General features: G+C 40.3%; 7 protein-coding genes and 1 long non-coding RNA gene across 21 annotated transcripts; 5 read left to right on the plus strand and 3 right to left on the minus strand.

Moving 5' to 3' along the window:
• Positions 1-15,953: 15,953 nt before the first annotated feature.
• On the plus strand, positions 15,954-77,195 carry rxfp2a (relaxin family peptide receptor 2a). Its single transcript, XM_038709358.1, has 20 exons — positions 15,954-16,362; positions 25,318-25,461; positions 27,272-27,355; positions 34,593-34,698; positions 47,523-47,594; positions 51,470-51,541; positions 52,391-52,462; positions 55,642-55,710; positions 56,232-56,306; positions 56,821-56,892; positions 59,413-59,484; positions 60,841-60,915; positions 65,251-65,322; positions 65,395-65,466; positions 65,651-65,880; positions 68,470-68,615; positions 70,933-71,028; positions 72,277-72,445; positions 74,230-74,448; positions 74,872-77,195. Exons 1-20 carry the CDS (start codon positions 16,278-16,280, stop codon positions 75,135-75,137), a joined length of 2,268 nt encoding a protein of 755 aa, XP_038565286.1. The 5' UTR covers positions 15,954-16,277; the 3' UTR covers positions 75,138-77,195.
• On the minus strand, positions 62,879-66,470 carry LOC119895938. Its single transcript, XR_005443133.1, has 2 exons — positions 66,383-66,470; positions 62,879-63,010 (listed from the first exon to the last, which is right to left on the minus strand). It is a non-coding gene; the product is annotated as an uncharacterized LOC119895938 (long non-coding RNA).
• A 2,555-nt stretch (positions 77,196-79,750) lies between the features above and the next one.
• On the plus strand, positions 79,751-144,444 carry fryb (furry homolog b (Drosophila)). 9 transcript variants are annotated; one of them, XM_038708154.1, is made up of 66 exons: positions 79,751-79,892; positions 102,392-102,585; positions 106,561-106,614; positions 106,763-106,902; positions 107,566-107,656; positions 107,834-107,913; positions 108,157-108,237; positions 109,496-109,664; positions 110,045-110,137; positions 110,431-110,529; positions 112,714-112,815; positions 113,321-113,424; positions 113,640-113,748; positions 114,415-114,501; positions 117,974-118,145; positions 118,231-118,363; positions 118,672-118,779; positions 119,012-119,138; positions 119,927-120,040; positions 120,218-120,382; positions 120,717-120,803; positions 120,904-121,163; positions 121,280-121,469; positions 122,439-122,563; positions 123,278-123,335; positions 123,690-123,781; positions 123,989-124,161; positions 124,360-124,520; positions 124,614-124,724; positions 124,822-124,976; positions 125,425-125,524; positions 125,683-125,854; positions 126,361-126,617; positions 126,718-126,864; positions 127,115-127,283; positions 127,427-127,517; positions 127,755-127,828; positions 129,229-129,379; positions 130,082-130,185; positions 131,100-131,191; positions 131,363-131,456; positions 131,663-131,882; positions 132,055-132,206; positions 132,486-132,673; positions 132,812-132,906; positions 133,058-133,256; positions 133,356-133,577; positions 133,901-134,099; positions 134,217-134,314; positions 134,512-134,682; positions 135,022-135,162; positions 135,258-135,443; positions 135,551-135,715; positions 135,817-135,891; positions 136,017-136,187; positions 136,413-136,421; positions 136,804-136,998; positions 137,139-137,279; positions 137,370-137,584; positions 138,405-138,609; positions 138,775-138,924; positions 139,021-139,119; positions 139,229-139,312; positions 139,895-140,005; positions 141,130-141,365; positions 141,630-144,444. In XM_038708154.1, exons 2-66 carry the CDS (start codon positions 102,466-102,468, stop codon positions 141,886-141,888), a joined length of 8,997 nt encoding a protein of 2,998 aa, XP_038564082.1. In that variant the 5' UTR covers positions 79,751-79,892; positions 102,392-102,465; the 3' UTR covers positions 141,889-144,444. The 9 variants fall into 9 exon arrangements, with proteins under 9 accessions (XP_038564082.1, XP_038564075.1, XP_038564078.1 ...); XM_038708147.1 differs by lacking the exon at positions 79,751-79,892 and adding an exon at positions 87,079-88,068; XM_038708150.1 differs by lacking the exon at positions 79,751-79,892 and adding an exon at positions 87,079-88,068 and having other exon boundaries at positions 132,085-132,206.
• Positions 144,445-144,752: 308 nt separating this feature from the next.
• Positions 144,753-146,933, minus strand: zar1l (zygote arrest 1-like). The gene is made up of 4 exons (XM_038708156.1): positions 146,367-146,933; positions 145,614-145,706; positions 145,429-145,503; positions 144,753-145,204 (listed from the first exon to the last, which is right to left on the minus strand). The coding sequence occupies exons 1-4, from the start codon at positions 146,931-146,933 to the stop codon at positions 145,061-145,063; spliced, it is 879 nt and encodes a 292-aa protein (XP_038564084.1). The 3' UTR covers positions 144,753-145,060.
• A 1,569-nt stretch (positions 146,934-148,502) lies between these two features.
• pds5b (PDS5 cohesin associated factor B) lies at positions 148,503-178,244 on the plus strand. Its single transcript, XM_038708991.1, has 35 exons — positions 148,503-148,609; positions 153,851-153,978; positions 154,376-154,579; positions 155,017-155,103; positions 159,827-159,924; positions 160,828-160,954; positions 161,344-161,424; positions 161,926-162,066; positions 162,897-163,012; positions 163,527-163,621; positions 163,924-164,069; positions 164,166-164,317; positions 165,864-165,977; positions 166,226-166,307; positions 167,797-167,845; positions 168,026-168,165; positions 168,912-169,027; positions 169,198-169,303; positions 169,752-169,912; positions 170,093-170,216; positions 170,643-170,801; positions 170,990-171,058; positions 171,158-171,294; positions 171,466-171,589; positions 171,827-172,031; positions 172,296-172,410; positions 172,633-172,765; positions 172,869-172,988; positions 173,492-173,554; positions 173,662-173,807; positions 174,104-174,176; positions 175,736-176,148; positions 176,275-176,355; positions 177,207-177,303; positions 177,439-178,244. The coding sequence occupies exons 2-35, from the start codon at positions 153,871-153,873 to the stop codon at positions 177,469-177,471; spliced, it is 4,215 nt and encodes a 1,404-aa protein (XP_038564919.1). The 5' UTR covers positions 148,503-148,609; positions 153,851-153,870; the 3' UTR covers positions 177,472-178,244.
• A 7,288-nt stretch (positions 178,245-185,532) lies between these two features.
• On the plus strand, positions 185,533-198,344 carry kl (klotho). Its single transcript, XM_038708999.1, has 13 exons — positions 185,533-186,393; positions 186,865-187,295; positions 187,393-187,472; positions 187,665-187,827; positions 188,486-188,591; positions 189,322-189,471; positions 190,083-190,318; positions 191,062-191,257; positions 192,006-192,184; positions 192,429-192,536; positions 192,810-192,915; positions 193,776-193,902; positions 197,864-198,344. The coding sequence occupies exons 1-13, from the start codon at positions 185,677-185,679 to the stop codon at positions 198,196-198,198; spliced, it is 2,934 nt and encodes a 977-aa protein (XP_038564927.1). The 5' UTR covers positions 185,533-185,676; the 3' UTR covers positions 198,199-198,344.
• Positions 198,345-198,509: 165 nt separating this feature from the next.
• rfc3 (replication factor C (activator 1) 3) lies at positions 198,510-201,518 on the minus strand. The gene is made up of 9 exons (XM_038709000.1): positions 201,324-201,518; positions 200,710-200,847; positions 200,474-200,541; positions 200,120-200,217; positions 199,814-199,995; positions 199,551-199,687; positions 199,347-199,445; positions 199,187-199,256; positions 198,510-199,102 (listed from the first exon to the last, which is right to left on the minus strand). Exons 1-9 carry the CDS (start codon positions 201,408-201,410, stop codon positions 198,911-198,913), a joined length of 1,071 nt encoding a protein of 356 aa, XP_038564928.1. The 5' UTR covers positions 201,411-201,518; the 3' UTR covers positions 198,510-198,910.
• A 2,836-nt stretch (positions 201,519-204,354) lies between these two features.
• LOC119895716 (stAR-related lipid transfer protein 13-like) lies at positions 204,355-260,152 on the plus strand. Of its 6 annotated transcripts, XM_038708992.1 has the most exons (18): positions 204,355-204,484; positions 205,369-206,345; positions 209,992-210,123; positions 214,566-214,745; positions 218,357-218,387; positions 246,880-246,951; positions 248,047-248,128; positions 249,747-249,810; positions 250,903-252,221; positions 252,659-252,829; positions 253,482-253,641; positions 253,827-254,025; positions 254,462-254,675; positions 255,627-255,741; positions 256,518-256,769; positions 257,023-257,240; positions 257,822-257,998; positions 258,087-260,152. In XM_038708992.1, exons 2-18 carry the CDS (start codon positions 205,482-205,484, stop codon positions 258,202-258,204), a joined length of 4,368 nt encoding a protein of 1,455 aa, XP_038564920.1. In that variant the 5' UTR covers positions 204,355-204,484; positions 205,369-205,481; the 3' UTR covers positions 258,205-260,152. The 6 variants fall into 6 exon arrangements, with proteins under 6 accessions (XP_038564920.1, XP_038564922.1, XP_038564925.1 ...); XM_038708994.1 differs by lacking the exons at positions 204,355-204,484; positions 205,369-206,345; positions 209,992-210,123 and adding an exon at positions 213,843-213,858; XM_038708997.1 differs by lacking the exons at positions 204,355-204,484; positions 205,369-206,345; positions 209,992-210,123; positions 214,566-214,745; positions 218,357-218,387 and adding an exon at positions 231,803-232,187.
• The last annotated feature ends 10,070 nt before the right edge of the window (positions 260,153-270,222 follow it).

The following is a 270,222-nucleotide window of genomic DNA, read 5'->3' on the forward strand; positions in this document are numbered from 1 at the left end:
CCCGAGCATCAGTGATATCGGTGAGGTGAGGTGCCTACGCAGAGCCCAAAGGATAATAAAGGACAGTACCAACCCCAGCCACAGCCTGTCACAGCTGCCTTCTGGGAAGAGATGTAGAAGTTTCTGCTGCCACACCACCAGACTGCAGAGCAGCTTTTTCCTCCAAGCTCTAATTCTAATTCATCCTCAGCACCGCTCCACTGATTATGGTTTATTTCTGTTTACCATTTTTTGCAATTGCTTTTATTTGTATATTGTCTGCTACATAGCAAAATGGAGTTACAACTCATTTTCACTCTACATGTTGTATCGTGACAAATACATCTACCTTGTACCTTGTACCGGCATGCCCGCTGTGGGTTTCACACAGGCATCATTCCGGCTCTGTAACTACATACAGAGGCGGATCAAATCTGACCTCTCTCCTAGCAAGTCGGCATATTGGTGCAATACTTCCAAAAAATTAAGGCAGTATGAAAGCGTCTTGACTTAAGAGAGAGGTGAGGATAACTAGAGACACAGGTGGAACACATTAGGGCAGCGCACACGATCACACAAGGGCAAAAACCAGAGAGGACACAAGAGGAAGGTTTTATCAAAATAAAACAGGAAATAACACCCAAAACTTTCTGAAATGTTTAATATTTGTGAAGGGACTTGTTGAACAAGGGGGAAAAACACTGTAGGGTATACAGTAAGCTTTTTACATGCCAACACCCATCTAGAAGAACTAAGCTTTGAGTCTGTTTCCATAAATGAAAAAAATATTCAAAATAGCTGCAGTATCACTATAGTCAATATTTCTTTTCAATTCAATTCAAATTACATTTAAACTCAGAAAAACATGTTATCATAAAGAGATTTACTATCCAGTTAAGGGTAAATATCAAAATGACAACACATTTTAAGATAAAAAGGTGTATGTGTGAGGAGGAGTTGAAGGTAGAGTGCTCAGGCTTTACCTCCTCTCTTTTAGCTTATATAGTACCTACTGTTCTTAAGGGTAGTGCTGCACCATGTGCCACAGTGAGGCTGTATGTAATCTTCAAATTCTGTGAGATCAGATTGGTTATCTTTATCAAAAACCTGGCTCTGCTCTCATGTAGCCTACAGTGGGGGCTCATTATCACAGCATCGGTGCAGTATGTCCCCTGTCTCTTATTCGTGATCTTCCCCCTCCCACTCTTCCTCTTGTTGTTTGTTACTGCTCCTGCACTACAGACAGAATACTTTTGAGTTGATGATTAACAAAAGCTATTATCATGTTCCTGGATCACAGAGAAATAGATCTGATAAAAGCTCACACGGGATGCACAATCGGACAGAGAGAGACAGTTTGCTGAAACTAGACGCAATCCATGCAATGATTTAGCACAAAAGTATCATGTAGACTTGTAATATCTTCTTATTCTCTAATAACTTTTAATACACTGGGATTATACACACTATGTGGCACCATCTTGCAGTAAAAACTTCACAGACATGATGCAGTATTATGAGATCTCTCTGGTCAAACTAATCTAATCATGTTTGTGCTCCAGCTGACTCGAATAAAAGTACAGCCAATGCTGTTTTTGTAAAAACTTGTGTCTGAAAACATTATTCATGCCCCCCCTAATTGTATGAGCACCCACATCTCCGTGCAGCTTCTGTTGTTGTCAGTATTCACTATTTCATTTGTTGATGATTCATAGAAGAGAACCCATGTACTGTAATTCACTACAACCATTAGAAATCCCATGCAGGCTCAATATTCATCGCAACTCGGCAGTGGAAATGCACTGGAGTGAATACCAATCAGCACATCTCAAAGCCTCTTTGAAGTTAAGTGTTTGGTTGCTGAAAAATAAAACATCTCAGTGAAAACTGGTACAGCCTACGTTGCTTTAAACCTATGTATGTGGTGTCAGGAGGTCGAGTATGAAGTTGGTGCCGTGCTTTGTTCTCTTCCACAGTGTCTTTTCTTTCTTTTCTCTAGATACTGTACTACCCATGGTGAGGACCAAAGCTGGACATTTTCAATTCATACACATAGTGACAAGCATATTATTTTGTGCCAAACTATACTTTGTAATTTGTAATTATCAAACTATACTTTGTAATTTGTCATTTAAAAAAAGTCTATTTAAAAAACACCCTTAAACTGTTAAATATCCAGTGGTGACATATTTTACATTTCTGTTTTGTAGTTTGGTGGAATATGTTTTTCCTATTTCTTTATTAATACATAACCAAACCACGCAGTGTGACCACAGGGAAATATTTGCAGCTACAAAACCGTTTGGAAGCTAAAATTGTCAACAACAATAAGGACTGAATAAGGAAAGATTTTAAAGTGACTCTTTGCTCTCTGCTGGAAACAACAATGAGAGTGAACCAAAACAGTATGTTGCAGCTGAAAAACCAAAACAGTGAGCTGGAAGATGCAGAAGTGAGTTTCCTCTGTAGGTTGGCAGGGCTCACCTTCAGCGACAGGGTAAGGAGCTCAGCCATCCAGAGGGAGCTTGTAGTACATCCGCTGATCCTTCACATCGATCGGAGCTAGTTGATATAGTTAGGACATTTGATCATGATACCTGTTTTTCAGGCATGTCCAACTTGTAGAAGACCCAGGGGACCGAGGACACGCTGGATAGATTTTGTATCTCATCTGGCTTGGTAATGCTTCGGGGTCCTCCAAGAGGAGCTGGAAAACATTTCTGGGCAGAAGGATATCTGCACTGCCTTGCTTTGCCTGCTATCACTGCCACCACCCCGGATAGGTGCCAGAAAAGGGATGGATAGACATACCTAAATAGCTCCTTTGCACTCAGATGAAGACAGATGACGCTGTTGTCCCTTTGTGTGGTGCAGTTATCTAATTGTAACTTTTGAAGTTTGAAAAAGTGGATCAAGATTTCTAGGGTTGTTGAACAAGAGTAGACTGCAAATGCGTGGCTGTGTATCCAGTCAATGACAACACTATGAAAGTGTGCCATTTAATTACTAATGCTGTTTTGTTGCACATCTGGTGAGGATTAAATAAAGGCTGTGAAACAGTAGCAAATGTGTTTCTTTATTGGGTAAGAAATGAAAACACATCTTTAATAAGAAGAATAGATCAACAGACTAAATTACTGCATAATCTAATCTGTAGCACTATATTAACTTTCTTGTTTTCTGTCACCCTCACTTCCACAAACATTTCCCCTTCTGCTTACAAAACTCACCCTCTCTACTCCTAAAAGCTATTCACTTTGTAGGCTAAGATGCTTTGTGAGTAATATCATAATTAAACATAAATTTGACTGGTAAATAATTTTAGAAAAAAATTATTTTAGAAAAGATTGTTTGTCTAAAAATTCATTCAAAAGTCATTTAATCTGTCTTTTAATTTGACCACCAAGGACTAACTCTCAGCTTTTAGAATATATTCCACATTTTGGGGTCAGTCCATCAGGATTAAAGATCACAGACCTCATCTAGACTCCATAATAATACAGAGAGATCAGTTGCCACACAAGACTAGATTACAGTATAGTTACATTCACACCTGGGCCTGCATTTATCTTATCCCAAAGTGATGCTTGGTGATACGTTTGGTCTAAGTAGGAGTGAAGCAGTTAATCAGCTTTCTCAGCCTTGGAAAGTAATTCTATTTCCACCAGGATTGCTCCAGGGCTGTTCGTCTCTGGAGGGACTGTCACGGCACAGGTAGTACCTTCTGGTAAAATGTTTTGTTGTTTGGTCTATTTAATTACCACTAAGCCTTTTGGCTGTACAGTACCAGCTACAAACAGGTCACAACACACGTGAATGCCTTGGTTGCCACTAAAAACAAGAAAAGGATTCAGGCGTTAGAACTGTTGTGCTCAGCTATCTTGTCGGTGTCACTCCACTCAACAGCCGGAGGGAAGTATATACATTTGTATGACTCTCAAGAAAGTTAATAAAAAATATTTTTTTAAACATATTTTACTTCCTCATCAAAACCTGCTGCCCATATTACCTACAATACAGCTGACCACTGACAGTTTGGCCAGAGATTTGGATTTTTTTGGTATTAGCGGTTAAAGCCTAGTTCACACTTCACAATTTTTGCCCAATTTGCCGCTCGGCGAGGTCGGTGACCGTCAGGCTGTGATCAGTGGTCGATCGGCGGTTGCCAGTCGTTATGTGTAAGCTACGCAACGACGCATCAAAACAGCTCCCCGACATATTTCTGACACATCACCGACGTCTGCCAGGCGTTTAGCGCGCCAGCTGTGGCTCAGGGGGTAGGGCAGGTTGCCCTTAATTGGAAGGTTGGTGGTTCAATCCCTGGCTCCTCAAGCTGCATGTCCAAGTGTCCCTGAATGTGATGTAATGTAAAAGCGCTTTGAGAGCCTAGAAAGGAGCATTAAAAAATATATCTGGAAGAGTTGGCTGACTTGATATCCAGCCAATGACAGCAGGCAGCTACTTTTCACAGCAAAACACTTTTTACTCACCTCCTGCTCTCTCTAGCTCAGATAATCCCTGCTACCTGCTTGTACTAATCCATTCCTTTACACATTTTTTTTGTCTTTACAATTATAACAACAAACAACAGCTGTTTAATGTGTAGGTTCGCGTCATTTCCCGTTTTACATTTCACATGTGTTTTCTTGACAAAGGAGACCAGCGTCGGGTGACAGAGTCATTGTCAGCTCCTGTAGTGTGTGACGCCCTGTAACTGATAAGTCACGTAGTGTGTACGCCACAGCGACTTCAAGACTCCCATCGCATTATTTAGCCTCGGGCTACTACTGCAGAGTTTAGGAGCATGCTACAGAGGTCCTACAGCTCCATGTGGTTACTAAGCTGTGAATGAACAAATGTGACGTTTGAGAGTGAAATGTCAGATTCTTCGGAGCTCTGTGCCAGACCTGCTTGTGACGTTATAGGGCCTTAAGCTTTTAGCCCCTTTGTAATAAGAATGAATGACAGATGAACGGAGTTCCTGATAAAATGCCAGTTGGCTACACAGATGTAAAACTGTCTAAAGTATCTCTCTCTCTCCAACCTCTGTCTTTCTCTTGCTCACCTCTATTCTCCAAGTTTGGTCTTATAATGCATCCAACCCCACAAGCCTGCAAAAATGTAGTGGGAGTTATGGATGTTAGGTGGCATTTATGAACCACGATCATTGTGGTTTAACCCAATGGTTTACACATATATGGCAGTAAGTGTAGGTGGTGCACTTGGCAGAGGTCATTTGTTTATTGTACTGCTTTGTTCTGTGTGTTCTCTTGATCGCATCAGATGATACTGAATTATTTTATTGTGAGTACTGAGCCAAAATGTATCCCACACTATAAATCCCTCTGAGAAAGAGGAACAGCTGGTGTTTGTGCTTCATAGGGTCAGCCAAGTAGTTGAAAAATCCTAGTATAGCTTTTTTGTTTTTTTCAGGATACGATGACTGTCTAAATACAGCTGAGCAATATCTTATTTTATACACCATTGCATTATAGCACCATCAGTATACTTTCAAAATACTCCACAGCCACTCTAACAACTCTGTGAGTGCTTTGAGCTAATGCTAACATGCTCACAATGACAGTGCCATGACATGTGAATGTTTGGTGTGTTAGCATGCTAACATTTACTAATTATCACTGAACACAAATTACAGCTGAGGCTGATGGGAATGTTATTAGTTTTGCAGGTATTTGCCAATAAACAAAAAGTATTGGATAAACTGTCGCTAAATTAAGGGCGCATGAATGTCTGCACAAAATTTCATGACAATCCTAGTTGTTGAGACATTTGACTGAAAACCCAAAATGTCAATTTGCTGGTGGTGCTAGAGGAAATAAAAGTCATCATTTGGGGATCATTACTTTATGTACAAAAGTTTACAGCAATCTCTTAATAGTTGCTGAGATATTTCAGTCTGGACCAAAGTGGTGGACCTACCAACAAACCGACATTGCCATCCATAGAGCCACACTGCTACTGTGGCTAAAATAGTGCCACTGCCATCATATTCAGGAGTTATGCAGAGTCCTGTTCTACCAGTACGTGTTTTTGTGTGACTGGAGATCTTTGCTACAGAGCTACAGTGATGTCTGCTTGTTCTTGGCCTATTCTTCTGCTGATTCTTTTTCCTTAGTGCTAGTTAAAGCTTGGTTTGTCAGTGTGATGAGGGTGGATCACTTTCAATTGAGGTACTTCTGATAATAATCACAGTTCACCAAATGGGTCAGTACTCACTGGTACACAGTACTGGCACACCTACATTTTACTCGTTGGTGTACCGTGACTTTTTCTTACTTCTCACAAACTGTTGGTACTCTTTTCTGCCCTCTCCATATCAGGTATCTGTGCGATTCATAACCCAGAGGGCATTATGTTATGCCTACCTGTTCCCATTCTGTCTGCATTTCTTTGTCGGCAGCTAGTCGACATTAGCTAACATTATATAAAACTTATAAAGCCTGGCTTCAAAAGGGCACAAAAAGAACATTAACAGAGTCAGAAATGATGACACAACTTTCTAATATAAAATGTTTCCTTACCAAGTGCTGATCAATTGTGTGACACACTAAAGTAGAAATGAGAGAAAGTTTCCTGGGATTTCACATTGTAATAGTAGGAAGTAAGGGCAACCTTATCGGGTGCCTTTTTATAAAGCCGAGCCGGGGTGAGTCAGGGGTGAGCCGAAGGTGATACACATGCCAAAATGTGAATAAGGGCAGTCATGGCATTTATTTTCTCCACTTTAAGTGGATTTTATCCACAAAAATGCTCTGGAGCAGATAAAATCATAATGTGTGAAGAGCATGCCCTGCGCTGGATAAAACAGAGTCATCATTTCCGCAGAATGTTGCTATGGTACAATAAGTTAACGGGTTGTAAGACGCCTGTTTTCAGGTAGATGTGTTAACAGACCATTTTATTCTCTCTATGGGGATTTGTTTTATCAAGTGTGCTGTGTGTGTGATACACTCATCTCTGTGGGCACTGAAGTCTTCTCCTTCCTGGTGGTCCAGTCACTCTGTGACTGAGACAGAGAAGCTTCGTTGGCAGCTGAAGCGGTAAGACAGACAAAAATAGGGAAAAGATAACAAGATAAAGAAGGTTTGGGTTTACCTAGCTGGCCATTTAACGTTAGCCTTTTGTTGTTCATGATGTTAAACTTTTCAAAAAGCAGTCAATGTTACTTTTTGTCAACTGACCAATCACAACCTGAATGGGGCCAGACATTCAAAAAAGTTTGACGTAGGCTACTACAGCAGGGACGCCTTGTCATTGTGTGTGCTGCAGCTCAGTGTGTTTCTCCACCGCTGTTTTTGAGGGTGTGCCACACTAGCCGCTAGGTGAGCATCATGACTCGTGTTACGAAATGATGCAGATAATCTACGGAAGTAAAAGCTGTTTTCAGGCAGTTCAGAGCAGTGTTTTCTGTGGGAGATGAGCAGAACGGGGTTAGAAAAGCTATTTTTGTGTAAGGTCTATAATATGAGAAAGCCATAGAAAAGGACTGTGATGCTCATGTATCCTGACTTATGGGCCACAGAGCACAGGATTCAACCATGTTAAAATGAGTGGGTGGAATGTTGCACATAGCCTTCATGCAGGGTTCCAGCTCAAAACAAAGCGAACATTTTTTTAAACCAAAACAATGGGAAGACACAAGGGGATACAGGTTGGTATAAGGCTGCATTTAGACATTATTAGACATTAGCACTGTGTGAAAAACACAGTCTCCCAACTAATGCCACAAAGTAATGTGATGTCTCCAGTAACAACCTGTGGTGACTACACATTGGAAAAGCCACACTTGTAGACAGACAGAGACAACTAAAATCTTAAAATCAGTTTATTCTCCTTTTAGCAGCCACATCAGTCAAAAAAAATAAACTATTAAGGACAGAATGTAATCTAGAATCAGAGAAGGCTTTTCTTGTTCTAATTTGTTTTTAGGTTGGTATAAAATTGTAAATATGTGTGCATTAATACATTATGCTGAGAAGCAGTTTGTGTTTTTTATACACAATCACAATAAAATGAAAGAAATAACTTTTTCTTAAATAAAATTCAACTAAGCCAATCTTGCAAAGGTACCAAAGCCCTCTTAATGTTATAAACAAAAAACTAAACACAAAGAGAAAAGAAAGTAAACAAAGAAGTGAGAGTCCAAGCCTTCATGATTCTCAGCCTGTAATCTCTTGTTACTGTGCTGTGGGTAAAAAGCCCTCCATCTATTAGCTCTGTTAACAAGGGGATCTCGGGTAAAGTGGTAGGACATTTCGGTTTTACAAAACACAACAAAACAAAACTCAAAACACACATTTTAAATGTATTAATTGCTACAATGTAATTTATTATATTATGATAATATTCTTAATGCTTGGAGCCCTTAAACTGACAGAATGCACCACAGAATATAATTGAATAAATCAATTAATAATATTTTTGCACTTGTACTTTAACCACAATCAGATAATAACATAGATGATTCTTTTTAATGTTTATTAAGTTTAGTTTTCATAGTTCTAGGTATTACATTTAATCATTTATCTATTTCCTATTTTACCCAAGCAAAAATTTCAGCTGCATCACTTATTCTAGTCACCGCATTTCCAGTTTTCCAAATGCTTATATGATAATGAGATGGCTGAAGGGCAGCAATTAGTACATAAAATTAATTTTATCTGTCTGGTGGTAAAGGCACAAAATAAAAAGCCTTTTCACTTTTTTATCTACCGACTGGCAGTTAGATTTATATTTACATTTTACACTTATAGTATTATTTATTTATGTGTTCAGTTATATTTTTGACTCTGTCCGACACAAACATGGTGAACAAAAAACATAATAAATAAGCATATTGTAAATTATTTATGTATTTTTCTTTCAAGTATTAATTAATTAATTAATATTTATTCAGAGTTATTCAGATTTGAAGACTATCGTTTTTCTCACAATAACAATTAAACACTCAAAGGAGAAAAATATTTTCAATTGTGTTAATGAGTAATAAGAATCATTTTTGTTTTCAGCTCCCTGAAGTTTAGAAATGTTGATTAAGGCAACTGTGTCTTGAAATGGAAAGCCAAATGGTTTCCCCTTCCAGCTGCGCACAAACTCCTCATGAATAAACATTAGCTTACATATGGTCATGTTTTTATCTTTAACCATGAGATTATACACTTGTTATATTACTATTATGCTTTGAGTGAACCTCTTTAGTCTGTGTGTGTGTGTGTGTGTGTGTGTGTGTGTGTGTGTGTGTGTGTGTGTGTGTGTGTGTGTGTGTGCACATTTGTCCTTCCAAATGTAATCCATTGCAGATGGTGAGGGTTGTTTGCTGTTAAAAGTTAATTTGGCAGTTTTTCTACTCTCTATGTTAATTCTGAGCGGATAGTGAGCATTTTATGTTGTTTCTCGGGTTTCTTTTACTAGTACTTTTGAGCCACCTGATGCTTTCACTGATACTGCTCCAATGCAATGGGTTTTCTAATGCGGGAATATCACCAACTGTTGCTGCTACAGAGAGGTTTTTCTCCAGCTAAGGCCACAAGGACACCACATATTTCAAACTGAATTTAATGAAACGTGTGACATATACTGAGGTATGGGGAAAACTAAAGCTAAATTTGGATGGCTAGAAGGCTGAAGTAATCCAAAAGATGTATTACTCAGAACTTTACGTGAGTAGATTTCTGTATTCTGCAGAAGTGACAGGACACACTAAAGCAGATATCTCTATTTTGTACTTTTTTTTGACATATTCAGACTCAAATTATTGTTCTTCAATTGACAAAGTAAATGATAATATAAAAAATTCAACAGTCTGAATATTTCAAAATAAGTTCATTTAAGAATTAAATAAGTTCCAGTAACTACTTTAAGTTTTTATCAGTTAAAAATATTTCAAACATATTTCAAACTGAATGTAATGAAATGTGTGACATATACTGAGGTATGAGGAAAACTAAAGCTAAATTTGGATTTAGGCCTTGTCTTGCCAAAAGTCTGAAGTAATACAAAGTATTTATAACTATAAGTGAATAGATTTTTCCTTGTTTGAAAGTATTATTAACAGTGTTACGTTGCATTTGCTTTAAATTTCATGTCATGTTTAGCTTCAACTCACCCAATGCCCAGCTTTGGTAATTGAGGTGGAATAAGTATTAAAATGTTTTACTTAAATAAAAGTAGAAATATCACAATATAGAAATACTCAGTTACTAGTAAAAGTTCAAAATGCATTCAAAATGTTCCTTTTTTTGTAAAAGTACAGTAGTTAAGTATTAGCATAGCAAGTAAAACTGTCTTGTCATACATTTTATTTATAGGGGCCTTTCTGAACACTCAAGGTCACCTCACAAAACATAATAAAAACAGTAACAATAAATCGATAAAATTAACTATTACTATAATTACAGTGCATAAAATCAGGGTACATAACAATTGGAAACAAAGATTGACGTGACCTGATTTATTTTATTTTATTTTTGATTATATTTTGTATTAATAATTTTTTGTTTATTGAAATTGTTTTGATCCTGTTGTACTTCTGTCTGTTTTTCTCAGTTTTTTAAAAATGAAAATAAGAAGGTCTTAAAAAATCGATTTAAATAAAAAAGAAATCCTGGAGGATATACTGAATGTATTTTTTCAAGCAATAAGCGCTAGCCAATTCATAAGTGATGACTCAGCAATGCAGGGATTTCTGGCACCACCTAAAGCTGTAATTTATAACCATGCTAGCCTAGCCACATATTTGATGTCAAAGGTCATGACTCATTAGGTTGCAGAATAACAAACACACAGACAAATATGAGCCAACTTCTCAGGCCTTTATAGCTTGTTTTGGCTCCTTTTTGTGGTTTTACAAACTAAAATTTTACTATTTTGGTTAACTGTCAAGCTCTTAACAACTCCATCTTCAGTTGCAGCAGTCAGCTGTTTTTGGCACGAAAAAAAACTCTTATAAAGTCACTGCCCGGCTTGACGCAAAGATGGACAAAGTTAGCAACTGGCTGGTGAATATAGTGGAGCCTTTAACTGGCCAGATATTTCCCTCTGGAGTTGGTAGATACCAAAAACAAAGCCAGAAGGAGAGTCCACGAATCCATCTGCTCTGTGTCTGTAGGATATGTAAATGTATAAATAAGATTATATATCCATGTTGTCGCTAAAAAAACATATCATGCTAGTTTAACTCTTAGTTAAGCAAGTGTCTTTTGAATGTTATGATCAATTGACATGCATTCTTTTGAACTGTGGCAAAATGGGTTTTGACTTTAGTGGGAAAACACATATGTCATGGGGTACGTTTCCATCTCCAGGCCTCTTGGTCAGACTGAAAAACAAAGAACAAGAACAACTGTTGTTCCACAGTGTCATCTCAAAAGGGACATGCAGGGAAATACTGCACAATGCCAACTAATTTCTTCAGTATTGGGTAATACTGCAACATAGTCCTGCCTCCCAACATCATACAGGGATCATAGGAAGATTATATATGCCAAAACATTACTTCAAGGCTTTCTTTCAGGGAGGGAGTCTTTCATTTTCTTCCTCTGCTTTCTTCATTTCTTACTTTGCTTAGCAGCGTGCATCAAAGCAAAAGCTTTGATTTAGATAACTTAATGATAATAACAATCGTCGTCGTGTTAACTGATGAAACTACATAATGTATTCTGGAAAATCAAAGCCTCATCGGTTGATCTTGTTTCTGATTAAATTCCCTTTGTGCAACAGGACATTGACATTGTTTGCCCATCATCCAATAACAGTTTTTTCGAAGTGTCATTGTGAAGTTTGTGAGTTACTTTTGGCCTACATGTTCTTTGAATCTGACACTTAGAAAAGAAATCTCCTGTTTTCACAGCTGTTGGTTCAAAAGGGTCGGAAGTTGTCAGTTAATTTTATAGTCAGGGCTGATTCTGAGTCTTAGCACAGTAGTGTGAAGCTTTCAAAAGAGAGAGAGAGAAGAATTGGTTTGCAACATTAGGTCAAACACAGCAACATAAAGCAGATCTTCATTTAAAATGATTAGACAAAAATAAAGAGGCAGCAGATCTTGTATGGAGAATATGTATAGAACAAAAGGACAAGGCCAATTAGGCTTCATGGCTAAACACTGCTCACATATTAAACTAGTTACACAATGCTGGGATGCTTACAGTCGCAGGAAAAGTATGTGAACCCTTTGGAATTACCTGGATTTCTGCATAAATTGGTCTTAAAATGTGATCTGATTTTCACAACAATAGACAAACATAGTCTGCTTTAACTAAATCCACACAAACAATTATATATTTTCATGTTTTATTGAACACACTGAGTAAAAGTCACAGCCACGGTGGGAAAAGTATGTGAACCCCTAGGCTAATGACTTCTCCAAAAGCTGACTGGAGTCAGGAGTCAGCCAACCTGAAGTCCAATCAATGAGACGAGATTGAAGGTGTTAGTTATTTAAAAAACACATAAATTTTGCTTTTGCTATTCCCATGAAGAATTGCCTGATGTGAACCCTGCCTTGACCAAAAGAGCTCTCAGAAGACCTAAGATTAAGAATTATTGACTTGCTTGAAGCTGGAAAGGGTTACAGAAGTATCTGTAAAAGTATGATGTACATCAGTCCACAGTAAGATAAACTGTCTATAAATGGAAAGATTTCAGCACTGTTGCTACTCTCCATAGGAGAGGCCGTCCTGCAAAGATGACTGCACGAGCACAGAGCAGAATGCTCAAAGAAGTTAAGAAGGATCCTAGAGTGTCAGCTGAAGACTCACAGAAATCTCTGGAACATGCCAACATTTCTGTTGTTGACGACTGCACGATACATAAAACACTAAACAAGAATGGAGTTCATGTGAGGACACCACAGAGGAAGCCACTGCTGTTCAAAAAAACACAGCTGCATGTCTGAAGTTTGCAAAAGGGTGCCTGGATGTTCCACAGCACTACTAGCAAAATATTCTGTGGATAGATAGACCAAAGTTGAGTTGTTTGGAAGGAACACACAACCCTATGTGTGGAGGAAAAAAGACACAGCACACCTACACCAAAACCTCATCCCAACTGTGAGGTATGGTGGAGGGGGCATCATGATTTGGGGCCTTTGCTGCCTCAGGGCCTGGAGGGGGTTGCTATCATCGACGGAAAAATTTATTCCAAAGTTTAGCAAGACATTTTGCAGGAGAATGTAAGGCCATCTGTCTGCCAGTTGAAGCTCAACGGGAGATGGGTGATGCAACAACAACAAAGCCCAGAAGTAAATCAACAACAGAATGGCTTCAGCAGGAGAAAATACACCTTCTGGACTGGTTGATTTAGATGCTGTGGCACAACCTCAAAAGAGTGATTCACACCAGACATCCAAAGAAAATTGCTGAACTGAAACAGATTTCTAAAGAGGTGGTCCAAAATTCCTCCTGACCATTGTTCAGGTCTGATCTGCAACTACAGGAAACGTTTGGTTGAGGCTATTGCTGCCAAAGAGTATCAACCTGTTATTAAATCCAAGGGTTCAAATACTTTTCCCACCCTGCACTGTGAATGTTTACACGGTGTTCAATAAAAACATGAAAAGATATAAGTTTGTGTGGAGTTAGTTTAAGTAGACTGTGTTTGTCTATTGTTCTGACTTAGATGGAGACCAGATCACATCAAATCCAGGTAATTAAAAATAAGTGTTCATATACTTTTTCCTACAACTGTGTTTGGTTGTGGCCAGATATTTAGCCTTTACACAAATAATGACTGGCAGGCGTATTCATGAGAGGTCATTTTTTATTTGCAGCTTACTTTTGAAAGCAGTCCATCAGCAGGTAGAAACATAAATATATATAAATATAAAAATATTAAGGATCTGTAAAATCTAATCTAAAGAGGAATATTAAAGTAATAAAGAAGACAGGATCCCTTTGTACTTGTTTGTCAGTTATTTATAATTCTTATGTATGTGAAGCTTTTAATGTTGATGTATTGTAAGTTTTTGTATTGCATGTTTCATTTACCGCCTGAGTGTGTCACTGTGTTTAGCACACATTTCTATTTACATTAATATTCTGCACTTTATTTCTTTTTGTGCTGTGTACTGTATCCTTCGGCGTTGCATGTTTTATGTATGTAATGTAGTATAATAATGTCCTTGATGATATCATCATATCATCACATAAATTTTTTTTTTATTAATGTGCACCATCAGTGTTAAATAAATCAATAAAAAAAGAAAGAGACTTGTGAACCATTCCTAGATGAGGCTACCTAACCAGACGTAGAGGGGATTTAAAGGTACATTGCTAAAACATTCCTTCATATACAATATTAAAGCGTAATAGATTGGACATGAAAAAGTATAACTTATTGGCTCAGATCTGACTCAGATTTTGATTGGGTCCCCTGACAACCAGCAACCACTCTGGGCCCTCCAAGCAAAGAAATGAGCATACCTGAAACACATGTTCAGTGTTTATACTGACTACAATGCTGCTTCTGAAAGACAAACTGCATCAGGTCTTACTTTGTCAGAGAGTTCAAGAAAACTTGGCACCAGAACTCCCTCCCGGCTCTCCTTCCTTCTGCTTCTTTGGATGGCCCCATGCTCACACATCAATAAATCATTTTTCTCTCTCTCTTATGGCCTTGTGAATAATTCAAAACCTTCTACTGTGGGACGGGAAAAATGCACATCATGCCATCCAATAGAGAAATGACAGTTAAACTGATTCAAATACAGTGGTGAAACTTTCTTTAACATTGGAATTAAAATCACTGATATAAATGGTACAAGGGCAAATGTTTCCAATTATAAAGCTCAACTCTGGCAGATTTTTCCAAAGTTTACAGAGTTTATGTGATTTCTTGGCCAGATGCAATGACTTCTTCGACTCTCAACTGGTTGCCCGGCAACTTCATGGTGACAAAAAGACTTCAGCACATAACAAGCTAACCCCCATAAAGGTACAAGGTACAAGGTATTTTAATTGTTCAATTACAACACGGTTGTTTGTAGTTCCCTTCTGCCACAAAGCAGACAATGTATACAACAATTATATCATTATCTTCTGAGCGTGCTCTGAAGATCAATGAGCAGTTTTATTCACCCTCTGCAGAGTCCTCCTGTCCTGGGCCGTGCACATCCCATTCAAGTTGGTGATGTTTCCAGTCAGGACACTTTCTATTGCTCCTCTGTAAAAGTTGACAAGAACTTGGTACAGGATATTAGCCTTCTTAAGTTTCCTAAAGAAATACAGACGTTTCTGGGCTTTCTTCACCATCGTGGAGATGTGAGATGACTGTGTCATATTCTCTGTGATGTTGATTCCCAGGAACCTAAAACTGTTCACCTGCTCCAACTCAGCTCCAGGAGTTTTTCTTCTTTTTTTTTAAATCAACATCAGCTCCTTGGTTTTGCTGACCTTGAAAAAGCTTCAGTAAGTCATTTTTCCACTTCAGTGTAGGGGTGATGGTAGGTGCAATCTCTGGAGAAATCCAGTCTAGCTGTTTCCCTGTGTTTCTAGTCTTTTAATTTAAGCTGTTAAAATAGCTGTTTACTCCTGCTTCCTGTCTTTAAGCTAAGCTGGGCTACCATCAGCTGCCTGCAGGCTAATAACACAACAATAAACTCATAGGCCTAGAGGAATAACGCCATGCTATTTCTGCTTTATCAGCTGTCCTCCTTTTATTTGAAACAAAAACGTACTTATACTGTGGAGGAAAAACAAGTAGCTGTGAAATTTAAAAACATTGTGAAATGCAACCGATATAAATCCTAGTGACTGTCTTCCCCTCTGCTGCTGTCATCTCCACTAAACTCAGCTTTAGGCTTCCCCAGGCAAGACGAGGAACTTCTGTAGGCTAGACAGGTGAGTGGGTGACTGAGCCTTTGTAGGTGTGCGGCACACAGGTCTACTCAATGCGCGCAAACTAAAGTAGAATGCTCCAAGAATGAATTTATGAAAAGGGGCCGGGCAAGTTTTCGTGCATGGAGACAGTGCGTGTGGTTGCGTGTGTGCGCGGGCGCTGGGGTGGGGGTACACGGTGTCTTTCAGCACAGTCTTCAGAGAGCTCCGGAGAGGACAGTGTGGAGAGGATGTGGTTGTTTTTGCGCACCAGCTCAGGTTTACCTTTCCACGTTGCTACTTCAGCTGATTCTCCCGATCCCTTGGTTCGCCTTTTCACTCAGTTTTAAGCGCCGGGCATACTCTATATTGGACTGACTGGGACTTCTGCTGTATTTTTTTGTGGACTGGCAGGTTTTCGCGGGTGAAACCGTAAATTTGTTCCCGAGGCATTACAGCCGAAGCGACATGAGCGCAGGAAAACGTCCGAGCCTCAGGATGGACGTACCTGTTATCGTTTTGCTGATCCACTTGACTCATACTGAGATAAGAGGTAAAAAACTAAGGAGAGGAAAGGATTTGATGAGAAGCCTAATTGATTTTTTTTTTTTTTGTGTTTTGTGTGTGCTGCCTTTCTTTGTCTGTCTCCTGTTTTATGAATAGTATTATTACAGGCTGTAGCCTACCTAAATGTTAAAGGTAGTTTCCCCTATTTTTCATTACTAAATTGTTTTTAATCACAATTGTTCAGGTTGGTTTTGCATAAGAACATTGTCATCCACAGTAGAAGAGACAGTTCTGCAGAACATTAGTTACACTCTAAACTGTGTTAATGAATCTGTATTAACTCCACAGTGAGCTCAGGGCTCTTCAGGTTTTAAAAACCTCAACTGGGACAGGAAAACTATTTTGTAACCAGTAAGGCTTGTAACTATTTTGGACATAAATACATTTTCCTTGGATAATTGCCTGCTCTTCTGCTCAGATGGAGATGGGAAAGCATGACATTGTTAAATTCTGTATGAACAATATACAATCATTTAGAATATGTTTTAAGGAGCTAATTACATATTGGCTTAAGTTTAAATTAAGTAGGCCTATTAAAAATATGTGTAATAAGTAAGCTTATCTATGAGATTCAGGGAATTGTACAAGTCAATAGTCCATTAGTAAATATAAAGTACAAATGAATAAATAGCCTAATAAATGTGACATTAGAGGGTGACATAAAAGTGATTTTTCACTCCTGTCGCGTTCCAATCCCTGAAGAATGACTCCCGTCCCATCCCAATAAAAAATATCAGAAAATATTGTTTATTCATAATTGAAATGCATATTTATAATTAAAAACCAAACCTATAATTCCCCTCCCGACCGCTCTGTTTACTTGTTTTCCTGTCCCCTGAAAATGAAACCAATGCTGAAGTGTGTGATTTTTTTCCTAATGGCCAGCAGGAGCAGCTCTACTAGTTGCAAAAAGAAGTCAGATTGTATAGAAGTCTATGAGAAAATGACCCTACTTCTCATTTGATTTATGACCTTAAGAAACACTTTCCTAATGAATTTGTGGTCTCTATCACTATTTTTTAAATCTTTTTCGTTACTGCATGATGGCAATTTTGTAAATTATGATCCTTTTTAGAGTAAATACACAATAAAGCAGGGTATACTTTAGGACTTGGCTACCTTGTGATTGACAAGTTGCCACCATGGTGACCAGTCAATCAGAACAGAGGCGAGCCAAATCCACTGTGTTAATTTAACTAGCTGTGAACTTGTTTTTGGGTGTGGTCACTGTTTTTATCTAAGAACTTTGACCCAATGTGTTTTCAGTTAATGAAAGTAAATTTTAACATTTTGGTTGCCTACAAATTTCTCGTTCAGAGGTCGGTTGTACTAAAAGATGCTCTAAGGACTGGCTGTTAAGTTCTTTCCATTAGCCTAAGTTAACATCACATTTTGTTTTGGATCATGTTCTTAAATCATTCATGGCCACTTACACTTCCTCCACCTCCCAGTTTGTGACTCAGATCCCCTCTCAGTTGTGTCAAATTGTGTGGATGTTACACAAAAACAGCACATATGTGTTGCTATTTTGTTCCCAACTGCTGTACGATTATAGTTGTTTTTCAATGTGATGCTAGTTGAATTAACTCTGTTAACAAAAAAAACAAAGCACGGGTCTTTTATTTGGTTCTGTTTGATATTTTGTTTATTGCTTTTCAATTCAATCATCATTCATATTTGATGAGACTAAAAATGTAAAATTATAATTTAAAAAGTGAAACTGCAAACAAATCACAAAAAGACAAAAATATAAATGAGATAAAAACAAAAAGTGACAAAACTTAATAATGAACAAAAAGCAACACGACGTGTATCAATTCATTCTATTTAATGTCCTCAGTCAGGGACGCTTTTTCAACTTGTTTAAAGAAAGGACTCCATCTGACGAGCTATTCACAATGAGTCAAATCTTCCATCAGGGTGACTGGGGACATTTTTAAGCGTCAGAGATGTTGTGGAATTTATGCAATTAACATGAATCAGTCACAGAGCGATCAGAGTCACAGAGGCTATGACATTTTCTGGGACTTGGGTAGGAATGGCAATAAGGAAGCGTCCCACAGATATCCAGCTTAATCATTTCAACGAACATTTGAGATAATGCATTCAGACTGTGTAATCCATGTCATATATCAACAGATACCACAAGACAATTGCCGACATTTGTCAGAATAAGTCTTTTCCGTCATTAGAGAGACAGGGCACTTGGCTCACCTGCAGGAAATTTCTAGTGTCGAGACAGCAGAGATTCCAGTGCAGCAGGGATCGTGGAGCAAGCATCAGAAATTCAGTCAACCATCAAGAAATTGATTGAAATTTATTGTTATACTGGAGACGGATAGTCTCCAACGTGATTCAGTATATTGGGCTGTATATTATAGTGCAGTGACAAATGGGTTTTGATGTGATTGCTGTCATCTTTACAGCGTAATAGCAAAGGAAATTATTTAATTAAGTTAATACTTGACTTGCAATTTCATTTTTCAACAAACAGTTTAAAGCGGCAGTGTATTATGGGGACTATAGTGTTACAGAGTCCATAGAGACAAACAGCAAAATTTATAAACAAAACCAGTTTTCAAGATTTTGATTTTGGTATATTATCAGCTGATATGTGGGCCATTGGTAACTGAATAGATACAGTTGTTAATGAAGCCGCAACCTCTGGGAATTAAAATTCTCAACTGTATAGCAGAAATAAACATGTTTACAGCCTGGTACAAAAATGGTTTTGGTCTTTATAGCTAATTTTCCTGAAGACAACTGTAGGAGGGGTGAATTTTTATATATCTCCCCTATTTAAATTATATTAAGGTCTAAAGATATGCATGAATGAGGGTGGAATGCTTTGAGTCGCAGGTGGGTGCCCTCTCAGGTGGCTCGCTGCTAGATGATTCAGCAATCAGGCCAGCCAGTCAGGCACTGGTAACATATTGATGGCTGGAGCACACTGAGCTTCACAACGGCTCTTCAGAAACCTATCGGTGACATCCATGTTTTATACAGTCTTATGGTTGTGATGAGCACCCAAACGCAACCCATATTTCAATGAGACTGTGTTGGCAGAGGTCTCATATGATGCTTTGGCCACTGTGAGACCAGTTAATGAAAGCACTTGCCCAACACAACGCATTGGTGCTTCTTGCCGACACCTCTCACAATCACTAACAAATGCTCCAACATTTTCTGTTGTTCTGGTTCTGTTCTCCAGCATAGAAAATAAAACATTGACTATAGGGGGTAAAGTGCTGATTCTCAGTTTTTAGAAATTTCAGCCCTGTTGTTCAAACTAAATGTCAACACTTGAACTTCGCAGTCGGTGTTTAAACAGAGCCAAAAGAAAGAAAGTTTTTCTTCACAGATCACATTGTACTTTCAAAAACAGTTACAAAGTATGGCGACAGAGAGAAGCAAATGCACAGAGTCAAATTAAGTTGTAAAGTCATATTTTCTGATACAGCATGGCTTCAATTATTTAGTGTCCGAAGTTTCATAAAAGATTTAATGGAATTTAACCTGAACAGAACTTTGAAGCTATTTGGTTTTGGAGACCAGGAGTCAAATGATGCAGCTGGCGTTAGATGCAACCTGAATGTTGACAAACAGCAAAATGTGTTCATTTAATTCGAAAAGTATGTGTGTAGGTGTGCACACTGATCAGTTCACTTAAGACTTGTTTCATTTTGAGGGGTCACACCAGCATGAATGGAATAAATCGGTATTTAAAAAATTAATGAATAATTAGCTCATAAACATAGCTCATAAAAAAATCTATTACTTCAACTAAAAATGTGACTCTTGGTTTCTCTATACCATTGGAATGTTTTAAAACCGGTGTATCTTTTGTTGGTTTCAGATTTCAGGGAAACATTTCAGACTGACCAAACACCACGCTGTTTCTTTGTTCTACAGTGCCTCAGTGCCCAGTGAAGTTTCCCTATCTTTCTGTTTTCATACATACGACTCTTTTTACAGCTGATGTCCTGCAGCCACATCTCAGGTCAAACTCTCAACACATCTATATGCCCATAGGTTATACTGTGGATGCCATATGACTGTGCTCGCTATGCCATGACAGTGTAGACAGTTATCTGGTACTCCAGCTGTGTTATTCTAATATACGTTAGAATGTGGAAAGTATGAAACAAAAGTGTACAAGAATGACAGGGAGTCGCTGAGGAAGGAGGTTGATTAAAATACACAAGTCCCAAGTGTTTGAATTACATATACAGGGTATGTTGCAACTTCAGAGGCTTGCTTTGGCTAACTAACAGTAGCCTTTTGAAATGTCATGAGGACTTTGTGTTCAGGATATAGTTTTCTTTACTGAATGTCCAAAACACCTTTTTCCAGCTCCAGTTTTCACATTGGTCTTCCATCAGATTTAATCTTAAATTGCTGCTGTAGTAGTAGTTTAGTAAAACTGTTTATAACTAAAAACTTCAAATATCTACCCTCCGTAACTGCACCAGCTAAAGTAGCTAACAGCGCCCCTTATTTCATCTGAATGACGTTGATAGCAAGCTGTGATTTGATTGGCGTGAAGCCAGACAGCGGCTGGCTTCCCTTGCCATCATCCTGACTTATCACAGTTAGGCAGTTGCGTGACAGTGGCCTCATCTGACTGGTTAATCATTTAATTTTTTTTCAGGAAGGGATGCCAACTCTGCCTGGCCTCCCCGCATATTCAGACTGCAGGCCAGTCTATGGTGGTGCAATATAGTGTTTCACCACACATCCAACGCATCGCATTTAGAGGGGCGCTGTTTCACTTATTGTAGAAGAGAGAAATGGGGAAGAGATGACAGCAACAAGCTCATAAGATTTATCGAAACTATAAACATTGTAAACATAACAAAAACAAAAAGAGTAATTTTTACCTCACAGACTCCTCACATGATGGTGAGTTTGAAAATTACTTGAAGGAACAAGAGCGCTCTTAGTCCTGTTATGTGCTGTCTCAGTGAATTTAAAAATGTATTTTGAAGTTGAACAACTTGTTTATCTACGCAGCCTGATCCGTTACCCCCTGCTGTATTTGGGGGAGGCAAAGCCCACCTTTTTCCCCGTGCGCCTGAAGGGGGGGAAAGTTACTCAAAGAAACACAATATTTAACCAAACTTGACACGTGAAAAACATTCCTCACTCATTAAACTATTTGAAAAAGTATATAGTTTTTAAAAAGTAACAAGTTTTGTATTATTACATATATGCCATGAGTATTTTGTACAATTACAATATGCAAAACTGGGATCAAAGCTGAGTTTAATACATAAATTTGGATTTCATGAAAAGCTTCAAAGTGATTGCCTGCTGAGGCCACCAAACTCAGTTCTGTATTGGGTAGCAAGTTTCCTTCCCAACATCTGTATTGGGTAGCAAGTTTCCTTCCCAACCTCAAGGTTGCTGAAACACTTAAAAAAATCTTTTAATGCAGCTGTAACTTTGTGGCTGGTTCTTATACATTGTACTCGTCATGGCTGTAGCTTTTCCATCCTTTGCCTCTTCCTCTGCTCTCAGTTCTTCTTTTCCCATAATGTTTCTGTATTTTCTGGCAGTTGTTTTTTCTGCCTTAGCTACAGACCCTTTCACAGCAGACAAATGACTTGTCAAAGCACGACAAGCACAGGAGTAAATAATAACCTTGCCAATGGCCAAAGGAATACAGCTGTCATTAATCTTATTCATTTGCTTTTTCAGCTTTCGTAAGCCAAAATGTCCGCTGTGAAAAGGGTCTATTCCACAAGCATAGCCCTGTGACTTATCACTTAATCAGCAGTGATCCTCTGCATGCCTTTCCAGCTGCTCCTCATGACCAATTAGTGTCTGACTATATAAAGAGGGGACACATTCCTGTTGATGTGTTTGATTTCATATTCTTGTAAATAAGATTAAATAAAATCACATGCTCTGAATTACAATCTAAATCAGCTATTTTTTCTTAAAGTCACAATAATCATATCCCAGAGAAACATCCAGGTCATACTATACAAACAAATTCCTAATTATGAACAATATCAACCAACTGGATCCAACACCCTTTAAAAATGGCATGCCTGTTCCTCTTCAATTTCTGCAACTAAAATTTTCCGGAAAATTTATGGTGACATTATTTGAAAATATACAGCCCAGTCATTTTTATGTTGTTATGCTGTTTATTTTTGACAGAGACAGCGCACAATTAAAATAATTGCACCAGAGTTAGCTAGCAGCTAATTTGCATCTGCTGTCTCTGGGTGGGTAGACAAAACAAAAGAAAGGACACAAAACAACCACTAAACAACAAATACACTACATACAATAACAAAATACATTATATCCATCAATGTGATGGATGGATGTTGATAAAAACTGATACATAAAATAAATGCAAAATACAAAAAATTCAAATGCAGTCATTAGTGGTGACACACTTGTGTTGATTGCAGCCAAACTTTGGATAAATTGATGAGACACTATTGTGTATTGTGCTGTTTACGTTTACGTGTCATTAGGAAGGGAGTAATGTTGCATGTGTCCCTTGCAGATGTGAGTAGGGCCTTTGTGTTAGCTGGCAAGCAATAATGAGAGAATTGTTTCTGGCTTGTTTTTCAGGCCAGAAACACAACATGTGCAGAAAATCAACAGCCAAAATAAGTCTTTACAGCTAAAGAGTCTGACTCATGTATTAGACATAAATCATTAAGCAGTAATAAGTGTTTAATTTCAAAGGTCTAGTGAAAACGTTATTTAAACTAATGACTGAGCTAAATGAATTCCCTGTTATGTCACACTAGTCAACATGTTTTGTGTGCATCAAAATATGGCATACAGGCTAAATGGTGGCACAAAGGTTAAAGCAGCAGTGGGGTAAAAGTGAAGAGTAAAAGTAAAGTCTTTTCATTTAAGTTTGTTAGATATATCTTAAAGACAAGCTTAATGAATTAAACCACTTGTTTTTTCATCTGGTTGGGAGATACAGGCTGCGGGACTCAAGTAGATGAAGTTTTTAATTTTTTAATTAATTTGTAGCAGATGAAATATGTTTATATACATGTGCATGTAAAATAAGCATTATGTTGTTTCATGTTACCGACTCACAGATAATAAATGTTTTTGAATCTGCTGTATTTTCCAATACAAATCCTAATCAATATTCATTTATAGCAGTGGTGGAAAGTATACCTAATTGTACTACTTACTATTTAGTCAGAGGTAGCCAGCCACGAGCAGCTGCTGTCAGACTCTCTATGTCCGCACTGGAAACACAGAATCCGCTGGAGTTTTGACAGTCGCCAGAAGCACATTCATCATGGTCCTTTTTAAAAGTTTCTGTGTGGTGCCTGTGTGAGGCGAGGCTCTCTGCTGTGTGGGGGGAGTACCACTGACTCCTAATCTCTAGATCTGCTTGAAAGCTGCAGTCCAGAGCTGCAGCTGACCCATTCTGGCCCATTCTAACCCATTTGCAATTAGCCCCACCTTGGCCAGCTTCAGCATTAAAGCAATGCTTACACATAATCCAAAGTGAGTTGTGACATAAGAAGCTGGTGGGTTTGGCTGACTGGAGAGTGTGGCTCATGTTTTGAAGTGAGATTCAGAGGAAATTGTGGCTGAGTGAGCTGGCTGGCAGAGGTGGAAATCTGGTTGCTGGTGAGTCTGAAGACGAAGAATCACAGTTAGTGAGGCTGGCAAAGGAGAGCCTGAGGTTACCACGCACATCCACTGTTTGAGAGGGAAAGAGTGGGAGAGGACACTGGCAGACAGACAAAACCAGAACACACCAAGCATCACAGCATTTTTATGATGTAAACAATATTTAGATGTAAACAGTATTTCTGCATTGTGGCACTCCTAGTTTACTTTAAATATCTGAGTACCACCACTGTTGGCTAGTGAAATTATTCTTGAGTTGCAGCGCTAATGCTCTTTTTGATCACCTAGAGAATCTTTGTAAACTGAAATCAGCGGCACAGCTCTTTTTTTGTTTCATGCCTATCACAGATCTCACTTTGTTTTCATAAGTGTATGTTAGATGATATGTGTCACAGAGATCCATGCTAGGCCCATTCTTATGTTACCTTTTCACAGGCAGATATGTTGACTTCTGTAGTAGGAAAAGCACAGTTGTTATTACTTATATTAACAATGGCTCTGGTCCATTCAGGTTTCCCAGTAAAAGCCGTTATATGACAGTGAACCAGTGAGCCAGAACCATAGGTGTCATTTACACTGGGGACGCTGGGGACATGTCCCCACCACATTTTGAAATGGCTGATTTTGTCCCCATCACTTTTTGTAAGCATTTGTTAAAAGTGTTCTGAAAATTAGCTTGCACCAAGAAATCTTAACTAACAAATGAAATTGCTATAAAAATATGGTTTCCCTTCATATAAAAAAACACATTTCCACCACATATTTTGGCAGAAAATGCAGGAAATGACGAGTGTAATGCTCAAAATCTTGAGGATCCCCAGAAATTATATACAGATGCTCATATTTCAGCATCAAATATTTCTTCAAAATATTCTTGTCTTGTTCCTGTGCATCGTCACGTCTTGTGACCCAAGTGTATCATCACACCCCTAATCTGAGCCCTTATGTCCCCACCACTTTTCAATTTACCAATTTACAATTTTCATGGCAAAATTTTTTTACAGAGGAAACAGAGATTCCGAGATTTCAAATCTCTCATGACTTCATGCTATTCATTTTATACATATATACATATATATGAATTTATTTAATCCTGGTTTAAGTATCCATTCATTTGAAAATATTATTCACATTAAAGCTGCCTGGTTTCACTTACAAAATATCACACTTGTCCTTAAATGTGACAGGCTTGTTGCCGGGTCACACTTTCATCTATATTGTGTATAACATTTCTAACAAGAAAAAACTGACTACTGAAATTTGGTGCTGAATTTAAGAATGGTCTCTTGTTCCTGTGTCTCTCCCTCAGCGCTGCTGGCCAGCCGAGCGGGGGTCGAGTCTGGATGCCCCCTCGGCCAGTTTCCATGTGGGAACATGAGTGAGTGCCTCCCACAGGCTTTGCAGTGTAATGGACACAAAGACTGTCCCAATGGAGCAGATGAGCGGCGCTGTGGTAAGTGCATGTGTGTAGAAACAAGAACTGTGGTGCTATATAAACAAGGAGGCCTCAGAAAACATTTAGGGTTACCGAGAAATACTGACAGCAAAAATAATTACACTACCTAAAAATTTCACACGATGAGTGTAGATCATTTTTCCCCTAAAAAACTCAATACATAGCTTCCCTCTGGTACACAATTAATTTTGTGCCAATTGTCAGTGGTTACACAGATCAGATTTGCAATCACAGTAAAATAGACAAACTTTGATCATACAAGTGATCTAGCAAATCTTTCAAACAGCATTTCACCAAAATTACAAATGTTCTACATCTCTAAGATCATTATGGCAATGGCAGCATATGTAAAAATCCTCATTAAACACTGCCAGGCAAAGGGTGATAGTTAAAAATAAAATTGTTGCCTAAAATATGGTCTCAAGTTGTTCCTGCAAGCAGAGTCTCAGCTCAACGACATGTGGCCTCCGTGTTTCCCAGCAAATGTATGAGACTCTCCCAGGTGATCAACCGGAAGAGAAGCTATGCACTATTGGTAAAGAGTGGTCCTCTACAAGCTGCTGAGAGGAAATCATGTAGTTATTGGAAGTTCAGAATCAGTAGGCAAGGAGCTTGAGAGTGCACGTGAACATCACAGCCTAAGTAAGCCAATGGATTTCTTGAAAAGTCAGACCTGATTTCTTCACATAGGAAGCAGCATACATGCTGTCATAGGAAACCGGCAAAAGGTTAATTTTTATGTGAAGTTACAACACCTTCACATATAGGCAATAAAAGATTGTGATACATTTCATTGAAAAACTACGCCCATTAAAGAAATACAAATTAATCTCAGTCTGGCTAGTGGTGCTTTCCTGCCAATAACAAGAAATCCATTCTCTGCTGTATTACTTTTCCTCATTCTCATGCCCCTTATCAGGCACCCTGCCCTCAGTGCCATGTTGTTCAACATTACTGTAATAACAGGAATTTGGGGAAAGCAAGCTTGCCTGACAAGGGCAGGCTCTTCCAAAGTATGCAGGACAATATCTTCACAGTTATCCTGTTAAGGTAAATGTTGAACATGAATGTTCAATGAATGTCAAATTGAATGGTACTGACTGTAATCAGTAGACTGTAATCAGTGGTTGAAGAATTTACTCGCTTCCTCTCAGAGAAAAAATATCTGACATATGCAAGTGGCTCTGCTTTGTGCTGCTGATGCAAAATCTGTCTGACATTAAGCAACGGCTACAGCATTCACAATGCAAGGTGTTGCCTAACTGTCGTAAAATATTTGCTTTGAGACATTTTTATAAGTTTAAAATATTTGTGTTGCTAATGTTATGCAGTAGACATACCAATAGCCTGGAGCCAACTTGTGTTTTCATAGAAATGATCTACGTAAAATGACGATTAGATTCTTACATTCAACAAATATTTATATTTGAACCAACCATGTTGTAGCCTGTCAAATCTCTTCAAGAGTAGCTGAACTGACATCTTTTTTCAAAATAGCTGTATGAAACTCTTAGCAAGGCTTCCAGGACAACAGTGTTTTCAGTTTCAATTCTGCAGTCTCATGTAAAGCACATCTGACTCTTAATTTAAAGTTGTCCCTGTCCAAACTCTTGAGAAGGTCATCGACATTGCAAAGACACAGCCCCCAACACTGTAGTTATTTAACAAAAGAGAATAAATGAAGATAATTTATCAAGATAACATAGCCAATTGCTTTTTCCAATGAAACGAACACCATCCAGCTGACTGTTGTTTTCTCTGTCTGCACAGATAAAAATAACGATTGTTCCTTTGTTTGGGCTTGCAGGGGACAACATCGGATGGGCGGACTTATTCGGTCAGACACTACAGAATGCCAATCCTTTGGACCAGTACCTCCTGAATGAGTGCTGTAAGTATGTGTGTATACAGTAGTTGTGTCTATATGCTTGAATGTGTGTACCGTAAGTATTTAGAGGGGTGGTGATGGCGCATAGATAAGATGCTTAGCTTTGGTGTGGGAGACCTGGGTTCGATTCTCTCTGTGAGACATCCACCATGTGTCCCTGAGCAAGACACTTAACCCCTAGTTGCTCCCGAGGCGTGCAACCTCTGACATGTATAGCAATTGTAAGTTGGTTTGGATAAAAGCGTCAGGTAAATGTATTTACTTTTAGCCTGTGTCTGCAGATTAGACATTTATTTGATGAGGACTGTTACCTAATGTTTTTGTAAGTGTTTAGCAATGTGTATGTACACACCAACTTGTTGTGACAAGAGATAAAATTCGAACGTTATTCGGTCTCCTTCCCAGTCTTTTTACACCTGTTGCAGGATAAGTTACAATACATTAATAACAAGCCGCTGCCAGAGCTCAGAGATGACTGACTAAACAATTATAAACACCAATTTTAGTAAGGATGCACCACTACTATGTTTTCTCACCCAATATAGAGTCTGATACCTCAACACAGGGTCTTTGCCTTTACTAATACCATTATACCAGTGCTCTCTTTGTCCCGAATGAAAAAACAGTGCACATAACTCATTGGAATTAATTTTATTTAAGGTGACGTGGCACAAAAAATTGCAATGAGTCGGTAGGCTGCCATGGCTTAATTAAAATAACTGATAGCAGAAACACTGAATTATATAAAGATACTGATACAGTTTTTTTCAATTGCTAAGATGCAATGGTCACAACTGAAGCGGCTTTTTCAAAACTCTTCACACAGTCTGCATTACCAACATGCATCTTAGCCAAACAGTTAATCTGACTTCCAAAAGTCACTCAAACCACCAAAACTTCGTACAAGTCTCAAAATAATCTCGTTCAACCAAAACACTGGCAACAATTCTCATTTAGAAAGCATACAGTCTCACTCATAACACACTGACCTACAAAACACTAAAAACAGGGAGCATTACATAAATGAAGAACTATCTTCTCTTATCTTTGGAGCGTGAGCAAATAAATTAGGTTTTCATTATACAACAACAATAACATATTTTCACTTTGACGGTACTAAAGTATTTGTAACAAGAATGCATCAGAAATGAGGCAATTTGTTTCAATATCCTTTATTTGTTCTATGTCTATGGATAGTATTGTAAACAATTTTACTGTAAATTGAAACAACCCCCCCCCATCTGAAATAACAGCTCTTTGTCTCCCTCCACGAACCTGTCTTCCTTGTTCCATTTCCAAAATTAGTCTCTCTCTCTCATATATACATGTATATATATATATGTATATATATGTGTGTGTGTGTGTGTGTGTGTGTGTGTGTGTGTGTTCACTAACAAGTCCAAAACAAAACACCTGCTTAGCCTTTCAGCTGAAATTGCAATTAGCAGTGTTTGAAAGGCACAAGGCTGAAATCGATTATGTTTTGAATGTGTGGTTCACAGTTTTGACAGCAGTGTGTTAGCATTTGAACAAAGTGCTTTAAATCCACAGTGTTGTGCAGGTTGTGGTTAAGGTCATGGGATAAGTGTGTAGAGTTTTGAAAATTGTGTTCAAGCAATGAAAAACGAACTAGAGTTTGGTCCACATGAACTGCTGCTGGGCAGACTGTAGTTAGAGTTTTGCACATGTACAGTAGCTCCAGTTGTTCTCACTGTCATTTAGCAATCGAAAAAAACTGTAATCTTACCTCCTAAAGTCACTCAAACCACCAAAACACTTCATATAAGCCTCAAAATAAACTCGTTCAGCCAAAACACTGGCAACAATACCCACTCAGAAAGCATACATTGTCACTCATAACACACTGATCTACAAAACACTAACAACAGGAATCATTACTTACATTTGTAGATCTTTTATCCTTGAAATGTGACTGATATTTTCATATAAATCAGTATTTCATTATAGAATACAGTTGTTTTCAGTCACTGATATACATTTCTCAGATCAGAATTGAAATTCTACTTGTTCAACCTCCACATCATGTAATCGCTTGTGCACATCATATGCAAAAGCAATTTCTCAGTCTTTTGAGAAATTTGACACATTTATGCAAATTATTATGTGTTTCTCTGTTGTTTCCTACAGTATCAATTGCTTACTGTATGTCATGTTGATCACAATGTGTTAAATTATACTGGTTCTTTGTTGAGAAGTCTTACCCCCCCAAAACATATAGACATAAGTTCATTGCGTAAGTCACTACATGGTTGAAAAGGTCATAATCTGCATTTTCCTACATATGTCTATTAGACTTGTTTTGTAAATGTGTCCTACAGTAAACTGATGAAGTTCTGATCTGTTGTGCTGTGAATAAGAATCTGTGGCCCAATAGACAGAAACATCAACCTGAGGGGGTGTTTTTATGTTTCCATTTCTTATTTTGTAATTGTTTCTGTTGTGCTATGCAGTGCTGTAAAATAGTCTTGTTTTTTTATTTTCTGCATCACAATGACATGACAAATTACGGTGCATACAGTAAAAGTGTAACTGTGAATCCTGTCCAATCTCTTGCAATGTTTACTGTAACTCTGTACTGTTGAAATTGATCTATGCCATACAAAAAAAAGTACAGCCTTGTGCATTTTCAATCATTGTCATCAAAAGTTTAGCCATAGTTTACCAATACAAATAGTTTTGTACCAAAGCGAAAAAATGGAAGAAACCTGTAACATATGTCACTTTATTGACTGTACTATAGTATATGTTACAAGAATGAATCAGAAATGCATTCAGTAATTTACTTGTGAAAAAAAAGAAGTTCCTGACATTTCAGTGCTGCAATACACTTTTTTCCAGTTGTTTACATAGTTAACACTGGTACCTGCGACCCAATGACCACAGTCTGTAATTGATGTACCATCCCCTTGAACCAATTCTGCTAAAATATAAGCACATTTCCTGCTTTATATTCAGCTTGCAGTTTTACAGTAAAACCACATTCAAAACATTACACATATTTCTCTAAAACATGAAATGGATGTAAATGTTCTGCAAAGATTTTCCACATATATCAAAATATGCAGGAAATTTGCAAACAGTTTTGGACACAGTGTGTTAGTATTTGAAAAATGTGCTGCAGATATACAGTGTTTTGCAGGTGGTGAAGTAGTAATGGAAAAAGAGTTCATGGATTTTGGAGAAAGTGGTCATTGAATGCATTTTGTGTGAAAGCAATGAAAAATGATTCACAGTTTGGTCCACGTACACTTCTGTTTCGCTGACTGTGTGAAGAGTTTTGACAATGTCACTTCAGTTTTGACCAGTACAGGTTAGCAATTGAAAAAAACTGTATCCCACACAACAACAAAGATAGGGGAGTTTCTTGCTCCTCTCTCCTCCACTGGCACAAGGCGATTATGCAGGTCATCCAGGAAAGACATGAGCCTCTCCGTGTTGTAGGGGCCAATGAGTGGTTTGTGTAACAGCAAACCATCATTGGACAGTGCTGCACACATTGTGATGTTAGCTCCTCTCTGCCCTGGGACATCCCTGGTTTCTCTCTGTCCAATCACATTTCTTCCCCTGCGACGTGTTTTTGCCAGATTGAATCCAGCTTCATCCACAAATATGAATGTATGTGCAGTTCCCCTTCGAGGGATCTCAAACTGCATCGGTGACGACACTATGGGAACGCCTCTGGGCGTGGCAGGGCTGAATCATGAATGAAACTACTCCAGTCCTATTGGTGTTGCTAGAACGGTAGCGTGTGGCCGCGTAACTGGAGGCGTATATAAGCACGCAGGCACACAGGACAGCTTTTTTCTATTCAGCAGGCACTCTGAGTATGTTTGAAAGCTCCACTACCAAGAAAATTGTTGTCTTACCTGGAAGTCATTACGAAGCAGAAGAGACCATGTCTGGTAATCATTTCCGACAATGTGTTTTTTCCATGCCCCGCTACATCACGGCTGGGGATACTGATGAGATGTGTGTTTCCTGTCTGGGGATGTCGCACGCCCAGACAGACCTCGAGGGGGCTGCCTGCGGCCATTGCAAGGCCCTGTCCCTGAGGGTGCTGAGGTCTCGTGCAGCTCTCTTTTCGGAAGACGGTCGGATGCGGTTTCCCCGTGGCTCAGGCCCCGCGGTCGCTGAGGCGTCGCGGTGGCTGCGGTCATGGGGAAAGCGCGATATCTCCGAGGGCGTCAGGACGGCTGAGGCCTTTTCCCCGTCCTCGTCTGCTGACTCCGCCTCCCCTCTTCCCCGTTCGGGAGCCCGTTTCTCAGCTTCTCCCGCCCGAGGTATGAGTCTGGAGAGGCTCGCACAGTCTGATTCTGAGGAGTTAGACTCCATGATGCTAAGCATTCCAGGAGCCGGGCCGACGTCATCAGTCTGCGCCCAGCTATGATGAACTATTGGAGGTGGTGACAAGTTGAATATTGATTGGCCACAGGCGGTGAATTCTTTCCTGATTTGCACAATGAGTTGTGTAAATCATGGAATAAACCCTTCTCTGCACGGCTGACTACTTCCCCTCTGCTGGATTACAATGTGACAGAGATTAAGCATTGCGGCTACGGAGCGATGCCTCGGGTTGAGGAGGCATTAGCGAGCTACCTTTCTCCTGAGGGGCTGGTTCCCTTGGCGGATTTCGCAGAAGCGTGGCGGAGCCTTGCGAACATTTCCCCGTGGGTCCTGCGTGGATGGCTACAGGCTACAGTTCTGGGTCCGCCCCCCCAGATTCAACGGGGTGGTCTGGACTGCAGTGCACTCGGAGCAGAGCCAGGTGTTGGGACAAGAAGTTCGCTCTCTGCTGGAAAAGGGGGCCATAGAACTTATTTCCCCGCCAGTCAGGGTGTCCAGGTACTATAGCCGGGACTTCATTGTTCCCAAAAAGGACGGAGGGTTGCATCCGATTTTAGATCTGCGGTCCCTGAACCAATCTCTGAGGAGATTCAGGTTCAATATGCTCGCCACCCCCGCCATCGTCAGTCACATCCAATCCAAGGATTGGTTTGTCACAAAAGACCTGCGAGACGCATATTTCCACATCTCCATCCGTCCCTCTCACAGGAAGTTCCTGAGGTTCGCCTTCGGGGGTGCGGCGTACCAGTATCGGGTTCTTCCGTTTGGCCTAGCACTCTCCCCTCGCACGTTCACCAAATGCATGGATGCAGCTCTTGCCCCAATGAGGCTCCAGGGCATCCGCATACTGAACTACATCGACGACTGGCTCATTCTGGCTCAGTCTCGAGAGTTAGCGGTTCAGCATCGAGATGTCGTCCTTGCCCACCTTCAGCATTTGGGGCTACGGCTCAACGCGAAGAAGAGCGTGTTGACGCCCGCCCAACGGACTACGTTCCTAGGGGTGGTGTGGGACTCAACGACGATGCGGGCCCGCCTGTCTCCTGCACGCGTCGAGTCCATTTTGACCACAGTGACCAGAGTGAAGCTAGGCCGCACCATCACAGTGAAACACTTTCAGAGGGTGTTGGGTCTCATGGCAGCAGAATCCAGCATAATACCTTCTGGCCTGCTGCACATGAGAGCCCTGCAGTGGTGGTTAAAATCCAAGGGATTCTCCCGGAGGGGAAATCCGTTCCGTCTGATACGGGTTACGAGCAGGTGCCTTCGTTCCCTGTCAGTATGGAGGAAACCTTGGTTCCTGTCCCAGGGTCCCGTGTTGGGAGCGTCATGTCGCCAGACAATTGTTTTGACGCCTCACTCACGGGGTGGGGCGCGGTCATGGACGGCCGCTTTGCAAGAGGCTCCTGGCAGGAGCATCATTTCTCTTGGCACATAAATTGCCTGGAAATGTTGGCAGTATTCAGAGCTCTGAGGAGTTTTCTGCCCGCTCTCCGCGGTCGCCACTTCCTTGTCAGAACCGACAATACGGCAGTGGTGGCCTATTTGAATTACCAGGGGGGTCTGCGCTCGCGCCTGTTATGCAAACTGCCGCATCAGATCCTCCTGTGGTCCCAGCAGAGACTGCTGTCTCTCAGAAAGATGTATATCCCTGGGACCCAGAATCAGGGAGCAGACCTGCTGTCGAGACAGGGGCTGAGGCCCGGGGAATGGAAACTCCACCCCGAGGTGGTGGAGTTATTGTGCGAAAGGTACGGCCCTATAGACGTGGACTTGTTTGCGTCTCAAGAGACTATGCACTGTCCACTGTGGTTCTCCCTCTCGCCCCCAGCCCCGCTAGGGCTGGATGCCATAGTGCAGACGTGGCCGAGGCAGCGTCTGTATGCTTTCCCCCCAGTTACTCTGCTCCCAGGGGTTCTGGAGCGGGTCCATCAGGACGGTGTCAGCTCCATTACTCTCTAAAATACAGTAAATACACAGTTTTACAGGACTTCACATTATGCATCACTGTGTATGTTCCCTGACTGATTATTGAACAGACATCTTACCTGGACTTATTGATAACTGAGTTCTTTCACACGTTCACAGTTTCTCTCAAATGGTACAGTGTACAACTGCTTCGTCCTTATTTTATGTTTCTCCAGAACTCTGGCAATTGTCGTTGCACTGACCAAATTCACATTTCCAAAAGTGAAATTGCCTGCCTTCTAAGATTTTCTACTTATTTCAATCTGGTCACTGCAGAAATGCAGTACATTTACCATCAATCTGTTTTGAATGTGTTTTTAACAGTTTTGGACACAGTGTGTTAGCATTTGAAAAATGTGCTGCAGATATAGTGTTTTGCAGGTGGTGAAGTAGTAATGAGAAAAGAGTTCATGAATTTTGAAGAAAGGGGTCATTGCATTTTGTGTGAAAGCAATGAAAAATTATTCACAGTTTGGTCCGCAATTATTCACAGTTTGGTCCACATACACTTCTGTTGCGCTGACTGTGTGAAGAGTTTTGACAATGTGACGTGTATGGTTTTGACCAACGCAGGTTAGCAATTGAAAAAAAAACTATAAATAACCTTTATGTAATGTGGATCGCTTACGATGCCCAATGCACTTATGTAACATGGTCAGTACCAGTCCCAAAACGGATTTGGCTTACTAAATGTTTGGTATTCACAAACATTCGCTGGCTTCAGCTTCTCAGATGTGAGGCTTATCGTAAGTGGAATCACTTTGGGCTTTAGTAAATTGTGATAGGCATTTTTTAAATGAAAGTTATCTTGTTGTGTCCCACAGGGCCACTCCTGTTAATTTTTTAAGCATAAGCCTCTATAATTCAAATTTGTGAATGCTATTTTATAGTGTTTGTGTGTGTGCAGCTTTGCAGGAGTATCCAGAGAGTTGTGACTGCATACAGACAGACGTCGAGTGTGTGGAGGTCAACCTGCTGGATGTTCCTCTGCTCTCTCCAAATGTTACCTGGCTGTAAGTGTCCTCTGACTCTGACTCTCTCTCTCTCTCTCTCTCTCTCTCTCTCTCTCTCTCTCTGTGTGTCTCTGTGTGTGTGTGTGTGTGTGTGTGTGTGTGTGTGTTTTTCAGGTTGTTGTTTCTATTCTGGAAGACGTAGTTAGCAGCAGAGGAATTGATCATCAAAACATTTAATCCTGCCTAATAAAGGATTTTAACACGATGAATTAATGTTTTTTACTCACAAGATTTCTGATAAATGGGTTTCTCACTGAACAGAGAAATTACCTGAATAAAGCACCAAAATCCATTTATTGTGGTTTCATTTGACTGTTCTGAAATTATTAGAAATCACTGAAATGTTTGAATTGTTTTTCTTTGTCCTTTGTTGGATTTTGCTCTCAACTATTTTTGCTTGCTAGCCCATCATAGCACTTTCTACTGTCCTGCTGCTTTTTGACCTTTCTTTGGTATATTATTTGTGTGGGTTCCTTTGGTTAGGAAAGAACGTCAGAGACTGTGCTATTGTTTGTCAGTGCTGCTCAGTGTCTCGGCAGCTATGTGGGTTGGGGCCTCATCAGGGTTAACAAGACTCCAGGAAGTCTCTACACCCAGAGAGAAATACCAGCATGTTAACTCATTTGTGCTCACCTGTGCTTTTCCTGCCATGACAACACAAAATGTCTGCTTTTCCCCCTGCGTCCAGTCGTTATGCTATGCTAAGCTAATCAACACCTGAAAGTGACAATTCCTTTAAACTTTCAAATGCTCATTATCCTGATTTGGATCATAATTAACATAATAACCATAATTTTAGAACTAGTCACAATTTGGTTTCATTATTGGGCAGCAGTTTCTGGTGTTTCTCTTTTCTTCTGGGTTGAACCATTGATTGAAAACAGATTAGAATAGTGAATAAAAATATCACATTTCCACTTTATCTGTACCCACCTGTAGAGTCATGGCGATGTATGGATGAATCATTTTACTTCTGTTTATGACAATGCCATACACTGAAGTCTCCCTACATGCATTCCGTCTCAGCTTCTCTGCATATAATAACCCATTCTTGTCAGGAACGCTGGGTGCGCAGAGCAGGTGAGAACCCAAATGCATGACACAGACAGCAGAGGTCTAGTTCCAGAGTATTTAATCCAGAGGTAGACAGAAAGGCAGGAATAAAAACTCACGGGTACAGGGAACTGGTACATCCAAAAACAGAATGTGTAATGTAGCAACTTGCAGAACTTGGACTGAGCAGACATGCGACAGGGAGTTAACAGAAACACCAAACATTTATACACAGGGGCTAATGAGGTGACAGGTATCAGGGTTAACGAGGCAGAGAGACAGAATGGGAAAACAGAGAGACTGGCTGACAGGCAGATTACTGGAGGTGAACAGACATAACACAAGTACTGAACACCAAACATGTCAAAGTAAGTAGTAACAGATCAGAATAATGAAAATAACAAACTAATCCAGATCACAACTAAACTAACATCAACAAGGAACACAGACTGAAGCTAAGACTTGAAAAGAACTCAGAGCAGTGCCCATGTGCAAAACACAGAAGTACACAGACCAGGAGTAAACACTTAAGACATGAACTAAGCCACAGGACTAAGAACTAAAGACACAAACTAGGAACTAAGATACGAGACAAGACAGATATGAAGTAACTTACAGATGTGGGTGAATGCAATAATAAAGGCTACACAGAGACAGACAAAGAGAACCCAAGCATGATGGTAGAGAACAAGACATGAAGGACAGGATAGAACTAAACACTTTGGTTAGCTAGCTCACAACGATGTTTATTGGTTTAATGCTCTGACTTAAGGAGGCGTGACGGCGTGACAGTTTTTTAAGGAAGGATGACAGTGCGCCTGCGCAAGCTTGGAGAATGACGTATGACTTATGGAATTACTATAGTCATACGTCACAACCCCGTTTTAACAACTAAGCAATTTTTGCAACTTTGAGCACAAAATTAAGCTATTTGGCAAAAAATATTTGGCAAACTATGTGGGTAATCAACACTGTAAGGAAAATATGAAATATCATAGAAATGTCAAAATACACTGGAGGGGGGCTTTAAGGCCTGATTGCTTAATTGAATCTACTCCTTTTCAATTTGGTCTCTCAGTAAGAAGCCTCACACTATTGACTGCTCTGTTGCCTGAGAACCAGTAAAGATTCTGAATGTCAGCTCTCTCAAACAAGCTGTTTATTTTCAACAATTTGTTAATTGTGGGTTCATTAATTTCCTCAAGTTGGCTGAAACCCATTTATAAAGGGCAAGAGCACAAAGAAATTTAGGAGCATAGTGAAAAATGTAAAGTAACAGAGATTATTAAACAAATTATTACATACATATTTATACTGTGTGTGTGTGTGTGTGTCAAGTGGAAGACCCTAGTATCTGGACACTCAGAATGGCCCTTAAAATATTGTCAAGACCTTTTAAAACATGGACACAGCTTTTTTAAAAACTCATCACCGAGATGAGTGATGAGGACAGATACAGGATACACCAGTAGCACCCACACAACCCACACCCACACTAAATGTAAACAAGACTACTGAAGAGGGAAAGATTATGGTAGCTTGTAGTCTTCACTAGCACACTGTGCTCGTAAAAAAAATTTCCGGTTCACACGTATCTATTTTTAGGGACATAAGCAAGGGAAAGACTTACACTGAAGAGCCATGTTCATTATGCCTCATTTAAAGAAGCCGCCCTGTTTGTCCTGAATGACTATAGACTGGTGCGGTGGAGTGTTCATCCATAAAATGACCTGTAGCCTGTTCTTTCCTGTCCTCTGAATCTTTAATCTTCACCTTCAGTTAACGGCCGCCTGTTCTCTCTGTGCTGATGTATAACCCTGTACTCCCAGAACTCACTAACAAACTCCTAACACTTTGTTTGGTCATCTAGAGACGATAACAGCAAATTTGTAACTGATAGTGACTAAGATTATCAGGAGCCAGGATGTTTGACTTCACGGAGGCCTTTAGTTTTACACTTTTTGCCAGATGTTATGGATAAAATTCTCATCACAATCTTAACCTTTGTAAGATATTTTAGTTTTTTGGCATTGAGATTTCGGCATACTTTCCATTTACATATTCTCATTAAAATGCCAGTTTCCTCATTTTCTAAGTTGTTAGGGAATAGTTTTCAGTTCTCAGTCAATGTGAAGTACTTTCTAAAGTCAGTCAATCATTTTTTTAAATCTCAGATCTATCCAAAGTTTTTCCAAATCATGTTTGCTTTTGTCTGTGTCACAGGCATTGATGTTACATCCCTTAAGCTTCCTAAATAAAACCTAAGTAATCTGAGTAAGTAATCTTAATGTCCGATTTTAACAAAATGGAAAACAGAGAAAATTGATTGGCCTCTAAACAGTTCCTCTTTTTTATATATCCTTTAATGGCTGTGAATAATGGCTATTGCATCATTTGCCTGAACTCAGTCTGACCTTCAGCAACACAGTCCGTTTGAAGATCCTACTTTGTGGAAACACATCACAAGCACGTACCTCTCCTGCCTGTTACTTTATGGTTCCTCATTACAGTTTTTTACAATTGCTAAAACACTAAACCCCATTCTCTGAACCAAATGCTCAATGGCCTAAATCCATGTATCGAATCGATCACTCTTTTTGCAAATCTCATCCACTCTTTTTGCAAAACGCTAAATACATTCTCACTAACTAAAACACATTTTGCACTGTGATGCATGTTTTGCAAAATGTTAAATACAGGTGCTGGTCATATAATTAGAATATCATCAAAAAGTTGATTTATTTCAGTAAAAGTGAAACTTGTATAATGTATACATTCATTCCACACTGACTGATATATTTCAAGTGTTCATTCCTTTTGTTTTTGATGATTATAACTGACAACTAATGAAAACCCCAAATTCAGTATCTCAGAAAATTAGAATATTACTTAAGACCAATACAAAAAAAGGATTTTTAGAAATGTTGGCCAACTGAAAAGTATGAACATGATAAGTATTAGCAGGTACAGCACTCAATACTTAGTTGGGGCTCCTTTTGCCTGAATTACTGCAGCAATGCGGTGTGGCATGGAGTCGATCAGTCTGTGGCACTGCTCAGGTGTTATGAGTGATATCATTATGATGATAGTGGCCTTCAGCTCTTCTGCATTGGGTCTGGCATATCGCATCTTCCTCTTCACAATACCCCATAGATTTTCTGTAGGGTTAAGGTCAGGCGAGTTTGCTGGCCAATTAAGAACCGGGATACCATGGTCCTTAAACCAGGTACTGGTAGCTTTGGCACTGTGTGCAGGTGCCAAGTCCTGTTGGAAAATGAAATCTGCATCTCCATAAAGTTGGTCAGCAGCAGGAAGCATGAACTGCTCTAAAACTTCCTGGTAGATGGCTGCATTGACCTTGGACTTCAGAAAACACAGTGGACCAACACCAGCAGATGACATGGCACCCCAAACCATCACTGACTGTGGAAACTTTACACTGGACTCTGGGACCTTGATTTCCAAAGGAAATGCAAAATTTACTTTCATCAGAGAACATAACTTTGGACCACTCAGCAGCAGTCCAGTCCTTTTTGTCTTTAGTCCAGGCGAGACACTTCTGACACTGTGTCTTGTTCAAGAGTGGCTTGACACAAGGAATGCGACAGCTGAAACCCATGTCTTGCATATGTCTGTGCGTGGTGGTTCTTGAAGCACTGACTCCAGCTGCAGTCCACTCTGTGAATCTCCCCCACATTTTTGAATGGGTTTTGTTTCACAATCCTCTCCAGGGTGCAGTTATCCCTATTGCTTGTACACTTTTTTCTACCACATCTTTTCCTTCCCTTCGCCTCTCTATTAATGTGCTTGGACACAGAGCTCTGTGAACAGCCAGCCTCTTTAGCAATGACCTTTTGTGTCTTGCCCTCCTTGTGCAAGGTGTCAATGGTCGTCTTTTGGACAGCTGTCAAGTCAGCAGTCTTCCCCATGATTGTGTAGCCTACAGAACTACACTGAGAGACCATTTAAAAGCCTTTGCAGGTGTTTTGAGTTAATTAGCTGATTAGAGTGTGGCACCAGGTGTTCAATATTGAACCTTTTCACAATATTCTAATTTTCTGAGATACTGATTTTGGGGTTTTCATTAGTTGTCAGTTATAATCATCAAAATTAAAAGGAATGAACACTTGAAATATATCAGTCTGTGTGGAATGAATCTATACATTATACAAGTTTCACTTGAATGGAATCACTGAAATAAATCAACTTTTTGATGATATTCTAATTATATGACCATGCAACACAGCTGTCATCTTTTACACACAACAACTCATAATTTTGCACTCTTTCTTGTTTCTAATGATGTGATCAAACCGACATGTGGTCAAGTCCCTGGCCAACGTAGTGGCATCCATTGACCATGCTATAAGTAAGGGACAGGTTGTCTACCGTCATTCAACCTTGGGGCCATATAACACTGAACATTGTCTTATTTTTCTGGGTGGTCTTTGGGATTATGTGTTTGAGTGTGAGCAACAGGATCATGAGCCAGCAGTGCATCCTGTCTATGGGACAATGTCAGTTTTCACTGTGGTGTCCCGCTTAGCAAGTGGATCAACATCAACCAGCAACCAGTGATTCATAAATGTTCTATATCTTCAACCACACAGCCCTTACTTCAATCCAACAGAAGAATTTTTCTCTGCCTGATGATGGAAGGTCTATGACCGAAACACATTTACTACGGAAAATCTCTTACAGGCAATGGAATTCCCTGCAATGGAATTGCCTGTAAGAGATTGGTGAACAATTCCTGCTGTGCTAATTAATGTGTTTTACAAACTGTCAGATGTCTGAACTGCACACACTTGAAAAAATTAACAAAATAAAATAACAGGACTTGGACCTAGATATGGAGATAAAAAGAAGAACTGAGGAAATTGGAAATCCAGCAACAACAAAGAGAGGTGATCATTGCAAAGCACACTGTAGCATGACTGTAGCACGATGTATTAATCATTGTTTTCTCTCTCCGAAGCTCACAGCAGACGAGTGATCCCAGGGAGAAAAAAAAGGTCAAAAAACATTGTGGTGTCCCCTCCCTGTTGTTTCATGAATAAACAGTGCACAATATAGTCTCCTTACTGAAGTGGGACTGTAATTTGGGAGTTTTATTCAATCATGAAACCTAATCAAAATTATTTAGGCCTATATATATATCTTAGATATATCTCCTATATAGTGTGTGTGCCATAAATTTCTTGAGTGACATATAACGTCCGGTGCTCATTTTTAAGGCACGATATGACATTATAATTATGACTATGAGTTTCAGTTAAGAGCAGAGATATTTTTAGCTTCTCACACATTCAGTCGGTCCACTATTGGCTGCCACACTTTCTTATTACTGTGCCTGAGTTACCTTTTATTTTATTTATCATTTTTCTTTGCATGTGTTTTCATTCCACGTAAACCTACTCGCTGATGCTCGTTGTGTGCAAAGTATGGAGCAGGCTAGCTGCACAGAATAAATTGCCATGTTGGAAAATCCCGGCTTAATCCGCTATCTTGGTTTTGTGAAACAGCCCTCTGATCTGTTCCATGTTTAGTGCTGTCCTGTTTCCTGGTTGGTGCCGTCTCTGTTCCCTGCCCTGTTCTGTTTAGCAGTTGGTACATGTTTTCTTGTTTTGTGGTTGTGTTCCTTGTCTTGTGTTTCCTCTGTTTAGCCTTGTTTATTCCATTGTTCATTTGCATGTTCTGTTTAGCTCACTTAGTACCTGTTCTGTCTTGTATCTTAGGTTTAGCCCTGCATTTTAGTTCTGTGTCTTAGTTAATAACTTTGTATTTACTTCAGGTTCTTTGTTTGCATTATTTTGGCTTTGTCTGCTCTGTGGTCTGTTTAATCCTAGTTTCAGTCTGTTTTACCTGTTGGTTGTAGTTAATTTGTATTATTTGTGTTCGGTCTGCTTGTGTCTGGATTAATTTGTCATTTTATAGTATTTTGATCTGTTCCGTCTTATTTTGATATGGTCTGTGTTTAGTAACCTGTGTTCTGTCTGTTACTCCAGTAATCCCTCTGCCTGCTTGTGTGTCTGTGTGCTTGATTGTCTGATCTGTCACCTGTGTTGCTCCCGCCCTGCTCGTTAGTCCCTGTATATATGTTTACCAGTTTCTTTAGTTTGTGTCCAGTCATTGTTGTGAGATGTGTGTTCTGCCTGCTTTAGAGTTATCTGTCGTTTTTGGATTTTGCCAGTCTCCACTAACTGTAAGCTTTGTTCTTTTTTGTTGGATTAAATTCCCTTAAGTGTACCTTTGCTCTCCAGTGTCTTGCATTTGGGCTCTCTTGCTTTTGCACGCAACCTAATTCCTGACAGTAACAGACAAAAGAATATACAGATCAGTAAATATGGTATGTGTCTGAAGGACTGGAAGTAGTGTTACATACCAACATCCGCAAAGTCACGCCGCAGATTCTTGACTCTATCAGAGTTTCTCTCAAATGGCACCTTGTACAGTTGTTTCACTGTCACTTGATGCCTTTGGAGGATGCGTTGTATGGTTGAGAGGCCTACAGCATTGATGTTGTTAATATGGTTTCATTATTCAAGATATTATCTCTTATTTCTCACATCCTACTTGCATTGTTGGCCAATACCAAATTTCTAGTTGCTGTTTCTTGTACATCTGTAAACATGCATCCTCGTCCTCCATGATTTCTTTGCCTTTTCACTCTGTAGACAATTCAAAAACAGTGTGTGTGCAGTATACGTACTGTAAAACATGTAAAAAATGTTGTAGTACAGCAACCTCAATTATGCAATGCAGTGCACAAATGGATGGCTCAGACCTACAAATGTTTTGCAATACTATGCAGTAATACATATTTTATAGTACAATGTTGATGTAATGCTGAAATAGTGATTAGATTGTAGCATACCTGTTCTCATTTCTGAAGGTTCGAATTATGGACGCCACTGTAAAGCGACTCAAGTTGGGCTGGACTCAGTCCAGCTTCTCTCATGGTCAACCCGTGGTTGATCACATGATCAATTAGTGTGTCCCTGATCTCATCAGAGACTGCTCTCCTTCCTTCTCTTCTTTGGTCTCGTCCTGTTCCAACTCATCTTCTTCCTCTTCCTCTAATTCTTCCTCCTTCAACTTATCCACTGCCTCTCCCTCATACTCCCGTTGCTCTCTATCTAATGTTGGCATAGTAGAGTTAAAACTGAGATTTTGTGTGTAAGTAAGGGGCCGGCGACGCGAAGGAATTCGCGTGAGTTGAATATTTTCAACTCAAGCGAAGAAGTCGCATGACGCTGAGTCGCGATAGCCTATCAGTGTTGAGATTGTCCGAACGTCACCGAGGCTTCAGACTGTTGTGTGGAGAGGGCCAGGCAGAGCGGGGGATTGAAAATCCGCAGACCGGCTGAAAGCTACTAAACTTGGGGGAGAGGAGCAGGGAGCAGCGCTGCAACCATTGGACAAATAAACAATCGTAGTCGGTCGGATTCTGCTCTGACAACTACGCTGTTTACTCGCGGGAGGAGCTCGGAGTTAATTGCTTTTATTAAATTAGCTTTTTACTTTAGTTTTTGGGATATTAATGTTGATTTATCTTCACTGGAGCTTCTCAGCATCTAGCTTCCGTGCACATCCGGTTCCAGTGTTGTTGTTAGCGTCGTTAGCTCTGTCTGACTACGACTTCATATTTATATAAAAACCAGACAAAACTGGACATTACTTGGAGAAAAGAAAGCAAGGAGGTTGAACTACCTGGTGAGTTAGGAAAACATGTGTCTGTAACTTTATTCCAGCTATCATTGTACTTTACTGTGACCAAGTTACCATAGCATAGCCCTGATCGATCCAAACACCATTCAGAAAACAAACATTTTAGAAGATGTTGTCCTGCTGTCTTGCTGGCAGACCTGACAAAGCATGAATTCATATGTTTAACAAATCTGCATCATGTTGTAGTTATTTCGGCATCAGTTTATCCGTTTATTGCTATTTAATCACAGCAAAATGTTTACTTTGGGTTCATACAGTTGTAGTAATGGCAAGTTGTGTTTATTCACCTTATCGCGTTAAAATCGCCTTCTCGCGTTGTGTGTAAACACTTGCAGCGAATGTACTCACGTGAGGAAAGCGTTGCGAGGCGAAAATTCGCGCTTGGTCTGAATGCGGCATAAGGCTGCATCCAGCACACCAGAGCCTTTTCCTCCTTTGCTTGGTAAGGGACAAGGTTGCATGTGATGTGGACCAAGTCCTCTGGCCGAACCCAGCACACAGACATTATGCTGAGGCAGAATGAATCTCGCATTCAGTTTGATTCTGCGGCTGCACAACATTTTGAGTGTAATGTGCTTTTCATTTAGAGTTTTTTGTTCTTTGGGCTTACTGTATTTTTATGCAAATGCTGAAAATAGAGATATTCAATACTGTATTACTTGCAGTACTTACAGTATACTATATATTTACTGTACTAAGTTGTAATTACTATACTTTTTTAAATTGGAAAATATGTTTCCTTTTATGGAAAAAAAAATTCTAACTACATGCCCTGGACTCTGTGTTCTCAATTTTTTGATGTAGTGTCTAAAGAATGCTCTGTAGCGTTTTACATATTGACTGGCTGTGTTTATGTTTTGAAAGCATTGTTTGATTTTGAGCACAGATTACATGGTTTTGAGGCTTTGATTGTTTGATTTTGCCAGAAGAGTCAGGGGTTTTGTGAATATAGTTTAAAGATTGGCTTTTGTGTTTAAAGTTTCAACAAAATGCATGAAGGTTTCAAGAAATGTGTCTTAACAATTGTGAAAAACTGTAACTCCTCTTTGAAACCTGATGTTCAGCAGGGCTCCCTTTTCAGTCTGTTAGTGAAGGTGATTGTGTTGAATGTTAACAGTTTAGCAAATGATTAGCACTTTGCCTTTTACACAACAGCAGCTACTGCTATCTTAGTTTTCTTCAAAAGAAAACAATTGACAGTGACATTTATATAATTCGCCAATCTGATTTGTAAAAACTGTATATTTATCCAACTTACAGCCGCAAATGTCAAAATAATAGACATAAGGGCAGTTGAAATATGATGTCCCCACCTGAGAAGACATGGTGAAGATGGTGAGATGATGATAATGATGTTGAAAGATTGTAAATCACTTAAACTATCTGTATTTCTTTCCCATTCAAAATGTTGTTTCTGTGAAGCAGGAGATCTCTCCGTCTTTATATTACATTCTCTGCTTCCAGTATCATTACAGTTTTGTCTGAAAATTTTAATTTGTTTAAAACAAAATTTTGATTTAGTTTCTGCTAGTTGTTTTTTCCCAGGTTTGTTTTAATACCGTTTTTTAGAACCACTAACATCATTTTGTCTAATCTAAACAAAATCAGCCCAACAACTGCCTGTTCATTTCATACCATTAACACAATTCATATTGTTTCCACAGAATATGCAGTCAATTAACCCAGTTTAAGTACAAGCTTACCCAATACCAAAACTATGGATCTTTTTTGGGTTATTTACAAATGTCAGAAATGAAGACATAATTTTCAAAACCTTAAATTATGCATAAAGTCTCTACTTTTGCTACAATAGCAGCTCAATATCTATACTGAAACAGCTGATGAGGAATTCTGAATGAACTAATCATTGAAACATTGAGAAATAGCTCATTTATTTGAATGTGGGTAAAACAGATCAGACACAGCTAGTTCCGGTCTCAACCAGAGACATAAACAGGTGTGGAAGTTCTTTCAATTACATACACAATGCAGCAAAAAGGGGACTTTCTGGAGTTGAGTTTATCCAGTGTGGATATCGAACAACACAGAAGAGGAGGGAAAGAAAGAATAATGTCTGAACAAGGGAGAAGAATAGTTGGGCCAGGGAGAGGAAGAGGGCCAGGGAGCGGTAGCTGAATCAGTAAGTGTTTCTATCCAGGTGCATATCGAGAGACGACATTAGATGTTATGTGGATGAGAACATGTGGCCAAAGGCTGAAGATAATATGAATTAGAACAGGACAAGACTTTTTGTTTTTTTTCTCTTCTGCGCATTTTTTGTTTCAGTGTAATTGTGTATTTACATTTACTCATTTGGCGGCCACGTTTATCCAAGGTGACTTACATTTGAGTGCAATCAATATAAGATAATAAGGAGGAGAGCACAGCAAGTGCAGAGGTTAGGGGTTAGTGATGTTATAAAAGATGTTCTCGGAAGGGATGAGTTTTCATGAGCTTCTTGAGGTTAGAGTGGAGCACCCCTGTTCTGATGGCATGTGGTAGTTTGTTTTTCCATTATGTTACATAATGGACTGAGATTGCTTTGTTTGCAGGGATGGCAAAGTCAAAAGGAATGTAACCGTATTTGACAGTATTTTTATACATGTTGATCCCTGGCTGCAATTTCATGTTGCTAATAAAGCTTTTACTTCTGTAATTCTGTCACCTACATTTTTTTCCCTATACTTCATTTTATAAAGTAAAGATGACTCATTCAGTTCCACATAGTTTGTTGCCAAAAATGCACACGTTCAACCCCTCAAACCAAAAATGTAGGGTGGTTTACAGAAAAAAGAAACTGAATTACAAAAAACAATGGATTTCACACCGTCTACTGTATGCAGGTAGAGCTGAAACATGAAAATTAATGCAGTCTTTGTAATGACATCAAATGTTTGTATTTACAAAGTCGTTATGCTATGATTGGTTGAGCCTTGGTTGGTCCTCTTGGAAAGAAAACGTGCTGGTGTGTAGACAGAATGATTTGATTTGAGTCAGGTTTGTTGTGTTTTGATAGAGTTTGTGAATATAGTATAGACAATGTTATTTTACATTTTGAAATGTAGAGTTGATGTTTAAAGAACAAAATGTGGTTTAGAGCAGAAAATGTACTATTTGGCTAATTTCTGTGAGGTACATGTGTTGCTGTGTTGAGAGTTTCGACAAAGTATCTTAAGTTTAGGTAAATGCTTGTTAGCAATTGAAAAAACCTGTTATCTACTCATCTCCTTTTTCTCTTCAGTTTTATCTTTTATCACGCCCTTTGTAGTATTTAATTTGAGGAATTATTGTCTGTTAAAGTCTGTCTGAGTCTGTTAAAGAACAGGAGTTGATGTTTTTGCACTTATAGGTGTCTGAATATAAAAGCCCATTGTTAGATATGAAGGATATTGCTGATGTATTTGGTGCCCTCTTTATCTGCGTTGTGCATCATGAAAGATGCTTTAGATTTTATTACTAGTGTGTTTTATTGTTCATCATATCCATTATGCTGTTTGTGGGTGAGTGTGTAAAATGCATTATAGAGCTCATCTTTTTGATTTGTGCTGCTAATGGTGTGACCTGCTGTGGTGTAACAGACAAATAAATCCAGTCATATTAGATATTCAAACAAAGATGGTTTACTTAAACTGTAACTGTACTTTTTTTTTTGCTAAGACCTTCTGAAATGTCTAATTCCAGCCTTGTGTGTGCGAGGATGGTTGGGGTGTAATTAAGTTTATGCCAGGCCAATTTTTCTGTTCCTGTCCTGGTAACCTTTTCAGATAATAAGACATTGGACCTTTTCAAGTTTTCAAGTCTTTACTATGCCCACTCTGACAGATGGTGGTTCTATCTTTATTGAAATCTGACTCCGGGAACTCTTTAAAAGCCCTTTCTCAAAAAATAGCAGTAGTTAAGCTTTTTTATCACTGTTCAGTGTACATAATGCTTCAGACCTTTTGTCCTTTCTCCTTCTCTTTGTCTTTATCTAAGTGTATCTGCACTCTGTTAATGTGAAATGTTTTTCTAACTGTGGCATTTTATGGGTTCTGTTGTAGGTCGCTGAGGAGCAATCAGATCCGAGTGTTGTCTGATTTTGTTTTCTCAGAATACTCTTCCCTAGAGAGACTGTGAGTATTTTTATGCTGCTTCCCAAATTCTCACAGTATACACTTTTTGGTTGGTTTAGTCATCATTCAAATGTTTCTACACTCAGTGTGTATATCTATGGCTAGTTCTCCAGATATTTTATGGATGATGACTTACAGTTTTTTCTGATTGCTCAGGGTCAGTTGTTTGAAACTATAGGCTATTTTTGCAAAACTCTACACACTAATTACAAAACCTTACGCCAAAAAAGCAAAACATTACACATCTCTTGCAAAAGCAAACACTTCTTACAAAACTCTTTAAAGTATTTTAAAAATTGTGTTTTCGCATCAGTACAGCACACACAAAACATCTTTGAGCAAGCACACGAAGCAGCAACTACATACTGATAGTAAAAATGAAAAACACTTGTGGTTTTTGCATTTTCTGTGTGTATAGCAGTTTGCAATAACCTTTTGTCATGCATGTAGTACAGTAAAACTCCCATACACACAGGTGCCCAAATGTGTAAAGTATGGATGTGTGTTCCTCACCTGTTTTACATGAATTGAGTTTATTTTTAAAGGGACTCAGCGGCTTCATCTGATGCAGGGAGACTCACTCTGTTGATGTTTTGGAACATGTGTGTTATCTGCCAATATGTGGTAGAGTAGTTTTCGGAGTGTGATGCAGTTATTTGCAAATACGATATTTACACTGTGGATCTCCAACTCTGGGGTGAACAGGCGACCTGTTCCACCAGATACCAGGTTTTACAGTGGTGACAGATCCTTGTCATTACAGTACATATTACTGAACCAGAACCAGTGCTGTACAGCAAAAAGTTGCTCACCAGTTCTCATTTCAAAATAACCAGATGATACCTGCAACAGAGGCTCAGACTGGGTTGAATCCGTTGCCCAGCCTCCCTCAAACTCATCCCATGGTTGACAATTTATTTATTACGTTCCTGACTCTCCTTCCTCTTCTTTGTACTCTCCGTCTCCCCCATCCTACTTCACCTCGGCTTCCTCCTCCTTTTACTTCTTCAAATCCTCATTCTCCTCTTCTTTCTTCACCTCCTCTTCCTACTCTTCCTCCTCTTATTCTCACCCCTCTTACTCTCTGTCCAAATATAAAATGCCTCCACTGTTAACCTGCAGCCTAAGTGCTTAAGCTCTGATTGGTGTGTTAACTAAAAGCCAAAAGTGTTTTCACATGTGTCAATGTGAAATGCCAATTGTCAAAATAGTCTAGCAAAATATAGTAATGTTTACAGTTTTGATAGAAGTGTGTTATTGAATTGTAAACTGAGTGTAAAGCAGTGAGTTGTGTTTGAAGTTTTGCAAAAAGAGTGTGATAAAATTACAAACTGTTAAGTATTAAGCAGAGAACCTGCATTCAGTTTGGCACACCTGGTAAATGATTTGTTAATGGTTTCAGACATAGTGCTTCAAGAATGACTGTTAATGTTCAAGAATTCAGAAAAACTGTGACCTGTGGTCTATTTATGTATAGTGCTTAAGCTATGATTGATATCAGAGTGAACTAAAAATCAAATAAGTGTTTTCACATGTGTCAATGTGGAATGCCACTTGCCAAAATATAGTAGTGTTTACAGATTTGATAGAAGTGTGTAACTGAACTATAAACTGAGGGTGAAGCAGAGAACCTTACGTTCCGTTTGGCACACTTAAATGATATAAATGATTTGGCTGAAAGTGTTAATGGTTTCAGAAGTAGTGCTTCAAGAATGACTGTTAGATTTTAAGCATTCAGAAGAAAACTAAGAAAACAACAGTAAAGAAAATTAATGTTTGAACAAGAAGCAGAACTATTTAGCAAATACTGAAACAGAAGGACAGGCTAATACAGTATATAGATAAAATGACAAATAGAAATTAAGCACTTTAAATTCACATTCATGTTAATACGCCAGAAAAACAAAATGAATGTGGTGGTTTTATTAAGTACTTTTTTTCAAGTCTTTCAAGGTTTTCGGTATATTGCTCCAACTTCAGTCTTTAAGGTGAATAAAAGTGAAAAACAAGGTGTTTACAGCCTTCATCCTTGCTCTTTCTCTCTCTCTCTCTCTCTCTCTCTCTCTCTCTCTATCTATCTCTGTATATATATATATATAAGAAGTGCCAATAATCATCAAAATTAATATTATTCAAGGAAACATAAATTAATACTGTACGGCAGGTTAGAACACATACTAATACTTCACCTTTTTGGGTGAATTAATTTGGTATTTAGTTATTTCAAGACATTTTCTTCATCGATCCAAACCCAGTGGACACAGTGTATTGCCATTAAACTATGCTTTTCTTGCTCGTCCAGGTAGACAAATGGATCACTGAGATCAAAATGAGCCCACACAAGAAAATGTATATTGTGCTGCCACATCAATATAATCTAGCTTTATAGTTGTTTTTAAAATATGATAATTGCAGAACTGACGTGTTGATGGGATTGATTCTTCGTGCGAGACATGTGATGCAGTAAATCTCTGCCGGTCAGACATTTATGTCTTTTGAAAAATAGATTTGTTTGTTTGTGTGTTCTTCTTGTATACATCACTGCATTTCTCAAGTTATGCTATTTTGCATTGCTTATGTGAGACAGATTTGACAGCAGTCTAAGCAAATATAAAAGGCTCATTCAAACATTGCTCATAAGTCTTATTGATAATGTCATGCTGTTAACCGATAATAAGGGAGATGTAGTGACAAGTTACTAGTCTTTCTGGTGTACGTGCAATGCTAAAATAATCATTTAAAGACTACATCCCATAAATGTACATGTGTTGTGACGACAACTATATAAAAGCCACAGAAGCTCTGTGCTAATGCAGATTTTATCTTGTTATTATTACCTCTTAATTATCTCTGGTGCATTTTTACCTCTGTAAGTTGCATCATGTTGCCTTTCAAAACACCCAGTGAAAAGCCCATAAATCATCATGACAACTCTGACAAACTAAAACGGAACTGTATTGCAAAAGTCTGTTATATTGTTCACCTTGCTGTGCAATCATTCTTTCATATCTGACATTATTCTGTATGGATTCAGATGACAAAATACAATATTTTGTTCATGCTTAGTTTAAACTGTAAAATTATCCACACAGTATGTTAAATTGTCTGTCGTCATCCGTACATACTGTACCATGCGTACAGGGTCACGTGGGGCTGGAGCCAATCCCAGCTGACATCAGGCAAAAGGCGGGGTACACCCTGGACAGGTCGCCAGTCCATCGCAGGGCCTGTACCATGTCAACCGTACTTAAGTGTGACTCATGTAATATCTCTTTGTTTAGTAATGTTCAAATGGTAAACTATAAATTGATCAAACAATTAAAGCTCTAGTCCAGCACTTCTATTTTTGCTAGGTTTTGTCCATGGGCTCTTGGGCTGCATGTGTGTGTTGTTTAGTAGCAAAGTGTGCAATGAAGTAGAAAATGATCATTTTCATCAAATCTGTGTGTCATTAAGTCTGTCTGCAGAATCCAGAATAACAACAGCAAGGCAAACATTTTCACTTAAAAGTCGGAAAAGTTCATGGAATGTTACTAAAATTGTCTAAACTTTAATCACGGATCTAAGGTCACTAATTGTTGGCGTGTTATTCTTGTGTTTCAAAAATGTCAAAATTTGCATCTGAGCAAAGGATTGTCCTCTGCGTGTTGACTGTTCTCTGTGTGTTCATGTGGTGCATATGCGAATGACTGTATTATCCTGTCAATCTTAGTGTGAAAAGGGAAAGAAATGATTGTCTAGCGGATAATGATGATATTAGTCTAACAACAGGGTATTAATCACTTTTATGTGTGTGTATGTGTGAAATATGTTTATATGCATGAGAAAGGGAGTTAACCTACACAACTCACATTAATTATTTTTTCTATTCCCAGGTTTCTGCAAAACAACAGCCTCCAGTTCATATCTAAACATGCCTTCAGCGGCCTTCACAACTTAAAGAGGTTGTAAGTACCCCTCTCGCTCCATTTATGTTGTTTATGTCTCCTGAAATAACTATGTGGATTTTTTTTCCATCAGTCCACTTTTTTTCTTCTCATATCTCTGATGAGCCTACTTGTCACATGTCAAATGAAGAATGGGCAGGAAGCAATCAATTGCTGGGTTGTGTTTGTTGTATTTATCAACTCATGCTCAATAGAAGAGACGGAATTCAAGGAGCTTCACAGAGTGATTTAAAAGTAAAAAGTATATAAAACCTGGCCGGAATAGATATTGATAATGTTAAATATTATGTTAAATAGTAGGTCTTGGTTATTTGGATACAACCTACAGAAATTGTGATCTGTATTCCAAAAAGTTTTTTACTGTATGTTTTGACTCCAAACTGTCCCTGTGACAGTGGGCAAATGCGAGATGCCATGCAAAGATAACTAAAATCTACGTGTGATGTCTACAAATGCCAGTGCAATACCAGGTTGTTTGAGTAAGTATGTAAAGATTTGAAAGCATAGCTGTTGAGGAAGTTTTACTGATGAAATACTAGATGTAGCAACAAAGATGATCAGTTTACTCTGAGGTATGACAAAGTAGCAAATCTTCACATTTGAGAAATGAGAATGTTTAGCATTTTGTTCACTACTATTGCTTGAATTCTGACTGAAAAGATTAGTTGATTTATGAAAAAAGCCGTTTAAGCTCTATTGTGTTTAGTATATAACTTTAAAACATTAGAACTATAGGTTTGTTTTTGTGCACTGTATGGATCTTTGGTAGTCAGAAATTACATTAGATGTAGATGTATAGATATATTTTCATCTATCCCCTCTTTCTTTCTTTCTTTCTCTCTCTCCCAGGTTTCTCAGTGAGAACTTGATATCCTCCCTGAGTCCTGGTGTGTTCAGGGATCTCCATCAGTTAGAGTGGCTGTGAGTTACACACACACGCAGCACCTACACATGCATGCATGTATGTATGTTTGTCTGTGTGTGTGTGTGTGTGTGTGTTTGTGTGTGTGTGTCTGTGTGTCAGGAAGTTATTGTCTTGTGCACTCTCCTGAGGTTATACATGAATGTAGATGGAAGGACACTGTGTGACTGTGGAAAAATAATAGAGCACATTCAAAGACACACATGGTAGTTCTGACAGTGATTATTTGTCTTTATGGGGTTGCCAGACTCTTTTTCGCCTGGTTATATAGTCTGATACACAAATGTCTGTTTTATCCATACATGGGAGTCCTTGTAAGCATCTGGACATTGTTTTTAGGTTTTAATTTGTGGTTTTGGAGTCCCTCCTGATAGCAATTTCCCTTTATCAGGGTTAGCAGTATGGTGGAGAGTTGGGAAAGAGAGCTATTTGAACCCATAACGAGTCAGAAATTATGTACAGCTGTAAGGAGTCAGTGAGGCTTATTTTCCCCTTGAATTAATTAATTAGTATTCATCTCATTGGGTCAAGAGCTATGAGAAGTGGATTAGAGTTTTAAACTCCCTTTGCTTTAGGCCTGTTGCTTTAGGCCTGTATCAGGCTATAGCTCTTCTGCATTTAGCTCATCAGCTTTTTCTACCAATGTGAAGGAACCCATCCAACAACAATGACACTTTGATGCTACATTGATGCCTCAATGAAACCCCAAACATGTCAACCAGAGTAGAGCTACTATTACAGTATAGCTGAGAAATATCTGAAGTCAGCTCTGTATGATTATTGTAAGGTCCATCTAGTGACATTAAGCACCCTGCCAGAGAAGAAGTAATCACCAAAAAACAAAGCGTTAAAAACAGAAACGACTTTGCATATCTAAATCCTTTCTGTTGGCGGTGGATAACAGATTATGAGATACGACAGAATCTTAAAAGGACCCGTTTAACTCTAGACCTGATAAGAAACAGGAGTAAATGGCATCAGTGTTTATTTATGGGACAGTAGGCCTCCAGTGAGAATATTGTGGTAAGATATGTGCGTCACAATGAGCCAAGCACAGACACAGAGAAACTAGGATTTTGGACCCAAACACAGATTACAAGGCAGAGAAGGTTCATTTTTAGTGTGTTTATTAATAATTAAAACATTGAACAAGCTTACTGAGGGTGGAGGGAGCCAACGGTCAAAAACAGGTGAGCAGTCCAACACAAGGCAAGCAATTCCAAAAAGGGGAGCAGGCAATAATCAGATAATCAGATAATTTAGATAATCCAAAAGGAAGTCATAGGTAGATTTTGAACTATACTATTTTTGAACTGGGAAAAAGGCTGAGACGTTTGACGCTAAACAATAGGAAGACACAGAATTAAATACACAAGAGAGAGGTGATTTAACAAGGTACAGATGGAAACTAAAAACGAGAGCAGAGGTAAGTAACAAAGTAAAACAGGAAACACAGGAGAACAAGTAACCACTGTGGTGGGAAAAAGCGTGTTTAAATAAACAGCTCAAGCAAACACTTGTCTTTCTGTGAATTTTATTCAAGTCTTCTGCAGAAGGAACTCACGGGGACACATACACATCAGAGAGTATCATCCGAGTGAGCTGCAGTGTAACAGCTCATGCAGCTTTTATCTTAGTCTCAGGGTCGGAGTATTATCTCATCAAAGGAACATGGTGTCTTTCAGTGTTCCCTAGGGGACACTCAATCTGGATCTATAGAAAGACACCCATGTCCAAGGTACATGTGATGAACCACTTAAAGTCATGGACATATGTTAAAGCATCACACACATTTACCTTCCATTGACCCCATACCCAAGAGGCTGGAGGCCCCTAGTGAGATTAGTTACATGGCAGTGTTTTAAAGATGTTCTCATGAAATTCCCATTACACCACAAAAAAGTTAAAATACACCAAATGTAAATGCTCCGTATTTGTATAGCGCCTTTCTAGTCTTTTCAACCACTCAAAGCGCTTTTACACTACATCGCATTCACCATCCACACACTGAGCCTAAGTGTTCAAACAGAAACTCTAACATTCACACACATTCATACACTGGTGGAACAGCCACCAGGGGCAATTTAGGGTTCAGAATCTCCCAAGGACACTTCGACTGACCTTCCGATTAACGGGCAACCCGCTCTACAGCCACAGCCACCCTGTTTTAGGGGAATTAATTAATAAATGACACAAGGAAAAACATAATACAAACAATAGGAAAAACACAGACAGGAAGCAAAGTGAACATAGCTGGAGCTGGACTCTCTGTCAGTAGTGTCAGAGAGGAGAATGCTGTCCAAACTACATGTCATCTTGAACAATGTCTCACACCCACTCCATGATGTGTTGCTCAAACACAGGAGCACTTTCAGTGCAAGACTCATTCCCCCAAAATGCACCACTGAGCGCCACAGGAAGTCATTCCTGCCTGTGGCCATCAAACTTTATAACTCCTCCCTCTAAGTGTCTGACACACAGATACTTAGTTAGTTTTTAAACTGGACCGTATTATCTATTTTTTTTTTTTTGCAATATTATCTGTTTAATAATTAATGAGCAATTTTCTCTGCTGCTATTTATTCACCAGTCCTTTTTGGATCACCATAATAACTCTTAATAATGTAAATATTGTACATACCCACAATCCTTTATATTTGTCTTTATATTTTATATTTATACTCTTATATTTATATACTCTTTATCCATATACCTTTGACAAGTGTGCAATTGTGACAAAAGAATTTCCCCTCGGGGATCAATAAAGTATTTCTGATTCTGATACACAGTAGGTAGGATTTACCAAAATAAAACCAGAACTAACCCAAAACCATATGTGTGCATGGTGTTATTGTCATAAAATGCTTCACTTTTCTTTAATCTTCTCTGATTTCATCCTCTCTGATTTCTTCCATTAGACATATCAGCTGTACTGCTTTAAAGGAATAGCTTAACATTTTGGGAAATAGGTCCATAAGGGAATCGCTAAGCTAAGCTAAGCTAATCACCTGCTGGCTGTAGCTTCAAATTTAACGTACAGACATGAGTGGTATTGATCTTCTCATGTAATTCTTGGTAAAAATGCAAACAAGCATATTCCCTAAAATGCTGATCTATTCTTTTCATAAGTTCGGTCATATGATTGCATCATTTAAGAGGTTTTTTATTTTTGTGCTAGGATGTTGGATCATAACCCGCTAACCTTGTCCCAGGATACCTTCCTTGGGCTCCAGTCTCTCATGTACCTGTGAGTTGCATTGTTTTTCTTAAAAATCTTCTGTTTTATGCTGACTGAAATCAAATCTCAAATTCCCAAATGTCCGAGTTCTCTGAAATGAGAAATGTATGATATTTCATAAACTATATCAATAGATATAGTCTAAAGAAAACATATTCCTACTCTTTGAGAATAATTGCTAACCTGAATCAGGATAGGAAAATAAACGTTATAGTCAGACCACAAAGATGGATGGATGTTCATTAGTTTTCAAATGTCATTCTGTGCATCTATCTTTCTATTGATATTTATTTACTTCAGTGCAAGAGAGGTCTTTTATACACGACTGAAAATTTAATTCCCTGTTTTTCAACACATTAATCACTTTTGCAGTATCTTTTTTATCTCGGTCATTTATCATTGTCAGTTGTTTCTCTCTTTTTCAAACAAGTCACAGAGCTTTTGTTTCCAGGTACACAAGCTGGTGGGAAATCCTGCTGTGTGGCGCTTAACCTCTGTTTTGTTTTAACATGTTTTCCTTCTCTTGTCAGATCTATGGTGGACACCGCGCTGCAGCATCTTCCTCACCCGAGCTTCTGTCAACATATGCCTTCCTTGGACTGGCTGTGAGTCTGCTCTGACAGTGTACTTGTGTGTGTGCAGGTGTGTAGTGCATGTGTGTAATTCAGTAGATGTCTGTACTCCAAATAATTTACCACAGACGTGTGTTTGTGTGTGCGTGTTTGTGCTTGTGTGCGTACATAAAAACAAATTAAGCTGGTAGATAGAGGTAACAGGGGTTGCATAGCTGACAGTGGAAGGATCAGGTGAGGGGTGCACTTGACTGCATGAGAGGTGAAGTGTCCTGATCTGATGTCACCGTGGTCGGTCAGCTTGACCAACTATATTTGGTCACCAAGTGCACTCCTGCCTGAGTCTAATAACAAACTTGTGTTATTTGTAGCTTCGGTCTGTTAGCAGTATTTCCCATTACTGCTAACAGAGCTAACAATTCCAGAGCAAACAATGCCTGTCACTATGTTTTTCTTACTAGCCTATCTCAAGTTCAACTTGAATGAACAATGAAAATGAAATGGACTACATATTTACATTAACGCCACATATTTCTGCTTCTGTCAGGGATCTTGAGGGTAACCAGATTCAAACTCTCAACCACTCCATCTTGAACACCTGCAGCAAGCTTGAAGTTCTGTGAGTGTTTAAAATCTTTAAAAATGCCAAATGCTTGAAACATTTATAATTTTTATCATAGTCATAAGCCTTGTTTCCATTTCATTGAGAGAGTTTTTGACGTTTCCTAAAAGATAAACTTTAAATTAAGTGCGATGAAGGACGATGGCAAATGTAGCCACATCATTCATTTATTCAGTAACTGTGCTTCTGCCATAAATGATGCCATGTTGTCTTTACGAACAAAACATGTTCTTCCTTAAAGGGGCTATATGCAGTTTTTCATACAAGCACACGCCTGATCTTAAAACTGCACCGCTGGTGGCTGCTGAAAACAACATAATGCCCCTTTAATTCATTCATTCATTCATTTTTCCTCAAAGAAACTTGCAACCCTTTTACCATTGCATCTTTAGGACCATGAGCCACACTAACTCCGATAATAAATTCTAAGTCATAATAAACAAATTTTGATTAACCAAATCTTAAACTGGCCGTTCATGTAGGGCTTCATTTCAGCCTCTGTCTGAAACAAGCTGTAGATGCTCCTGTCTCTTGTAAAATTGCTGAAATAGTTTGACGACTTCGCCTCAAAATAAGGTTTAAAAAGCATGTTTCCAGACCTGAGTTATACTTCTACTGTGCATGCGTGCTGGTAGTGACTCATGCGCAGTAGACCCCTTACATCAGTGGAACCACACGACTGACTGAAATATGTTTGCAGCTTCAGCAATTAAAAGAAGACGATTGGCTTTCTAGCGGGAGGGGCGGGACAACCGCCATCTTTCTCATTATGGGCTTTCCCTATAAAGTTGTATTGAGGATTCTTAAAGTGGCGTGTCTCCTCTATATATTATAATATTATAATATTTTACATATCTCATAATAACATTTCAGACCTCTAACGTTGTGTTTTGTGGGCACTTCTACGTGCTGCTGTAAGCTCGCACGCTCACACACTTTGGCATCCGACTTGAGACAACCACTTTTCTTTTGTGGTAACTATGGTAACGTAGTCGTAACGGTCTGTTTCTGTCACTCGTTTGTGAGAAGCCAATTAAGCTAGCCGCGCCTAAATTGTTACAGTTTGAGAGTCCTACCTGAAGAGAGGCTGTGAAGTCTTCTGTTGCGCGATACGAGAACCACACACAACATAATTTATCAAATTGGGTCGGACTTGATCAATTTAGTGCGAGGATACACTTGTGACAAAGCCTGGTTTTCAGAATAAGGTGTCTAAAAGTTATATGAGTATGAAAATAAGATTAATTGGATTACATTCACAGAAAGTATAAAACATATTACATGTGTCCATTAAAAGTAAAAAAAAAAAACAACAACAATAAAATGTTAGGGAAGTTACTTATTCTATTTTGCTTTTCTTTGTTTTAGGGTTTCTGGAAAAACATCAAATAAATCTGTTGACTTTTGTTGCTGTTTCATCAACATTTATGGCTATACAATGGGTTTAAGATCAAATAGTTTACTATAGCTCAACATTGTTTGCAAAGTTCTTCATAGATAGCCTCTTAATTATGCACCAAATTAATGCATTTAACTTTAAAATGTACAAAATATGCTTTCGAGGGGGCATAGCCCCAGACCCCCCAAGAGGGTCCAAGGTCCACACACCATAGTCTCTTCAAATCCTGTGGGAAACACTGCTCTCTTATGTCATTCAACTGATAACATGCAAATGTAACCGGCTGCCCCCGAGAACTGACTTAAACCGGCGACCTCAGGTACGGGAGGCAGACACGCTGATGAGGAGGCTAAAACTGGGCACTAGCGTCTGTTGCCAGTGTGTCTCTTAAGGTGTCGGGAGTGAGGTTTACTCACTGCACAGCCTCGCTGGCTTCCGTCACACAAAGACACATATACTGCCAAACATGAATATAAGCTATCAGCTTTGATATCCAAGCTTCTTTTCATTGCCATCTTAAGTCACAGTAGTATTACTCACTAGGGTGAGTTAGTCAGACAGTCTTAAGGGCATGTTCTTTAATTATGTATTCTGTTCACCACTCTGTTGGATCAGAGAACAAGGAGTTATGCACTGTTCTTCTCTGTTTATGTCTCTTATCTGTTTTTAATTAAAAAACAAAACAAATGGCGTGTGTCTCTTTATTGGAGACATTTCCGATCATGATACAGTAGACAGAAAGTCAGATGAAAACCGACCACTCTCTGTCTGTAAAATGTGTTCAGTTGTCATGTTGGATCAGTCATCACTTATGACAAGAAGGTCAGAAAGAGCCACACTTATTTGTCCACATTGACACAGTTAAGATGTCCCTGAGAAAGACATTTATCTGCTGTCTTCTCCCGTGTTGCTCTGTAGTTTTTGGCTGCATCTATTAATTAGTGTTAATGTGTAAATTGGCAAGAGAATTTATAGAACACAGAAACTCCAGTTTGAATCAGCACTATGTCACTGATAACGGAAGGGGCAGTGTGGGAATCGTTAGCGAATATATTCTAGATACTGCAACAAGGTAAGAAATTTCACAAGGTTTCTGACAGCACCTCTGTTCTGTTCAGATTACTGATGGACAACAGAATCAGAAGCCTTCCTGAAAATACCTTCCAGTCTCTGGGGAAACTGGCTGAACTGTGAGTAACAGCCAATTTGCTCGTGTCTTTATCATTTTGTTGTCATAATCAATTCACTTTATATCGGTTAACATTAAATAATAATACGAGGTGGTTAGTGTAACTAATCACTGGGTTTCAGTGGAGACTGAAATGTCTTTTTAAGAATATGTAAATGCTCCGGTGGTGATGGATTTTTCGCAGCCTGATTAAAATTTAATTATTTTCTAACCGACTGAAAGATCATTGTTAACTCTAACCATTTCTTTAAAAAGAAATGAACACATGACTTTTAAAGACTGATCAAACTAAGAGTACTGCCATTTATTGTCAATCAGTGGTTGGTTAGAATGAAACAATTCCCCAAAATCTTGTAATTAGAACACTCAGTGCAATATACTATTGTTGAGGATATTTCTTGAGGGGCTTTGTTGATGTAACAAGGAAAGGTAAGACAGGTCTAGCAGAAACATAAAAGGGACCAAAAAATGTTTGGTGTTGGCATTCCTTGTGTTCACACTTTGGACGCTGACACTGTTTCTCCTTGGCCAAGTCTCATTAAACTTGCTGTGTAAAACTTCATCAGTCTCCAAAAACCTTCTTCCTCGCACCTGACAGCTGGCTCACAATATTTCTTCAATAACTATTACAATATGACCACATTATGTTTGGATTGGCAGATTAGGTAAGTTTCAGCCTGGAGCTGATGGTTGATTATGTCGATCCTTTGATGGATCTTCTAATGTTTACTTATCTGTGTTCAATTAAAAAAGTTTGTTTAACGAACAACAAATTTAGTATAATGTTCTGAGACCATAAGTGATTTACAGAACAACTATTAGGATGAATAAACTCCCAGCTGTGAGCTACACAATAAATGGTTATGATTGAAATGACACAATAAACAAATTTGAAATGAATATAAAATGTATTCACATAAAAGTCTAATAAAGTGTCTTAAAGTGAAGGTAATGGATAGAGATTCAGTGGAAACAGTATTAGAAAACATAGTTTTGTTCTGCTGAGATTTATTTAGTTAATCTTTGATGTTCTGATAAATCCTTGCAAAGAAAATCAACAGTTTTTGACAGTATTTATTAATTTGATGTTCTGCTAGTTATTTATTATTATTATTATTATTATTTATTAAGAAAATAATGTAGATGATGACATTTTTGTAAATTTTGTCTAAACATGAAATATCTGTGCTTTGGGTTAAGGAGTATGTTCTGGATGCTTTCCACTATCCGTTTTTGGTAGTAAAGGAGTACATAATGAATGTAAGTGAATCTGCATGTTTCTCGTTTTTCTTTTGTCCATTGAATAGCTTGTACTTTCTTTTTTCCTTCTCCTTTTTATCTCTTTCGGCGTGTTTAGGAATCTGTCCAGCAACAGGATAAGGGAGCTGCCGAAAAACACCTTTAAGAGCCTCTCCAAGTCCCTTCTTAAACTGTGAGTGACTGATAGTCTGGCTGCGAGGACAGGTGTGCTTCATTACGTTACGATTATGGGAGGGGATTAGGCTGAAATAAGTATTTAAAATATGAAAAAAAACTAACACATTAATTTATCTTACTATTAATGCCTCCCACAGGCCCTGCTGTCAGATATGTTGTAGTGCAAAAAGATGGTCCGCCAAGCAACATTTGAAAAAACTGAGAAATGGCCCTCAGTGTCATTTCACACTGGGATGAAATAATGAGCACAAGTATCATATTTGTTCCATAGTTCCATAAATGTTGTACTGATACAAATTTAGCATGTGAAATGCATAGTCATAGTCTGACACTTACATATTTGAGGTACTTTATTTCCATTTTATTCTACTTCTACAGCATTAAAAAAAACAGATGCTTCTACTCCACTATGTTTTACAGGGAAATATTTTTACTCCATTACATTTATCTGACAGTTATAATCACTAAATAAGATTTTACATTCAAAACATGCGATCATCTTATAAAATTTGATGCATTGTTATAGATTAAACTCACCAACAGTATGTAAAGTAGTAACAATGAGCTCCACTTTGACCTACTATTCCTGCTACTAATAGAAATGCTGGCGGCACATTATTGCATCAGTAATAAAAAGTACTGCATAGAGAGAAGTTTTACTTTGATAAATCTTTCTAATGTTATTGACGTACACACGCTTAAGGAACATTTTCCATTCAAGACTTTCACTTGTAACGGAATATTTTTACAGTGAGGCAATGCAGCTTAAGTAAAGGATCTGAATACTTCTTCAATCACTGGTTACATGAAAACTGTGCTGTAATTCTTTGCATTTTGTAGTTCAAAACAATATAATGGACAACATAGTGGATAAAGGATCCCTATGATGGAAATTTCAATCTCCTATAAATGTTTTGGACACTTTGACAAGAAATGTCTTTTTATAATCAAGACAACTCACAACAGCTGCTGTTGTCTCTTTTGTTAGTTTGCTTGTCTGGAAAAACATCACAAAGGTTTGAATTTCAATAAATGCTTTTCGCCTCAGACATTTTGACTTGAAAAAACTTAAGTGTAACTAATAACATAATTCTGTTTTTTTTGCACTAGTTTCCTGTTGGCCTCACCAGTGAGCCAGGAAATAGAAAACATGAGAGGCAGCCACTGATAATGTTATTACATACCCAGCAACTGTCCAGGCCCAGGCTGTGCAGCAAATTTGGCAAAGTTGCCACAGTCAAAATTGCAGGTTGCAGATTTCAGTCACACAAATTATTATTTTCTGTTATCATATGACAAATTACTCTATGGGCCCTATATAAACACATGATCACAATGGCTTTGCTATTCAAAGGGCAGATAATTGGCACGTTATAAAAGTAAAATCTAAATAAAGGGTTATTCCGATTAACTCGCAGGGGGAGAGAGAGAGAACATAGACAGAAGTGTTGTGATATAAAACTTTCTTTGATCATGAAGCCTATGTTACTCTAGTGAAGTGTGTAAACTAACCTGCTGACTGCAGTCGCTGTTAACAGTGACAGACAGACAGATCCACATTATATAGACTAGTCTCCTTAATATGTCTGTTTCAAAATGACTTGTTTGCGCCTGTGGGTCATAGTCTATTGGTGGATTGTTTCGCATTTGTTTTCAGGATTCTGACGCTACTGTTTTGCTGTTTTACAAATTACAGTTTCATAACAACAAAAACAAACAGTCTGTATTTTCAAACTATTGTTCTAAGACAAATTCTGTTTGTTGATCACAGTGTATTTTTGGATCCCTTCACATTTTTCTGCAAATCATTTTGACACTGTTTTACCACAGAAGAGTGTGAATACGATCCACAATCACTATTTGTGGATCATGAAGTTTGCTTGTGGATTTCAAATTTATTTGTAGATCATATTTTGTTATGAGCAGCTTAGAGGATCCAAAAGCGGACACAATGCGGGTTATTCCATACAAGGACAGTTTATTGACAGGTTGAGAATGTGCAAAGGTGGGTGCGGGCAGGCTGAGGGAAACCAAGCTCCAAGAACACAGAGCGGGGCAGGCAAGCTGTGTCTTTACGAACAGAGCGAGATCTGAGAGGAAAAGGAAAAACACAGGCAGTCAGCGAGGTCACAGACTTGATCAACAAACTCTTTCTAACAAGACGCTAGAGTTGGGCCTTAGCGCTAGTTACCACTGTTGGTAAACGGACGATCTGGTGCTAACTTGAACACACACACACACATACACAAACTAGACAAAGACTGACAGGAACGATAAGGGAAGGGACGGAGGAAAACATGAGGGCAGAAGAGGTGGCACAGCCAGGTCATGACATATTTTGTGTTTACAAATTGTAATCCATATTTGTGACTCATAGTCTGTCCATTTTCACCCATAAAACAGTCTCTTTCATTAGTGTCTAGAACATTTGAAAAACAAATTACTTTCAGTTAATTAAATGTCAGAGTTGTTTTATAGAGTAGTTACAGTAGCTTGTCAAACGTAGTCAAACTCTCCCGCTTTAAATCAACTTAAAAATCAGTTTCACAGAAAGTTTGAACTATCTTGACAGAAAGCTTTTAATGTAGTTTGTATGTGTTTATGTGTGGTCTGTTCAGCTGTTACATGGGGTTAAAGAGTAATTGGTGGATTGGATGTGTGGTTTCAGATTGGACAGCGCCCAGAGTTAACAACTGTGCTGCTGTCTGTTTCAGCTTACTCTAAAATTTGACAGGGATAAAGTATGATATCAATCTGCCGAGCTCATTAAAGTGAATATTTATTTTACCATGCCTTTAATTTGAATACATACTTCAACATTTCTTAGAAAGACTTTTGTTCAAAACAAAATGTGGAGTAGGATCTCCACAATACATACATATATATTACTTTAACGTTTCATCTCAGGCAGCTCACATTGCTTGATACAAAATTTCCAACAGGTTAGTGCATCAACATTATATTCATCAATGTTTTGTCTCTCTCTCTCTTTCCTGTCCTGAGTTAAGAATCTTTGTCAAAGCTTTTCAACCACTTAAAATTTTACATGATGGTGATAAAATACCCACACAGAGAAAACAGCCAGTAAAATTCACACACATATGATACACATGCACACAACACAAGTAAAGACACATGCAGAAAGAAAGAAATAGAAAGAGACAAGGTTGTTGCCAGTTTCTTAATTGATCTATGAAACCACTGACATTTTGCTCAGGACAGGAGCCAACCCACTCTTGCTTTGAGATTCTTTTGGAGCAATATTTTCCATATCCCAACCTGACCTGGACAAATGGTAAGACTATTATCAAGGACATCCTGCACCTCCATTTTTATTAAATGTGTGGGATGCCAAAATTTGATGTGATCTTAGCGTTTGCTTGGTTGTAGGTAACCATTAGTGAATAGCTAGAATAACGAGTCTAGAGACTGATATATTGGAGGCACACACTTTTGTTTCACGTTGAACATCTGTTTGATCTGCAGGACTGATGTTTGTGCCAGCAGCACTGGCGGTTTGTGATTTAAATGTCCCTGAAGTCACATTCAAAGCAACAATAGCTTAGTCATATTGCCTTGTAAAGGGACTGTTGTTACTCAAGCCTTATTTGTAAAAAGAAGGTTGTGTCCGTCCGTGTCTTTCAACATTGGCCAAACTGCCAAACAAACTTTAGTTTAAAGCCACAATATGGGCAAACCAATACTGCTAAGCTAAACGTGAACTACATAATAATGAAGTACAGACAAATGGTATCACTTCAGAAATAGTCAGATGGGAATTCATTTTGAGAACATGAGGAAGAAACATAAAATCTAAAATCAGAGTAGGATTTGAATTGCACAGAGATAGATGCCTTGTTGCAAACAAACAACAAAAAATATAACAGAAAGTACGTTATACTTTAAGTACGAAAAGGTATTAGTACAGAAGTACTTTTGATGGATGAGTGGGGCTAGAGTGGCTCATCAGGGTGGAAACTCAAAGCTCAAAATAATGTTTTAACCAACATTTTATCAACTTTATTAGACATACTTTTTGTTTAGTACTCTTTGTTGTAGCAACTTTGACATTTTCATTCTATTTCGTTAATATGCAGTGTACTACAGCACTGCATTAATGTCGGGTATAGCAGGTAAATGGGTAAAAGAAATAAAATGAATCCAAAACTTACAACAATGCCATCCAAAAAAATCTGGATACTATATTTATTACTGATTAATGTTATACAGGTCGCCATTTAATGGGATTTTACAGTAATTTAGCCATGCATTACAACATTTCACCCAGGCGGGCTTTATTAAGTCTATCATCATCTGTTTTGCGTTGCAGAAATATTTCCTTCAATCCCCTTCTCAACATTCACCCCAGCCACTTCAACCACCTGATACATCTTCAGTCTCTGTGAGTACACACACTCAAAGAAACTGCTTGCTGCAGCCCGTGCGGTGGTGAAGAATGCTTTGTTTTCTGTAGGGCGCTGGAGGGGATGGAGATCCCAGATATTCAGGCGAATATGTTCCTGCCTATGAAGAACCTTTCCCATATGTACGTATTGTACTACACAAGTATGACAATCATCACACTAATAACACACCACTGAATAACCAAACATGATGTGTCTTCATCTGTTTATCTCAACAGTATGTGTCATTGTTTGTCTAACGCTGTCTTTCTCCCTTGTTTCATCTGCTACCACCTTCTATTTTTATTTCCTCCTTTTCTCTACCAGCTACTTTAAGACGTTCCAGTACTGCTCCTATGCACCTCATGTCCGGTCCTGTAAACCCAACACAGATGGTATCTCTTCCTTTGAAGACCTGCTGGCTAACATGGTGCTGCGGGTGTCTGTCTGGGTCATGGCTTTCATCACCTGCTTTGGTAACCTTTTAGTGATCGGCATGAGATCACTGATAAGAGCAGAGAACAACCTGCATGCTGCCTGCATCAAAGTCCTCTGTTGTGAGTAACCACACACTGTACTCTCACAAAACTATGGTGTATTATGCACAAATACAGAAATACAAGAATAAAATGTAGCATTCCACTCTGCATGTAAGGGTAGAAGTAAACCAAACCCTAACAAAAATGTTATATATCTTTTTTGTGCATGTAATAGGTTTGCAAAGTGATAAAGCCCAAAGTCCACCCCAAAGGGAATTCCCACCTCCCACAGAAAACACTGCTCCTGAACTGCCTGAAAACAGCTCGATTGTAGTCCAGCCTTTACTTCCGCAACCTATCTGCTTCACTTTGTAACATGCTTCATAATGCTTCATACTAGCGGCTTGTCAGGCATGCATTCAAAAACACTGAGCTGCAGCACACAAAGTGACAAGGCATCTGCCCCACCCTCCCTACGAAACGTTACATACCCTCCAGCTGTTGTTTCTGTGATGTAGAGACAGTGCACAGTTAAAGCATTACATATAAAAGATACATTTGTTACAAATTAATAACTTACCACTCTCAAACTGTCATTCCAGTCTACATTGCAAAGCTGATCGTGAACACGTACAGCTGAATCAAAGCTGAACCAGGTTACGGCTTTTCAGGACCCGCCCTACTCTGCTTCTGATTGGCTAGTAGTCCTTAACTAGGTACTGCGCATATGCAACTCCCAACAAAGATCAAATAGAAGTGAGATGCTTCACTCCATTGCTAAAATGTGTGTTCAACACACGGTGAAAAGAGGAGCTGCAGCAATGGATGTTTTTGAAAAATGAACAGATGTAAACCTGTTCTGGTACAACCCCAAAATAAAACTATGATACTGAAAATGAGCATAATGTTACCTCTTTAAAAATAATTTCAATGAAAATTAGATGTGGTATTGAAAAAATCACAGAAATTAAACAAAAGAAAAATCAGATCTATAGATGTGACTCTTGTGTGATGGAGTCAAGTGGCCTGGGTCCAGACCTTTGGATCGCTGCTCTCTTTTAATTTTCAGGAGATGATGAAGTGAACACATAATGGCACAGGTCAACTAGCCTTCAGAAGCTAACATAGTAGAGGGGGAACTAATGGATTTGTAATTAATACAATCTTTTGTCACAGTAAATCCAATTATTGCATCCTCTTATTATTCTAAATTGCAGTGAGGAAGAGATTAGTGCTTCGGGGAACTGTAGAGTTTAGTGGCTCATATAATTTCCACTGCTCTCTTTGGCTTAAGTGCCCAAAGATAGTGTAGTGTTCTAGTGAACTTGTTATTCTTACAATTATTGTTGCCATTACATGTTTAATTGAGTCACTGCATGTCAAAATGACTGTACTCATTGTTGTCAGCTGTTTAATATATATTTGAGTCAAGAGCAACACACCTTATGATAAAGACTGAGGGAGTGTTAACATCAAACGAAACACTCAAATGATCTTAAAGTAAATGCAAATATCTTCAGGTTTGCTTGTTTTTATGCCTTGTATGAAAGTCCACCACAAGGTCACTAAGGGAGCTACATCTCTATGTCATTTTTCATATATTGGGTAAGATCAAACGTTAAAAAAAAACCCTTCAGCTTTAAAAAGGATTATAGGTGTTATCAAGATTCTTTTCAAAATAACCAGCCATGAGAAGTCGCATTTCAACAATTACAAAGGCAAGCAAAAGACTGAACATTTTTAACGGGTATGGAAGTGGGTTTTTCCAAAATAAATCCTTCTATCTACTGCCTAACTGATATTTGATTTCTCTCATTCATTGTGCACCATTTGTTTCTTCTCTGCTTTCTCATTTTTGTGTTCTCAGTCAATTCTCTTTTTTTGAACTCTTGTGTAAGCTTTACTTATATAACACCGTCACTCTCTGACTCTTGTTCTGTCATTTGCTCCTCTTCTCCCCTTTTGCATTTTGTTCCACCTCCAGGCTTCACTCACTTTGCTATGCTATCTCACCTTTATTCAGAACTTATCATTTCAAACTATACTGTAGCATGAACACCCTCTATTTTCCTTTTTTTTAAATCCAAAATGGGTAGTCTGTCAGCAGGAAAGCTAAAAATAGGCTTAAAAAATTAGTCATGTTGGCTTACTTGTGTCCTTAAATCAGCCATCAAATGGGCAGTGGGGGCCCAAAGGTTAGAGAAGTGAGCTTGTGACCGGGAAATCGCCGGTTCAGTCCCCGGACTGGCAGGATAAAATCTGTGTGTGGAAAGTAAACCAAGTAGTGCTTGCCCTCCCTCAATACCTTGAGCAAGGCCCATAACCCCAACTGCTCCAGTGCTGCTTAGTGGCCAGTGTAGTTGTACTGAATGTGTAACAGTGTGAATGTGATCAGAGGCTTTCTCTCAGTGAAGCTCCCCTGAATAAATAAAGGTAAAAAAACAATGACTGACATATTTTCTCTCTCTTTCACCCATGCAACTGATTACTCTTGTCTTCTCTGGAGGGTAGAAATAAAGTACTGTGGTGTGTATTTTAATGAGAAATTTGGAGTCTAGCTGCAGGAAGTGCCAGCAGGATGTACCAGATGGACTCATTCAGCAAACACACCCAGAGCACATTTCTCTGTAAGTGGGCTCATGTATGTCACTTTCTCTTATCATTCAGGTGCAGACTGTCTCATGGGTGTGTACCTGTTTTTTGTTGGAGTGTTCGATGTAAAATTTCGTGGGCAGTACAATCGTAACGCCCTGCTCTGGATGGATAGTGTGGAGTGTCGGACCATTGGATTCCTGGCCATGCTCTCCTCAGAGGTAACTTAGGGTAATATCAATAAACATTCCACTCACAGCCACACATACATAAATATGCAAACTATATGCAGTCGGTCAGTCAGTCCGCACACTCATATGATGTGTGGGTCCTTGTTTTGTTTGTATTGTGCACAGGGCGGCACGATATACACTGCTGCTGTCAGTTTCACAGTATTTAGCTACAGTTCGTAGCAGTAATGTGCCAGCAAAGGCAGTGAAGAAGAAGACTGCTAGCAAGCAAACATGGATGTAGATATACATTTTAGATAGATTCAAATATTTAAAAAAATGGGTCATTGTAATGGGACTGATGGCCAGTCAGCTGGATCCACTGGAGGAGTAGTAACTGGAGAGGCAGGTGTGGCAGTAAGCACGATGGTACTGCCCTCCACTTCAGTAGGCACAGGTAGACCTATGAGGAAGATTAACACAGAAAATAAGTAATTTTAGTAAGTTGACATGTTCATACACTGGGTGTTCCTAGAGGTGAATAATTGTTTAGTTATTGCTGATGTAGGCCTAAACTTACCAGCACTGTCAGCTTCTTGGATGACACCAATGATGGAGGTAGAGGTGGAGGCTGATGGACCTGCTATGAAATAATAAAAATAAATAAATAAATTGACTGAACTGAAATGACTTGTGTTCTTAGCATTAGATCTGGAGGATCTTATAATGCAGGACAATCTGCAAGAGTTTGATGCTGTCTGCTTTTAAAAAGTGACTTTAGATAAGATGTCCTTTAAACACTGGCAGCTTTGGAGGAGCTCCATGATGTTGCTCAATAATCAGTCCTTTAAAACAGCTACTACACACTCACATGACAGATTGGATTTATAATCGAAGGACAGGGCATCTCTATAGGTTGAACTCCAACACATAACTTAACAGCAGCGTTAGCTTCTTGGGTGACATGACCGTGTTCAAACCTGGCCTATTTGGTTTTGTTCTGTTAAATGCTTTATAATACCAGATTTGAAAAGCTCAGCTCCAAAGATAATGTTAGATAGACTGTATATGTGTTAGATCAGCAATTCCCACAGTGTGCTGCATGCACCCCTGGGGGTACATGAGCTGCCTCTAGGGGGTGCACGACAGGAAAAATGTAATGGTGGTGTAATAGTGTAATAACTACAACAATTATTTTTTGTGGAATTTATTATGAAATAGAAACCTGAATTGAAAATTAAAAACATTATTATTAGTAGATGGTTCACAGGAAATGGCTACTCACACACCTCTTTTCCTCTCCCTCTGTCTGTCAGCCTGATCCGTATGCGCTTTACTTACAAATCCTCATATGGATCCTCTTTTTGTCCAGGAGGCCATAGCAGAGTGCGATTTGTGAGAAAACATGTTGTATTTGGTCATGAAAATACCCCCCCAACCTCCCTCCGCACGGTTCAGCCTCTGGTGTGAGAGTGTGGGTTCAATTCCCCACTGTGACCCATCTACCAATGTGTCCCTGAACAAGACACTTAACCCCTAGTTGCTCCAGAGGCGTGCGACCTCTGACATGTATAGCAATTGTAAGTCCCTTTGGATAAAAGCGTCAGCTAAATGGATAAATGTAGATGGATAAAAGATTGAAAAAGATCTATGTCCTAATAACAATATTAACTTAATCAATTTTAATAATAAGATTTAATCCTATACTATAGTATAATACTACTACTATACCAATTTTATGTAGTTTGTAAAAGTTGTGATGCTAATCGCGGTTAGCATGTTAGCAAGTATAGCGTTAGCACTGTTAATAATACCAGCATGACTGATGTAAGACCTTAAATTCAGATTATCTAAAAATACAGGCATAAGAAAACGGAGCCTGTGGGCTTACTTACCTTTATCTTTTTGACTCCTCTCTTCTTCGAGGCTCTTCTGTTGTCTTTTTACATGTCCAGACAAATATGATCTTCTCTTGTCGCACATCAAGCCTGACTGACCCAGCATAACGAGTGACGTCACAGGGTCAGCCGGCTCTGGTGTGTCAGGAGTCACAAGGAGGTCCGAGCAAGCTGATTTTCCATAGTATACAACTAAAGTGAATAACCACTATGCTTATAATGGTGCATAATATAGAGAGCTGTCTTCAGTGGTCTCGCTGTCTGTTTTCAGTGATTTCTTTTCCACCACTAGCAAGCAGTCACTGTAGAGGTCCTTCTGCTGGCCATGGGGCCCTATGCCACTGCAAAGGTCGCTTAGTGGCTCAGCCGGCTCTGGGTATGCTTTGGGAAATTGTTGGCAGTAGTGGTACTGTAAGAAGTTAGAGTAAAAATATGTTCCTTTAAGATTTTTAGTGAGTTTTTTCCTTCAGGTGTCTGTCCTCCTCCTGACCTACCTGACTCTGGAGAAGTTCTTGGTCATTGTCTTCCCCTTCAGCAATCTGCGCCCAGGCAAACTTCAGACTGGGGTGAGCTTTAGTACTAGTACAGGAATTTGTCTGCTGGATGTCTTAGCATTTTCAGATTAATTTAATTGGATCCTCTTGTTGTTTGTGCTGTTTTATATAGGATATCTCCAAAGAAGCAACACCAGAATTTACTGCTCACTTCCGTTGTTTGCTGTGTAAAGTAATCCTACAACTTTATGGTGTAAAAATATTTGATTTGCTATGCTGTAGTAGTTTTTCAGTAAAAGGAAATGTGAAAAGTGTTCTGCTGAGCGCTCAGCCAGTGCACTCAGTATGAAACACTCTATGGCCTTTGCCAAAAATAGACACATTATGTTGCTGAGCAGATCCTAATTGAGGTAGAGCTAGAAAACCTGTTTCATGCAAAAGCATTTCAGCGTTGCCACCTTTATGTTAACATAATTACAATAATTTTACATTACAACTAAGTCATTTAAAGGGGTTCTTTGTTAGGATTGAGATTAAAAGATTAATGAAGATACTCATTAAAACTGCTGTTTATGTTTGACACTTTCAACCCTTCAGGAAGGAATCAAAAATTCATCTGAGTACCTCTTAGTCACTTTTTTGTAGCTCTTCAAATGCTTAATGTGACATAAAGTGATATAAATGATCAAGCAAATAATGAAGAGAACAGAGTAGTGATACATGTATAAAGCATAGTGTTAGTTCAAGCAGAACAGCTGTTTCATGTATGCTTTATAATCACTGCCACATTCACAGCTGACTAGACGGGTACAATTATATTCCAGGTGAACCTGACACTTCTCACTATTACTCAGCTGATGTCAAATCATTTTGCTTCCACAGCTTTCTCCGCTGCCCCATCCTCCTCATTATGTCCCATATTTTTGTTATTGTTTAATTTAGATCAAATGTTCACGTTTGTTATGGCGGAATAGTTCTCCAGCATAGTCCTTATTGCTGCTTGGATTCTTTGAGAGCTCCCTCAAAGAGCAGAGCATTTTCAGCCAAATCCAACTAAATCTAAATGCTTCTGTATCCTTGATGTCTGACTGAGAGAGGGTCTCTTTGCTCTGTGAGAAAGCTCTGCCACCTACTGTTTTCTTTCTCTAGAGAGTGTAGATGGGGAGGCCTCCATCTACACTGAAGTAAATGTTTGGAGTAATCATTAGGTAATGAAAGTGTGGACATCCAATGAGTCATCAATTAGCTTAAATAATTTTTCACTGTGGACTTTGAAGAGCAACAGAAATCCTAACAGCATATTTGTCATCCCGCTGCTAGGTGATCCTGGCTTCTATCTGGCTACTGGGGTTCATTATCGCTGCCGTGCCCCTAATGAATGAGGACGTGTTTGGAAACTACTATGGACGTAATGGAGTCTGTTTTCCCCTGCACTCTGACAGGCAAGAAAAACCTACCGCCAAAGGATATTCCACAGGGATTTTTCTGGGTAAATTGAAAAAAAAACAGCAACAAATTTTACAGTGAATACTCATACATAGCAATGTTCTAAAAACCTCCTAAACCTCCTAAAATCAGTAGTCTAAATTTAAGTGTAGGCTAGTGTATGCCTGACAATATAATATACTGTATATTCACAGTACACAGTATAGATTACATACATATAATACACATCTTTGAGAAGTGGTGAAATCCTCTTAATCCAATCAGTGAAAGGTTAAAAAGAACACTGAGTGATCAGATGCACTAACCACTGCGATTAAATACCTAGCTTTAAATACAATAAGACATGCTGTTGTTTATCATGGAGACATATTACACTGAATTACGTTTTTTATTAATTTTGCATTATTTGTATGTAAGGATGTGCAGATGAAATTTGATGCAGCTTTATTTTTTTGATCTTTAAAGTTGTAAGAGTGATCTGATCACATTTTGAGCAGCATTATTACACAACCAACTAACAGAACAGAGAAGGGCATTGCACCTTGGATCAGGCCATTAAATTGCAAACACCATGGCTCCATCAACAGTAAATGATTAGTCTGTGTTCTTATTACTCAATGTTCTCACTGAGCACTGGCAACAGGGATTTATAAATTCTGGGCATATTCTGTCTGAAGGCTGGGGCAGCATTTACATCACTTGGCTGTTAAAATAAGAATATTGTGAATTAATTCATGAGGTGCCACATGTTTGTTATTCATCACCAGCTTTTCTTTCAGAGTGCATGCTCTGATGCCCTGTGTGTCGGCGTGGCCAGTGTCTATCTCTTTCAGGTGAAGCGCTGAGACTGATTGCAGAAACTCTGGGCACTTGGGCTTATTGCCCTGTAGAGTATTTGTAACGCCTTATTCTCATTTTTAGGGATGATGCTGCTGAGCTGAGGACACAGATCTCCCTGCTAACTTACTCCTTTCTGTTTTCTTCCACAGGTTCCACCTTAGCCTTTGTTTCTGGACATGCTGTTTTAGTTGTTTCTTGCACGTTACAACACCCTTACACACATTTTCCATGCATCCATCATCCTACCCTGACATGACTGAAAACACTGATGCTCATGACCCATACTTTATCACCTTTACTTTGGCACCAGCCTTAATTTGGTTGATTTTGGTTTAAATAAATATATTTTGTTAAACATTTACCATGGTGTGTCTCCCTCTTGTTGTGGAAAATCTGTGTGTAGGCGCATGCATATAAAAGTGTAAGCTTATAAAAATACAATGCATTGTTAAAGATTAAATCAGTGGTCTCGATCGATTTTGGCTTGTGACCCCTTACAAAAAAAATGTGTCTAGATGGGACTGTTTTTCTATATTTATTCAAGAGGATGGTCTTTAAATTTGAGCTCATGACTTATTGATCTCATATTCAGATTTTGTTTTGCTTTCCCTCAAAACCACGCCCTCGCACTCAAATAAGATTTAGATTTGTATTTATGTCCCTAAATAAAACAAGTTTAGAAAAGTCCAAAAAAAGAACTTTGTTTTTTTCCTTGTTCCTCTCCCAGTAATCATCTTACGACCTCTCAGATTTATCTTGTGACCCTTTGCAAGTGACTCGACCGCTAGGTTGGGATCCACTGGACTAAACTATTGAACTCCATATGAAGACGCAAAACGAGAACATATACTTTTGACACTTTAAGTATGTTTTGTTGATGGTACTATTATACTTTTACTTAAGTGTTTTTACATTTTTAAGTAAAGGAAGTGAATACTTCTCCCACCACTGCATTTATGTGTGTGAATAGCATGTGCATTTCTTTAGGTCTAAACCTGGTGGCATTCCTGGTGATCGTCTTCTCCTACTCCAGCATGTTCTATTCCATCTATAAAACTGGCATCAACGCCACAGACGTGAGGAGCAGACTGCACAGAGATGTGGCTGTGGCCAACAGGTTTTTCTTCATAGTGTTCTCTGATGCCCTCTGCTGGATTCCCATATTTTTGGTGAAAGTCCTCTCACTAATGGAGGTGGAGATACCTGGTAAGAATGAAATGGTACTTTGTGTTTAAGGTTATATTGGTTGCACTGTATTCGGATAGTCCGCCTACAGATACTTCATTGAGAATTTGTGACATTTCAGCTTGTTACAATCTATTTTAAGACTTGTTCATAAATTCTCACACATGATCTGATAATCTGTTAATTGATAATCTAATAAACATCTACAGACAAAGCAAAACACTTTAAATGTTACAAATTCTCTATAAAATATCTGTAGACGGACTATCCACGTAAAGTGTAGCAGTTATATTTGCTTTATTTAAACATGTCATAAATCACTAGGTCACCCTTACACAGTGTTCTACTATTTGAATCTTTGACTATGGAATAACGGAAGAAAAAGCATCCAAAGGCACGCACTGCTTTAACATGTGGATATATTTGCTCCTCTTCTGGTTTTAGGCACTATCTCCAGCTGGGTAGTCATCTTCATCCTCCCCATCAACAGTGCCTTGAACCCCATCCTTTACACCTTGACCACCAGCTTCTTCAGAGAGCAGGTGGAACTCTTACTCTGTCGCTGGCAGAGACGACATGTCTTGAAAAAAGACCGCAAAAGCCTCACCTCCACCACAATGTACATGGAGGCGCAAAGGTCTCATTGCTACCAGACCCCAGCCTACCTCCAGCGGGTGTCACTGACCGCCGCAGATCCCCGCTACGCCTGAGGGAGGCCCGGAGCTCTCCTGGCCGCTTTGTAAACTACGGGTCGAGGGCCTATTGCTGATTACTTCTTTAGGCTCCTACATGTAGCACTAGCATGTTTTGCCAAGACTGACCTCCTGGTGGACCAAGATTAACAATCAACCTCATCATGCTCTGACACGTGTAAAAATGACCATAATTAGATGCTTTTGTGCCAAGTAGTTTACGCTTCTCGCACCCCCCCCCCATGCATCCACACAGGAAGCACTTTCGGGTTCCAGTGCTCTAAGTCACTACGACATGTAGGCATGAGGAGCCAAGGATCCAACCACCAACCGCACGATTAGCGGATACTACTGTACTTCTAGAGCTACAGTCACTCCGATGCTTGCATGCTTATGTGGCTATACATTTGATATTGTTCCATGAGAGGATATATAATTGGACTAACAAAGAAGAGGAGATAAATGAAAGAATAAATACCAGCATAATTATACTGTACATCTCAATGCCACCCTGAGGACGATCACAATGGACTTTCAATGTCTTAAGCAAGAAAAGTATCTCACATATGTCACTTTTTACTTAAATGACCCTTTCGTCAGATGATTGAGCTCGAGCAGGAGAGGACGCTGGGAGACATGCAGCCAAATATCTCCCTTATCTCACAGACACTGTTTTTCTATGGAGTGACTTGAGGGCGAAGCTCACAGATGTAATGCTCATCAGACGCTGAGCTGGGAAGTGGGTTCAAGGATTAATGTTTTCACTCAAAAAACAAGGAATGACTCTTGGAGTGCACAAAGTGTAGCACAAACATGGTTTATGGAATCATAATGCAGTTGTATTCATTTTCATTTAATGTGCACAAAAAGGAACACAGATTTCAGATTTCATCTACCACTTAAACTGCAGTGCAAAGTCAATTTTACATGTCATTTTGATATATTCTATGACACAATTTAGAAGAAAATTAATAACACAATTCAAGGTGTTCATTTGTTAAGCTCTCTGCTTAAAGCCTCTGTATTTCTGCTCTCTGCTCCCTGTTTTTGCTTTTGTTCTCTTTCTGGTAATTTGTCTTGATCAGTTGTTGATTGGCTTTCCTGATTAGTGAAATGTGATTTCCTTCTGTAATACCCCTTTCCTAGAACCTCCTCTTCACAGAAAGGTAGAAATGAAGGAGTGAATATGGATTTTAGCATATTGTACAAAATATTAAAAAAATGTCACAAATGTTATTTATTTTATGCAACAAATCTAAAAAATAAAACGTTTAATAGCACATTAAATATTGCTAACCAGTCAATGGGAGAAAAACACAAGAAAGAGACTCAACCGTCGACAATCACTGAATGTTTTGCATCAGTTGTGTAGCAGCGGCTAACTTCCTGCTCTTCACTGACCGTAATCTGACGCCCATTTTTGCCATATTTTCTATGTTGTTTTGGTATAATAGGTGTCATATGATTTTTTCCCCCTTGTTGGTTACATGCCATTTTGTATTGTGTACTCTATCGGCATGGACAGTATGTGCTCTCACTAATTATGAATCTGAACCAAAATAATCTTGATACCCTAACCCCCTTAATATGTGACTGACCTGGACTGGATTAAAACATTTGGTTGTCACATTGCATTTAATACATCCAGTCCTCATCCAATACATGAGACATTTGTTTAATTCAGTTTTGTTTTCAGTGTGCTTGTCAGACGTCACCTGAACTATTTTGAACTTTGGATCATGTTTCTATTTATACTTTTTTATACTGATATATAACATGCCTATGTTTTTGCTCTCTTTAAACAGTTGCTTAAATTCAATGACAGCTATCAACATCCAGATAGTGGAAAAAGACGATTGTACATACAAGTTTCTGCAAAACATACAAAGCAGTGGAACCTCCTCTGATGAAATAAGGATTATCATTTCCTATTGTTACTGTCCTGTTGTACCGTCTTCTCTGTGTAAGTTCTGTATATCATTGTGTTTTTTGGAGTCTGGTTGGTGAATTTTGTGTTTATTGGTTTCCCCTTGGAAATGGCTCTTTGACAGAAATAATAAAAAGACAACAACAATACAACAAATATTTTGCCCTTTTTTGTGAGCCATATGCTCATATAACCTCATCAGATCTGTTAGTTGTTATACAGTCCCCACCAAAAGTATTGTAACAGTAAGGCAAATTCCTTTGTTTTTGTTGTTCACTGAAGACATTTGGGTTTAAGATCAAAAGATTAGTATAAGACAAGAGTTCAGAATTTCAGCTCTCATTTCTTTGTATTCACATCTAGATGTGTTAAACAACTCAGGACATACCACCCTTTGTTTGAACCCACCCATTTTTCAAGTGAGCAAAACTATTGGAAGATGTGACTGACAGATGTTGTTGCCCAGGTGTTGCCTTTTAGGTTGATTGTCCAAACATTAAATTGCTCTGCATGATTAGTGGAAGTTTTCATCCTTGGTTCAAACCTATAAAGACTGCATTTCCTGTTAAAGAGGATAAACCAACATGAAGACCAGAGAGCTGTCTATGGGAGAAAAGCAAGCAAACATTGGGCATAGCAAGCACAACAATTTGGAAAGTCCTGAAAAAGAAAGAAACTACTGGTGTACTGAGCAACAGACATCAAACAGGTCGGTCAAAGGAAAACAACAGTAATTGATGACAGAAATATCGTGAGAGCTGTGAAGAAAACCCCCAAAACATCAGTAAGTGACATCACCAACGACCTCCACAGTGCAGGGGTGAAGGTATCACAATCCACTGTTGGAAGAAGACTCAGAGAGCAGAAATATAGAGGCCACACCACAAGATGCAAACCACTCATCAGCAGGAAGAAGGCCAGACTGAAGTGTACAGAAACATTTTGTCTGCCAATTTACGGAGAAATGCATTGAAACTAATCGGGAGGAAGTTGATCATGCAGCAGGACAATGACCCAAAGCACAATGCCAGCAAAACAAAGGACTTCATCAGGGGAAAAAGTGGAAGACTGGCCAAGTCAATCACCTGACCTTAACCCAATAGAGCATGCATTTCACCTCCTTAAGAGGAGACTGAAGGGAGAAACAAGAACTGAAAGAAGCTGCGGTAAAAGCCTGGAATAGTATCACAAATGAAGAATGCAACAGTTTGGTGATACCGATGGGCCGACAGGCTTAAGGCAGTTATTGCAAGCAAGGGTTATGCCACCAAATATTAAATGTTATTTTCTTTAAGATTATTTGTTCCTTTACTTTTGCTCACCTAAGAATGCTGTGGTCTAATACAAACGGTGATATGTCCTAAGTTGTTTAACACATCTAGATGTGAATACCAGGAAATAAAAGCTGAAATTCTGAACTCTTGTCTCATTTTGGAGACAATCCCAGCTGACATTGGGTGAAAGGTACACCCTGGACAGGTTGCCAGTCCATTACAGGGCACACAAACAACCACTCACACTCACATCCACTCCTAAGGGCAATTTAGAGTCCCCAACTAACCTAGCCTGCCTGTCTTTGGACTGGAACATGTGATTACATGTTAAACATTAACACAAGTTGTACTAGGTGGGTTGATACATTTAAATAATAAAAAAGATACAGGCTAAATAAGTGATAGAAGTTACATAAAAACACTCATAGTGTATGCCTGAAAGAGATTTTCAGAATCAGAGATTTATTGCTAAGTAATATTTTACATGTATAAGGAATTTGCTAGGGTGATAAGGTGCTACAAGTAGACAGACATAAATAATAAAATATAAGTAAGTCATAAAAGAATAATTGAACTATGTGTAGAGAAAAACAATGTAGCAGATATTTACATGTAGATTACTCCGGGTTTGTGCAGACATATTACAGAGTAGGAGAGTATCTGTATTTATGTAAATATAAATACAATATAGACAAATATAATAAATATAATATAGACAAAATATAAAAGAATAATAATGACTTTGTGCAATATGGCAATTTGTGCAGAGATATGCAAAATATTAACATTAGATTTCAAAGACATTTACGGTATGTATTGTAGGGGGCCCAGCTGTGGTTGGAAAGAAGCTGTTCTTGTGGCGAGAGGTTTTGGTACTGTTAACCGCAGCCTCCTGCCGGGGAGTGTCTGAAACAGTTTGTGACCGGGATGGGAGGGGTCAGCTAAAATCTTTCCTGCACACCTCAAAGTCCTGTCTTGAAGGGTCCTTAAAGTATGAATATTAACAATATGTGGATTGGAAAATGCTAACCTTATTTCATTAAAGTGCAGATTTGGTGTGCATAGCAAGCCCATTAAGTGGCCGAGGCTATTTAATGATATTTAAAAAACACAACACAAATGCAAGCTCAAGAGAAGCTGGCTATTTGATGTAGTCGTTTGTTTGTGCAGCTGCCTGTGGTAAACGCCTCCATTGTGAAGCTAACAACATGTCTTTTCAATCTTAGTGTGTGGCTCTTTCATCACTTGATTTTACCGCACCTGCGGCGTTCAGCATCCTTTAGTAGCAGGTGTCCTGCCCTTGGACCAAGGTGCGCCCCTTGCGACACGATGATGGACACAGCCGCCAACCAATAGGGAACGAGCTTTGCCTCAGTTTCCAGAACCTCGGCTTCAGATTGGTTGCTAAGGGCGGAGCGCTGTCATCCTGAGCAGTAGCGCTGTCAGCCGGGGCGGTACGACTCCTGGAGGAGAGAGACGAGACGGATTGATGAAAACAAGCCATTTAATCACATAAACAAAGAACCCGTGCCAGGAAATGATCCTGTAGTCGCCAGGGTCGACACAGAAAAGGTACTGTTCGTTTATGTCGCATTAGTGCTGTGTCGGTTGGTGTTTAATTGGTCCTGTGTGTGACCACAAAGCAACCGAGCGATGTCTTGATATAACATCGATATAACTACCACAGGGGCTTCTACTAGCTCCTTGGCTACCCGGTTAGCTACAGGCAGAGCTGGTTATAGTGGTGATATAAAAGAAAATGTGAACACGCTTCCGCGTTTCTTTAAAGCACTCGTACAAAGAACAATGCCGCGCTGATTTGCGAGGCAGATAAGCTAAGCGACAGTCTTTAGGTTAACAGCGACCGTTGATTGTAAATTCACACTTCGTGATGGCGGTGAAAGAGAATATGCTACAATGCATGTTAGCTAACAGCTAGGTAGCTTACATTAATGACCAGCCAAGTCACCATTGCTGGCTGCTGACAAATTCAGTTTGGGGGCATAAATAAAATATCTCGCAGAGTTAACACAACGCATGAATGTCTGGCAGTATGGTTCCCTGTCTGATAACATGTCTGAGCCTTTGGACCATTCTCTAGTTATATGGTTATGGGTTGTGGATTAGAACACAGCCTTCAAATTGTGAAACTTAAACTGATTTTGGTCCAGTGGCGGGCATTATCACTTTATTATTCTACAGCAGAGATGCTCAGGAGTCAGCTTGCACATTTAGTGAGAGAAAGCCAGTGTTGCAGCATGTAATATTTACAGGCACTCGCACAGTATACAGCCAGATACCAGGCAGCACCACTACTGTGGACTCATTTTCTGTCATCTGGCAAAATGGAATCATACATATTGATTTCCATGTATGCTATTTTTGGACTGTTTTAAGATGAATAGCCACATACTTTATTGAGTTTGTTGTGAAGTTAATGAGTAGCTATCAGGGTAATACCTCTCCCCTTTGCCTACTCCCCCCCCCCCCCGCAACCTGGTCTGTTCATACTACTATTTCAAGCCCATTCCTCACCCTCCCTCCTTACCTTCCTCATGACTCAATCATGCTCCCTCTCCATCTCTCCAGCTGTTTGGCACAGCCAGTCTGCGAAGGCGACCCAGTTAACTCCTTTGTTCTGTGTCTGGACTTACGCTACAAGTAACACACACAGACAACATGTCATGTGTGTCACATCACTGAGTATTATCATAACATTGTCACTGGTTAATTTTAGTGGATCCATGTAATGCTAAAGCATTTTAAAGAATGTGAGGAATTAGGCTTGTTTTAACTTATTTAGATGTGGTAATCTTTTCTAATGACATGTATGTTGTATGCATGTGGAGATGTATTATAATAATACACCAGCTGGGACACTAGTAGCTTGTACAATGTGTGTACCACACCACTAGCAGGTTGATTTATTGTTTTTCAGGAGATAATCATCAGATAAGAAACACATTTTGCAGGTTGTTGCTGTGTCTAAACCCTTTAAAATATCAACTTTTAAGGAACAACAAACACCAGCCTTGATATTATATCAACCACCATGCATGCTATAGTTTATCCAGTGAGTGTTTTTAAGGATCAGTAAGTTAACTTAAACAAAATAGTAATTTAAGTGAAAACATTTAAAATGACTTGGGACCAACCATTAACAGTTGTTCAGTTTTACAGAAAGAGGCTTCTTAATGTCTGTGTCTACGTGGCGATGGTTGAGCTTCCGCAAGTTGTACCATTGCATTGACATCAGAATAGATTCCATCTAGATGAATAGTGAAATGTCTCCAGTTGTACAATTGTCTGTCCAGTGGGTTGTTTATTAAGACCTGGGTGACAGAGATTAAACTACACAGATGTATTGCCCCCCATGGATTCCTGATTATAATGGTGTTTAAAACATTTTATTTTGATATGGTATACTAAAATTGTGTAATTAATATACATTCTACACCTTATTTTGGAAGTTAAATTATGTTGGTACAGTGTGGTTGCAGTAGTGTCAGTCTATTCTCTATGGCAAGTCCTTTGTCCCAATGTGTGATGAAAACACTACTTCTACTTCAGACGTTGTGCAAGAAACAAAACCGTCCAACCATCTAATGACGTGACCATAATTCCTACTACAGCATATTTATATTTGTGGCATTTTGTCTCTAGTAGTTAGCTGACAGTAGAGAGTGACCAGAAACAGGGGGAGCAGGGGGAGGCAGCATGACATGGAGACAAACACCTTTAGCTCAAAGCATGGACGTTACATGGTTTCATATGTGTTGTTGTATGTGTGTCACGGTTCACAGTCTCTTGTATTAAGGGTACATTACGTACGTTTGGAGGCCACTGGTTACTTACCCGCTGTAAAGATGTTATTTGGATTTATCCGCATGTGGGAAAGGAGCAGAAACCGTGTGTTTGACCTCCCTCAGTCCGCTGGTGAACTATCCATCTTTCCCCACTGTTATCATTTCCATATATACCACCCGGCACCTCACTCCCACTGGATTACATAACCTTGTTTTTCTGCCAGGCACACTAAAATCCCCACATATACAGAGAATCACACTCACATTCCTTACTATCACAATCCCTATCTGACTTTGCCTCAGGTGCTGTTGCTTATTTTATGGGTAAGATCTTCTGCTGAATATTGCTTAGAGAGTTGCAGAATACTCTTTTACTTTAAATGATATAAGCCTGTTTGAGCTTTGTGTTGATATAATTATATGGAGTTTATGTAGATAATTATTCAATTGACTTGTGTGTTTGATTTAGGACTTAAGATAGGGAATGCTGTTTTACTGCTGTTAGATTTGATGGAGCTCTGAGGCTGTTTGCTGATGCATTAGTCTGCACATTAGAGACCCCAGAGCAAGTGTTGCATAACACAACTCTATATGTGTATTTAAAGGCATACTGTAGTGTGTGCACATCCATGGCTAATAGCATAAATTAATGAATGCGGTAGCACATATTGCCCCTCCTTTCTCACAGAATTCAGTCATTTACATGTTTCTTTGTCTCTTTGAGTTTTACGTATATTGTATTTTATCTCTTCTTATTTTCTCAGAGCTGCCTTTACAGGTTCCGGTGAACTTAATGCATTGCAGTTAGGAAAGAATGTAAGCAGTCTTTGCTAAGGGATGGCCAAACAAAAATAATTTTCTTCCTAAAGGAATAGTAGAGCCAACAAACAAAAACATAATGTTTGAAAGTGTCTTCAAAACTAACCTTCTCAATCAGATATGTGACTGCTGTATAAGCAGAATTATAATGTCTGTAATGCACTCAAGGGGGCACCATTGTAGAGCCAGTGTGTCGGCCTGATGATGACAGGAGATAGAACAAAGGTCAAGGACATCTGACTTATCTGTTATTATTGTTACTACTAATATTATCAGTTGTATCAGCAGTGGCAGTAATCATAGTTGTACTATGGCCACAAGTTTTGGTAGTATTTGTGTTGTAAATATTTAAACTTCATACATTTCTTATAAGATGCTGCATATGAAAGACCTGTTTCAATTAGTTTCCGTGTAGATTATGATTTCATATGACTTGATACTGCTGTCCTAGCCTCAGAGAGAGCGTCAGAGAATTAGTAAAAGTAAAAAATCAGTCTGATGATAAGGCTACAGCTGCCCTGGTACCTGCTAATGATCACACAGCTTTGGATGGCCTCTGAAGGCTCCAAACCATGTTAAGATTCCTCTTGACCTATGCTCTTGACACTGCAGACAAGTAAAAAAAAAATCACTGCAAAGAGATGTGAAAGAAAAGTAAAAGTTTTACTTTCACTCTGAGAAAGGCATGTGCTCGTCACACTGACTGCACTAGTCAGTTAGTCAGTCAGTCATGCCAGTACAAACATGCAGTAAACATACAGTTCCTGTGGCTGTTTTAGGAGTGCACCAATGCATGTATAACCAAAAACCAATGCTAGGTCAATCATTTATGATACATAAAAATATCTTAAGCATCAATGATTATTTATCTTTACAGGATGTTAAACAAAAGGCTGCTCGAGCACTTTAACCAACAAAGCCACTAACATGTCCCACTACAAAGTGAATCTGCTGATGTAGTTAGTACTCAAAATATGAACTTGACCATATGTACTGGGAACAAAAAGATTGTTTGTTACAAAGAGATGGATTCTTGCGGTGAGGCACTCCCATCATTAATTTTACCCTTCATCCCAGTGAACCCCTGAACTATATAGTCCTGCTGAAGTACATAAGCCAAAAGTAAACTTGTGTATGCCCTCAGTTCTCCTGTTAGACCGGGTTGCTGAACATCTGCTGCAATCTGAGCAACTGTTAAGATGACAACATATTTGAGTGACAGGTCCCAGAAAGCGCAATTGAAGTGGAAGGACGATAATCAGAGAAGAAGTGGTACATGGGGGGAAGTTTTTTCTGAGTCATTTTTTATCGTAGAAAAAAGAACAAGACACAAAGCCCCAAAAAAAGGCGTGTGGGATCTGCTGACAGCATGTTGTGTAAACCATCAGGTAGCTCCATAACACATATTTAAAGCGTAGAGTTGGTAACTACTGTCTCTTAAATTAATTTGCAGGTCTTTAATGCTAGATAATTAAGTCAATCAGTGATGAAGTAGAAAAATTCAGACGGGGAAGTTGAGAAGCAAAGGAGATTGTTAATGCTAATAATAAACACCAAAAAGTGATTGTGGCACATTCCTTGTGGCTTCCTTTTGACGTAGATGATGAGGTGTGGGAGAGGAAATAGTTGATTCTTTTGCACCACTTTGAAAAGCCAATAACTAGAAGACCATCAGTCATGGTAGAGTAATGACTGATGTGATGAGAGGAAATGTTGGGGTTTGGACAAAGACCTGAATAAAATCGTATGGACAAAGAAAGCCGTGCATGACTGAAGGGGGGCGCTGAGGCAGTGGGGAAATCATAGTTGTTAAGATGTTTACCCAGCTTTTCAGGCTAAAAACAGGCCCGATCCTGCGGTTTATGTGTCTGTTTGGGTGTGTTTGTTTGTGCCCGTCAACCAAAGCATGTCTGTACAGTGGCTGAAAGGTGATGCTTAGCTCATAATTTATATTTAGGCTGATTTATGTGCGACATCTGCTGGTTACTAACCCAAGAAAAAGTTAAGATAATAAAAAAGGAATAATCATGTCAGTGATGTATGTGGCATGAGAATTAACCTCCAAGGATGTTTTTGTGTGTGTGTGTGTGTGTGTGTGTCTGTGTCTGTGTGTTCGAAAAATAAAATGCATTTTATTAGAGGGGCTTTTATTCGTCTTCCTGTCCTATCTTGCCAGCATTGCACCTACTACATCTCACACCAGTGTCATTGACTGTCTTCTCAAGACAGCGCAAAGGGAAGGATAGATGGGAGTGTCCTGGCTGTATGAAGAGTGAGATTGACAGCTTTTAACACAACGGGCTAATCAGGTCAAGCAAACAAGAGAGCGACAAACCTGAGTAGCTTGTCAGAGAATCCCAGCAGACACCATCATCGTCCATCAACCAGTGTACAACCAGAGCCAGACAAGTCACCACAAATGTAATGTTGTCCATCAGCAGGTTGTAGATTAGCCTGCACAGTAGAAATCTAAAGTAATCTAAAAAAAAAAAAAAACATGTGGTTGAATGTATCTGTATATTTTCTCATTGTCAGTGTGTCGTGTCCCACCCACCATCATCACCCCAGCACCCGACTTTTTCATTGTCAACACATTCCTTGAGATGATTGGTTAACCTGTTTGTTTTTCTTTGGTTGGCTGTTAATTAAAGTACAAAAACAATCACCTGTTTGCGTGGGTTTGTGTGTGTGAGTGTGTGTGTGTCTGAGTCTGTCTTAATACTTGGATGTTGCACTCCCCCCTAGGGGATGGCACGCCTCTCTAACTGACTTTGGCACCGTGCCTCCCTGTGCTTGTTTGCCACCCCCCTTAACTATTTCCTTGACAGATGGTTGAACCGTGGCAAACTGTTAGAAATGTCAGTTTAAACATCTTACTTAAAAACATGTTTCATGTTCCTCACGTATTATTTCTTTCAAGCCAGTGAAAGTGTTTTAGAAGAAAGTGAAAATGCTTAATCCTCTTACCAGATTTTCCCACTTGTTTAAGAAAAATACAGATTAGAATTTTAAGACTGATCAGAAATTTGCATTCACATGTTTTTCTGCCTCGTACAACGTAGACACATTGTCATGCTAGTCATTGTATTTGCCTGAACTTTTGTGGCTTGTCTTTTAAAAGAGCATATGAAAGTTGTGTTGTTTTCACACCTACACACGAGAGCTGCTCTCGGGTGAAGCGCTTAATGGAGGTGATGTCATGACAATAGTTGCATAAACAGCAGGAAGTCACCTGAGGGTATGCCTCTCCTAAGAGGTTCTACCTACTCTACCTGCAGAGAAAGAGAGAGTAAAACTTGGGATGAGCTTAAGTTTGAGAGACCAGAGTGAGAAAAGGCAGTTGTGTAAGAATATGAACCTTGAAGGAGTTATTCTGCTTTAGTGTCCGTCCTGTGTGTGAACTGGGTTCTATTTATATTTGAGAAAAAATGTTAGATGTTACCACAGACTTTTTGTAACATTTCTGTCAAGCTAAGTTTTCTGTTTGAAAGTTTTGAGGGAGTGGGCACATGTCTTGTTTTAGCATTGATTTTGCCAGCATTGCAGCGCCACATGTAATTAGCTCTAGACAAAACAGTACACCCTACTTCCTGTAAGATCTGGTTTTTGTAGATAAGGGGCAGGGAGGTAATTTGGGTTAATTCCTGGTCACTTTTCAGGATTGGACGTTTGCCATCAAGAATGACTGTTATTTGGCTATTTACCTCCTTACATGGCCAGCTTTTCTGTACATGCAGTTGTTGCTGTTTTTTTTAAAACCAGCTCCTCAGTAAAACAGATGAGTATTTAAATGTATATTTGTCCAACTGTGGGGGCAGATTTCAAACTGCTTGACAATGCTACCTCAAATTTATCTTTGAGATACATGTGCAAAGCAAGATTAACAGCCAGCTTTCACAACAACACTTTATGTCTGTCTCTGTGTTCAGAATTCTTCCTGTTTGTGTTTGGCTTTGTTTCCCCCTTCTGTAGAGGTGTGTCAGTAACCCTACACCATCAACGCATTGAGGTTACTGTAACTGGCTAAACAGCCTCGACCAGTGAGCACAGGGACTCTTAACTCTTAAGTCACACCCACCTGCCATGTGTGAAAAGAGCTGTACTATGTGAGACAGAAAGGATAACACAAGAAGAAGGAAACAGGTGTGAGAGAGAGCACACAAGAAATAAAAATAATTTTCTCATTGCCAAACAGTCTGTAGTGTCAGGAGGGGGGTAGTTGGGAAACCCCCCTAGAGAGAGCAAAAAAAAGAGAAAAAAAAGACAGTGAGAGGGAGAGAGGATAAGAGAACCACCCAAACTTCCCAAACCACCCAATCAAGCTGCGTTCTAGGAATTGGATCCCTCCCTTGTTCACCACCTGAGAGCGGAGAAACAGAACTGTACCTCAGAGACTCGGAGAGGAGTGAGAAAGGCAGAGAGAACAAGAAACAAAGGACAGGTGAGAGCAAAAATGTAAGGAGAAGACAGCTGAACTTAAAATAAAATTGCCTCTCAAGCAAAAGAAGACAGAGATTTTTTTTGTTGTTCTTAAGCAAGAGTGTGAGCAAAGGGACCTCTTGAAAGGAGATCCTGAACTCTCAGGAGTGCTGTAACAACAAAGCAATGAGCTCACTGTCTCTGGAATGAATGAACTCAAAGACAAGAAACCCTCGTCAGAAGAAATTGGATACCAAAATGTGGACAAAAATATGATGAAAATGAAAACAGGGATTTGAGGACTGCCTGAACAGTGTGTTCACATATTTTTTTTCTTTATTGCTTTTCTGGAACAAGGTTTTTTTGTTGTTGAACCATTATGTAGTAGCTCTGAGGAGGGGCAGGTTTTGACATTAGACCAACAGGAGTGGGGTGAGCTACTGCTGCTGGTGGAGACATGTCTCTAGAAGATGTAGGAAGCACTACCAGCCTTGGGGCTGAAAGCAATACTTCAGACCCCTGTGATAGCCACTCTCTGAGCCAAAGCCAGGACAAGGACCTGGAGAACCAGAGCCAAGGCCAGGATGGGGTCGTTTTGGATCGTATTGCCTCTCTGTCGATGGACATGTTTGACCCCAGTGATTTCACTGGGAGGTTTACTAAGATCCAGTCTAGGTCCAGAAAGAGGACAAGGATCATCAGAGGTAGGTGCAAACAAGCTTGGAGATCTTGTTATTTTTAAGAGGCAATATTAGAGTGAACACGACAAGAGCAGACAAGGAGAGAACAATTATCCTACGAGTCAGTGAGACAATTTGGTTTTGTAATAATTTGGATGTGAATCCTAATTTGTCATGATCTGAGCGTTTTCTCAGGCTGGAAATGGCAGAAAGGTTGGTTGAACAACCTGCTGAAGTAATGACCCTTAATTCCCCAAATGGAAAATGAACTGGGGTAAAAAAAAAAAGAATAATTTTGAGATGTCTTACTACCTGTTTAGAACCTCGCCGTCTCTCAGTGTATGCCATAACAAAGTTCTTTGCTGTGAAAAGTGTCTTTTTTGTGGCTCTGTAGAACTAATCCTTATTCTACAGAATGGGGAAAAGATATGACTGTGTGGTTCTGGCATAAGATGTGAGCGCAGTACTATTTTTTTTTTTTTACCCCAAACCACACTTTTTCTCTGCTTACCGTAACTTCTAGGAATCTCATGTCCAAACACTTCCAACTGTGGGGAAACGCCAAGACCTTAAGTTGTCAGTCAGAGGATGATAGAACTGGGTGTATGCTTAAATCCAGTGGTGATATTACTGATTTTACATTAAAATACCTTGTGTTTTAAAGTGTTTAGAGACAGTATTACTACAGTTTTATTTTGTATTTCATCCCCTACTTAAGCTTGCAAACTTTAGACTCCTGACACACTTTGACACCCAGTTGAAAGTTAAGGCTTACAGTATGTGTGCCTGAACTTGTAACATTTTAGTTTCATGATGATCTGTTTATCTGTGAGGCTTACCCTCTGTCCTTGTCTAGTCTGTTAAAAATTACAATAGTATCAGTTGATCTCTCAGCGGTCAAAACAGGTCCAGTGTTTCTGTCTACTCCTGGAAAGCCATCGCCAGGTCAAAATTAAAAGGAGGCCTTACACTTTAAATACATTCAGTACAAGTCCCAATGTTACAGTTATGACAGAATGATACTGTATTCCTAGGTTACCAACATTAAAACCAATAATAGTAGGGAAGGAGTAACAAGGAAAGACTAAAGAGTTCAAGGCTAAGAGTGTCTTTAAAATAAATCTGCGACACTGAAAGGATCATGTTGGAGAGACGTGCAAAGGAGAGAATTGACATTCACGATAATAGCGTATTAAGGTGAATAGAGCGCAAAGGTTTTGGGAGTCATTTGGTATCTGAGTATGCATTTTTCAGTGGAATTTGGCTGAACTTCAAAAGAAGAGGGAAAGGTGGGCGTACTGTGAAAGGGGAAATCTGGAGTGAGGCAGTGCCTGTGTAACCGAGTAGCACCTGCACAAACATGTCTTTCAGGAAAAATGAACAGTGACTCCTCAATAAGCGAGGATGTGGATCACGAAGGTGAAAATGTCAACACGAGAAATGCTACTAAATTGAATATTATGTGACTTCTATGCTGTGATAATGCACATGAATGAGGCTTTAATGTGGGGTAGACAGGTATGCATGCCATGGAAACTACTGACAAACACACATTCTTTACAAGGGCTATCTATTTGATCAACTCAGCTGTGTCCAGGCGGCACCTCTGCGTGAACTGTGAACGTCAAACACTCCCTCAGTGTTTGTGTGTGGCAAGTTTGTGTCTGCGTACTCATCTGCTGTGTTATGATGGACCAGTTAACACCCACAACCACATGTTAGATGAATATGTGAGAAAGACAGATGTGTTGCACAAATGCTGTCTTCTTTAACAGACATACTGTGTAGGTAGAGTCACTGTGAACTAGAGCTGAAACAATTACTTAATACATCAATTGTTGGATTGACAGAAATTTAATCGCTAACTATTTTTATAATGAATTTACTGTGCAAAAGTCATTTTTAAGCAAAATCACTAAACATTCCTTAGTTCCAGCTCCTCCCAATGTGAGGATCTGCTGCTTTTCTTTAACAATAGCTCTCTGGGTCAGCTAGTCAGTTGATTGGCATCCCATTCGTTATCACAAAATTGCGATGAGCATCATTTTCACGCTGACATTTCATAGACCAAATGATTAATTGAGTAATTAAGAAAAGAACCTGAAGCTTAATCAATGAAATTAAATGTAGCCCTAATATGAATAAAGTGCTTCATGTTAACACCTCGATATGCATAAACTGGCCCATTCTGAATCAAAGACATGCTTCAATACTATTTAAGATCCATTTGAAGGATGGAAACATGTCTCTAATTCAAATATCTCCTGGGAAGATGCCCTCTTGTACTGTCTCTCTCATTTTTATGCCTGCATCTTTATAGAGAGCCCAAGCCCTCGCTATATGTACGATAGTCAACGTCGAGAGACAATTTATTTTTTGATCCTGTTTGAACTGTGCCCTGAATTACACATATAATCTTTATTGGGCTGTCGTGATGAAGTAATTTCCCCCGCGGTAATATGTTGGGGCTTTTTTATCTCATTTTTCATCAATGAAGTAATTTGGTGCCATATGGCATAGTCTCTGTGGATCTCACCTCATTGCACAGTGAGCCACTAACAGCAGCTTTATGGTAGGTGCAAGCTAACTGCTGGGTGCTAGTCAACAACATTGCCAAGCAAACTCATTTTTGTAGTATAACCGTGTCTTTAGTTACCTTCAGGGCATTTCTATCAAGTCAATTTATTTCCCGCAGCAATGCACACACACACCAATACACACAGTGATCAGAATGGGCTGTTCACAACTAACAACTGCGCTGTAGTAACGTTATAACAGCAAAAAACACACACTACGCTCGTTAGAGCTTCAAATGAGGTTTACCGTTCACAGTTTCTCTCTACTGTCCCTCTGGATTACAACGTTTGTACATCATCGCCGACCCTGCTTGCCACATTAGCTGCGCAATATGCTAACGCCACGTTAGCTAACCTTAAATGAATAGCTTGAATAGCATGGTATTTCAATTTTGCAGTTATCACGACAGCCCTAGATGTTTGTCAATTTATAAGATTATTTTGTCTGTCAAGAAATTTGGTCGTAAATCAGTAAAGTTACATTTAGTTTTGTGTGAAAATCATTCACATCTCTCGTCTCGCACAATACACGTCACCAACATGTTAACGCGGTAATGCTAGCTAACGTTCATTGCTTGGTTGCTACTAGCTAGGTAACTTAGCTATGTTCCACGCAGAAATGTATCTCACCTTATGTGTTTAATCCAACGACTCTCTGTCCTTTTAGCACATCATCCTCTCATTTAAGTTCTTTGACGTTAACTTCAAAAAGTTACGATGTCACATATGCGACTTTTGGGTTTGTGGTCTTTGTAATTAACCCTCGCTAAACCACGCCCCGAATACACAACTGACCAATCACAGCGCAGTATAGGACTCGCTCTAACTGAAGTCCGACACTTCCATGGATGTGCTCCATTGACTCCAATGTAAAAAGAGTAATTTTCTAGCTTTTTTTGGCTGTATTTTTCTAAGATATGGTCAAACGCTGTTCCTGGGGCACTTATTACAGTTGCTACCCAGAGAGGTTGATAGGAGAAGTACGATTTATTCTCATTCCTGTACATCTTCTGAAACACATCACTGTCGGCAGGTTGTATCAGTTGTCACTAATTAACTTTAATTCCCTGAGTAACTGAGGCCAGTATAAAACTTGGCTGTTGGTGTGTGTGTGTGTGTGTGTGTGTGTGTGTGTGTGTGTGTGTGTGCTCACTGCAAGCCAGTGTTTGTACTCTGCAGACCATCTGATAACAGCCGGTGTTCAGTGCACATCCAGAAAGGCCAGATATGATTTCTCGCCCTCAATGTGTGTGTGTGTGTGTGTGTGTGTGTGTTGGTCAGTCCATTTTTACCTATGCAACTGCTTAAAATTCCTTCAAAAGAAAGATTAAACACGTCTTTAATTTGAGGTTAAAGGGAATGCATTGCAATGTATATATTATTTTATTTATGTCAGTGTGTGCATGTGTGTGTGTGTGTGTGTGTGTGGAGGAGTCAAAACAGCTGGCATGCCCAGGCCTCTGCACAGAATGTGAGGAATCCTATGAGCTGCATGAGGGTGTGTGTGTGTGTGTGTGTGTGTGTGTGTGTGTGTGTGTGTGTGTGTGTGTGTGTGCGTGATTTTTATTTGTAAGCTGAATAAATGTGTGTCACTCTGTGGCACGTGTGTCCCCGTTCTCATTGTAGGTCATGAATTTGAATAGAATTTGAATATCTTGGCCATGAATTGCACTCCAGTTGCATGTTCCTTTATCCAACCGAGCAGCTGCTCCCTCTTCACAGAAAGAAGATCTCATTTAACATTTAGAGAAGTTTAAGATCATTTCCCAAAGAAACAAAGCGCAACTTTATTTGGAAATGTGTATTTCTCTTGACATTGCTATTTAATCGACCAAGAAATGTTAATCTCACTGTTACCTCTCGCACAAAATCGACATGTGTCATGTTTAGTTTGCCCATACATAACATCTTAAACCTCCCATCGTTCCACAGCCGGCACTCATAACATTTTAACCTAATGAGAAATGGGAAAATATAGGGAGAACAAACAGTAATCCTTGACATGTTTGTGCTTTCTCTTGAGTTGAACAGAGATTAGGTCGCAGTGGGGTCGAAGTAACAACAAACAGAGCTCGGTTAGATATTATTTAGTAATAATGTTTGAGTTCAGCTGCTTGTTCCAGCAAGTGGAGCTTATGCACAGAAAACATTTGTCATATTTGGTATATTCATCTGTGATTGTCAACTAGGCATGATTGGCTTAACTGTCTTGGTTCAGTAAGCAGGTTAACACAAAGGCATATATTGTTATTTGCTAATACTATTTGGCCCAGTACTGTAATGGAGTAAGCAGAAGTTGCAGACAGGAATAGGCCTGCAGTGGTTCTCTGCTATATTTCTTCTCCTTTGAGATTAGACTGTAATTGTCTGTTAATGTGAACCAGGCCATCCTGTGCTTGGTAGCTCTCCTGTGAGCTCCAGCCTTGCATGATACCGTATTTTATGCACTTTCTTCTCCTCCCCTCATTCTCATTTTCTCTCCCCCCGCCTCTGTTCTCCCTTCCTCACCCGTTCACATGTCCTATGGCACTTCCGCAGTTCATTCAGGGAATTACATGATGACCCTAATTATCCACTTGTACTTCCACTTCAACTCAACCAGCCATAGCATTAGTGAAACGATGGCATCATACCTTCCTACTTAGACAGACAATTGTGAGGACAGCCAACATCATGTGTGACTGTTAAGATGTGGGAAAAGACTTTTTATTTTCTCTCACTACCAGCTAATTGTCAGAAACTCTTAAGCTCTTAAATGATCTGTCAAGAATTTAACAATGACAGTACGGTGGAAGGGTAATATCAGCCGCAAGCAGAGTGCTGGTAAAAGTTGGTGTTTGCATTTATTAGTACTTGAAGGGTAACTGGACCTTATTTTCCCATGTTTTTGTGTCTACATGACTAATTGACATTTTTTGAAACTGGTCCAGTATTGAGCCAGCGTGCTGCAACCGGCAGCAGGAAAACAGTGCTACAACATAATCCTTGCAATTGCCCCCCGGTCAAAATAAACCTGTTAAAGTGCTTGTTTTGACCAATGACAGGCTCAGATTGTTATTGCAAGTGTCTGACAATATTATGGAAAGGATCCATACAGAGACATACCTTCTTTTTAAAGAGTAAGATCCTTTTAGTTTAACCAGAAACAGTCAATATATTGCTCTTGTCAATACCCCTAGACCTTATTGATTAAAAACAATAATTTTACCTTGCAGAACACGGGAGTTGCTGTTCTACCGCTGTCTCGGTCAGTTAGTTTGTTTGTGTAATTGTGTGACTTCACCAAAGTCACACAACAATACAAACTAACAGATTCAGGCAGACCAGAGAGTTCAAATTAATATTTTTGTCAAGGGAGTCTGGTGGCTTTGACGAAAGTGATATCGCGATAAAAAGGATCTTACTCATTAATAAAAGGTCTGTCTCTATAGGGATCCTTTCCATAATGTTTGAATACTTTCAAAATACACTATTGAATATCTCACTTGGCACTTGTCAAACAGTATTTTGATGTAGTCTCAAATACTGGATGTTTTGTGTTAGAACTCTGTGTATTGGGTCATGTAAAAACAGTCTCTTATTGGTTTTTAGACTTTAATTCAGTGAGTTGTTCAGATGTACCTGAATGAACGTATTATAAATATTCACACACACTGGTTGCAGACAAACCAATGGACTTCCTTAGGAAATTCACTACTGTCTGACTTACCGAGGTCATGTATTATTGCAGTGTAATCTTTCGACCAGCAGGGGAAAATGGAAAGTAGTATATAGATGTGTCTCAGTTCCACAATATATAGTAATACTATAAAGTATACATATGTACTAATATTACTGTGTCCAAAATCACTCTCTCATTCATTTATTTACTGCTCCCCATATAATAAAAGCTTAAAAGTTCAGTGTGTAATATTTCTGAGGATCTGTCAACAAAAATGCAATATAATATCCATCACTATGTTTTCAGTGGTGTATAAAGACCATACATAATAAACCATGAATGTTTTTATTACCTTAGAATAAGCCATTTATATCTACATAAGGTCCCCCATTCCATGCACATTGCGTCTTCATGTTTCTACAGTAGCTGAAAATGGACAAACAGCGCTACAGAGCTCGTTTCTTCACTACGTTCTTCTTGTTCTACTTCTGGTATAATTCAGGCAGTGCAGACACTCATCACTACCCTGAATACATACGTTCAAAGAAGAAGAAGTAGTAATAATATACAGCAGAGATTCGGCAAATAAGTTTTACATCAGAGCAATATTTTCAACCATTAGATGGTGGATGACAATATAAAACATAATTAGGGCTGACCCCGAATAGTCAAAGATTCGATGCTTTGATGGGCGGAGCCTGATCATCATTCAATAAATGTTTTAAAGTGCATAAATAAATCCAAAATTGTAACCCTAACCCTGGGTCGTCAGTGCGCATGTGTAGGAGTAGGGTGTATGTGTGTTGTGGCAGAAGAGGAACACTTGTTGAAGATCGGAACCCCAGCTTCACCAGTGTTGTGACGAGTTGCCTGCACCTCGCAGGTCTTTTGGATAATTTATCAACGTTGATGAACCGCACAAAGAATATTTTATCGTTTTTAAATAGCTACTTAAAATGAACCCACGAGGAATTGCGACGTGCGTGAAGTTGTCTGACTGCTCCTTTAGAGGTGTGTCAAGCAGGCTACAGACTCTTTTAATGTTGTTCAGAATTTTTCAAAATAAAAGCTCAGTTCATCTCTAAATGGATTACAGTAAACAAGCTTCTTACGCTTTTATTTTGTAGACAAAACCACTAAAGAGGAAGTGATTATGTGAGTAACTGTTACTGCCATGACTGAGATCTATTTCAGAACCACTATCAAAGTATTTATTTATTTATCAAAGCACCATAATCTGACTAGATATTATTGCTGGTGGGTGGTTTTGGCGAGGGTCCAGAATGTGTTTCCCTTGTCAAAGTTTGTATAAACTTTATTTAATATGTGGTTTATAATGGACTGTGGTGAAGAAACAGTGACAATGTTTCACACTCTTGGCTTACATTTTCCATGTGTCAGTGGCCAAGTCACAATAACATATTGTTTTACTGAACAATTAAGCAAATGTAATTTCTTAATAAATATACCTGAAGAAACCTAATTTCTTGACTGGCCACTCTCTGCTGGTCAGAAGAGGCACGTTTTATGCTGTTGTCAGCCACAGTAGCTTTCCTACACTCTTTGAAAGGGTAGGGGCTAGTGGTAGACTGAACAGTTGGTTACAACCCTCACCACTAGATGCCACTAAATCTTATACACTGAACCTTTAATAGTGTACTCAATGATTTTGAGACACTTGTGAATCATTGTCATTTTGCATCATCATCATGGTGTGGATTTACACAATGGTTATTTTTGCATCTACAAAATGTGTCACATTGTATTGTGAGATTGTTAGCAGAAATTATTTTGTTCCATTGTTAAATTTTTCATAGCACTATAGTCAAGGGCTTAGATTTGGTTTTATTAAAACAGTTTGATAAATATACAAACGACAATTTCCATTGTCAACATTAATCCGTTAAACTCAGTAGATCATGGTTTATTTGTCTTTACTTCAAAGAGCACTGTCTTTTACTGCATTATCTTTGATTGATGATCAGTTTCAGTGCATTTTTAGGAGTATTAACTATAAATAAAAAACAGCTAAATTATTTTTTACCAGAAAATAATTGTGGAACTCTCTATAGGCCCTGAGTAGTGTATGCAGGTCTTCCTCGCCAGCTGAAAACAGCCTCGACAATATTCATGAAGCTGAATTCTCCTTGTACTGTATGTTGCCTGAGAGGCAAAATCCAGGTGGGGGAAGGTATGAAAATCACTCACTACTGCTTGCAGTACGTTATTAACTGAAAGCAACTCAGTTGAGCATATTAACATGTTCATCAACTTAGAGTTTCTCCTAGCCGGATTTTGGTGGCCGGTCAGGAAGAGGACACTGTTTAGTGGTCTTTTAGTGAATTAATCAAACTGAAACTGAGACAGTGGGAGCGTCCCCTCCATCCTTAGTGGAAATTCTCTTGACTTTAGAGCATACATTTCACACTTTAAACACTTATTATTGTGCAGTATAGACTCAGACACGTGTAAGGCAGTGATGCCATTGACCAATTAGTTTTCATGGCTATTCGTTGGTGCTGACTGCTTGTCAATGCTTCTGTTGGCTCTCATTGGCTGAAGCGGGCTTGCAGCATGCTCACTCAGCACTTATTGCGAGACAGACGACCCCCACACCCCACCCCCCTTGTCGTTCCTCTAAGAGGATTGGCTGCTTGCGTAGACCAACATCTGTGTATCACTGTCCTGAGAGAGCAAAACAGAGAGGGGATGGGGGGTGTTAGCCAGCAAGATAGCAACACAGAGCACAGGCAAGGCTGAGTGCCGCTCTCTTGTTCTTTCTCTTTGACACACACACACTCTCTTGTGCACGCACACACTCTTTCTTGTGCATGCACACACACACACACACACACACACTCAGCAGCAGACAGCCGCAACATCCACATCACTGGCTTCCCAGCTGCATCTTTCGCTCCTTCTCCCCCAGTCGCTCTCTCTCGGAGCACACTCTTCTTTCTCTCACTTGCTCTGTCCGCAACGCCTCATCCTGCCGTCTTGTCCCCCCTCCGCTGTCTGTCACCGTGGCGACATAGCCTCTGCAGCCATGGCGACCAGCCAGCTGGACTCAGGCTTTTTTGACATCAGCATCAAGTCTCTGCTCAAGTCCTTAGGAGGGAGTGAGTACACATCACAGTTGTTGTTGCTGGTATGCCAAACAAACGCGTGATACGTAGCACAGGGACTTGTCATCAGTTGATCCTGCAGTGTCCAGACTATGCTTGTTTTGTTTGTGTGCATGTGTTTGTGTGCTGTGTGAGACTGAAAAACAAGCAGCATACAGGCATGATCCACAGTGTCAATATTTGGTAATGTTACGTAATGGGATTATGGAGGGCAAGGGGTTGAGAGAGAGAGCAGACCTGCTCCAGGGGTTAGTTGAGGGTAAATCTGGCTCCTCTGCTGTTTACTATATGAATTATACAGCGCATTACTCAGCAAAAGAAGAAGTCGGTCTTTGACTTTTTATAGTCTTTGTGCGCAGCCTTTAAATATAAAACAGTAGATCCATTTGTATTTATATGTTTACATGTGTTATCATATCAACCCTACTTCATGCGCTGGTTATACTCAATTCTTGGGTCAGTGAGTCAGGGTTTTACCAAACAGAACTTAAAGCTACTGTATATCACTCACAGGGAGTCTGGGATGAATGCCCAGCAGCATCAACTCCGGCTGACTCCAACTGGACATACTGTACTTTCCCCCACTTTCAGCAGTGGGCTCATGAACCTGAGACCTTACAGTAAACAGAAAGCACTGCTATCTTATTTCATCACCGGGACTCTAATATAGTAATCACCATGCAGCCGGTTTACCTTTACTGTAACATCAGTGTTTTTCTTGATGAGGTTGTTGGTTCTGCCAGTAGTTTAAGCCTCATATGGAAGCGTGATCTGTTGCTGAATGGTCTTCGTGTCGCGTGTATCCCCCTTCATTTGTTGTTGTGGTGTGTGTGTGTGTGTGTGTGTGTGTGTGTGTGTGTGTGTGTGTGTGTGTGTGTGTGTGTGTGTGTGTGTGTGTGTGTGTTTGGGTGTGTGTGTGTGTGTGTGCGTGTGGTTAACAGGACAGCTGTGTGGAGCTTATATATTAGATGTGTGCTGAAGGTTACTGTCAGCAGGTGTTGTGATTGTGTAAGGGTCATAGAGGAATTGCAGGGGGTGTTTTGATGGTTCCTCCCTCTGCCATATATGATGAAGTAAAGAACAGCCACTATAATGAGATGTATGTGTTTCCTCATTGAAGCATCTTCTGGCTATAACCATATTCAGTCGTGGAGGTTTGTCAGCTCCAAGGTCATGATAATAATGGTATCGGAAGGCCAAAAACCCAAGAAAGAACACTGCAAAGTCCTAGTTAGCCTTGTGTTTCAAGCACACTTCTCTTATCAAGTGAAATCAGTAGATAAACAGCTGACCTCATCAAGTTGAACTTGTTCCATCTCATGCCAGCCTGACTGAAATAATCATGTGTAGACTTAGATAGGAATAGATGATCTGCTATAGCGAGCCCATGGGAAACACCTGAAAGAATAATAAGAATACTTATATTATTTTTCAGCTACATGTCAAACTCAATTGTATATGTGAATATACCTGTGATTCAAGCATACATGTTTTGCTTTGTTGCTCTCTCATAACTAACTAAGTAAGGGTCCGTCAGTTAAAATGCAGCTGGCAGTGACACAATGAAAATGCCAGACTATCTTAATCACACGCAATGAGAGTTTGTCATCTGCCTCCTCTGACAACGTACAGGTTTGGTTCTGCTAGGTCTTGTCCAGGGCAGTTGATGTGCGTTTGTGGTAATTGTCTGTGCTTTTAAAAGTAACTCATCCCAGTCCACTTTGCTTAGACACTGCCAGCAGAATTTACAAGCAGTAGAGGATTGATTTATCTTTTTTACAAGCCAAGAAAACATCTTGGCCTTAAGCTCAACCTCTATATGACAGCTAATGTTGTATAGCATGTGTTCCTAATGCCTCAGCACCGTACATGTGTGTCATGTTGGTATGATGTAATGGAGGTAAACCTGAATCTAGATATAAGTCGTCTCTTTATTAGCCCTGCAACGACTTTGTCTGTTATTATTGTTTAACATGCCGACTCTTTTTTCAGTCAATTAATGTTGTCTGTAAAATGTCAGAAAATAGTGAAAAAGGCTGGTTACAATTTCCCCACAGTCCAAATTGATGTTTTAAACTGTCTTATTTTGTCCAACCAGCGATCCAAACTCCAAAGATATTCTGTTTACTCTCATAAATGACAAAGAAAAGCATCAAATCCTCACATTTGAGAAGCTGGAATCAGTGAATGTGTGCCATTTTGTTAAAAAAATCTCTAAAACAGTTCTTATCAAAGTAGTTGCTGATTGATTTTTGCTTAATCGACTAATCATTGCAGCTCTGCTCTCTATACAGCCTCTCCATCTCTTCTGTCTTACTCTGCTTCTTTCTCTTTCTCTGTCTCCTTGGCATCTCACTCTGTTTTTCTTTACCGTTTCCTCACACAATATGTTTAATAAATCTTTTAGTACATAAAATGTGGACTTGTATTGACTAGACATAGCAGGTTTCTGCTGATTCACCTTTTAAAATGCTGAGTTATGCAAATATCTATGAAGGTCCCAGGAAGTGCTCTGGTTATATTGTCAGCTCTATCGGACACCTTTACGTCTTCCTGCTCTCTTCTTGTTTCCCCACGCATGAGACCCAACACACACACGCACACACACACACACACACTCATGTACCCATTCTGACACACACACACACACACACACAAACAAACACACCTTCAGCTCATGTCACTGAGGAGCTTTGGCGTCAATCATGTATTCACTAAATTAGATCAGTGCCATTTGCTTTGTCGTTTAATCACATTACTTACTTCTCCTGATTTGTCACTGTCTGCCCCAGAAAATTGCTGCGTACATGTGTGTCTTTCTGTATGCGTGTTTGTGTATCTGTGAGCATGCCTGTGTGCATTTATGAGTAGGGGTCAGTGGGAGTGGTGGGTATGTAAGAGAGTGACCTCCAGTGGTCTATATATAGCGCCTCCCTCCTCCCCTCGCCGCTCTCTCGGGGCAGTGTTGAAATTCCAACCCAACTCATCTGGTCAGATCTCCACAAGGAGCAGACTTTACTTAACTGCTACTGACAACTAAAGGACAGCCACAAAACCACTCTGAAAGAAGCACTTTGTTTCAACACAACTTTTCCCATGCAAGGATTCCAAGGTCACAGGAGCTGTCGTACAGAGAATTGATGGCAGGCCGGAGGTGGAGCAGAAGCTAAAGTAGAAACTGATAGTTGGTCTGTTGGCTCATATAGCTCTCAAGCATGGGGCCCTACGCAGCGTCTGATCTAACCAGGACTCTGCTGGAGCAGTACAGTAGAAATACCTCTAGACCAGTCTTCGTAGAATTCACTCAAGACGGAATAAGTTGGTTGTCTCTTCTGTTTTGAGAAGACGCGCTTACACCATCGCTTCCTCTGTGATTGCAACATCTCCTGAGGCGTCTTCACTTGGGCAGTTTTACTCTCGCTATGGCTCTTCCGGTCTGTGGATACAGCAAATATTTCTGTATCATTTGGATTGAATGTCGGATACAACTGTCATGAGATTTCCCTTTCTCACCTCAGACACACGTCTTTTCAATTTACCTGCGTCATTTTCTGAAGGATGGGGCTTCACACTTTTAGCTTTGGTTAAACCTGCCCAGTGCCTAAGCCAGACATTACTCTCATGTCTGTAGTTACTGTCATGGTGGAATAGTTGGATTATAAAACCTTCTGTGCTCTAAATCTCCTGCAAGGAATTACATTTTTCAATCATGGGAGCTGTATTTTACATCTTTTAAACTACTCAGCTAACTCATACCCTCTCCCAGTGTCCCATTCCTCCTCCATTCAACTGTTTCTGCCTATTTGACCCACCTCTACCCATCCTTTTCTTTCTGTGTGGCTGTCTGCACCATGGAAGTGCCAACTAAATGGAGCAGGCATAGTGTCATCAGCTTCATCAAGGGCCTTGGTAAGCGTGTAGGGGTGTGTGTGTGTGTGTGTGTGTGTGTGTTAATGTGCACATATGTTTGCACCATTGGAGTGATCGGGTTTCACACAAACAGGTTGCTGTCTATGAGGCCTGGGGGGCCTGTCCTGCCCGGGAATTAGTATTTACATCTCACCTCTCCAGTGAGGTCAGGTCACGTGGTCATGAAAGGTCAGTTAGACCTGACAGAGTTGTTAACTCACACACACACTAGCCACTTCTGGGACCTGATCTGGTGAATTGTTGCTTTGTTTCGCCTTGTAGGAAAGAGTATATTATGCACTTTGTGCTTCTCGGCATGTTCAGGGAGTCAAACCTGCAAATTAGCTCCAATCACACAAGCCTCCTTTGTTGGTTGCTGTTGCTGCCGCTAATACTCTACTTTAAGTGTGTGCTTGGGTTTTTTTATTAACTGGTTGACCTATGAACAGTCCATGATGCAACATGCATGTTTTCTACAAAGTCTTGCTTTATATCGTATAGTGCACAGTCACTGACGCCGCGTTTCTTGAGTAATGAATTGTCCTATTTTAAGGGTATGTCAATACTTATAGACGCATGACAGGAAATGCTTTCTCCCTCCTTATACCTGTCTCTCTGTCTGTTGTCTGTCTCTGGCTCAAACCCCTTCTAGAGTCCACCAACTCCCTTTCTATTTTTTTTATTATCATTACACCTTGCAAGAATTAATAGTGGACAATCTGATGTAATCAGAAGGGAGAAATGAAAATTCCCAGTAAGTGTGTGTGTGTGTGTGTGTGTCTCCATCTGTGTACCTGGAAATTGTACCCTGTCACACATGGACACACACTCATAACATAAATTACTCACGGCTGAGGAGTTTTATCTTTACAGAAAGAAATAACAAAATTATGTTATTCTGACACAGACAAATGAGGGTGAGGGTCTGTGTCTCAGCTGTTTCTCTGCAATGCTGGGATACGTCATCGTGGTCATAAAGAATGTATAACTATATGTGAGAAAAACATAAGAGGTGTCAGTACATGAACTTTGAAAAGCCCTGCTTTAGACTTAACCAACCTGTCCTGACTCCGCAGCCTCTCCAGTGGGACTGAAGCCACCCCTCCCGCCCGTCAGTGGAACCTTGGGAGAGAGGAAGGGTCCTGTCATCATGGCGCCTGTCAACGTGGACCCCGAGAGTAAGCCGGGCGAGTTTGTCCTAAAAAGCTTGTTTGCCAACTTCACCTTGCTCTCTGAACGCAAGATTCGCATCATCATGGCCGAACCCCTGGTGAGTGACCTTGCATCAATATCTCATCTTGTTTTGTCTCTATTTCTCATCTCATCTCTCTCTCAGGTTACAGCATCATTTAGGAATACATTTCTGAACTATATCTGATTGTGTTAGAGTGGCTTTTTATGACAGTATATGTTGACTAATCTTTTTTTGTGGAGGGGAAGTTATGCCAGCAATGTGCCTCACTGCTGGTAAAACATGCAGACTCCACAAGACAGACCAAGATGAATATCTGAACCTCTTTTCTTTATAATCACACGGTGTAAAGACTCTTCTGTCCTAAATTTGAAAGCCCTCATCCTTTTTAGAAGGAACTAGCTGCTTTCGTCACAGCAGTCGTTTGTCAACTGTCAAGGCCTGCTGGTGCACAATGCTACTGTGTATAATTTCTCATGTTTTTTAACCTCTGATGCATTTGAGGAGTGGCTTCAGTTACAAAGAGTTAGTTACATCACACACAAAACAACATTTTTATTTATTTGTAATTTTCCTGGAGCATATTCCTAAGACATAAAGAAAGGAAGGTATTTTCTGCACATATATGGAACATGAAGCACCCACTGGATTTTAAAATGAAAATACATAGAAGGTGGTGGTATTTGATCAAAACAGATTAATGCTTTGCCATGTAGATGTCTTGGATTCACATATTTGCATTTTTTCTGTCTGCAGTAGTAACCAATTACGTGCGATGCAATGTAACCTTACCATTGAGTCATATCATCTTTTTTTCTCACTGACCAAGTATGGCAGAAACTGCTTCTTTGAGTTTAGAGAATTGATTTGACATTACTTGGCTCTCCAAATAAACCCAAAGCACAATCCATAATGTACAGTATAGTGGTGCAGACAGCCACACAGACAGGTTTTGTATACTTATGGCACTTAGGTCTGAATACCCGATATTTATCATTAAAGGTTGAAAGTTTCACGTTTGTTTTAAGCACTTAGCTAATGATCATATTATCATTTTGCTGAAGATGCAACAGCATTAGGTTTAAACATCTTAAATATTTAGTCTACACTAGAGTATAGCAATGCAGGAGTCAGGGGAGCACTTTAGACATATTCAGACAATGCAGTTTCGGCAGTCTTGAGGCTTTTAAACTTTGAGGGGTAAATTCACAAAAGGTATATGTGGCTTTTTGCGACTGCTTAACCCACAAAGGGTAAAATGCACCCCTGAATGTGCTGCCAATCAAACAGGGTCTCTGTGCTCCAGTGCCATTTGTGTTAGGTTTAGTATGAATGTGGACTGGGGAGCAGACACAGAACACTCAAGGCGAGGCAAGTTAAAGTCAAGAGTTTATTCACAAGGAACAGAGTAACTTGTAGAACTGTGTGAAAAAGGCTGGGAGTGAGCAGGGGCAGGCAGTCCTTGACAGCGCCAGTCAGCGATCCCAAAAATCCTCCGGGCAACACAAAAGACACACTGCATGCGGGTATCGTGAAATTGTCACAGCACCAACTGTCACAATTTGCTAATAAGGTAATATGCATACATTTGGCCTCTTTCTATGCAAATGAGCCTCAATGTAAAAAAAGGTCCTATTCACAAAAAACAGCGCTAATAGCCACACACAGTTAGACAGAAATTATTAGCGTCTTCACAGAGTTGGTAATTGAAGTGCATTTACAGGTGCTGGTCATATAATTAGAATATCATCAAAAAGTTGATTTATTTCAGTAATTCCATTCAAAAAGTGAAACTTGGATATTATATTCATTCATTACACACAGACTGATATATTTCAAATGTTTATTTCATTTAATTGTGATGATTAAAACTGACAACTAATGAAAATCCCAAATTCAGTTTCTCCGAAAATTTTAATATTACTTAAGACCAATACAAAAAAAATGATTTTTAGAAATGTTGGCCAACTGAAAAGTATGAACATGAAAAGTATGAGCATGTACAGCACTCAGTACTTAGTTGGGGCTCCTTTTGCCTGAATTACTGCAGCAATGCAGCGTGGTCGAGTCTGTGGCACTGCTCAGATGTTATGGGAGCCCAGGTTGCTCTGATAGTGGCCATCAGTTCTTCAGCATTGTTGGGTCTGGCGTATCGCATCTTCCTCTTCACAATACCCCACAGATTTTCTATAGGGTTAAGGTCAGGCCAATTTGCTGGCCAATTAAGAACAGGGATACCATGGTCCTTAAACCAGGTACTGGTAGCTTTGGCACTGTGTGCAGGTGCCAAGTCCTGTTGGAAAATGAATTCTGCATCTCCATAAAGTTGGTCAGCAGCAGGAAGCATGAAGTGCTCTAAAACTTCCTGGTAGACGGCTGCGTTGACCTTGGACCTCAGAAAACACAGTGGACCAACACCAGCAGATGACATGGCACCCCAAACCATCACTGACTGTGGAAACTTTACACTGGACTTCAAGCAACGTGGATTCTGTGCCTCTCCTCTCTTCCTCCAGACTCTGGGACCTTGATTTCCAAAGGAAATGCAAAATTTACTTTCATAAGAGAACATAACTTAACTCAGCAGCAGTCCAGTCCTTTTTGTCTTTAGTCCAGGCGAGATGCTTCTGACGCCGTGTCTTGTTCAAGAGTGGCTTGACACAAGGAATGCGACAGCTGAAACCCATGTCTTGCATACGTCTGTGCGTGGTGGTTCTTGAAGCACTGACTCCAGCTGCAGTCCACTCTTTGTGAATCTCCCCCACATTTTTGAATGGGTTTTGTTTCACAATCCTCTCCAGGGTGCGGTTATCCCTATTGCTTGTACACTTTTTTCTACCACATCTTTTCTTTCCCTTCACTTGGACACAGAGCTCTGTGAACAGCCAGCCTCTTTAGCAATGACCTCCTTGTGCAAGGTGTCAATGGTCGTCAGGTGTCAAGTCAGCAGTCTTTCCCATGATTGTGTAGCCTACAGAACTAGACTGAGAGACCATTTAAAGGCCTTTGCAGGTGTTTTGAGTTAATTAGCTGATTAGAGTGTGGCACCAGGTGTCTTCAATATTGAACCTTTTCATTTCAATATTCAATATTTCTGAGATACTGATTTTGGGGTTTTCATTAGTTGTCAGTTATAATCATCAAAATTAAAAGGAATGAACACTTGAAATATATCAGTCTGTGTGGAATGAATGTATACATTATACAAGTTTCACTTTTTGAATGGGATTACTGAAATAAATAAACTTTTTGATGATATTCTAATTATATGACCAGCATCTGTATAAGGGGTGTCACACACAGACTTTCCAGTGATCAAGGTATCTGTGATTTTACCCAGGCGAAGCAATAGCACATAGTACATAGTACATCCTATGCGCAAAGGATGGCACAGACAGTAAAGTACCTGATATTCACCAAGAGGGAATGAAACCGGAAAACAACATGAAACAGACTGCTGTGAGAAGCAGAGACAATGGTTACGCACTGTAACACTCCAGCACAGAGCAGAGGAGTTACAACAGCTCTCCATGCGCCCAAAGGCATGAGGGGGAGCGCACAGTTAAAACACCACCTATAACAATCATTCTGACCAAACAGTCCAATACAGAGTGAGTCACAGAAAAACAAGAGACATCCTGCAGATAGAAACGAATGAAAGAGAAGGGGGAGTTAACAAATAATCAGAATATTTTTAGAATATGTTCTCTTTCAAATCAAACATTTTTAGATATGAGTGGAAAGCTGCATTTATAACATTTTATACTCAATGTTGCTTAACCGTGTCATGTGATATGCTAATTTAGTATATTTAAGAACATATATTACTGGGACTGCTATTGAAAATTGCAGATTTAACAGACACAAAACAAGGGCAAAATGCACTCTGCAAAATTGTAAAACCTTAAGGGTGTGTTTGCGCTGCTGTATCATTAGCAATAGCTTTTGTGAATGGGCTGAGTTTCCTGTCTCAAAGCTTCATAATAAAATGTCTACCTGTTCCCGCCTCTTCTAACATGAATGTCTTCCCCTCTGTCTGTTCTTATCTTGCAGGAGAAGCCTCTCAACAAATCTCTGCAGAGAGGAGAGGACCCACAGTTCGACCAGGTGTGTACCTGACACGGACCCATCAACAGCAATATGTGCTGCCCCTTTTGTTTCTCTGTCACCAAATCTAGCTCTAACATTGTCTTATATTGGGAATGGGATTGACCTCTCCCTCTCTCCTGCCTATCTTTCTCACCTTCACCTACAGTTGATCAGCAGTATGAGTTCTCTGGCAGAGTACTGCCTGCCATCTATCCTGAGGACTCTGTTTGACTGGTACAAGAGGCAGAATGGCCTGGAAGATGAATCTCATGAATATCGACCCAGAGCCAACACCAAGTCAAAAAAGTGAGAGGAAGACGCAAACAGCACACACATACAATTGTAAAACTCTTCCTTGGGCCCACCTGAGAAGCTGGATCCTGGCTCATAAAGTTTTTTTCTTGTTTTTTTTAACAAACCTTAACCATAAACGTCTCTCTTACTCAGTAATGTAATGAGGGGCTTGAAAACCATTGAGCAGGAACCTGAAAAACAATTACATTTCTGTTTGTTTGTTTGATTCAAGTGTCATACACCAATGTTGCCGAGCCTACATGAACTTTCAAGACACTACTTTCATTACCTTTAGAGACAATAAACAATAAGCAATACTGTACGTATGGCAGACTAACTAAATATCACCCTACAAACAAACATCAGAAAACTAATATAAAACTATACTTCCACTGAAAAAATACACCAATAAACTGCACTGAAGATTTTGTCTTTGCAGAAGTGTGTTTCCAAATCTCAAACAAACTGGGTACACACAATTACATAGTGGACCAGATGGTGCCTACAATAAATTTATCAACGCAAATCAAATAGAAGCAGAACCTCACGTGTGACACATTTGTGTGTCGTGTACAGAGGCAAGAACAGTAGTGTGCACTTGGGCCCCTGTACAGCATCAACACTGTGACTGTGAATGTGACACATAATGCTTCTGTTTCTCCATTTCTGTCTTAGTGATGAGCAACAGAAGGACTACTTATTGGAGCGGAGAGATCTGGCAATAGATTTCATCTTTTCTTTAGTGCTTATAGAAGTTTTGAAGCAGGTGAGTCTCAGTTTACAGCGTGATCCGTCATTCTGCACAATGCTGATATTGCTACTACTGTTTCAATTATTTAATACTGTGCAAGAGTTTAAACATGCACAGAAAACAATAGGAGGAAATAGCAAATGTAGACGTAATGATTTCAGAATAAAATGACAACGTTTTCTCTGACTCCAGATCCCCCTCCATCCTCTTTTGGATGGACTCATCCAAGAAGTTATAAACCTGACCTTCAAGCACTTCAAATACAAGGAAGGGTAAGACTGATACCATACCAAACACAAATAATTTACTAGAAGGCTTTGAATGAAGCACAGTTTAGAGTGTCAGTGTATTTACTGCTTTTACCGTCTGACCAGTTGCAACATATTTACATGCAGTTATGACATCCGCATGGATGTATACACAGCTTTTACAAATACAAGAAATGTATGGATTGTTTCCACTGTTCTGCACAGCACTGCACATGGTTGATTGAATGTTTTGTATTTACTTCTTAGGTATCTGGGACCTAACACAGGCAACATGCACATAGTGGCTGACCTCTATGCAGAAGTTGTGGGAGTTGTAGCTCAGTCCAGGTACTGTTGTGTTTATACTGTGTGTGTGTGTGTGTGTGTGTGTGTGTGTGTGTGTGTGTGTGTTTGTATGCATACACATTAAGTGTTTATATATCAACAGGGAGTAAATTGTGTTAACTGTGGATTGTTTGGTCTAAATATCTCAAAACTATTGAATAATCAGTTATAATTACAGAAAGATTTTGTTACAGTTTGGAATACAATTCTTCATGTCTTTAAAATTTCCAGGTCATGTTGCAGCTGTGGGTTGATTTGTAAGGGTGGAAATTTTAATGTGTAGTTTCAGTAGCTACTTCTTCTTATGACCCCATTTTCAGTAGAAAGCAATTACAAATGCTGTCTTTAATACAAGTGAGGAAAAGAAACAAACACCTGCCATTCCCTGTGTGCTAGTACTGTGACGTGTGTGTGTGTGTGTGTGTGTGTGTGTGTGTGTGACGTGTGTGAGATGGCAACTGAGCATAATGACACTCCAGATGATGGTCCTCCGCCTGTTTAATGTTGTGTGTGATGAGAGATGAGCACTGTTCCCATTTTCCAGGAGGTTATTACAGTGATGGAGGAGGTTCACAGGGCAGCTCAGTCACTGCTGTCTCACACACACGCACACACATCATTTAACACAGTCATCAATCTAATAATGGATACGATTTAATACTTGGAAATCTAGCTTAGAATATAGACTGTCTTCTGTATGGGTGGTGGGATATTTGTTGTTCATCATTTACACACAGGGCTATGAAAAGGTACACATAGGCTTAAACAATCTCAGCGCATACTTTATTCTTGGCATTACCTGTGTGTTTTTCCAGCTTGGTTTATGGATCACGGTGTTTATGTGTATCTTATTTAAACACTCAGCACTAAACAGAAGGCTGAGGACTGTTCTACTTACTTAACTGCTGTGGCAACCCCCGTGAAGCATGCAAAAAGCACGTGACAAAAAACGCAGGCACCCTTAACACACATACACATTCCCTCCACATCACCCCTTCAGATGCCATTCTAAATATAGGCCTGCAGAGCACTGTTGGTAAAATCTATTTGTATGGTGGGTACATATGCAAATACATGAGTTAGAATAGACACATGATGCAATATTAGCAAATAAATACGTGACAAAAATCCTGCTGCTTAGTTGTAGTAATTCTACTAACAATATCACTACTCACCTGAGACCTGGATATGAAATTATTATTACTAAAACTGAAGAGAATAGAGTGACTTTTTACGCCTGGTGACCATTTCCCTTCGGCAGGTTCCCAGCAGTGAGGAAGAAGTTCATTTCCGAGCTGAAGGAGCTGAGGCAGAAGGAGCAGAGCCCCTACGTCATCCAGTCCACCATCAGCCTCATCATGGGACTCAAGTTCTTCCGCATCAAAATGTACCCGGTGGAAGACTTTGAAGCCTCATTCCAGTTCATGCAGGTAGACTGAGCTGAAATAAATTGTCACCTTACCAGTTATTTACATGCCAACAAATTGTAAAGAGGCTCTTTACAAGGTTTCAGGGAGTGTTCACAGGATAGATGTGCTCATTCTCTGCATACATTCATGTCTGGAAGCAGTTTAGTGCTATTACAGAGCCATCCTATTGGCTTTTGAGAAGTTCCACTGAAGTAATTAGGTGCTTAGTGCCTTGTTTAGGGGCACTTTTAAAGGCAATTACAGTGGTGAGAATGTTTCTCATTTCCTCCCACCATGACAAAACAGGGATTTGAACCGATGACCTTGCTACAGAATTATCATATACATATATTGTTTCTCTCACTGTCTCTGACTCTCTCTCTCTCTCTTTTTGTCTTTAGGAGTGTGCACAGTATTTCTTGGAAGTGAAGGATAAAGACATTAAACACTCATTAGCCGGACTCTTTGTGGAGATACTGGTACCTGTAGCTGCTGTAAGTGCATTTTGTCTTACTGCTCAGAGCACTTTTGCTTTTTTTGGATTCATTTTGAGCCAGAGTCAGATTGAAGTTATCGTTTCTCTTTTAAAATAAGATGTCTGTCTGTCTTTCAGCTGTATGTCTGCTGGACTAAATATATTGTGTTTGTATTTTGAAAATAATTCAAATCTTAAACTCATGAATATATAGTGTCTTGTCCGTCTCTGTGCATCAAGTAAAGCAGAAAAAGTACACTGGGGTTTGATAAAAACTATTTATAACCTCTGCGTTATTCGTCCTCCCCCTAGACTGTGAAGAATGAGGTGAACGTTCCCTGTCTACGAAATTTCGTAGAGAGTTTGTACGATACCACACTGGACCTATCCTCTAGGAAGAAACACTCTCTGGTAAGTTTCTCCCAATACTCTGTTTCATCACTGCTCGTCTCTCTTCATTTCCTCTCCATTAACAGCAATTGGTGATAGCACTTACTGTAACTCTCCAACATGTGGGCTTTTATCTCTCCATGGGAAGGAGACAGTAGTGCAGTCTGCAGTACACAGGCTAGTTTTGAAGCAGTGCCAGATGGGCAATATTTGCTCACAGCAGGGGAATGAGCAAATAAGATGCAGTGCATCTCCCTTATTAAGATACTGCTCTCACATGAACAAACACGCAATAAAACTACTTAGCTTAATTGTCAGGACTGGAATGAATATTATCTTTGGCACTGCCTAAAAGTTTAAGCCATCAATATTAAGGAAGTGGCAACCGCCTGTCACGCAGCATTGCAGAAATTTTACAAAATTCTTTCCTGGTAACAAGAAGGTGTCTCACTTTTGTGCTTTATGTCTTATTTTCATGTTTTTTTCTGTATTTTAGTGCTGTAATCTCTTCAAGATACATGCTCATTTCTAGAAAATGATTTAACAGGTTTATTAATATTGAAGTGTTGTTGTGATGACAGAAATGATTTGATAAGACAGAAATAGTTTGCAGTGCGTCACAGCAATGCTTGCCAAGCCAATGTTTCACTTTAGTTTTCTCCTAAATGTTGCCCCGCCTTTCTGTTACGATCCACAGCCATTTAATAAACAAATTAACTAAACAAAAAACATGGCATCAGGCTGATGTGTTGCATTATTGCAGGTTTGTGTTTGTGATATGTGCATAGCTTCCTCGTGCTATGAGAGAGACTCGTGTCCTCAGGGCTCCAGACGTGTCACTCAGCCAGTATGCTCCCTTTGATAGATTCTCCAAATTACTCAAAGTAACCCATGCATTGAAGACCTGACACACCCTTCTGCACACATACTGGATCTGTTTTCACTTTTTCCTATGAACAGCGCACAGACACACGAATAATAACCTGCAGTGTCAGAGCAGAATGTACCAACATGATAGGAATGACAGTAATGTGGTGCATTTCCATAATTGTTATTCTTTTACGTTCTGAGTGCCTGAGAGACATTGAATAGGCAGGTAGATAACAGATAACAAATACCCACTTTGATAAGGAGTGACAAGTAAATGATGCGATCCTCAAACCTAGCACTTCCATGACCATTCATGACAAGGGTGTACCTCGACTAACACCGGTTATTAGCGATGTTTAAGAATGATCTGCATGCAGACTTTCATGTCCTTTTTAGATGGCTGAACAGACTAGATGCCAAATACACATTCCTGTATGTGAACCTTATGTTGAAATAGTTCATATATCTTCTATAATACTTGTAGTGGTATTGTTCACGCTGTTTTTGCTTTAACTTTGTCCATGAAACTGAGGAAGAAATCCGTTCAGAGTTCACACGCAAGTCCATACATGAATTAAATAACTCACCTGTTATTCTCATGGAACCTGCTCGCAAGATGAAGCACAGAGAAAGAAGTGTTTTGTTGAATTGAGGAAGAGGAGAGGAAGGCATAGATGATCAAAAGTTTTGAAACCTAGTAAATGGTTGGACTGTGAATGTTCAATGTGCTTCTTAGGACGTAATTCAGGATTGTTCGCGCCTAGTCATTTTGAAAGAGCAATGACCAATGTTTGAAATTCAAACACTCTACAAATCTCTGAGGTTTCTCCAGTGTTGAAACGCCCTCGCCTGATCATGTAACTTTCTTTTCTGTTTATACTCTTCAGACCTTTTTCCTCTTTGGCTTTGGTTTCTGGTCCATCTCTCCTTCACAATGCCAGCACGTTCAAATGTGCCGGCGATAGAACTCTCTCCGATTGCCCCCCTCCCACCATCAGTCCTGTGCATGAGCACTAACTGTTGCCGACTGGCTAGAACAATGTTGTGTGGCAAGGTCCACACCATTTTCTTTGTTTTGAGCACGCACAAAACGGAGAGCTAGCAGACCGTGAGGAAATATTCCCCTAATTTAACAAAAAGTGTATTGGATTAGAATCTTAATCCCTTTCATCATCTTGAAATAAATTATTCTCGGACATGTTCAAAGTAATAAGCTGAATAGTTTAAATAAATCTGATGAGGAAAATAATTTATATTACATTTAAATTCATTGAATGAACAATGCGAAGTGCCTGATGTAAATGTGTCCCTTCTTGTCTTCTCTCTCCACTCCAGGCCCTGTATCCTCTGGTGACCTGCCTGCTGTGCGTCAGTCAGAAGCAGTTCTTCCTCAGCCGCTGGCACATTTTCCTCAACAACTGCCTCTCAAACCTCAAGGTCAGCTTTCTATACCATGCAAATGCAAGCATTAACATGGTAGGGGTTATTTTTATGGATCACAATCAGTGTTATACTCGCACACAAAAGCTACGCAGTGTGTGCAATAAATTTATGCCCACAGCGAACAGTTTTGACAAGGTGACAACTTCACACAACAAACAGCTGCACTAGCAATACCTCTTTCAAATCAACCATCAGTTTGTATTGCTTTGAGGGAAAGTTGTTAAGAACATAGTGTTTGATGGGTGCTCATTAAGACTTATGTACACATTTGATTCATGATCACACTGTAGATGCAGAGAAAGCAGTGTATGCAGTGCATGCAGTAAATTATTGCGTGTATGTAAGGTACACTATGCGAGGAATGTCTGTCAGGGTGCTACCACATTACACATACAGTTTGTCTTGATGGCTGAGAGGAAATCCAGTGAATTATTTTTGTTAGGTGGAGTTATGTAAGATGAAGCACATAATATTTATGTCTGTCTGTGGTTGAATGCAGAATAAAGATCCCAAGATGGCACGTGTGGCTCTAGAATCACTTTACCGCCTGCTATGGGTCTACATGATCCGAATAAAGTGCGAGAGCAACACTGGAACTCAGAGGTAACATTTTGTGATACCTTTTATAATTACCATGAATAAATGAGAAAGAAAGGAAGAAAGAAAGAAAGGACCCAGATGTCACTCGGTCTGTGGTGGTGTTTTTTGTATAGTTTGATAATTATACATGCTTCTTAAAATGTATATGAATTTAACTTCTCAACACTTTCCTCTCCCCCTCTGCCTCCCCTCTCTTTTTTCCCTCCTTCTATCCCCAGTCGTCTGACATCCATCACCTCCACTTTGTTCCCCAAAGGGAGTCGTAGCGTTGTGCCCAGAGACATGCCCCTTAATATTTTCGTCAAGATCATCCAGTTTATTGCACAGGTGTGTATGACACTTGCACACACTCTACAAATGCACACAAAGTCTTAGATGTAGGTTGTTAACTATTTGCGCATGAGAAATATAGTGGTATTTGTTGTGTTTTGTGTGGAGCACAATTTGCCAACTCTCAAGTTTTAGTCTGTGTTTCTCTCCGCTGTTACTTAGAAAAACAAACACTGGTTAATCCAAAATTCTTAGTTGACAGAGTTGCAGAAATGGGTCAAAAGCTAAAAACAAATATTATTTCAGTACCCACTGTTGCACTGATAATACAGGATTACTAAGAGGGTAGGACATCAGCTATTGTGTTCATTTCACCAGAATCCATTATCAAAATTTAATAAATTTCATCTAATGGCTGCATGAGAGGCTGAGGAAACTCATGGCTCTTCAAGGGCCTGTAGATGCTATCACCAAACAGTATATATGACGTTAAGTGTAAATAACTCATATAGATAAATAAGACTGTTATGTTCATACATTGTCTTTCCCTCACATCTCATTTGTCTTTTTTCATGTGTTAATTCTCTATATACTCAGTTATATAATAAAAAACAATGTCCCATCTGTTCACCATTGGTGACACACAGTAGATGTATTAGCTGCCTCACACCACATTAACTCTGAAATCATGTAACACCACCGGTGTGTTTGTTCTCTGTTCAGGAGAGACTGGATTTCGCCATGAAGGAGATCATATTTGACCTGCTGAGTGTTGGGAAACCTGCCAAAGCCTTTAGTCTCAACCCAGAGGTAAAGACAGTGCAAACACAGACATTCAATCATGTGCACACAATTGCACACAGATCAACAGTGTTTATCCGCCGGCCACGTTACAAGGATGAGCAATCCCAATTTTTATTTGTAGTCTTCAGTGAGCGAGGAAATTGAAGAACCGTAAGCTCCCTGTTGGAGTTTTGGAAGTAAATGCACCAGCAGAATGACCACTTCGAACCAACCACAGGAAACTACCGTTGTATGTGTCATTTAAAATAATAAAAAATAAAGACAAAGTATTGCAACTGTCAAGAACAGAAGTTGGGGAGTTTGGTACACCTGTCAAACGATAACGCAGGTATCCTAACGTGAGCTCAGGGAGGACAGAAACCTCCTGTGGAGCAGAAAGGCTTGATCTTTATTTTCAGTGTGAATATAGAAAGTTGAAAAATTACAATAAAAATATGAAAGAGATACAAATACTTTCAATAAGCTCAATATTAAGGCTAATTATTATAATATTTTTTATTTATTCTTGATGAAATGTCATCACCTTTTTATATAACACACATATTAATTACATCATTCGAGGTGATACAGTACATTTGGATTCTGTAAATATAAGCTGCTTTTATGAAAGACTTTATTATTCATTTGCATAGGCCAATTTGTTTTTGCATTTTTGCAATTGTGTCCGACTTACTTCTGTGGTCCACTTTGTATGACAAATGCAAGCAAGTTGTGGTGACTTGCTGTGATAAGCGACAGAGTTTCTTCCTCGAAATGCGTGCATTAATAAATTATTTATTACACGTTGTCTTACGAAATGTTCATATGCATGACCCTCGAAAGTCTGCTGAAATGCACTCCAGACCAACACCAGCATGAACCTGACGGTGCTCCATGATGTAAGATATCCAGGTAGAAAATTTGGAGGGGTTTGTTTTATTTCATTTCCACCACATGGCTTTTGTTTACAATTTCTGGACCTTTTGAGTTTTGCCTTTGTAGGCAAACAAGAACAGTTGGAAAATTTAAACAATGTATCATCTTCTCAATGGCTCGATTCAGGAAGCGGACCATCAGGTGTGTACCTGCTCTAATCAGAATCAAAAATACTTTATTGATCCCCAAGGGGAAATTTTTTTGTCACAGTTGCATACTTATCATCAGGAATATAAATAATCATAGAAAGTAGGTAAAATGAAGAGTATATAAATATGAGAGTATAAATATAAAAAGGAGTGTGGGTATGTACAACATTTACACTATTAAAGAATTGTTATGGTGAACAGTACTAGTGAATAAATAGCAGCAGAATAGCAGCTGAGAATATTGCACATTAATTATTAAACAGATAATATTGCACAAAGCAAGTAATAATGTCCAGTATAATAACTAACTAATGCCACTTTTCCATTACCAGTATCAGCTCAACTCGGCTGCACTCTACTCGACTCGGTTTGGCCGTGCTCCGTTTTCCATTGCAGAGATAGTATCCCTCAATGTAGCTGGTCGTCATAGCGAAGCCACACACAACTGCTGCAACGTAATATTCAATACGACACACACCACAGCGATCCACACAGTTTTCTCTTTATTTAAGTTAAAATGTTTCAACCTCACTCAAAATATAAAGACAGATAAGCGGTATGAAAACCTTACAGCAGTGTTTTCCTCTGCCATTGTTGCTGCAGCGGTCTGTGTGACGGTGGGAGCAGAGAGCTCTGTGAGCGGGCGGCTGGCCGGCCTCGGGCGCTACTCCCACAGGTTGGCGCAGGCTTCCCCTGCCACCACTTGCGGAGCTCCTCAACTCCAAAATCTTTCAAGCACATTTTTGTTCTGCCATCACTTCTTGTAAAACAGTCAATATTCGAAATCTACACATTTGATTTCTCACCTCAAAACTTCTCAGAAGTGGATTTAGTGATGAAATTAAATACGAAAACTGTAAAATATAAAACTTTGTGTTGCTGGCCTCTGTCTGGTGCACGCAATGATGATGCAGTGAATAGTGACGATTCTTTCTGACCAATCACCAGTCTGCCGTGTTTTCATGTCACATTTTAGTATCACCTTTGCTCGCTTGGAACCTCGACGGAGGAGATATGAAAAAAAGTACCTGGAAGCAGGTACAGGTACAACTTTTCCACAATGGAAAACCAAACAAAGGTGAGGCGAGGCAAGGAAAGCTGGTACCGTGCAGTGGAAAAGGGGCTTAAGGTCCCTTGTGTCAGCCACTTAGAGGGATGAGTTATAGAGTTTGATAGCCACAGGCAGGAATGACTTCCTGTGGTGCTCTGTGCATTTTGGGGGGATGATGCCGCGTTCGAGACCGGTCGGAACTGGGATATTTCCCAGTTGAAACTTCCGACTTCCGACCTCAATGCGTTCCAGGTGCATGACGCCGAAAGTGAACGAAAACCAGGGCTGACCATATGTACACACAGTTGCACCCTCAGCAGTGTTTTAGGTGTTAATTAAAAGGATGGCAGTTTAACTGCAACAACTGACATAAATAGCCTATAGCCTACTTTACTAGTTCTGTGTACCCCTACATCAGTTGGTAACCCTCAAGTCAGTCAATGTTGTAGGTTATACTTTAAAAATAACTTTTATGCAGAGAAGATGACTTTATGAGATTCTTTACTGTAGCCAGCTACCTAATAGGCCTAACATATTTTTACATCAATGTACATGCAGAACAGGTATTACTATATGACCGTATGTATTATTTAAATTTAAATACATGCAAATATAATTGTTGTTGCTTTTTAGTTTATGGTTTACCATTTACAATGTGTGCATCCATGGGTGCTGACATTGTTTTGTGACGTAATTCAGCTGCTACTCATGAAGTCGGGGTAGATATTTTTTCTCTGAGTTCACAAGTAGGAAATCCGACTTCAGGTGGCGTTCCAGGGTAGTTTTTCTAGTTGGAGGTCGGAAATTTCCCAATTCCGAGTTGCCTGGAATGCAGCATGAGACTTGCACTGAAAGTGCTCGTGTCATGGAGTGGGTGGGAGACATTGTCCAAGATGACATGTAGTTTGGACAGAATCCTCCTCTCTGACACCACCGACAGAAAGTCCAGCTCCACCCACACAACGTCACTGGCCTTGTGGATCAGTTTGTTGAGTCTGTTAGTGTCTGCTACCGTCAACCTGCTGCCCCAGTATGCAACAGCTTACAGGATAGCAAACTCATAAAACATCCTCAGCATTGTGCGGCAGATGTTGAAGGACCTCAGCCTCTTCAGAAAATAGAGACCACACACAATATAACACATTTGAATCTCCCACAGAACTGTCAGCGGTAATATACAGTAGTAAAGAATCTTTTTGTGTCTTCCTTAGCCCTTACGCCGAACCCGTGTTGAATTTTGCTTGTCAAAGTAAGCACTGCCTGATGATGTGCATTCACTTTACCTGCCACAGATTTGCCATTGCCCTTGATAAACAGACTCTCTGGCATACAGTAAGGATGGTGTGCTTTTTCTGTGTTCCAGCGTATGAACATAGGTCTGCGGGCGTTCCTGGTGATAGCAGATGCTCTGCAACAGAAGGACGGAGAGCCTCCTATGCCTAACACGGGAGCCACTTTGCCCTCTGGAAACTCTCTGAAGAAGAAGAAAACTTATCTCAGCAAGACGCTCACTGAAGAGGAAGCCAAACTAATAGGTCTGTTTGTGCCTTAGGCGTTCAAGCCAGTTTAATTTAAATGTAGTCCCTAAATCCATGTACTGACTTTTTGTGTTCTCCCCAGGCATGTCCTTGTACTACTCCCAGGTGCGAAAGTCTCTGGATAATATCCTGAGACACCTGGATAAGGAGGTGGGTCGCTGTATGATGCTCACCAGCGTCCAGATGCTCAACAAAGAACCAGAGGACATGATCACGTATGTAGCTACAAAGTGAAGCAACTGAACAGTTGTTTAGGCCTTTTAGTGCTGACGGTTGTTCTGTTATTGATTCTATAATTAAAGCTCAATTTAAATTGGAATTCAAAATAGGCAACAAAAACACTGTATGCACCTGTTTGAAATCTTTAAATGTTTATAGTAGTTACATTGTTAAGCCTAACCCTAACCCTTTGCAAACATGACCAACCTCTATTTTGAGTTAAGAAAGGTACCAAGGTCTAACTTTCTTTGCCTTAAGCAAGCGTTGGCCTGCTTAACGTCCTTCTCCAACTTTGATCTTTCAGTGGTGAAAGGAAACCTAAAATCGACCTGTTCAGGACATGTGTGGCTGCCATTCCTCGTATCCTTCCTGATGCCATGTCCAAACCTGAGCTCATTGACCTGCTCTCACGGTGAGTTAGGGACAGGACAACTTCATGTTTCATTTCAGCTTCAACTTCATGTTTATTTCAGATTTATGCTGTTGAGTCATCACTGATCATTTTTCATAATTATTAAGTCATTTGTGTTGAAGAGGTTTGTATTTCTGTCAGTGAGGTCGTACAACTTGATGAATTGATTTGGTTTCTATATTTCAGCAAGATTTTGTTCATTGAACATTCTTTATATGTATGTATCCCTCAGACTTACGGTGCACATGGACGATGAGCTTCGTCTTATTTCCCAGAACTCCTTGCAGAGCCTTTTACTCGATTTCTCTGACTGGAGGGAAGATGTCTTGTTTGGTTACACACATTTCCTTTTGCGCGAGGTATAACCGCACACTAAAGAAACCTGCCCTTACTTAAACAATGAAAGAACCTGCATTTACAGTGGATGTACTTCTGAGTTTAGGATTGTTTTAATGAGCACATAATTGATCAACACTAGAAAACAGAAGAAAATAGCAATACAGATTTAGAAGATTAGCTTGTTGTAATCTTAATTGGTCTTTTCACTGTTTGCGTTAATCATGATTAACTGCATAATTAATGTCACGTCATGTCATAAAAACACATGCTATCAAAACACATTTTGTTACTGTTTTTAACACAAGCACAAATGTATTTAGAATCACACAGAATCCTACAATTGAGAAATTGAGAAAGACATAGAAATATAAAAAAATCTACGACAAAGTAGGATGTTGCAACGGCATTTTAGTGCTCTTTTTTATGTAAAAGTTGTTTGAAACCATACTACAAAAAATGTTTGCCCATAGTTATCTGTCTACATTGTTTAAGTTGATACTGCAAAGTAGGGATGCACCGACCAGACTTTTTCAGTAGCAAAGTGTTCAAGTCTACTGGCACACTGCTTTACACACATAATTGAATTGAATAGATTGGCTCCTATGTCACGTCAGTATCGGGCCGACGGACAATATCAGTATCGGATCGGTGCATCCCAACTGGAAAGTTTAACTGCTGTGCCACAGGAGGCACAGGAAAAACACTACTAGAGGGAGTCAACAGGCATTATTCTTTCAAAATTAAAAACATATACTAACATATTGACAGTGGCAGCCCTTCTATAAACATCCCTTTAAAACTATTCCAGGTCCAAGACACCCATCAGGGTCTGCAAGATGCATCTGTGAAGCTCCTTCTCCAGCTGCTCACACAGTGGAGGTTAGCTCTGCAGCTCCAGGGGAAGACGCGAGGTGGAGTTGAGGTTTGTGCAGCTAAAATGACAGGGATGAGCTGAAAGGGGATTGGGATGCTTCAAGTTTGTTTCACCACATCAAGTGTCAAGTGCCTCAACTACAGGTTCCACTACAGGTCATACAAGGTGACTTACAGCAGATTTGTTACATTTTAATAACTTCTCTTTGTCTTTCCTCTCCATCAGTCCAGTCCCAGACTGCCAGAGCGAAGCCCTCACTGCTCAGTGCTCCACGCGGTTGAGGGCCTGGCTCTGCTGCTCCTCTGCTCGTGTCAGATCAGCACGAGGAAGCTGGCTGTCGGTGTGTTAAGAGAAATACGCTGCCTCTTCACAGCTCTGGGACATGCTGAGGTACAACACAGGAAACTCACATTTTCACCAAACAAACGTAGGGGAGAACATACAACAAACATTCAACTGCTTGTCTCGCATTTTAAACGTCTGTATAGATTTTTAGTGACTGTCAAGTTAGATGAAGGTACAGTAAATAGACAAATATTACCAACATGTATCAGGCAGCTGGTGGCAAATGTCTAGTAAAGAGCGAGAAAGGACATTGAAATAGAAGGAGAATGGAAGGAGAGCCATCTGACCGTGGCTGTGATTAGAAATGCAGCCCGTGAATTCTCACATTATATGACGCTATTATAAAAATAGTTGATTCTATTAACGTCTTCGCCTCCAGGATGACGACAAACCCATGATAGAGGTCATGGACCAGCTGAGCCCAGCTGTAATGGACAGCTTTGTTCATGTGGCTGTCTCTGACTCGGTAAGGGTAATTGTGTTAAGAGTGCACATTAGTACATTGGATAAATTATTTATATGTTCTTTTTGCTGCTGTGTATCATTCTTAAATTCCCCTCCCTCAGTCCACTTTGCCTCTCAGCCACCACGTTGACCTCCAGTGGCTGGTGGAGTGGACAGCTCGGTTGGTGAGCAGTTCCTATGACGTAAAGAGCCCCAGCCATGTCTGGATCTTTGCCCAGTGTGTTAAGGACCCGTGGGTTCTTTGCCTGCACATCTTCCTGCGACAGGAGCACCTGCCCAAACACTGCCCCATCGCCCTGGGATACGCCTGGCCCTACGTTTTCACACGGCTACAGCTGCTACTGCCACTGGTTGACCCCAAGTACAAGAACACATTAGAGCAAAGCATGATCACACATTTCATACAACAAATACTCCATGTCTTTGAAGGATTAAAACATCTGACCACATGCCTACTCTCCTTTTGTCTTTCTGCAGCAGTCCAGTGAATGCTAAGAAGACCAGCACAGCAGGCTCCAGTGACAACTACATCTCTCTGTGGCGTAACTACTTGATCCTGTGTCTAGGTGTGGCTAAGCCGAGCATCATGTCCCCCGGTCACCTCAGAGCCTCCACCCCAGAGATCACTGCCACCACGCCCGATGGCAGCGTCACCTACGACAACAAGGTGTGTGTTTGTGCTGATAAAAGATACCAGGGTTCTTAAGCAATCTGGACTGTCTGGAAATGACAGGAAAAAATTAGATTATTTAATTGACTTTTACAAGTCCTGTATAGGGCTGCAACTAATCTATTAGTAGTTTGGTGGAGAAAATGGTGAAAAACGCCGATCACTGTTTCCTAAAGCCTGAAGTGACGTCCATAAATCACTTGTTTTGTCCACAACCCAACAAGATTCAGTTTACTATCATGGAGGACAAAAGAGGACAGTAAATATTTACATTTGAGAAGCTGAAATTTAAAAAAATTACTCAAAACAATTTATCAATTATCAAAATAATTGCCAATTAATTTAATAGTTCACAACTAATCCATTATTTAACTACTTGTTGCAGCTCTTGTCATGAAAAGCTTTGTAATTTCACAGATAGTTAGGAAAGGAGGCCCACAACTAACATTTATTTTTAGTATTGATTATTCTTCAATAGATTGAATCATGGTTTAGTCTCTAAAATGTCCATCGCAATTTGAAATCCTCACATTGGAGAAGCTGGAACCCGATATTAATGGGGATTTCTGCTTGAAAAAAGACTTAAAAGATTAATTGATTATCAAAATAGTTGAATAATGTGAATAATTTTCCTTTGATCGGCTTAAATTTTTTTGATTGATCGCTTCAGCTCTAACGGTAAATATTGAATACATTGTTGCTCTGACTCAATGCACTGATGAATAAATAATCTTCAGTCGGAGAGCCTCTTTTACAGTCATATTGGCATCATGCATTAATCATCAATTCCTCTTCAAAATTTTGAAAGTCTGACATTTTAAAATGTTAAATAGGTGAAAACTCCTGCAGTCAATAATAGTGTTCATGTAAAAGTCTATATTGTTAGCAGATTTCTGTAAATGTGGATCCGATTTAGGTTGTTCATGTTGCCTGATCCACGTTGGTGTGTTTCTTTGTATCCCTCAGGTGATAGGCACTCCCTCAGTAGCATGGCTTTTAAAACAGCTCGTCCCGCTGATGAGAGCTGAGAGTTTGGAGATCACCGAGTCTCTGGTGCTGGGGTTTGGATGCACAAATGCTCTAGTCTTCAGGTACTGGAACAGGAACATGTACACCGACAACATACACACACAGAGCTTGCGTCATTCACATCAGACTTGGATCAAGTGAAATAATTTGTTAAACACAAAAACACATTTCTGATTTAATGCTCAGATTACTGTTATTTGCTGTTCAAAACCTTAAAGGAGGCAATGACACTTTACAGATTTAGATTACAATAGAAAATGGATGATGCACTAGATTTAGTGCTTATCTTTCACACAAGAAACTTTGTTTACACTCCTGTCTTCTGTCAGTTATTCCTATCTGTCTTTACATTCTCTTCATAACTGAGATGGGTTGCATGCCTCTGACACATTCAGAGGAGGGGGAAAAAACTGCGTCACGGATGGACAGAGATGTATCACATTTTTTCAAAGGACAGAGGTTCCATTGTGAAAGGGAGGTATTTCATTTAAAAGGAGATCAACTATTTTTAACCTGAAATGTTTTCCAAAAGGGCGCTCATTGTTATTAAAGAGATTAACGTCTACCCAGACAAATTTGTCTAACATCACTGTATTTGAGGATTAGTGGTTTTAGGGCATGTGACATTTGGGTTGCACAAGGTAGATACTTTACAAACACCATTCTGTTCCCTTGGATCCGACCTTTCTCCATCGACAAGGAAGGAACATTTTATCAGTCTCATTTACTAATAAAGCAGTCGATCGATCTTTTGCTCTCTCTGATGCTCTGTGTAGGGAGCTAGTCGAAGAACTCCATCCGCTGATGAAGGAAGCACTGGAACGTAGGCCTGAGGTAACACACACACAAAAAAAACTGCACTGAAATAGGATTAACTTTATTGATCCCAGACAGAAAATTGTGAAAATATACTCTGGATCTTATTGCAGTTAATAAGAGTGTAGTAGTATATTTTTCATGTTGTACATATGGTATGTTCATAGCATTTATTATTTATGAAAATTGAGTTTTTGCACTGCTAATGTAAAGTTAAAAACATGTTATCCCCTTATAAACAAAACAACATGTGTATATTTAACATACCTTTTTTTAAATTTCAACTGCAGAATTGACAACATAGTTTGATGACTTAAAGATTTGATCATGCTTCTTAGTACAGCTAAATTAAAAACCTGTCTGTGCTTTCAGAACAAGAAGCGCAGAGAAAGGAGGGATCTCCTCAGGCTGCAGCTGCTGAGGATCTTTGAACTGTTGGCTAATGCAGGAGTTATCAGTGACAGGTATCACGCACATCTAATCCACTGAGTGTCCTGTAGTTGTTTTTTGTTTTGGTCTTTTTATTTTTATGCACTTCATTCAACTTTGGTGTAATCATGCTATATATATATATATATATATATATGTTTATATATATAACATTCTCACATCTAACATCAGAGATGACCTCTATGATTACCAAAGTTAAATTTCCTTCTCCTTCTCCACAGTACCAATGGAGCGCTGGAGCGTGACTCCCTGGCACTAGGTGCCTTGTTCCTTGAATATGTGGATTTAACCCGGATGCTTCTGGAGGCTGAGAATGAGAAGGAGCTGGATGTGCTTAAAGACATCAGAGCCCATTTTAGCGGGATGGTGGCTAATCTCATCCAGTGTGTTCCTGGTAAATGATTTTATTACTTTTTTAAATTATTTATGATAAACATGAACATTCAGTGGTAGTAGATGTTATAGTTTAGCAGTGTTCTGCAGCCACAGACTAAATATTCATGCCAATGCTCATAGACTACAAATGTAAATTGAAGTCTATCTTCTATTTTGACCCTTCACTTCTCGCTCTTTCACCCTTACATTTGTGCAGTCCACCACAGGCGCTTTCTTTTCCCTCAGCAGTCTCTGAGACACCATCTCTTCATCCTGTTCAGCCAATGGGCCGGACCCTTCAGCGTCATGTTCACTCCCCTCGATCGTTACAGTGATCGCAACCACCAGATTACTCGCTACCAGTACTGTGCACTCAAGGTAAGCCATGCCCACACTCCCAAACCCTACTACACATTGATCTCATTTTTTTTCATCGAATAACTTAGCTTTAACTCAACTTTTGTCACCTAGGCCATGTCAGCAGTTCTGTGTTGCGGTCCAGTGTTCGACAATGTGGGTCTCTCTACTGACGGCTATCTCTACAAATGGCTTGACAACATCTTGGCCTGTCATGACATACGGGTAGGTCAACTAGCAAGAGCTTTCTTCTGTATATGTTATTTTATTTTTCTGAAAATATTCTGTAGTCCCTCTACACAATAACTTCTGTTGGCCGTAGGTGCACCGCCTGGGGTGTGAGGTGGTCATCCTGCTGTTAGAACTGAACCCAGACCAAATCAATCTGTTCAACTGGGCCGTGGACCGCTGCTTCACTGGAACTCACCAGCTGGCATCTGGCTGCTTCAAGGCCATCGCCACTGTCTGCGGTAACAGGTAGGGAATCATGTATCTGTTACGTTTGTTAGGATCTGCACTGCTGACGCTTTCTCTGTGAAGACGCTGAAAATCTACCAGCTCTAGGGAAACTGCTCTATAGCTTCTGGCCCCGTGGGGATCAATAAATTGTCACACTAATATTAAGATAAGATATTTAAAATTACTTTAATGCAGCATACATTAATAAAACAAGTTCAACACAGGCTTGTTAAGATGTTTTGTTATGAGATTTGCAAAAACATCAAGTAAAATAGATGTAACAAAGCTTTATGGGAGCTTCTAGCGTTGCTACAGCTTAACCAATAAGCTCATACTATATCCATATATTGTATTCTTTTGTTAAAGTGTAATTTTGCACACACTGCTGACAACTGTCTGATAACATTCATTGCGTTAGTTGTCAGTGTAACCAGCAACTGATGACCATGTGTCCTTACTTTGCCAGGAATTACCCATGTGACCTTGTGACCTTGCTCAATCTGGTGCTATTCAAGGCCTCAGACACTAGCAGGGAAATATATGAGATCTCCATGCAGCTGATGCAGGTACATGCAGCACACATACAGCACACAGAAGAGGAAAACGCAGTCCAAATGTTAAACATGTATTAAATGTACAAAAAGCGGGAAAGAGAAAAAACAAGCTTGAAGCCAAAACCCTGTTAATGCATTTTGACTGTAAAAGATAAATAATATGCCTGCAGGTGCTGGAGTTTAAGCTGTGTGCCTACTCAAAGCGGATGGTGGAGCAGAAGCCTGGTAATATTTTGTACGGAACACACGGCCCCCTGCCTCCCCTGTACAGCGTCAACCTGTCTCAACTCTCCATCCAGCTGGCCAGCATGTACCCGGAGCTCACTCTGCCTCTTTTCTCAGGTACATTTTTCAGGGTGTGAATGTGTACACAGGCTGTGCACTGACAAATCAAGTCAACTCTTCTGTGGAACATGTTTGTGTCACCAAGTACAGGACACTGGAGTATATAATTACAAAGTCCAGGAAACAGGGCTAAGACGGGAATCCTATTATATTTATTTTGTGGCTAATATAAGCTCCACCCCACTCCCCACACTGTTATGTCTCCCTACACTATCCAGTTTCAACAGCAAACACTGCATATTAGATTAAGGAAACAGAGGTGCACCCAAAATGCTGTTTCATATTGTATCTAGTGTACAAATTAAATACTGAAGCAAGCAGGATGATCTCCAGAACAGCTTACCCTCACTACTACTAACTCCCAACTCCCATTATTCTCTCTGAGACAGTTGTTTAATTTGCTACCAGTGTGTTTCTGCTGTTATTGAACACCTTTAAAGAATGCTTCCTCAAGGCACTTATAACTATAATTAATTCCTCTGACATTTTTGGGGTTTTTGCAGAGGTGAGCCAGCGTTTCTCAACCACCCACCCCAACGGCAGACAAATCATGCTATCCTACCTGCTACCCTGGCTTAGTAACATTGAGCTAGTGGACACAGGGCTCCTACCCCCTGCCTCAAGCCCCTGCACACCAGAGGAAGAACCTCACGGTCAGGGGCAGGGCATGGGTCTGTCCCCCAGTCTGAGAGGTAACGGCTGGGGCTCCCTGCAGGCGACCTCGCTCGTGCTCAACAACCTCATGTTCATGACTGCTAAGGTAGGAATGCCATGTTTGTGCTTGTTGTCTGAAAGTACTCTCCCTTTTATAATGAAGTCCCCTGCTTTTTAACGGGATTTTTTGGTCTTTACATGGTCAGTATGGAGACGAGGTTCCTGGCCCAGAAATTGAGAATGCCTGGAATGCTCTAGTGTCCAACGAGAGGTGGAGCAACAACTTACGGATCACCCTGCAGTTCCTTATAAGCCTGTGTGGAGTCAGCAGTGATACCACACTGCTGCCTTATGTAAGTGTTTGTCTGTACATACTGACACATTACTCTAAAGTTATGGTCATGAAAACTGAAAGCACCTGTTGAAACTCCAGATTTTAAGGTGATCTATTTGTAAAATAATGTCAAACATAATGAAATGTAAATGATTGCCACAAAGATATTGGATCATATCTTACATTTTATGATGATAACAACTGCCATAACAAATATGCGGAGAATGTGAGGTAAACCAATAAAGACTGTACATTTGTATCTGTTTTAGATCAAGAAGGTGGTGATCTACCTGTGTCGCAACAACACCATCCAGACGATGGAGGAGCTCCTGTTTGAGCTGCAGCAGACTGACCCAGTCAACCCTGTGGTCTTGCACTGTGACAACCCTCCCTTCTATCGTTTTGCTGCCAGCAACAAAGCCTCCACCTCACAAACAGGTGAGAGGAGAAGTTCAAGTTATGTTCTGTGATGTCAAATGATATTTTCAAATTGACTTGAGCCAAACTTGACAGCTTTTTAGTGACAGATGGCTGACTGTTCTGTATTTCCGAGGATTATCTCTGAAATGTCTTACATGTAGGCACTACGTCCAGCAGTAACACTGTGGTGGCTGGTCAGGAGAACCTGCCAGATGCAGATGAGAACAAGCTGGTCAGGGAGAGTGAAGAGCGGTCAGTATTAATACATTTTTTTAATATAGTTGTTTGACTAGATTAGCTGAATGGGCTGTCACATTGAGACTCTGTTTCACTGAAAGGTCTAGAGGTCTCTCAAGAGGCTTGTGCAAGTAGATGAAATATGTGAAACATGTTCTTTCTGTTACGCAGTGATGAAACTTGTCACTAAATAAGTCTGTACACTTCTGGAAACTCAAAATTTCACTTTGAATGTCATTGCTTTTGTTTCAGTAGGGCCAGGGCTCACAACAGACTGGAGTCTCGGTACAGCAACAGCTCCGGAGGCTCCTACGAGGATGAAAAGAGTAAGTCGTCTTGGTTTTCATGAGAATTAATGTTCAAACTTGCTGTCCTTATACAGTGTACTCACACACACACTCACAGGAACTCACAGCTCTCACATGGATTCTTCATCAGTCCATAATGTTTGCCACTTAAACCTTAAAGACCTTTATGCAAATTGTCACTAATCCACACCATACAGATGTAAATGTACAGACTGACTGAAGATTGTTTTTATGCAGCAAGAATAAATACCTGAAAAGGCACTTAGGCAAATTACATTTGGGTACTGTTTTATGATGTCAAGCACTTTAAGAAGAAACTACTTTTAAGTTGTAAGTACGCTTATTCGCCTTTTTGCTAAAGATTAGATGATATCTGTTGCTAAATAGGAGGCTACTGCCACCATCTGGATAACTTAGCTTAGCATTAAGACGAAACGGGTGGAAACAGCTAGCCCGGCTCTCTGTACCAGCACCTCTAAAGCTCCCTAAGTAACAACTTATATCTCGTTTGTTTAATCTGTGCAAAAGTATAAAAAAAGTCAAATAGCATGAAAAAATTTCTGGTTAGAATATGTGCTGAACTGTTTTGGCTGGGACTAGTAACTTCCTGGTTTCTCAACAGGTTGTCAACAGCCCATAAAACGGTGAATTGTTGTTTTTGCTCTAAATTTTTAGGTTAATTTTGAACGGATTAAACGGAGGAGATATAACCTGTTAATCAGTGAGGCTTATGCTGCTGGTATGGTTTTTGTATGTAAGCTTTTGTAAGGGAAGTGAGCCGGGTATAATTTCATATTTATAATACAAATATAGGCGTGGCGTCCATCTTCTTACTCTTGACAAAAAGCTAATAAAAGTAGGTTATTTCCAAAATGTGGCTTTCCTTTAAGCTATAGTTGCATACAGTGTTAAATTAATACTGGTACAAGAAAGACTTTCATTGAACAATAATTACTTTAATTTTTTTTTACAGCCTGTACATTTCAATAGATTCTGCCAATGTCAATAAAAACCTTTGAAATCTCTCCTTTATTTCAATCCTACATGTGTAAATTTTAAAACTGAGTGTTTAGAGAAGTCCAAAAAAAAGAAAATACAATATTCTATTAGTATAGTGTAGTTGTACAAACATGCTGAAGAACCACTTTGTTATTGAAATATCTGGACTTGCCGTTAGTTCATGTTTGGAATTCCACACGTTTTGAATGGATGGGAAATTACTGTTCCTGTCACATCGGCTGTATGTCACTGCTTTGATGTTGATGTGGGAGAATGTTTTTGTGCTTTACAGTCTATGGTCATCATAGTATGAATAGATGTTGTAAAAGTTCAGAGTGAGAGCACTCCCCTTGTGTGTTGGATGTATGTTTCAAGTACATTTTTATTTGCTAAATGTTGGTATTGGTCTGTTTTTGTAGCTGACCCACTCCCGCCATATGCTGGTTGGCTACTGGGTGTTCTGGAGACCAACCATCCCCAGCCATTACCCATGCCAGTTAATGGAGGCTGCTGGGCTCCTCTGGTTGACTACCTTCCAGAAACCATCACCCCTAGGGGACCACTGCATAGGTATGCACGTACAAACATGGACGCACACACTAGATACACCTACTCACAGATGGTCTGATGAACTCCAGCACAGAATGAAACCTAGCCAGTTTGTTTGGTGTCTGCTTGACAGAGAGTGAAAATTAGAATGGATTCACTGATTTCTCTTCTCCATCTCTCTCGACACCCCAAAAGCCATTACCTAAAATTTGATGAAAATTAAGAAAATTAATGGATTAAATAATTGACAGAATTGTTTCAGTAAGCAGCTTTTTTGATATAGGTTGTTTTCTTAAAAAAAAAAGTGGCAAAGAATCACTGGTCAGACTGCTCAAATTAATTATCATTCATTCTAATTAATTTTTCTCAGTCCTCTTGGTTTAAGACAACAAGCTACCTCAAGACGCCACCTTAAACTCTTATGAAATTTTTATAGACCAAAATGATTAATCAAGAAAATACCCAACAAATTAATGTATTTTGAAAATAATTGTTGCTTATGTCTAATTCGATATACTAAAAAACAGAGCTTGAAGTGTTATCAGAGCTTCAGGATAATGGCTCCAGAAAACTACATTCATGTGGAATTAATGTCACATCAGTTTGAACTCAAGCCTTGAAGGATGGTCCCACTACTCAGTACACCACCCTACAGCAGAAAGGAGCATGTGTTGTTGATATTTTGTGCACTCACTAGATTTGTATTTGTGTGTTGGTCCTCAGGTGCAACATTGCAGTGATCTTCATGACTGAAATGGTGGTGGATCACAGCGTGAGAGAAGACTGGGCTTTACACCTGCCCCTGCTACTACATGCCCTCTTCTTGGGTAGGCATACACAACACACACACACACACACACACACACACACACACACTCTTGGTATAAATTTAGCTTTTAGCTGATTAACCTTTGAAAGAGAAAGAGAAAAGAAGAGTGTAATTTAACAAAGGGAACAGAAGCCCATCCTAAATGTCACTTTGGAGAGTGCAAGATTCCGATGTGAAAAAACTGGACTAGCTGGCTGGACAACCAAATAAACTCAGAAGTTCTCAGGGAAGCTTTTCTCACTCTTATCTCCCAAAGAGGAAACGTGAGGTGGACTCAAAGGAACTTGAAGTAACATGATAATGACAAAAATGACATTTAGCTGTGTAGGTATTTACGCCCAATAAGCTCATAGCGTTTTTATCTCCATCCTACACAGAAATGCAGACACATTCTCCAGGGCCTTCTCACCAAGACTCTATTATATAACATGAGGTCACATACCTGCCCTGTCAGCTGTGCAGAAATGTATTATTATGCACTCACGCATATTCAGTTTATTATCATCCAATCTGTGTAACTGTGTGTGTGAAGTTGGCGATAAGAGCTCCCTGGTTGAGAGTTGTCATAGAAACCAATCAAACACAACAAGCACTGGTACAAGTGGGCATTTAAGAAACTGTACGCCAACATTTCTGGGCACGGCACCAGTATCTGGCAATATTTCAATTCTCTTAACATATTTTGCCCTAATGAGTAATTTACAAAATTATATTTCCAGCAAGACAAATATGCAGATGAATTTCAGCATCAGAATAAGCTAATGAAAATCTAAAACTACCAAGGCGCTTCATTATTTTCCTGTGTTTTTTTCTTTACTTCTTCTTTGTATGTATCTGTGTCTGCCTGTTATACTATAGTAAAGTTATCTTAACCTTATTATTGTCTTACTGGATGGGTATTTTGTTGGCCAGGTCTGGACCACTACAGACCAGAGGTCTACGAACACAGCAAACGACTCCTTCTCCACCTCCTCATTGCTCTCTCCTGTAACAACAACTTCCAGGTCAGAGTGGGATCTTAATACTACATTATACTATTTCAGCCTGAATTAACATTGCATTGCACAAAGTGGCGATGGAAAGTTGTTCAGTCAAAAATAAAGTCACACACCCATCGACAGGGCTTTGGCCAAATTTGAATAGTCACTGAAGAACCCTCCTTTTTGTGTTTCCAGGTAATAGCCTCAGTTTTGATGCTGACGAGAGAGATCAGCGACAACAAGACCCTCACCATTAAGTCGAGCTACCACACAGAGTACCAGCAGTCACGTAAGTAGAAAATACTCAACATGCATGCACACATTTATTAATGCTGTGACGGTGAAAAGAAATGAGTGTTCAATTGGTTTTTACAGTGGAGAACTGATAAAATGGTAAAAAAGAAAAAGTACAATACATAACAAAAGGATAAAGCTGCGGGGTGATATATTAATATTACACTTCATTCTATATGCTCTATAATCACGTTTCCTTAGATGCACCTGACTTCCTACGAGAGTGGCAGACATCTCCAGTGGTGGACTCCGGTCTCAGCTCCACCTCCAACTCTTCTTCTGCCAGTCTGGGTGGCGGCAGCACTGCAGGCAGTGTTGGAAATTTGCCCCTTGTAACACCTGACGACCTGGAGGACCTTGAAGATACGCCCAACGAAACAGACGAGAAGACAAACAAACTCATCGAGTTTCTCTCCACCAGGTACGCACACCTCCAGTGATTTTTTGTGCGATTCTAGAAGCTCAGCTGCTGCATTTTGCCGTACAAATGGTCGAGCAGGTGTGTTTGTGAAGTGCGTGTGTGTGTGTGTGTGAAAATTTCACTGTAGTGCTTGTGTAACATGTATGTGGTGCTACTGGTGGTGGGTATACAGTGCCTGGAGTACTGTGTTGTTGTTGCTCAGAGCGTTTGGGCCGTTGTGGGTGCATGAGGACATAACACCAAAGAACCCCAACTCCAAGAGCACGGACCAGCTCTCCAACTTCCTACGCCACGTCGTCTCTGTCTTCAAGGAGTCCAAGTCAGGTGAGAAACCACTCATGTTAAAGTGTAGCGTTCTGAAAATCCAAATCTCATCTTCAATTTAATTTTTAACATCCCGCTATGTTCTGCCATGAGGCAAACCAACTGACTCAATGCGAAATCCAACACTTTGGCACAAAATGCATAATAAAGCCTAAAGCAAATAAAGACTGCCAGTCTTCTCAACAATGATGTGATTGGTTCAAAGTAATAACCCTTATTTCCAAAAATGTAGCAGTAATTGTTTCATGATAATGTCTTTGTACCCATGTGTTTATACAGACTTCCACCTGGAGCACCAGCTGAGCGATGTGGCTTTACAGACGGCTCTGTGCAGCTCCTCACGGCACTATGCTGGACGCTCTTTCCAGATCTTCAGAGCCCTCAAACAGCCAATCAACAACCACGCCGTCTCCGACCTGGTCTCACGGCTCGTTGAGGTGGTGGGAGAACACGGGGACGAGGTGCAGGTGAGAGGGAGCGAGAAGGATCGATTGACGTGTTAGGGGCAGGACATGAGAGAACTGTTCTTGCACTTAACATCCTCTTTAGTATGCAAAATAGAATGCATTTTATGTTGTTTACGTAACAAAACACGTGTGTTTCAGGGCTATGTGATGGAGGTTCTGTTGACGCTGGAGTCAGTGGTGGTGAATCTAGCAGAATGTCTGAAAAACACCGACCTTATGGCAGCTCTTACCAGGTAGGCCTCTGCTCTTTATGAGTGAAAATATTGATTTAAGCCAGCCTTTATCTACCAAACTTTTTATTTTCCTGGTGATTTGATACAAGGACACATTAAACATATGTAACCATATTCAAGTATATTCACTTTTACTGTATTTGATTCACAGGACGTCCTCACCAGACTTTGTCACTAGTGAAAAACTGATGAACAGAAAGAGTACAGGTCAGCTGAACTTCCCTGGCCCGGGATTTGTTGGTCTGTCGTCACAACGCCACCAGCGCTCCTACTCTGTCCCCAAGAAGTTCGGCGAGTGTAGCCACCAGTCAAGTGATCCTCCTCGCAGTGCAACTCTGGATCGCATACAGGCAAGAAAGGAAGACTCTTGTATAGAGCGACACCTTACTGCTGGAGCAGACTTGTTGAGCACAGTACATTCAATGTGATGTTTTATTTTCCATCTTCAGGCCTGCAACAGTCATGGCCTCGTTCGAACTGGAAGAACCCCTGGGTCCTGCACATCATCAACCAACCGTATTGATCCCAGTGTTCTATCGGATCCTGCCCATGTTTCCCATCCCTCGTCAATACTGGCCACAGTCTTCTGGGTGGCGGTGTCACTCATGGAGTCAGACTTTGAGTTTGAATATCAGATGTCACTTCGCCTTGTTCATAAGTTGCTGTCAAAGGTACATAGGATTAAACTTACTGATCTTAGAGGGGAAGTAATGTAATTGCATAAACAAACGTTAGGACAGAGATAAAACTAGAAACAGAAGAGTGCAAGCAATTTCTGAAAGCTGTGCTGCTCCTTACTGCCAAGTGGACCAAGTCCTAAGAAGGGCAAGAAGCTCTAAAAATGGTACCTTTTATTATATTTTTATTAAAATATATTTAATAATGTAATTCCTGTCAATGCCTCAGGATGTCAGAATGTATTTCAGGAGGACACTAAATAATACAACCAACGTCCACTTTTAGTTAAACCAAAAAAATGCTTCCCCCCCCCCAGGTTCCCTTAGACAGAGCAGAGAACCGTGAACGCCTAGAGAAGCTGCAGGCTCAGCTGAGGTGGAGCGGGTTCTCTGGGATTCAGCAGCTTTTGTTGAAGGGCTTCACCTCCCAGGCCACTTCTGACCTCACCTTACAGCTCTTCTGCCAGCTCACGCCTGTCTCCCGCGTGCCTGTTGTTGACAGCTCACAGTCTATAGGTGAGCACTGGGGATCACAATCATTTTCATCCTGTATCATTTTATTAGCTGACAAAGTCTGTAGTTGTTCTTTATGCTGGGTGCTGTGCGATGTTCAACCTCTTTTCTCTGTGCTAGGTTTCCCTCTGAATGTTCTGTGTCTGCTGCCACATCTGGTGCAACACTTTGGTCACCCAACTCAGTTTTGTAAGGAGAGCGCAGAAAGGATCGCACAGGTATTGAGCAGCTCTTCTCTTCTCTTCCTTTGGGTTAGGTCAGGTTTTATCTGGCATTAAAGTAAGTTTGTCTAATATAAAACTCATGACAAATAAACATGCACAGAAAAGATAAGTACAAGATTAAGACATGCAGGAGAGATGAAAAGCAATCTGCTGGCCGCCTCTCTCTCATGCTCTGTCTTTCCCTCTCTCAGGTGTGTTTGGAGGAGAAGCACACAAAGCTGTCTCATTTGGCCCATGTGATGACTCTCTATAAGACACGTTCCTACACACGGGACCCTTTCTCCTGGGTCAGTGTGGTTTGCCGCTACCTCCATGAGGCTTTCTCCGACATCACTCTCAACATGGTCACTTATATGGCTGAGGTATGTGCTGATAAATTTGGATTGCATACCTTATGTCTAGGTTTACATGGTTAGCTTTCTACCTGTTTGCCTACAAGATTAAGGCTTATGTTTGGTGGATAGTTTTAGTGAAAGTTGTTTGTGAAGTAAAGCAGCTAGTTAGTGGGGCATTTCTCCAGTCAGGTGCAGAATGGGTTCATGTTATTTTGCTGAAGGATCGCACTTTTCAGTAATCTGTTAGTTAGTAAACAATAATCTAGTCTCCTACAGTGTTAAATTGGTTATACGCCTAGTGACATTGCCCCTAAGAAAGATAAATGTTGCTTTTCCACTCACTGAACGTCTCTCTCCATATCTCAGCTGCTGGATAAAGGCCTTCCCAGTATGCAGCAGTCTCTTCTCCAGATCATCTACTGTCTGCTCAGTCACATGGACCTGACTGCTGTACAAGTCAAACAGTTCAACGCTGATGTCACAAAGACCATTGAGAAGTTTGTCCAGGTAACTGTCCTACAATACTTATTGTTATCTGCTGCTTAAATAAGGTATTCAGTGCTGTCTCTCTTATACTTTATGCTGTGTTTGTGATTCCATAGACAGTCCACTGGAAGGATGCCTTAAACATCTTGAAACTGGTGGTATCACGCTCTGCCAGCCTAGTTCATCCAGTGTACGGCCACACACAGGGTGATCTGTCCAATCTAGAGGTCAGCAGGGTGTGGGACGGTTCAGCCAAGGCTCTGCCTGGAAAAACACTGGACTTCACCTTTGACATCTCTGAGGTGAAGAAGCAACAAAAATAAAAGGACATTGACTACCACCCTCTTACGATACAATGGACTACATGTTCATGAAAACTGTTTTATGAGGACCTGTCTCTTCTCTACAGACTCCAGTGATTGGGCGTCGGTTCGACGAGCTCCAGGGTTCAGGGGGTAGAGAAGGAAAAGCCAGAGCCATGGCCGTAACCCGGAGTACCTCCTCGACCTCCTCTGGATCCAACTCCAACACCATCCTGGTGCCCGTCAGCTGGAGGCGACCACAATTGTCTCAGGTAGAGTCACCATAGCAAAATTTTAGATCTGTTACATGTCGAGTTTATCAAAATTTATGTCCAATCCCTTTTTGACTTTTATTTATTTCTCCTACAAACAGAAACGAACCAGAGAGAAGCTGGTGAACGTTTTGTCTCTTTGTGGACAAGAGGTTGGACTCACCAAGAACCCATCTGTAAGCTCCCACCTCTTGTCTCCTGTATTTATGGAGAGTAATGCCTCTAATTTTCGTAAGGAAGCCGATCTTTTGATGTGAACTTAACCGGTGTGAATTCCTTTTTTTTTTTTTCTTCTCGTCAGGTGATCTTCTCATCGTGTGGCGACTTGGACATGATGGAGGTGCGGGAGAGTGGTGTGTCATCAGAGGAGGGCGGAACCAGAGAGGACACACTAGACGACACCGCCAGTGAGCAGCAGTTCAGGGTTTTCCGAGACTTTGACTTCCTGGACGTGGAGCTGGAGGACGGAGAGGTGAGATCCATATTTCACTGTTCTCATGGCCACTTTTGACCATAAATCAAGTTTAGATATTTCAATATCTGTCTCTCTTCTTCCCCTTTACCTTTAATGTGTGTTTAATTTTATCCACCTGTCTTTGTTTAACATCAGTATATTTGAAATGTATTTCTCTGTCCCTCCTCCTTGTCTGTCTCTCTGTCTAACTCTGTGTCTCTCTCTCTTCCCCTCGCTGCCTAGGAGCTCCAGGTAAGGTTTCTCACACTGAGCACTTACATTAGCTTCTATCAGCGCTGTGGTGTTGCTGGCTCCTTTGTTTTTCCACTGAAATAAAAGCAGAGGATGATGTGCTTCATTTTGCTCTCACAGCTTGGTTGCAGAACTACCTTTCTGACAATATTACTATTTGTTATAATGGGGATAAATGATGTTGTGAAGTGTTAATGGGGGAACGATTATCATATTAAATGCAGCCTTCTCAGCATATTTTCATGCCTTGAATAACATTTTGCATCTTGTGCTTGTCATCAGACGCTCTCAGACTATTCATTATCTTAAAGGTTAATATGAAAATTCATAGTTGCCTATGCCTTTGTCATCCAATGTGTATATGTGTGTGTGTTTTATCTAGGGCGAGACAGTCGATAACTTTAATTGGGGCGTGCGTCGGCGATCTCTGGACAGCACCGAGCTGGGCGACTTGTTGGAAGAGAGCCAACACTCAGGCAGCACCCCCAGTCTGGGTCACGAAGACCCCCACGATTCAGACGAGTCCTCAGAGGAAGAGGAGTCTTCAACCAGCCAGAGCCTCTCTCACTCTCAGCTTGTGTGTAGCCTTAACTGTTGGATCAATACAACATTAACTTCCGCTGAAGCCAGAATAAACCTTATTGGCAGTTATTGTAATGACCCAATTTGACAGTCAGTCAAAGTGATAGATATTCCTGTTTTGCCCTCCTGTTCCAGACTAACCCTTCTCCATCAGAGGAAACCAATCACACTGATTCTCTATCTACGTCTTACGACACATCTGCCGACCCACAATCCTTCATTGCCACCACACCGGGCCAGGGAGCGCTCCATGATGATCACAGTGGCCTACATACTGTGAGTAATAGAACACACAAACATTCATATGCACACGTGCATTTGTACCGATATAATTGTTACCCTCAGGAAAATGTAATGTCTCCTCAGGGGAGGGTGTGTGGAGATGATGAGGACACTCAGGCCCAGGACGACGACCTGTCACTGAGCGCCAACGAGCTCCCTCACGGCTCCGACTGCGGCGAGAGCTTCACCCTGGAGTTGCCGGGGCAACCTCAGGATCAGCCAAGCATTCTGGACCACAGACTCAACCCAGACTACTGCCAACCACCGCTGGACTTTCTTGACCCCAACTGCCTGCCCAGGTGAATGTGACTGACAGGAGTAAAAGAACAGGAAACAATATGGATTATTGTTTCACTGGAACTTTTATCAACTGGCAGACTGAATGACAATAGGACTAAACCTCAGTTAAACTTATTTTTAATCTGTCACAACCATGTTTGTGTATACAGCATGAGGACAGATCAGGTCATTTATCATAAGCTGCTATTCACAATGTGTACTTTTCTATACATACTTTTCTGAGACACCAATTTTCTGGCACTCGTGTGTTCTTATATATGTAAACCCCAGTTTGAATCCTTCATGAAAATAGACTTTGAACCTTGTGTAAGTAAGTAAATCACTAAATAGAAACACTGCTACATACGTGGGTAACATTAGGTTGCATGCGCATTAACACATGTTTTCTCATATGTTATATCCCTGCTAGTGCCATTTTCCCTTTGTTTCCACAGTTTTGTGTTGTCAGTTTATTGGAAAATTTTCTCTTGACATATTAAATGATTCCTTTTAGAGAATTCCTATTAATCCTGGCCCTTGAGGTGTATGTGCTATATTTTCTGCCCCCTGTAACCTATAAATTAAGCTAGATTTAAAAAGAATATTGTACGTTTTAAGCGCTTTGAGTTTCCATGACAAAGCGCTATATAAATGTAATGCATTATTATTATTATTTTCCAAATACCACTTGAACCTTCAATCTAAATGGCACAGAGACAAGCACATTACCCAGCTCACATAATCCCCTGAGGTAGCTTGGCACTTGATTTTTTATATAAAGGTGAAGAGGGGAAGGTATCAAAACCTTTTTTCTCTGTACCCCCATTTCCATGGCGACAGCTTACGTGATGATGTAGATGACTTGGAAGACCTTGGTTTTCCTCCTCCCCCCTCTCCATTTTTCTCCGCCATCTTGGCAGCCTTCCAACCCACAGTGTGTGACGATGCTGAGGAGGCATGGCGTTGTCATATCAATCAGCTTGTGATTGACTCAGATGGCTCCTGTGCAGTCCACACTTTTCAAGTCTTCTCATCTCTCTTTAAGGTAAATTGCAGGGAGCATTAGTTAAAATCATATTCGTATGTTTATCCCTGTGTTCGTGACTGTGATGCTCATTTTTCTCTTAAAGCTAACTCTCATATCCAGTAGGATCTACATGCATGTATGTGCAACAGTACAAGAATTCCCCAGACTTTCTTTCTTTCCCAGAACATCCAGGGAAAATTCTGCCTCCTGACAACTGATGTTGCCACTTACCTCGGAGAGGGCTTAAGGGGCATCGGATCAAAGTTCCTCAGGTCCTCACAGATGCTAACCACATGCTCAGATTGTCCCACAATCTACATCGATGCTGACACGGTGAGCATTGTGGAGAAAAAAAATTAACTTAAAAGTGGGAAATGGGATGTGTGCAGAATTAGTCAGGCAAGTTTCCTTTTTTTGGTCTTTTTTTAGATCATGTCCTATGGTCTCCTTGAAAAGATGAAGTTCAGTGCGCTGGAGCTGCAGGAGTACCTAGATACCTACAACACCAGAGAGGAGGCTGCTGTATCGGTAACTCAACCTCCACACGCTGTTGATACATCTGTTGTCTTCATACAAACTAATCAACAAAATATTCACGATGCCTTTTCTTGTTCCAATCCCCGCTATTTTCCTTCAGTGGCTGAGGAACTGTAAGGACACATTTCCGAGGTGCCCCGGCGACAGCGTGGTGACCTGCCAGCCTGGAGACTCAGAGGAGAAGGTAAAGGCAACTTGTTAACATGTTATAGAGTTCACAGGCTCAACATGTGGGTAACTTCTTCACGTGTGCTTTGCATTTCTGTTTCTCTTTGCGTCTTTGATTTTGTCACACTGAAATGTTTGCTGTCTTTGCATGTTCTCCATGTGTTATCTAACCTTTTACCCCTTTGCCGCCAAGAACAACGGAAGATTTAAAGTTGCTGGGTTTTATACACTCTTGACTAATTCTGGGTAGCTTGACTATGAATAGTGGTGGTTTATACTGTGCTGTGCATGTGTTTGATTGACGCTTTGTCTTCCTCTCACCTCACTCTGACGCCCTAACATGCTCTCTCGCTGTCTAGCAAATGGAGTCTCTTGCAGTAAGTTCTCTTTCAAGTTTCTTCACTTCACTGCTGTAGATTCCTCTTAAATAAACTGCTTAATTTACTTTGCACCAGACAACAAGCTAGTCGTGTTGTTGTGTGTTTGCATGTGTGTGCATATGTGGTGTGTGCTTTTGAGAACGTGTGACTGTTATTATGTCTTGTTTGTTCTCTACTTCTGATGAATCTGACCCTGTTTCTTCTTTAATATCTTCTAGCAACTGGAGCTTTGTCAGAGGCTCTACAAGCTGCACTTCCAGCTTCTCCTACTCTTCCAGTCGTACTGCATGCTCATTGGTCAAGTTCATGCCATCAGCTCTGTGCCTGAGGTGAGCCAAATCATACTTCATAAAGACATCATTTACACTTTTAACAATGCAAGCTATTTTATTGGTTCTCTTGGGCATACGTGAGAAGATTCACTATGCAAGTAATCTGTAGTCAAAATTAAATAGATTAAACACCAATGGTGTGGATGTTTTTCTGCTTGACAGTTGGATGTGGAAAGAATTATGTTCCATGATTAACAAAGTCAAAGTCAACTTTATTGTCAAATCTACCATTCACAAGGCACACAGAGGATTGAAATTGTGTTTCTCTCATGACCCACTGTGAATACTAGATGAGAAAGAAGAAGAAAAACAATAATTTACAAATTCAGTGCAACAATTGTCTAAAATACTGTCTGCAGCTAAACATTTAATGTAAAGGTATCCATCAGGTTAAACAATTCTTGGCTGATTTGATTGATAGGAATTAGAGCTTGACTGATGCTGGATTTTTAAATCTATACTGATATCTGGACGTTCATATTTAAACACATGACATCAACATTTTTGATGAGAATCCTTAAGATTTGGCTTTGTGTACTGAGTGGGACATTCTTCAATTAAAAACAAAAAAAAAACTTGTCAGTGCTCACTGGTGAACAAATTTAATAGGGACACTGTATTTATGTGATGCAATTTCTTCTCACTTGTTACTTATCAACCACCATACTGTTTAATAAAATCTCTGTGATATACTGCATATAACTGTAATACATATTCTGATATTTAACAGTGACAAATAAAAAGAACGTACTGTATAGGTCCATGAAGGGCAAATGCACTTTTACAGACTTGACCATTTATTAGGTTCCAACGCTGTTGAAGCTGCATTATATTTAAAACAAAACAATTTTATATAACAGCTTTAAGCACAAGTTGGTTGGCAGCAATCAGGAGTGCAACATTAGATTTTCTTGAATACAAGATACATAATGAATCCACTCAAATGTTAACATCCATGTGTGTAAAGGTGCCACCAAATTAAGACCTAAAGAAAACCGTTTTCCGTGCTGCTAGCTTCTAAAGTAAATCATGAGTATTGGATCAAATAAACATTCCTTCTGTGATTACTTTAAAAGCTCAAACACCACTCAGCCGCCATCTGTTTCCTTCCCACCTCAAAGCTGCTGAACATGTCTCGGGAGCTCACTGATCTGAAGACCAGCCTGCAGGCAGCGGAGGCGGCTGTAGCCAGCGACCTAGAACTCAAACACTTGACCCACACTCACGCACACGCAACCCAGGTGGCGGCCATGGTTGTGCCCAGCTTCCCAACCTCGGAGGCGGCTGTGCAGGCCATACTGGAGTGCCTTAAGAACCACGAGTTCACAAAAGCCGTGCGCTACATCCAGGAGTGCAGGTGAGTAACAATCAAACATCAGTTAGACTGCATTGAAACCACTACTCTTTAATGGTTTTTCATCCCATCCCAATCCATCCCAAGTGCTCAGTAGTGTAAGAAACTATTGGACAAATTATGTGTTTAATCGTTGTTGAAGATAAACATTTGCTTTATATAGCTGCAACACTAACTGTTGTAATTGGACCTACAGTCTTCACATGCACACATTATGTCCACTGATCACACTGACTCATCACACCTTCTTTTTTATCTGCTTTTCAGGAGGCAGTGGCCCACCGGCGTGTTTGGTGGCAGCTCAGAGAGCGAGGTCCAGACACTGCTCAATGTCTACTTTCGCCACCAGACGCTGGGCCAGACCGGCACCATCGCCCTGGTCGGTTCCCGCCAGGACCTCAGCCTGATCTGCTCCAAGCTGCTGGAGCTCAACGGGGAGATCCGCGACATGATCCGCCGCGCCCAGGGTTACCGGGTCGTCACAACCTACCTCCCCGACTCCAGTGCCTCCGGGACAAGTCTCTGACAGGAGCTCAGGAGCCCCCCACCCCCTCCTTCCCCGCCCTTGCCTCCCCCGTCGCTCCAACCGCTGACCCTTCCAAAACCATCTCCACATCCCTCACTGCCATCTCAGCCTGCTCTTACAAAGGAGGCCCAGCACCCACATACATGGCCCCTGCCTCCTCCAGTGGGTCTGCTGCCCCAGCTGCACAGCTCCAGACAGCTACCTGCCTACCGCCCTGCCCAAACGCAGACCCATATTTAGACAGGGATCCAAACCTTTCAACGCTCTCCCCATCCTCATCCACTTTAAACTCTGACACGTCTTTGCTTGATTTTCCCAAACCCCCTGATCTGTTCTCATCACACAGCTGCTCAAACACACCAGGCCAACCGGATTTTACACTGCCGCACACACAAGAGCCAAGGAGGAGTTACCTCGATGAGAACACTAACCTTTATAATCCCTTCAGAGGACATTCATCACACAGTTCTCCTCTGTTACATTTACACAGCAGCAAACACCTGATACCATCTCTTACGTCTAACATGCTCCTGACTGTAGCCTCAGAACCCACCTTGCTCACATACTCTGACACACACACATCACCCATTCCCCCTCGGGGCTCGCATCTTCCCCATTTCCCCCGTTCTCCATACAAACATTCAAGCACATCCCTGATTCTATCCCCGGGCTATGACACGGTCTTAACCCACAGCCCTGCCCCGTCTTCATCCCTCCTCCCTTCCCCACCTCCCCCTCCCTGCCCCACCGGCCCAGAAGAGGCTACAGCATGGGGTTGTTGTTGCTCCCTCGGTGGCGCTACTTCGCCCTTATCTCGCTACCTGGGGAAGGTGGGGCACGCCGCCCTGCCCCTATTGAAAGTAGGGGGGCTCCTGAATGCTGAACCGTCAGACGTCCAGACCTGAGACGTAACCTTACCAAGCCAGAGGACCTAAGGAGCTTTGACATTTATGAATCCAAATGCCTGAACTTGAGCAAATGCTTAAATCTGAAAAAGAGAATGACTTCCTAGACATACCCACTACAGATGGCTACCTGCTGATAAAGATGACCTGATGTGATCTATCCGAACACTAGCTTCGCTTTACGGCCACATGTAGTAAAATCGATGTCCTCTTGGTTTAAGCCCTGCTTGATGGTAATCTCTCAGCCTGTTATCTGTTCTGCACATGAGGACCTTGGATTTCTAACTTGCTTCCCAGGGGAACTCCAGACCTGATTGAACTTGATTGACTGTTGCTGCCTCCTTCAGGAAGGACGTAGTTTGCTGGTAGTATCACCAGAGACAGTGAGGAAACTACCCGTGACATTACGTAACATCACTGGTAGAGTTTTCGCTATTGCACTAAATGGAGTTTTGGTATTAGTTTTTAAATCAAATGTTACAGAAAGGAGGTAATGTTTTTGTTTGTTTTGTTACTGTGAGAGAAGAGCATGTGACTTTCACTGAGAAGGAAAAGGCCAAAAGCTGGATTTTCTTTTCTCTCCTGATGTGTCTACTGTTTTGAGACCTCCTTTTGGAGGAAATTGTGCAATGCATGACCCAGTTGAATGCTTTCTACTGTACTAGTGTCCCTTTCGGCTCCCCTAACTGCTAAAATTCACTGACTCCTAAAAGTCTGACCTCTCCAGACTGACTGAAAAGACTGATCGACAAAGAGCGGATGCAGAACATTCAAGCGTAATTCCTCATGCTGCCCTTGCTCTGTTTATATTCTGTACCAGTGAATCAGCTCGTCTCCCGACTACTGTTGTAAACATTGGTAGACTAATCATGCCATCATCTGTGCACTCCTCTGTGGCTAGTGGTATCATCATTAGCGAGTGTACACACTGTATATTTCTCACTGTAACACGTCGACCTTGTGTGTTCACATGCCAAGAGGACGGTGCATGTACTATATACACTCAAATATTTTGTCTGTCTGTATACTGTTACTAGTTATGGGCATACAACCGTTGTAGCATATGTTAGTGTGTGGTATGTAGTTACCTTACACGTAAGGGAAATGCTGACATTCAGCACTCATTGATGTTCAAAACAAAATCTGTGCTACTACTGAAGTCGCAACGCTTCCTGTCGTCAGCCCTTTTGTGACTCCCCCTCATTTCCACTCTAGAAGTTGTTTGCTGTACAAATATCTTTTTCCTATTTATATCTGATCAGCTATAAAATCAACACTCATTTGACTTAGGTTTTATATTGATGTTCTCTCAAATCAAACTGCCATGCATGCATCTTCTGTGTACTGTATGGAGTGTTTGAAATATTTATTAACAAAATCATATTTTATCTGAAAGATGTGTTTGTTTGGTGTACAAAAGGGAGCTTTAAGCTCATGCGGGTATGTATTTTCTTTTCCTTTGTGTGGGAGAATGTTTGTGTGCATGCCAAACAAGAAATTGCACATTTTTAAAGCTTTTTAGATCAAGACTGTAGTTCCCCCCCCCTTGTAAATACTTTTACAGCCTTTGTGAAGTTGTTTTGAGTTGATACTCTGTACAAGTTAGTGTCAAAGTAAAAGACATTAAAAGTATCTCTTGTTTCACTTAAAATCCCCTCACACACTTAAAGATTGGCTCTGCATTAACATACCAATTTAAAATTTAGAAACTCATTTGTAAGCATTGAACATCTTGTGTTTAGCCTCCACTGACCTTTATGCTTATTATTGAAACTAAAGTGCTGAATATAATTTCTTAGTAAAGACCATTTGTTTTGCCAATTAGATGATGCTGAAAGTTTCAAGCAGCACCAGTCAAACCAAACTGAGCTACTGGAAGCTCTGAAAGATTGTGCCACGTTCTGAAGGTCAAGGTTTTAAATGAACGAGCGCATATTCAACTACAATAATTTTTCGAACTTTTGAGATGCAATGTGTTTATTTCATAAGCTTTATTTCTTTATACAAAAATATTTTTTAATGTTTAGTTAAGCACCGTGATTAATGAAGGGACAGACTTTGAGACGCTGCTCAAATAAACAACCAAGGCAGAGATTCATCTACTCGCTGGTAGGAGAATAAGGGACTCTCCAAGTACATTACTGGAGGCAACTTCCATTTGAGACATCCAGGTACTAGATGTCTGCTGCCACGGGGTGAAGGCAAGCGCCATCAGATGAGCCTTGAGGAATGTGTGATTCCAGACCGGAGCCAACGTGCAGGGCAGCTCAGACAATGTATTTGAAGCTGTAGGTGGCATCACAGGACAGCTTCGTGCCCTTGCAACGACAACACAGGTCCTGGCGGTGAGGCCTCTTCATGTTAATGTGCCGCTGCTTCTTCTCGCAGCTGCAGCAAGTCTGAGAGCAACCCTGGTACAGAGGGGAGGAAACTGTAAGATCAGAGGAGGTTTCTGACCCCTGTTGAAGGATGCCACAGTTTTAAAGAAACTAAAAACAAACCAAGTTTACCTGGTTATTAAAACCATGCACTTATATCTAATCATCAACATTAGGTGTAATGTTTGGGGACAACTGGAAAGCACCAAATCACACTGTGATTCAATCATGTTACTGCAGTTCTTTAGTAAATATACCTTGCAGAGGATGGACTCCACTCTGTAGGGATTAAATCCCACCTGACACTTCCGGCAGAGCTGCTTGTAGTACACCTGGCAAAGTATAAAAAGATATCTGAATTCTTACTATGAATGCAGTTTTTGCAGAATATAAATTAGTTCATGCTAAACCAGATATTGCAGTAAACAACAAGACCACTTACCTTACTGGTTCCAGAGATGCACCACACATAAGCACTCTCCCACCGGATGTTACACTTTTTGCAGTGGAAAAAGCCATACCTCTGCTCTAGGAACTAAAAAAAAAAAAACTCATCGAAATCATTTGAGTGCAGAGACACTTCACACAGGTGTGTTGTGCAGAAAACAAACGCTAGTGCCTGAAAGTCCCAAAGTTTCCACAGTAGTCTCCAGGTTTTGTGTGCCTTTAATGAAATCTATCCATTCAGTTCTTGTACTGCAAACTAATTCTGCAGTTTATTCTGTTTTAAAGCATTTTAGTTTATTCTGGTCTCCCATTTTATTTTAACCCTCTTAAATCCTATAAGTAACTTTACATTGCTCAAGTTTTTTCCTCGCCTTGTTATAATTAAGTGTATTTAGATCCAGCACTAGGCTATATCCCATACTGACTCAACATGACAGGGGCCTTATTAAGGTGAGGTTGTTGAAGCCTTGCATGTGTTGTATCAAATCTCATTTTAAGACCTTCATTATTTCAGTTTTTTGCGTATGTTATGCAACTTTCTAGGTTAATGTTTTAAATTACCACACAGCATGTCTAGGCCCTGGAAGCATTCCAGTGTACACAAAGCACTGAGAGTCGGAGGAAAGGGGGGCTTGCAGCCAGCAGCTTCTTAGGTTTCTAATTTGTAATGTAGGAGTAGTTAGCAGTGGAAATGTGTGAATCCAGGGAGAGCTCGTTCCCTTCGGGGTTTCTCGACGCAGAAACCCACCTGAAAGTTGGACCCCTTTGAAGACCGGTGGAAGGTCGTCTTGAAGTCCTTCACCGTGTCCTCGCCGCTTTGATCCGTCTCAGCATTATTGTCAGACTCGGCCTGAGCTGCTCCTTCACTTTCACCGTCACCGCAGAGTTTCTTCATGAAGATCCTGCGGTCAAACACCGGCGAGTAGATGGAAACGGGCCTCAGGAAGCGCAGGTTGTTCACCGGCGGTGTGTTGTACACAGCCTTCAGGTCCGGCTTCAACAGATCCGGGCTGTTGGGGGGCTTCGAGGACGCGGAGTGGTCGCCCTCCAAGCAGAACAGTGTCTTGGGACCAAGCGAGCACTGGACGATTTTATCCACCTTGGCATTGACCTGCACGCCGCACTCTCTGGTGTTTTCTCTCTTGAGCGGCGGGGGCAAACTGGGGCTGACTTGAGACAGGATCACCTTGCAGAGCTCCAGGTAGTTGAGACCCTGGGGGATCATGAAGCGGCCCTCTCTCTTTACCCAGCTGCTGTCTTGAGCCGGGGGAGCGCAGACATTGTATTGTGGAAACGTGGGCAGGAACCCATCCATCCTGGAGCCATGAAACCGGTCCAAGTTTATCCTGCTGGGATTTAAACAGTTGCCTTCTTGCAGCACTAATTGGTTGATTGAGAACAGGGGCGCGCGAGCTCTAATTTAGAGCTCAGCTTTAAGGATGATATTGTGTTCCCACAGAAAATAACCAGTAACGTCACTCACTACCACAGAGACATGACAAGCTCAGGATCTATTACACAATCAGAGCCACGGTCCTCTTATAGAATTACTGCTAATGTCTTAAATGGTACGATTCAGTAATAGCCTACTAAAAATTATTGTAATTTCAAATAATAGGATTTAATTCGCATGGTTTTAGTCAGATGTTCACGGTTATTGATATTTGTTAGGGAAATGATATTAAGATTCACCAAGCTCTCATTTAATTAAGAGCAGCAGTTCAAAAAGAGGCAATCTGCCTATTTACCTGCACTATAAACAATTTTAACTACATGTGCTTTCAAGGTTTCAACACATTTACTCGCTGATTGTGCTAAATATGAATGTATTTCTATTGTTCTGCAGAGTAGTGCTTTTAGATTATAGTGCAACATCTGAAACGTTATATTGGAGCTCCCCCTATAGTTCATATTGGCCAGAGACCCGAGCAACTAGCTGATCTTTGGGAAATCATGTTCTGTAAACTAGTATGGCAATGACCTTTGTAGCAGTTTAAATTCACAGAAGAATCAAGAAAGCAAGCAACTCTGCGTAAAGGGACAAGTAAATGCACCTGTATGAAGGAGGAAAAGATTTTCCTCTAAAAGTGTCATATGACACTAGGTTAGCAGGAAAGGGGAAAATGAATGGCTCCATGGTAGCCTGAGATGTAGCCGATAAAAGACTGCTTGAGTAGACTGACTTTATAAAATGCCCTTTTATTGGCAGACAAATCTTTAAATATGAATAGCACTATTAGGAAGAGGCTGTGGATTATGGGTTGTAAATAAAGTATACGCTGAAGAAACATGAATGTCACCCTAATGAGAACATTGTGTTTATTGTCTCCCTGTCTCATTTATGAGCTCATTATCTCACACAAAAAAAAAAAAAAAAAAGCTCATTTGAAACACACACTGTTGGTGCGTTCAAGTACTGAGCGAAAGAACAGAACCCAACAAAGCAGTGAAGGCAGCTGTCAAAATGACACTTCGTGATGCAGGACTTGCTTGTTTGGTATTCTCAGTGTCTGTTCAGTGTCTGTATAAAGTGAAGGCTATAGTCTAATGTTTTTACATGAATCATTTTAACATTAAGTAATGCACTTTGTTTTATCCATAATTTGCAACTGTCTGACTGCATTGCTGAATTTACTAAAATTTTACTAGGATATATTCACACACATTATATGATATAACATTTGGTAAAAAAAAAAAAAAAACACGCTGTAAATTCTACAAAAAAGAAAACTATGGTAGCCTATGTAATTCTCCCTCAATATCAAACTATCCATTCTCTGCCATGTATTTTTCATGCATCGCAGAGTAATACGAGCATCACTCGAAGGACCCACCAGACCTACATGGTCTCGCTCTATAGGTGGCGCTACACCCTCAGTGATGGCTTTCACCCACGGGCACTGAATCTATACATATTGGCGCCATTTTGGAGCTAGGAGGGGGAAGAGAGCTGCAGAAGAGGACACGATTGATCACAGTTCACCGTAACAGGTAAGAAAATGCACAAATAAGCGGACGCTTTTTATTGAAACGCGGCAATATTTTTAGGTGCTGCTGCTAAAAACGATGTGTAACCCGGGATGTGTCCACGGAGCAGCCAGGTTTCCAGCGCTAATAGGTGGAGCGCAGCCCGCCTTGCCCGCCTGTGTTCTCGGCAGCCGTGTCCCGATTCACAGCGCTGGTTGACCTGGTCCTGCGGCGCAAAATGGTTAGCTTGTAAAATACTAGCCCGTTTCCTAGGTTTAATATCGCAGAAGCACTATCAAACAGTTACTGGACCTGGTTGTATGATCGGTGTGGGGATATAGATAACGATATAACGGTAGTTAGCCGGGGTGTTTTGTTCAGTGCAACGTGAATATCCGTCCGCCCTCTGTCACTGAGATTGCTGCTGCTGCTAACGTTAGCTCGATTGTGCTAACGAGCTAGCTAGCGACAGCTAACTAGATTAGCCACGGTCAACATTACAGCAACAAGGCAGCCTGGCTGTACCAGAGTCCCTGGCCTTGTCATGCCGGTGTACTATAACAATAAGCACCTCTATTTATAAAATATGTTGCTCTATCTGCTAACTAACGTTTACTTAAGTTAATTGTGTAAATAATTAAAGCTAGCGCTGATAGTAACTCTGATTTATTATGAGGTAATTGAATACGGCGCCTTGCGTTTTGCAGCGTAAATGGTTTATTTAACTTAGTGGTGTAATGCGACTGCATAATTAATAGATTTACGAGATATCAAGGCAATATGTTTGTTTTTTCTGAGGACGACGTGATTGAAAGCAGCACACATGGTCTCTTGTTACTAAAACGTTAGCAAACAACAAAAGGAGCGAGGGAGTAACGTTAACGTTAGAGGTTTGTAGAAAGCTCAAAGACAGGAGGAGCTGTTCGTAAAATTGGACACTGGGTGGAATTTGATCAACTTGAATGAGGACAGTTGTCCCCAGGGTGCTGCAGTGCATTTGTTTTGACAGTTATCAGCCTGTGAATATTGAATCTGTCACTGCAGATTGGTCAGGTTGTAAGAATCTGATTAAATATTAAAATTAGTAGTTTGTTACGTTATAACGCTTAAAATCAGTACTTTTCATGAAGAATTTTCTAAAAAGCCAAGATTGAATTTAATATATTGATTTATGGTTAATACATAATAGCAGTATTGTGTTTCAGCTTGTAGCAAATCTTTTCAGATGGCTGTGCATAAAACCACTTGGACAAATTTTCCATCAGGAGGGAACCACTTAACTAGCTGAGTTAATTTCTGGATTTGGTAATTAATTAGTTTTCCAGCTTTCTAGATCTAGTGCAACCTGTGACCCTTCAACTTTTACTTATTTACCAACTAAAAGTAAAATTGAGCAAAATTATGTTTGGTCAGATCCTTGCTCTACAAAGCCACAATGGTCGTCTTTAGTTTGGGATCTGTGGTGGTTTTCTTGTGTTGAATGGGTACAGAGGAAGACAAATGTCTGCGCTGCCTGATAAGTGTGGACATGTGTTTCAGCTGTGTGTCTTGTTTCTAGATGGCTTTCCTTGCAGTGTGGCATCGTTTTAGATTTTTACTTCAACCTCGTTGTCTCACTCCGTCCTCCCCTACTTCGCTGTTGTTCCTGGCCGGCCTTCACTGGTTTGATCGAGACATGCTCTGTTTAGGAAAATTAAACTTTTTTTGACACTCCATTCCTGTTCAGGCGGCTTCCCCCTCTTGGTGTTTTTGTGAGTGCCGATAGGGAGGTCATTGAGTTTGCCCTTACAACCAACTGGTGTCCAGGCCAATCTGTGTTTGCTGACAGTCGCTCTCTTCCCTGTTGATCGCCCACAGGGTTAAAAACAAAGGATGTCTGTGTCAAGGTCCAAATTAAGTTAGAGGGAACTGCTCCGAGTCTTCATATTTCTGCTGGCAGGAGTTAGCAGCGGACAGATAGACAACCTTGGTGGGGGGCTTAATGTGTTTTACTGTGATAAACCAGTAATGAGCTGAAATGAGAGGTTTACTGCAGGGTAAAGCTTGCCCCAAGTGTGATTATTTACTGCTGCTTCATAGTTAAAGTGAAATATTCCCTGGTGGATGGTAACCAGACAGATCCCCTGGCTTGAGAAAGACTCTACTCTGATTGGCTGCCAGAGTGCTCTCTGTGTCAGTGTGGTAGAGCAAGAAAGAGAGAGATGGACTCAAACTTGGCAGCAGCTGTGGGGTGGAAAAGAAGGTCAGAATGAGCGATTTGGCGTCAAGCCATTGTCCAGTGTGTGTGTGTGTGTGTGTGTGTGTTTATAAAAGCTGAAGTACAGCTGCAGAAAATTGTTTGGTTGTAATTCAAAACTCTACATCAAGCCCAGCAAGCACTTTTTTGTCAGATGGCAGACCTACTGACCCAGACTGCTTCATAATAATCAATTCTCCTTTGGTGATAAAAGCAACATAAATTGTGCGAAGTCACAAACGGTAGTTACAGAAGAAAAGTTGTCTGTTTATTCATTATTCATTCACACTATATATGTTGTGAACAGTAGTATGAACTTCTTCTGCTGAGTCCCCTGGGAGAGGTGGGTTTTTGTGGAATGAGAGATTCACAGTTTTGAAGTCATGCTTTCCGCTCCTGCTTTTTGGCTTTCTATGAAACTACACCAGTTGACCTCTTTACAGCATTTTACTGCAGTTATATCTCAGGGGTTAAAATGAGATGACAAGTTTGTTACTGACTGAAAGCGAAGAGCTCATGTTTGTCATTTCCTTCTTTGAAATATAGATTCTTATTTAAATACTGAGCATGACAGTGTTGCGGAAGGACATTAAAAACTAAACATGAAGTAACGATATGTAGCTTATAATTAATTGTTTTGTCTATAAAATGTTAGAGAATAGAGAAAAATGCTCATTATAACTTCTCACAGCCCAAAGTGCCATCTTCAGATGTTTTGTTTTGTGCAAAACAAAGATGACAAAGATATTTTGATCACTATAGTGTACAACAAAGAAAAACATCAAATCCTCATATGAGAATCTGTTTAAACGGTTGTTCAGGTATCAAAATAGCTGATTAACTCAACTAATTGATATGTCAACTGTGTGTATCTCTGGATTATTTGACAGGATGGCTTGGGAGACTGTTTTCTGTACTGTTTGAATTAATGCCTTCAAATCTAAGAGGTGCTATAAATTCTAAGTGAAGCTGCGTAATCATCACAAAGAACAGAGTTTCATGAGTCTACAATTAGCTTTTTCACATAATATATTTTACGTGAATAGCTGGAACTCTAATTTAGATAGATATAGAGCTGGTTAACAATCTGGAAAAAGCAGAGGGATGTGTGTGTGTGTATGAACAAACCTACAACCCAATAAATGCCATGCGGTTGGAATTTGTTGGGAGCTGTTTTTTAACTTTAAGTTGTGGCTTGCCAAAAGAAAGAAATGCAATTTACCACATTCTTTCCAGATGTTTATCCAACAAGTGTCCAAATCCCTGATTGTAAACGTCACATGCTCAAACTGTTATTCTGTGCGGTACACCTTCATCAGCCGCTCAAAGACAAAGTAACTGTGCATGCTCAGACGATGCTTTACACCTCAGCTAACCAATTTCCTGTTGGGAAATCCCCGCAGTCCATGTTACATTGCGGTTGCTCACTGTTCACACGTTTACAATGAAGTTTCTGCATATGGCTCACAAAAAAATCGTTGAAGCGTCGCTGCATCCTGTGTAGTGGGATTCCCCTGGACAAGCTCCAGCTCCAGGACCGCGCCTTCGACCGTCTAAAGTTTAGGAGTATTTTAGACAGACTCTCAACTAGGGCTGAAACGATTCATCGATTAAATAGATTAACTAACATGCAAAGAATTTGCATCGATGCGTCGTTTAAGCTGTATAACTAATACAGCACACTGTTTCGCACAAACATTTATTACTGTCGCCTATCGCGCTTACGCTGTGAATACAACATGATTATAATGGCGCTGTTTCCGAAGTGGAGGAAGAGAGAGAAAATAGTGAGGGACGATCCATTATCGTCTATTTTCCCCTAAATAGGAACATTATTTACTAAATGAAAATCATGCTGTGTTGAAGAAGACTTGAAACTAGCGACTGACACCATAAACTCATTAGGAAAGGGTTTACTGAGGTAATAAATCAGCTGAGAAATAAGGTAATTTAACCGTTATTTCTAATGGAACCGGACTTCTTTTTGTAACCAGCGGACTCAGCCCCCTGTTGGCTGTTAGAGAGAATGCAGGTTTAAGTTACGTCTGCACGATTTCCCTTTTCATACCCAGAAATAACATTTAACAACCACTCGTCACATACCATACAACTCTGGATTGGTGTGCCGAGAGCTGAAAAACAACTGCAGGATGTTGAGTTTCTAATGCGTTTTTGTTTTTTAAATAGCCTAGTTGCTAGTTCAACAGTCCCAACGTTACTTTTTACTGGCCCTGGGCCATCGGGCCACCATTGTTGTCAAGCCCTATATACCAAACCGTACTGTAACTAATGCATTTCTGTATTAAAAGCTTTAGGTGTTTTATGAACCCCCAGTATAAAGTATTGAATTGTGAATTTCTTTTAAATTATTACCGGCTCAAACTATGAGTCAGGCTTTAGCTTGTCTGAGGGGAAAATGAAGTCATAGCCCTGGGTGGACACACACATTTATGCCTTTTTCGTTTTTATATCTTTGATGGACAAAAAGCATTGGCAAGGTGAGACGGGTTAGTTATGTAGCCCTTGCCAACGAGCAGTATAAAGTGCGGCATGACTGATCTGGCCATGGGCAGTGCATTAAATTGAAAGTCGAAGCACATTTTGCGTCATGTGAATGCTCTAAACATGAATTGGGTGTAATCCTTGACAGGCTGGCGGCCGCTGCAATGAAATGTGGAACACAATGGTAGCAGCAGCTCGCAGTGAAAAGTCAGCCAGCTCTCTGAATGCAGCAATTTCATCATTCATTCAGCTTGTAGAAAGCTATTATTGTGCTGTGAATACCTCGCTGAATATTTCAGAGGTCTCTATTGCAGACTTCTTTCGAAGCTTTGAAGTATTAAAAAGATTTTGCCTTGGGTTCCAAATAGTTAGTGTTCTTTTTATTTTATTTTTTAACCTCGCCGGGTTTTGTTGAGGTTCTTCAATTCTTCAAGGTTAGAGGTTTTTAGTCCCTTCTTCCTGTGTTCTCGGTCTCCCCTTCTTTCCCGCTCTAATTTAATACAAACATTTATTCTCTCTTTCCTCAGGCAGTGAAGAGCTAAAGAGGATGGCTCACTCTAAAGCTCGAGTCACAGACGGGAAGGTGACCTACCCTCCGGGGGTCAAGGAGATCTCTGACAAAATCTCCAAAGAGGAAATGGTCCGCAGACTCAAGGTCAGTGTCTTTTTCCCATTCTGCTGCAGCCGCACCTCATCTTTATTGTGTGGTCCCACAGATTAGGAGGGAATAATGTCGAATTAAAGATGTTTTTAAGTATTAACATCATTGGTAATTGGCAGTAATATTCAAGTTTTACTTTTTTATATGCTGATCCATATTGCTTTAAACCACATGTAATTTGCTGGAATTAACTTAATTATTACTGAGGCATTATTGAAAGATTTGTCATTCAAAGTTTGATTTTTGCCTGAACTGAATGCTACAGAGAGACTGGAAACCTTGCTGTCTTGGATTGATGGCACCCTTGAGTTAGTTTTTACATCCACCAAGGTATTTAGTCAACCCAGCCACTAATGTCCCCCTCCCCCAAACACCCTCACCCCTCATCCAGATGGTTGTGAAGACCTTCATGGACATGGACCAGGACTCTGAGGAAGAGAAGGAGCTGTACCTGAACCTGGCCCTCCACCTGGCCTCAGACTTCTTCCTCAAACACCCGGACAAAGACGTGCGTCTGCTGGTAGCCTGCTGTCTGGCAGACATATTCAGGATTTATGCCCCAGAGGCACCCTACACCTCCCCAGATAAACTCAAGGTACAGTGGTGAAGATTGTGCCCGGTGCACATAAAAAGAAAATAAATAAATAAAAAATACTGCAAAACTAAATGACACTCCTCCATAGTTGCTCACTGTTTTAATTACCTAACACTGTTGCGTGCTCTCTGAAGTATTCACGTAACACTAACTGACAAATATGATGTGTATATTCATTTGACATAAGCTGTTTATTAGACAGATACATGTCAGCATTCAGCAACAGTTCCTTCTTTTGAAGCGTTAAAGTTTTAAGTTTCAATATTTGTGTTTTTGTGGGAGGGTGGGTATGTCTTGCTAATCGCTGTGAACATTTTGGCTGAATACATTTCTAGGTTTGTTGTGGCTGTTAACTGTTTTTTTTATTTGTTGGGCTGCCCCAGTCACACCCGTGTTTTGCTAATAACTACGTCTGTGTGTTTGTTTCTTGTCTCCAGGACATTTTCATGTTCATCACAAGACAGCTCAAAGGACTGGAGGACACCAAAAGCGCTCAGTTCAACAGATACTTCTACCTGCTTGAGGTGGGTGTGTGTGTGTGTGTGTGTGGATCAGGTGTCGTGTTTGTTATAGTTTGATCACATTTTATTTAATTCATATCCAGTAGTGAATCTCTTTATTGAGTATAGATCCTTTAGAATCGAGTCATCAAATCTAATCTGGTTTAAGCTCACAACCTGTAGCTACAACAGGAAAATGACGCATTCTGTATGTTTCAAAAGTTTATAAAATTGGCGGTTATTAGCAACAACTAATACAATCTGCTGCCGGTGGTATTTACCATTGTACTTGGCGAAAGTGACTGTTAGCATTAGCTAAAATGGGAAGCCTACTAACTAAATGTTTTCTACATTGTTCATTCTAATAAAAGAAACGTTGGGAGTTAACAAATCTCTTATCAAATCTTTTCAGTGTTAACAAGTCTTGGGACTGCCAACTGGGAACTGGCTATGGGAACCCCACCTTAATCAGTGACCACAGTTATTTGCTCATAGAGAGTTCACATGCCTAACTTGCCAGTCAACTTTAGTGGTGTTTTATGAAAAAGGCTCATAAAGCAGGGCTTGTTGTGAAGTCCATGTTCAGTTCCAATAGATAGTTTAATAGTTGACAACTAATCAGTTATTCGATTAATTGTTGCTAAGCACAAACTATAAACTACTATATAAACTAATGTGAAAGCCAATCATGCTACAACATGCAACTTACACAGGTGTGATGTAGGAATGTGAAGCCTCGAGTGCACAGACATCTTGTGCAGCAGTTAAACTTTTTAAATTGACAATATGTTGTGATTATTCATTGATTATTATTTATTCATTTGTGTTCGATGTAATCCACTGTATATCAGTGAGGAAATGGAACGTCTTTCTTTTAGGGCTGTACATAACGATTATTTTTCAAGTCGATTAATCTAACGATCATTTTTTAGATTAGTGTATTAATCTAACGACTAATTTTGTGTATTCTAAGGGGGGAAAAAAGTTGCCTATTACTCAATTAACATACCAGTTTATCCAAAATAAATATCAAAAACATGTCTAATCAATAATATGTATTCAATCATCTTGATGAGGCACATTAGAATAATGACAATAGCAGCATATCTTAAAATGAATCAAATTTCCACATCACTGATGTGTTGTGATAATGACAGACTTTAATTAGGCTGCTTTACTTAAAATTTAAATGTTTCTGACATGGATTTATTTCACTATTGAGTAATGCAGTATGACAATCAAATGTATTTCTGCATCAGTGTGGGGCAAAGAAAACAACTGAAATGATTCACAGACTCCACAGTCAGTCACAGATTATCTGTACTGTTAATTTCAGCTGTTTTCTCGCTCATACGTGGCCGTTGAAACGGCCGAATGTTAGATGACACACATTGTAACGTTACGTTACCATAACAGCAGCGGGGCAGAAATGACTTTTAACATGAAGGCGATAAAGAATAGTAAAATATATTTCAACGGACTACATGTCCTTGTACTGATAATGTGCCGTGCTTGTGTGGAGACAGGATTTGCAGTGCTGCTGTCAGTGCATCGGGATACTTTTGCGTCACGTGTTCATGCTGCTTCACGTATTTGTGGACAGCAGTTGTGCTGCAGTGAAGCTATTTCCAGTTCACAGAGCAGCACGTTGTTGAGTGTTTGTCTAAAAAACTCCCAAACTTTGTCTTGTAGCTGGAACTTGTCTGGGTCGAAGTATTTAGGTAACCGATTACATCGATGAATTGCCCCAGCCCTACTTTGTTTTTACTTTTTGAATTAAATTATATGAAACAATTTATCAGTGTCAGCAGGGATACATTCTCACACGGTTAATGTGACCAGCTGTGCAGGACTTCAGTTGGCGTTTGGCTTGCTGACCTAATGGCTCTTTGTCTGCATAGAAGCAGAACCTCTGGGCCTCTGAATACATTTACTAATGCCTTATGTAATCGTATTATATTAAATAATGTTGAAGGTGAGTGTAGAGACACAAGAGGAGGAAGCAGTTGTGACAGAACGACATGTACTCTCTTCTGCGAAACAGAAGCGTATAGGAAACAGGATTGTCTATCTGTAGCAATCTGGCAGTTTTGTTTTTCATCTCCTAGAGGCTTTAGGAGTCTGAACTCCTTGAAACACCAAGTCAACATAGATCATAAAAAATGTAATATGCCTTCAAAAATGACTCTCCTAAATAATTCAGTATTTATAGGATCCTTTTTTTTAAGAATCTGTTACGCTAATTCTTCTTCATTAATAGTTTGGTTTGTTTTCAGGCTTCTGTGTTTAAATTTGCTTTCAAAGTGCTTTTGATTAATTTAGTTAGAGTTGGCAGCAAGAAGCTATTTCCTGATTAAATCAAAGGACCAGTTGAGTCTAATTAAAAGTAAATATCTTTAGTTTGCAACTTGATTGTTATTAATATTGTGATTAAACAACCAGTGTTTACAAATTGGGTATAACTGGACAATTTGAGGCAATTGTGAGACAAAGAAAATCTACCTTGCAGTTTTAGTGATATGAATTGCTGTTACAAAAATATCAATTTGGATTTCACTGTTGTTGCATACTTCATGCAACAACAGTGAAATCTAAATTGATATTTTTTTATAATAACAGTGTATCAAATGAGAGTGTTTAATGGGAGAGGCGTTGCACAATTGATGAACCTACGGAGATTCATCACCCAAGTTTCAGCTCTTTGTTTAGGAGTCTGGCCCACAACTTTACGGATTTGGTTCACTCTCGCTGCTCCTAAACAGCTTACCTTCTCAGCACCAAATAGCAGACAGACACAGTTAAGCTGTATTTCCACCAAAGGAACTATGGGACCAGGGTCTAAATGTAGTTCTGGGGTCTTCATTTTGTGGGGCTTGCCTTGCAGTGAAATTCTGAATGGGCAAGTAGAGGCTACTGGCTTTAACTGGAGAATATCGACTGTTTTCCACAACTGCTCATCTCTTTTCCACATTTTGTTTGCAAACCAATAAATGACAATCAACAGTGAAATAGCCCCACACGTATCGCCGATGTCCGCCTGAGATCATATGTTAGCATTAAATATATTGGAAATAGCAGCCAGCGTGCAGCAGTGTGTTTACCCTAAATACTGGGTCCTAAGTTGTTGTTTTAATAACCTTCCAAACTGTTGCGATTTTATTTTTGTGTTGCTTTCTCTGTGCTGGAATTATTTTAAGAACTTGATGGTTTTATCCAGTTTGTTATCCGCACAAGTCTCGCCGATGGCCGCCTAAGATCGGCATTAAATTTATAGCTGGGAAATAGCAGCCAGCTGCAACGGTGTGTTTACGGTGAACAGCTGATGGCGTTATGCTAAATACTGGGTCCGACTGTTTTTAAGTTTTCATCAGCTAGGAAATTTCTACATGGAGCCAAAGTCGGTCTCCTCACCGAAACATGCGGAACAGCTGATTATAGCAGATAATTAAAGCTCGTTAAACATCCCGTTCTTCCAACGCAGCGGACACCGACGTGAGTGCTGCAGCTGATCTACAGCTTTTGTCGGCTGGAAATGTTTTAATAACCTTCCAAACTGTCGCGATTTTATTTTTGTGTTGCTTTCTCTGTGCTGGAGTTATTTTAAGAACTTGAAGGCTTTATCCAGTTTGTTTGGCTACTAAATGTGAAACAATCTTTATCGTGTGACTTTTCATTATAGCTCCCACACACAAAAGCTGCTTTAATGGTCAAGCAAAGCCTATAGTTTTTCATTATATTCCAGTCAAATCTGATGTTCATTTATAAATGTTGCTCATGGATAGTGGTTACAAATAATGATGCCTGTGCATCAGTTTGTATGGCTACAGCCTACGTCAGCTGGTTAATTTGCCAAATCTTCGCAGGTTTTATAACAGTGGGCTGAAGGAACCTTTTAGTTCCTTGAAAAGAGATCTGGGTACTTAAAAGTCCCCAGTACCTTTTTGGTTGAAAAGCGGCTTTAGTGACTAAGTGGTGGACATAATAGCCATGTTTCCATGTTATGAGCATTTTGAATATCGCAAAAACAGTCCTTAATTTCGCAAAAAGGTTTTTACACTGGTTTGTGGTGGTTTTTGCCTTCATGGAAAATGAGTTAATGCGCTAAATGGGAGATGGAAACACTTTAGACAAATAAGTTCTGACGTAGTGAACATGCAACTCAGGACAGATCAGCTGTTTCCACTGTCAGCGTCTTGCCGGATATTCTCATAACGCGACATAATGAGACATTGCTGGTGGACTATTTGGCATTGTCTTTTTTTGTTTGTTTTTTGCGACATTTCAAAAGTCTGCTTAAAATTGGCTTGACAGTTAGATAGAAACATGGCTGGTGATGCATTTAGCAGCTTCTATGCCAGATATTTCCCTTGGTAGAGACCAAAAACTGAGCTAAAAGAGGATGAATATTGGACTTAGTTTCACCAGGTAAACAGTAACATCCAGATTAATGCTTATGTTGCTCTGTAACTACTAGATGTGTGAATAAGCAACTTATCAACTCAAGGTGACGATATGTCAATGTTGCATTTGCAACTTGTTTCTGCTGCCCCCCCAAGTGGCCAAATAACTCAGCAGTTATTGCAGGTTTAAAGGGGAATTTTGTTTGATTTGGTTTTTGGAAGATTATTATTCAAAGTCAACCAATAAGCAAACATGGCCGCCCTTCACCCCCATACCACATTCTTCTTTCACCTTCCTAGCTTGCATCTGCATTGTCACTAATGTCCTGCTTCCTCTTTTTCTTCAGAACATAGCATGGGTGAAGTCCTACAATATTTGTTTTGAGCTTGAAGACAGCAATGAGATATTCACCCAGCTTTACAGAACACTCTTCCAGGTCATCAAGTAAGTCCTTTTATCAAAGTCCACCTCATTGTAATATTTGTCTGTCCATATTCATCATGGTTTATTATGACTGCATGTATGCCCAGCTTTTGTTTTTCCACATCCCCTCCTTGTTTGGCTCTGAAATGACAGAAATGAGCCCTTGTAGCCCCCTCTAACATCTCAGTCTGTCTATGCTGCTACATCAGAAACTGCACTGTAGCAGTCCAGTTGTTTCTCTTTGATTACCCTGCCCGCACGCCTCCTTTCCTCCTAACCTCGCTCCCAATTTCACTCTGCTGAACACATCCTTGAGGGCTGGATTCTGCAGTACAGAATTTGGCGCTTTGCCATTGGAACAAAATTGTGGTTGTGTGTGTCAAGGTTGTGTCAGCACAACGTCTTTTTTTTTTCTTATATAGGAAGAATCTGAAGAGCCTTTCTTTTGAAATATGTGCAGTGAGCTAGAAGGTGTAGGGGAAGTGGTGTGTGTGTGTGTGTGTGTCACTGTTAGTGAATGGGAAGTAATTACACTAGTAATGCCTTGCAGCGGGGAGGACAGCAGTCGCTGAGATACAAATCTAGGTAATAAGCTTTGCCCCCTGCTGTCATGCAGATCATTATGAGAAAGTACACCCACCTCTGTCTGTTAGTCTGAGGCCAGTTTGTTTTCAAAATGAGAGATCAAGCAAGTAAAAAACATGAATTCAAACGAAATGCCTGCTGCCAGCAAAGTAAACGTCAGTCTTGGTGCACTAAAAATTTACAGATTCTTGGGTTGAATGGATGACGTTTAAAAACTACCTAGGACTATTTCATATTTTGATTCAAACCCAATCACTTTAGTTTCAATGGGAACCAGTGTGAAATATTATATGGTCATGCAATTCTCTACCTTTGACCCTTCTTGCCTTGTTTCCCTAGCAACGGCCACAACCAAAAGGTGCACATGCACATGGTGGACCTGATGAGCTCCATCATCTGCGAGGGCGACACTGTATCGCAGGAGCTGTTGGACACCGTGTTGGTCAACCTGGTGCCAGCACACAAGGTATGTGCACATCTTATCGATGCAAGTGCACTCTGTGGGCACGATCACACATAAAACATCACATAGTAAATATTTACACACAGTCCCACAGTGAATGTTGCAAGTGGAAATGGTCTGAAGTGAGTTGATATTGCCAGTAGTGAGAGCCCAATATAATTTTCCCTACCCTGTAATTCAGTGAGACCCCTGCAGGCGAGAATAGGTAAAGCAGTGTTTGTACTCAAACATCTGTGGACTTCTGTGCCTGCTACGAGCATCCTAAAGGGATTCTTCTGAGAAAGAATGATGGACTACGCCCTTATTTTTTCACAATATTTGTAATGTTTTTCTCACTCAGACATCTGAATGTTCTCTGTCCTTTTTCACCGTTTATGTTCCTATCTTTCTAGAATTTGAATAAACAAGCATATGACCTGGCCAAAGCTCTGCTGAAGAGGACTGCTCAGGCTATTGAACCCTATATCACCAATGTAAGATTACATCTGTGTTTATATTTTGTCTTTGGACTTTTATATGTACGGCTGGGATATTTCTGCATTTTACCTGTAAATCCTGATATAGTCCTAAAACTCAGAAATGACTCTTTTCAGAGCTGTAACAGTTAATGGTGACGCTTCAAAGTTTTTCTATCCTGTAGCCTAATGGAAAAAGCATGATACCAACACTGCCAGAGTATTTTAACCAGGGCCAGCCATGCTAGAAATGTCTTGGCACCGTGACAGGTTCATGTCTGAGCAAAAGATGAAAGTAAGTGATATGTTAGGTAATAAAGTCAGCTGTTGAACATAAAACATCTGATGCATCTAAATATTTATACTGAGGCTCTCATACATGCAGGTTCAGTGCACATTTAATCGAGGCTAATGGGATCAGGTGAAATAGTAGGTTTGTGAGATTGTCGCCCATGTAGGATCTGTTTTTGGATGTGTTTTCAGTAACTGTTATTCCTACCTTTCTGTCTTCTTCATCAGTTCTTCAACCAGGTGCTGATGCTGGGAAAGACTTCAGTCAGTGATCTGTCTGAACACGTTTTTGACCTCATCTTGGAGCTTTACAACATAGACAGCCACCTGCTGCTATCAGTGCTGCCGCAGCTGGAGTTCAAACTCAAGGTGAAGAAAAACACTCTTTTGGTTAAACATTGAGGCACCAAACTGTTTTATAGTTGCCTGTTTTTTGTGCCTAAACGGAGCCCTGAGCGTCATATCACTCTAGTATAGTTATTTTGTGCAATTCACCTGCACTTTTTTAGGACGTTTGGGAGATCAATTATGTTATCATTATAGCATGCTTTTGTTAGATTGAAGCAGCAGCAGTGGTCTTGTCTTAATATTGGTGTTGTGAGTTATCCACACACCAGACTAAAAACACAAATTATCTGACCTATTACCCACAGAATTGCACATTTTCACTTTCTCTGCAGGTTTGTTGATTCATATTAGAAAGAGAAAGCAGTCAGCATAATGTTTCCTCTGCAGTGTCTCATAAAGGCTTCCTGCTGATGGATAACGCTCATTAACTGTTCAGAGGGAGTGTAGATCAATGCTGTCTCCTCAAAATAATAGCTGTGATAAAATCTCTCCCCCACAGACTACTCTCTCTCTCGCTCTCATGATCGCTTGTTCTTTGACTCACCCTCGCTCTTTTCATCTTTATCTCTCCTTGCTTGTTTTCTCTGCTTTTTCTCCCTGCTGCTTTTCTTTCAGCCTCCCTCCTTCCCTCTTCCTACCTCTTGTCATCCTTTGTCTCTGCTGTTTTCTTTTCTTCGCAGCTCATTCTAAAACAAAGACTAATACCAAAGAAACTGCGTCTTTTGTGTATTATGAAAATGGTGTTGTTGCTAGTGTAGTTAATGTAAGTGACTTGGGGTGTGAGTCCATACACAGCCAAATTCTGTGCATCATTTCTCTCTTTCTCTCTCTTCACTGCTCTGTCACTGCAGAGTAATGATAATGATGAGCGGCTGCAGGTGGTGAAGCTGCTGGCTAAGATGTTTGGAGCCAAGGACTCTGAGCTGGCCGCGCAGAACAAACCACTCTGGCAGTGTTACCTGGGCAGGTGAGTTTCAGCATTGTGGCTCTGGCATCCACAGATCCTTGGAAAGTCTGAAGAAATCTTAAAATACCCATATTTGATACTTTAAAAGGGCCTAAATGTGTACAGATCCTTTTCAGCATGCAATTATTGTTTGTTATTGTTGGTGGTTCTTTCTTGGACTCTATAACAAACACAATATTGTATAACAACAACCCTGTTTTTGTCTCACACCAACATCACATTTGTTTTTCTTTCACAGTAAATTCCCTTTTCCTAATATGTTAAACACAAGCTTCTTGAGAGTTAGTTTTTTTTTTTGTTTGTTTGTTTTTTGGTTGCTATACTCAATTTGAAATAAGCTTGCTTTTGTGAGATTTGTCTCTTGGTTAGTCTTAAATGTGGCTTCCTGAGAACAGAGATTGCGAACAAGGCAAATACCTACTGGATAATTTATGATTTAGCAGAGATGATTTTGTCTGTGTGAGTGTGTGTCGCCTTGTAGAGTTGCATTAACGTCCATTTCTTTTCCCACTAGGTTTAATGACATCCACGTGCCTATCAGACTGGAGTGTGTTAAGTTTGCCAGTCATTGTCTCATGAACCACCCAGACCTGGCCAAAGACCTTACAGGTAAATCAGCTGAAATGCACCGCAGATACAGTTTTTTTTTCAGGAAACCTGGTCTCGATTGAGGACAGTTTTATCAGCACAAAACCCATTGTGATCAGTGTTGAGTTAATTTGCCATTATATAGAGTTGATATCACAGCACTTGGACCACTTCACCAGCTCCTAATAAGTTACAAGCATATTATTGTTCCTTTCAAGTGTCTACTTTAGAAGAAATGAGAAACACTTGCTCAGTATTTTCTCTGCGTTAGATGTGGCCCGTTTTCTCACATCCCACTCATTTGTTCCTGTCTTCTTTCCCAGAATACTTGAGGGTCAGATCACATGACCCAGAGGAGGCCATCCGCCATGATGTCATCGTCTCTATAGTAACCGCTGCCAAGAAAGATTTGTCTCTAGTCAATGATGCATTGCTAAATTTTGTAAAGGAGAGGACCCTGGACAAGAGAGTAAGTGGGCACATTTTGTGTATGTTTTAGTGTCCGTAGCCAATCATAAAGTTCTAAACTAGATTTCACGATTTATCTTCTATTGTCCTTCATCAGTGGCGTGTACGTAAGGAGGCCATGATGGGCCTGGCATCGATTTACAGAAAGTACTCTCTGCAGGGAGAGGGAGGGAGGGAAGCCTCTAAACAGATTTCCTGGATCAAAGACAAGCTGCTCCATATCTACTACCAGAACAGCATCGATGACAGGTTTGTGGTCATCTGTTATATTAAAAATGTAGGAAAATCAAAACACCCCCGGAGTATTAAACGCTTTATTGAAATGAATGAGGGTAAGTGTTGAAAAGGTATCATCATTTAAATCCAGAAATATGCTGATTGGACTGTCTGAGTTCCTTAAGTCATTTACTCAACCACTGCTTTCGTGTTTGCTTTGAGCTCTTGGCAGTGTGCTGTGGATTTCTGCACTTAATTTTGTTTGAGTTTGTCTGGTTTCACGGATCAGCCAAATGTAGATACTGACATCACATTGAGATGCTTTACAGCAGACTGTGGCAGTGTGCCAAACACTTTTCACCCGTCTCAAACACAGTAAAATCTGTTTTTGAAGTCTGTCCTTCAGAATCCGAGCAAAGCCTTCTCTCTACACTGAAACAATTTGTCTCTGCAAATAGAAAATCATACAGGGAAATATTATTATAAAAGAAGAAGTCTACCTATGGTAGTACCACAATGTAAAGCAGGCACAGCTGCTTTTATAAGCAACTGAAAAATGTATATAAATTAGTTTTTTCTGATTTGAGCATCCAGACAGCACACTGCAGCATCACTTGCTTCACTTTGAACTGGAAAATGTGTTCCGTTATTGTTTTCTCCACCTACACATGCACAACATGGCCCACAGTACCTCTTTGGGGTTTGTTGAAAGTCATTCTGCAAAATGTCACTAGCTGATTAATAAAATAAATAAAAGCTTAAATGACAACTCCAACTAAACAACACATTCTCAGACGTAACTGCAGAACTGTATCTAAAGGGTGGAGTTATTTTCTTGAATCACTGCAGTGGAGCGGCTAAGCTGCCAACAGGGAAAGTCTGTATTGTAATAGGCGTTTCCTGTGTGTGTGTGTGTGTGTGTGTGTTTGAGTGAATGTGTGTAACTGAAAGTTAAGCAGGGCAGCGTTGAGATACTTGCATGCTCAGCATATTCTCTCTTAAATCCTTTTAGTATTTGATTATCCAAAATTTAAAGTCACAAGGTGTCTAAACATCTCCTAATTTTATTATGAGAGGTCAGATTTTGCCCTGACTGACCATAAATCATATTAATCTGTTTAATCGGACAGTCTCTGATATATTTGGTTAGAAACTCATTCATAATATAATAATAATCTTATAATAAGATATAATAATCTTTCAAGGGCATTCCCAAAATCACAATGGCACAAGCCGCCAAAATTTCTGACTCTGGTGTAGATAATCCTTTTAAACAAATCTAATGGCAGGTTAATGTCTGTCAGGACTAGGGCTGAAGCGATTCATTGATTAAATTGATTAATTCGATTACTAAAAAGCATTGACGCCAAGCAAAAGAACTTCTTAAACAATGCATCTGTGAGTCGATGAAATAATCTGTAGAAGCTTTGAGTACTAAAATCGTCAGGACACTCTGATCAAACCCTTAAAGGAAAAACAAACACCGTTGGATTAATAGAGGAAAAACAGTGTTCGATTAAAATGAAGAACATCCTGGGAAGCTAAGTTTATCCCTAAATGTTTCCCTCCGTGTGCACAGGTTGCTGGTGGAGCGGGTCTTTGCCCAGTACATGGTTCCACACAACCTGGAAACCACTGAGCGGATGAAGTGTCTTTACTACCTGTATGCCACTCTGGACACAAATGCTGTCAAGTAAGTGTTTCTCACAAATAAAAGTGGCGTGCCATTTCCAGTCCTCTTTGATTTGTGTTTAAAAAAAAAAAAAAAAAAAAGAGTGGAAAAACGTGAGGGTTGGAAAATATTGTCGTTGTCTGAGAAGCATACTGATGAAATTCAGTCTTAAGATAACACCTACTTTAAACTGAAGAAACATTTAGAAGGAAAGCCTTTATTTTCCTTCTCTAATGCTACCATTCCTCCTCCTCCTCCGTGCCTCTCAGAGCTTTGAATGAGATGTGGAAGTGCCAGAATCTGCTGAGACACCACGTCAAAGACCTGCTGGACTTGGTCAAAAAACCCAAGGTAACTGAAGCACACTACAAAAAGCTGATATACCCCCACGGCCTCTTACTCAGAGGTCCCTCACCAGCAACAAGAGAGTTTTAACCAGTTTTATCCCATCGACTTGTCTGAGCGTTTAAAAACGGTATCACAAATGAGAGCTTTTGACACCACTGATCACAACATCATGTTAGACAGACTGAGGCACTGGGTGGGGATCTCTGGTACTGCCCTAGAATGGTTTTCATCCTACCTGTCAAATAAGAAGTTTTGCGTGTCTGTAAACAACTATGTCTCTTCGTTCTGTCCAGTTAAATATGGCGTGCCTCAGGGGTCGGTCTTAGGACCCATTTTGTTGTCCTTGTATCTGCTTCCCCTTGGACATATTATCCATTAACATGGCATTTCTTTTCATATTTATGCTGATGACACACAAATATACTTGCCCATCAGATCCACAGACCCTGGAATGCTGAGTTCACTTAACAACTGCCTTTGTGAAGTTAAAAAAATGGATGTCAAATAATTTCCACCAGCTGAACTCAGACAAAACAGAAATCCTGGTCATCGGGTCCCAGCAGATGGCAAATCAAATACTGCCATCTGCTGGTTCCCTAGTAAATCACATTAAGCCTGTGGCAAAGAACCTTGGTGTTTGGTTTGATAGTAATTTAAATTTCGAGCAGCACACCACAAAACTTGTTCAATCATGTTTTTATCAACTTAGAAATATAGCAAAAATTCGATCTATGTTAACTTTTAAGGACACCGAGACCATTTTACACACCTTCATCTCATCACGCCTGGATTATTGCAACAGCCTTTTCACCTGTTTAACCAAAAATCTATTGATTGACTCCAGACTGTCCAGAACTCAGCTGCCAGGCTTTTAACCAGAACAAAGAAATATGACCACATTACTCCTATTTTAGCTTCATTACATTGGCTCCCAGTATGTTTTAGAATTGACTTTAAAATTCTATTGATCACTTTTAAAGCTCTTCATGGCCTCTCGCCTTGTTATATTTCTGAACTTTTAGTCCCATACGCACCAGCACGTACCTTGAGATCCTCGGGCAGAGGTCTGTTGTCTGTTCCAGAGTCTCGACTGAAAACTAAAGGGGACAGAGCGTTTGCTGTCAGGGCCCCGAGGCTCTGGAACAGCCTGCCCGAGGAAATCAGGTCGGCTGAGTCAGTGAACTCTTTTAAGTCCCTTCTTAAAACATACTTTTATAGGAGAGCCTTTCCCGATCTTATTTGACTTTATTTTATCCCTTTTTATTTTATTCTATTTTACTAGTTTTATATTTATCTTAAACGTGTATTTTAGTCTTTTCAATGTTTTCATGCTTTTATCTTGTATTGTTTTTGTATTATTGTCTTTTGGGTATTATTGTCTTTACACTTCTTTAAAGCACTTTGTAACTTGTTTTTACAAATAAAGATTATTATTATTATTGCCCACGTCTCATGTTTCTAAAATAATTTCTTCTGTTTTCTTTTGTTGTAGTCTGAAGCATCGAGCAAGGCAGTATTTGCCAAAGTCATGGTGATCACAAGTAAGGGATCTCACATAACTTGCATCTATTTATTTCACGTTTTACTAACTTATACTGCTATACAGGAGGACAAAAAAGAACAACATTTCAAATGAAATTGCTGACAGAGGGGTGACCTAACCACTCTTGTACCAAATCTATGCCTTTTAGAAGTCAAGTTTTAATTCTGTGTGTTTATAGGGAACCTGCCAGACCCAGGCAAGGCTCAGGACTTTGTGAAGAAGCTGGCTCAGGTCCTGGATGATGACGAGCGGATCAGAGATCAGTTGGAAACCTTAGTCAGCCCCACCTGCTCCTGCAAGCAAGCTGAAGTCTGCGTGGTGAGCATTGACCTTTCTGTCAGAGATCATAGTCCAAGTGTCCTCTTATGGTTATGGTATCCTTAAATTTGTTGGACTTCAAAAACATTTTCTCAAATGGATATATTTCATTTTATTTAAAGTACTAGTAAGGAAAACCTCAACTTATTTGAAAAAAAAAAAACTCATTTATATTTAGTTTTAGAGTTTAGAAAGGATTTTACTGGATATTAATTTATTCATCCATGCGTGAATTACTTCCTTTGCCCTGATCACACCACAAGGGGGGAAAGTAGATTTTATAGAGTGATCTGATAAGACTGATTTCTTTAAAGCCTTTAAAATGGCTATTTCACTGTTGCCTAATTTATAAAACTGGTTTTGTGCATAAAAGATGATTATTCATAAAATAAAGGTATTACAGTTGTGTTAGAAGGCCAAACAAGGCACAATGTCTTTCTCTCTGCTGCTTTGTTTTACTTGATGCTGCTGCAGTCTGTGCATTAATCTGACGTCATGTAGTTGTGTTGAAAGCAAGACAAAAAGCTAAAAAAGTATGCCGGACCTCGTAAGATTGTGACATTTACATAAAAGTGACCAGTGAGCTTATCCAGACATGGGGCCGACATCATAACTCACCGTCAGATTAACATTAAAGGGTGCATGTCTGAGGGGAGGCTAGGATTTTAGACCAACATTACTAATTATCCTTTATGAGTATAAAAATGGCAGATGTTTTTAAAATGATTTGTTGGTCACCTTTTCAGCGAGACATCACTAAAAAGCTCGGCAGCCCCAAACAGCCCAGCAATCCATTCCTGGAAATGGTGAAGTTCCTTCTGGAAAGAATTGCTCCTGTACACATTGACACAGAGTCCATCAGGTAGTGTGTGTGTGTGTGTGTGTGTGTGTGTGTGTGTGTGTGTGTGTGTGTGGAGAAAGGCCTGTAACACAAACTTGAAATCATCACATTAACAAAAGACTACAATGCCAGTGGTATTTGATTCAGTTATGCATTTGACCTTTTTTTTTGTCTCTGCCATCACCTGTCAGTGCTTTGGTAAAGCAGGTTAACAAATCTATAGACGGAACAGCTGATGATGAGGAGGAGGGCGTCCCCACCGAAGAGGCCATCAGAGCAGGACTGGAACTGCTGAAGGTAAAAACCAGCGAAAAACCCGAACCTCAGCTGGGTTCCAGACAATGAGACGATGAATTATAGGGTTGTCATTTCATTATGTCATGTTAATACTCCATTTGACAAAATGTTTGTAACACAAATATCTAAATCATAGTCTCCACACTCCTGTCAGTTCTGCAGCTGGGTTGTCGGTATGAAGTGCTGTCTGCAAACAGGAAAAAATTTACATTCAGTGATTGATAATACTCCTCCTGTAGTTTTACTTGGAGGTGGGGCTGCAGTGATGTAAACACAACACATTAATAATGATGACAAAGACCTTTCATGTATTTCCAGTGAGTTTGTTTTACCAATTCTGTGTTGTTGTTTTTTTTTCTTCAGATGAGCTCAGAGATTAGTATTGAAATATATATTTATTAGACGTCATCCAGCAGTTGTTTGACCCTTTGTTGTTCATCCCACACAGGTGCTGTCGTTCACGCACCCGGTGTCCTTCCATTCCGCAGAGACGTTCGAGTCTCTGCTTGGTTGTCTGAAGATGGACGACGAGAAGGTTGCAGAGGCCGCGCTGCAGATCTTCAAGAACACAGGCAGCAAGTTGGAAGAGAGTTTTCCTCACATCAAATCGTACGTTTCATTGCCTGATTGACACTTTCATTCGCAGTCACACTCTGGTGTAATCGTACACAGAAGTCACTGTGGTTAATCATGTTTTTGGTTGGAAACTCGCGCTGTGAGCACACTGCACTCTGTATGACAGTATTCTCTATGGTTTGTAACGGTGTTCTCCTGCCTGCCTCCCCCAAGTGTTTTGCTGCCGGTACTGCAGGCCAAAGCCAAGAGAGGCCCCCCTCGTCAGGCCAAGTATGCCATCCACTGCATCAACGCCATGTTCACCAACAGAGACACACACTTCGCCCAAATCTTTGAGGTCAGTCAGCCCCTTCTCTTTGGTTTTATGCTTCTTCATTTTTGACACATAAAAGAGAAAACTTGTGGATGCATGCACAAATCATGAGCAAGACACACTTTGCAAAGCTTTCACATTTGTTGTCTTCTTTCAATTGAATTTAACTTTTCTCATTTTATGTATAAATCGGATTAGATTGATAAATGTGCCTAAAATATTCACAAAATGTAAAAAGAAACTGCCCCGAGGTGAACGCAGTATTCACCTCAGCTACACATGGAAATGCAATACTGGTTCATCTGAATCTTGCTATGGCACTAAAACATGATAAACACACATGTTCCTCCCAAACCTGAACAACTTGTTCGATATAATGTGGTGTCCTCCAGTAGATCTGTGTGTCTGACTTAACATAAAAGGGTCAATGAAATGTTTTTGTTTCTCCAGCCTCTGCACAAAGGCCTGGACCCTGCTAACCTGGAGCAGCTCATCACTCCTCTGACCACCCTGGGCCATCTGGCTCAGCTGGCCCCAGAACAGTTTGCTGCACCGCTTAAATCTCTAGTCGCCAACTTCATTGTGAAGGATCTGCTTATGAATGACAGGGTACTGAGTACACAATGAAAATGTTTTAATTCAAATCCATAGAAAATAAGTGCTAGTTTTTAAATGCTTATTATTGTGTATTTATTCAACCAACGCTTGACAGTTAACATGACAGTGCTGCTCAGAGGTTCCAAAACTTTTGCTGTCTGTTTGTTCATATCTTACAGTCTTACTTGCATTGTCTGTAGGTCCCAGGCAAGAAGACAACCAAACTTTGGGTTCCTGATGATGAAGTGTCCCCAGAGACTCTTGCCAAGGTCAGCAGTGAACCCTTAAAAACTGTCTTGCTTTATTTATTAACCTTAACAAGTAGATGAGTCACCTTACCTTTAACCTTCCTACCCTCCTCCACTTAGATCCAGGGCATAAAGCTGATGGTGAGGTGGTTACTAGGAGTGAAAAACAACCAGAGCAAATCAGGCAACTCCACCCTGAGGATGCTGACAGCTATTCTGCACAGTGATGGAGACCTAACCGAGCAGGGCAGGATGGGGTAAATTATAAAGCCTATGCTCATTTATTAGACAATCGCGAGGTCCTGCATGTGTCAGCCTTATCTTCAAATTGGTCGTCATTTTTATCACCAGATTTTAACGGGTATTGTGGATGCTAGGGGCATGCAAGGCTTTAAATAAGATAAAGAAATTCTTGTTTACCCCCCCAGTAAACCAGACATGTCGAGGCTGCGGCTGGCAGCGGCGTGCGCCTTGCTGAAGCTGGCACAGGAGCCCTGTTATCACGAAATCATCACGCTGGAGCAATATCAGCTTTGCGCTCTCGTCATCAATGTAAGATCAGCCACAAGTCTCCTTCTCATGCAAAGCTCATGCTCATTTTAGGGCTCTGCATCATCTTGTTTGTTCTAATGGTTTTGATTTTATATTGTTTTGAAATGATGCACTACCGTGTGGTATAATTTTGAGCCCTACTCAACCTCTACATTTTCTCTAAACCGTTTTCATCATCTCTCCCCAACTCCTGATCATTGTTACTGTTTTCTGTGCATCCTTCTCATTGTTCTCTAGGATGAGTGCTACCAGGTGCGACAGTGTTTTTCCCAGAAGCTCCACCGAGGGCTGTGCCGCCTACGGCTTCCTCTGGAATACATGGCAGTGTTCGCTCTGTGTGCCAAGGATCCTGTTAAGGAGAGGAGGGCTCACGCTCGCCAGTGCCTGGTGAAAAACGTCAATATACGCCGGGAGTACCTCAAGCAACACGCCGCCATCAGCGGTAAAGAAACTGAACACGAGCTGATGTTTTGTTGGTAGATTCTTCTTTTTTCTTTTTTTTTTCACTGTAACTTGTACAATATATATCTAAAACCAGAATATTTTAAAGGTAAGGATACAAATGTGATATGACTGTAGAGAGTAAATTAAAAATAAATTGGTCAGGGGAAAAGGAATCATTAAGATCTTTTGCTTTCCTTGTAGCATGCCTCAGTGTCTTTGGCAGTAATCATTAGTGTAATATTTATCCTGTATTCGCCCACAGACAAGCTGTTCTCTCTGCTGCCGGAATATGTGGTGCCCTACACCATCCACCTGCTGGCACATGACCCGGACTACGTCAAAGTACAGGACATTGAGCAGCTCAAAGAAATTAAAGAGTAAGTGTTAATTACAAAAGCTGTTGGTGGCTAATCTATTTTTTATAAATTAAATGCCAAATCTTAGATCAGTATGGAATATTATCAATTGCGACAATACAACATCTGCAGTATCCAAATAATTTTAATGTCTGTGTCTGGGAAATTAAAAGAACAAAACTACAAAATGATGTCTGGAATACAATGTCCTGTACGCTGATGTTAACTCCTCCTTTTTGTCAGGGCTCTTTGGTTTGTCCTTGAGATTATCATGGCCAAGAATGAGAACAACAGCCACGCCTTCATAAGGAAAATGGTGGAAAATATCAAACAGACTAAAGATGCCCAGTCCCCCACTGATCCTAAAACCAACGAGGTACACATTACACCTGCAAGTTCACTTACACTGAAAATATGATATATGGAAAGTGCATATTCAGTCACTGCGCTAACTACCATCCTTGGTCTTCCCTCCACAGAAACTCTACACAGTGTGTGATGTAGCCATGAACATTATCATGTCAAAGAGCACCACCTACAGCCTGGAGTCCCCAAAAGACCCTGTGCTGCCCTCAAGCTACTTCACCAAACCAGACAAGGTTGGTTTCTGTACCTCAAGGCATTTCAAAGAAAACCTTAAATATTTCATTCCCAGCAATGCAATTTATTTTATGTTCTTTTTTTTTTTTATGTATAGTAACGGCAATAGCTGAGCTGCAAATAAGATGTGCAAAACATTTTCTATTCTTTGACTTTGTAAATGTTAGGTCAAGATGTGTATACCCTTATATATGTATATGTATATCTTGTGTTACGGGTGCTAATGCACCTCTTTGTAAAATGCATCTACAAAATTATAATTAAAAGATAAACACATGTAGCCACCTGGTTGTTAAGTGTCTACTCCCCAGTTATGTTTTAACATGGGCTTATTTCAGGAGGAATTATCAGCATAACTGGCGCCCATTGTGACTAATGAAATTGTTTGGCAGGAGCTAACCATCTCCTGATAATCCTCAGCTCGGGTTTCATTTCAGTTTTTTTTGGTAATCGTTCTCAAACGCAAACAAGGTCTCTGACATAAGATTTCTCTCCGTTTCAGAATTTCAGCAACACAAAAAATTATCTCCCACCAGAGATGAAGGCATTCTTCACTCCAGGAAAGGTAAGCTTCATCAAACCTTTTGAAATGTTTTTTCGTCTCACTTTGTTAGGTCGCATTTTGTTAGGATTGAACATTTCTCAAACTCTTGTCCTTTCTCACTCCTCAAGCCCAAGTCTGCTAACGTTTTGGGTGCAGTAAACAAACCGCTGTCGTCAGCGGGGAAACCGCTGCAGAGTAAAGCTTCTCGTATGGAGACGGCCAGCAACGATGACTCCTCGTCCAACCCAGGCTCCCCACAACGCAGCAAGACCAGGTACAAGACCTGTAATGCGCATATATGCCACAGTGTAGACCAGCAAACCCAAGTTCAAAGTCTGATGTCAACAAGCCTTTACCTGCTAAAACGTCTCTCTGGATCTTATTATTCAAATATAAAATAAAGAAAACAAACTGCTTCACAGCACAGATGAGAGTGCAGATGTTCTCTGATATATGCTCATAGACTACACGGGACAAATAGAAACAAATAGCTTTTTGTATGTTGTCTCCTAAATTGCATTTATGTGTTTGTACATAAAATACTAACAGTTAATAAATGCTTTGTTTCAGGCATGACAGCACAGAAATGGATCACAGTGAAAATGAGGACATCAGCCTAAAGAGAGCAGACAGCACTGACAAGGTATCCCGCCTTAAGACCCATCTCTTCACCTCTGCCTATCTGTAGCTGTTTGTCATGCTTCTTTATCTGCTCTGTAAAGCGACTTTGAGTTCGAGAAAAGTGCTATATAAATTCAATTTATTATTATTAAAACCTCTTTATGTGCAGAAATAATATCTGCCGTGACGTGCGACTGGATAGAATAACAGAGATTCAGTGTTTTCTTTTCCTATTTTTGAGCTGCCTTGGCTTATGACATCTACCAGGTCATCATACCTGCAATACTAAAGATTTTCTCAGACCGTCTTGTGTGGAAATATCATCTCAAAGATAAAGTAATCATCCTGAATCTCCCAGTCACAACACTCTTCAAAATGTTCTTGTCTGTAGTTGGAAAGACTTTTTTTTATTATTTTATTACACTATTGCTAAGAACTGAAGCTTGGTTTCTTCCTTATTACTGTAATTCAGTATTGATAAGGGCTCCCATGGCCCCAATAGGACAAACAGGCAAAAATAAAGTGTCTTATAATGTGAGCTTGATGGCAAATTTGGAGAAATTTCAGTATTATAAATAATGAAAACATAACATTTATCTGAAATGACAGAGTAGCTAAGGAGAAGTAGATATTGGGGTGTTGCTGTGATGCAGTTAAGTGTTGCCAGTCATAAACCCTTGTGTCTCTGTGTTGTGATTCTACTGTGCAAACACCTGAAGATAGGATTAGCAAGTACTATTCAAGTAAACTGTCAGCCTACAGACCTACTGCAAATCATCACTATTTGTTAAGTTCAGAATATAGTTTAGCAACTCTCCCTTCTCCAAAAAGTAAAAAAATAAGGCATCACAACATATCAATATGTTGGGTGGTTTTTAAGCAGTTTATCTTCACAGGAACAAGTTTAACAAGTAATTAGTAATTGTACAGGATTACATTTATAAAGTAACCCTCCCAACCCTGAAAATGTGAATGTAGTTGTTTGGTATTCATTATATTCGGCTTTGGCCAAGAATTTTCATTACGGTGCATACAATACTGTGACACATTGTGAAATAGAGCGAACAGCTACACTGCAAGTAATGTAGCTAACATTAGCTAAGTTGTGGGTTAGCACACTGTCGCTACAGTTGCTGCTGTAAGCTAACACGCAGAGAGGACAAGACCCAGAGCCAGCACACCAGCTACTGTTGCTGCTACAGCTAACATCACAACAGCACATCTTGGTGAACTAGAAAGTAAGCTATAATGTCTGTGAACAAGTCATTAACAACAATACCTGACACACAAATCATGGCTGGAGCGACTGTAAAAGTGTTGTGTGGCGGGGTGTGGGCCACTTTGTTGGTTTCCCATATACAGAGCCAGGGCGGTGTACAAACACCCCATTTTTATTTCACCGCACACACAGAATGGACAGCTAGCGGACCCTGAGGAGATGTTCGCTGAATATGACAGACGTGTATCGGATTAGAATCACTACCTCACCTTGAGGCTCATAGAGGGGCTCTGGCTTGTCCATGAAAACACACAGCAGGATGCCCATCAGCTCTAGTTAACCATTTGTTCTTTCTTTTACAGGACATTGAAAAGCCCCGCGGTCGCAAACGTGGGGTGGCCTCCAACGACGACCAGGAAAGCAAGCCGAAGCGTGGACGCAAGAAGGCAGCGGCCAACACGACTGCAGCTGCAGACTCTGAGGACCAGTGGGACGAGGACAATCGGCCAGAGGACGAGCAGAACAGCCCGCCCAAAAAAGGACGCAGGGGCCGGCCTCCGAAGTCTGCTACTCCTAGTCAGGACACACCCGCCAAGGGGAAGAGGGGGCGAAAGAAGGCAGTTCCTCCGCCAGAGGATGAGGAGGAGGAGGAGGAAGAGGAGAGGGTAGATGAGGAAGCAGAGGAGGACGAGGAAGAGGATGACAGGAGCAGTGAAAATATGGAGTTGAAGACCAAGGGAGGAAGGCAAGCTAGAGCGCCGCGGCGATCACAAGGGTACGAAACAGAAGGAGCTCTCTGTGTGCAGTAAATGCACACAGAGAAGTTGGATCAGCTTCACTAATAATAGATTTCTTCTACTCATTTTTTTTTTTTCTCTTGTATTTTGTCTTCGTTCAACAGCTCAGAGTCAGCAGAGTCCACACCGCAGAAGAGGAGAGGACGTCCACCCAAATCAGCTCAGCCACCTGCCAAGAAACCAGTGTAAGATGCACACTAGTTTTGTGCCTGGTCAGGCTTTTGCATAAACTGCAGCACACATTTTCCACATCACAGTGAGCGTTTGTGTGTCGGGAAAATTAAATTTTTTGCTCACATGACAATGGAACAGCCTAGCCAAATTCTACTCTCTTTCTTAAAAAGAAATATTACCTGATAGCTCCAGAAACTTGTGCTACTAATTCATTAGGCCACAAATAATCCTTCAAGCTCAACATAATTTTTCTTAATATTATTTAATTAATTAAATGTTCATGTACAATGTATTTTCATTATTGGTTAAATGAAATTCTATGATGAACACACAACGTCCAGTCTCATTGTATGGCACTGCTTTTTGTTTTGGTCACATAACTACAAATGTGTATCTCTATTTCTTTTAATGCGTTATTGGTAGTAAAGTGTATAGATTTTAAAATAAACATTACATTATGGACTCACTGTTGTGCAAATTAATATAATTAATTACAAACAGCTGTGAAATTGAGCTCAAATATGTCTGCGTAATGTCCATGCTACATGCTAACACCACTTTGTGCACAGAAAGTAGTGGCATGATAGATGAAGTGCATTTTAAAGCATTGCTGTATCTCACCAGCCGGTGTGGTGTGTGTTTTGTGTGTGACTTGCTGATTTATTTGCTTCTTATCAACATTTGGCACCTGGTAGGTGAAATTTTGTGACACTTGGAGCAAGGAAATTCTGTGTTGAGCCAGGCTGCAGATTTGTACTTCAGTGGGTGGTGCTGTCTTTTTGTCATGTTTCTACATTTACTAATGTCTCCCTGTTGCACCTTGAGGCGTTCTGATTCAGTGTTTCCCCTCTGTGGTATCCAGGCGTGGTGGGCGATCGAAGGCAGCCGCCGCTAAAGAAGACGAGGAGGAAGAAGATGAAGACGAGGAGGAGGAGCAGGAGGACGAGCCAACACCGAAGGTACTGAAAGTGTTATATGAATCATAGCTGGGAATTCTGGGTTTTAGACTAACTTCAGAAGTGTGGAGGAATTTATAAGCTCCATTTCCTCTCCAGAGCTTTCCCTTTTTAACTTCTTTTCTTTCTCTCCCCTAGGGTCGTAAGAAGGCAGCAGGGCGAAGAAGATGAGCTAAAAAAACTGATGGGGGACAAAAGGAAAGGGCGTGTCTACTCTAAAGTTGTGGAGGAATGACGTAGGAAAGAAAATATGGACATTGAACTTTTTAAACTTTTCATACGCCGACGCTCCTACTGTTACACAAATTCACAAATATACCACATGCACACTACATAAGTACATCCGTATCATCAGCTGTGGGTTGTTGCATTGTGATGATGTTCGCCACATTAAGTAGAAATACTTTTAACAGGAAAAACAAAAAAAGATCACTCTTGTAAATAGTCTCTTATGTCTGTTTCATGTTCTGTTGTGTTTGATGCTGACTGGGGGGATGCTGTAAAGCCTTTACCCACCGATATTGTTATTATTAAAGTGGTCCCATAAAGCAATATCGCTTATCAATCATTCCCTCTGTGTCACACTTCTAAAAACTGAAGAGATTAACCTTTTTTTTTTTTTGTGACATTAGTTGTCATTTTACTTTAAAAGAAGATTTTTGTTTACAGTTATGTATATTAATACCTTTTTTTTTTTTCTTTTTTTTTTTTTTTAACCATGTATTTAAAAAAAAAATTTTTTTAATTGTCAGAAACTTGTCCAAATGTAGAGTTGACTCTGGAAAAGATTTTAGCGTGCGTCTCATTTTTAGGTTTGTACTTAACTGGTAGATGGAAGTCATGAGCAGCTGTGGTTGTAGTGCTTGTCACTGCTGATTAACTTGGCCTCACATCCACCCAGTCAGACCCTCCGTTGTATCAATATAATTCTCTATAAAACCTGAGATGCTCGATTTCTCTTTATTTCACTTTGAAGTCTTTGCTTGTCCTCACATGATCAGCTGTGACGCCTTCAGGTGGAAACAAATCAGTTGATTGAGTAAAGGTTTGTCCAAAGTATTTACAATTGAGCATTTTCTAAAGCCCGACATACAAATCTTTTTCAAACTGTTTCCAGTTAAGTAAGGGATAATGCCTTGAAATGTTGTCCTTTCACATACATGGATAATACCTGGCAAGTTGTTGTAAAGGATGACGCAAGAGCTCGAGCACGAACTGCCAGTCAGAAAGCAAACCTGATGTAAGACATAAGTAAGCTAGCTTACAATGTTAAGTGTCCTGTCAGATACAGTAATAATGGCAACATGCAATTAAATTTAAAATGGAAGAAGCAATTGTGCATTACCCAGAAAAGTAACTTCAGCTAAAAACAAACAAGCTCCTGATAATAAAATGACCCAAAAACGTGCATACACAAACCAATAACTTCAACAACTTCTTGAGGGAAAACTAAATCATGCCTGCATGTGTGCTGACTCAGCAGGGATGATATTAAATGAGAAAAGTTGATCTACAAGAGAAACATGTCTGAAAGCAAAACAGAATGCCTGAGAACCGCACTGCATTATATTTTGTTATAGGTTTAGGTTTTTAAATTGTCACCTGCCACCTGAATTTTGTGTCAGGAAATCCTCAGAATGTTCAGACCCCTTTTTCATATATTCCACCATTGGAGATTTCTTGTAGTCGTAAAATGTTGTCTCATCTCGTTCTCGTGAAACCAGGATCGTCGTGTCTCATGAGCTAAGTGTATTGTCACACCCCTGATCTGAGCCCTTGTGTCCCCACCATTTTTCAACACAAAGTGATGCACTTGTGTGTCGGGATATTTCTCTTGTTGCAGTAAATGCACGTTATCAATACAACATGTAAACTTAAAACAGACCCTCTCTCTCTGCTTGTATATCCTTCTCACCTTTTTTTAAACCCTGACCAGTTTGCATTCTTGCATTAACACTGAGTCTGGATAACCCAAGAAGCCTCTTGGATGAGAGGTGAAACGTCTTCAGGTGTCTTCAACTGAGTCCACTCCTCCTTGATTTTTAGCATCTTTGGATAACTGAGATTGTTCACAAGACACCTTTTTACTCGGCTCCAATTAACAGCTACTTTAAAACTATTTTTTTCATGGAGAAACATGTAATGGTTCCTTCACAAATGTGAAGATTGGCTGCCTTTCTTATATAATAACTAGTTTATTTGTAAAAATGTTTGAGGATTTAATTAATTTGAGGATTAATCCACAATAATTATCATTAGTTGCAGTACTATACAAAATAGTTCAAAATTAGCTCCACCAGTAACCAACTACAGCAGTAGTTCTTCAAATCTAATGATCGCTTCATGCACATGGTCTGGAGTAGGTCTGCCTAGCAACTAATCAGATGTTTTTTCTTTTTCAGCCAAATAAAGAAAATGTTCTGAAAAGGCTCTTTCTTCAGACACAAACATGTATCTGAATTAACCTGATAGAGTTTAGAATCAACAGTTAAAAATTGTTGCTTTCTCAAACTTTATTATACTCGAATTATATTGCTCAGGAAATTCATAAAGAAACTGGACAGATGGACGGAACACAGATGAATCAAACTCTGTCCATCAAAGGCTGAATTTGAGATTTTGTTAGATGTCTAAGAAGCCAAATGGCCTTGCTCCTCTTATGATCTCTGAAAGATTTGCTGAATATGATGCAGCTGGGTTTCTTAGGACATCTGACAGTCAGCTGACAGTGCTTCTGAACTATTATTATTTCTGTTCACTGCAAAAGATTACAACTCAAACGTAGGGTTAAAATGAACTTCACCTTCACATCTTTCCTTGCAACCACAGAGTGACTTTTTACAGTTATGGTCTATTAGTTGTTGGAGGTCGAGGTTTAAACAGAGAAAACACTCTCTTCTTCACTTGACTGAAGAATTTACAGGTCTTTTGAAGTAGATTCCTCTTCTTCTTTGTCTTGACATCAACCACGTCTTTGGTTGTAATGGCAGGTGCAGCTCCATCAGTGGAGCCAGCTCTGTCACCATTAATGGCAAATGGCGCGCGATCACAACTTGTGGCTGCGGCTGAAGGTCCTGCTACATATAAATGGTTGGAAATCTCAGCGTTTGAATGTCCATCCATTGATCCGCTTTCATCAAAATGAAAACTAGAGAAATGATCATTGGAACATAGAGTGAATGTCTTTCTGTCGAAGGAGCGAAGTGCTGAATGGTCGATGCCCTCATCGCTACTGGAACTCTCAGTTTCTAAATCTTCACCACAGAAACTCTCAACATCTGCCTTGTTGCCACTTAAATGGCTATTGTCTGAGTCCTTTTCGCTGAAACTGGCAGAAGTTGGGTCACTCTTTGAGAAAGTCTTGAGAGCTATGGAACAAACGGTGTCCGAGTCCTTTTCACCCAAACTTGCAAAAGACAGCTCACTCTTTGAGAACGTCTTGACAGCTGTGGAATGAATGGTGCCAGAGCCTCCATCACTTGAAGCTTGGTCGTCAGTGAGCTCCAAATCAGGGTCGGTGGTGTAATTATCTGTTTCATCCAAACTGGAAACAGTCATCAACTTGAGGGCATCTTTTGCATAGGAGCTGGTGTCCACTAAATTAACCAGGTGAACCATTGTGATGAATGTGTGTTTCAGGGCTTTCTCCGGCGTGATGCGACGTCCAGCGTCCATGTGTAGACAAGCTTTCAGGAGGCTGAAGAATGCCATCTTGTCTAGAAACTCCAGAGGATCCTCTATCTCTGGATAACTCATTACAGCGTCCTCCAAGTCCATGGCTGTTTTAAAACAGTGGGGTTCGATACCACTTGCTTCCGTGTACTCATATAGCTGCCTTAGTCTCCACCGTGGAGTAACGGAGCCCTTTTTCTTACTGAAAAACTTCCAGGTGTTTTGTCCAGCACTCAGCAGGTTGTCGTCTGGCTGGCCCAGCATGTGCACCATAGCTTTCATCCTATGAAATGAACAAGTTACTTCAAAGAAGTGGATGCCAAAGTGCAGGTACATCAGGATGCATCCCAGTCCCCACATATCCACAGCTTCGGACAAGGGGAGGCCCAAGATCACCTCTGGAGCCCTGTATGAAGCAGCCTGTATGGTCTTACCAACCATCAATTTTTTCACTGGAATGGCCAGGCCAAAGTCGATTATCTTAATCCTGAAGGGTTGATGCTTCTGATTGACGAGCATTACATTGTCCGGTTTCATGTCTGTGTGAACAATACCAATACTCTTCAAAGCTTTGAATGCTACTAGCAGCTGGAAGAGCACAGGGCGAATTTCCCTATGACTCAAAGGCATGTTGTTTCTCTCGCTCATCAGGTCTGCAAGGCTCTTGTCCAGCATCTCAAAGGCCAGGCATGAGAGGTTGTTGGAGGTGAAACTGTCCATGAATCTTACAATGTTGTTCTTCTCTGGGTCAAGAGCCCTGACTGCATTTAAGATTTGCACTTCCCTTTGATTTTGGGCATGGTTATCCTTTTTGTGGATCTTAACTGCCACCAACTTCTTGGTTGTCAAATCAACACACTTGACAACTTTTCCAAAACTTCCCTCTCCATTTGAGTTCAGCACCATGTAGTTGGTGGACCTGCTGGAGAGTATGTCACGCCTCTGTACCTCATAAGATTCCTCTTCATATGGAGATGAAAATGAGGAAGACATTTTTGTCGGATGTTTTCAAATATCACAATATTACTATTATGTGCTGTAACACAGTATAGTGGAACACGTACGCTTCTTACTCTGAAGGTCACTAGAAAGTAAATGATCAGACTGAAGATACAGATCAGATTAAAAATATATTTTAACTTGGATGTAGAACTCTCATGATGACATTACGATGACATAAGATCTAATGATCAAAGGAATCAGCGGCAGAGTTCTAAATTCCTTTTCTGTTGTTCTTCAAATAAAAACCCCAAAAAGTTAAAGTTACATTAAATTACACAACTGCCTAATTAAATTACAACTACTCTCTCTCTTGCTCTTTTATTAAATATGAATGAGAAGTTCCATGTGTATTCTCTCCGGTTGTGGAAGGCAGAGGCATATTTAGCTGTGAAGCTTTGTCGCAACTGCTTGTAGGTCAAAGAGAGGCTGTCTTCTGTTGGTTGGCCATGTTTTTCTGTCTGTCTTGATGGCCAGGCTTTGCTCGCTGAGTCTCTACATACTGTCTGTGTTCTCTTAAGCTTTTTTATCAGCAGTATCATCATCAGCACTGCTCCAATGAATAAAGTTTATTTCTGTTTACCGTTTTTATAATTGCTTCTATATTATTGTATATTGTCTGCTATGTAACAGTAGGTAGTAACTCAGTTTCACTCTTTAACCTGTTGTATTGTGACAAAATAAATCTACCTACCTATAGGACAGGTAGTTTTCTTTCTGATCATGTATAATTTGATGATGATTTGATTCATGCCACACAATATAATAGGAAATAAATCTATAGCCTATACATAATTTGTATGTATCTTTCAATAACTTTAGACAGTAAAAACAGGGACATAGCTTATTATAGTACTTGACAACAATGCATTCTATAAACAACCATTTGTTACACTAGTATAATTAATCAGTCATAGTCATTAGACACACAAACACATATATCAAGAACACTCATTCATAATACATTCAAGTATGAACACTATAATTAAAAACTACAAGCAAACACTTGTGATATGGCCTAGAGTTTCATAAGACAAAAAATAAAAGGAGAAAATAAACGCATATAATGACAAAATGAATAACAAGCAAGATTCATAAAAGGCCTTTAGATTTGTATGAAAATAGCAATATAATAATAATTAAACTTAGCTCAGTGCTTCACAGAGACAAAGATGTAATAAAATACCACAGTGAATGATAAAATGCACGAGGGGCAAAATAAAATAAGAAATAACAAGAAAATTAAACATTAAAACAAACAGGATAAAAGAAGAAATAAAATGAGAATAAAAACAATTAAATTAACAGGCAGCTCTGATAAAATCAGGATATGATTTAGACAGCCAGGTCGTTTCATGAGCCTCAGGGCTCTGACAGCAAAAGATCTGTCCCCTTTAGTTTTCTGCCTGGACTCAGGAAGCGATAGGAGAACCCCTGCCTGAAGATCTCAAACTACGCAATGTAATCTGGAGCCAGGTCATGGAGAGCCTTAAACGTAATCAAGATGTTAAGATCTTAAAATCAGTCCTAAAACAAACAGGGAGCCAGCGCAAAGAGGTTAAAACAGGTGTTATGTGATTATAGCAGCTGAGTTCTGAACAGTCTGTAGTCATTTCAGAGTTTCTTGAACAAGACAAGTGAAGAGGCTTTTGCAATAATCAAGGCGTGAGGAGACAAAAGCATGTACCACATTTTCTGCACATCTATGCCTGGTTTCTGGATGTATAAAACCTCTTAAAGCCCACCGTGTCCCCAGCTTTATATGGTAGTTTTGGAGCTGATCATCTTAAAATGTACAAACATCCAATGGTGTGTCCAAAAACTGCTCTACATTGCTTATGCATGTACACTTGAGATTGGAACTTTCCAGTGCAGCTCAGCTCGGTGGAAAAACACTCACACGCCACGTTCTGCAGCGGTTAGGATCCATGACCGTCCATAATCACATGCCATTCAGCTGCCGGGTGAGTCTGTCTCCCTGCAGCAGGTAAAGCACCTGCCCTTTCAAGGAAAATACACCTCTGTCACTTGCTGAGCTGTACTTGAGAAGCAGTGTCTACGCTGTGTGTAATGTCCCTGTTCAAAGTCACTTAAGTGAGTCAGGACAACAGTCTGTAAAAGGTGAACACACTTTTGATTGTGCAATAATTGATTACAATTGATTGTAATGTAATTCTATGAAGAGCTACTTTACCGAGCTAATTTCTCACACCGTCATCTGTCTTTGTTTAAGCTATTCTAATCCTTGTAATTTTTTACTTTTGTTTTTATGGCAGGAACATTAACAAATTGTGTCTGACACTTAAGATTAGAAATGTTGAGTATCAAGTATTAATGTTAGCCAGGTTACAGGTTGAACCCTGATAGCAGGTTACTTGAAGAATGCAAGTACCCTTACACTTTGCAGTCATATAGAGATTGGCAGCTAAATGAATAAATAACTGAACTATGGAGACATGACTGTCAGTTTTAACTGCCCAAGAGGTTCAACTCACTACCATACTTTCAGCCCTTAACCCCTTATTTTTCATCTCATCATTAAGAAACTTCAAAAAAATATATATGGCTGTGATTTATTTTCACATTTGTTTACATTTGTGTTCAGCAGCCTGCACAGGTCTCATCATTTTGCTTATTCTATAACAGAACCTCTGGTGACAATTGATCACATTTTTTATTGATATTCCTGTTTTATGATTATGAATAACGACGCACTTAATTTACTGCTGGGTTTTTCTAAACTGTATTCACAATTTAAGGCTGTAATTAATGATTATTTTCATTGACACATGATATAACAGAAAGGAAAGCAAAACATTCTCACAGAAGTAGAAGTAGAGTTTTGGACATTTTTGCTTGAAAAACTACTTTATTGTTAATTATCAAAGTGGTTTCTGTCTTCTGTTTATAGACTAATCAATTCATCAACTAATCATTTCATCTCTGTAAATTTTTCTCAAGCTCACAACTCCACAGATATTTGTGCTGTATGGACCAAGATGGCCAGCAGGAAGTGGCCTGAGTCTCCAAGCAACCCAGCTGAAAGCAGGAAGATAAGGAAGTAATGTGACCATGGTGCAGCAGGGTACACTGCCTCTGCTGTTTGCATATCTTCTCCCTCACTTCTCTCCCGCATCATCTTCTGCCTGCATGCTCTCCTGACTGAACTTGATCCGGTGAGAAATGCAGATGAGTGTTTTGTGTTCTTGACACGTGTGACATTTAAATGGCGTTATGAGATGATCTGCCAGCTGAGTATCTATGATAATGGTGCTGTTACTCATATCATATTAAGGCTGTTGCACCTGGGTCACTCTCCGGTTCTGACAATCACATTCAGGTGAACATGGAAATAAAAAAAAAGCTATACTGATGCCTTACTTAAACACACTGAAAAAAATAATTAGCCTACTTTATTATGAGCACTCCTCATGTATCCCTTTAGTTACTGCTGAAACTAATGTGTCCCTGTTTTGCAAAAGATTGATCATTCGGGGCTCTTAACATCGTGTTGTGCCTGGAGACCGTCGTGCGTCAGGTGCTTTGGCTAATAATTGATAGATTTGGAGAGGCGGCGTGTAGTGGGTTCACAGCTGGCTGACTGCACTCAACAGCCCGCTGTTCAGTCACCGAAAGCTTCTAAGCATGGCTAAATGAAGATTTGAATCAAAAACGGGACATCCGAGGCCAGCACTGACAGGCGCCATGAGTGCTTTGCGCGCCCTTTTGACATTTCTCACCTTTGCCTATGCGGCAGCAAAGCCCAACGCTGGTTTGAAAACGTGGGGGCGTTTCAGTAAACTGCCCTATCCGGGAGACAAGGCTTTCCTTTATGATACCTTCCCCAAGGACTTCATATGGGCTGTGGGCACTGCGGCCTACCAGGTGGAGGGCGCGTTTGAGAAGGACGGCAAGGGGCTCTCCATTTGGGACACCTTTACGCGCGGTGGGAACCGGATGGCCACCGGGGACGTCGGCAGCGACAGCTATCACAACATCCACGCTGACATCCGAGCCATCAGGCAGCTTGGGGTCAGCCACTACAGGTTCTCCCTGTCCTGGTCCAGGATATTTCCCAACGGCACCCGCGGGAGTTACAACGAAATCGGCACGAACTACTACCGGTCCCTTATCAAGAGGCTGAAGGAGGTCCACGTGCAGCCGGTGGTCACGCTCTACCACTGGGACCTGCCCGATCACCTGCAGCAGACCCTCGGCGGCTGGAGGAACCCGGAGCTTGTGGGGATTTTCAAGGACTACGCCGATTTCTGTTTCCAGACTTTCGGGGATGATGTGAAGTATTGGATCACCATCGACAACCCGTTTGTGGTGGCGCGGCACGGATATGGCACCGGAGTGGTCGCACCAGGGATAAAGAACGATCCTGATCTCCCGTTCCGGGTTGGACACAATCTCCTGAAGGTTTTCATTGTCTTTTCTCATCAAAGAAGTGTTTGCAACTTCAATGTAGTGCTGATGAAAGTCTCTTAAAGAACAATAAATATTGAATCTGCGTAGTTTTCAGCCTGAGAATTAGGAGTATGCCTTTACCCTTTTAGCCTGACATTTGCTTGCATACAATGTTTTGTGGCTATTTGATTTTCATATTCTATGTGTTTTTATGGTATTCTGTGGTGGAAGAAGTATTTAGATGTTTTAAGTGAATGTGGCAACATGCCACACTGTAAACTCCAAAGAACAAAATGCACAGAATCAAATTCCAAGTAGGCCTCTCATAAGTAAAGTACAGAACCTTTTACTGAGTGTTTTATTATTGATAGATTTTCTTCATTTTGTACTTCTCTCCATTTACCTTCTCTTTCCATCATCATTTTATACCTCCACTCCAACCACTCCTCCTCCTATTCTTCTGTCTTTCTGTTTCCCCTCCAGGCTCACGCAGCGGCATGGCATCTCTACGACCGCCACTACCGACCCCGTCAGCAGGGCAAGCTGTCCATGGCGCTGGCCTCTCACTGGATCAAGCCCAGTCGCACCCGCCTGGAAAGCCTGCGAGAGTGCCAGTGTTCCCTGGACCACGTCCTGGGCTGGTTTGCCCGGCCGCTGTTCACAGACGGAGACTACCCTCCCTGCATGAAGGCGAGGCTGGGCTCACGGCTGCCCTCCTTCACCCGGGAGGAGAGTGAGCAGGTGAGGGGAACAGCAGACTTTTTTGCTCTCTCTCACGGAGCGGCTCTGAGCTTCCAGCTCATCAACGACAGCCTGAAGTTTGGGCAGCAGGAGGACCTGGACCTGAGGATGCTGCTGTACTGGGTCAACGCAGAGTACAATAAGCCTCCCATCTTTGTGGTGCAGAGTGGTTGGTAGGTTTAGGTGTTAATTTGTCTTTGAGGTTCTCCTTTGTTGTTCTGGGCTCTGTTGTGTTGTAGAACATCCTGTTTTCACTGCTGCTCATCACAGGTACGTCCTTGGCAATACCAAGACAGAAGACCCAAAACACATGTACTACCTCAAGAGGTTCATTGCAGAGGCACTAAAATGTGAGTAATGATGCAGTCTGATGTCACACATTCACCACAACAGCATGAAGACCCAAATTTGTGCATTCTTGAACCAACAGTTCAGTTGAATTATTTCTCATTTCTGCTATGAACCATTTTACATGAAACTGAAATCTCAAGGAAAAGTAGAGACTTAGATCTGGGCTTTCCATCTGTCTGTTTGTTTTACAGCGATCGTCATAGACGGAGTGAATGTGATTGGATACACAGCCTGGTCTCTTATAGACGGCTTCGAATGGCACAGGGAATATGGGATACGACGGGGGCTTTACTATGTTGACTTCAACACTCCTGACATGAAGAGGGAGCCAAAGACATCTGCCACCTTTTACAGGTATGTGTCAAGATGTGATGAGCGGTGATTTTACACATTCTTGAAATGTGTAGATTTGCAGATGTGGATTTTCCCTGTGGAGTTTACCCGTCACACTGTAAGAATAATGCTTTGGTACAAAAGCAGATGTCTTAAAAAACCTTGCTTTATGACTTACAGAATATTGCGCTCTTTCCAAGTATCTGTAATCAGTGAAGGAGCCGAGCACAAACTATTTCAACTCAAATGCAGAAAACATCTAGTTTGGATAAAACTTCTGTTTTTTCATTATCAGGTGGGTCAACAAATGTTCTGTGTAAGATGCTGACTTAAATTGAAAAAAAAAATTTTTTATTTATAGAGCACCTTTAAAAAAACATTGCTTTCGCAAGTTCAATAACAATAAAACACACATAAAACAGATAACAAGATGAAAGCAAGAAAACACTTAAGAAATTAGATAGATAAGCTGGCCAATAGATTGTTATGGAATATTGAAAAAAAGTAAATATCAGTAGGTAAAGCATGGCATTCACAGTTATGGTTTCAGTTTGGCTTTTTTGAAAAAACGGTGCACAGGATGGCACATGTAGGCTAATGCTGCCTCACAGCTACAAAGATAGCTTTCACTCTCAGCTCAGCTGCTCCTGAAATGTTGATTATTCACTTGTTCCTAAAGAAACGTCATCCAGAAGAACGGTTTCCCAGAACTTCCAGAGAACAGGCCAGCACAAGGAGTCTTCCCGTGTGATTTTGCCTGGGGTGTATCCGCCAACTCCATACAGGTAGATGCATTTATTGTGTGTGTTGAGAACGAGAGGAAGGAGTGTATGTACTGTTTGTGGGGAGTTGTGGGGGGGCGAGGGTCAAATGCACCAAAGAACAGAGGTCTGATAAAAAATGAGACACAACTAGAATACTACTCTACTACTTGCTCTGCTTCAGAGATTCAATAAAACATCACTAATACTTAATCAAGTGTGAAGTTTTGTTTACGCTGCAAAAACAAAAAAACGGCCAGCATCTCATTTATTTTGAACTCACAGCTCTGCTGGACATTTTGAAGTCCTATTCTTTAAGGGTGGGAATCACCAGAGGCCCCACGATACGATATTATCACGATATTTATGTTGCGATTCGATTTTATTGCGATGTATCTATTTTTTCTATCTACTTTTATTATTATTATTTTATTCTCTAATAATTAATCAGTTCTCTAAAAATAGCTGCAATTCTTTTCCTCTTTGTCCAGGTTACATCATTGTCATCACATTATTTTGAACTTGCAGTTTTCATGGTGAAAGTCCAGCTCAGAAACAGCCCCGGCGATGAATCCTCTCTTAATCATAAACCATATAACCTCACACCATCTGCCAGCTGAGCCACACAGGATCAACTGTTACTGTCGATTCTGACCTTCATTTGCATTTGTGTGTATTAGGTAAACACAGTGTGCGAGGGCGAATGCAGGCATGTTTATACTGTTGTTTCTTTTGCTTCTCCTGAACGTCATAGGTGGAGACCACGCCCAGCCAGTTTGCGGACCCCAGTGTTTACTTGTGGAACATCTCCAATAACGGAGAGCTGATGAGGCTGGAGGGCCTCAGCGCACCACCTTTACGCCGAACCACACACTGCGCTGATTACGCCACCATCCGACAACAGGTAGGTCCTCCTGCAAGTCCAAGTTCATTATAACTTTAATGATGGCTCCGTTCTGTTAAAGTGTCCCAGCACAATCCCCAGACGCTGAAACCAAATTATTCATTTAAATAGATAATTATCAAACACAATGGGCAGTGTTCATGAGTGAGAAGTCATGCCCTTGTAGTAGCTCTGAAGTAACGCTGAAAAAAATTTATTAATTAATACAATTACAAAACAAAAAAGCACACTGTTTTCTCAGTATTATCTAACAAGTATAGCTTTGTATAAATGAGCATTTATGTCTCTTGGGTTACATATTTATAAAAGAACGAAGGTCGGAGGATAGAAATATCCTTTTGTCACAAGTGACAAGACAGTCACAGTTTTTGATCCAATGCATTCATTCGGTGTGCTAGAAGCTATTAGTAATTGTACTAGTATTTGTACTTTTTGAAGGTGCAAATTATCAGGGTTCAAAACAGTTTGTCAGGGATGTTCAATGTATAAAGGGTATGGGCCCAGCAATGATTTCATATTATAAAGATATGATTTTCAAGAGATTTGTAAGTGTGTTGTTTTGCCAGGGTGTGTAAAATTTAAGTTATGCTTATCCGCCTCCCTCACTTTAGGTCGATGAAATCAGGCAGGTGGGGGTAAACCACTTCCACTTCTCCCTCAACTGGTCAGCTCTGGTGCCTACAGGCGACGTGGCTCACCCCAACACCACCCTGCTGGGCTACTACCGCTGCTTCACCCGCCAGCTGCTGCAGGCCAACGTCACGCCCGTGGTCACTCTGTGGCACCACACGCGCCAGCGCAGCAGCCTGCCGGCCCCGCTGGACACCGCCAACAAGTGGCTGAACAGGTCAGATACAGTGAGGATTCTGGGTTTAAGCTCTTTTAACTCCAGCAGGTTTTATGATAGTTGACACCTGAAGGAGGAGAAAAGCTCTTCGGGCTTCTTTAGTTCTTCACAGAGGCTGGCAGAAAATTGTCAGAGTGACTTGAACCTTCTCTTCTCTGTAACATAAATACTACTCTTCTGTAAAAGCCAGTTTCTCATTTGAATTTGCCATTATTTACTTAATGCTGAGCGAGCTTCATATTATTAGAACTTAGAAATCTGTTCCAAATGCAGAACTAATAGACATCCACCTGTATCAGGTATGATTTTTTTTTTTACAGCTTAGGATCATTGACAGACTGGTGTGGTGTAAAAGTAAACATGCAGTGATGTTCCCAGAAACAACAAGCCACCCTTTATCACTTGCTGCCATGGTATCGTCTTTCCACTTCCTGTAATAAAGAGTTATCACTAAATGCAGTAATCACTATATTTGTCTTTAATAAAGGAACAATCTATCGATGTATTGGCATTTTCACCTTTATTGGCACATTTAGTTGTAAATAGATCTATCTTCATTTATCATTCATTATTTATTTCCTCACATGGGTGTATGAGTATGTGTGAGGTTAACAGTGTTTATATATATATATAGATGATTTTATATATAGATACTGAAATGATACAATCAAAACTGCCATGTGCCTGATATAACTGCAGTTTCTGTCTATAAAGAAAATTTCCCCATGGGACTTTTTCCTCAGGGAGACTCCAGAGGCATTCGCAGCCTATGCCCGACTTTGTTACAGAGAACTAGGTGCCTACGTTAAGATGTGGATTACCCTGAATGAGCCCAATGATGAGATGGTGAGCTACCAGGAGGGCCATCAGATGCTACGGGCGCACGCTCTAGCCTGGCACACTTATGACCGCGACTTCAGGCATGGACAGGGAGGACAGGTCAGTAGAACTGCAGTGTTGAAGAACAGGGACTACTTTGTGTCTTTGGGTATTTATACCTCTGAGCTCACAAAAATGACCTGTGGAGTTCACCCAGGGCTCCATTCTGTCTTAACATCTTCTGGCTGAGATTCTGAAAAACAACAAAATTTGTTACCACAATTACGCAGACAACACACACATTTCCATAAGCATATCACCAAGGGACTATAATCCCATATAAGCACTGAGTAAATGCATTGAACAAATCAACAATTGGTGGATGTGTCAGAATTTTCTTCAATTAAACAAATATATAACTAATGTAATTGTTTTTTAGCCAAGGAAGGACACAAATTAATTCTGAATTCTTGGTGTAGTCATGGACTCAGACCTGACTTTCATTCACCTTCAGTCAGCCTGAAGAATACAGTGTATCAAGGATTGAAGGACTTATGTCTCAGCAGGATCAGAAAAAACTTCCATAACATGCATTTATCTTCAGTTGACTCGAATACTGTAACGGTGTCTTTTCAGGTCTCCCTAAAAAATCGATCACACAGCATCAATATTTCTGATTTTCTGCTATGTTATAAAAACATCTCAGGCCATGTGAGACAGGTCTGCTTCTGTCCCCAGTCATGTAGTACAGTAAATGTAAAAACTTTCATGAATGAGGTACTGTACAGGGTGAACGCCTTTATTCAATAGGAGAATGAAAATGTCACAGATGGTCACCTGTACCGCCTTCTTTTGTGTCATGTCCCAGGTGTCTCTGGCTCTGCACATGGACTGGGTGGAACCAGCGTTTTCATTCAGCCGCGAAGACGTGGAACCAGCTAAAAGGGTGTTGGACTTCCGCGTTGGCTGGTTTGCAGAGCCGATCTTTGGCAGTGGGGACTATCCTCTGGGAATGAGGAGCTGGCTGCGTCAGCTCAACTCACTTGAGTACAAACACTTCATTCATACATCAATACAGTCACTTTGTTTTCTATCCAAAGATGAGCATTGTTATTTGCAGGCACAATGAAGACACGTTCATCTAGCCTCTGTAATTTGATGTACTGATGTATTTCTGTATGTAACAGGATTTATACTAAAATTATTCAAAGGTATTATATGGAGGGACATCAGTAACATGTACCTTTTAAAAATAACTATATAAAATGCCATTTTTTCTGTGTTTCCACAGCCTGCCAGTGTTCAACGAGGAGGACAGACAACTTGTTAAAGGGACATATGACTTCTTTGCCATTAGTCACTTCAGTACCAAGTTGGTGACACATGCCAAGGAAGACTCGTAAGATAAAAATCGTTTTATTTTGTTTGTGACACAAGAGGGGAGAGAATGGGGTATAAGATGCAACAAATGTCCCTAATCAGGGTCAAACCAGGGACCATAAGAGGTCTTAACTATCCTAGTGTTAAAGTAGCTCACATTAGTTGGAGACAAATATGTTGACCTGATGTAGTGATATGTCCACGATTTTAATGACATGAGATTACATCCTGTAACGTCTTTCTAGTTTTATTTTTATGATACACAGACTCTGCATCATCTCCGTGTCTACAGGTACACCTACACAGCAATGCTAGAGGTCCAACACATGATAGACACCACGTGGATCATGTCTCCGAGGCCTGTTGTGCCCTGGGGCCTGAGGAAAGCCCTCAACTGGGTGAGACTGGCGGGGTCTGAGTGGCTGTTTTGTTTGTTTGTGATGCGGACTTGAGTCATCTTGTTTGGTCTTGTACAGACTTCAAGAGTTAAAAAAGTTGTCTGTTGGCCTAAGTGACTCCTGTTTTTCTATACTAAAACTAGCAGCAGGAAAGCTGACAGGGACTTAGTAAAGGGGAGACTCAGGAGACAGATGTCTCTCCTGGGATTTAAACACATGAAGATCTACACCCACTATTATAACATCATGACCACACATACTTTTGAGTCCCCCTCCACTCAAAAATGTGTTTCGCTTATTGATTCTCCCCTTGGATATTTGCGCTTCACTTTTCAGTGAAGTATTAGGCCTTTTGTGTCCAGCAGTTAAACTTTTGAAATGAACAATATTAATATATTAGTATGTATTGCATATTCACAGATTCTGAATTTTTCAATGGGGGAGAAAGAGTGGATTCAACTTTAGGAATTTCTTAACCACATTATTGTATTTTATATGGAGAAAAAAAACATACCAGACATTATTATTCAGAGGAGGTCATTTAAAAATTTTTAAAACATTTCTGGAAGTGATCTTTAAGATTTTGCTGGAAAACCATGAGTGACTTTATGATGACATTCAGTAGATGCTAATGCATGATGCGCTTATAAGGTGGCTTTACATGTGTGATTCAGAGGTTAAGATTCTTCACCTGCTATTGGGAGAATACCAACACAGTCAATCACCTGTGTGACGTCTGAGACTACTTGATGTCTTTTCACACCAAATGGTTGATCTCAACTTAATTGTTTCAATGTGACAAACTTTAATAAACCTTGACGGAGATTTAAAAAACTGACATTTCTCTCCTGCTGTGTAAGGTGAGGGAGCACTACTGTGATGTACCTGTCTATGTGATGGCCAACGGGGTCCAGGAAGACGCAGCCCACTTCAAAGACAGCCTGAGAGTCTACTACCTGTATAACTACATCAATGAGGCGCTGAAAGGTGAGACTTCAAACTCACACATCTTGCTGTTGAGATTTTATATGATTAATGCAATGCACTGAATATTGTTATCACTACATTTGTGTACTGACTGATCAATCATTCAGATGTGATTGAAGTCTTTCCCTTACTGGCCTCCGAAGAGCTTAATCATTAGACAGGTATTTAAGTCACTGACCCTTGAATAGTCAGCTGACTCAGAACACACACACATAGGCACACAAAAATATCAACAAAGATACACACACTCTACGCTGAATTGTTGAGTCAAGGTTACTTGCTATCCAGTTACCTGTCCTTGTACAGTTTATTGGGTTACACTCAGTGAAGACCTTGACCAGCACTTGGAAACCTTGCAGTGTCATGTTATTATATTTTGTAGTGTACTCTGTCACCACTAAGTGGTGACCACCCACAGAAAACAGTTTGCATAATATTTTGTGTAGAGTGATGTCAAGTCTGAAATACATCAACCATGACATTTGAGGAATTACTTCATTTTTACTTTTTTATGTTGAATGTTTTATGAAATCTTTGACTTGTTCAAATTAAATATTAACTATCACTATATATATTAAATATATAATATCACTATATCATATTAACTATATTAACTATCAGGCTCCATTTTTACATATTCATGATGAGAGCAGAACTGTTATGGAAGCTGATTCAGGCATAGAAAAGACAAACATCTCTTATAGTTGTGACATAGTATATCAATCGATATCACTATGTGACTTTGTGCATCATAATTATGAGATGTTACCATAAATAGATATTCAGTTCAATTCAGTTTTATTTATATAGCACCAAAGCACAACAACAGTTATCGCTTTTCATAAAAGAGCAGGTCTAGACCGCACTCTGATGCAGACTGATGTTATTTACAGAAACCCAACAATTCCCACCAAGAGCAAGCACTAGGCGACAGAGGCAAGGAAAAACTTCCTCTTAAGAGGCAGAAACCTCGAGCAGAACCATGGTTCAGGGTGGGTGGCCATCTGCCTCGACCGGTTTTTGTGTGTGTGTGTGTGTGTGTGTGTGTGTGTGTGTCAGTGAGTGAGTGAGTGAAACTACAAAATATACACATAGAGGCACAGAAAGTAGTAAAGGTATAATAATATAGTGCACTGGTGATAATAATGGTACAGATATTTATAGTAATGTATGATAATAATCGTAATGTTAATGATAATAACAATAGGACAATAATTGCAGCAGAGGGTATTGAGCAGGAACATGAGGGTAGCAGGTGACCCGCAACCACGGATCCAGATTCCACAGCTCCAGAGCCAGAAACACCTGCAGGAAGTGATAGGAGGAGAGGGGAGAGGGACGAGAAAGGACAAGACTACGGGAAAGGGAAGAAGTCGAGTTAGTAACATGCATTAATGGGATGAGGTTGCATAGAGAGGGAGAGGAAAGAGGAGGAGAGAGGAGCTCAGTGCATCATGGGAAATCCCCCGGCAGTCTAGGCCTATAGCAGCATAACTAAGGGATGGTTCAGGACTTCACCTGAACCAGCCCTAACTATAAGCTTTATCAAAGAGGAAAGTCTTAAGCCTACTCTTAAAAGTAGAGATGGTGTCTGCCTCATGAACCCAAATTAGAACCTGGTTCCACAGGAGAGGAGATATGTCTAAAAATCCCTTATTATTATAAAAAGAGTCCATTTGGTATAAATTGGGTTAACAATATCAAAAAGCCAGACAATATGCTACTCAATTACATTATTAGTGACATACAGTCCCCTCCAAAAGTATTGGAACGGTAAGGCAAATTTTTTTGTTGTTCACTGAAGACATTTGTGTTTAAGATCAAAAGATGAGTATGAGACAAGAGTTCAGAATTTCAGCTCTCATTTCCTGGTATTCACATCTCTATGTGTTAAACAACTCAGGACATATCACCCTTTGTTTGAACCCACCCATTTTTCAAGTGAGCAAAACTATTGGAACATGTGCCTTTTAGGTTGATTGTCCAAATATTAAATTGCTCTGCATGACTAGTCTAAGTTTTCACCCTTGGTTTAAACCTATAAAGACTGCATTTCCTGTTAAAGAGGATAAACCAACATGAAGACCAGAGAGCTGTCTGTGGGAGAAAAGCAAGCCATTGTCAAGCTGAGAAAAGAAGGAAAATCGACCAGAGCCATTGGACAAACATTGGGCATAGCAAGCACAACAATTTGGAATGTCCTGAAAAAGAAACAAACTACTGGTGTCGGCCAAGGAAAACAACAGTAGTTGATGATAGAAATATCGTGAGAGCTGGGAAGAAAACCCCCAAAACATCAGTAACTGATTGTACATTGCACTGTAACTTTTACTGTCCTGTTTTACCCTGTTTTAATGTGTATTTTTTTCAATTTCCCTATGTTGCTTTTAAACTTTTTTATATTTCCGTTGCTTTTATGTTTTATGTAAAGCACTTTGAATTACCTTGTTGTTGAAATGTGCTATACAAATAAACTTGCCTTGCCTTGTAAGTGACATCACCAACGACCTCCACAGTGCAGGGGTGAAGGTATCACAGTCCACTGTTGGAAGGAGACTCAGAGCAGAAATATAGAGGCCACACCACAAGATGCAAACCACTGATCAGCAGTAAGAATCGGAAGGCCAGATTGAAATTTGCAAAGAAGTACAGAGATGAGCCGCAAAAATCCTGGAACACAATCTTATGGACTGATGAGACCAAGATTAATCTCTACCAAAGTGATGGAAAGGCCAAAGTGTGGAGAAAGAAAGGAACTGCTTACAATTCAAAGCATACAAGCTCATCTGTGAAGCATGGTGGAGGTAATGTCATGGCTTGGGCATGCATGGCTGCTTCTGGAACAGGCTCATTAATATTTATTGATGATGTAACTGATGATGGTAGCAGCAGAATGAATTCAGAAGTGTACAGAAACATTTTGTCTGCCAATTTACGGAGAAATGCATTGAAACTAATCGGGAGGAATTTGATTATGCAGCAGGACAATGACCCAAAGCACACTGCCAACAAAACAAAGGACTTCATCAGGGGGAAAAAGTGGAAGGTTTTAGACTGGCCAAGTCAATCACTTGACCTTAATCCAACAAAGCATGAATTTCACCTCCTTAAGAGGAGACTGAAGGGAGAAACATCCCGATGCTGCGGTAAAAGCCTGGAAAAACATCACAAGAATGCAACAGTTTGGTGATGTCGATGGGTCGCAGGCTTGAGGCAGTTATTGCAAGCAAGGGTTATGCCACCAAATATTAAATGTTATTTTCTTTAAGATTATTTGTTCCTTTACTTTTGCTCAACTAAGAATGCTGTGGTCTAATACAAATGGTGATATGTCCTAAGTTGTTTAACACATATAGATGTAAATACCAGGAAATAAAAGCTGAAACTCTGAACTCTTGTCTCATTATCATCTTTTGATCTTAAACCCAAATGTCTTCAGTGAACAACAAAAACAAAGGAATTTGCCTTACCGTTCCAATACTTTTGGAGGGGACTGTAGTCATTTTCACAGCTGCATAGTAATACTACTTTTGGGGGGCTTTTTAATCCACAAACATAAGCTTTATATTCTACATATATTTTGGTAACACTGTATTTACCCCCCCCCCCCCCCCATTTAACATTATAAATAAATAAACATCTATAAAACTTTAATATAAAGCTTGTAAGCAGATGAAGTATTATTTATGTAGCTGTAACTTTAACTTAATCATGACAATAATATACAGAAGCTATGTAACAAAAAGTTGCTTAAAATGCAGTAGATGAATAAACTATTGTCCATAGATCTACTTATTACTTCATCACAATGTGATGTAAACAATTTATTATATGTTTATAATCTTAAATGGACTGTTAAAGGTAATGTATTTTTCCCCACACTCAGCCCACCACATCACCTTCACATACAAGTAAATGAAAATTAATCTTGAACTTCTAATGTTCTTTCCTCCCTCTTCAGCGTACACTCTGGACGGCGTAAACCTGAAGGGTTACTTTGCTTACGCCCTGAGCGACCAAAGGGACCCAGGGTTTGGTTTGTACGGCCACGTTCATGAGGAGGTCATCGTCAAGGCCTCTCTCTCCAATTATCGCAACATCATCCAGCACAGTGGCTTCCCCATTCAGGGAGCTGCGCTCCGGCAGTGTCCCAGCATGCCTCAGCCCTGCCTAGGCTGCCACATACTGGTCAAGAGCCCTGTGGTGGGCTTCCTGACCCTGGTAGGTTCAGGGGTGCTGATCACCCTCGGCCTCATTATCTACTACACAGCCAAGAGACACAAGGAGAGTTACTGATGATTGTAACTTTTGATAAATGACTCAGTGAAAGAAAACTGAGCTTAATGTTCAGCAAAGTAGAGTTCAGTCTGTATTTTATTGTACAACCCTAAATTATGGGACTTCTTTTGACCTTTATATTAAATGAAGTCTGGATAATGAAAGTGGTCCAATCCTCTTCACGTTGTAGCTGTTACAGCTGTTATTAGATGTTTATAAAGTTGGTGTAATTTTGTTACAAAACCTGTTGGGCACCTTTTAAAGTCGATAGAGTGATGGTCAATGAGATAATAAAACCCACGCTTGGTCATATCCATGCAACACCAGACTTTTACATATCAACAAAGCAATTTATTGTACTGTTCTGATGTAGATTTTAAAGGGACAACATTTTGTCCTGTATTTTCCATACAAATCAGTGCCTGCTACTGTCACTAACAAAACTGCTCTGTTTGTGTTATTTGACACAACTAGAGCAACAGTTCAAGGTTTACAAACTGTGTATAGTGCTGAGGTTTTGGCCAACAATTCATGGCATTAAGTCACAAATTCTAAGACAATCAAGATTCATCCTGGGGCGAGTGTCAGTGTCACCACCGTGCTTTATAGAATACAGATGCAAATCTGTATCAAGTCTACAGAAAGTCTTGTTGGGGCAAAAATGCAAGAGATCAGAAAATGAATGAGGGTGAACTCCTGTCAAGAAAAGTATCTACATATTAAGTCCTGTTCAAAACATCATAGCATCCAGACCGTCTTCCATGAACTTCTTGTAAATGGCCATGAACTTGGCGGTGAAGGCCTCAAGGTGATAGATAGCCTTATTGCCCAGCTGCAGTCTGTGTTCGTAGTAGGCTGCCATGTGGGCCACCTCCGTCTTCAGCTGGCCATCGCAGTTACTCAACAACTCTGTCACCAGACCCTGTTAGAGGATTGGACGGGGAAAATTAATTCTCATTACCTTCCACTGCAAGACGATTCAACACTTTGATGGGAGATAATGTACCTTCATAATGATTTCAGGAGGGATGCAGTGAGTCAGCAACTCGTACAGCCTGGCTCGAACCTCCAACAACCTGGAACAGAGACAGATGAGGGATTAACAATTTCAATCTCTGACTTTCTTTCAGAACCAACTACACCTCTGCTCTCTCTGCCTCTCCAACCTCTGAGGGCTCTGCTGGCTGACGATTGCATTAGCTGTTTCTCTGAGGTAGACCTCCCAGTCCGTCTGTGGGACGTCTTGGTCCACTGAGAATGGATACCTGGAAAAGATTAGCGCAGGCTAAATAAGCAGATTTGTTTATATTCTACACTAATCCACGGATTAATGCTGTGGAGGAATGATGCTAAATTTTGTGATGACTTACTGCTGAACTCTGCAGGCCTCACACATCAAAAGGGCTTTGCGGAGGTTGCGACCAGACTTCTCAGCAATTTGCTTGGCCAGCTCAGGTGGGAGGAGCAGACCCTCTTTTTTACAGACTGATGTCAGAACATTACAGACCTGGCAAACAGGAAAAACACAGAGACAAGAGAAAAAAAAAAAGGAGGTTAAAATGTTGTCTTTACCATTACTTAACAAATTTTAGGCCATGTAGTTGTAATCTAAACCACATCATCTCCATCTTGCCTCTTCTGTGCTCGGCAGAGGAACTCTGATAGCCAGACAACGGCTCCTAATTGGCCCAATGACTTTGGAGGTGGAGGTGGAGCAGAGGATGAGGCGGCAGGTGGACATGTACTTTTCCATTGTCCGACGCAAGGCATGCTGGGCATCCTTTGTGAGTCTGTCCACCTCTGTTAGCAACACCACTGAAAGTAAAAACAGTACCAATTACTACATCTTACGGCTTCACAGAGCCAGAGGAATAATAGAATCATGAAACGTTAACTCAGTTTCACGAGTGTTGCTCTAAAAACATGGACCATGTCCTACCTTTGAACTCTCTCTGGGTGCTCGACTGGATCTGCTGAGACTGAGCCACAGTTTTAATCAGCTCCTGAATCACCACACGGTCCTGGTTTCCAGCATCACTGTGCAACACATAACAGAAATACTTAGTCCCACTAAAATTAAATTACAATATTTTTGGGCTATACCTCAACCATAAAAATCTATTAAAACAATCTTAACCTGCAAAGCAACCAATAACTACAGCTGTCAAATAAATGCAATGGTGTAAAAAGTACAGATTCCTCTGAAATGAAGTGGAATACATAAGTGCAAGTGCTGCAACTAAGTACCATACTTGAGTAAATGTATTTAGCTACTTATTCGTCATTAGGTTACCTTGGGTTGACTTCCAAGTGGTAGTTGCTGGCTATTGTGTTAATCTCAATTTTCTTCTTTGAGGGAGCCTGTACATTAGAAACACAAAACAGGTGAGCACCTAAGTCTTCATCAGACAGTTGTTGATTGTGAACTCATGACTGACTGAGGCGCGTCTGGAGAAACTGCATGCAAGGCAGTTATGCATGGTGGGAAGGGGGTCTAGTGGCGGTGTAGTTCATTATTTCCCCTCTTACCACGATGGTCTGGTGCTCTATGCGAAGCTTCTCCACCCCAGCTCCATACAGCTCCCGCAGCAGACACATGATGCGGGTCTTCTTCCCCGCGCCTGATGGACCATACACCAACAAGTGTGGGAAGTCGCCACATTGAACCTGAAACATTTACAGATGTTTCGCTTTATTAGCATAGGTTTGCTTAAACTATCAAATGACTTGCCTTAATTACCAGTCGTAGCAACTGTAAGCTAACGTCACTGGAGTAAAGTGTTGCTTGTAAACATGTAAAGTCAGTTGACTTGCAACACATATAGCGTTGTATATCCTCTTATGCCGTTAAGCAACATTACATACAGAAACGTACGGTTACTGCATGATTAATCTATCAACGGTGGCACTCAAATGACAAGACATAACCTTAGTGTATCTCATTAACGTTAACGTAAAGTTTGATATGATGGACGCCGCTATCACAAACAAGCTATCTTAAATGACCGGGTTAACAACAACAGTTGACCAGGGGAACATGTCTCTGGTAAAGTAAACTTTCTGATATCAGCCTGTATGCAGCTATAGAGTGCGATGCTAATGTACACACAGTCTGCAGGATGCATGAGGTTGTTTTCTCTCACCAGGTTTTTCAGCTCGGTGGCTTGCTCTTTATGATAGTCGAGTTTCCCGAGGGATGTTGGTCGATATTTGTCCACCCACAAACTCATTGTCCTTGTGAATTTAGTAACAACTGTTGTAAAATTCCGTGTTGACAGCAGACAACCTGCCGTTAGCTAGCCACTCTCCCGCGAAATACTATTCATGCACCACCCGCGCTGCCGTTTCCTCTTGAGCTACGGAGAGCCGAGCGGGTCAAAGCTCCTACAGGCGAGTGGTAAATCAGCCTTTTAATCATGGACACCACGAAACTGTGAGTATACTTGGACAATGTGCTTTCCATCGTAAGTTGCACCAGATGTATCAGTTTGTTATCTGATAACGAAAGACTATAATTCATAACAACACTCGGGCAGAATGATGAATTAAAATGTATTAGCTTGATATAGCCCTGAAGCAGCATTATTGTGCAGTGCTCTATTATGTTGAAGACCTTGATCCTGTGGAGCCTCAACTTAATCTCATTGTCGTTATCTTTTCTGAGGATGTATGTGCCCCCACAAGGGATGACCTCCACTACTGTAACTCTTGCATGACTCCTGTTGTTATTTGTAGTTGTAAGTAGAGATGTGTACCCAGGACAGCCCTGGACAAGACATTTGTCTTGTTGGAAGAAAGCTGAGGGGAGGACGAGGGGTTAATAGGGACCCAGCAGCTACCAGCAGGTTAATATGGCTCTGTGGAATTGGAAGGATATCATCTTTTCTTTGTTGCAGCTGATTTGCTGACGTTTACACTGAAGACAGTGTGACTGTCTGATACCACCAAGGAATGTGAGATATTTATCCCATGCAACAAAAACAAGAGCTCACAGTGTCCCCATGCTGTCATGCCATGACATGATGAGAATGTGTGTGCTAATCTTGTGACTAAGTGTAGAATATATTTCAGGTTTCTCTCCAAATGTGTTGCTTTTTGTACTTATTAAATGCCCTTATTCCATGAGCAACCCGTTCTTTAATTCAAACAGTTTGATTTTGGACCACGCAAAAAGACAAAGTTAAAAATGAACACATAATCAATTTAGACTCACGTACAAGCAGCAATTAAATATATAACCATCAGTCATTACACCAGGCAAGAAAGTGCAGAATATTAATTTGATATTTTCTGTCCTGCAGTGATAGAGTTGGAAAGTACATTTCTCTTTGTGTATCTTACTAGAAGCTGACTGTTTGTTGTCAAAATAAGGTTTTTTGTGTTTCAGATTTTCACACTATCTATAATACACACTGTCAAGATAACACAGCTTACATAATTCAGTGTGTGAATTTATTAGCAGATGGTCTTGATAAACTTTTTATGTGCTTTCCTTAAGTGTTATTGATTTGTAGAGTTAAAAAACAGATAATCCTAACAAACCTCAGCTGTTAGAGAAACTCCTGATCTGTCTTTCTTTCCTCTAATCGTTTTATTGTGTGTACTGTATCTAACCGCCAGATCTCGCCTTGTCTCCTCTCTTTTGTTGTACCACTTTTCTTCAAACCTGACCCAGGTAACTATACCTCTCTATGACAGGAATGTTACATATGGAGGAGCTCGTCTCGGCAGGTTGGCGTAGCTTGTATTGAAATACATGTTTGAGTTAAATTAAGATGCATCCATCATCACAGCTATGTAGGACTGTCTAACATTTTAGATGGGCGGGGATGGTGAGTGAAATTTGTCAAGTTCATTCAAGCAAGATAACTAATGAGGTTCATTCATAAGCATCAATTTGACTCACACATAAGTGTGTTTTTTATTAACTGCCTGATAGTTCAACTTGTGCTGATGCTGTTTGGTCAGTTAACAGTAGTTTACATAATGGGCATGGAAGAACTTTTAAAGGGCCAGTTTGCTCAAAAAACAGTGAAACAATGGCATTTGGATTGTAGTTCTTTCATTTGATAAACTTAACATAGCAAAATCTCTTTTGACAGTTATGTGAAAATGATAATTTATCCATTGCAAAGCAGAAGAAGAAAACTGTTCACAACAAGGTCCTGATGATCTTTTTGTTAGGAAAAACCTAATGTTGCTGAGTTTTTCAAATGTAAATTTGTGATATTTAGACTGCTGCAAAGATCCCATCTCTGAGCTCCTTTCTTATTTGTATGAACTACAGGCAACATCTTCTAACATACCTCAGCAAATCCACTGCAGCTTCAGTTAGATAGCACTGTGTGTGCTGTGAAAATGTGTTTTATTGTGTTTGTGTGTGAAGAGACATTACAGTAAGCAATTCATAATACAATAACTAACTCTTAGTACACCCTCCACCTTGACCATATCTCTTCTCCCCAAGACCTTGTGGGTCAAACAGGCCTCAACAGGCAGAGTCATTGTCAAGGTTAACGTACAAATAGCAGGTCTTTACTCCTCACCAAAGACATTCCCTCCAAAACATGGAATTAAATGTTTGCTGGTAAACGTTAGGAATTCCACAGTCCACCGACAGCTTTGTAAGGACAGTAAGTCCCTTCTTGTTGATCAAGGCTTACAGCTTTGCTGTAGTTACAAAAAATATGAACTCAGAGCGATTTAGAGAGGATAAGAACACGTTTAAAGCATTACCTCATGTGTTGTTGAGGAATGTGCTTCTAAGGTGTTTCTAATCCTTTGCCTCAAGCCATATTATACTGCAATGAGTGAAGAAGGAGGAATGGGGAGGGGGAAAGGTGCACCACGGACCCCAAGCCATTTAATCAATGTTTGTTGAAGACTAATGTGCGTGCAGCTATTTAATCTGATCATTTCCACAACAGAACTTTGGATGTTATTTGCTTTGAGTGCGTAATTAATGTTTTTTCTCTCTTGCACATGCTTGCATTCATGTGCAAAATAACACACACACACACACACACACACACACACACACACACACACACACACACATACACACAGAGACTTGCACAAAAAGCGCAAACACCTGCCTGTGGAACTCTCTGTCTTCTTGCTGAGGTAATGTAGGAGGGAAGAGCATTCCTCAAGCTTTGCTTTTTCTCTCCTCCCCTCACAGAATTTCATATCTTTTCAGGGGTGAACTCACTGTTTCTGTACCTTCTGTGTCATGCAGCACATAAGCAATGAGTTGGATACTGGTTCTTCTGACTGCTGTGTTGGACCTTGGTTGACACCTCTGGTATGTTGAAATATGAATTCTGTATTTCTTCTTCTTTAAAGCAGCCTATATTATATATTTCTTTAATATATTTAAGAAATAGGTCAGAATTACAAACATGACCTATAGTATATGACCTTTATGACGTTATTGAGTATTTAAGATGTTATTGAGTTACAGTAATATTTTTTCACTGACCAGTTGACACATGGCCTTCACACAATAGGAACAAATGACTCTTTGTTTGCAAGTGTGCAGTATGAAACTTTTCTTGGGAAAGGATTAGTATGTTTTACATGTATATGCTGTCTGTGTTTTATAGTGTTTTCAGGATTTTAACCTAATTTTAAGACCTACCACTGTGTGTGAAAGACAAAGAAACCATAACAGGCAAGGAAAGGGTGTGTTGGCTGCAGCCAAAAATATCCATCAGGAAAAAACAGTGTGTTTGAGCAAAATGCATTTGTCAAGTCTGAGAGCTACAGAGGGGTGCACTGTGACAAACTTGTTGATTTTGGCATGAGCCGATCACATTTTTGATTGTTTTGGCCCAGAAAATCCCATTTAAGTTATATTTGGTAATAATAGTAGAGCATGCACAGTATCAAAATAGTGGGAAAATAATTTTGCTACAATATTTTAATCGTGTTAAACTGCAGGGCTGTATCTTTATCAAGGAATGATTGATAAACTGTCTAAGCAGCAGTTTCATCCTTCTTGAACATAACTCTTAAGTTTGTAAGCAAATAAAGACTTGAATCCAGACAGATACATCCTTTAACAGAAACAAATGACAATAGATTATGCATGCATAATATTCTTTAGTGCACACATGGGTGAAGGCGAAGATGTCCAAATTTACATTCTGTGTCTCTTTCTTTCTCTCCATCTCTCTCCCTGCTCAGGTATCAAAGGATTTTTCTGACATTCAAATGTATAAATATCATTCACTCAAATCTTCATTTAAGCAGCTTTACGTTTTTCATTGTCATTGTGCTCACTATAAAAGACTCAGCAGATGAGGACTGGCTCACTAGTGATGCATGAAGGTCCACTGCCTGTTCAGCAGCAGCCTAACAGGCACATTCACCCCCAGGCTGTCGGGGTCGCTTTGGGTGATCTGCAAGGTCAAGTTCCCCTCCTGACTCAAAGCTCCAACAGCAAACTGAGAACCATGTCTGAACCTGTTCCTCTGCTCTGTCATGCTCAAATACTGAAGGAGCTGAAGATGGACATCAGCTCCCCCTGTAATACAGTTAAGCTCGACTTAAACAGTTCAGAAGTGGCTCCTGGAACAGGTCTGGACATGGAGGTGTCCGACCTCGGTTATCAGGTGGAGGCGGAGTTTTTGAAACATGGTGGAGCCATATCGCCTCAGCAGCAAGAAGGGAGTCCGATAGAGACCTCCTTATCTGATGAGTTTCTTCCTGCCTTTTCACCAGCCCTGGATAAAAGTAGTTGTAACCATCTGCCAGCATATGTGAATGCACCAGAGGACAGTTCATTGGATCTGCTAAGAATAGTAAAGCACAAGCCAAGTGCCATTGTGTTCTGTGATTATGATTTTAGCTCTGACAACCAGGTGATCATTGCCAATGAGAGCTCCGATGGCGGGGAATCCTCCTCGTCGACCACTGAAGAGGGAGAGGGTGACGATGATGGTGATGAGAAGGATGATTTTCCCGAGACGTTAAAATATAAGGAATTCCTGGTCAGCCGTCGGCGTAGAAACTTGAGCAGGAACAGGAAGCACTTGAGGATGAGAAAGGATGCCCAGCCTAATAGCTCTGCATCTATCTGGCAAAAGGCCACCGATGAGGGCAAACCTGAGTTCACAGGTAGCCAGGAGGAAGAGGATACACTGCAGAACAATGGAAAACAGGTAAGAAAAACACGACAGTAGATAAGAGATATAAGAGACAAAGAGATTTCATTCACTGTGTAGAACTTTAGTAACTGCATGTCTGAGTTACACTGCACTGCAGAGAGGCCTTTTGCTCAGCAGCTTGTCATATCAGGAAAAGCACAGGTTTAATTAATAACATTAACAAGTGTCCTGTAAGACATGACAGTGTGACAGTGAGCCAGCATGCACAACACCAGGACCCTGAAACAGAATTCAGCCATCAGTCATTATTTTCACATGTAGTGTTCCTACATGTCAGCCCATCTTCGGTGAAAAGCGCTTATTTTGTAACAGTGAATACTACTTTCACCACTAGAGGGCAGCAATGTCAAATTGTTTCTACCTGACCACCAATTTGTTGCTTGTAGTATTTTTTTTGAGGGTCCAGTGTGTCTTCCAAAGATAGTAAACTGTGTAAATGTGAATGCTTGTGAATTTATAAATGTGTCAGTGCCAACTAGGAGCAATATAATTGACTGCATCATTTGCAATCTACAACTTGTATGCCGCACAGCATGTTACAGTAGGGTAGCTGGAGTATCCTGGTGGATTATTGGTCACAGAGGCTTAGATGCAAAAATACATGTATTTAGTGCTGTATGTAGTAGGAATGTCTTTGGTTTAATTCTGGCTGGGCATCTTTGTGGCATGACATACTCCCAACCCTCTTTTACAAATAATCTAAACAAAACATTGCCTGTTGCAAAAGCTGCTATATATATTATACTGCCCAAATGTTTAGAGATAAAGAGTTTGCAGTCGTTTGAATTATCTGGTGTTTTTTCTTTTGGTGGAGTTTTTGAAGTGAAAGAGAAAACTGTTTTGAGAAAAAAGGGGGATCTGAATAAAAAGGAATATTATGGCAGGTGTACCTTCAATCATAAATTCCTCTCATGTTTCTCCTGGGACGGCCTGGTATCTCCACCTCTCAGCCTGCACTGTACCAGCGGGCATCCATCAGTGTGAGCTTGCCCCTGACCGTGTTCTCACACCTGTCAGAGCGGACCTCCGTCGCTGGCATGTTCCCATAACAGTCCTCTGGCAAACTACACACTTTTTCTCCCCTCTTGGACTGAAATGAAAGGATTTGTTCTCTCCGTGCTCCTTTTGTGATGTCGCTCTCAGAGTTTGACCAAGTAGCTTTTAAAGTCACTTATTGACAGGCTTAGGCCGGTGCTCATTTGAATACCTGTTAAGTCAAAGAGGCCCCACTGTGGTTCCACATTCTTGGAATATCTTGGTTCAGCCAGTTTTGTCACACTCCACAATGCGGGTAACAACTTTGCCAAATTAAATAATTTTAGGAATTTAGAGTACAAAAAAATGTTATAAAGCTGCATTTAAAGTGAAATGAGTCTTACAAGCTTGGTATCAAGACTACTGATACTGTTTGACATTATTATCTCAACCAATTCAGTTTTTCATACCACCTTATAATGTTACAGAATTTCTTTTAATACTTGAGAACACAAGCTATAATCTGTAATTTCAAAGACAAATTTCAATGTACAGTACCTGCTACTTCATAATGGACAGCATCACTGGAGTTTTTCTGTTTCTATTACATGTTTAAATGCGCTGTGTTAGCTAGATGACATACCCCACTCTTAACAATAAAAAATATTGAATGAGGTTAAATCCTATAATTTAGACTTGGTCTAGGTTGATGAGTCTTGACCCCTTCTGGACTTTGGTTTTAATGCAGCTTTAACCAATATTTTACAATAACAATGTATCAAATGACAATGGGAAAACCATGAGAAAGAGGTCACTCGTAGTGAGGAGCGCACTGAGAGTTATCACCCAAATGTGCTGCTCTCCTTCGCTTTGCAGAGGTTTATAGCTAATTGTTTAGTTGTCCGGCATGTAAATGTACTGTTTTCATTCACTCTCACCACTCTTGTAGCGTTGTTTTAAGCCGCACAAGGCAGTATGCTTTCTCAGTGAAAAAGCTCTAAAAACCCATTGAACCACCAAGTGGCAGACAGACACAGTTAGAATCCAGAAAAACGATCCAAATGAATGACAATGTTGCTGTGTAATTGCTGGTTGTGTAAAATAAGCAACTGTTGGCTAACAAGTTTTGTGTTCACAACTTGACCCCAAGTGGCCAAAACAATCTGTTACTGCAGGTTTAACTGGACTTAAATGGTGTTAACAACAGCCCTGCTTACAAGATACCATTTTGGTGCATCACACAGAAAGATAGAAAAACTGAAAACACATAGCACATTATTTCACCAAGATCTATCTGAATGGGAAAAAAACATTTTGTTGGGATTCTGAAGTAGTTTGCACATACTTTTACCCCTCTCCACTCCTTTCCTCTATAGAACAAGTTGTCATCATAATTATGTAGTTACAGTGGCAAACGATTCGTGCAAAATATACTATCACTTCAGATCAGCATAGCACACTTACAGACCAAGAAAAGCCTCTACTTCTTTAGTAATTCATACTTAGACTAATGTATCACAATAATAGTGGGGGTTTACCCTCTCCAGGACAGTTCAGACAAATAATTAAATGCTCTTATAGCAGTGATGCGTTAAGAGCCCTATACTATATAATACTTTGGACAGAAGCCTATTGACATTTCATGAGCCTCGAGAGCACTCTGCTGCAAAAAGTGTGTGCAAATGTGTATCTATGTCGATGCGATGGTGTGCATTTGTTTTCACATTTACGTGCCACTCTGCGTATGCTCATGCTTGCAGTCGCTCATGCCACTGAAAAGCCTCCGCTGCCTGTGTTCTCCCCTCGCCCTGGCTCTGTCCCCCATAGTGAGGGTAAAAATAGCACCCTGCTGCACATAGACAGCCTTCTGTGTTCCCGTGTGTAGGAATCTGGAGATGTGGGGGCTGTAACACACAGGAAATGGCTTTACTGCCAAAACTGTTACTGCTGATATTTTTTAAAACTGGTCAACATGATGGGTTCGGGAATGGGAGTGGACAGAAGGATGTGTTTGTGTGTGAGAGTGGGTGGGTGGAGTAGTATGAGGGCATGCTTGTGTCCATGCATGTAGGAGTATGAGTGAGGGGGCTGTTTTTGGACTTCAAGCTCCTCAAAGGGGCCCTATGTGCTGCTATCAGCCTCTGGGACTCTGGGATTGGCAGCGGAGCCCAGAAACAAAGCAGTTTGTTCATTTCCTGGAAGGCCAGTGAACACAGTGTCTCAGTCAGAGTCCATGACCAATGGGTAGAGAGGGAAAAGAGAGGGGAAGCAAGGGTTTAGGTATGTGCATAACTGAGCTGTATGGAATAGACAGATATTAACACATTTACATAACATGCATTGGCCACATGGCTGTTTTTGTATACGTTAAAGGCAGTTTATTCTTCACTAGCAGCTATCTTTAGCTATAGTATTTCTCTTCCATCAAAGGCTTCTGTCGTCCTTGCTCTACAATTATCTCACTGTGAAGGTGTCACCTCCTCCACAGTTCACTGTGTACCCCTGCTCGGGCTGTTCAGCTGCAAGGAGCCTGAAGGCAAGAGTAGGTGGATGAGGAATAGGAGTGTGTGTTGGGTTAGGAGACCATCATACATAAAAGGCCTAAAAGTGTGTGTGTGTGTGTGTGTGTGTGTGTGTGTGCGCGTCATTTGGCTCGTGTGTGCAGGCTGCTGCATGTGACTCCATGACCCTTCTGATGAAAAAGTTGGATCACCTCAATGAGGGGATCCAGGAAGTCCAAAGCACTAATCTCTCTCACTCGGACATGGCCAGTGTTGACGAGGATCAGAGTACCACGGTAAGTCATGTGCATTAAAATCAAGTCAGATTTATACGGTGCTTTAAACTGGCTCGACCCAAAGTTCTTTAGCAGGAACAAACAATATGAAAAATGATAGAAAAACAGGAACAAAGGATAATAAACTGAGGGAACAATGAACAGGCCAATCATAAAGGTGAAACAAGAGAATGAATTTTTTATACTGAAACATTACTGGTTGGTGAATGTAAAATTTAACTGTTTTTGAATGGAGTCTGGAGAGACTTCCTATTCAAGACAAGGAGATGCATCAAATAGCTCACCAACTTCTAACTAATACAAATATTTGATGTTAATTACTCAAAGGGGAATGATCATACTTTCATACCTTTACAACTTTATGAAAACTATTATTTGTTGTTTAACGGGAGAAAAGCTGTTCACAAATGCTTAACAAATAATTCTGCATCATATTACAACAATTGTAGCTTTTCACTAATTGTCCTGTTGTAACACCTTAAGAGGAGCACTGTGAGATTTGAGGGGTAGTTACATTTCTACAAATAACAACTTTTCAGTTCACATTCAGTTCAACAGTGTGAATTTGAAATTGCTGTGAGATGTAATCCCAACATTAAATCTTGTATTTCCACATAAATCGATCATTCAGAAAGTTAGATCTGTTTGATGTACTGATGTGACTGCATAAGAGTTTAAAAAAAAGGGTAGGTTAAATAGATTAATCACATGTCGCATGAATATAAAATAAAAAATGGATGACATAGTTTTGATTCGATTGCAGCATACACTAATAAAAGTGCCATTACTTTTATTATTATTGTTAAATTTTCAGGCAAAGTTCATAACATAACTAGTAGTTCTGTACACCATGTCATTTGTGGCCACACACGGTCATGCTTAATTTACCATTGAGTCATCAGACAGTGTACCACACACATGTTGGACAGAGAGCCTACTCAGGGGAATGGGTTGCCAAGCTTGCAGTCTTTCCCACTATTTAATTTGAGGCAGATTAATTAAGAATAATAGTTTGGATGGTCTCCAAGCCTGTTGTTTTTCCGCCATTAAAGCCTTTCATATATCAGGTGGTTTCTGGCATCCATCTGGAAACAACATTAATCCCCCAGAAACCACAGAAAATAAAAGCTGAGATCCTTCCAGCTTGCTCTTATTTTAAAATTTTACTTAACAAAATTTCAGGGTGAACAGAGTTTGTAAATAGCTGCTGTGCTCCCCTCCTCTGCTGTCTTCACACATGACATTCCAGCTGCCTCATAATGCTAACCAAGTGTAAATCTGGTAACCTCAAATAGCTCTTAAACCAACAGCACAGAACTTTAGGAATTCTTATAAAAGGCTGCATTTAATCAAGCTAATCTTAATCAAACTGTCTGGCAAGCCTGGAAAACAGCAGACATTTTAGCTTTGTATATGACATTCTCTGTCAAGTATTTTTATGTAACACTAAAGGGAATTTTATTTGCATTTAGTATATATTTTTTGCAGTGACCCATCAATACATACTCAATACAACACAATCTGATGATCATTAAAAAAAAGAAAAAAAAAGAAAAATGTTCAGGTCAGCTTCTTGCCTTGCAGTGGAAGAGGAGCAGAGAGACCATTTATCTAAAAAATGTAAAATATTTAAAGGGTAAGAAAGATTAAATTACCCCAGCCCAGAGGGATAATGTGTGACTTTTTTCTCTTTTTTTGGCAGTGAAAGGCATTCAGGATGGGGTGCTGAGCTCAGATAAGAATTAAGATTTGCTTGAATTAAAAAAAATAACAAAATTCAGTTAAACATCAGATCTTCCCCTTAAATACCCACAAGGTGTTCCTCTAAGCAACACAGTCTCTGTATCGGTCCTACTGTTCTAACAATGAACTTTTTGTGTTTGCAAGTAATAAGCTAAATATAGAAAATGTCTTCACAGTATTATATTTTCATTCATTCCTCACACACCGCCCTGTAATCAGACAATATCCTTCAACCTCCATCCCTTCCTTATTCTGCACAGCACATTTTTAAAACTCTTCTCCATTGTTAATACATATTTTTAGCAATGCTAGCATCATAAATCTAGGGATGACAATGCATGCTGCTAGGGTCCTATGTTCCCCAGCTCAATATCCTCACAATATGAGACATTAAGGAGATCTTTCAAATGGTTTCATGTTCTCAGCAATGTTTTCCCCCAGGTCAGATGTTCATTGTATCAATATGGTCAATGTGGTTGAAATCACCCACCTACAGCATAAAGACTACTGATGTTATACTCCTTGATACCTACTCCCTCAAATTTACAGGCAAGACCCTTTGGACATTGGCAGTGGTGAAAAGTATTTTTACCATTCAAACTGCATTTGAAATGTCCACCCCCCTTTGTTCTTTTGTCATTTGAACTGCGATGATAGCCCTTAACAATCTCAAGAGACACACCTGCTGGGAACATAGAACCCTGGGAATATAAGGACATAACATAAGGTTGCTCCAAAAATTTGGTCCATGATTTTAAAATATCTCAATAACTATTAGATGGATTGCCGTGCCATCTAGCTCCACCATCAGGTCAAACATTTCTGTGTGGCCAATACTTTGGTTTATGACTAAATTCATGCAAAACTAATAACATTCCCATCAGCGTGAGCTCTACTTTGTGTTTAATGCTAATTAGCAAATGTTAGCATGCTAACAAGATGGTGAACACAGTAAACTTTGCACCTGATAAACATTAGTGGGCTGCATGTTAGCGTTGTCATTGTAAGCATGTTAGCTTGCTAAGTACAGCCTCAAAAAGCCCCTAGCATGGCTGAAGACTCTTAGACTTGTGTTCTGATGGATGGACTTTCCACTCTGGGAATTTTATCTATTAAATTCCTCTTGGTTACATGAGAAAGACTGGAACAGAAAAAGTGCTAATCAAACAAGCCAAGTTAGTTTAAATAAGATTATTAATCCTCCTTATGGGGAAATTCAAGTTGGCAAAGCACCACAGAGGAATGTAAAAAGAACAAAATACAATAAAAGAAGAATCAGTTAACATTCTACGTTGATCTATAAATATATACACACTAAATATAATCAAATATAATAAGAATAACAAATGTGGAAATACAGTCATGCCAAAATTAGAAATTTAGATGACAAATTTACTGACCTTCGGTTTGAACTGTACTTTGTTTTGGGGACACAGTGTCCTTGATGTTGTCATCAAACTGTGACCGCATAGTAAGAAAATTAGCAACAGTATCAACTCTATGATAGAAATGCTCTACGGGGTCAGAAAGGGAATTTTCTACACAGACAAGCATTGTATGTTGTGTTGAAGGGAAAATGTGTCTCTCTGTGCATGCAGTTGTGGATTGGATTCTTCGACATTTATGCCATTCCTCCTTCGCTTTTAATTACACACTCTTACTTTCGCACACACATCCATTTTATCAGCACAGGGTTTGACAGGGGAGAGCGGGAAGCACAGCAGCAGCGGGTCTTCCCACTGTAGCGGGTACAGTAGTTGAGTCATGAGGTCAAGCAGGGATGGACTTTCCAGTGTTGTCACTGAGTGGAGATATGGCGGGGACGATGATGGGCTGGGGATTTTTCAGAATGATAGAAGGGCAGACACATCATCAGCAGTGTCTTATATCTTTAAACACTCACCCACCAACACCAGCTCCACTAAATACTCCACAGAAACCATACAACAGAAACATAGAGCTGCTGAAGAGGCAGGTGACATGAAGACAGGGGTAAGAGACTAGATGAAATACAGCTACATAGAAACTGATATTGAAGGTGCTACTGTGTAGTGTAGCATTTTAGCAAAAAGGATGTTAAGAACTGCAATGAGTAATAGTAAACAAGAAATGAAGAGCAGTTTCAACTGGATGTCAGTTATCTTGACAGCATAATGATGAAAAACAAAGAGAGTTTCTTATAATCATGAAAGAAATAATATGTAGATTCTCTTCGAGGAGGGAAAGCTATACCTAATCTGTCATGAGAAATAATAAGAGTTTGCAGAATATGTTGTCACTTTGTCATTTTAGTGCTAGTGTTTCTCAATGTTTTGTTTTACCAGTTCTGGAACTTTTGCTTGTATCAGATAATCCTAAACAGACGGACTTGCTCATGTGTCAGTGCCGTGTCGATGTTCAAATTGCACCGTCAATATCGACGGCTGTGTCCAAGGTCGATAATGAACTTGAAATCTTAACCTTTAAGCCAACTTTTACCTTTATGTGCTTGGAAGAAAATGGAGATTTTAAGATCTGTATATTCATGACCACAGGGCAACTTCATCTGCTGAGGAAGATCATGTGATACAATCGAAAGCTCTAGAAAAGCCAAAGAGTAGAACTTGCGGTGATATTTGAAGAAGAAACTTCTAATCTCAATCAGCTTTATAGTCCAGCATCAGGGAAAAGTGGATCTGACTTCTTCTCTGTCCTCCCAGGGTACCCCGGCTGTGGGCAGAATGGCGTGCCGAGCCCCGAGTCAGGATCAGGGAACCGCCAGAGCTTCAGAAAAACCTGAGCCGCTGACCAGGCGCCCCTCACGACCTTTGACCCGCAGCAGACCTCTGACTCGCTCGTCCCTCTCGTCCCCTACACATTTCCATGCTCGACAGGCCAGGGTGAGCAAGACCGTACCGCTGTGTTTGTGTCTGGGAGTGTTTGTGAGTTGAATTGATCAGTCTGCTTTATTCGGTGCTAAAACTCTGACCTTTATGGCAACATGCTGTTTAGTTATATGTTTGCAGTGACTTTGTGGTAGTAGTTACACTAAAAAATGAGTAACTACAGAGAGTTTGTGGCTACATTTCTGGATGCTACTTCCTGCTTAATATTATCTATACAGATACAGGAAGAACAGTTTGCTACGAAACTAACCCATCTGAATTCTGTCCCGAATACTCGATTTAATCACAAATATTACTAGGCTATAGTCTACTGCAGCTTCTTCAACGGGAAAGCCATTGGGTTTGTCTACTGATTATGACATCAGGTTACCACTCCCAAACAGATATGATGCCTGTGATCTGATCAGCTTACAGTCCTCCCTGCTGTCAGCTCATGCCTCCCTTACTCTTTAAAAACGGCATGCACGCTGGTGTGGAGCTATACAACATATGAGACTTTGCAGCTGATCCTGACATGTCTGATTGAAATAAGTTGATTAGTTAAGAATCTGAAAGTATCATCAAGTAAGCGTCGGAGATGTTACAAACTCAATTTATAACATCTTTTGAGTGAAACCTTCTCATCAATCTAGTCTGTGCTGTAATAATTGTGGACAGTTTTTGGGGACAAAAAGTTTAAGACCTAACACATTTTTTTATTTTTACATTGTTCAAGGTGCTTTCTTGTTTGAAACACATTGACCTCTTGTGTCATTTTGTTATATTTTATGTCATACACTGGGAATTTCTACCCAAAGCTACTGGAAAGTTAACATTTTCTTCCTTTTCTCTTTTGATTATTTCTTTACAAATCCAAATTTCCTCCCTCCCTTTCTTTCATCACATTTCCTCCCTCCCTATCTCTGGGCCTCTGTCCAGTCTGTGTCTCCCATGCTGTTGTGTAAATAAGGTGAAAGTAAAAGGATGAGACAGCTCTGCTCCATCCAGAAGGATGCAAGGTCATCTTTTTTTTTTTTCTGTGTCAGCACTGCGGCAACAACTACAGCTACCATAAACACACCACTGCTCAAATGGCACAACCGGATTGAATTGATAGCAGTGTCCAAAAGTAAACCAATCTTTTTTTGGGTAGTAGTAGTAGATATCTAAAACTGTAATCGGCCTGCTGAATCTTTCATACAATTTCAACCATATAATCTGGTTTACAGCAGTGGATGGAGTGTGCTATGTAATGTATACGGCTTTGGTGGCTTTCAAACTCAGTAGCTATTCGTAGCTGTAATAATTCTTGTCCATGTTGTCTTAAAAGTTAATAAGTTAAACTTCATTCTTGATCTTGAAATGGTAGTTTGACGAAACATGAAAGTGCTGGAAAAAGCTAGTAAGTGAACCTTGAGTTGAGATTGTTTTGTCACACCACAGACATTTTGTATTTACTGAGAGTCAGAATTAAACCAGGTTAAATTCATGCAACCTACAGCTTGCATTCTGCTTGTAACATTTGAGGTGGTTTTCTTGTAAAAAGAGGACTTGACATATGCGCTTAATTATTATTTTTTTTATTCACCAGCAGCATTATTTTTAACTAAACTGTATACACATTAAAACTTTACAAATTTAACAATTTCTGTGTGTAACCAAGAAATCTTTTCCCACTAAAGATATCCTGGTTTTACCCAGATCTGTTTACATCTTCAAAAGAGCATAACAATTAATTAACTGGGTTTTGACCTGCAAGTCACCAAATCAGTGCTCAAAGAAGTTCAGATTCGGATTTGACGTCTGGTGATGGTTGAGGGAAAGCTGCAGTCTTTGCCTCTCTTAGCCTGATACAGCTGCATCGCAGGTTTAGACTCATTGTCCTCTTTTTACAAATTATGGTAAGCCTCTGCAGAATACAGTAGCACATTGGTTTGGCCAGTGTGCAGTTGATCCTGATGTGTCAGAATTATATGTTGTGTGTGAGTGTGTGTGTTTGGATGTGTAGGTAGGTAGAGAGAGCAGCAGAGGCTGTGGAATCAGACTGACGCTAAAGGGGTTTATTTTTCCCTAACCGTGACTGATAAAGTACAGCTGTCCAAACTCACACACACACACACACACACATACACACATACACACACACACACACACACACACACACACACACTCACAGATACATAGTGTTCTTCTCAGCCCCAAATTTAGAGCATTTTTTCTTTTTGTTTCAACAATTTTTGTTTCATATGTGCTGTTTGTGGAGCCTCTGATTATACTGAACCACTGGTTTGAGAATCAGTCAGCAGTAGAATATCGATTTACTCTTGAAACTATATATAAATATATAAATTAATGATTTAGTTTAGGTTGCCCTTTTAATAACTGGCCAGGGACAATAGATGAAAATTATTAGTCTATTATATTATTGATATAGTATTGGGTTATTGGTCATCATTTCATTAATACTAAATATAGATGAGTGGTGGTTGATGTTCTCTGATTACTAAGAGACCTCTTGATTGTTCAATTTACTGCAGTTACTGCAAGTAGTCACCGACATGTGAGACGCTGCTTTTACATGAAATTCTAATTTTAGTAAACTTCTGCCTCTTGAACTGACAGTTGTTTGTTTAGTAATTTACTGTAGATGATCTCAGGGCTGAGGAAAGCCCATGGGAATCCTGCAGAATTTCCTGTGTAATTGCACAAGTGCAAGTGCATCATTAGTTAAATCCCAGCTCCTGAAGACCTTTGTAGAGATGACAGTGGCAGCATTCATGATGCACTGTCTGTGTCACGATAATGTTTTACACACTGGTTAGGAAATTAATCTGAGTTCCCTGATCTTATGGTTTGTCAATGCTCGTGGATTCTGGGACTTTTTAAGGAGTGCATTTATGTGTGTAATGTACTCCTCATGATCAGAGCCTAAGCTTTCATTTCCTGTGTTAATATTCTAGCTATTAAATATCTAAGTCATGGGTTGTTGCTGGTGAACGCTACTGCTACTGTTCTTGATCTTATTGTTTTCCCATGCTCTTTTTCTTGTTATTATTATTTGTCATCTGCTGCCATCATCTTGATTACCTTTTCTGTCATGTCCTGTTCTTCTCCTTCTCTTAGTTCCAAGTTAGCTCACAGTCTCACACAAAGACGCACAGACACAGGCAACATCCTTTCCAATTTCCTCAAATTTAATTGCATCATTTATTATGATTTAAGTTGCTTTTTCTAAAAGGGGCTTTGGCCTCATTCATCAAGCGGATGTCACCCAATTTAAAAACACATTCTTCACATGGGATTATTATTTTATTTTACTGTAATTCCAAAAGAATCTGGTTAATAATCAAACAAATAAGCTATTAGGGCTTGGTGGGTTTTCATATGATCCTATGGCCTAAACACTTTGGAAATCTGTTCCTTTTGGTTGAACCAGATTTGAAATTTGGGTCATTTTCCCAGCGTAGCTACTGCTGCTGTCCAAGGGGAGTGAGTCATTGCCTTAGACTGATATTGAGTTTACATTCTCCAAAGCTTGAGAGTGTTATTGTGAATCTGCTGTTTGTATGATTTATTGCTTTTGTTTTGGTACTCATTGTGTATTTCTTCTCTATTTTTCATGTCAGGCTGCTGCAAGGATGACCAGTGGATCAGCAGGTACGATAACCCTTGTGAGTGAGTGAGAGTGAGAGTGTGTGTGTGTCTGTGGTTTGTGTGCATTCAGTATCCATTCAGTTGGATTGTTTGCATTCCCGCGTTGGGATAAAACCGAACTTCTGGGAATGTCTCCCACCGTATTCCCAGCCAGTATGTCAAACCTCAACCACCCAGAAGTAATGATATACTGTTTCTACTATAACACACTCACACGCATGCACACACATACACAGCCTTGCCCTTTACACATACACAACACATGCATATTCAGGTGCATAAACACAGATATGCGGGCAAGCTCATACAAAAGAAACACAAACACTTTGTGCTTTGAGGTTCTGGCTTGTTGGGATTTGTCATGTGATAACACTCAGAAGCTTATCATCCCTTTAGCAAAGCAAAAACAAGTTTTTGTAATTGAAAATATATCTTGTGTCAAAAAGAATATTCATGTAATTTGTTTCCCTTTCCCCATCTGGGACTCAAGTTCCCAGATTGTGATACAAAAGTCTGAGGAGATGATTAACGAGTCCAACTCTGACCCCTGTGCATATCTCTTATGCTCAGAGTGTGTCCCTTGTGATTGACATGCACAGGCGTCATGGTACTGTAGCTAAGTACAACCCAGGGAGATGTCTCACATTCGCTTCGCTGCGGGATTGTTTATTTTTGTGTGTTTTGTCTGTACGTGTGTGTGTGTGAGAGAGAGAGAGAGAGAGAGAGAACTTGCACATCCCTGTGCTTGTGTGTGTGTGTACGTGTCGTAACTGTTGGGGCGCCTCCGATCATGGCACCACCATCAGCAAGGGTCACATTACTGTCAATGATAGTCCACAGAGGAGAGGTGCAGTGTGGGTAATGAGGCCCCAGAGGCTGCAGGGATGTCAGAGGTGATGCAGTCGGTGAGAGTGTGTGTGTTTGCGAGACAGAAAGAAACATTTCATGCAAACATGGCAGCGCTGAGGGAGGAGTGCATATTAGTTTCATTGTTTAGGGTTTCATGCTTCAGGTTTGTTTTCTCAATTGAGAGTGTTTATTTTCTCTTGTGATATAAGGAAACACTTTGGCTCTTTGACAGAAATCCTGTCTAATCAATCTGTGTTTGTCGGGCTGTGTGGGCTGTGTGTCTGAACTGCAAAGGGACAGGATACGATATGCACATATCTCTGCTCACATAGCTGACATTCACTGTGCTCTCTGCCAGATAAACAGAAGTTTTAACCAGAACTACCTGTGTTCTCTGCAGGGGGGCCTCCTTATCGGGCTGCAGGTTGTTGTGACCATCCTCAGCGTGTACCTTTGATGTATTTTTGTAGTGTGACTTTTGTCTTAAATGTCCGTGGGCGTGAGCAAGAGAGGGAATGCATGCCATGTCGGTATGCGGTTTAAATTGAATCTGCCCTCAAGCCGCGGAGGAAAATGTTTCAATCCCTGCAAAGATGAAAGGATTTATTTTCAATGCGTTGTTTTCTGAAGAATTAATATGCAATAACAGAGTATTTTTATATAGATGCTTAAGCGCTTTGATCTCAACTTCGTTTGCATTTCAGTAAGCTCTTAATCTTTGAGGTCACTTCCATGGTGCAGACTTACCTCACTTGTACTACACATGCTCAAAACCTTGGCCGTCTTGCTTTTTCTGAAGTATTTGTAAATTTGACTCACCCTTCATTTATGTTAATAGCATGATTTGGGGACCTATTTCATTATGTAATATGGAGTATGGAGAGTTAAAACAATTCACTTGCTTAATCACATAATATGGAAAATTTTAATAATTAAATTTTTCCCCCTGTCAGAGAGCATAGCAGCAACAGGTACAGATGATAGCATTATATTGTTGAAAAGATTTCTGTGCTGGACTATTTTATACATCGTACTTCTACTCCCCCAAAGATACATGCTGCCTTCCTGAATTTTACACATTTATAGGACAAAATCAGAAGTAAGACAAATGTAAGTCTTGACTAAATCGTATTATAAATTTAATTATACATCTGTCAGTGCAGACCAGCAGTCAGACTAATAAAACACTTTTTTAGGACTTGAAACAAAGTTTAGGACTCGGGACTTGTTGCACTTGACATGACACTTCACGTGGGACTTGAGATTTACTTATGACTTGCAAAATAATTATTTTGTACACCTTTGATCAATAACAATAACTGTCACATAATAAAAGTGAATGGTTCCATCACAGAATGCTTTACATCAATTCAAGAAAAAGAAATCTAAAATTCATATGGTAATATCAAAGCAAACATAAAGGATTCTGTTGTCTGGAGTGGATAATGTGAATAATACTCTTTATGTACAGTATACCCTACATAAGCATTATATACATTTGCTGTTCCTGGAATGTGGACGGAGTCCAGCATATGAATGTAGTTTTATTCCAGCTATTTATTCCAGCTAAGTACACTACTACTGCTCTGGCAAAAAATTATCGTTCAAAGATATTTTAAGACAGTGCTGCTATTTTAGAGCAGCTGATAAGCTTCAAATGACCTTGGCATGAACCACTGACACACATTCTCTACACTTTCACTGCAGTCTGTGATTATAAAATAAAATCCATCAGAATGTTCACGTTATTAGAAAGCGCTTGGTTAGGCTGTGGGAAATCTAGACCTATGGCCTTGATGCCCTTTTAGTGCATCCCTTGCATGTCTGTAAGTTTTTAATATGTCTAACTGGAGGGATTCAGCTGATTTATTGCTCTTGCAGACTTCTGACACATTTGCCTCAAGACAGCGTGATGCAAATACTTAATCTAAATGTTTTCCCCTCGTTTTAGTTGTTAGTAACATCGCAGACTCTCTTGACATTTTGTGTAAAAGTAATAAAAGTGTCAGAGATTTTTGTGTGTCCATGTGGCTATGAATGTCATCTTATGTGTGTGTGTATGTGAGAGACCATTAAAAAAAACTACCACTGAGTGTAATGCATAAGATACCTCACACAGAAAAGCAGTTGGCTCAGCAATTAACTTGCAATAAACCTTTATCACTTAATGATTGTGTTGTGTTGTTAAAGTGTGTGTGTGTGTGTGTGTGTGTGTGTGTGTGTGTATATTAGTGGTGATGTGTAGACCCACCAGAGTGCATACGTTAAAGGTTTGTGATACTAGGAGGTCCCTTATTAACTCCATGCTTAGTAAGTGTGCCTGTCTCTGTGTGTTGAACATTGCAGCAGTGTGCAGCAGTGCTTTAACAAGTGTGGAAGTGGATTTGACTGTAGTCCCGGTCTCTCCCTGTTTCCTTCTTCACCTTTCCCTTTTCATTTTCTCTCTGTCTTTCTCTGCTCTGAGCTGAGTCTTTTATGACCATAACTCGACCCCCACAGTGTTTGTTTTTTGTTTCTGTCTATTTTCTGTCTTGATTTGTTTTACTGTAACTGTTTGCTGTGTTACTGTTTTTCTGTCTCCCTAAGCCTCACTATGAATCCTGTGTGTTGCTTCCACTGCCTTTTTTCTTTTCAAGATGACTTGACACACACACACACACACACACACACACACACACACCGTCACATATGGATTTTTTTTTTTACTAGGCGTATTTAAAAACATATTTGATTGAGGAGCTGTATTGAGGAGCATATATTCGTGCAGCACCTCCTCTCGCTCCCTTGCTCTCGAGTAACGTAACTTTTATTACTCAGTAATAAGTAAAGTAATAAATTATTAGGCTACTAATAATATTACTTTTTCAAGGAGTAATAAGTAACTAGTAATATATTACAATTTCTGAGTAACTTGCCCAACACTGGTGCTGGGTAGACAAGTTTTAGAGCTTTTTCACTGAAAACAGCTGCCTGCTCCAGCTGGAAACAATACTGATGAGATGAGACTAAACCAAAACAGTAAGTTGTGGGCCATAAAACCAAAACAAAGAGCTGAAAAATGGATAAACCCTCCGCAAAGCTAAGAGGAACTACAGAGTTGGGTGATAATTCTCTGTGAGTTTGTCATTATGCAACTTTAAGTGTTTTTCTAACAATTATGGGAACATTTAGCCTTGTCTTAGCAAATGTACATATATATACATTACTCTTCAGTAATAACTATAATTACATACCCATAATGTTTGTGATAATGGGTGCCATGTTCAATTAATCAGTATATGTTGGAATTATGGTGATAGTTTAATTGCAACAAAAATACCATTATCTTTGACAGCTTTGAAGTAAAAACCTATGTTCACATGAGCCTCTACTACTCAGCGCGTGTGTGTGTGGTGGCCTGTGTGTTTGGCGACACACATATGAGTGCATATTTGTGCATTGCCTATACACACTTGTGTGTTTGTGTGTGGTCCTGTAACCCTATACTAGCACAGAGTAAAGGCTTGAGGAAGGAAGTTGGTCCTTGAGGATTTTCCTGCAAAAATTCTTATTTTAACAGCTAAAAATCTCACTATATGTGCATTGCTCCAAAGTATCTTTAAAATGAGACACTCTACAACAAGGCCTCCTATCAGCATATAATCTGCGCTCCCATGACCTGTCGAGTTTCCGCTGTGTCCATTAGCTATTGTTTCCCCTTGTGGTCCTGACCTTGGTCCTGCTACTTCCATACCACAGTCTGCACCCCATAGCCCTCTGCACTCAGCTTTCAACCCCCCTTGTCTCCAAATATGATGTCTACCCCTTCCCATTTAGTTCCATACTTTATACCTTAGGCTGAGTCTGCTTCCCATATCCAGCCCAGGTTTCCCCTATTTCCCAGCTGTATCAGCTCTCCTCCTTGGTTGTTAGGCCAAGACCATTGCTTTGTGTCTTCCAGCCTCAGGCAGGCCACCGTGATAGCCATCTCCTGCTGTTTGTGATTCTTTCCAGAATAGGAGGTGGAAGATGTCAACAGACTTATCTTCACAGGCTGGTCAAGGGAAGTTCTAGTTGCCCAACTATGGCGACAGGGCCTTCAGTGTAACCTCTGGAATGCTCTCCTTCAGGGTTCACACCAGTGCACATCTGTTGGTTCTTTGAAGTCTTTTCTTGTATTAACTGGTTTTGTGAAGTGTCCTTGGGTGACTTGAAAGGCGCTGACAAATAAAATGCACTATTATTATCACCATTCTTGTTGGATAGACACTCTTTGCTCCTGGGCAACTTTCCTCCTGGCCCATATAGAGCAGCATTGGTGGAGTTCAGCTGGTGCAGAAATGCTGATGAGCTAGCAACAGACGGGTGTGATGTTAGCTCTTTGTAATGTTGCTGTCTCAGTTCAGGCCCTTTTGATGACACATGATAAGCATACGGTTGCTATAATAATAAAATATGTGTCACCATCCTGTCCTGAGTGCTGTGTTTTTGGGTTTTGATTCTGAGGGTGTGTTAGTATCTGCATGTTAGTCCTGTCATCTGTTCCGTTTAGTTCTCTGTGAGTTTATTATCAGGTAGGTATCTGTCATTTAGTCAGTGTTTTGTGTTTTGTGTTTCAGTCCTGTCTGTTGTCTTGTGTCTAGTTTACTCTGTATTTTGATTTAGGTTTCTCTGGATTTTGGTGTTACTACTGGTCTGTGTACTTCTGTGTTGTTTTGCCCGTGTTTGCTCTGAGTTCTGTTTAATCCCAGCTTCTGTTTTCCCTGTTGGTTGTAGTTATTGGTCATCTGTCTGCTTGTGCCTGTCTTAGTTTGTCGTTTTATATTTCTCTGATATGTTTAGTGTTCAGTAACTTGTGTTAGGTCTGTTCCCCCTCAGTAATCTGCCTGCCAGTCTCTCTGTTTTTCTGTCTCTCTGCCTGCCTCTCTCGTCAGTCCTGATCCCTGTTACCTGTGTTGCTCCCGCCCTGCTCGTTAGTCCCTGTGTATAAATGTTTGGTGTTTCTGTTCATTCCATGTCTGATTATTGTAGCGTGCATACGCACTGTTGTGTCTTGTGTTTGGAGTGTTCTGCCTGTCTCTGTGTTGCCTGATTCCATTGTTTGGACATCTTACGCTAAAACTGCATTTAAGCCATTTTTGTGTTTTTTGGATTAAAGACCTGTGCACCTTCAGTCAACTCTCCAGTGTCTTGTGTTTGGGCTCTCACCTCCTCTGCGCTCACCCACGAATCCTGACAATATGAATTGTTTCTTCCAGTGTGATGCCTGCTGATCAAACTCAAATATCAGGCAGGGAAGTCTGAATAGTTTCCACTACTTTCTCCTTCTTCACTGGAAAATCAAATGTCTTCAAGCTTTTAACAAAAATGACTTCACATTTTCACTGTTTTCCTTTTTGTCTTAATTTGGTTCATCGCTCTCTACTACCATTGTCTGTCTACCCCTCCTCATTTCCTCTCTTGCTGAGTCTCCACTGGCTTTGCTTGCTCTGATGCTTGCTCTGATGTATCAGAGTCAAGGGTCAAGTTAACAACATCACCTCTGAATATTAAACATAGCAAGGATTTTTGAAATAGGTATGTACAAAAGCAAAGATCTATGAGAAAGGACATATTTTCTTTGTTCAATTGAGATTTTTTGTTGCCTTTATATAGAAGCAACGTTATATGATAAATATGAAAATACAGTTTTCAGTTCATGTTCGGTTTCACGATTATGAGTGAACGCATAAACAGATGTTGTGATTTTAATCCTGCAGCATTGCTTTGAAAATGCTTTTTGAGGAAGTGAGCAACATATGGAATTAACTGTGTGATTCATACTAAAATGATTAGGTGTGTGCTCTCAGGGATCACTAGAAACAAATAGTATGAGCTACGAATTTAGGTCAAGGTCACACAGTGCCATCTGTTCAATGGTTTCATTTAATCTGGAGGTTTTCCACTTTAAGTAGAATAGCGGTGCTCACGGAACGTAACAAGCTGCTGACAATTTATTTTAGAGGATGTGGAATGCTTCTGGATTCTTCAGTTGTATGAAGATGATTCTCCGTCTGGATTCCTCATTTGTTTAGTTTTGATTGCAGGGTATCTCAGTATTTCAAGCATTTGTTCAGGTGACAGACAATGTTAGTGTTGGTGATTCAATCTCAAACAGTAGAGTCGAGTGAGCTGAGCAGCTTGGCCTGAATGATTGAGTGTTGCTGAAAATAGAAGACAGAGGCCGGCGAGAGAGTGGCAGGGAGGAGTAGGAGGAGGAAGTTGAAGAGGGTACATGGTAGCTGAGCAAACATGTAAATTTCAAGAAGCTGGGACAGAGGAGTGGGTTGGACAAGATGCTTTTGTCACAGTCTTTGATCACGTGATTGGTTAAATTATTGATCAGCCTGAACTTGCTAACCCACACTCTGTGTGCATATGCAGCTATTGACTTTTTACAGTAAGGCTATCACGATGCAGGAGAGTCTTAGTGATGGAAAACCATGGAAAATGTTTTTTTTATTTTTTTTAGGGATATCATGTTTAAAATGGGCCCTGCGATGGACTGGCAACCTGTCCAGGGTGGTACCCTGCCTTTCGCCCGATGGGATTGGCGCGAGCCCCCTGCGACCCTGTACGCAGGATAAGCGGTTGACGATGGATGAATGTTTAAAATGGACAAATGTTTTCAATATTCAGCTAAAAATAATACATTCAGTTTTCATTAGTAATTGTGATTTAGAAATACTTATGTTGTAGTATTTTTCTCTATCATCTCTATCCGTTGGCGACACTCTAACAAGAGAGTGCTTTGAGCCTCTTTGTGATCATCACATGCACTTTGTGCAGTATTTCTGACCCTGGCTCATCGTGCCGCTACAATTTTCTAACCTAAGATGACCTGACAGCAAGAAGAGGGAGAAACTGGACCTCCTCCCACTGCTCCACCATCTCCTTCTCCTACTTTTTCTGCCTCTAGAAGACAGCAGCCTTCTCCAAATCCCTTTCTGTAACCACTGCAAGATCTGATTGCTCTCCTGGCGGAGACGCCCATGCTCTGCTGTGTATTTGTTCTGAAAATCAGATCCCGGGTCTGTCCAGAACATTTCTATTGGGCTGCTTTGATTGGCTGCTTGATCCCTGGAATGTCTTAGGCTGGTGTTTTGATTGGCCACTGCTGTGTTCTCTCTCGCTACCCGGGGTAGAGGTTGACCTCAAGGACCAGCTTACCGTCCACATATCATAGCTTTCAACATCACAGGGGAGAAACACAAAACTGAGCCTGGATCAAAGTTATTGGAGGTTTTGTAGTTTCCCCACAGAAGTGTTTTATTTCTAACCTGTGGCCTCTTTCTTTCTCAATCTCAACCCACAATCCATTCTGTCTCCACAATTTCTGGTCAAATAGTGTCCCACAGTAGTACAATTACCTTGCTAGGTGTTCATTTCTCTTACAAAAGAGATAGCTGGGTAGAGAGTAACACCATAGTGTCCTGTCCCACTCCCATGACAGTAAAATAAAAAAATCAGAATTCCTGTTCCGCCCCAATCCTGTTCCTTATTTCAAAAATAAATCTGAAAATTTATGTTAGGTTTATTCATATTAGAACTGCACATTTCTATAGAAAAATATAGGATTCCTGTCCTGCAATTTTTGCAATTTGCAAAATTTCAGTCTCAGCCACCCATTTGATTGTATTTCTAACTGCAACTGTGCTGCAAGTGAGGTACTGGTTCTATGAGAAGTTTTATTCTCTAACCTTTAAAGCTCAGTATGATTCTCCTTTCTAATTAGCTGTCTGACCCCTGTCTTTTTGAGAAACTCTGAACAATGATTGTGTTAAAGCAGGTAGGACAGGGGTCGGCAAATAAGTCTGACATCGGGCCAAATTTTTTTCAAGTCATTAGATGGCAGGCCAGAACATAGTCAATTTATTATTTATAATCCACCATTTACTGTGTGCCTGTTTAGCTCAGGCAGTAGTGCACAGGACTCCTGTTCAAAGGATGGTGTTCAATCCCTACTTACTTGATGCTAGTGTTATATTTCTCCCTTTTCAACAAATTGATTATGAAGAGATCGTTTTACATGTTCACATTAAGCATAATGCAGGAGTGTGTTCCCCTCCACGATTGGTCCAAATCATCCAATGGGCGCTTATTTTCATTCCCCCAGTATCTCCAGGCACGGGAAATTTCTGTGTTTCTCATTCAGGAGAATCCGATCTCACGTTTTCTGACAGCTTTTTCAGAGGTGTGTCAAGCAAGCAAAGACATCCTTGCGCTTTTATTTTGTAGGCATAATCACTTAAGAGGAAGTGATTTAAGAGGAAGTGATTATGTGAGTAACTTTTGCTGTCATGACTAAGATCATCATTTCAGCCCCAGGCCGATTTTTTTCGCTATCAAAGTAATCTGGCCATGGGCCAGATATTATTGCTGCCGGGCCAGCTTTGGCCCGTGGGCCGCCTATTGCCGACCACTGGCGTAGGAGAAGCTACGGTGGCCGACATGCTCTGTTGAATCTTGTGCTAATATACACGTGGTCCTCCATTTGTCCAAATTTCACTTCTCTTCTTACTTCTAATAAACCAGACAACTACTACTGCGACCACTACTTCTTCCTTCTTCTTTGTACATATTCAACGTAGTGATGAAACACGTTATGTAGAGCAGTTTGTCTGTTTGGGCTACTGTAGAAACATGTAAGGGGGCCATGGTGTATGTAAATAGAAATGGCTCATTCTGTGGTAATAAAAACATAACGGTTCATCGTGTAAGGTCTTTCTAAAATATTGAAAACATAGTTATATATTATATTGCAATTCTGTCAATATAACCTCCTAAATATTACAAACTGGACCTTTTAAAGGTTACTGTTGGCTGTGCTGGTGATCCGTTGTTGTATGTTATAATTCCTTGTTTGCTTATAGAGGTTGTAAAATCACAAACTACCTATTTTTCCTTAAAGGGGCACTCTAACGATTGAGTAGGTCACTTCTAAAAAGTTTTGGGACTCACAAGAGACCGATTAAAAAAAAGAATGTTTAAAAGGGAAGCAGTGAAGATATCCTGACTTTTAGTCTGTAGTAAGAAAGCTCCCTCCAGAGCCTCAGAAGACATTATACAGCCGTTTCACAGGCTCAAGATGCTTAAACCTAAAAATCAGTGGTGTTGTCCTTTCCAAAAAATAGGCAGTTCTCTCACAAAAATAGAAACAAGGAACAATCGGGGACCTTCTCATCAGTGATGCAAATTCTGGGTCTTATCAGTATAAGATTTTACATTAACCTTGCAGTAATTATGTGCAAAACAGTGTTTTGTGAAATCTATATATTGTCCCTGGAAAATGTTTTGGGACAATTTTTCATTAACTCCTCTGCTTATCCCAATATAGTTACCAAAGAACTGTAGTGAGGGCTTAAAAGGATTTAAGAAAACACAGTTATGTCGGGTGGCTCTGATTTTAAGCCTGTTGTCTCTGGCTGCGATAATGTGCTAAAATCCCATAATCCTGCAGCCCACACACATTTGCACAGGGAACAAAGGGCACAAGGTAATATGTATATATGTGTGCAAATGAAAACAGAATATTTATGCATTCACTTGTACATTAGCTTATACTTTATATTTGTATGGATTTGACGTCTTTACACAATGTAGTATGTATGGCTCTTGTGTCGAGATTACTGACCGTCACGTCAGCACTGTCTTGTACCATCGGGGTTTATGTTACACTTTGGTGTTCGGCTGTGTTTCATGCTTGAAAAATAACCTATTTTCGTACGTGTGTGTCAGTTATGCTCTACTTTCACCACACACATACCATTGTACAAACAACATCACAAATGTGCGCATGCAATCTGTCGCAGAGACTGTATATCTGCTTTGATTAAAGATATTTTTTGGTAAAATAATCCACATATTTTGAGTACAACAGAAAGAGACAGGAAAGCTTTCCACCATTCAGCAACATGCCATTTAACTACGACACATAACCCTTATAGCACCTTTTATTTGAGTACTTGAATATTCCTGTTAGCTCTTATTACAGTAGAACTGTCACTACCACACTAGACAGATGTGCTTTTTTCTTCTCCGTGAATATCTGAGACAAAGGAGAAATGTCAGCAAAGTTTAATTCTTTTGTTTTGCAATAAACTGCAGGCATAACTGGAAACTTTAGGAGTCTGTGGTCTGAAATAAGGACCTTGTTTTTATCTTTCATGACTCTCTAAGACATTTGGGTGTGTTATCTTTTAGTTCAGTTTTGCTTTATTGGCATGAATGTCAAAGAATAATATTGCCTAAGCTTAAAAGATAATACAAAAGAACAATTAATTACACTCAGTTCATAAATAATTTATAATAAATGAATTAAAATAAAAAATATAAAAACAGTAAATGTACGTGTGTAGTTGTGTGTGTTTAAATAAAAATAAATAACTAATTAATAATTCTTATTCCTGTCTCATGCTCTCATCATCATCTTTTCATCATTCTCTCTTTTCTCAAATCCTTAATTGTTTTGCAATGGCACACACAGGTTCACTACCTCCTCCCCTGTCTGCTTTTCAGTCCTCTCCTCAACATGATTTGTGCTGTCCCACTCAAAATATATGCCGGCACAACTGTATCCATTACCTACATCTTCTTTGAAGGGATCCTTAATATCTTCATTTAGAGAACAATGCCATATGTCCATATATGTTGTGGTTTTTTGCCAGCTCGGAATACAAACTCAAATAAAGCTGATCCACTGTTTCAGATGCTTGCATCTGTGTTCAAAATGGATAATATGTGAAAAGAGCTGAAACAAGTCATTTTTTGAAGCAAAAGTTCTTCAGCTCCTTATACGACTGCCTTTATGTTATGTGTGAATAATAAGTAGTAAATTTCTTTCTCTATTCACCAAAAATACTTTCCCATTATTCCCAGTTTCATTTTCATTCATTTGAGTATAATTATATGTGAAAGAAACGTGTTGTGTGACTTTCAAATTTCATCCTGTTTTTGCAAAACTAATGATTGTGAATCCCATTGAGCTGTTTTATCAGAAGTGTTATAAACAGAGTCATTTCATCAGAAGTTTTATTCCACGAAGTGTGTCATTTAGCATGTTTTAGTTGTTCCTTTTGTCCCACACTTGATCTTCTACATGTCTGTTTTACTCTCCCCTCAGCTCCTCTGTGCCTTCCTTCTCCATTCAGCCACTCATTATTCATCTTCCATTCCTTCTAAAACAGTTTCCCTCTCAACACTGCTGACTGCCAGTGCCAGTCGTGAATCTCAGCAGTGTAACGCAGGAATATAAATCACCGGGTCTCTCCTCAGCTATTCTGTCATTGGACACCAGGCCTTGGCAGGGCAATGCAGGGAAAGTAAGGCCTTAACAGCCTTCCCCTCCAACACGTGTGCTGCTGTACGTTTGATGGGGAACCAGTCCAACTGCAGAAATCACATTTTGGGTGAAGACTAAAATGCTCATCCCCAAGCGATTATTCATAGCCCCATTTATGTCAGTCAAGCATACAAGAAAAGTGGGATTCGGTGTCCAGATAAGTGGAGGATTCTGCTGACTACTTGGGATGTCAAGTGTATTTCGACAGGTCAAAATGGTGAATCAGGTCTCTACTTAGGGATCCATGCTGACCTGGAACTCAACACTACAGACAGGACTTCCGATGGTGTCAGGCAGACGGCAGCTGAAGAGCGTCCTGGCCGGTCTGACTGCTCTGTCTGGCATTCCTGGGATAACACAGAAGTAGCTTAGAGCTTAGAATGAAATTCCCAAAACTCTTGACCTGACAGAGGGGGTTGAATGTGTCTCACAAAGATAGACACCTCAGACAGTTGATGTTTGTGCACTTTCACTTTAGGTTCAAAGGCTGACTGGAGCATGTATGCTGTTGAGTTCACTCCTCTTTATCTCAGTTAGTCAAACATATATTCACTCATATTGTGATGCAATCACCAATTTGTGCACTTATAGGAAAAACTCACTGAAGCACATGCAAAATGTACCCTGGATTCCTTTGTCCATTTTGTTTTTGTTATCCCTGTGGATATCTGGCAACATAGACAACATTAACATCCCAGAACGAGACTGACAATTAAGCTAAAATTCCAAATATTCACTGTATCCAGCTTCTCAAATATGACAATTTGCTGCTTTCTGGCAGGCTCTCTGAGACTTTTTAAAAACGTATAATACAGGGTATTTGTCATGATTAGGTTAAGAATTTGTTTGAAAATGTTATTGACCAGAGATGCTAAAGAAAGCTTTTCTTAGCAACACAACTTGCAATTTGTGTGTGTGTTTGTGTGGCATGACTTTGTGTTATTAGTGTGTATCAACGGGATTGAAAGAGATCCTTGTTTGAGTGAGTGAGTGTGTTTGGGTTGTGGAGAACATGTAGGCTTGGTGTGTGTGTGGGGGGCGTTAGAGAGACTTACACATGGGGAGGGGGGAAAACCACCCCTCACATCTGGCTCGCCTTGTCAGAGATCCAGGCTCACATGCTGAAGTTATGCTGAAACATTGCTGTACCTTCTACACCAGCTACTGTAGATGAGTCAGGCAGGGGGGCTGAGGAGGTCAGAAATGCTGAATGAATTCAATCACATTGTCTTTAGTGGGTCCAAATCCTGCGAATAGGACCTCGTCCGCCTCCGCTGGTGCAGGAAGGTGACGCAGCGCGAGAGGAGCTTTATCAGGTGAAGCGGTGACGACCATTGCGGCAGCCAGACTCGGCAGCCTGGGAGCGCGTCCCAGCCGGGGCTGCTCGCAGTGGAATAAAGGGATTGAGGAATAACTGGTGGAGACGGAGCGCTGGTTTTAAGTCAGGGAATATGCGTCCGGCTGCACCGCAATGACAACCCAGCGAAGGTCTGCCAAGCTGCAGCTGCGGCGGTCAATCAGCGAGCAGCTGCGGGACTCTACATCCAAGGCTTGGGATCTGCTTTGGAGGAATGTCCGGGAGAGACGGCTGGCAGGTCAGAGAGCCAAAACCAATGGAAGTGAAACTTACATTAATATACGGAATATACTCATTTTGACTGAGTCTGTCAAATGATCTATTAGGCTACATAAAGACAGCCTGAGACGTGAACTGCTGCCTTAACCCACCCAGTTTGTTTTAAAAAATTAAACAGTCTAGGCTATATCTTGGTCTGAATATTTTCCATTTGCTTGTCACTGTTGTAGGACATTACTGTTGGTCGCACTTCAAGGAATATAAACCATTTTAAACAACTCTGCTGAATAATAGGCCATTAGAATGGAAGACAAAAGTTTAACTGCATATTGCTTAATGTGTTATGCCTGACGCGTCACGCGCTGCGCGCTCCCTGATATTTTGGGAAGGTCATTGTCAAATATAGTGCTCCTAACAGCGCAGGCATGTGCTGTGGACAGGAGTCCTGCCGGGGGCTTGAGATGCCAATCGCTCACCATTTGCAGTTCCAATCTGTAGAATTGTTTATTTTGCTTATTTTATTTTCGAGAGAGCGACGGCGATCCTATATTTGGGATATCAGATTTCATACATATCTGCATGGAGTCAAAGATTCCATGTACGCGCCAATGCAGCAAGTTTGGAGGGTCAGTCGGTGTGCTCTATTTACAGTGGCCTGGATGCGCAGAGTTTATGTGCCTCTCGCTCTCTCAACTGTGCGTCGGAGAGGGAGGAAAGTGAGGGAAGGGGAGGAAAGAGAGTCTGTCTCCTCGGTTTAATGTAATTACCGAGATGTCTGCCTCTTAAGCAAATTACACGATGAACATTCCCACATTCACATCCACAAATCACCACAGGCAACGCTATCGGTCAAAGCCTCTGTGTGCATGTCAGGCGTATTCAAATGCATAGCAGTGATAAATCGTATGTGTGACCAGCAAACGGCCACTTAGGCATTGTTAAAGATCGTTTTCACTATTGCATGATGGGTAATTACTAATTATGATGACTATTGCTTCAGTGATGCCTCCTGCACAATTAATTAGGGCAGTCAAATGGAGCACCAGAGAACACCTGCTCCCCCAGTAATCCTCTTTCACCTAATTTCTCACCCTCTCTCCTGTCCCCTAGAGCCCCAAACGCCCCTCAAACTCACAGCCCCTCCTCCACCGACCCTCCCTCACCCATTGCTTAACCCATCAGCTCACAAGGCACACAGTTCACATCTGTCTGGATCAGATTTTGAGATGGGGGAATTCTTAAAATGTGCACATCTGGCCTCTCCGTTATGCTAGCATTCAGCAGTGCATTTTCCACTATGTGGAAGCAATGGCACATTGCATAAGGAAGTCCATGCTGGGAGTTGGTCAAATGTGTTAAATTTAAACAGTGTAATGGATTTGTCAGGGACCGTTTTTTTTTTTCTTATTTTATTTTGATGTCCCTGCAGTTTATGTAGTTGTAGTAATGTACTTTAAAATGAACAAAAATGAACACAGTTACATTGAGAAAGACAAGATCAAATATTGTAGGACAAACGCACATAAAGCAGAACACTTATGCGCAAACATATTAATTTTCAGATGCAGTTCAGATATCACAAATATCATCAAGTCGCATAGAAAAAGGCACATTTGCAACTGTAATCATCAAACTAGATGGATGCATTAATCAGCAAATGGACAGAACAGCATCCTGGAGCTGAAACTGACTGAATGTTAAAATTAATTTGATTGTGTTTATGCTTCTATTCAGTCATCTGTATGTTTGTGTGTGTGTGTGTGTGTGTGTGTGTGTGTGTGAAAAGAGTAGAGAGTACATAATAGCACCTGGATTTAGCTGTAATCCCCCAGATTTTTTAGGTTAGCGGTGGGGGTCAGAGCTCCCCTTTGCGCCAGGGATTTGTGGCTCTTGGTCGCCTCGGTGGGAGTGTTGGGGGGGCTGTTAGAATATGTGAATGCAGATAAATGAGTTGACACAAATCTAAACCTTTACCTTGACTGATCTCTTTCAAACTGGTCATCATTCTTACTGTATCATTTTGCCACCTCACCCACCTGGAGCTGTCTTTCGCTGCTATACTGAAAATACTCAGCTAGCTAAAACTGATTCTATAGATTCTTGTTAGTGGCCCTTAATGCATTTGAAGACACATTTGGCAGCCTCTTCTTTGTGCTTCTTTCATAGATAATCTCAAGGCTGTATCAACAAACTGGAAATCTTATTTAGCTGTGTTAACAAGCAAGTCTTCCTATACAGCTTCGGGATCGGCAAGATTAAGAGAAGTACATTCATGATTTCACAGTTGTCCCATTGCAGATATTTTTTTAAATCTATTTTGAGCCCACGTGCAGTCGTAGATGCGTAGGAATGGGGTCCCTTGGCTGTAAGCTGGGGAATGCCTTGACTGTGGAGCTCAAACTGGTTAAACCAGTGTCCCCCTGTAATCACTTAAAACCTCCTAAGGGGCTTTTTATAATGAGACCTGCAGATTTTTCCTCATTTACATTATTTTCTCTCTTGATATTACCACTATCACTCCTACTCTTGTGTATCAAGAAACAATATCTATTTAGTATCGCAAATATTTTTAGAGACTTCACAAAAGAGATGATTAGATTATTAGTATCAGATAGTATTAGATTATTAGATTTTATATTAGATTATTAGATTATTAGTATTAGTTAATATTAGATTATTAGATTTTATATTAGATAATTAGAATTAGTATTAGAAGTATTTGAGGCACTTCTATTTAGACCTAAACATATTCTCCAAGCGCTATGCAAGTTTAATTGTGAATGGCACAATGACATAGATATGGCGACCTGTCCAGGGTGTACCCCACCTTTTGCCCGATGTTAGCTGGGATAAGCGGTTGACGACGAGTGGATGGATGGACAATGACATGTTGAAAATTGGCAGATGTATCAGTGCAGAAAAGAACTGATGAGCGTTGGGGAATTTGTATTTAGGGTTAATGTTTATATTTGTTATCCTGAACTAGAGGCAAAGGTTTGGGCCTTGATGTTAGATCGTGACATTAATGATCAGAACTTGGACATGGTCTTAACAACATCCAAACATTGGAGCTTCACAAAACAGGACTATTGTATTTACTTTTCTTTATATTATCCAGCTGTTTGTTGTCATGCCCCTTGCATATTTGATCATCTGTACTGCCACACAACTGTTTCTGGTTTTCCGGTCTCCTCTTTAGTTTGCCTGTTTAGTTTCTGTCCTGTCTTGGCCTGCTGTAACCGAGACAAAGCGATGGATATTATTTTACTGACCACTTACTACAGCCCTGCCCTCTGCCAATCCATTTACACACATCTATTTAGCTCACTATCACGTTACTGAGTCAGCCTGCTTGTGCCCTGCATCAGTTGGAAGGTTTGCTCAGTGCGCTGCATAGTGTTTTGAGTGTGTTTTCTTTTTGTCAGTTCATCTAGACTGACATGAAAAGTCATTAAACAAAGTCAGTCCATACTTCCCATTGTGCAGTGTGCAAGTGAAATTGTGAGAATTTGTCTACCAGAGTTCCTCAAGAGGGCAGTCTAATCAAATCAAATCACAGATGTTTTATTTCACAACTTCACTGACTTTATTTGGCTGAGCATTAACATATGGAGTATGTGGTTAATGCACATTTAAGGGATCTCAGACTGTTCACTCGCACCTCTCTGACAGAGTATGACCTGTAGACTAAAAACCTCTGCTGTTCAGTAATACCCCTCTGCTGTGAGATCAGGTATGTGTGTGTGACAGCTGACCTGAAATTGACTTTGCTGTGACCTACTTTTCATGTGCACCACTCTTGACTCCCTGCCTGTTTCCTCCCTAAAATGAATTAAAATGACCCCCTATATCCTCTAGTCCTGGCAGTTCACTACTCTGCCAAACTAGGTCAAAGTATGAACTTTCCTCCTCCATCTGTGAATTTACTTACGCCAACTCTGTTACATATGGCAACATTCAATCATACAGTTCAGACATTAGCATTGCTTACTGCAACAGCTTAACAACAGATTTATTGTGATCAAGATGCCCGAGCAGGGAATGTGGGTGGTGTATATGTTCTGGATCAGTCAGTGGTGGAAAGTAACTACGTTCATTTATTCAAGTACTGTACTTGAGTGCAATTTCTATTTCCATTTTATGCTACTTTACGCTACGGGAATATATTTTTACTCCACCACATTTATTTGACATCTATAGTTATTGTTACTTTTTGGATTAAGATTTCACATAAAACAACATGTTGTGGTTCCCAATCTTTTTGACTTGTGACCTCATTCAAAATAAGTGTCTGGCTCTATCGTGATTCAGATGTCTATGAGTTGTTTGTTCCCCCAAAGAGACATTTCCCTTCAAGCTTGTCACATGATTTTGTTTTATTTCACTGTTTGAGGCCCAAGGTATTAAAAGTATCCAATATTTCATAAAAAAATAAAACATATTAAAGAAAAGTCCAAAAAATAAACTTAAATTTGTATAGCAGAGCTTTGTTTTTTCTGCCCAATCATCTCACGACCCCCTCAGATTTATATTGTGACTCTTTGAAGGGGCCTGACCCATAGATTGGGAATCACTGGAGTGAACTATCTTTACTGTAAAGTTTAAATTATCTCCACCCTGACCAACTGCAACAGTAAAGCGCTGCTTACACACTGATGCATCAATATTAACAATCTAATAATGTCATATATAATAATGTATCAGTCACAAGGGACATTTTCTGCAGGACGGATACTTTTACTTTTGATACGTACGTACATTTTGATTTTAATACTGAACTTTTGGATGCAGAACTTGTAATGGGATTTTTCTACGTTGTGATATTGGTACTTTAACTTAAATAATGGATTTGAGTACTTCTTCGACCAGTGGGATCAATTCTGTTAAATGTCATGCGGTATAAACTTGATAGTGTGGATTTAGTGTGGAACTTTTCTCAATGGCATTACAATCCTGCTCAACTTTGGTAACAATAGGTTTGCTCCTGTATGCATTCCTCAGTGCAGTATCACACACCCACACACTCTCTATTGTTCTGGTCTTTCTCATTTCACATTGGCGCATGGCCGCTGGGATAGTGTTTTTTTTCCAGGCCTATCCCCGCTCTCATCACATCTTCCATCCCAGATATGCTCTTCTTACACACACACATTCACACACTCACATGCACATTTGCCTAAGGCATGTACCAAATTGTGACTCTGGCACAGCATCAGGAAGCAGGGCAGTGTTCCCCAAGCTGTCATGCCATTGGCTGCTGGTCATGTTACGAAAGGAAAGACCTTGTGGAAGCAAGTTTGTGATTCCTCCTCGGCTGAGAAGTCAGCATGTGTGTGTGTGTGTGTGTGTGTGTGTTTGTGGGCAGAACAAGGTGGTGTGATGTGTTTGTTTGACTGTGATGAGTTGAAGGGAGGAGGCCGGCGTGTGGGGAGCTGATTCGGCTTCCAGTGAGGACATGTTAGAGGCAGGAATTCAGAAGGAGGGCTCACGCAGGAACTCATCAGGGCGAGTAGGAGGAAGACTTGTAGGTTAGTGAGGATTAGATCATTGTGTTATGGAGGCTACGGACAACAGTATGACCGTTATGGATGATGTGGATGCTGTAGTTGATATGGACAGTGTGGCAACCTCAGAGACAGCAAACGACAGTCCATACTGTGAGGACAATGCAAACGGAATGGAAACTGACGAAAAAGAGGATGTTACTGGTGGTGTAGTTATCGGAAAATTTACCCACCCTACGAATGAAGCTGTCACTGACAGTGTGGACAATGCGAAGGACGATGTAGAAAGTGCTGACATCTTCAGAACTGGGGACAGTGCATACAGTGCTGATCTCATAGACAGTAGGAATATGGAAATTGATGACATTGTGGGCGGTATGGATCATAGTGCCAAGGAAGACAGTAATGACTGCGAGAGTGACAGTGAAAGCACCAATGAGGGGACTTGCCTGGAGGCCATGACGCCGTACGGGCAGGACTATTACCTGAGGCTGGGCGGCACCCCTAGACGGCGCTCAGCCCTGCGCCTCTCACGCATCATTGCCCGCCAGCAGCTGCTACGGAGGTTGTCACAAGGTAGAAATACAGAGATATGGCTAAGTTGGCAATGAGTCCTTCAGTTATTGTTAGCAATATTAGATTTGTGACTGATTTTACAGTGTCTGTGATCTGAATTTGACCTGATTAGTTCAATGTTCTCTCAAAAAAATCACATTGCTTGTATTTTTTTCCTCCAGATTTGCTGTTTTTACAAGAGGAAGGTGGAAGATGAATACATTTGACACTGTCATTTTAGTATTTAAGACCGAACTAGGGCAATTTCCCTGTAGTTTTCTTTTTTCCTGTCGATGTGCTCAAGGAACCCTTCATCTGTTCGAGAGAGAGCTGGTAACAGATTCAAACTATTTAAGCTTTGATAAGGAAGGCGTGTCAGTTTTAAAACACAGAAAGGAAGATTCTAATAGCCGCCTTTTCACATAATTGAGGAATTTTTCAATATTTGACCAAAAAGGAATTGATCCGACTTTTAGAAGTAACCAGCCTATTTTCTGTTGCATCATGCTTTTTAGGGATGCTTACATGTTGTCAATACTCCTACGTCTTTCTGGTTTTAATCAGATAGATATAGGGAGCCATTTCTTCCTCCAAAGATGTCTTTCATAAATCTGAAAGAAGTCATAACAAACCCTAAAGGACCGTAGTGTTATTGTTTTTGTCTGTAGCCCCCTCCCCGCCCACCTCGTCAGCTTTGTATTCTATGGTTACTTCCTCAACTTCCTGTCACATGACTTACGTTTCCCGGGTAGTAAACAGAACATCCCGGTGTTCAGAAAGAGGCCTTGGGCTACTCCACTGGCTATTCTTATGTGTGATGAGTTACATTCGATGAGTTACTCTCCTGTGTATTCCGAGGATTTTCCAGGTGCGATGTTGGTTGGGTTAAAAAGAGATTAGATAGTGTGTTTGTGTTATGTTTTTGTTCTGATTTACTGTACCATGGCACATGGCTCTGGTCTTATGAAGGAGAAGAAACGTGTCAAGTCTAGTGTTAGGTTTTTTTTTATTGCCTGTTGATATATGTACCTCTGCAAGCCAAACCTTGTATGAAGCATCGAAAAAAACTGCCATGTGAAAGATGACAGCTGTGGCATCAGGCGAGGAATGTACAGTACTGTAGACGGAGAAGCAAGTTTATGCCTGTGCTGATTTTGGGTGATGGTATGACTTATTTAACTTTTACTCTTTGACTCTTGCACTAAAACACACATTTCTCCTGTTATATCTTCTTCTGTCTTCAATCATACTCTCTCTCTCTGTCTTCCTCGCACACACTCCCCAGTCGCATACCATTTCTCAGCAGCTGGTAGGCTGTTCGACAGACTTGAATACAAAAGAACTCAGTGACCTAACCAAACCCACATCTGAAAGTTCTCAAAAGCAGTAGTTTGATTCATATCTCAAAGTACACCCACCCTCCTGCCATTTAGATTTATATATGCACTTGGCCTATATACAGACAATTGGCTAAAAGAAATACATTATTATAATAACATTGGATCAAATTACTATGTTTAACACTATTGCAGTATTACACTCTACACTACCTCCTTAGCACCAATTGGCAAATGGATAAAGTTAGTAATTAACTGGTGAACATAGCCGAACATTTAGCAGGAAAAAAGACAGATTTTTTACTCCAGAGTTGGTGGAGACTAAAAACAGAGCTAAAAGAAGAGCAAATGTCTGACTCATGCTCATCAGGTGGCCAGAAACATGATTGCAAATAAATGCTAATGTTGATCTGTCTCTGATGGAAAAAGACAGCTGTTTGTTTGTTTGTTTGTTATCAACTTAAAAGGTGATATGTCAGTCCTGTGTTCACAGCTTGTTTCCACTGCCCCAAGCTGGCCAACAAAATCAGTAATTGTAAAGTTAAAGGAAAAACCCACACAGAAACTTCGTCCCAAAAGCATACTAAATACTAAATCCAAGCAGCTTTTCCGTACACAGTTTGTTCACACAGGAGAATATACTCAAAACAGTATGCATACTAAAAATACCCTGCTTAGTGGACACTGTTCTCCCACAATGCAAGGCACAAAGGAAATGGTGGGGCTGCTCACTGCTGGAGAAAATTAAAACAAAGTCTGAGTGGTGGTTAAAACAGCTTTGTTAACACCCCCACAAAACATCCAAGGTTATGATGTCTGTTTGTGAAGTTGGCAGTGACATTTAATTGATATCTGCCTAATTTTTGTGTAATGATCTGTCAGTATAAAGTTAAGTATGTTGATTTTTTATAAAGTAACTGTAAGTCTCTGAACTCTACTGGAGGGATGAAGACCATTTTTCATTAAGATATATTTCTCATTTGGCAATTTGATGATAGTAGAGAGTGCTGTCTAACACCTCTGTCCAAAGTATCTCATTAGCTTTCCGTTGGGTTCTTATCTGGTGACTATGAAGGCCCGCATTATTTTCATATACAAACATTCAGTGACCCTGAATTCGCTGTCGTCACCCATCTGTATTTTCTTTAAAGTACTCAAGAAAGCCTGAGATTCTAGAGCAACTCTCATTAAGTGCATCTGTCAGAGTAAAAGTGAACTATCACTCATTGTTACACTCACAACAACTACTGTTGCTCTGCCAAACCATGAGGCTGTACCAACGGCCAATCCAAGCTGAGCTCTAAACTATATACATGCAGCCAGCCGATAATAAATGTTTAATCACTAAATGGCAAAATGGGTAAGATGCAGCACATACATCCCGTTCATATGATCATAGCCTGAATCCATTTAATAATTTGACAGAGATTTTAATGGATTGCTGTGACACACTGCTTTAACCCCCTCTGCTGGGGAAGAAGTGCCATAACCAAATACACAACTTGATCACCTTCAGTCTTCTTTTCTCATTCTATCCCACCATAAGCTCAGTGCTATTAATAATTTCTTCTTATAATTATATATTATAATTTCTAACTTTCTTTTTCTTTTTTGAGAAATCTGTTTATTGATGTTTTCAGCTTAAACGTGTCACAATCACATATTATCATCACACATATTGTCAGTATATCCTCCACTCTCTCCCACCACACCCCAAACTCCAAGATCCTCTAGAATAAATCTAGTATAAATACAGATTAGAAAATAAGAAGTTATACACGGCAAGTTCAAAACAAACGAACAAAAAACAAGTAAACAGCTTCAACATTGTTCACCAAATATACATAATCTCGTCCTACAATTAATATAAGTTATATATGATAATAATAATATAAGTTCCTGACCCAAGTCAAGAGGTATCCCAGTTGGTTACACTGGTTACATAATCAAAGTAAATCAGAAAAGGCATCCAAACACCCATCAACTTATCCTTGTTAACTCTCAAGGTGAATTTCATCTTCTCCAACTGAAGATGAAACATAATATCCCTGATCCATCTTACATGGGATGGGGGATTCGAGGTCTTCTAGTTTCTTCCAGTATGAGACGTTGAGCCAATAAGCTAAGCAAGGCCACCATATTTTACATATTTAATGGTCAGTCACGATCTTCAAGTCTTACGCCAAAAATAGCAATTAAAGGACGTGGGTCAGTAGCTGTACTGAAATCTTCGCTCAAAGATTTGAATGTTGCTAGCCAAAATGTATGTGGAGCAATGGTGTGTCCAAAATACCGTCTGTACAAAATGCCTAATCTGTAAATAATGGTAGAAAGAATGGTTTTGCCTCTTGATTGAATGATGCGACTACCCTATCGAGGTATAAGTTTTTAATGACTTGAATTAAAATCCCATGCCATGCCCGAAAAGACCGATTTAATTTGGCTATTGCGAATAGGTCATTTTCATGTAATAGGTGTCTTTAAGGAGACTTTTTGCAGACCAAATTGTTTCCTAAATGTACATATTCTGATTGTCAGTCAGCGATGCACAGGAGGCTCTGCGCCGGGGCCTGCACTGATTTCATGCCAGTGTTGAATCTGTTTTACACTACATTCCTGGGGACTGGACATCATCGCAAATGAACCATAGGGGACGGGACAGACATATTCCTCTTTAACGTCCCTCCCTCCCTCCCTCCGTCCCTTCCTTCCTCCCTCTCTCCCATCACTCCTCTGCCTTCTTTGCTATTTTTTTTTCTTTGTGACCTTTAAACACAAAGGACTAAGTGCTTTAGCGTATGTGGGAATATGGCTGCTTTCCAGGCATCCTGTGTGTGTATGTGTGTGTATGCCGTTTTGTAGGAGGACTATGACTTCTCAATTCTTGCCTATACTCCTTTGCAAACTATAAGTTATCTATTCTCTGTCCCTTATCAGTGCTGTTTATCTCTTCTATTTATCAAATTACTTTTGAGTGAAAGGACCCTTTTAAATAAACAGCATTTAAAGAAGCATTAGCTTTATTAAATTAACCAAATAAAGTCTTGTATTGGTCTGTCCAGCTAAGTCCCACTGACATGTTCAGTCCAGGAACTTCCTGTTGCTGTTCTTAGCTCACATGCTGCTCTGGGCGCCTGGGAAATTCAGAACAGGAAATTATGTCATACAAGCACTTCAGGGTCTTTGAGTATGAGGCAGACACAATGCTGAGGAAAAAAGGCTGTCAGAAAGTCAAGGTTACTGGCAGTGGATAAAAGGGAGGAAATGAAAGGTAGAAGAAAGAAAGGCAAAGGCACACTTTCATAGAAAATGCTGTGAGGACATCGGGGTGCTTGTATTATGTGTATTATGTAACATAGCTGGCACCCTTGTTATGTAAGGAATCACCTTACAGTCCCATTGTCCCACACATGGAAGCCCATATTCACACACCCACACTGACATACACATACCATCTGTCTACCTTCCCTGCTGCTGTTCAAGGGGCTTGCTGCCTGTTGTCATATATTCTCCACAGCAGGAATGCAGCAACATGGAATAGGCAGAGGCAAAAGCACGGTAGGCAGCTTGGATTAGCTCCATCTGACTGTGTGCGTTTGTGTGTTTTGTGGCCCACTAATAACATGTTTGTGCACTAATTAATCTCTTGATTAAATTCTGCACCGATGAATAGCAGTGCTTTGTTGCCACGCTGACAGGAGCTTTGTCACTTGGCACCTTTGTGCACAAACACAGAGACGCATTGCCAATTACAGAGGGACAAACACTGTACTCTGTTTTGTAAAAAACAAACAAAAACAAAATAACTATATCTTCAAAACTAGAAAAAAGTCAATGTAAATGCAATTTCTAAACTGAGGGTTTTTAAGTTCTTGAAGCATTCTGATAGCGGTCAATTGATTAGTAATAGGATGTGTTTGTAAGTATACTTCAATATATTGGAACTAAATCAGTATTTTTTTTATTTTCATTGTATTTGTATTGTATGTTTCATTGTTTAGGCAGGATACTGCAGCACAATAAGAGGCAGCAGCATGTACTTTGTGTTTTACTCCCGCAGCTCAAATATCATTGGAGAAGGTTATGTGTTTGTCATATTTATTTTGTAAAACCAGTTTGGTGAAATGGACAATGGTTTTGAAAACTCACAACAAGTTCATATGAAAAAATTCTGATTTTGACTCTGAAATTGATATACACGTCAAATCATCATCCTTATATTCAATTACACCAGTTTTTGGGTCACAAATATAGTATATATATTTTTTGTAATATGTAAAGGGCTCAGTAATTTCCTGTAGTTTTTAGCCAAAGTTACTCAAACAGGAGTAAATGATGCATTTATTGACCATTTTTAAAATTTGGTTTGCTAGTGAGTATTTATGACACCACAACGCTGTATGTGGGATTGACTCACAGTAAACATCAGTGCCCATGTTTATTGTAGTGACAGAACGTGTCAACCTGTGTGGCTCATTGATGTGTTTTAATTTGAAAACGATGGACGTCTGCGGCACAGAGAAATAATCAAGCTTTAGATACACAAACAATACTTGTTCAATTCTTTGATTCTTCATCTGCATCTCCTGTAAAAAACAAATCTGGTTTCTACAAAAGGATTCGATAATCTTTCAAATCTCACATTCAGTGGTGTAGTATGTCTTCCTCCCTGTGGTTTTCCCACAGGGTCTGTCCATCTCAGCTGCCCTCCCCTTCCCAGCTGTCTGCCTGTCTCATCCTTTTTGCATTCTCTGACTCACTGGGGGTAACATCTGGACTGCGCTAAATATGTGAGCTATGTGTGTGTGTATTGTATGAGTATGCGTACACAATAGACCCCCCCAAACATTGTTCTCGTCTGCAGTGTTGTACAGTAAAGCAAAAGAAAGAGGCAGAGGTCAGAGTCTCCTTGCTAGGTTCCGCTGACATGTGGAATTAGCGTCTACCAGTCGTCAGGCTGTGACCTCAGGGGCTGGCTATTGCGAACGCCAGCTGGAATTAGCCATTTCCTCTAAAGACGTGATGGGGCAACAGCAGCTCTGGTAGTGACAAAGAAGATGTGGAGCTGGTGGCATTGACCAGCTTCTTGTAGGAGCAAAGAAGGATGAAGAGGTTTCAGTGAAAGAAGCAAAGAGGAAGAAAGGATGAAGAGGTTTCAGTGAAAGAAGCAAAGAAGAAGAAAGCATGAAGAGGTTTCCGTGAAAGAAGCAAAGAAGAAGAAAGGATGAAGAGGTTTCAGTGAAAGAAGCAACGAGGACAGTGGATGAAGGAAAATGTGTGAGGAGTATTTTTGTTTGGAGAAAGACTGTGAGGGGACAAGGCAAGTTTAAGAGCAGGAAATATGCAGAGAGTATTGAGGAAAAAATGTAAACAAAATTGAATTATACATAGAGAAAAAATGACAGTTGTGTGGAATATATTGAAAGAAATGTACACACGAATGAGCAAGGCAAGAAACTTAAACAAGAGTGAGGAGAAGGAAGGAGTCTAGTGCAGCGTAAGACAGTGAGAGCTGTAAAAATAGAGAGATATTGAATGTGGATCCTAACAAAGCAGAAAGTGCGAGAGAGGAGGTTGAGGAGAAAATTAGAGGGAAGAGAAAACCTGCATGGGGCATACTAGAAGAGGGAGGCAGAGCTGTAAACAGAAGGGTTGGATAGGCAGCGAGGAAGAAAGTACAGAATAGTTGGCACTTGTTGGAAAGCTGGGTAGCAGCGAATGGATGTGCCTTGGGATGGAGAGGAAACTTCAGCCTGAGCAAAGGAAAGAGAAATAGAAGCATGTCATCACCTGCACCATGAGGGCTTCAAGTAAGTTTTCAGCTCTCTGTTTCCTCAGATTTCCTCAGATTTCTCACAGGCTCACGCTGGTGAAATGCTTCTCACTGGAGTTTCTCTGTCTGTCTATTTTCAGAGTGTTACAAAACATATTTTTCATGATCTGCCCTCGTGTTGCTTCATATGTGATTTAGAGGGACGAGTTATGCTGAGAATGTTGGGAGAGGGATGTAATTGCTGGATTGCGGTGAAAGGATCGTTTCCTCTGACCGTTCACATCTCTGATGGTAAAGATGGAGGCTTTTTATTGCCCTGCTGAACTTTGTCCCCTGTGTTTCTGCGGTGCCTCTCCCATTCACTGCCAGCACCTCTAAGTGAGGGTGAATGAGACAAGTGAGCGTGAATGAGTGGGGTTTTGAAAGAAGTATGAGACACGAGCAGCGGCTGCAGACTGATGCTGAAATAAGGTGGCCGTTGGTTTGTTTTTTAATGAAAGTGGCATTACTGTATTATATTTAATAACTGTGTGTGGACGTTCATATTATTTTGAACTATAAAAGTCCTCATTTAGCCATTTCTTCTGTTCTTATTTTGTCCTGTGGGTTATCTCCTGCTGCAAGCTCTCCCACCTCTCCTGTTGTAAATGGGTCACTTTGTATATCTTTTATATGTGTATATTTATATCTTTTAAACTGAGAATTCATTTCTATAGAAGTACATGTACTTATGTGATCACTGGAACCTAGATCATTTAAATGTTTTTGTCAGCACAAAACTCTGCAGAGCAGTTTAATCAGTTTCTGCTCATAAAGAAAATGTACACACACACACACACACACACACACACACACACACACACACACACACACACACACACACTCATTTCAGAGCTACCAGTTTAGCAGTGTGAGCAATACATATGCTGATGGAAAAAGTAGTAAAACAAATGCCTGTAAAATGTCTTGTGGTGCTGGCGGCAGCAACTAATGGGGTGTGGTGCCATGTGTAAGGCCTGTTAAATACATGCATTAACGGCTTAAATCTGACTGCTGGTTATCTGAGTGGATGTACAGGATATGTAATGTTATACTGTGTAAACTTTTTCCTTTGTCCTGTCAAGATAGTGTAAGTCCCTCACTGGCTCACTTCCAGCTTTTCCAATCTCACCATTCCAATGAATTCCCAGAGGAAAAATGTAATTCTGTGAGATATTTGCTGAAAAGGTTGGGATAGGGATAACAGAAAATTACAATGTTAGGCTCCTAATTTATCTGTATATTTTTAGCAAGCAAATAATAAACACATCCAGTTAGGTATATAAAAGAAAGATCAGTCCGCTGGAATTCTCAGAATGAAATCTAATAATAATAATAATAAAATGATGCCATATTAGGGCCCATTTCAACCCTGTTTTATTTGTTCTGTTTTCAGGGTTGTCTTACAGTTTCAGAGGGTAAACCATAAATGCCAAAAACTCCCTATGATCAGTTTTTTGATGTGTATACTCAACATGCCTCTGCCTTTTTTTGGCTTTACAGAGATTGAGGCCAAGGAGGCTTGTGATTGGCTTAGAGCAGCAGGATTTCCACAGTACGCCCAGCTCTATGAAGGTAACACACACACACACACACACACACACACACACACACACACACACACACACACACACACACACACACACACACACACACACACACACACACACACACACGTGCGCACGCGCGAGTAGCCAGCATTTACCAAGCTGCCTTTTTTTCACACAAAGTGCCCCCTTCAAAGCTCTCCTTTTGTTTATTCCTGCTTCTGGTTTTCTCTCTCTGACTCTCTCTCTCTCTGTCTTATTTTTTCCATCATGTCCGTTTCTCTCTCTTTTCCTGCCATCTCTCCATCTTCATATCCCTGAGTTCTGGGCTGCGTTCTATTTCCAGACTTCAGTTCCTGTCCAGGGGGAGGGGTCATGGGAAAGGCCTTGTTATCACTGCTGGGACTCGCACAGCTTTTCTTTCTCTCTTCTTCCTTCCACCTTTCTCCTTCTTCCCTGAAGCCCACCACATTTTCTTCCAGTCTCCCCACCGTTAAAGCCAGCATGTTCTTGCTGTCTCTTTCTTTCGTCTTTCCTCCTTCCTTTCTCCCGTCTTGCCCTCCTTCCACCTTTTTGTAAAAACCTACAGGCATTCGTTCATGTGATGATCATCTGGTCTCATACAGTTGAGGCACAAACAGGAAATGGCCCCAGTAATCTCAGAAGTAGCTCTTAAAATCCAGTGACCAGCAATCCCCACACACACACACACACACACACACACACACACACACACACACACACACACACACACCAACACACTGCGTTTCTCTGAGAGCTGCTGTGAGCTCCAGTAATGTCGGGTTATGGATGCTGGCCTCAGAGACTTTGCGGCTGCTCCCGGGCACACATGATGCCTGCAGTATGCCACCACACACAGAGAATCACAAAAATAAAAGGCTTGAGTCATTTTGGCGTTGGCATTGTGTGGAATTATTTTGGGGTTTGAAAATGTGTATGTGTGTTTTGTAAGCTTCAGACTCAAATGACAGGTGTTGACAGCAGTTTTGCCACACTTCGCCATCGGTTGCCCTGCGGAGAAAACCGCTCTGTCTCCTGTCAGTCACTAACTACCAAAACTCATTCTCTCTTTTTATTCTTTTTTTCTGACTCTCTCATACAGATTCCCTGTTTCCAATTGATATTTCCTCAGTGAAAAGGGACCACGACTTTTTGGACCGGGATCTGGTGGAGCCTCTATGTCGGTAAGGACACTTGCACAAACACACATATGCACACTGTACACATATACACTCACTCATGCGTGTACACATTTAACACCAGTGAAATCACACATTCCTTTTCTCGCGTGCCCCCGCTTCTGTAGTCTGACTTGTCCCTGCAGTCTGGTGGTAACCGCTAATCACTAGATGCCTGACCTCGACCCCTAATGAAGTCCCCATCCCTGTCTCTCACCCAAACACCCATGCTTTGATCTGGTCACCTCCCCTCCCCTCTGCCACACTCTGATCTCCCATTCAAGATGCAGAGACCCTCAGGGGGCAAAACAGGGGGGCTGAGGGTAATGGGGAAAGAGTGAGGGGATGCCAGTATATTTTACCAGCTAGCTTTGAATGTGTGTTTTAAGTCCCTTTCCACACCTCTATGATCTTTCCTTTTTCACATCTCCCCCTCTTCACTTCTCATTGAAGTTTTCACCAGCATACTTTCCCCCCCCTTATCTTTTTCTCTCCTCTCTATTCACTTGTGCCTCTCCAGTGTCTATGGTTGAAGAGGGTGTGGTAATTATAGCATTAGTGATTCTTCACAGCTATATTGCAAGACAGTACACCCTGAGAGCTGTCTCAGGAGCTGTAAAACACACTCATAATGAGCTCTCCCTTGTTCATGCATCACTCTTTACATTGTTTCTTTCCAGTACAGTTTAAATTTTAGATTATATACTTGTGCTTGCAAGAATACAAAGTGTATGAAGCCTAGAATTCTAGATCTGTATGAATAGACTAACAAAACTCAAAGCTAGAAAGAATTGTTTGTACCATCCTGCAGCAGAAATACAGGGTGTGGAGACGCCAGTGGCTCCTTCTGTATATTTTTAAACTTGAATGTTTACTGAAAGACAGTTGATATGACAGCTGCTTCTTCCTATTGGTATTTTTCTGGTTTATACTGTAGCAACAAGCAATCCCTTGTCTGCCGGTTTGTATGAGAGGACAAAGAAAGTAAACAGTGGGCAAAGGAGGATTTCTCACTGTGCTATTCAAATAACAGAGGTCACAAGCCCCAAAACATATTTTTAATGATCCCATCTTGAAAGGCACCAACACAGACACCACTGTCCCAGCCAGACGCTGTTCATGTCCCCTGAGAAGGCGGGGAGAAAGTGGGTGCAGACTACACAGAGATTTTTTGGTTAGGAGGTTGCCCCCAGCTCTCCAGAGTACGGGATTGGAAGGGGGTGGGGATGGGTGACAGTCAGATGAACGGAGGAGGGAGGGAAGTGGAGGGGAGGAGCTGGCTGTTTGGAGATGCACTCCTTGAGAGTAAGGATTAGTCCCAGTGGAGTGATGCCAGAGATGGAGAAGAGAGAAATCAGGGGATGAAAGGCAAAAAGAGGGAGGGGAATGGGATAGACAGAGTGTAATGAGAAGGATAGTGTCAGAAATTAAGATCAAAGAGGTAAATGAAGAGGCATGTCTGAGACTGACTGATCAGGCAAGGAAAGGAAGACAGTGACAGTGAGGAATGAGAGATGAGAGAGTGAAAGTGAGCACTAAGAGTGCACACAGTAACAGTTAGAACATATCCAAACTACCAACACTAGCACGTTTGAATGACTGTGTGTTCATGTGTGTGTTGCAGACGTCTAAATACTCTGAACAAGTGTGCCTCCATGAAACTGGATGTCAGCCACCCCAAGAAGAAAGTAAGATCATCCTTGTTTCAACTGCAAGACATCATCTTAACAAACTCTTTGTTGTTGTTTTGCTGTGTTTTGTCAGCCGTCATGAATGGACACATTTTCTGTATCAATATCTTTGTGGCAGATTTTAAAGTTTATTAATTGTTCATTAACAATTTATTGCCATGTAGGCTGTGTTCACACTGTGTTCCAGTTGGTTTAAAGGCTGGTGAAAAATCTGTCAATCTGGATCACATAAGAGAGTGACTGACTCCAAACCACAAATTGTGTTAAATGGACATTTTGACAGGTGTGGTTAATTATCCAACCAGCCCAGGGAGATCAACGTCTCCAAACAATTAACAATTCAAGGAGTACACAATGAAAAATCTATTAAATCTAAATATATAAAATTAAAATATTGCACATAAAAAGAAAATCTCCAGTGATATATATCACATTGTTCCATTAACAGCAACTGCGGACAGCTATCACCAAGAAGCTATAGCCAAAAGACATTTAAATTTACAAGAAATGTTCCATTTCATATTCTTGGTTCTGATCTCTTGGTGTCAGACTTTGAAATGCAAGGATATAAAAACTCTTCCTTTGGAAATTGGTTTGAACAACTGCACAGAGACCCTCTATAAAAGTGGACCTTGGTCTGCTTCCATGGGACCTCTGGTGCAGTTCATTAAACTAAAACAAAACAACAGTGTGATATGGATACATACGTATATGAATTCAAAAGCTAAACAAAACTAATTTAACCAATTTGTCTGTTGATCGAGGTAAACGTTTCCCCAGTTATGGCAGACACAATTACTTATTTTCCAGGTATTTCTGCATGAGCTCTAGAGAGAATGAAAACTTCAAGTTCAGTATAAGTTACTGTCACTATAATAAAATTTTTTTGATTTTACCATGTGAACATTTTGAACATTTACCATGTGACGCTGTGTTTAAAACACTTGATTGATTTGTAGTACTAGAAGTATTATAAAACAATCAATCATGATTCTTGCTGAGTCTACGCCAAAAGAACTATATGTGTGAGCACAAACTAAAAGGGAATCTAGTAACTAATATCTAATGCATTCTTTTATCTTTCCATAGGGTGATGACTCTGATGAAGATGACCCGCTGGCTATCAGTAAAAGGTGGACATTCGAGTGGAGCAGCCGACGTTGGTCTCGCCTACAAGACTTCCTATTGGACGGCACCAATGAAAGCAGCCCGACAGGTCAGGGCGGGGTTCTGCACAGCACAGTGAGCAGTGAGAGTGTGCTGACTGATCTAAGCGAGCAGGAGATCACAGAAGTCTCCTCTTTGCACAGTGAGGACTCGGCCTCCGCCATGCCTGACTCTATATCTATGGCATCTCTCTCCGCTTCCTACCAATCACCCAGGGAACTCCCACACTACAACTCCCTGCCAATCAAGAGCAGCTGCCATGGGCAAGGAGGGCGGAGTAAAGCCAAAGAGTTCTTGCGTCGCATGGAATTAATGCGCACTTGGGGGCCCTCGACGAGGCGGAAAAGCTCAAATCGCAGGCCAGCGCTGGTAATAAGTGGGCCAGTGTTACAGGGGGAGGAGCCTCACGCTCTGCAGATGCTCCAGTGTACTCCCATTAGCCAATTAGAACACAGCCCTAAACACAACCACCAAACTGATGGTGACACTTCCCGTGTTTCCATTATAAATAATAATAAAGACCAATCCACGGTGAGTATGAGTCCCAGCAGTGAAACAGTAGTGCCCAGAGTGAAGGAGCCCGTGTGTACAAAACCCCGCATTGCTAGCAAGAGAAGCAGCATGTATCTGGAAGATATGGAGCTGCCTTCTCAGGGTAAGAGGACTGAAGGGCAAAGCCAGTTTGGCAGAAACCAGTTTCACTCGTATGAAAACCTCCTTGTTCATATCCCCAAAGACCATAAACCAGGCACCTTTCCAAAAGCTCTATCCATAGAGAGCCTGGCACCTTCCCCCGGTGACAGGAACAATGGCCCCCAAACAGGGGCCCAAACTTCTCCACCCAACAATGGCCTAGGTGAGCCTTGGTCTGGTAAACCTCTGTCCAAGCCCCCCTGTCCTGGAGCACCTCGAGGGAGCAGGGTGAGTGTTTATGACAACGTGCCTGGCTCCCACCTTTACGCCAGCACAGGAGACCTGCTGGACTTAGAGAAAGAAGACAATCTGTTCCCTCACCTAGATGACATCATCCAGCACGTCAGCGGTTTGCAGCAAATAGTGGACCACTGGAGCCGCAGTGTGCTGCCCGAGACTGAAACAGGGGAGGTGGAGGAGGAGAGGGAGGGTAGGACTACACCCAGTGAAGGCGAGAGAGATGGAGTCTCCTTAAACGACACTGATTCAACAGGGACCAGTCGGGAGAGGCGGGACTCTGGCGTTGGGGCCTCACTGACAAGACCACGGTGAGTAGCTGTTCAGACATTTAAAAGATCCATTGGGTTTTGTTTTTGTAGTTTTGGGCCTCATTTTTATTGGTTATTATAACATTTTACTCGCCAAAGTAATGACTAAGATCATGCCGACATCACTACAGTGAAATCAAAGACAAAAACAAGATAGGAAACAAGTGGTCAGACAGTCAGGCAGATTGTAAACAAGTTTACCTGATCATCAAAACCACTTTTTTGAAGGTAAAACCTAAAGTGAGGGCACACAAAATGTCAACAATAGTCATTGCAAAGGTAAACTGTGGTGTGGTAGGTCAAAGGTTAACCAGAAAGTTAGTCTAGAAACGTTCTTTAAATTTCTTTAAATTGACCTGGCAAGGCCTTTACATTGACTCAATTACTAACTAACTCTGTGTCTCTCATTCTTTACTGGTGTTTTCTACCCATCCCAGTCTTCGGTGGCCCAGTTTCCGAACTTCTGATCATCTCAACCAGCCGGCATCTTCACTGCAGATCGGGAGCCAATCAGCGGGCCAGCTCAGCCTGCTGCAGAAGTTCTCTTTGCTTCGCCTCACCGCCATCATGGAGAAATACTCAATGTCCAATAAACATGGCTGGACATGGTGGGTGTACACTCTACCACATGCATGTGGATCATATCACGTCTTTGTGCGTATGTTTCTCACCTCTTCTCTGCAGTGTGGCTATTTGCTAATATTCTATGCATTAATTCTTAATTCAGGGAATTTACAAGATGTGATGTCAAACAGTTAGACATCACTTTTGCTCATTTTTTCACTGAATTCTCCTATACAAAAATCTCTTTTACTCTTCTCTTCTTATTGCCTTATTATCTTTCATGCCAACTAAGGAAGATAAGCTCTGTTTGTGTGTGACAGTTTTTGAAATGGCCTCTGCTTCCTTCAACTTCTCTACATCAGAGCTGAAACAGCAGGACTATATGCACAATCAACATCTTCCCACATGTTTTAAAAACCATAACATCCACTTCACTTAGCAGCCAGTTACAATGGGTTCGTGCATGATTAGTTTATCAAAGGCATCAATGTCGCTCATAAACTGGCTTTAGATTCTCAGTCGCATGACCTGCAAGCACAAGCACGTCCTTGTGTTGTTAATGATCAGTCTTGTTCATTTTTATTGTCCCCAAGAGGGAAATTCTGTTGACCAGCAGAGGAAGAGATAGATAATGAAAGCAGAGGCCGCTCTTTCTCCCACACACTTCCCTAATTATTTTCTGTCTATCGCTCCCAGGTCTGTGCCCAAGTTTATGAAGCGCATGAAGGTGCCAGACTACAAAGAGAAGAGTGTGTTTGGTGTTCCCCTCATCATCCATGTCCAGCGCTGTGGTTTTCCGCTCCCTCTGTGTTTACAGCAGGCCCTCAGCCACCTCCGAACACACTGTCTGGACCAGGTTAGAGAGGAAAACAGCTTTTACAAGACTGAATTAGAGTCTGTTCATTTCCTCTCACTGTAGGGCTAAACTAGTTATTCACATTTCAAATATGAGACAGCTGACACAAAGCAAATAAGTGCCTTGTTTTTTGTTCCCATCTTCCCCATTGGCTTTGCCCGACTCTTCTTTCCTTCCTGTGGCAGGTGGGATTGTTCCGCAAGTCCGGCGTGAAGTCTCGTATTCAGGCTCTGAGGCAGCAGTGTGAGCTGTCCCCTGACTCTGTAAACTACGAGGACCAGTCAGCTTACGACGTGGCCGACATGGTCAAACAGTTCTTCAGAGACTTGCCAGAGCCTCTGCTAACAAGCAAGCTGGGGGAAACCTTCCTGCATATTTACCAGTGTAAGTTGCCTCGGAGCTATGAATGCTGCAACATGTTGGCGCAGCTGACGCCATATGCCTCAGAGGAAGTGACTGTAAAGTTTTTAATTGGTTAGCTGGCTTTAGTGGAAATTCAAGTTAGCAAACTGTGGGTCATTTGTTCGTTTGTTCAGAGTTTCAAATCATCACAGTTTTCCCAAGGTGCTCTGGCCAAGGAGATAATTTGAATATGGATTGGTGACAGCCAACCAGTAAAGTGATATTAAGCTCACAGGCTGACACCGTTAGCCAAATCTGACAGAAACAGTGTCCAATTTTAGCTACTTACCGGATGTATGATTTATGTGTATGTAATTTGCATATGTGCACGAAAAGACTACATCAAAGATTGGATGTTAGGAAGTGTGACCTATTTTTTGATCCGTTGTTGCTTCTTGCTCTTTGCTTTTGACTTTAGATGTCCCAAAGGAGCAGAGGTTGCAGGCCGTCAGGGCGGCCATTTTGTTGATGCCAGATGAAAACAGGGAGGTTCTGCAGACATTGCTCTACTTCCTACGCGATGTCACTTCCTTGGTGGAGGAGAACCAGATGACGCCAATGAACCTGGCTGTTTGTCTGGGGCCTTCGCTCTTCCATCTCAGCATACTGAAGAACGAGACGCTGTCGCCAAGGTACATATACGAACTGATCAAAAACAATGATCGAAGGGTGTTATTATTATTATTATTATTATTATTATGAACTGCTGGGTTGTCCCCTCTACACTGACCTTCAAGAACTGGTTTAATGAATCAAAGCCTTTTATTGATTTGGGGAAAATAACTATTGCTGTGTTAAATAAACTATAACATGGGGTCCAAGAGAAGATTATATCCTGATTTTATGATGTTAGATTAACAGTTTAGATTAACTTTAAAACCACATTATTTATTACTCTTTATTTATTATTTGTTACTCTTCTTTTTTAAAACATTTTTATATAATCATTAGAATCTAAATAAAGGTGAATAGTTATTAAGATAAAATAAAAAACAGCTGCATTCACAAAGGCAGAATAGTGTTTTTTTTTGACTTGTTAAATGGCTTTACAGACCCTGTTGATTTTCTTCATATGTCTTATTTTGTTGTTGTTTTTAATTCTGCTTATTATTTATTTGTTTATTTACCAATGCCCATTAATTAACATTTGAGTTTACACATCAATGTCAATGTACCAGAGTTAGCAAATGAGCTAAATTTCTTTCATAGTCCCTGGTCAGGTTATAACAAAAGGGTGCCTAAATATTACAATTGTGGCCGGTCGTAGTACTACTTGTAATAGGAGTTGTACAAGTACTGTCAACCAGTGTTACTACTCCTATTACTGCTATTATGGTCTCTTATGTAATTTGCCACCATGACAAATTGAAGGTTCAGCCATGTTATTTTGATGTTATTTATGTTGGTTGCTGTACATATCAGTAGAGACATTTTATAGTGATGTGATCACTAATTTTATAATGATCAGCTAACTTACATAATATCTTTATGCATGTTTGGGAACTTGCATTCTTCTGTCCTTCCAATGTTGATGCTCACACAATTTATGTTCTGCATATTCTGTATAATTTCTATTCGTCAAGGTCAATCCAAAGAAAGTACACTACGGGCCGCCCCGATCAGAAAGACCTGAGTGAGAACCTGGCCGCCACCCAGGGCCTGGCACACATGATCACTGAGTGCCAGCATCTCTTTCAGGTCAGGATTCACAATTTACAGCAGTATTTTATTGCTTTTATATTATCAATATATGAAGGGTCGGCAGTTTTTAGGGTTGTTTCCATAAGAGCGAAAAATTATAAATGACATAAGTACAATTCCCTGTATGAATAATGCATGACCATGTCTTCATATATGCATATAACAGATAAAAATTACTGACTATGGGAAGCGGAGCGATGTTTCCCCTGCTGAGTTGTTATTATAAAAGGCAACAGGATAATTGTGTGTAATGAGCTCATTTCTTAAATCATCATTACCTTAAAGATGTAGGTGTGTAGAGTACAGTATATACTGAAACTGTCAGTGAAAGCCTTACAGTGATCAACATGCTTGATCAGTGTGAATTTTTAATTTTTAATGTGGTTTTAAGAGTTTTCAAATAAGCATGAATGGTTGAATCATTTTACCCCACAGAGGACAGTGTATAATTCGTCATTATTTTGACTGGTGTTGGAGTTTAAAGGTTTGTGTGGGATGACAATATTTGAAAGGACAGTGGATATTAAACTGTTGTTCCACTTTTGTATCAAATAATACTTTGCTTGAACTGGTATAACGTAATGTATTTTTAAATCTCTGTGATTTCCATGTATAGTATTTTATTATTGCTCCAATAGCAAATGGTCAACTCAGTTAAATTGCAATTTATTTTATTTGTCAAAATCTATTTTTTGATTTAGACACGGTAGCATTTAGGCCTGAGCTGATGTGATGTGATGTGATGTGATGCGTGTCCTCCTGCTGTTCCCCAGATCCCAGAGGAGATGGTGACCCAGTCTCGCAACTCCTACATGGAGGCTGAGCTGATGGTGCCCCCGCTGGACGAACTGTGCAAGGCTCACGAGGAAGTGGATGAGGACGAGGAAGTGGATGAGGACGAAGAAGGATCCTATCATGCACACCTAGAAAGGCTGATCCAGAGCCTGCTGGAAGAGGCCAAAGATAAGAGCAAAGGCTGGGTGTCTCGCTCAACTGCTGACCATACAGAACTGGCATTTAAAAAGGTATGTGGTCATTGAATTCCTGGAATTTCATAGGATTTTGGGAGGGGCTGGTAAGACAGATGGGACAACAGGGAATATCAATGTCTTTTTAACAGTGTAATTTCAGTTGATAGCTTCTCCACAGGAAGCACAACTCCAATGCAAAAGAATGATTTGCACCTCTCTCTGTGCGTGGAGACCAACACACACATTCAGATTATACATGATCAGATAAGGGAATGAGCATTTTTGTCATGATATGTTTGTGTGTAAGGTGGGAGATGGTAACCCTCTAAGGCGGTGGCGAGTGTGTGTTGAGGTATCAGCAACTCCCAGTGAGGTGCTGCAGCGGCTGCTGAGAGAGCGCCCTCTGTGGCAGACTGAGCTACAGCAGGAGAAGGTTCTGGAGACGCTGGATAAACAGACAGACGTGTACCAGTACTCCTGCCGCAACATGGCACCTCAACCCAGCTGCGACTTTGTGGTACTAAGGTCAGGATTAATGAATTTAAATAGTTGCGTGCTTTGTGTGATTTGGAATTTGTTATCTAAAATATTATTCATTGTTGAACAGTGCATAGCTTTGAAGGCACTGTAAACAATCATTTTACAATGTCAATATCGACAGATAAAAAATAATTGACAGCGATAATCACAACATGTATTTTTAGACTATTACTATTCAAAACAACCTGCTCAAACATTTCCTAAGGTACATAAACATTTCTAAAATACTGTACTATATAAAAGAACTACAAAGATTAGTCTACGGAAAGAAAATGAACTGGCAAATATTCTATATTTTTTAGTTTTGGACAATTCATTAGGTGTTTGATGACATCACCTTGGGCTCTGGGTTACTGTGACGGTCATTTTTTATTGTTGTCTGATGATTTTTCAACCAAAAAATTATCGATTATTCAAGAAAATAATCTGCAGATTACAATGTATAAAGTTGATAAACCATTATTAGTTGCAGTTCTCCCCGAAAAACTATGTCTCACATTCCCACATTAAAAGCCTGACTAAGCTCACAGTATTTCTCTTTTTTTTTTGTCTCTCTGCCCCCTCAGATCATGGCGTACAGACCTGTGTAAAGGCTCCTGTGCGCTCGTGTGTGTGTCTGTCGAACATGACGACAGCCCACGCATAGGATCAGTGAGGGGGGTGGTGCTGGAGTCACAGTACCTCCTCGAGCCCTGTGGGACCGGGAGGACCAGGCTCACACATATCTCCAGAGTGGACCTCAGGTGTGGGCGGACTTCAAGCGTTCTCATAGTCAAGGTTTCAATTAACATTGCATTCATTAACGTGTGTTATGTGCTTTTCTTGCTACAGGGGAAGATCTCAAGAATGGTACAACAAGGCATTTGGTCACCTGTGTGTTAATGAAGCCCAGATGATCCGCTCCTCTTTTCAGTCACTAGATCAGACGAGCACTGAGGCAAAGATCTGAAACCCAGAAATCAAGTTTTGGGTCACACTGCCAGAGCAGTTTTACCTGAGAACCAGTGACCCAGACCACAATCAGTGACCCAGGAGGGGAATCATCCAGGCAGTGGACTTTGATGTCTTTTCACGCTGCTGAGCCACACTGAGCTTTACTGTACCATACTGAGTTACAGACAGTCACACACAGAGGAGGGGAGAGTGTCTTATGTCATGTATTCCAGTAATTCTTCAATACTTATTTATCTCATAAATGATGATTTTCAAAGCCCATTTTTGCACCACGGAACAAATGTTGCTTTCCAGTTCCAAACATAAAATAACTTTCTTTGAGCCATCAATGTTTCATATACTTGTCTCGTAACGATGTGCATTATTAGAACAATGAGGTTGCATAGACATAGAGTATTTTCTGTATTTATTCTTCCAAATTCTCATCTACTAATCCAAAATATTGCAAACAAGATGACCTAATAAGACAGCCAGCACCAGCATGTGTAATCATGATATGATTTCCATAGTGTTAAGGTTAATGTTTAATCTGCAACACCGTAATTTGATATCACTTTTAAACTATAGTTATTGTAATAGAGTATCTACCTGAAGCATACACACTAAAGATTGTGTCATATGTACAATCAATAATGACATAATAGTTACATATACTTAAGGTGGAATACCCGTATTTCTATTGATCATTTTGAGAAATCTATCTGAACTCCATATCTTTAAAATATCACATGGGCGGCCAGTGGAATATACATGACTGAAACAATCTTTGTTTCAGTATGTATTATTGAACAGACCTGAAAAAGCAGGACACATTCAGCCCTGATCTGCTTTTACATAAACAACACTGGCAAAACCCGATATTGACATCTTATTTCTTGTTATAGCCGTCCATCTATAAACTAATGCAAACTGGATCTCAGTGATCTACATCAGCTTTTTTACCCCTCTTACAAAGCTGTTAACGTATCACGTACATATGCACATTTTTTAAAAAGGCACTTAATTGTGGTTTCTACAGGTGCTTTGAAAACAGTCCCTGTCAATGGGAATGACCGGGACTGGTACAATATTGGGTACATGTCAGCATTACATTGTGAAAAGTGCACTAGTTTAGGAAAAACAAATACATAAGGGATGTGGATCACAGAAAGGGGAAACACTCATCGGGTCCATAAATGTGCTTTAACCCTGTTATGGATACATTGTGTTGGATATCACTGTTGATTTAGTTCTCTGTCACTATGTTCAGTGTTAATCTTATCTAAATGTTATTTTAAAGTTATTATTATCATTATATCAATATCACCGTTGCTTTTTTTTGCTGTCATGTTATACAATGTCTAAGACATGTGATCATTTCACTGCTTCTGAGAAGCATGTTTGAAATTGTGTGTGTGTGTGTGTGTGAGAGAGAGTGCATGAGTGCATGGATGTGCCAGTTTATCTGCGTTTTAGATAGACGTACAGCCTGTGTTGTAAATATATATGACGCTTTCTGTGCCAGCAGATCAAACATCATAGCTTGTCAGGGTCTTCCTATCATATTGATATGCTGAAATGTGAACTTTCTGTACACCATCCTGCTAAAGCAAAGCAGACTATAGCTTGCTCTGCCAACGGCGCTGCCTTGGCTTTTTTTGTTTAATCTGTAGGCAGTATTGCTATGGTGTTGCTATGATACAATATCTCTACAGTGCCAGCAAAATTCTGCGTGGATGCTGTTGGCTGGGGAACAGTGTGGCATGTGTGTAAATATGTGTGTATGAGAGAGGCGAAAAGGCAGACAAGGTGTGAGTGAGTGACTCTGACGTGAGCCCTCGGCTGTGTGGGGTGAGGCTCCAAACCTAGCTGAGTACCTGAGACCTGGGTGATTTCTTCTTGGCTATTTCAGAAAACAGAACCATTGTTTTGAAACAAGACAATAAAAATATCTAATAACTCAACAAAAACGCTGTCTTCTGTATGAAAAGGCATATTAACATGTAAGTCACAGTAAATACATAATGTGCTGTATGTCACGCATAATATTTTCCTTGTTATGTGCACTTCTGTCCATCGAGTGGTGCTGTTGCCCCACTAGTGTCTGAAGGTCATGAATGAATCTGGAAAGTATGCCATGCAAAATGTTTTTAGACGAGTGAATGAAGAGCCGTCAAAGCATCAGGGGCTTCTCTCTAAGGACATTTTCACTGTGTCCTTTCCATGGATAGATTTAGGAAACTCAACCTCCACAGCTCAGATCAATACTCAATCACATTTACCTACTTAGCCACGTTAGATGGGGACTTTCACAGAGGACAATGAAGGTGTTTTGATTACAGACGCTGCTCTCCCCAGGCTCCCTGTACGCCAGGGTGTCTGTTAGTTTTGTAACAACACAGAAATGAGTGAAACATTGCTTCATTAACTTCTACCTCATTTAACATGTCAGTGATTTTATCTAGAAAGTAGGGCACACTGTTACAGCTCCTGAATGTCAATGATCCTCTGCACTGTGGGGTGTACTTTAGCTCCACCACTCCATGGAATAATGAGGAACATCATGTTGTAAATTACACTAAGAAAAAAAAGGATTACTGACTAGATGAATCAAGCATTGATTTTTCCAACTGAATCCACTTTACTCCAGAGGGGTACTTTTGTTTTAGAGCCACACAGGTCTAAGCTGATGTTTACATCATTGACCGTGCAAAAGAAAGTGCAATTTGAATGACTGTGCTGGCTCTCAATGTGTAACAAACAGATGAAATGCAGAGGGATTTAAAACTCTTTCACACAGTGTGACCCTGCAAAAGGATTTGAGGATGTCCTCTTCTGGAGAAAAAAGGAAGTGTGTGTCCAGCTACTTTTCCCTGTCCAAGAAATCTTTAGGCCTACAACCTGGCACTAAATTTATTTTAAAATAAATTAAAATAAATTGTTAACTTTTTTGTTTGTATTGTTTTACTGTTTATTGGATAGCGAGCCACAGTATGAAAAAGATATTGACAGGCCTACTGCAGCATGAAAAAAGTCAATATTAATAGATTTTTCTTTCATGCACTAACATGTAGAACTACAGTTTACATAATTTGGGGTTTAAACAGAAAGTATTATGCTAGCTGCAATACAGTCATTTAGTTAGGTGGTCTACAACTTAAGACCCATTTTTTAGCCTATATATCTTCACATTTTTACCCAATTGGCAACATTTATACAAGTATGCCGTATTAAGTATTGGCAGTTCCTGTTTGCAATGTACCCATGGAAGCACAGACAACTATCACTGATGGTACTTAAGAAAAGTTGAAAACACAGTGATTCTTAGGAAGGTTCTGGAGTTAGTTAGGAGCATCTTTTCTTTGATGTCAAAGCTGATTTCAACATCGGATATAGTCTTGAAGCGTAAGCAGGCTAAATCTAAAAAAAAGTGTATCTATGGGATCACATTTTGTTTCACGTTTGTTCACATTTGATTGAGTTAGACCTACCAGTCAATATTTTTTTGTTAGCCTACTTCTACCATTTTAATGTCTCTTTTTGTTTTTTAATGTTTTTTAAGTTATTTGTGTATATGTATGTTTGTACATGTAGCCTACTGTTCAAAAGTAAAACTGAATCAGTACAATGGTGACAAAAAACTTTCATTACAATAAATGGTAAAATATTTAGGCCAAATCGTAAATAGGTTTGATAAAATATACATTGGTCACCAAAAGAAACTCAAAATGCACAAAACTTATATACTTAATATATATATTACATTTAATTAATACAGAACAACTTAAGCAATTTAATATTACACGTGATTTCTGAATGCAGAAAATGCCTATAGCATTTAGAAAATATTGAGTAGGACTATATTAAACTTTCAAATTGTTTATGATGAGGATATCATTAAACTAATCATTTGTCTTGCTTTCCCTGCATTTTCCTTTTGTTCTTTCCTCCATCACAAATATAAAGATATTATTGTAGGAGTGATGGCTAATCTTAACCTGGCCTCAATTATATACCAGACCAAAATCTCATACAGACCAGTGCAGAGGTGCCTCATTAAAGAGACCATTCACATTTTACACAGTTGATGTTAGTGGTGATGGACTGTGGATGTTGTTTAATGTTGTTACTCTTTATCTGCACCATGTTTACATTATGGAAGTTGAGCAGGGAGAGAGAAAGAGCAGAGGAAACAGATGTATCTCCTCTGAGACTGGCTAATCCACTGCCTTCTTCGAGACAACCATGATAAGGTCATTAATGAATAAATTATCCAATGAATGAATTATAGATGAGACCATGTTGGCAGTGGTGTCCACAGTATCCTTGAGTGTATGCCTTGGTTTTGGCATACTATAACCAAAACAATGCACAATTAAGGAGAAAATTGTGTTAAGCATGCTTCAAAAGAAGGCATATTAAAAAAACAAATCTGTCACTTCATTTTGGTACAAAGATTGACAGTTGGAGCTTGTTCTAGTGTTTAAGTGATTATTTAACACCGCTGCACAGACTGCATCGGATGAAAAAGCTATGCTGACGTTAGTACCATCATAGGCATAAATATCCATGCAGATGTGGTATACATTAAGTACATTGTTTTCACTATTTCACATGTACTTATGTTACCAAGGCCCCTGATCACATTTGTTACTTTAATGGCAAGCAAGTTTAGCATGACCGTGGAAATTTCCTTATACCGCGTAAGTGTCAAGTCTTCAAGTTCGGTATTGTTGCTGTCCAGAAGCATAGTTGGAAGTTATAGCAACATTGGAACCCTTTCTCAGGCTTTTTGGCCCAAGTGCTTCACCTGCAAACACATAAGATTGTTAGTAGAAATATTCAAGAACAGAGTATGACTGCTTACTTTTACATTGGTTTCACAGAGCAAAGCATCCAGCCTTTAAAAAACCCAGAAGGTCATTTCTTAATACTTAGAGCTGTTCTGGTATTTCCTGAATCCTCAAAGACACAACCAACCAAATATTCTAACACTTTGCTGAAAACAGCTGCCTGCTGCAGCCGAAAACAACATGGCAGTGACGGTGAACCAAAACAATAACATTGCGACTAAACAATGTTCTGAAACTCACCAAAACGCTCCATAAAGCCAAGGGGAGCTGCAGAGTTGGGTGATAATTCTCTATAGGTTCATCACTACAAGCAATCCCCTTTCACATGTATATTGTTATTATAAAAATATTGATTATAGCTGCTTCAAGATGATCAACTTTTTTTTATTACTCAAGTATGTAAGTATATTGCTGGCAGGTCACACTAAGTACCTGACTGGATGTAGCCTTCACAACATGTTGAAATTTAGTGCATCTTCACCTTTTGCTTTGCATGGTGTGTTCATACCATAGAGTGTATAAAATGGTACATACCCACAGTGTCCTGACAGTAAGTCCACGAGTGAAAACACCTGTGTAGGCAGACCATCCTCCCCAAAAAATATGTCTGTAGGCCTATAGGTCGTCTGTGCAAGCAGTTTAATACAACCCGTATTTATGTTTATCGGTAGGAGGCAACCTCTAGTGGCCGTGGTAATTATGATGGGAGCAAAGGAGATAGCCTTAACCAAGTAGTTTCAACACTTTCCTATCTCAAGGCATCAAATACCAACTCACTGAGAAAGCCTGACAAAGCATCCGTATTTGACTTCAGCGTCCATGTGAAACGCCTTTAGCTTTAGGACAAGATCATGGTTTTGGTTAGGTTTAGGAAAAGATCCGGGTTTTGGTTAGGTTTACCTGGTTAGGTTTAGGAAAAGATGTGTTTTGGGCTGAGGAAAGTATATTACATGACGGCAGATGAGTTACATTGGAGTTATTTGAAAGCCCATGGACACTGAAGGGTACCTTGTGTGTCAAATACCGACGCTTTGTCAGGCTTTCTCAAAGCACAGGTATTTGACACCCTGAGATTAGACTGAACTCGTAGTTTTGGTGCCTGAACCTAACCAAACCTCGACTTTTTCACAACGTTAACCACGTCTTTATTTTTGCCCGTGATGGCAAAGGTGCAGTACTTCTGTTGGTAGTACTTTCCAACGGTCACATATGTCATTTTGGGGGACATTGGCAAACAACCTACTATGTCGTTTAGCTTTGAGGAAGTGTTGCTGTAGCTGTGCCATGTGTGTAGAGGCCCTTTAATTTACTAATTTTCCACACTATTCACCAATGTCAACTGGTAAGTACAATTTTCATTCCAAAGCCTTTAAAGCTATATCACACTTTGGTGCTTTAGACTTTAGATTGACCTAACTCAGTGGCTTTTATTTTAAGGCTGCACCATCACATAGCAAATTCTGGTTGTATCGTACACAGTAATTCAACATGACAGATTTTATGTCTTTGGAGTTGTTGAGATCTGGAGTAGAATTTTTAATAAAGTTTTGAGGGTTTTAACAATGCTTGGCCGCATAATAAATGGACTCATCAGGGGATGGAAGGCCCATGGGGTAGAAGAGATTGATATGTATACTGGATTATTGTTGTGTATGCTGACAACAAAAGCACAGATGCTGCTAACAAATAGAAGTGTTTGTACACTGGTTGTTGTTCTCTGTTGTACACATTTTCCGAGCTGGCCTTGCAAACTCAATAGCCTTCAGGGTCATATAGTATATACGTAAGCTTTTCCATCAAACTGAAATGCCTGTTTCATCTCATCTGGGTTATTCAAGGCCACTACCACAGTTCAGGAGCCCAGCCCAGTCAAAGAGCCGAATCCTTGATCCCAGATCATGACCCCTGACAAAGAACTGGATACTTCATCCCTGGTGACAGACCAGACCAAACCAAAGGAAGTGTTATCACAAACCAATGCCTCTCGCCATTTAGATAATGAGGAGGTGACATAACTTGCATAAAAGAATATGTTTCAAAAATCTTGCTATTGGAACATTTTGTTCCTGTACATTAAAAATATTTTATCTCCAAAATGGCTATTTTTCCTTGACTAAGACAAAAGAGGCTTGTTTAAACCTTCATCACTGCACACTTCTGAGTTCATCCAGAAGGGATTCATAAGAGCAAAGATGGTATAATCTTCTAAACCCATAGTGGAGTGTGTAATCCCTAAAACATGACAATGACCAATATTGAGGTTATGAGATTTCAGAAGGATGACATTTTTTCTCATGCACTCTTTCCTTCAGACTGATACAGCCTTTTTATCTTTAAAACTTTAATAAGCTACTTTGTGGTGTCCTTTGAGGATTGTACTCTTCAATTCCACCAGTATTAGAGTAAGTGAGTGAATGCGACGGGGAATATGACCTGCTTGTTGAAAGTATTTAGCCTCAAGATTGCAGAGGATCTAAGTGAAGAAGCCAATAAGAACATTTTGTCTAATGCCCTTGTTGTGTAAAATATTGTTTACTTTATTATTTATGTTGTTTACTTTATTATTTTAATCCTAGAAGTGCTGTGTTACTTAGAAGTGTATTCACCGTAGTCATTGGAAGAATGACTGTGGTCTCACTGGGTAAAGCTACTGATGTTATTCTTTTAATGTAAGGTTTGACTACTGATTTAAGGATTGACCACAAGTATTTTAACTTTTAGACCTGACTGCTATATTCTATGTGAACTTTGAATGAACTTGTAACCTTTCAATGTCTCTACATGAGCAGAGAAGCTGTTCAGGCAGAATATGCAAAACCTAGCTTCGCCTGACTGTGAACATGCAAATAGAATTACGCTCCGAATGCAAAACTTAGCTAGTGGGCGGCAGGTAGCCTACTGTCGTCGTAAAGGGAGATAAGAAGAGGTCATATGAATTTAAGACCGGATAAGATGATGTAATGTTTGCTTTGCGTCCAGGTGATGCAGCTAAAGTCTACAGAAGAATCTGATAGTATACAAAATAGCAGTAAGACACCTGCTGCAAGTCATGTACGCCAGGAATAAGATCATGGCACACGGTGAACGATGCAAACTGTAAGAAACCAAGCTTTTGTAAGAGACATAGCATTGCATACTCATGTTTGATGTATTGAATCATGTTATTCCTTTATCAATTATGTCATTTCTTTATCAATTCTTTTAAAAAATATAATTGGGAGTGTTTAAGTTCTAATGATGTCAGATTATGCCTGTATAACTTTTTAAAAAATACAGTGAGACTGAAGTTGAAATGTAATGGTGAATTTGTAGTCCAGTAATGTTAAAAATTTAACAGGTTAAATTACAATGATAATTATGTTAAATAACAGCTAAAACGTGGTAACTTTGAAAGTAGTGAAAGGGTTAAATTGGTAAAAAACAGTAGATGTAAACGGCCACAAGATGGCAGCAGAGGATAGGAAATTCACCATTGGGAAGGGCGTGGTCAGCGAACACAAAGGTGGAGACCGGGTGTAACGCCCACCTGAAGGGTGGGGTTTAAGGTGAATATAAGGCGATGTTCGCTAACCACCACATCAATTCCATCTTGAGCCCTTCAAGGATGTTCTCAATTAACTTAATTGGAATAAACTCTCCCCGGGACCTGATCCCGGATAAGCGGATGAAGATGGATGGATGGATGGATGGAATAAACTGTTTTGCACTGACTCTTGATTGTCTCTAGTGAAGTTTTTGACTACAAAGTTATTGACAATAGAAGAAAGTTAATGGAATATTATTGACTGAGTTTAATAAGTTGGTTAGAGTAGGCACTAGGTCTTCAATTGGCCCAGCCTGGCTTTATTTCCGATCCAACACCCTTAAGTGCAATTTATACTTCTGCGTCAAATCGAAGGTGTAGCCTCTTCGTAGCACCCTACGCCGTCACCTACAGCATAGCCTGACGTGCACCTCCTCAAAAATGTAACTACACTTCGAGTCGACGCGTACCGTAAGCTCTGTGACTGGTCGGCTGGGTAGTCTCGCAATGCCTATACAACCCTACGTAGGAGTATAAATGAAGCTTCAGAGTGTGGACTCCTGTATAGGGTCTACATGCGGAGCTACGGCCCATAGACAGTATACTGGATGAAGCCACCCCGCTGATTTGAATGGAGAGCAGTGAAGCCAGTTTTAGACCAATAAAATACTACTACAGGGCTACTTCCTGTTGGAACCAGCGTCTACTGCGCATGATCGCGCTGCATAACCGTGGTTTAATGACGTAGAACAACGGCAGAAACACTTTAATTCTGGTAGCTGCAGAGCTGCGCCAATAAAAAGTTTCATGGCTCAGTGTGTTTGTCTGACTCGGATGTCACTGATTAGTCAGCCCACCTACGAGGCTCACCTGTCAAACACCAACGCAGCGTCACTGATCGCCGAATATTTTTTTTAGATTGCCGAGAGTTTCTAATCTAAGCAATACGGTTACATATGCGACGGGGTGTCACAGAGTTTTGACGTCATTTTTGGGCCTACGTGGATCCCTCCATGCAGGCTTTAGTCATCACAGAGCTTACGGTCCACGTCGACTCGACGTGTAGTTATAAATTGCACTTACATTTTGTAGGTGACGGCGTAGTGTAGGGGGCTACGCCGTCGATTTGACGCGGAAGTATAAATTGCACTTAAGCCTCATTTTCAGCAAACAAGTGAAATAAACACCAGCAGGGAAAGATGTTTACACCTTTTTTTAATACAAATCACGTTTCAGTTATTTTTAGGACACTTCTTGATTTCTGCGCAAATCGATTTATTCTGCCTAACTTTAATATACAAACTGTGATGTCCAGAATACTGCCAAACAAAGGAAAGGACAGGGAACCAATTCACATAATGTTTTTTTAAAGAAAGGTTTTGAAGGCTGAACATGACAAAAGAGCTTTTTAATGTGGATGATTTTTGTATTGTAAAAAGCAAGGGAAAAATACATAAAATACAAACGTGACTGGAAAAAAACACCAATAAGAGCCATTATAAACACTATTTTTTGTTTGAAAACCAATGATAAACAGAGAAAGAATATTCAGAAACTGAAGGTAACAGCAGAAAAGAAAAGCATTTGATTCAACATTAATTTGGCTCATTAATGTTTTTTCTTCTCAGTAAATGTTAGAGGACAAAATTGGATCTGTTCACTGAAGTAACATGAAATTGCTTAATTGACAAATCGCATGTAAAGATACAGCTGTGTTGTGCCAGCTCTGGAATCATCTTTCCATCTCTTGTCACTCTCTCTGTTACACACACACACACACACACACACAGGAGTGCATGTGGACGTGCACACACAAATCTTGATGATGACTCACATCCTTCTGTGTAAACAGGAAGTTATTACCTGTGTTAATATCTCAGTCTGAGGTCAGCCCTTTATACCTCAGAAAGTCTGCTTTTCAATTGCCCCTAATAGCAGAGACAGAGCTTGGGAATCAGAATGGACAAAGTAACATCATAAATTCAAAGTTTAATTCTGCTATTTCAACGCATATAAATTCTGGTGTCATTTTTGTTCAGGCTTTGGCTGAATTATCAGTCATTTAACTTATTACAGCTGATAGCAGATGCTTGTCAAACCAAATCTATCCACAACCACTGCATGGGGAAAGAATTGCCAAGAAACTGCATTTTCTCCAGTATGCACTGACCAAACCTTTTCTGACAGCCGTCACCTCTGCTGCTGTCTCTCTGCCTGATCCTCACTGAGTCCTCTCTGAAGCTCCAGCACTCTGATCACCAGCCCACACAAGACACTGGCTCTACCTCCATGCAACTCTACAAAGGCACCCTGGAACATACTGGTAAATGACTGCCTGCCCGTAAGCTCTGCACCTCTGCTGGAGGTGAAAGACGGAAAGGAGAGATCAGGTGGAGGAGATGAGAGAGAGAAAAGGGGGGAGGGGGGAAGAAAAGGAGAACAATGTTGTGCTTTTTTCCCCAATCACCAACCAGATCCCGGTTAAGACCTCTTTTTCTGTTAAAGAAGTCTTTTGTGGAATCATTACAAAGCCGCAAAAGCAAGCCTTTGTCTGAAAACAAAGAGAAGTGTGTTTTGCGTTCAAGTCTGCCATTGTGGTTGTGTGTGCGTGTGAACCCAAGTGTGTGCGCATCCAAGAGCAAGATAGTGTTAGTTTGAGAAATTGCTTCTCTGAGTGTGAGGGAAGTGTGTAACAGATGCAAGAGTTGTGTGTGAGTGTGGATTCGACAGAGTGTGTGTGATTGTCTCCTTCATTTTCTTTGTGCTGAAGATTGAGTAGTGGAAAAAAAAGACCTCTGCCCCTCTTTAAAATTTTCTAATGATGTCACGTGCGCACACGCATATGGACCACATGTGAATCACACATAGCCAGAAAATGTCACTCCCATGTCACACCCACCGTGTCACCCCTGTCAACAGTCAGCATCTCAAGAAAAATGAGGAGCGAGACATCGAAGAGACTGCTGTTACTGCACACACACAGACATGCACAGACAGAGTGACGAATCAGCCTCTATAGCCACCTTGTTAATGGAAATCCTAGCCAACAGATGTGCCCTGTTGCAAGAACACATGGGGTGTGAAACAGGCTTATGTATGCATACAGGTAGTGAACCAGTAGTCACGGTCCGTACAGCAACCAGAGGATACTGTGAGTGAGTATGTGTATATGAGACACACTGGCTGGACTTGAGTCACTGTTCACCGAGACTCAGATGAGAGCATGACATCAGAAAGATTGAAAGAAAAACATCCAGACACAGTTAAGCAAGCAGGACGTTGTAGCATCATCCAGACTGAATTCATGGAAGCTACTTGTAAATATAGATATTTAAACATGCACCATACATACCGAGCAAGTGTGCCTCTGGTTTTCAGCTTGAAGGCTTGTTTTCTGAAAGTGCTTTTTCCTGCCACACAAAGACATACTGCATACTTTTAGGACAGTATGTTCTATATTAGGGCCTGCAAGAAATAGGAATGATGCTTTGTGAAACAGAAGGCATGAGGAGGATAAAGACGAGAGGTGGTGAGGTAAGAAGGTGTGTGCAAAAAGTGAAAATGATTGCAGGAAAGGAGAAGAGAGGTGAGGACACTGGAGAAAGAGGAGGGGAAGTGACAAAATCATACAAGAAGAGATGAGTGTCAAGAGAGCAAT

Source organism: Micropterus salmoides, unplaced genomic scaffold (assembly GCF_014851395.1).
Source record: "Micropterus salmoides isolate LMB-PRFRI ecotype aquatic unplaced genomic scaffold, ASM1485139v1 Ms_hic_scaffold_9, whole genome shotgun sequence".
Classification (NCBI taxonomy): Eukaryota; Metazoa; Chordata; class Actinopteri; order Centrarchiformes; family Centrarchidae; genus Micropterus; species Micropterus salmoides.

What these genes read in the sequence shown, in the direction of transcription:
- rxfp2a (XM_038709358.1), top strand. Translation starts at nt 16,278, where the DNA reads ATGAGCGCAGGAAAACGTCCGAGCCTCAGGATGGACGTACCTGTTATC. An exon ending in GACTCATACTGAGATAAGAG is followed by an intron (nt 16,363 to 25,317) that starts GTAAAAAACTAA and finishes TCTCTCCCTCAG; the next exon opens with CGCTGCTGGCCAGCCGAGCG. An exon ending in CTGATACATCTTCAGTCTCT is followed by an intron (nt 65,323 to 65,394) that starts GTGAGTACACAC and finishes TGTTTTCTGTAG; the next exon opens with GGCGCTGGAGGGGATGGAGA.
- kl (XM_038708999.1), top strand. Translation starts at nt 185,677, where the DNA reads ATGAGTGCTTTGCGCGCCCTTTTGACATTTCTCACCTTTGCCTATGCG. An exon ending in GCCAACAAGTGGCTGAACAG is followed by an intron (nt 190,319 to 191,061) that starts GTCAGATACAGT and finishes CTTTTTCCTCAG; the next exon opens with GGAGACTCCAGAGGCATTCG. An exon ending in CATCAATGAGGCGCTGAAAG is followed by an intron (nt 193,903 to 197,863) that starts GTGAGACTTCAA and finishes CTCCCTCTTCAG; the next exon opens with CGTACACTCTGGACGGCGTA.
- fryb (XM_038708147.1), top strand. Translation starts at nt 87,822, where the DNA reads ATGTCTCTAGAAGATGTAGGAAGCACTACCAGCCTTGGGGCTGAAAGC. An exon ending in CTGGAGACTCAGAGGAGAAG is followed by an intron (nt 139,313 to 139,894) that starts GTAAAGGCAACT and finishes AATATCTTCTAG; the next exon opens with CAACTGGAGCTTTGTCAGAG. An exon ending in CCATCAGCTCTGTGCCTGAG is followed by an intron (nt 140,006 to 141,129) that starts GTGAGCCAAATC and finishes CCCACCTCAAAG; the next exon opens with CTGCTGAACATGTCTCGGGA.
- zar1l (XM_038708156.1), bottom strand. Translation starts at nt 146,933, where the DNA reads ATGGATGGGTTCCTGCCCACGTTTCCACAATACAATGTCTGCGCTCCC. An exon ending in CAAAGGGGTCCAACTTTCAG is followed by an intron (nt 145,707 to 146,366) that starts GTGGGTTTCTGC and finishes TTTTTTTTTTAG; the next exon opens with TTCCTAGAGCAGAGGTATGG. An exon ending in GCATCTCTGGAACCAGTAAG is followed by an intron (nt 145,504 to 145,613) that starts GTAAGTGGTCTT and finishes ATACTTTGCCAG; the next exon opens with GTGTACTACAAGCAGCTCTG.
- rfc3 (XM_038709000.1), bottom strand. Translation starts at nt 201,410, where the DNA reads ATGAGTTTGTGGGTGGACAAATATCGACCAACATCCCTCGGGAAACTC. An exon ending in AGCCAGCAGAGCCCTCAGAG is followed by an intron (nt 199,257 to 199,346) that starts GTTGGAGAGGCA and finishes TCTCTGTTCCAG; the next exon opens with GTTGTTGGAGGTTCGAGCCA. An exon ending in CTCCTGAAATCATTATGAAG is followed by an intron (nt 199,103 to 199,186) that starts GTACATTATCTC and finishes ATCCTCTAACAG; the next exon opens with GGTCTGGTGACAGAGTTGTT.
- pds5b (XM_038708991.1), top strand. Translation starts at nt 153,871, where the DNA reads ATGGCTCACTCTAAAGCTCGAGTCACAGACGGGAAGGTGACCTACCCT. An exon ending in ACTTGGTCAAAAAACCCAAG is followed by an intron (nt 166,308 to 167,796) that starts GTAACTGAAGCA and finishes CTTTTGTTGTAG; the next exon opens with TCTGAAGCATCGAGCAAGGC. An exon ending in CCCCAGAGACTCTTGCCAAG is followed by an intron (nt 171,059 to 171,157) that starts GTCAGCAGTGAA and finishes TCCTCCACTTAG; the next exon opens with ATCCAGGGCATAAAGCTGAT.
- LOC119895716 (XM_038708992.1), top strand. Translation starts at nt 205,482, where the DNA reads ATGAGGACTGGCTCACTAGTGATGCATGAAGGTCCACTGCCTGTTCAG. An exon ending in GATGACCAGTGGATCAGCAG is followed by an intron (nt 218,388 to 246,879) that starts GTACGATAACCC and finishes TTGGCTTTACAG; the next exon opens with AGATTGAGGCCAAGGAGGCT. An exon ending in CTGGTGGAGCCTCTATGTCG is followed by an intron (nt 248,129 to 249,746) that starts GTAAGGACACTT and finishes TGTGTGTTGCAG; the next exon opens with ACGTCTAAATACTCTGAACA.